Genomic DNA, 218,423 nt, shown 5'->3' on the forward strand with positions numbered 1-218,423 from the left:
ATTGGTTGCCCTATGCAGGGTGGGGAGACATGGACACATCCCCTCAGCTCCAGCCTCTTCATCCAGCCCCACCAGCAGATGGAAGTGGCACAAAGGAGGTAGTTCTTGTGACGTGTAGTTTTTGTGACATGGCTTCTGTGGTGCATTTTCAAGGCACAGTTTTTAGGAAGGCAGGAGAGGAGCAGCCTGGCACAGAGCAGCCTCCCGGCTCCTGCTGCGTGGGGAGGGATGTGGACAGGCCCGAGCAGGCAGCCCCTGCGCGTGGATTTGAGCAGAAACGCAGCCCACAGGAAACCGGATAGGGTGAAACATAAAGCCACCTTCTTGTGCTAAGAAAAGGGAACTGAGAAGTCACTGGCTGGGCCCTTTGTCTTGTTTTGCTTCTAACACAGCAAGTGAATGTTGTCTCAGTGCTTTCCAAAAGTGCTTTGAGATCCTTCCCTGAAGGTCAGCGCAGTAATAGCAATGAATCCTTCAGGCTTTAGGACTCCTTGGCCACTTCGGGGGACATTTCAGCAACAAAGCACAGGACTTTGCATCAAAACGGTGTCTGCACTACGAGAACGGCGCCAGAATGTGTCCTGCACCGTGCAGTATCAGTGTGTTTGCCACGAGTCTCGCCCTCCGTGTGGGGTGAAAGTTCAGGTGAAATGTTGAGAAGCCACTAAATGGCATGTGGTTCCTCACCCAGCATTTATCAAGAAGAGCAAAATTTAGTATCAATTTTTAAAAAGCGGAAGTAGAACATTGAGCTGCTGCTTCAGAAAGGTTTCTTGTGCTGTATTTCTGTTTCTATAAAGGTTTTATTAAACAGCTTCTCATTACAGAGCCACAAGCGACATGGCATCAGCAGAGCCCACAGGTCCATCCTGCTCCAAGATGCAGGTTTGCAAGCCTGCTGCTTTCCTTGGGCACATGTGGGTCTCTGCAAGGGCAGGGTTAGACCCACCATGTGCATCTCAAGGAAACAGACTGAGCTTTGGTGATGTTATCTTGCCTGCATATGCGACCAGGTGCATCACAAATGGGCAAACTACAGAACCTTCCAAAAAAAGAACAGTTTAATAAGATGCTTTAGGTTAAACACCAGGCTTATGGGAGGGCCTTCCCAAGCAGCTGGGGAAGTCACCAAGGAGACCGCCTCTCAGAAGAACAGCAGCACAGCTATTTGTTCAGAAATTTAGAAAATGTCCTAACTCATATCCCTGCAGTACTTGGTTTCTTTGCCATAAATGATTTTCAGATAGATTGCCTTTCAAAATCCGAGCCGGCCATTCATTTATTACACCTTTAAGAACCGAAAATCCTTAAAACTATGTTGTTAAAGAGAGAGTTATTAATCTAAGTCCTGTTTTGCAATATTTCATGGGATTAATATTTATTAACAACATTTGAGTGTTTGTAAAATTTCCCAATTTAGCATGCCAGGAGTGAGTAACCCCAAACTAGGTAGGAGTGACCAAACCCTGACCCAGAGGCCGTGCTGTTCCTGCCCCAAGAGCCCTCTCAGCACTAACTGCGCACGTGGAGCACACCCCACCTCTTCGCACACATCCAGCCCCTTTCCCCGTTTCAGACACACTTTTACACCATCTCTCGTCTCTTTTTGATGGTCATTGCTCCTGATCTGGAGATTCCAGACACTGACGAGCCGCGTGTGTCCCTACACCGCGCTCCTTGAAGAACCGCGGGTCGCCAAGTGTCCCTTGCAACCCCGCACCCCCGCCATGGCCGCCTTCCTGACGTCACCGCGCCCGCGGTGACGTCATACATCAGGACCCCGCCCCTCCTCATTGTGGGCGTGGCTCTCGCCGCTCCGGCCCCGCCTCTCGCCCTCGTGGCGCTGGGCGGGGCGGGGCGCGCCTGCGCAGTGCGGGCAGCGCCGGGCTGCAGTCGAGGCGCCGGGCGCGGAGCCGGCGGCGAGCGGCGTGGCTGCGGGAAGGCGTGGGGGCCTCGGGACGAGCCGAGCCGAGCATGGAGCGGCGATCACCGGCTGCGGCCACTGGCCTGGGCAGCGGGATGCGCTGCCCGCCGCACTAAGGCAGCGGCGAACCCCGAGAAGCCAGGCGGCGCGGCGAGCCCCGCGACCGTGTGTGAGCGCGACTGAGGCGGCAGCGGCGGCTCCTCCCGGCGGCCTCCTCGGTGTCGGCGCGGGGCTGTGCGGGGAGGGGGCCGCGGCGCCGCCCCCACCTCCTCCCCTCCGCTCGGCCGGCCCGGGCAGAGGCGGGCGGCCGGGGCTCCCCCGCGGCGGCAGCGGGCGGCAGCGGGCGGCATGAGCGCGGCGCCCTGAGGGGCCGGCGGAGTGGGGCTCGCCCCGAGCGGATTCTCCCCGGGGCCGCGGCTGGCGGATCGGACTCGGCTGGGACCTGCCATGCCTGCCCTGGCTCCTCCCATGGCATGAGCCCGTGCTCTCCTCCCCCCTCCGCCTGCTTTTGGTCTTTCTGTGCTCCCGGGCTGTCAGATGGGATAAAACACCCGCGGGCGTGCGGGGCTCGGTGCTGCAGCGAGCGAGCGTGGGGAGCAGCGGAGGAGGCGACCGGTGAGGGCCGGCGGCTGGCCCGGGGGCGAAGATGAGCTGGTGGTGGGCTGGCCGGTACCGGAACGGCGGCTCCTCCGTCCTGCTGCTGCTGCTGCTCTGGCACTGCCGGCTCCGGCCGGCCGGCGCCGACAACGCCAGCCAGGCGTACTACACCGCGCTGATCAACGTGACGGTGCTGAGCCCCGAGCGAGGCGGCCCCACGCTGCTGAGGATCGACCGCGGCCGCTACGGGCAGGATTCCCCCAAGGTGGAGGTCAAGGGCCTGCTGGTGGCTCCCGTGCCCATCAACGGAGGTAACGCGCCCTTCGCGGCCGTCGGGTGGGTTTTGGCCTTTGTCTGAGCTCTGCAGACTTTTTCCTAGAGAGTTCTGACAAAAGAAGAGGGAGGACCTGCCCAGGGGAAAATAATAGTAAGAAAAAAAAAATCCGTGATCCGAGAGTGCTGGTCTTCGTAACAGCTCTGCAAAGCATAATGTGTTTTCCAGCACGGATCCCTGTAGGTTAGTCATACTGAGGGATGAGGTTGTTATTTCTAAACTAATTACGGGGGGTCGGTAGCGATGGTTAACAGTATTTAGCTACAGTGATTCCAGGGATCTCAGAACAGCTGCACAGCTGTCTCACTGTGATAGATGCACATCTGGATGGCTTTTGCAGCTGCATGAAGTCGTGATCGTTCAGTGTGCCTTTCTTAAAGATGCTGTTTAAGCTGGCCATCAAGACTGAAAGGACTATCAAGCTGTTACACTCTTGGCCAGTCTAAAATTCGGTTGTTTGCAGTACTGAACACTGTGTAGTCCTTCCAAATAAGTTTTTATTTTTAAGTGAAGCTGCTGTCTATTGATTGTTTCCTGAGAAATGCTGAGTTTTATAGAGAACACTAATTTAAACAAGTGAGAGTATTATCTTGATTTTTGCCGGAAATGAAACCAATCACTTCAGCCATAATGAAGTGGGTTAAGTAGCATCTTATTTGGAAAACACTTCTTGACATTATATAAACTGCCGCGTTTAAGAAATGAACCACTTGATGGATCACAGTGGTCCCAACCCATCTCCTGGACAGTAAACCTGTGAATAATGCATTAAGTGAAACGATGTAGTCAGTTAAAACTAGACTCCAAGTGGTCAATATTAGGAGTTTTTAAAAATAACTGATAATGCAGACCTACTGTTATTATTAAAAGCTTTTGAGAATTTACCAAGTCTTAAGATTAAGAAAATACTTCGATGCATCTTCAGAACAAAATGAACCCTGCTAGGTAGTCTGCTGTAAGCTTCTAGGGTGTGTGAAGCCAGCTGTGCATCAGCAGATGCTTGCCAGTCTCATTGAACCTTGATTTCATTAGCTTTGCGAAGTATTAACTAGAATATATTAATATAGCATATTTTGGGTTGAAGGGTGAGGAAGCAGAAATCTTTGACCACATCTACTGTAAAATGATTTTAATTTGTACTTCAAATCCTACCTGCCCTATGCTCTCAGAGTCAGCTGTTGTCAAACATGCTCAGTTTTTCCTTCTTGTGCTTCCTGGTGTTCCTCACTTACACACACACACCCCAACCTCCGGATGAAATCAGGAGGCTGTCCTGAAACGGTGAGGCACATGAACACTGTTACTGCAAGTGGTATTTTTAAGGTTTTAAAACACACTGTCTTTTATATATATATAAGGTATCAAAATGCTGGTTTTGTTTAGTAGCTTCATTATTTGTCGAGAAAAAAAGATATTAATTACTTTTTAACCTGCCGCTGTAACATTTTCTGCTTTCTTTTGGTATGATCTTCATTGAAGTGTAATTAAAATGTTGAGGGAGTCTGACAGCATTTTCACTGGAAGCTGATAATGAGAAAAGAGCTAAATAAAATTCTGAGCAGTGCATAAACAGCATTTTTATACCTTACTGCTAAGTATTGTATCATGAATAACTTCAGTGAGAAAGCCCATCAGGAATCATGAAATTGCAGACCTTAATTTCTGCAGTTTTGACATGGTGCAGTCACTGAAACTTTGAAGAGATTGAGTTTTGTCCTTCTGTTCCTCAACAGCCTGTTAAAGCAGCAGTTGTCTTCCTTTGAAGGTCTTCTGAATTTTCTATGTAGGTTGCTATATAGTATACATTTTATTTTAATTTTGCCAGGACACACTTCATATGGCTTAAAAATATTTCATGTAGCAGGGAAGATTGGAATATTTAAGATTTTCTGGAACGCTTGTGTTCATAGTCTTTGCTATTTTATATCTAGATTTGATGAAAGATGATGCTGTTTTGCTGGAAGTAATTGCTCTAATGTCTTCTTATCCGCCTGTTAATATTGCTGTAGGACTTGTTTGCAAGATATTCTTAAACAAGTGAGAGTATTATCTTGATTTTTGCCAGAAATAAAACCAATCACTTCAGCCATAATGAAGTGGGTTAAGTAGTATCTTATTTGGAAAATAAGATGGCACTGGCCTCTGCTGTTGGAGCAGTAAATGCTCTACCCCAGTTCTCATGTATCCTGAGAAGAAAAGGACTCTACAGCTGTTAGCAACTATGTCTGAAAATACCTTGACTCCGAAACTGCTTTGATGTCAAACATTCGCCCATTCTTGGGCCACCCATTGAAATTTCCATCAACATGAGTAGGCTGGGGCATCCGTGTTTTAGAGCTGAAATGTCCTCAGTGTCACACTATGCTGCATTAAGATCCTTTATGCATTACCTGCAGGAAAATAAATGAATTCACTAATTCAAGATTTAGGACCAATGATCTGCTGCTGAACATACACAATTTGTAATAGCACAGCCTGTGATTTTCAGTGTTGTGCTCTGCAGTGTTTTTTTTTTTTTTAACTTGTGTTCTTGAATATGCCAAATATTTTATATATTTTCTGAAGCCGACAGTCCCGTGTGATTACCCATCCTTTAAATGTCAGCGAAGAATGATATATTCAATAACTTCTGTTTCTTTAGCAGAATTTCTTCAATCAAATTCAACCTTGTTATGTTAACACGTATTAAAACTCTTGCCCTGTTCTTTTTCTAGACCAATATGAAGCTAATACTGGCTTTCAAAAGCGATGTTCCCCTGGAACTGATACAGCGGTAATTGCATGACTGCTTGTGAATGTGCCTTGGGGAAGTGCAGCTCCAACAGCTGCCACTCACAGTCAGGTGCTGGGTGTAAATACAGCACCTGTGTACGGAGAACTTTCCAAGTGCATTAAATGCACAGTACCAGCGGAGTTTCTCCATTGTCTCTCTTCCATTCTTCCACTTCTAGCTCCTTTTCTTTCTTCCTTTAGCTTGTTGATCTTTTATCATGACTTAAATAATTTCTTATTAGAGGAGTGTTTCAAACAGCTTCTGGATATGAATGCTTACAGATGATCGAAAACCGCTTGTCTTGTTCTTCATGGGAGGATAATAGTGAAATGGATCTTCACAGCCTGATGCAGCTTTTCTGATAGTTCAGTTCAGGTTTGTCATCTCTTTGGTGAGGTTACTGAGGACTTCCCATTCAGTCCTTTATTCTGGTTCCACAGAGTCACAAATAACAGGCGTTTCAGCCCAAACTTCCCACAGTAGCTGCCTGGGCACCTGTGGCAGTGTCTGTATGTGCATCACATAAGTGGTCAACCCACCATCCACTCCGGTGACCTCCACTTGTAGGTGTCTCTGGTATTAGATGCCTGACACCAGCTGTGTTGCTGACCTTCAGGTGTTGGGCGTATTCCCCTTGCTGGGACAAACCAAGATAGAAGCCATCGAAAACTCACTTTAACGGTTCTTGGTACAAACTGCAGTGCTTTATGGCTTAGTTCCCGCAAAAATGTTCTCCGTGGTGAACAGGACTCTTCTGTAAGCGTTGAGCGTGGGTTACTGCTGGTGGGTCTGGACATGGAGATGGGGACTGAAGGGTGAGTGGCAAAGGGTGGAGTTTGAAGGGCTGTGGGAGGTGATGGTTGTATGAAAGCTGCATTGGAGAAAGAACTCATGGAAAGGGGAGATGTCAGCTGAAGGGGTTAGTAGGGCTGTGGCTGGGCATGAAGAATGAGAATTTGAGGAAAAGCGTGTGTTAGAAAAAGGTGGAAGTGGGGCAGACACAATATTGGCACAATGTTACGGACGGAGGTGTATCTTGTGCATGGAACTCTTAACTATAGCGTTTTGTAGCATCTGACACTTCATAAACATGCTGCGTGAACACGTTGTAGCTGCAGAAGGTTTAAAATGACGGTTTCATGGTAACTGTAGAGCTTTAGGTGATATTCAGACAGAATTTTGTGTTTCTTTCTGGCCCAGAATCCAAAACAATAAGCTTTAGGAAAGTGCAACAAGCAAATATATCAATAAATGTAAGAGTAGGGGGAGAAAAACCTTGTGCATGCATCCATCCTTTCCCATTGGTCTCAATATCCAGTTTAATTAGTAGTCATTAATTGATAACAAAAGTGGAGGTTATATATTGAAGTTTATAGTCATAATTGTAGTATACTTACTGAGCGAACAAGATTAAATCTTAACTATTAGCAGGACTCTTCTAAGCTTTGGTGATCTTCTTTGTTTGACATCTTCCCTGAACAAGATTATCTCGTATTCAAAGAGTTTCTTTTAGTGTTAAAGCCAGCTTTAGTCACAGCAGTCACCTGAAATAGTTCTTGAAAAGAAAATGTTCCTGTACATAACTCATTGACGTGACTTTTAAGAAGCGGAAGTTATAACTGGCTTGAATAAGGTCTATATTGATAATAACACAAGTAACGCATTGAAAGAAAAAAAATATATATATTATATTAATTAAACCCTAATGGTATAGCAAATAACTAGTACCCTTCCTTGAAATAAGAAGGAATCAGTGCTGCTGTATTGTTTCTGTGAACTTCCCAGCTGAATTCCTTTTCTGGAAGCTTTATCACAGGATGATGTTGCACAAGGCTGGGGCTGTTTGGGCAGCGGGGTGTGCCTGGGCAGTGCTGTCCAAGGGAGGGCAGGATTTGGGGCGCAGCTGCCCAGGACTGCCTTGTCCCTTCTGCTGGTTTGTTTCCCAGAGAGCCTCTTGATCTGCTGCCCCTCAAGATATTGATGGGGTCTCTCCACCTATTGTATTACAGTGATTGAAGGTCAGACTTTAAAATGGTTTCTGTATGTGTAACTGAGACAGACCAGCTCTGGCAACTGGTGCTTGCCTCAGGGAGTAGAGGATTAGCTGAGATGCAATCAATATCAAGATATTAGACCTTTTATTTTTTAATAAGGAAACAGATGGCTTGCTGTATGCTTATGTCTTCTGAAATTATAAAATTACTTGAGTGACTTCTGATCATATCTTTTTATGTGCAATGATTTGGTTTAGAATAGCTTTAATTTAATGTGAAGTTGCTTTTCATTCTGGCATGGACATCATCCAGGTAATACTTGCAAGCCCTAGTCTATTAGATCCTAATTGGACTTCGGACAGTGGAGCATAAATGGCATGATAATGGAGAGCTATTGATGGCGATTCTTGCTTACGCTGCTCATTTATCTATGTCCCTTACAAAGCCAAGTGATGTGCCTGGTACGTTCAGTGTATAGCAGATGTTATATTTCAGCCAGCTCTCTGTGCCAGAAGGGTGACCGTGATTGTAAGACTTTAAGTTTTTGCGTGCTTTAAGTCTGTTGAAAAGATGAGCAGAAAAACTAAGACTTTCCGCTATTGCTCCTGGATTTTATGTAGTTAAAAGTGAAAAGGTTACTTAACATTTGTGTAGTGTAAATAGGCCGCTAATGTAAAGGACAGTGGGTTGTGACTCTTTATTAAATCTCAAGTGACTTAAACTTATTCAGTTCAGGTTTATCAGATTTTCTTTCATGCTTTTGTATTACTTAAATACTGCTGAAACAATGTTGTCAGCTGTTAAATTTTCATCAGGACATACTGAATCCACCTTGTCAGGATTAACATGTTGTATGCATTTGAGCGGTGTTTGTTGGTCTATATCTGGAAAGCTTTTATCTCTTAATATCTTGTTTCCTAATCCTGTTGCTCTGTCCAGAAACGTCTCATAGCTCTGTCTGCAGCTGAGACAGACTTTGATCTCTACTGTGGTAGAAAATTTTGTACTACTTTTCCCACAGATGCCGTTTCTGTTATCTCTTACTACTTCTCTATCGGTTTTTAAGCTAAAAATTTCAAGTCCATACAAATTTAAAGGTGCCTACGTAAATTTTTATAAAACTGACTTATATAGAAGACTTTTGAGAATGCTGCCTCCCTTTTCAATGTGCCTTTTGCCTTTCATTGCTTTTGTGATTTTTTTTTTCAATTCAAATAGCCCATTACCCTGTTTTTTGTGGCCATTTTTGTTTTCACTTAGCATTTTAGTTGTGAACATGATTGTACTGAAGCAAACTGTACATAATCCATAGGATTACTGCTCTTCACCCATCCCATATATTTTAAGTACGTTTCTGTTGGCCATAGTGTCTACTTTCAGAGTTAATTTGGGCAGCTTGACGAGCTTCTGTGGAATTGTGGCCATTTATTGAATTTTATTTTCCAAATGATATGGCACACCTGAGGTTCTTGAGCCTGATTTCACTGGAGAAGGACGGCATTTTTAGCTTTCAGGGCTTGAGAATCTTCCTGCCATAGTCTGCTGCTGCTTGCACCCCTCTGTATTTTTAAGTGGAAATGCTCTGAGCAAGGGGGAAGCGTGTGTTAAACAGTAAACTGCTTTTATCTTAACGGAGGATGTAAAGCTGGTTGCTTGTGCCATGTTACAGTTCTATCACATTTTTAAAAAATGGACTGTTCTCTTGAATTTAAGGCTACAAAGACAAGCTGCAGAAGTTGATCATTGCTGCTCAGGGCGGCTGCCACCAGCGCTCCAGAACAACTTGTGTGGTCAGCAGTTTCCAAAGGAATCTGAATAATAGTGTCAGGGTGACAGAAGAAAATACTCCATAAAATTTGACTTCAGGCATCTATATTTCTGATTTTTCCCTGATCCCTCTGTAAAACAAAAACACAAAAATACAGCAAATAGGCCCGCATGTCTGAAACGTCAAATATCAGCCTTGAAAAACAATTGTGAAAAGGATGTGCTTATATCTGGCTCCCCACCCTCCTTCCAGGGGAACAGGGAGAGGCACTTCTTGTCCAAATTAAGAGATGTAATGACTTCCTGTACCATTGCCACAGTATAGACTCATCTGCAATAGTTTTCTTTAGGGGAGCAAAAGATTTCTTTTCTTTTTTTTTTTTAGATGTTAAGCTGAGAATGCTTAAAAAAGATCTTCTGTTTCCAGCAACTTTTAATAAGTTCAACTGGCTATTTTTTTGAGGTAGACCTTTTGCTGAAATCCCATAGTCTGTGCTGTAGAACTCAGTTCTTTAAAAGGAAAATTTTATGGGACACTTAATTTGAATTGCTCTTAGGATCTATAGCTTTTAGAGCTATTGTGCAAATAAATTGGTTTGTTATGCCTTGAAAAATCGCTCTTTATCCTAACAAATTTTTAGTAGCCAAACTCCTGGCATTTGAAAGGGTAAATCTATTTGCATTATAAGTTGCTATTGGCTCTAAATTTCTAAAATCCTTTGATATGACCAATGTATCAGTGTTTCCAGTTGTGTAAACAGAAATGTCTTTCAGTTTCAGCTGCTGTACGTTGAAGTTATTGTTTGCGTTGCATTTTGTGCCTTCTGTGCGTAGTTCTGTGTGGGTTTGGGTTGTTCTGGGTGCGTTACGGCCTCAGAAAGGACAAAAGAGCTCTGCGTGCTGTTGAACCCAGACATCCGGCACTTGCCATTTCTGTTACTCTTCCTTTATACCATCAATACCTGACAACCCAAGTGCATCGTGTTTGCAAAACGGTTTGTTTCTCTATGAATTTGAATGCAATTCCTTGTAGGCAAAATGTGCATGTGTAAAAAGCTGATGTTGGCTGCTGGGGTTTTACTAGAGCAGCTTTTAATACAGTTCTTTTTCTACAGTAGCCTGCACATGGCAGATAAGTCTGAAATCTTGTTTCCACAGTCTCCTTTGTTTAGTTGGACTTCCCACTGCAGTGATATTTATGACTGCGTTAGGAAAAAAAAATGACTGATGAACAGCTGGTTTGTAAATGCCTATAGCATATGAACCATATTTTAATGTTTTTCAGCCTCTAGGCAGGTATTGATTTGAATGTGAATTCGTTGTTCTAGTTGCCCTAGAGTTAAAAATAGCTTGTGTTAGTGAGCCTAATTCTTGGGCATATAGTCACAGCTTTTGGTGTGTGAGATATGTTTGGGGGGGGTTAAGACTTTTTTTTCATAAGAATGCAGTTAGCTTTAGGCTTTATTAACAAGAGGATGGTGGCTTCGTAGTGCATAACAGTTAAGCAATTCAGCAAACTTGTAATATTTTTTGCCTGTTTAAACAAATTGCCACCTGTGTAAAAGTATTTGCTGTTTCAGTTGCAGATCGCCTGGGCTGTGACCCTCGAACACGTTTCCAAGTTCCACCGAACACCAAGCAGTGGATTGCTTTACTACAGCGAGGAAACTGTACCTTCAGAGAGAAAATCCTGCGAGCAGCCTCACATAATGCCACAGCTGTGGTCATTTACAACAATATATCCAGTGAGGAACCTGTCACGATGACTCATCAAGGTAAATAAAACGTAGTCTCTTTCGCTATAATTCTTCTTCGCCCAGTACTCTTTTGCCATATGAGCTATTGCTGAAGAGCTCTTGGCAGGGCACAGGTGATGCTATTTGAAATACCCTTGTCTGTAATGACGTTTGCATATATGCAATACAGTGAAATAAGCCAGTAATTCTGAAAAGTTATTTTCCTTTCGCGTACATTTCATCCGAGGAGGAGCACTTTGTGGTGGGGATAGGGGTCTTTTGGAGTGAGGAAATGTCTGTAAGTTCTTGGGGGCAGTCTGTTTCAAGCCTTTCCAAAGAAGAAAAGTTAATACATAATGGAAAGTCTAGAATTTTAGAAAGCATTTGTACTTGAAGAATTTTTATATTAGCATGTCTTCAACTGGCTCTTACGGTAGTGACTTTCAAATGTTAACAGTTACATTGCAATCTGAGCTTGCATGCTTTTTTTAATGATGGTTTACAGGGGATTCTCTTTCTACGATGTGTCTGATTCCTGTGTGGCATTCAAAACTTAGTGATTCAGACAGTAATTACGTCTGTTAGTTGTCTAGAATTGGACTATTGCTGCTCTAGAGTAACAATGAAATTCTGGATTTCTACTTTTTCAGGGCTATGTGTGTAAAATTTAGCTGTTAAGAGTGAGTTACTTTAGCTGATGGGAAACTCATGCATTAAAATTTTCCTTGGTTAAAAATGGTTTTCACAATTCTGACAACTACTTTTTTCGTTTTGCCAGAAGATTTTCTCAATTTGGAATTATTTAGCTTAATCAGAAAAGGCATATTTCTATATTTGATGCTGTACTGCTGGCTGTTGTTTTTGTTTGTTCGGTTGTTTTTTTTTCAAGAATATTTTCAATGCTTTTTCTTTAAGCATAGGGGGTTGCTTGGAAACTAGAATTTCCTAATTGTTGCTCTGCATATTGTCACACAATTAGAATTGAATTCTTTTACTGAAGTGCTATGGTTGCTTCTTTTTCTCTTTTGTTTACAAGTCTTGTGGCTTCCTCGGGTTTAGTGGGGTTTGACCTTCCCAATTCTATATACCACAGGAATTTTCCAGGGAGATTTTGACCCCTATGTAGCAATTCAAAGCCTGTTGAGAATCCATTTTTATCTTAGGTACCTTCCTTAGACATTTTTGCAAGTAAACTGCAGGGAAAAAGTCCCTTATTCTAGTGAAATGCTTTTTACCATCTTCCTTCTGTGTTTTTTGCCACTTCTCTCTCTACCTTCTTTCTCATAATGCTGATAGATTTGGCGGGTGCTTTCATAGCAATAGGTGGTGTCTATCTTTTGTTGGGAAATCCTAGTTCATCCAGTGTTTCAGCTCTGAAGACCAGCGTTTGGTCCAGTGGTTCTCGTAGGTTGAAATAATGTCTCGAGTTATACAATCTGAGAGCTGCTGTGGGTAAAATGGTATCTTGTAAGTTAGCCAGGCAACTGTTGGAATACATGATATTTGGAAAAAAAGCTAATACTGTCTTCAGTGTGGTGACTTCCGAATATTTACTCTTACTCATGGCAAGCTTTGAAAATAAAAATGTGTTTACTGGAGATGATGAATATTTTAATTTTGAGTATTTTTGATACTGGAGTTTAGCTGCATGTACTCGGTCCCGTGTATACTGGAATCTCTGTCACCGGTTTGGGCTGTATCATAGAATCATAGAACCGTTTTGGTTGGAAGAGACCTTCAGGATTATCAAGTCCAACCATAACCTAAGCTGATTCTAGCACTAAACCATGTCCCTAAGAACCTCGTCTAAACACCTTTTAAACACCTCCAGGGATGGTGAATAGGTGCTATCTCAAAATTAATATTGCACTTGGAGTGTTCAGACTATGTGACAGACCAAAAGTAATTATCTAGAACTGAAGTGCCACCTTAGCATCACACTGTAATGAAGAGGAGTGTCGCTCCACAGCTTTCGTTTTGGTTCCATTATGGTAATGTAAGGGATCTCCTCAGCAATCTGCGCTTTGTAGAGCTTCCCACAAATAACTTCCTGTTTGCTCGAGGTAGGAGCTGCAAGTGTGTGTAACTGAGGTGTAGATTAGTCCTTTGGTGTCAGGCTTAGGATCCAGCCTTCCCCACTTGGAGTAATTCTCACTGAATTTAATGCTGGGTCCCAAACCATTGTTCAAACATTCAGGGCACTCTCTGGTCTTCTTTTTTTCTGCCTTGTCAACCATATCACTGCCCGGATGGTTTTTAGGTGGTGAATGACCACATCATCTGGTAATTAGATATTGTCTTTAGTATTTACTATTCCTAAGGATCGGGAGGAGTTGACCCTGTGTATTTGATAGCTGTTCTACTACTGTTTCACTTAAATATGCGTTAAATAATGGTGATATAGGGTAAAAATGAAGGCAAGTCACCAAACTGGTATTTCTTCCATATGATATCTAGTGTTATGCAGTATTCCTCTTTTCTTTTAAAAATGTATTCTTCACAAAACAATTTTGCAACTGTATTATAATGACCAGGTTCATGGTTCTATGTTTTCTTTCTGTAGGCAGGTGAAAATAGGCCTTGTGTCATTTTATATCACTGTAACATATATTTTGTACTGCTGCGTGCCAAGTCTTATGAGCATTCTGTCATTCTGGTGAAGCAGAGAGGAAAGTGGTAACTGGTGATTGTGCACACTCTGAACTGCATGCTTTCCTGCTTGGGTATTTGCATGAATTCCAATCACCTGCTCAGGCAACGTCTGTACTAAAAATAAGTAGAATATACAGATTTATATGTGTTGCCCACCTGCAGAGAGGTGATTCCTTAGGAAAAGAGCTCAGTAAGCAGTTCTCACCTATGGGATTAGTATTTTATCCAAGTTATTTTATGCTTGAACACACCTTTGAAAATTTTAATCTTATGGAAATTTGTTCATATTCAACATATTACTCTGCAGAACATAAATTCCTTCTGGTGGCTCGATAGCAACTGTCACTCTTGAATCAGTCCATCATCACCACAGCAAACAAACAGCTTCTGTTGCTAATATCAGAATTTGCTTTTTCTTGTGTGGTAGTTAGTCTAAGTCTCTGCTAATTCTAAGTCTCTGCCTCTTTGATTCAAGTTGAGTTTTAAAGTAGGTATTGACCTTAAGGAGTTGCTGAACTTTTAAAATATGTATATGTATTTCTGTTAATGTTATTTGCAATATTATTTAATCTGTGTATATCCTTGTATGTATTACTGTGTGTATGTAAAATAAACTGATTTTACAGAGTCTTGTAGATGTCCTCTATCGGCTGAAGTGAAGGACGTCTTTCCCAGCATAGGTTATGTTAGACTATGATATCACTGGCAGGAAGGCAGTTTTATGAGTGGTTTTGCTTGCTACTTCTGTTAAAGCAGAACAAATACTGTCTAATGTAAAAAAGAGCCTGTGTGGTAGAGAAAATATGTAGTAGCTGTCTCCTTTATAATCAATTATGGGAATAGGAAGGAAATGCATGTAAAATAGCGTTCTAATTCTTTTTTTGTTTGTGTCTGGTGGAGACAGTCCTGTCAATTACAAAATGGTTAAATGTTATATTGACCTTCTCCATTATCATCTAGACTTTATTTGGATTAATAGAAAAGAACATAGGCCAAAAATGCCTCTCAACTCAAAATTTTGTAGTCAGAATTCATGGAAAAAATATAAACAGGAGAAGATGAACAAATATAGAGAGTGTCAAAATGAAGTTGCTGGATTGCAATAACTACTATTATCAGTGCTGAAGAAATTTCCCAAAGTATCTAAACAACTTCTGGTATAATACCTTTCTCAGAGAATTTACCCGATACGGGTAAATCTTTTGAAGTCTTTAGAACAAGCTGCAGACATCTTATCAGGATCAATCTTTGCTACACCTCTGAAGCAACGATGCTTTCATTCTCTGCAAGAAGGGACGTGGGCAGGAGGTGACGTCCCTGCTGTGGGAGAGCTGCCCAGTTCTGCCTCCCAGGAGCAGAGTCCTTCCCAAGGGAGGAATTCAGATGTATTCGCTTAACAAGCCTCCAAGTCCAGGAAGCGAGGTCTGTACTTGCTTTGAACAGCGATAAAACTGAGTGTGTTCACTGTGGGTTATTTTAGGTCACTGGGTCAGAGGCAGAGGGACTGGAAGTGATTCGGGCTTGTTGCCGTCTAATGGCGATTCCGTGTTCTTGCCCCAGTTTGAGGTGGGTGCGGAGATCCGGCACTCGAAATGCCCCTTGCCCGTGTTGTGGCACTGTCACTGTGAGCGGCGGCTCTTCCTCAGCTGCCTGTTCCATACTAATGTCTCTTTATGTAACTGTGAGCTGAACTGATGCGTGAAAGCTATGGCAGGGTGCAGTGCAGATTATTTTGCACAAAATGTGTGCTGACAAATACTTCAGGTCTACACCAAATCTGCCGCAAAACTTTCTCTGGATTACAGAGACCTACTTTTAATCCACAGCTCGAAGCTAATTTTATTGTATATTACAATATTGTTGTTATAATTATTATTAATTTACCCTGCAGTATTAGTGAAAACGAAAAAGAGATGAGTCATCAAAGTTGGAGCTTAAAAAAAAAAAGCAAAACAATCAATAGTGTAACCATAGTTTGCATATCTTTGATCATTTTATATTGTTTGTTGTTGATATTTGCTAATTATAGAATCATAGAATTGTTTTGGTTAGAAAAGACCTTTAAGATGGAGTCCAGCCATTAACCTAGCAGTGTCATGTTCACCTCTAAACCATGTACCTAAGAACACTGATAATTGATGATGTGGGGAACAAGTGGCAGCAGCATTATGGTTAATCCTGTTTCCTACTGCATTTCTTGTATCCATCAGGAAAATGTGTCACAGAGTAGATGGAGATGTCAGACACCTGACAAGACGTGTAGAGGAGTGTGTTTGAAACACAGATTCTGGACCATAAGGAAGCACTTGTCTATTCAAGACGAGCCAGGGAAACCCCTTGAGAAAGCTAACGTAGCCTCAGTGCCTGCAGAACTTCTTACAGTCTTTCTGCGTGGTATGTGCCTCACCCACAACCGAAATAGCAGCAGTTAGGCTCATTTTTTCCTTAGCCAGCTGAAAGGGTAATTAGTTCTGTGACTGTGAAAAGGCCCACAGGACTGTTAGTGACTGTAAGTAATTACATTCCTTTTTTTATGCAAAGTCTGAGCTCCAGCAGCAAAGTAATTCCCCAAATCTATGGATTCGTTGGAGTCAAATTTGTGATAATAATCTCTGAACATGCTATTTATGAAGCTCTAAAAATGTTTTGTAGCGTCCTTGGGTAAGGCTCCCTTGCCGTTTCTCTTTCGTGCTTTGCTGAATATGCTTGAAATGACTGTCCAGATGGATGGATCTGTATGGAAGTTGTCTGTAGAGAGCAGAAAATACATGAATGTGACCGATTACCCATCTTAGAAATCCCTGGGTGTTTAGCTCCAAGTTCCATTAGTTGGAATATAAACTGCTCTCCAGAAATAGCAAAGTGGAAGCCACCTGTGAGCGCCTGGCCACACTACAGGGTGCAAGATGATGGAGAGTTTTAGTTGTCAAAATTTGAATGTGAATTAAATTGATGAATGGACCAGTAAGGTCTGTACTACATTAATATACTGATCGATAACATGACGCCTGTAATCAGTGATTGGGTGTTAAATCCAAATCTAAGATAACAGGTTTTGAACATTGTTCAGAAGTACAAGTGGAGAAGGGTTGCTTTCAAATAAGCAGAAGTACATTTTGGAAATACATGAAATTGTGACACAAGGAACCTGTTTTCAGTAATGTGTTGTGTTAGGATTACACCAGTTCCCTAGTCAAAACGTAATGTGACCCTTCTGATTTGTATTGATTTGCATTTGTTCAGAGCTTGGATATAAAATTTGGTCTGCTTTGTTAGCATGCTAATACCTTAACAGTAAAAGTATCCATTCAAGGACTGCAGATGCAGTTTACTCACCATAATACATAGTTAAATGCCTTGTAAAACCATGTGAAAAGAAAAAGTGAAAAGTGAAAGAAAAAGTCCGCGCACAGATTGTGGAAAGGGGATGATAAAATGATAAATTCCTTTTCCTTTGTACCAAGCTTTTTTTACTCTTCCGGCATTAACTGGAATTTCCGTTTCCTTCTCAAAAAAAATTGCAGTGCGAGCGGATGCAAAGAAGTGTTGCTGAAGAGAAAAACATGTGAAATGTCTGTAAAATTATTGCAACTTCTGTCTGCTTCTCCCTTACCTGGGCTTGTTTTTCCCTAGTGTGATGAACCCAAAAAGTCACATGCATTGATAATATATAAAAAATATATATAATTCCCAGAAGATAAACGTCCTTCTACAGAAAGGGAAAATGCAATATAAGTAGAATGGTCCAGGCAGTCAAAAGTGGACACCGCTGCAGTTGTGGTTCCAGGGATGGATAAATTCTCGGTCTGGTGCTCCCCTTTCTCAGCCCAGCGGTGACTCTGTCCTCTGGTGCCCATCAGAAGCATCGAAGTAGCATCTTATTGCTTTCAAAAATCAACATGGGGCAGAGATTCCGGAGCTTGGGGGATGCTTAGAGAAGTAGGTGCATCTCGTGGCTTAATAGGAGGATCTTAATTTTTCTAACAGACCTTAGTTGTCATCTGACTTAGGAGAGAAGATGAAAAGGAGCTCTCTGGGTGAGGTTGGTGGAGAGAAAATAATCTGTGGTGAAGCTGGAGTCCAGCGCCTCTCTCGTACATACTAATATTGTGTCTTTGAGAGACCGCGAAGTGTTGGTTTTCTTGAGGGGGGTGCACTGGGTGTAGCAGAGGGGCAGCGGGACCTTGGCAGGCGTGAGGCGATCCAGAGGCTCAGTTCCTCCATCTCAGTATCAGCAGGACTGGGGCTTGAGAGTGGAGCAGAGGATTTAGCTGGGGCTCTGATCTTGTAGAGATTTCTCCTTAAGAAACGTCTCCTTGTGTGTCGGAGCAGAGCAATGGGGTTGTGTCAGCACTTGTCATCTGAATATGGCCCAACAGTTTCCTCGACTGATTTTTGCTGCCCGTCTCTCCTTTGAGGAACTCTTGCTCGTAGCAGCTGATTGAAAATAAGGCAAGAACAATATACTGAGGCATTATTTCTTGTTCGGTGAAGGAGGGCGGGCATTGGAAAGATCATTTTTGCATCTAAGATAATTATTTATCACCTATAGACTTAATTTAATGTGCTACAGGCTAGCACAGCAATCATCTGATTAGGCTTTCATATTTATTTTGAGGTTAATTTTGTCACACCCATCTTTGGAAAGACACTCTTGCTGTTTCTGGTTTTCTAATCATATGCCTCAATCATACGCCTGTTTTTCTTAAAGGAGCAGAACGTTGTGAGCATCCATCACATGGCTGTTAGCAGTACAGCAATGCGTGCTACATTGCAAAACACTAAAGTGTATGTGATCATATTTAGAGGGCAGAGTAAAATCTGTTAAATCTCTTCTTACTGCAAAGAAGAGTTTTGAGTGGTGTTCAGCCATAAATTGACTGTATTTCTGTTATAATTCATAGAAGCCTGTTCCTCACTAAAGTGGACTATCTGCTGCTTTGTCCTCTTTGGGCTGTAGGCAAACAGAATTCAAGTTTTAACATCAAAAGCCTTTTATTTTATTTTTTTCTGGGTTGTTTTGCATAGGTTTGTGTAGCAGAAGCTTGTGATTGCTGCACACGTCTGCTCCATGTTTTGAGATAGCTGCTTGTTCCACTGGTTGTATTTAACTGATGCAACCTGTGACAGTAACTTTTAGGTAACAGGTTCATACACTGCTGTCCTCTACGATTTTCTCATCATAGTGTTGTAACATCTGTTCTAGTGTCTGACACTACAGAAAACAGGCATCCTAAAGTAAATGTTGACATACAGACAAGAATTCAACATTTTCAATATTATGAAGGCAATAGGAAAACAAATGTTTTAAAATGCTATCCGGTCTCATTTAAAAATTGATGTATATTCTTAAGCATTAATTGTTGCCTTGCTTAGAACTAAATAACTGACAAATACTACTTTTTTTTTTTCAGAAATGTTTGATTTGGGACCTCTCAAACAACATATTTTACTCTTGAGATCGCACGCATGTGTTGACAGCTTGGATGTGCTCTTGTTTACTTTCTGATTAGATCAAAATAAAAATGTGTGCGGCTAGACCTGTTTTAATCACTCTGAAAATATGCCACGGCTGCTCTTCTTGGTGTCTGCTTTTCCAAAAGCCTGGGTTAGAGTGTAAGACTTATTCTTCACCGTGAATCTATCCATTTTGTATCAGTCTGAAATTTTAAGGTATTTGTATAGTTTGTGCATTTTTCTCCAATGTTTTTAAGTACTATGGAATTCATATTTAAAAGCTGTGTTCCCTGAGCTCAGCTTTTCTAGCAGTGCAGCTCTGCATACAGCTCATGTCCCTTTTTGCTTTGCTTCACCTCACCTTGTGGGTTGCACAGTTTATATCCTCTGGAGCTCAATCCCTTTCCTTGTAGGGCTAATTCTTGCTTCTGCTCCCTTCAACTCAAACGTCTTCTGGTGTTTCTACTCATGATTGGTCTCTCAAAACTTTATATATAACTATAGCACTTCATTAGTGCTTTCCTGTTTTCTTTGTTAATGTTTTGTGAGCTCCCAAATTCTGATGGAGTGGTTTCATTATTGACTGTTATTCTAAGAAATCCATCGCTCACGTTAATAGGACTGATCCCTTTCCTGTGTACTGAATAGTGTGTGTTGCTGTATTTTTATTTTTGAAATAACGTGTTCAGAAATTCTTGGCATGCAGTTGTGGGATTTTAATAGAAGAATAGGGAAGTCTGGTTTGTCAAGACAGGCAGTTTTATTTCCAATTACATGATCATTATGATGTTCTGATTGTTGCAGTCACATAGGCAGTGGTATTTCAATGTCCGAATCATGCCCTTAATCCAGCCTACAATATCTGTCTGCACCATTCTTTATCTTTATTAGGAAGGTGGGGATTTTCTCTGCTTTTTTAAGGAAGTTCTCTGAAATTTCCCCCAGCAGAATTATTCAGATAAATGTGTGTTAAGTTTAGGTTTTTCAAAATGAAGTCATGAAAGGATTCAGTTACAATTAAATGTTGTCTGCTATGTAAAGGGAGAAGTATATATTCTTTCACAAGCATGAAATGAGTGCAGTCTATCTGCTTCGTCTGCAGCATCAGCAGAGCCTGTCAAAGACTTAAGAAATTACAAGGACTTGAGCTGAAAATATCAGCCATTAGAATAGTGCTGACCTTTTTTATGAGTCTCTGACTTAAATTCTCAGTTCTCTGCAAACCTTTTTACATCAAATCAGAACGGTTCAGTGCTTCTTGCAGGTGGTCCACGCTCGAGATGGGATCTCGAGTTGCCCTCCCCACGTGCAGGAAGGCGGTTGAAGCATTGCAGCAGGAGCCGCAGGTCAGTGCCAGGTTGCTCGGCTGCCCAAGAGGAATTGTCTCACCATCCTTCTCCTTGAATACGCATCGAACAGCTGCTCAGGCTGTTCACAAGCCCAGGGGCGAAAAGGAAATTCAGCTGTTTGGCAGCTGCATTTTGCTAGGCTGCTGTTCCCTGCATCCTCCAAGGGACGGTGGAAGAATGGAAAGTGTCTGAAGTCGGCTCTTTGAACCTTGCCTGTCCTCAGCTTGGCATCCTGGCCATAGCTGTCTGTGTTTTGAGCTTCAGACAAACATTTGGTAGTCAAGAATCAACAAAAACGCAAAATGAAACCATTATTTGCATGTAATGAGATTAGTAATTTCTCTTGAAGATGACTTTCTACTGACTTGCTAAATGTTCTTTTTTAGAATTGCTAGGAGAGATGGAGAGATTTGTGAGAGAGCAAAGCAGTTTCCTTAGGAGTTCTACAGGAAAATTCTGGATGTTGCTTGTTTTCCCATCTTTTAGTGTCTTCTCAGCTTTTAGGTCTTTCTCTCTTCTCCCCTCCCAATGTAATATCACACAGATTTTATGATTAATTGCAACTTCATCCCTTTTCATACATAGAGTTGCATAACTATCCTAATTAAACATGCACATGGTAAAATTGCAAGCTAGAAAGAGCTGTTCTCGGCTTGGATGATAGCAATTACATGATTTATATTTACAGGCGTCAATATTTATCTCATGCCTACCATCTGTCCTAGCTTGTCATCTACAGTTGAGCGTGTAGTTCATTGGCTTTAGTTGGCATTCCAGGTTCTTTTCTCTGGATGCTGTGTTCTGGGCAGAGGAAAGTGTTGCTTTACATGAGATTATGTGGTAAGACCATATCGAACTCTTACAAACAGTCTTTCTGTGTTCACCTGGGGACTTATTTTTTTCTGCTTAAGTTTCAGAAATGCAAGGTTTCAAGGTGCTTAAAATAAATGAGTCAGTGTCTCCTCCTGCCCCCAATTGTTCTCAAACATGGAGATCTTGCTAAAATTATTTCGGGTGATGCCCCTGACAAAAATACAGATGAACTAAGTCCCAGTTTCCACTGAGCTTCAGTATGTTAAGCAGGCACAATGTATTTTTCTTTTCTGCAGTTCTCCTTGGCTCTCGCAGGGTCAGAAGCAGCAATAGCAGTTTGGCTGTTCCCAGTTGAATCATTTGGAATTCAAATCACTTTGCAGCGATGCCAGAGGTTCCCTTTGTGCTGGGCTTTATATAAAGCGCATGACAGACTGTCGGCTTTGTCACGTTCCCTGGGCAGCAGGGAATAAATAGGTAGAGACTTCAGCTTTTGATTCAGACAGAAGTGGACTAGTATCAGAAGATCTGAGTCAGCTTTGCTTTGCAGATAACTGTAAATCCTGTCCGAATGCTGCACTGAGTGCTTCTGGCTGATATTTTGATACTAACATAATTCCTCGGTGCAAATAAATACCTACTGGGGATGTTACGCAGAACACGTGCCCTGGGGAATACAGTCACCCCGCACCCTTCCCTGCCTTTCTTCAGTGTCCGAACTAGACATGAAGAAGGTAAGTGAAGCCCAGGGAAAATGTCAAGCAGCATAAATTATCTGCTCCTGTTTGAGGGTTTGGGGGTTACAAGAGCCTGTGCTGCACCTGCGTGCAGGGTCTTGCAGGAAAAGTGGTTCTTGTCCTGGAATTAAGTGCTGCAAGTCTGGCCGGGGAGGCTCTTCCCAGATGGACAAATAGGAATCCAAGTGGATTTCCTCTGAAAATAAAGCAAGTGGTGGATTTTCACTCTGCTTCTGAGCTTTGCTGCCTGTTAAATACCTTGGTTAGTTTTCATGAAACCGAACTCAGTGCGTCTTGAACTGAAGTGTCTCTGGAGAGCTGGTCTAAAGCGGACCTTGGGCAAATCTGTGATACACTGGTGATTTAAAAAGTTGTATCTATAAATTGTGTTGGGTTTTGTTTGTTCTTCAAAGCTTTTGAGTTACTGTGACACTCATTTCCAAAATACTCATTTGGAAGGAAACATTGAGCATTTTTTTCCTACTTAGAACTGTTACTAGGATGAGACATGATCTTCTTTACCATTTTGATTTTAAATAATGAAAAGTTGACATTTCTTGGGGAAGACAGTTTTGAGGCTGTGCGATATTTTTTTTTAATTATTGTGCGAATCTTAATTTTTGAGATTATCAGCTTTGATTCTTCTGAGCAGTTCTGTCAGCACAATCTACACCACCAGTCTTGGGGAACTTGCTCTGAAAACTGAGGATAGTGACTGTAAAAGTTACTATTTGGCATGGCGAGTGGAAAGAGTAATGAGATAACATTTAAGACTGTTAAACAACTCTATTAAAGCCCCCATTTTAGAAAATTATGTAGCAGTCTCAGTCTATCATCCAGACTTATCGTGCCCTGGGTTTCAAATATGCTGTTCTGTTGGGTCTTCTGCATCATTTTGTGGATACAATAACTTCTTAAAAATCAGATTTTGATTAAAAGATCCTGAACAAATTCGTGTGTTAAAATGGGACCTCATTCCCCCTTCACTGTCGTGCTGGGTTCTCTGTAACTTAGATCCACTCTAAATCCAGAATCTCGGTGCTGAAGTCACTGTATTCTACGGTTCTCCTCTGAGGGAATGTGAATTGGAGCAAACAGATGGAGCAAATGGATGAGCAGACTTTGCAAGCATTTAGAAAATAGGTCTTGAAAGGGGTTTTAATATAGGAAGCAAATAGATCTGGATGAATAAGAGTGATGCTTATAAGGCTTTTTTCTTTCTGTCTTTGTTTTTCCTATAACCTTTGTTTGCTTTGAACTTGGAACAGAATTGCCTTGAGTTCAAGATCCTCTTTTTTATGGGGCCTCTGCTTTTAAAACATAGATGCTCTTCGCTCTGCAGGTGATTTTGTTCTTTTTCAGTACATCTTGTGGTTTGATTCTCTTCTTTTCCTTGTACCAGTAATTTTCCCTTTGGGACAGGAGGCAAGACATTATGAAAGCCAGATGGGCTACACATTCAGAATGGAGCTGATGAAGCTGACAGCCTCTTTGCGATCCTATCACACGTGTCTTTGTATGGGTGATAAAATTAGGGCTCAAACTTCCGCCAAGTTTGGGGTTCTTTTTCTCTTCTACTTTGCAGCCAGACTTACTCACTTCACTTTCACTTCTGACTGAAGTGATGTAGGTAGAAGTTTGGCTTTGTTGCTTCTGTGCTGGAATTGTGATTTATAGGTGCTTGACAACTTCGGTTGTGGCACGTGAAAGCCACGCAACCACATTGGGGAACTTGCATTGCTCTACAGCACCGTGAATGCTGAGGCCACTCCAGCAATGTCACTGAACTCATCTTCCAAATGTTTTTCTGTGAGTTGCCTTTTTAGGTATTCACAGCTTCAAATTTGGATCAAATGTACTTTTGAAAGCCGATTCAGACCGCACGCAATAATTAAAATGTGGGAGGTCTTGTGTAACCGCCAGCACAGATCTGTGACTGTGTGAGGAGCTGCAGACAGTTTGCATGGTAATGCCTAATTTGAAAATATGGGTTTAAAAGACAAGCCATGAGTTCAGTGCTCAGTAGCCTGTTCCATGTGTCATAGATGTCTTAGATTAAAATCTCTAAGTTGTCAAATGGCTTTGCATCTGGAAAATCTTGTGAGTGGAAGGCCATGTTAATTTAAAATGTCAATTAAATCTTTTTCTCTTTTTATAGGAACTGGAGACATCGTTGCTGTCATGATTACAGAATCAAAGGTTAAGGAAATCCTGCATTACTTGGAAAAGAATATCTCTGTCCTGATGGCAATAGCAGTGGGGTCCCGTGTTCCTCCAAAAAACTTCAGTCGAGGCTCTCTAGTCTTTGTGTCAATATCATTCATAGTATTGATGATAATTTCTTCAGCGTGGTTGATATTTTACTTCATCCAGAAGATCAGGTACACAAGTGCACGTGACAGGAATCAGGTAAGGGGACTCCTTTTTTTTCCCCTCTAAGGTCTGCAGGTGATATTTCTGTTTACAGTAGTCAATAGAGAGCAAATAATTTCTAAGGAATGTCCATCAATACCAGTGTTTAGAACCTCTTTATTCTGAGGCACAGCATGTTGCCAGGCAAAGGTTTTTATATAGCAAGATGTTTTCATCCTGAGCAGCACCAGTAGAAGATCTTATTACATGACCAGAAAAAATGGAACTGAGGCAAAATATTTGGGTTTTGAGGAGCGTAAGTCCAAGAGGCAGATTTTATGCTGGCTGAGTAATACAGACTGTATACATGTTGGGAATGGGAAGGAAAGATAAATTGTGAATGAATTTGTGTAGTGTAGGGGAACACAGAGCTAATGTTATTATTTGTTCATGTTCTTAAGGATGACTTCAGTAATAGTTGGTAATTCAGAAGCTGTACAGAGCTATTTCCAAACTACAATCTGTCATGAATGTTAGGGTAAGAAAACTAAGGTATAGAGCTGCGTAGTGATCTGGGTTAACTTATTCAAAATCACCCTTGGTACAGACTGCCTAATTCTCCTGGTCATATATTTTAAGTACAATTTTGTCTAATACACCTTTCTTACATCCTTTTCCAACTCTTAATTTGTTTAAGAACTGAATTAAGCATGGCCATACTCAGATCTTGACTAAATCAAGCCGTCAACTCAAATATGGATTAAACTTTAGAAGTAAATGTTTTACTAGTGTGGAACTTACTGACCCGCTGTCTCCCCAGTGTGCCTTGGCTTTTGCTGAGAAGGGTCAGTAAACCTCGGGAAATCCGCTGTGCTCCCTCTGCCTTTGTGTCTCGCTCAAGGCTGACTTACAAAGCCACAAACCCCTGTCGCTGTGCCCTCTTTTCCCCCGAATTACGGCTAATACACAGGAGCTCACTGAGAGGCAACACTTTGGTGTTTCGTCAAGCCTGAAACAAATGCAAACTTATAAAGCGTCCGTTGTGACAAAGGATTTCCTTTTTCGTTTCTATAAATAGCGTCTGATGCTGCAGGTCCCATGGGCATCCTGTAGATTTTCCTAAGGATGTCGTTCTGAAATGACCACACTGTAAGCAGTACTTAGTGCGGTCCCTTGGGATGGCGAAAGTTTAAATAGAACCGTTACTCAATGAATGTCTGTGGAATACTGAATTGTGCCTCCTGCATCCCCTACATGGTTCTAGGCTTCTGCCAAATGTCCGCGTTTCAAAACAGTTGCTCCGTGGGGAAAGGGCTCTTATGACCTTTTTTCTTTCTTTAGATTTTCACAAAGGTCAGGAGAAACTCGATGAAAATTTTATGTGGTTTAAAAAGCTGAGCTTATTAAACTTTAATAAGAAGGTGGCGACAGCTACAGCTTATTTTTAAAGATCTTTGAGAGCTTTCTCAGAGAGATGGCTGTACTGTTAGTGATGAAATAACTCAGTTTAGGATATGATCTTGTTTTTAAGTTATGTCAAGGCACACCTTTAAAAAAAAAAACAGAAAAAATATCGAAACCGTGCTGTAGATAGTGCAAGTAGATACTGGTATTTCACATCCATACCCCTGCGCGCTTCCGCCAGAGGTACCGAACTCTTTTGCATGTGGTGGTGGCCTTTTCCATCAAGACACGTCTGTGTTTTAAAAGCCAACATATGCTGTATGCCTGTGCTCTAACTTAGCAAAACAGCAAATCCTGAGCATTTCCAGTGTTAACATAAAAAAGTATTTCTTAAAATTAGAAAATGGAGGAGACGGATCTCTTAAATGAAAGAGAAATTATCGTTTAGCAAATTTATTTACACAAGGGGACATATACACGTTTTGGAAGAGTTTTGCTACAATATTATTCTTCCAATAGGAAAATAAACTTTAAGATTTCTTGTAGCACATATACAACCATGTGCATTACAACTAAGTATAAATACTGCCCACAATTACTTAGTCGGTAGTGTTGAGCATTTAAGTCAAATGCCTTTTAAGCCTTTTTCCTCTCTTAGGAATCACACTCCTGGTTACTCCATGATGATCTGTTCCAGCGGCGTGCTGCTGTGTTCTGTGTTGTTAAGTACTCAGGCCAATATGTTTGACCTGCAACTTAGATTTGCTTAGATTGACCAATTTCTCGCATGATTTCTGACTTCAGGAAGTATATCATTTCCCCATCCTAGTTCTGTTTCTGTTGCTGCGTTTCCTACGTGGTTATGCTTCAGTAGCTCACACCGAGTATCTGATTCTTTACAAATCCATTCTCAAAAAGTATAAAATAAGAGTTGTTCTTCCATGAAAACCATAAAAAAAGTATGTGCTAATGTACTTGTAGAATAACGGTGGTACAGCTGGTTGTGGTGGACTTCTGAGGTCTTTGTATTCCTCAAATAAAAGCAGCCGTCTTAATTTCAGTTTGTGTGCAGAGGAAGTGTATGATATGAGGGGTACACCTTAGGAAGGGTTTGGTTTTCGACTGTATAGAAAGTGGGTGCAAAAAATGCACATTTTTTTAAAGCTGTATGGAAGGTTTTGACAGGTGTAATCCACATTCTCAGAAACAGCCCATCTCTTTCAAAGGCACGGTACTTGGTACAAGGGGGAGGTGAAAGATGAAATACATGAACTTCCCTTTTTCCAGTCAATATCAACCTAATGTGATGTCTCAGGTTCCTGAAACAAGGAGACAGGATCTGTGGGATCCCGTGGCCCGGCTGGCAAACAGCCCGTGTTGGGTGTTCCAATTGCAGAAACGGCTCCTTCCATCAGCAATAGTGGTCATAAAAACAGCATCAACAAAAAAATAGCTTCGCCTCTACGTTCACACCAAGGTTCATCTTCAAACCGGTGCTGCTTTCAGCTTTATTTAAGTCTGTATTGGCTTATTTAGATTTCATGACCCATTTTTATTTATTTTTTTTTCTTTGTGAGATCCTGGTGGTTTCAGGTAATAGCGAGAGAAACGAGGTTACACTGGGAAGATCTCTTAAGTCGCAGAATAAGATCAGCCTGCCTTGGGGGAGCGTGGAATAAGTTCAAGCTTAAGGAGAGAACAAAGATTCTATTACAGCACACTGAGTAAAAGGCAATATGAACAGAATATAACAGAAACTGTTGGGAGGGCGTGTTGCTTTAGCTGGGTTTGATTAGTTTTGTCACACAAATGTTGGATCACTTCTGTGAGACTGTATACCGTCCATGAGGTTTATGCCCACGCTTTTGGGCATTTGTGGGCTCAGCTGGTTTTGCGTTGTTTGTTTTTTCTTCCTGACAAATCTCTAACTGTGGGCTTTGCTGTGTACGCTTTTTGTCTCATCTGTTGGCCTGCTGCCATAGTGTGTGTTACAATGTCAGTGTTGAGCCCAAATAAGTCACTATAAAAGACAGTAATGAAGCTTGATATCAGGGTTAATTTGTATTCTTTTCTTTGTCACTTTATTAGCGTCGTCTTGGAGATGCTGCCAAGAAAGCCATCGGTAAATTGACAACGAGGACAGTAAAGAAGGGTGATAAGGTATAGTAATAGTATTTCAATGTAGTAAACTTGAGCATCATGTATTATTTTTGCCGGGGAGTGGGGAGAGGAAACAATCTGTTTTCCTTTTCTCCTTCTGATTTATGACCTTGCCTTCCTTGTTGGAGGCTTACGTTGTCCTGCCGTGCAGTATTGTGTGTAATTTACAGTACCAATATATGCTCTATGTCTGTACATTTCAAATAAGTTTTTCTTACTTAAATACTACTTGTGTTTCATTTGACAGCTGTGTCTGAGGGTGGGTTTGTGTGTTGGCTGCCTGGGGGTTTTTGCTGGTGGGAATACATAGGGCTAGCGTTGCTCATGTGAAATTCTGTAGGCTTAGAATCGTTGCATATGTAAGTTGTATAAAGCAAAAATAAATGTCATAAACAGGTAATAAAGGACAGTTTCCTATGTAAAATATGAATATCCAGTAATCTGAGGGGGCGTATAAACAGATATTTAACTGAAGATGATAGGGAATGTTACTCCAAGAATATTTCTTGCCAGCATACAAAATAAAATACTATGATGTGTTAAGTCCTAAACATTTTTCACTTGTATGAGCAGTACTGCTTTGTCTTTGATTCTGAAAGGAAAAAATAGCCACTTAATCTTGCTTAATTTTTGCTCTTTAAATTGAGCAAGGCAAGGGAATTCTGGCTATGATCTCATTTTTAAGAGAAGATTATTTCCTTGGGCCTTTCTAGTGTGATTCCTTTTTATCTTTCTTATCAACACTATCAGCAAGGGAAGATTGAGAAGTGAGGGAAAAACTTGTTTCCAGAGAGAAGACAGAAAAGAAAATGTCTTTCTGCTCTTTCTCCCTGCTTATGTAGTTTTATTTCAAGACAGCCTACTGCACTAAATCTTTTTTGTGGGTATTAGGGTACGTATAGATAATGGGAAGTTTTCCATATTAAAAGAAAAGATGCTGTCATCTCAACAGCATAAATTCCAGACTGGTGAGTGACATGTGGGTTGCAGTGCAGACAGTGTGAGATGCACAGGCAGCTGAGCAGAGGGCTGGAGAAAACCCATCCGTCATCCCCCGGTCATGGGGATTCTCTGGGTCTGGCTGGTGAGCCGCTGGTTCTTGCTGTGGTTCCCGTCCCAGTGTCTTGCTGGAATCAAAAAGAATAATGAACTTGACCTAAGAGAAGGCACAGTCTGTTTTGTCCCACAGGCCCAAACATTTTAAATATATATATATATATATATGGCTGATGCTATAGCTACATCCAAATGAAGTCAGGCCTTTTTCATTAGAAATTTAAAATTCTCCTGGTTTTTAATAATAATAATAATAATAATAACTAAAACAAATAAACATAACATCTGGAAAACAGAGAATGAGAGGAGCCAGTCAGTGAGTGATCCTCATATTCATGTCTGCATAAGAATGATGATAATACTGCATGTAAACAGTAGACAAAAATATGGGACTACTCTGAAATAAGTAAAAATTGCTGGAATCCCGGGGTTCTTATCCTGCTAAAAAATCCTACAAACCTGAAGAAAACAGAAGTTTTAGCTCCAAGCTGAAATAAAGCTCTAGGAGAATCTCAACTATATTTTTATGGTAATTTAACTCAATATTAGAATTATATCTTCTTAATAACAGCCACTTGGCACAATGCAGTTCATGTACCAGTCACAGCTACTTTTACGTTTGTCATGACCTCAACTCTTGACTTGAATTTTCATTCTATTCATTTTAGGAAACAGACCCAGACTTTGATCATTGTGCTGTCTGCATTGAGAGTTACAAGCAGAACGATGTTGTTCGCATTTTACCCTGCAAGTAAGCTAGTAAAGTTGCTTTGTTTGGAAACTACTGTTTCTTTGTGCTCCTTTGCTTCATATCACGTAATATGTGCATTGTAATTTACAGACGCGTTTGTTAGATGTTTTCAGTCCGAATAACAGCCACTTTATTTTAGACTACGATACCAGGAGGTGTGAAGGTGGCGTCTGGTGCTGTTAGGACAGTGGAGATTAAACAAAAGATTACGATCGTGAAGATGGGCAGTTTGGGCCTATCAGCAATGGGGCTATTAAGATTGTAAGGGGTGGGGATGCAGATTTAAGGACAGAGCAGTGGGAGGACAAAAAATTAAGTACAATCTGCACAGTAGATGTGCCACATTGGCTGTCGGTTTCTGGAACGGTGTAGGAAGCAGAAAAAGGGTCTTTCCAGCCTTCACACCTCCCCTGACATGGCTCAGCCGCGGTGCTGTTGTATCATCTGGCGCTGGTCTCCCCAGTACCACGTGATGTTGGCTTGTGCCTGAAAATCCGTACTTGCTGGATATTCCGCTTTGGTGCTTAAAGTGTAACAACTTCCTCCTCCTTTTATGCCGTTCTCTTGACGTTTACAGCTTTTCAGTTTGTTTCCGTTTAATTTCCATTCTTGAGTTTTTTCTCAGGATATTTGCTCTCTTGAGAGATGCTTTTAAGTGCTTTTCCACCCGGTGGTTTGTTTTCATGAACCAGTAAATTTTGGTAGCCTTATGCATTACCAAGGACATCTTTCCCTTGTATTCTGAAATACAAAACTTTCTCCTTATCCACAGACACAAAAAATACGTGTAAGTTACATCGTATATATGCAGCCAAGATCCGGTAATTTGGCCTGTGCTTGGTATATAAATAGTGTTCTGCATGATACTCTAGAAGCAACAAGTCATGGTGTTAGAGCTGAGCTTCAGTCACACCGCAGCACATCAGAGCTCATTATCTGTCTTCTAAATCCTCCTGCAGGCTGCTCTGAATACCTGGAAAATTTTTCTTCTCATCCATAATGATTTCCTATAATCATAAAAGCCAGATGGTATTATTTTATATCTTAATGATAGAAATATGTGTGCATTCTATTTCTGAAGCCAGAAGTTTAATTCAGTTTACTTTTCTCTGTGTTCTTTACCTCTTGGACCGTGGGAAACAATGACCTGGTTTAGATTTTCAGTGTTGTTGTTTACTTGATATACTCTACAAACATTTGTTTAGAAAGTTCCATTAAAATACTTGGGAATAGAAGAGCTTAGTCTTAGATCTGTAAAGATCTGGGAACTCTTGGTCATGTGGATGTGTATGCATTTGTTTTCTACAGTTGGTAATTTCTACTCAAAGATTATGTCCCCTTACCCATTATGATATACTCCCAAATGTTAATTAAAGATTCCAGAGATTTAAGTGCTGTATTGTACTCTCAAGTAAAGCTCACATACGTGAATTAAGCCCTACTCTTTGATTTGTTATGTAGAAGATTATTTGGAAATTAGGGGACAAACTCCTGGAAACTACACAACAATTTTGAACCATTAAGCTGATTTTTTGTAAATTGTCTCCTAAGAAAGCTTCACTTGTGTAGATCAGAGTAGTGCTGTGAGGCTCAGGGATGTGGAATGGAGGTTCACAAGTCCCACTCCTTTGTGCCTTTCTCTGGTCAGAGGGAGGTCCTTGCCAACAAAGGCAGAATGAGTCTTCATCGGGTAAGAAAACGTCATCTCCCCCAAAATTGGGACTAAAAGTCGACTTCCCTGGTTAAACACCAGCCCCTGTCCAAGCAATGGGTATGTTGCTACGAGGAGCAAATGTGATCAGACCATTTAACCAAGACGGTAATTTTTTCTTTTAATTAAAATGAAAAACGTAAGTCCGTTTTCCTTCAGACACCTCTTGTGAGCCGCGGTCCTGCGGACAGGGAGCTCCCGCTCTCAGGGTGGGTGAAGCTGCGCTGGCTGCCCCCCCCATACACCTGCTGTGTGAAGGAGATAGCAAGGCTCTGGCGTAGCTCCTTCTCTGTTCTGTTTTTCACAAGAGTATAAGGTCAGTGAAGGTTCAAATTACATTCCTGCCGAAGGCTGTATGACAACTTTAATGTTCGCTTTCTACTTCTCTTTTTCAAATCTTGCTTTTCATCTGCTGCAGTTCAGCTTTGAGTTGAGTGCAAAACCACCTTGGCCAGACGGAAACACGGAGATGAATGCCTTCCACAAGCCATTTTTGTATTTGTAGATTAAGCGCCAGCCAGTAGATTTCAAATTGCATGTGAGATTTTTTTTTTTTAGTCTTTGGCATCTGAGATTCTTTTCCCCAGATCTTGTTTTGGAGGTTTAATCCCTTTTTTTTTTTCCTGATACTTCAACCTCTCCTTTTAGTGCAACATGCAAAGTTAGTTCAAAAAAAACCACAGACACACAAAACCCTACAGGAGAGTCTCTAAGCCAGATGAGAAAATAAATTGCAAGAAAACCATGGAGAAAATGGCTCGACCAAGAGGAAGCAAATGAAAGGCTAGAAGTATTATATTTCTTACAGTGCCTGTTGAGGAAGCTGTAATCATTAGACGGCAGGAATCACTGACATATGACATCCCTGCTGCTTTCATCAATTTAAAAGTAGCATTTCCCTTTGGTGCCACAGTTGTTCTCTGCAGTTAAGTGTTGTCTGTCACTCTTCGCCTCAGTAGAGAGGAGTCTGGTCTGGGCGGACACACAGCAGGCAAAACCTACCATCAACTGAGCAAGCTGCACCTACAACTCTATAGCGAAACACCGTATGTTTGATGGAAAGTTTCCTGCAAAGTGTTTCTTTTTAAAAAGAGAAAATGAAAAATATTATAATCAATGCCATTGAATTTCTGTCATTCTATCATTCATCAGAGAGAGAATTATGTCCAGTACCAGCAGCCTACGGACATATCTGTAGCCTTCAGTGCACAGAGGGACGAGGCAGCTGTCTGTCTGTCCCAGGCTCACAAGCCTGAGGAGTGTCTCGGTATTTTTTGAATTTCATTATGTAAGTTTAAAAAAAAAAGGAGCGTAAGCAAATGTCGGAAGGATTCCAGCAAAAGACAAACCTCATGGACAATTTTCTTTATTCAGATAGATTTACTCCACCATCGCACTGCTGCATCTCGGAGCCAAAGGGGCACAGGGTGAAAAGTGATCCGGGGGGTAGTGTGAAGGGCTGGTGAGAGATAAGGGAAGAGCCAAGTGGCAGGTTAGAGACAAGCACAGACTGACATTGGAAAGGGCAGGAAGATGGCCTGGGAAAGAAGGAATTTACAAGGCAGGAAGAGAATTAAAGTACTGAATATGTTGAAATATATGACTTTATAAGTCAAATTCTTAGTATTTCCTGTACTGGGCAAGAAGGGGGAAAGTGACAAAAGCAACTAAGCCAGATTTCCATCAGTTTGATTCTGTGCTGCTGCAAATAGCTGCTTTTTTTTTTTCTTAAGAGCAAATTAACACCGTATCTCAATGCCATCCTTTCTGCTTACTGCAGTACCTCTGTACCACCCCGTTTTCTCTGCTACCTGCTCGCGTCTCTCTTTTCCCCCAGCAATACTCTGTATTTGTGGAAAGCACACAGGCTGAAGATGCTACTTTGATCGGGTCCCTTTGGTGGGATGCTGCACTGAGAGCAGGGAAACGCAGTGAGCTCTTGGGGAACAGCACTTGTACTCCCCTTCAAAACCTTCTCCTTGCATGACATGCGGATTCAGAGGCGTTAACACCACAGAAAGAGCTTTTGCTGTGAAAAGCTGCGAAGAAGCTGTGTTGTACAACAGAGTTGTCGCTATGGTGGTTATTGCAAGCTGGAGGGCAACTGGTTTGGGTGTGCTGACAGAGTGGAAAAATACCTGCAGGTCACCTGCTTGGAGTTCTGCCCGCACAGAGCCTCCTACAGCACCAGCAGCCTGGCTGCGACTCCTGCGGCCCCGCGGCTGTGTCACCACTGCGGCCCTGGCGCTGGCTCCTGGGGGAACGTCGCCAGCCGCTGTGACCTGGAGCAATTCGCTAGGAGCTCTGCGGATTTATGGGCTTAGAGACCAAGTGACAGAAATATGAGGATGGGGAAGGTTTATGATAGTAGGAAATGTAAAGGCTTGCTTTGTCAGACTGAGTTTTTAGAATAATTCATGTGTTTACTATCTTCATTCCTGTATAACTCCTTTTTAAGTCTTGCAAGCAGAGAAATCCAGACAGAGCCTGAGCCACAGTGATGGTATCAGCGAGCTTTTTGAGGAGTAAATAAACTGCGTGCATAGTAGGCAGAGCCACGCTGGTCTAAGTCAATAAATAACCTTTGGGGAACTGCACTTTTTTGCAACACATTAATAAACATTCTTGAAGGTTTCGGAACTAAAAGTAAAGAATCAAGAGGCAACAGAAATGGTTGAGCTGTTTTGGTGCATTTGAACTATATCAAACTGTCCATGACTTTAAATCAGTCATATTTAGCAGATGCATGTTGGCATCCGTATCAGTTGCCTGCTTCACTTGCTCTGAGTGCTTCTACAGCACTGATTAGCCGATAACAACATATTAAAGCTGTTTTCATGCTTCTGTGGAATCTTGATGACTGCTCTTTCTCAAAATATTAGATTTTCAGGTTTGTCCTACTCTAAAAAACAGACTTCAGAATCTTAAAAGGAAACGCAAACAACAAAAAGCCATAATTTGCCTAACATGGAAAAATAGCATCTCTGTGTGTTACAGAAGATTTCAAACCAGTTCCTGTCACCCAGGATTTCTAAACATTTGATTCCTGTAGTTTTATGAGTAATGAAGGGAATGCATTAAGATTTAATAATGATAGAAATGAGTTAGTATTTTGGCAATTGTTTGAGCAGTAATGAATATATATATCCTGTTTCTCATGATTGCCATATTACTAAAAGGCTTAATCCAGCAAAGTGACTAGCTGAGATTCTGTACATTTCTGTTCCTGCAGTAGCTGGGACATAGTCAACTGCAGGCGCAAATGAACTTTGTCTATATCATACTCTGTAAGTCTACGCATCTTTAATGGAGGTAGGATACATAGTTGTAGCTGACTGGAACCTAATTATGTTGATATACGTTAGTCCTGCCAGCAGTCTTAGCAGCCTTAGGCAAAACAATTACATACTGTCTTTTTCCATGTTTTTTAACAAATTCATGAGGCCTTTTTCTCCAGTCACTTTACAGACATTTAAAAGATAATTATCTGGTAACACACCTCATTTGGTCTCTGCTTTTAAAATCCCAAGAGACAGGGAGCAAAGTCCCAAACCCTCTGGTGAGCTTATCGAGGCACAGAGCAGCGAGTACAACCTGAGAAAGGAGAGGACGGACAGTGTCGTAACTTTATTGGGACATGCGTGACCTCCTGCAGACAGTGCTGGTGCCTCAAATAGATGGCAAGAACTCCGTGTTCTCCCTCACCTGCTGGTTTCGGAGCGCGGCTCTTGGCTGGCTAAGCAGCCCTTGTAATTGCTGATCTCTGTCTGTGCAGTTCGGCTGTGCCTGCACTTACTGGCTTTTTGCTTTGCAGGCGATACCACTGGAAATGAAAGATCTGAGTTCTTATCATAGGCAGTTATTCAGACTAGGTTATTATGAGTATTTGCTAAAGCTGTATCACGTAGAAAGTTTGGGGATGCCCATTTCTGCCACGACGATGCTCTGAAAAGTTCTTTACCTTTTGAAAAGCCAAGAGGACATTTTCTTTAATTCCTTTAAGTTAGATAAGGGTTTTTTTTGCCTCTGTATAGCCCTTCCCTCCTATATTGGTTTATATCAATCCCAACACTGATACATTTAAATTCATGTATGTGACTAAGACTTGGTATGCAATGTAGGTGGCAACTCAGACTGTTCTCTATTGCAGAGTTCTCTGCTGTTCAAGTAGAAGCCCAGTTTGCCTTTTCATACAATCATCATATGATGGTGGACAGATTTTCCTTCCTGAATCAAGAAATACTGACTGTAGAAAAAACTTTAGTTTTACTTAGATGTCATAATTACAAAAGCCCTTTCAAAATCAAACAGAGCGTGTTTGATTTGGTCGTGCTGACTTGTGAATAAAATTGGCTGCTGGTGGATCTGTGCTCTTCCTACCCCATTTATGACCAGGTTCTACAAAGGAATTGAGAGAAGACTTTGCACAAGGTTGTGGTGGGGACTTTGTTAGCATAGTTTTTTTTGTCCATGTGCAAACTTACACCAGAATAAAAGCGGGGAGGGAGGGACGGCAGGGCATGAATCTTCCTTTAAGTCTTTCTTCCTAGTTGAACTGTTAGTAAAGTGTTGCAACAACAAGCAGGAGGTTTTGATTATTTTTTTTTTCTGCTGGCTTAATTAAAAAAGAAGCCATCTAGAAGTTTACTAAAGCAGTTCTCATTGTATAAAATAGAATTGTTTGCAAATTATATATGTGCCTTGTCTGTTTTTGTAGGCATGTTTTCCACAAAGCCTGTGTGGATCCATGGCTTAGTGAGCACTGTACGTGTCCAATGTGTAAACTGAACATTTTGAAGGCACTGGGAATTGTGGTAAGTTGCAGTAGTGTGAGCTCTTCCTCCCATGTCTGAGCTCAGAACATGAGGAATAATGGTAGAGGAGAAAGGAGAAGGGTGTTCCAGTGCCCGTAGTCAGAAAGGGTTTGGGTTTTTTTACCAATTTCTTTGCTGCTGATAAACCTGATTTGTTGTTGTTCTTTCCCCTAGTCGGTCATTGGGAATATATTGTTACATTTCCATTTATAACAATTTCTTATCTCCTGAAGTATACTAGGTTCTCTATCATCTACCCTTTTCTCACCTCTTTCAGCCCTCCTTTGTTATATTTACTCTGTAAATCTCTTGTTCTTGTTGTGGTCTCCCACAGACACTCTTAGATTTGTTTATGTGTTAAAAGCCAAGCAAGCTTTCCTCAAGCAGCTCACGGGATCCCTGAGCATTGCTTTTGCTGACCAGTTCACCAAGCGACAGAAATGTGGATTTTTCCATCTTCCCCATATGAAAAAAAAATTGTGAGGTGGGAACAATGCTCTTTTCAGAAGAAATAAATAAGTAGGAAAGAGAAGAGCATATAAAAATACTGTGTAAAGCAGCTTTTGAGTCAAGCCAGTGAGAGTAATCAGGCCTCCATTTTTAGCTGTGTCAGTTTCAAATTTGCACGTTTTCTAAGATATAGTGGCAGATACATTGTGGGTGACCTATTTTTGCAGTTAATTACATACCTGGAGTTTTAGAGGAGGATACAGTAGAATTCTGTCCATGTCATCCTTGCTCCTGGTAGACCATGCAGGTATAGGCTGTGATACAAGCATATTTGAGTCCATTCCTTGAATCTTAGTCCTTTTTTCTACTTCCTTCTCCACCTCTTCAAGGTGGACTGAAGGAACAACTTCAGAGAGAACTTGCTCATTTGTGTGATCTGAGGACAGCCACAGCGGCTGAATTAGCGTGTGTGTGGCTTCACTCAACTTACAGCCTTGCTACACGTAGAATATTTGCCCTTTTAAAACAGAATCACTTGTTTTTCCAGCCAAACGTGCCATGTACAGATAACGTAGCCTTTGACATGGAGAGGCTCACCAGGGGCCAGCCCGCCAGCCGGCGGTCGGCCCTGGGCGACTTTGCCAACGACAGTTCTCTGAGCCTGGAGCCCCTGCGCACCTCCGGGATGTCACAGCTGCCACAGGACGGGGAGCTGACACCGAGGTCGGGGGAGATCAACATCGCCGTGACAAGTAAGTTTTCTTTGGCTTCTAGCAGGGTTCGGTGGTTTTCCCGGAGCGTGGCGCTCACTTTGCTGCAGCTCCGTGCTGCGGGGCCGCGGTGACGGGCGTCGCTGCAGGGACAGGGTGACCCCAGTGGCTCTGTAAGAGGCACACGTTCCGTGCTGGAACCGATAACTCAGGGTATGACAGTGCCAACACTTCCATTATTAACAGTATATCCGGGTAGGTCTGCACGCAAAGAACACTGGATGAGCTAAAATAGCAACAGAATAACCCTCCTGAGTTTGGTAACCACTACGAGAAGCTGGATTGCCAGAACCCTTTCAGAATACTTCACGTGCAATAATTTATGCAAACATAAATATTTTAGTGGATTATTATTTTTGCAGACGTTTGTTCCCCTGAGAACGTTACTGCTGAAATTCTGACGTCTCTTAGCAGACGATTTTTTGTACAAAATTTGTGAATTAAAAAGAAGTATTTGATGTAACAACATTTCAGTATTGTCCAAGTGCTTTATGACATCAGGAAACTCTTCCTGCACTGCTTGCAAGCTCTTATCCATAAGAACAGCGTGAGAAATTTCTACTCGCTGGATTTTACTTGAGGTTTTTAATGTATAATAGCACTGTAATGAATACAGTATGTGTGGAATTATATCATTTTTCGATATGCTGTACGGTCTCAATTTGATGCATGAATGGTTGTTTTTCTGGCTGAATTGCAAAAATGGAACCCATGCAGTACAACACTCTAATTTTCTCCTTGTGTTTTGCTTACGTGCCTCTATGATCTGGATTTTGAACTTAGTGACACTGTTTGCCAGTCATGTATGTATTTATAGAGGCAGTATAACTGATACAGTCTGTTAGAGTGTTTCTTTAGATGCTGCAGCAAATTAAATGTCTCATTAAAAATAATCTTATGAAACTCATAGTTCACATCTGGAAATGGAAAAAGGGAAATATCCACATACAAAATCTAGGTTCTTTACAAAACCACTAAGTCACTTTGTCGCACAGTGTTTGACATCCGATTTGCCTTGTATTCGGCTCTGGCGAACAGAGAGCGAGTCTGTCGGTGCGCTGCTTTGTGTCATGGGTGGGAAAACTCTGTCGTTTAACTGGAACTTTTCAGTACTTGGTTTTGCAGAAGGTATTTTTACTGTCTGTTCCCAGCTGTCACACTGCTCGTGCACAGACGAGATGCCAGGGTAAACCAAGAAATAATCAGGAACAGTTCATTCTGACAGTGTTTATAAAATAAAGCTTTAGAAAGGGCTGTTCAAATGTTTGGATTTTATGGATGGCACATGCATTCTTTGATGCATGAGAGTTAAACCAAAAGCTATATTCAACAAAACTGTTTGTATTCCAATCTGTTACTATGTGCCAAATTGGTCTTGAGGGGGGAGAACTTTGAATAGTGAACATTCTTTAATAGCCATCCTTATTTTTATTTTTTTAATGTGTCTGTACGTATACAACAGTGTTAAAATTATTTTTCCGTGTTATATTCCCATCTATTAAATGGAAAACTCTAGTTATGTTTTACTGTTGAAAAGTGATCCTATTTTTTTGTTTGCTTGGGTTTTTTTAAAGTAACACTATAGCATTTATTCAGGAGGGAGGGGGCAAAGACACAAATTGCGACTGTATTGGGAATGTTTATGTGAAGAGCTGCATCTCAGCGAATCTAAAACTAACCCCGACAACCTTTTCTAACTTGGGGGCAGACAGAATTGTCATTACATCTCCCTTGTTCCTGCATTTCACTTGACATCGTTAAACAATCTTCCTTTACCGCTAACCCTTGGGCTCAGCCAGGAAATATTGTTGTGCCACGCTTTTCTTCCACACCTCTCTCCGCTTCTTCTTTGCTAGCCTTGTCCCGGCAGTAACTCTGGCCTAACCTTCTGCTTCACCTCCTGGTGCCACTCATGGCTTAGAAGCCTCTTGCCTCCCGCCAGTGGTGTCTGAGGGGAATATTGGCATCGCTTTGACATAAGCCTTCTCCCACGAGTGATTTCCTCCCTTTCCTTTGTCAACAGAAGAATGGTTTATTATTGCCAGTTTTGGCCTCCTCAGTGCCCTCACACTCTGCTACATGATCATCAAAGCCACAGCTAGCTTGAATGCTAACGAGTAAGTAAATGTTCTATATGTTGCTGGTGGGTGTGTGTCGTGGGCAACGTTGGGAACAAATACCAAGAGAACAGACAGGGGGAAGAATGGGTTTTTCAAAGTGTCAAATGCCTTTCATGCTTTTCTCAAATATGAGCATCTCTGCTAACAGGAGGTTCCAGGGTGATATCTTAATTTACATTTAGCTGCATTGTCTGAGGAAATCTCCTTGCCAAGTGGCAATATGGAACAAGAACAAGAGAGAATATTTATATTCAGTCCTTGATAAACGGTCTAGGGAAATACTAGATTTTTTGCCATTAAATCCCCATGTTCAAAATTTGCCTGGCAGAGCCAGAATTTACCACCATCAGTTGCTTTTGAGAGTTTTCACCTCAATTTCTTGATCAAACTTCATATTAAAAATTAAAAAAAAAAGATGAAATCTCTCTAGTTGGCACACTTTCAGCTGAGAAAAAGTGGTATTTAAATAGAAAACTAACTTTTTGCTTATAGGAAAGGGAGAGATTAAAGCAATGACTACACTAGTGTTTCCTGTCAAGTGAACAGAGCAGACTGATCTTCTAACCTCTTACTTGTGTGTGCTTAAGAATTGCAGTCAAAGCAGCGCTTAGACACACACATTTTCTTCATTTTTGTAGACACCCCAGTTCCTCTCTTCAGACAGGCTGGATGAGAAATGGCTCTAGCACATGACTTTCAATGGTTTTTTAATAGTACTGTGTGTAGGCAAATATAAATCTGTTCCATGGATACATTAAATAGGTGCATCTACCTATTTTCATTTTAGGTGTACGGAACATCTGGGCTCATGATATATATTTAATCATAATTTATTTGGGGAGGGAAAGGGTCAGCATCTTTCTTCGTCTCTAAACATCTTGACACAGCTGAGTTTCCATTAAATGTGTTGATCTCTTACCAAAAGTGGGGTGAGATTCAGTCTCAGGTGCAGCTTCAAAATGGAGCTTTATGAACTAAATAGGTGTCCTTCTCTATAAGATGGAAACATGTCTAATAGTCTCCAGTGTAAAATTCTAGACAGTCTCAAGCTAATCTTCTACAGGAGGACCTATAAGAAGTTCTTAGAGGTTTTGGCCATCAGGAACCTTTAATTACCACTAATTGGCAAATCTCCCTTTCCTCCTCTTTTCAGATACTAATTCCAAAGGGTGTGTAATGAAGAAAAGTTTTAGTACTTCAAATAGCACTATCAAATCACCTCTTTTTTTTTTTTTTTTCCCATTTGTCAAAATCTTGAAATTGCAACAATCAGTCAGCAACTTGGCACCATAGCTGTAGCTGAATGTAGTTAATCTGCACCGAAAAACAGTTTGGGAAAGATGAGTTGTGAAAGGGGAACGTCTGCATTTCTGGGCATTTCCACATCATTAGGAAGAAGACAAAGGAACCGCAGCCCGTGTGGTATCATCCAGATGTGGGCACTGATAGCAGTTGCATTTCTGCCTCGCCTTGCAACTCTTCTCCTTTGTTGTCTCTTGCTCAGTGGGATCTGAGTCTGTTTTTGCTGGAAGGACAAGCTCCTGTGCGCTGGCAGAGGGATGGGGCCTGCAGCGAGGTGTTTTCACAGTGCTGTTCCCTCAGCGCAAACACAGGGCATGCTGATGTCAGGAGAACTCCTTCCCAGCGATAGGGATGGAAATGGGAGCGTATACAAGCGTATTCTTTGAGGCAAACTTAAGAAAACTGGGAATGACAGAAACCAGAGCTGTCAAAAATCACTTATTTAGGTAACTGAGGTACCTACCTCAGCCTTTAACCTCAGCAGCTTTTTGGCTGAGTCCTTTGAGATCTAAGCAGCTTCCACAAGTGCTGCTGGGTTTAACTGCCCCATGTAGACAGTTTAAAATGTGTGTGTGTGACAGTAATGCTTAGATTTATTGTTTCGTTGACACTTTATGTTCCTCAGTGCCAGACAAAGCATTTCCTGTGCTGGGTGTCATGCCAGATATGTGGCAGCTCCCTCTCACTGCGATTTCCATTAGATGTCATAACAGCATACCTGCTTTTTATGCTGTTCTGCATATAAAAAGCAGTGCTGGCACACCCTACATTTGTTATGGTAGCGTTTCAAGAGGAAGCCGAGGGTTTTTTCTTATCAGAAAACAAAAGTAGCAAGAATGAGGCCATATAATAAGTTGATGCAAGTAAAAGGTGCCAAATATTCTGCATTAAAGCTCACCTAAAAACATGTCCTGATCCTTTTTTTTCTTTCTCTGTCATGCCTGCACCTTAAACATTTTATTTAGAGCAATAGTTCTCGAGTATGTGTGTGTGTGCACATATATCTGACTGTATACGTATGTTTGTGCATATGTATATACACACCCATATGCATTTTTAAATAGTTCCTGATAGAAGTAAACATTGTCTAAGTGATAAGAAAATAAGGAACCAGCTGCTTTTCTCTTGGTGTCATAATATTCATGCACTATTACTATTAAATGATTTAGGTAGTGACCTAAAGGAACAAAAGAAACACATTGTATTTCTTAGGGAACGGTCAAAAATTACTGTATAACTGTGTTCTAATGTCCAAAAAGCCCAGATATTGAATAGCACCACTTAGAGAAAGTTTTCAGTAGCAAATGGAATTTCCTCAGAAGTTTAAAAGTGCTCAAACCTCTGACTGTCCTGGATGTTTTACTGGTCCTGTAGGAATGATATACAGACCTCTTTTAATGCTCTGGCCCTGTATGAGCAGTCATTTCTCACTAACTTTTACAGGTTGTTTTGCTTTTGGTTTTTTTTGGTTTTTTTTGTATTGGCAATATTACCTTTAATATAAATATTTTGTTCCTTTTTGTCTGCCCCACAGAGCAGAATGGTATTGAAGAAACGCTTTCCGGCCGGTTGCCTTGGATGGAGACACCTATTTTTATGCATCATTTATTGATCATGCAGCACAAGCGATTATTTAGTACATTCTATTTTTTCATAAAACTTGCTGATGCCAAAGCTTTGTATTAAGGAAAAAGTGAAGAAATAAAAACTTTAATTATGAAATATTACTCTGTGAGAATTTTATTTTTCTTCTTCGACTTTCCGTGTCCGCACTTAAGTTTGACAGCCTTTTGTAAATTTTATAAAGTGCTTTATTTCCTTTGAATGATTTCGTCTTTGCAAATCTGTATTTTTCTCCTTTCATTTTGGGACACTGGAGCTACCAAGTGGCAATCTCATGCTGTGCCACCCTCACGATGCCACCTGGCGCTGGAATGACTAACGAGAGTATTATGATCAATCACTCCAGACCAGCTTGTTAGAGAAAAAAGCTGGGCTGAGCATTCTAGTATATAACAGGTTTACCTTGAATCCAGCTGAGAATTAATTTGAAATCAGAACATTTCCTTCGTTTCTTTTCCTATAATGCTCCTCTGTCACACTGGGAAGACTGCAGTATGGGTTTTGTCGTAGGTCAGGCATTGCTGAAGGTTTGCAATGCTGTTTTCTCAACATACGAACCATAAACCTCTTCTTACTTTTGCTTTCACCCCACCCTTCCTTCTGATAAAAGTGAAGCTGCTCTAAACCACTTCTTCCTTCCTAATACCAAGTGAAAAGGTGTTTTTTTCCCCCCCTGTGAAGCCTCCTTTCATGTTAGTGACAGGGGGTAGTTTTTGTTCAAATTCAGATCGTGAAAAATGGATAATGGTCTTTACAGTGATGTGGAAACTCTATGCAAACATGTCCCTTCTTGCTGCGGCTTTGCTGCTGCTGCGGAGGCAGAGGGAAAACATCTCAGCACCGTCCTCGCTCCGGCTGCTTCACGCAGGTTCACTTATGCAAGCGGCGTGTGAGTAATTTCACAACCGTCGGTTAAAACACGCGGATCTGATTCACAGCCAAACGCTAATGCCTGAGTTAGCGAGATGAAGGCAACAAATCGGTAAGGAAAGTATAACTGATAGAAGTTAAAACCTGTTCTGCGTTTGGTTGTTTTTGCTGTCCTCGTATGGAGATGTAGACATTTGAAACTTAATGTTTTCTAATTTAATTAAATCAACAGAGAGAAACAATTCTGCTGTAGGATTTACTTTTTTATGTACTGGGAAACAGAGGGTTTAATTTAATTTTATTTTTATGTATAGGCGCTTTTAGAACTTAGGAACACAGCCAGAGTCTACATTAAAATAGTTGCTTAATTCTTGTCCAGCAGGCTTCAGCTGAGAAGGCAGCTTTTATAATAGGAAATGAATTATGTGATAGCTTCAGTACATTTAATAGAATTATTTTTCAGCGTGTCCTTGTGAAATTTTGAAAGAAACATGAAAACAATAAAGCAGTAAGCGCATTTCGAAAGACTGGAAAACCCCATTGGATTTACACATGAAGAGAAGAAAACCTCAACCATACGTGTCTGACAATGGTCTCCGTGTAAAATACCGTGTTTGTCAACCGAGTGTTGTTGCCAGGAATGGAGGGATGTGGTCAGAGTGTGATTTAGGGTACAGGCTATGAAACAAAGGGTGACATTTTTTCACCCCTCTCTCAACAGCAATAGTGAAGTTGGTGGGTTTGTGCTTGTCTCCTGAAACAAAAATCCCCCAGTGCTGTTTAATGCTGTTGGAGGGATGTGCAGGGCCAGCCCGAGCAGCCCGGTGACCCAGATGTGAACAACAAACGGGTCAGCGCCTGTTTCTTCTACAGAGCAGCAGCAGTTGATCGATATTGGGAACAAAATGGTTGATAGAGCTTCTCGTGCATTTCCCTCTGTAGAGGATGTAAATAACACAGGGCCATCTTTTTTAATCTATCTTTTGAGCCTCTAACAATTGTGTCAACGAAGCATTAGCAAAAATACACAGTATCTGCAAGGCTAATTACAGGTCAGTCTAGCAGTGTGAGTTTGTCCTGTTAATGAAATACTCTGCACCACCCCAGAAACTCACTTTTTTGACTCTGGATAGACATAAGAAGGAAATTATCAAAGTTTTTGTTGCCCACCATGCTTTTAGATACCCGTACATAAAGGATGAGTGAAAAAGAAGGCAGGACTTGGCCAATAAAATATAATATATATATATATTTTAGAGAGAGAAAGTATAACAGGGTATAGTTGAGGAGGGAGCAGCAGTGCCTTGCTGCACAGCTGGCTTCAAGGGAAGGATGTTTTATGAGATAATCCTGCTCTGTTGTTAATAACTGAGAGGGTGCCTGGAGCAGATTGTCTGAGTTAGGAAATGCTGTGGTTGGATTTCCATGTTAAGTTGTCGTGTCGGAGGAGCTGTGGAGGGACCAACTGTGGCCTTAATCAAAGGCTGAGGGCATTAAAATACTTGCCAATGGAAAGAGCACCAGGTGATAATTAGTCCTGATGCACCTGCAATGCTACAACGTTGCTGTTGTCTCTGATTTTTGGCCTTGGTGTTGTGCCTGTGGTAGGGGTGGAGATCAGTGCCAGTGTAGTATGTTTATTTTCAGACTCAGTACAAGTTATTGGAAAAGTTCTTTGTAAGTATGTAATGAAGAACATTGGCAGAGAGCACTGAGGGATTTCTTTTCATGTATTGAGACCGAATGCAGACTTCCCATTTGTTTTCCATACCGAAGGGATAAATCTTGATCTTTCTTGGGAAGCGCAAAATAGGAAGGACAGATTCATAAGCTGAATTTGGAACTGCGGATGTTTCTAGTTGTCCTTAAAATAGCTTTATTCAGTAAAAGGGCTGGTGCCATGTTTTTAAACAAACACGAGCACTTTTCTGCATTAAGATGAGCGTAGCTGGGTCGCTGTGCCCTGCTGACTCTGTTGCTGTGAATTGTGGGCAGTGGTTCAGACCCAGTTATGGTGGCTGAGTGCTGCAAAGCCCTGAGCCCCAGCTGGGTGTTAGCGCTGGGCGGGCTGTGCCGAATGGCTGGGGAGAGAGACATTTAGAAGAAGAATGAATTATGTGTCCCAGGAGTGGAGCGAAAGCCAAGAGGTTTGGGTCTGTATGGAAACATGCAGGCTCCCTGGCGCTGGGTGGCTTGAATTTATTTTGCCAAGAAACAAGAAAACATCACAGTAAAGAGTTGTAGAGGTGTTGGATATATAGTGCCTTTTTCCAGATTCATTTTTAAAATTTCTTATCAGATGACCTGTCTGCGTGTTGATTAAATCTCTCCCTTGGATCTGCTGGAGTGGAAGTGTGGGCGCACACAGAGGAAATGACTGCCTGGGCTGTCTGCTTCCTAATCCCCTGTTTGACTTTTGTGTAATAAAAACAAGAGCAACACCGAGCTTGTAGAATCTTCTTTGTTTTGTTTCAGCATTGGCTGTTCAGTATGTGACATTTCAGTGGGTAGAAGAAAGGGAGATGAAACATTCAATATCCATGGCTTATTTCAACAGCAGACTGAGATTTGGTCATTGAAAATCAAACAATCCTGACCCATAACACATTCTTTTTTTCTTCTCTGAGTCTCTGTCTTTTGGGTGAGTGGGGAAGGAGAAAAGGTGTTTCAGACAGAAGCAGCTAAATTCTTCTTCCCTCATCTCTTTTGTAAGCTCTTTATTTCCGAAGGGCATAGGCTGGACTCAAAATCTGGCAAAGAAAGGAGGAGGATTTAAGCTCCTCCTTAAGGATCCTTAAGGATCTAAATTCTGCCAGGGCTAAAGCTGCGGTCCCCTAAGTGTCTTGCTCCACTGATGCCTGAAACTGGAGGTACCTTGGTTTGCTGGGTGCCTTCTCCATGAACTTGGAAGCTTTTCAGTTGCCTCCAATGTGGCTGCCTGGTCTATTGTGTTCTGAGCAGCCTTGCTCCCAGCTAATCCCTGCTGGGATAGAGAAACTGAGTAATGAAACGTTTTGGCTGAGGGCCTGATCTGATAGATGCGTTCAGAGAGAACTGTGCGTACACCAGCAGGGCTGGGCTCCTCGCAAAGCACATCTGTGGTTTGGAGAGCTGCGGGAACACCAGGTTGAACTGAGGAAAACTGAGGAAAAAAAACCAACTTTCATTGCTCACTCTATCAATAGCCACTTGGTGCTTTTTCGAGGCGTCACCAGTTTTGGAGAAGGTTGGATCTCCTTTGGTTCTGTGTAAGGAAATATGGAGGTGACTCCGGGGGGATGGAGGTTGCTGAGCTCTGGAGGAGTCAGACTCTGGGCAGCGGCGGTGGGACGATCCCGGGTGACATCCTGGCTCGGCCTGCTCCTTTCAGCCCTGTGCTGGAGCACTTTGTGCTGGAGCACGGCACAGGGACCTGGGCACCTACCAAAGGTTTCTGGGTGTCTTGGGGAAGCACGTGCCGGATTTGCAAGGCTGTAAATCAACAGCAAGTGCTGAGTGCGAAGCTCCGGCCTGCCCTGGCCTTGCTCAGGCTTGACCTGTTTTATCTGAAAGAGCCGTCTGAAGTGGGATTGTTGATGCATGTGGAAAGCAGGTGCTTTGAGCTGGCAGGGGAACACATGGACAGAGGTGAACTATTTAATGTGGCTGTTGCTGGTTTGAGTTAAAAGGTGGCTTTTTTTTTCTGTTTTTTGTGGTCGGCACCCGCGTACAAGGATGTTTTACTCAGTTCTTGCGTTGTTCATGTGTGTTCCTAACGAGACGTTGTTCTACCTCTTGTAGGCAGTCACTTCTTCCATCGCAACTCTCTGTCCCCTCGAAGCCTGGTCTACGAGAGCGAGTTCTCAACCATCGAGCCTGCCTTGGACATGTATGACGAGAACAAAACCTGAAAGGAATCCGTGCTCCTTCCTGGCCCTTTTTCCGTTGTTTTCATTTCTCATTCCTATTGTTGTGTACTCTTTCCATGGATCTCCTTTGTCTGAAGAAGAGCTGCTTTTTCCAGAACACGAACCCACCTTCTCGATTGCAAAGACGAAGACCAGCTGTGGTGGTTTCTGAGGGTGGCATCTTTGAGCTGACAAAGAGTTGCGCGCAAGCACGATTGTCTGATGGAAGTTGCTGAGTAACAGCATGGGGAGCCGTGTCGGTCCAGCCGCGGCGAAGCAGAAGAGGTTTTAACGGTGGTCCTAAGAGTTTGTGTTGGACTGCAAAGGCGTCTCTCACACGGGCGTCTGCTGTTTCCAGTTTTTTAATTGTCCAGATGGTTGGGCAATGTTGGAAAGGAAACTGATTGTAGAGGAGATGGCCAGTGACTGGTAAAAGCACTCGTATATCTCGGTCAATCCATAACCTTACTGTGAAATAGCCCCTTCTGAAAGGGACCTTTATAAGTGCATTGAATTTCCTACAACCCACCTAACCCCTGACAATAGCAAACCAGTCTGACGTTAAAGCTCCAGAGAGGACCTGCATATGCAGAAAGATTGCAAGGAACTTGATGCTTTTTTTTTCATCTGGTTCAACTGAAGCAGGAGAAGAATACACAGAATATACTTTTGGTCCTTCCATGTGCTCAAGTCAAGTGAGTCTCTTTCCGTAGAGAGGACATTCACAGAACCAGCACTTGATCTACCTGAAAACCGTTAAGACTTTTTGAAATATGCAGGAATCTAATTAGCTTTCTTTCTCACTTAACTTTTTTTTGGGGGGGTGGGGTTAAAAGAATCCACCGAATTTTTCACTGAGGTTTTTTAAAAGCCAGCATGTTGGCATTACACAGAGAAGCAAAGAGGTAAGCTGCTTATCCCGTTCTCCCGTCAAGATCTGCAACAGTTAAATAACAAACATGTTCTCCAAGCTATGCCCTTTCCCACTGACATCAATAATGGGAATGCAGAAAGCAGCAGCAGAAAGGAAAGCGGCAACTGCTTTGACACTCTGCAGGAAAAGTCAATTCTTACCAGTGTGTGACAAAAGCGGTGGGGAAATGAATATGATTTGGAAGCTTCTGAAAGAGCAATGCAGAAAGGGAGAGCGAGAGAGGAACTGCTGGGGTTAAGTCGTCCACAGCGTTCCTCAAATGAGCAGATGTGGAGGAGCGAGTGCTTCTGCTCCACCTTTTCCTAGCGGACAATGCATAGCTGTTTAATGAATGTTTGGATTTTTCTCCATTGCAGTCTGAGTTACTGTAGGTGTAGAAATGCATTTATGTCCTTGTAATGTGAAACAAAGCTTCACCTTCTGTATAGGCATCTTGAGAAATCAGTTAAGCCAAAAAGAAAGGTAAGACATACCCTGCCATGCTTTAATTTCATCCGCTTTTGCTACAAGCAGGGGAATTTCCCCTCCTTTATTATGTTTTTTAATTGTATAGCAGTGTGCTTGACATATATCCTTACCTGAAGTGTGGTTCAGCAGTGTCTTTAACACGGATGTTTAAGAGAAAAAGAAAAACCCAGCTCTGTAAAATGAGGAAATAACGATCCTTTTTGCCGAGCGTGCTTTGACTTTTGTTGCTGTGCATCAGCTTTATTTAATCTGATCATTCGAGAGTGGGTGATGTGAAGTAATACCCACATTTATATTTACCAAATGCACTTTCATTGCCGTTCAGCTCACTCTAGAAATATGCTTAAACCCTGAACTTTTTAAGAGCACAATTTTAACACCCACTTTCTCCTACAAAGAGAAGCGAAGGTGGCAGAAAGGGCAGCTGGTGGCGGTCAGTCCTTCCTCCCCTCGCGGGTGTGCAAAGCGAGCCAGCGAGCCCAGGCAGAGCTCCCAGACCCAGCCTGGCTGAGCTGAGCTCAAGCCTGTACAAGGCTCGGGGGCAGCAGAAGGGCTGGTTGAGCAACCCCCGTTTTGCAATTACATGTGCGAGCTCACAGCGGGCAGACAAGTGGGAGCGGGGCACTTCCGAAAACAAACGCCGGAGAGAAAAATCACCGTCTCTCCAGGATGTTATAGGGCTTGTTTTCATCTGTGGTGGGCAGTCAGTTACATCAAACCGGCAAACACCTGGGTGCTTGTGGGTAAATACAAAAACATCTGGGTGTCTCCAGCAAGCGCGCGGCAGCCAAGGGCACCGTCACAAGAGCCCGAGCTGGGTGCAGAGCCCCTGCCAGTGGGTTTTGGGTGGGGCGAGCCCCTTGCAGCACTGCCCGGGCCATGGATGTTCCCAGCAAACCCCTCTCGGAGGGGCTGCCTCGGCCTGACACGGGGATTTGCCCCAAGGCCACTGGGAACGTCACCGTTTGGGCACCAGAACAAAACTGATGGTTTCTCAGCTCCAGCTGAGACCGTTTGCACCAGCTGTGTACCAGAGTATACAGAAAAGCCAGAAAACAAATGGAAATTAAGACAAACATTACGAAGTACGAAGCCCCCAAAGACGAAATAATAAATAATGTCATTTATATTCTGTTAAAGCTCCTTATTGCTAACCTAACATCTTGGTTTTAACGGGGGAGGGAAGGGTTGGCTCTGTGGAGATCAGGGTCTGGCATAGTGATTTAAAAACGGATTCATGTTGTAGCATCTTGGATAAGGGAGCTGACGGTTATAATTGACATCCTGGATTTACAAAATCTTGCAACACTGGAGAAATTAAAAGCTCATTCAAACAATTGATCCCTACGTGCGTACTGGGACGTGCTATCGCAGACGTTCTTCTACTTAGTCATATTTAGGATGGGGAGGAATCAGCACAGCAACGTGGGTATTTTTTCTGGGCTGTGCTGGTAAGTTTGAGGTTTTCCTTTTAATATTAATCAGTATATAAAAAAAGCTTGATGAGCATCGTTGTTCTTGTTCTGCTGCAGTGGTGCTGTGGATGGTTGAGTCATTTCACAGAAGTAAAATACACTGCAATCTACCAAGAACTGCAAGTGCCAGTAACTTGGAAAATAATTTTTAAGGTTTAAAGTAAGTGCTTTTTAACAGAAAACATTAATTTTATGATTTCTACATATTTAAAAAAAAAAAAAAAGCTTTTATCTCCAAGTGTTTCCCTAAACTATTTAAACCCCAGCACTTCACCTTCTCTTTCCCAGCCTCTTGTTCTATGAAAGTTTTGCATGTTCCCGTAAGATATTTGTAAAATCAAGGTTTGCTTGTGTTCTTAGAGGATAATTGCCAGTAAAAAAAAAAAAAAGAAAAACAGACTGTAAGTGTGCTTTTTACCTATAATACTAATATTAAGTATTAAATTTGAAGCATGTTAAAATTTACTTAACGACACTCACAATTCCTCCCTCTGGTGAGCTTCTGTGTTGGTATCTGCTTGTATTGTCCCCTTGCTTCTGGGATGCTTGCCCTGGCACCTCAGGATGCTATAGGAATAGCCAGATATCCAACATAAGCCAAAGAAAGACCACAAATAGTTAAATAAATGTGTTTAGGACCATGTTATGAGACTTTTGTACATCCTGTTTTCTTTAAACACACTCATGTAAAACAGCGCAAAGGTTTGGGAGAGCCAAGAGCTTTACCAGGTACTGAAAAGCAGAGAGAGGTCTGCAGGAGCCAAGGGTCAGGCCGAGCCTCAGGCTGAGCCAGGTTTAGGTTTGAGATAAGGGCGCAGTCATAGGTGGTGAGCTGAGGGATGAAGGCACCAGGCTTGAGCTCTGCAGCCTGACTACTAGGGAGTGAGCTGACTTAGTTGTTAAAAACATGTATATTTTTTTTTGCGTAGCTGATAGTCATGCATGTGGTTCTTAGAACGAAGCAAGCAGCATGGCACCGCGCACAGCAGGGCACGCGGGGCACATAGAGGGGCTGCCAGCCCTGCGGGCGGACGGGAGGGCAGGAGGGCTCAGGGCAGAGACACCTTGAACTTCACAGTGAAGCTTTCACTCCTTTTTCACCCCGTCTTACACATCCATATGTGACCTAATTTTTCAACCTGGGCCGTGCAGAAGAGCACATGATGTGCTGTGACAGCTTGCATATGTGTCGTTATATTTAAAGATATGTTTGGTTTCTTTCCTTTCCCTGCCAGCCTTGGTGCAGCGCAGGGTGCTGCCGTCAGGGCGGCCCGTGCTCCGGCACGCTGGGTGCAGTCTGCTGAGCAGGGGACAGGGCGACAGGGGGAGAGCTGCTCCAGTTACTCAGATTGAGGGGAAATCAGGAGACATGTATACTGTACTTCCGCAGGCTGGTGCTCATTTTGACTTCGTTTCCGATGTCTTTGAAATAATCAAGAGAAAATGTTGTACCCCAAACCCTTTCCTCACAGGCTGCAGTGACAAGAGCATGGATGGGATTGTGCTCCTGGTGCAGGGCCATGGTGCTGTGTAACCCCCCATCGCTGATGTCCTGACCTGTTGGCCGAAACCCCGACCTCGCAGGGGCCCGTCAGTTTTACTTGGTGCTTGGGCCGGGGGGGCAGTGAAAGCTGCTTATATCAATCTTTCAAAGCAGCACTAATTGACAACTTTTCTATGTTAGTTGTTTGATCCTTTTGTTCATCTACTCTTTTTAAAAGCCTGTAACATTCACTCTTTATCCTCCCCAATTAATCTCTGCCCTTCATCTCATTGATTACTACTGGTTTCCTCCTCCTCTCAAGAGCCAGGCGAAGGTCCCCATTGCACAGGCACTGCCATCCACCTGCCCTCCAGCACCTTCCCCAGCGCCATGCCACCACCGTGCCAGCCAGCCCCTCCAAGGGCATTCATCGCTCCAAACCAGCATCGCGGTCCGTGGGAGTGTGGAGCAGGCTGGGTGGGACACGGGCGGTTGCTGTGCAATGCTCCTTCTGTGGATCCCTGCACGGAGCATCCTTTCGGTCCTCAGCCCACTAGCCTCATGGAGGTGCCCAGGTGAACAGAGATGGATGTGTAGGTTGTGCAATGCTGTCTAAATATTTGTTCTTTTTATGCCAATAATGTCCAGGGTCTCTGAGCATGGTAGAAGGTGTTGCTGAAAAATAGCCCCTTCCCTTACGAGTTGTAATTAAGTATTAATATTCCTGCGAAGTAAGAAGTACACAGGGTTTTGCTGAAAGTTGAGGCTCTTCAGAGTGATTTCATTGCAAGGCTGCGGTGTAACGTGAGCTAGTGTCATACGGCTGGGGTTTCACAGCCTGAAGATCTGCTGCACATGCACATGGAGGCTCCCTGTGTCCTGCCGGGCACGGGCTGTGCCCTCCTCTGCTGGCACTGCCTGCAGCCCCTGCGGCTGAGCCCGCAGGAGCAGGACGGTTTGTAATCTTTGCCCAGAGCTCTGTGTGTTTGCTGCATCATTTGCCTTTTTATCTTTTCTGCTGCTCCCCCTGCGCTCCCGGGCTCATCTTTGCTTGGCTCTGACTTGGTCTTCAGTGACCAGAACCCCTCAGGGGAACAAGAGCCGCTAATTCCCAACAGAGCAGCTCTGCTGGGTTGTGGTAATGGCATCTGATGCCTAAATTTGCTCTTGATCAACCATGGCCGTGCCTGTAACACCCTCTGGCTGTGCCAGGTAGTAAAGCCTGTGTCTACCCTCAGCCTTTGCACATGTCTGGGCTGCATTAGGGGGGATAATAAAGAAAAGAGTTCAACAACCCTCCCATGCTCCAGCATAGGAAAGTCTGGGCTTGAAAATAAAGTTGACGCTCTTCACTGCTTTCAAGCCAGGAAAGTTTAATGGGCCGTTTGGGGCCGCTAAAGCAAAGCTCCTGTTTGCAGATCCGTGTGGTTCCTGCATCGCAGCCAGCGTTGCGGCGTCCCAGCCTGTCGCCTGCCCGGGCTCCATTGTGTGTGCATGGGAAGGTGCTACAAGAGAAAAAGAAACAAAAAATCAGTTGCCAGCACCTCAGCAGGTAGACTCTTTCCACCCTATATGTGTAGGCTTTACTCACAACACTGGTAAGGTCTGTCATGCTAGTCCTATATAGCAGAATAACCTTTCTGAGCAAAATTATTAATAGCATCGCTCTTCTGCTTATCTGGTCAGCCCTGCTGCAGTTTGCAAGTGGATGTTAAATACTAAAAGCTTCCCTGTACGACCGTACCTACTTGGGATCACCTGCTCGAGGCCATGGCTACCTATGCACAGAATCCACCGAAATGGGATCGTTTTATTCCAGCAGAGAGGGGACACCCCAGCCTTCGGGTTTGGGAGACGGCAGCAAATAACAAGGAAAAAAGGAAAAAAAAAAAAAGGCGTGTGTGTAAAATGCGAAGTCTGTTTGAACTGGCTTGCTGCGAGGGGGCCCGCAGGCCACGTAACCCAAAACCGCCAGCAGCTCCCGGGGTCTGGCCGAGTGACGGGGACGCTGCGGGGACACGGGGCAGCGGGGGCTGTGGCGCCTCCCGGCAGCCAGACCTCCCCAGCCCCCGGGGAATTGTAGCTTCACAGCAGCAGAACTTCTTGACATGTTTTGATGTAAGTACAACACTGTATCGTAGTTATGTGGTATATGCCAATATGTTAATAGTGCATACCAGTTAGTTAGGGTTCGCTAATGTACTACATTTCAATAAAAAGCAATTTAAAAAGATGGAGTTTGTGAGTTTGGTGTGTCAAAATACAAGAGGACGAGAGCATCACCCAGTGACTCCAGTCCCTCCAGTATATCTTACATATATATCTTATAAGACAATGTGGAAGAACATTGTCAAAAGATCCATCTTCAGAGAGGATTTTTCTCACTCTGCATTAAATATTGTTGTGTTTTGCTGTACTAGTGCCTAGAAATATCAGGCCATTGAAGGGGCCACATGGTTCAAAGTGGCTTACGAATACATAGGAGACACTAATCCATGTTGCCACAGTGTTTGCTGCCTGATGGCACACAGCAAGCAGGAGCAGAGATAGCGGCACAGAGAATGGTCCTTCAGCACCTTCTCCCAGTGCTCGAACCCTTCCCAGAGCCAGCAGGGCCAAGGCAGAGCCTGGAAAGCTCAGCCAGCTAATAAATATTTATATTACAGTTGTATACAAAGGCTCCAACCCGGATTAGAGCTAACACTAACACCGAAGATAGATCATCCCAGGGTTAAAGGATTTACAGCCTAAAGAAAACACGGCATTCCCGCCTTCCTGGGACCTGGGCAACAAGCCCGGAGATGGCAGATGTCAACGTTTTTTGCTGTTGTAACACTTTCAGAGTTTGCAGGAAGACTCTCTAATTGTTATTAAAACAAGAATAGCAATTCAAATTACTGGGAAGCTGCTTCCTGGCCAACAGATGAGAAGGACCCACATCTCCGGCTCTCCTGTTTGCTGCAGAGATCATCTGCAGGCTTGATCGCCAGCCCTGCATGGGCTCCAGAGCCATGAAACAAGGACCGAAATGGAGCTGGATGCCAGGAGGGGGATGCCGGGGCCCCTCTCCGGGGGGTCAAGGGCTGGCTCGCCAAGGCTGAGATGCAGTGCCCAGCTGAGATGCAGGTGCCCAGCAGTGTGTGTGCTTCACAGCAAAAGGGTAAACAAATTCCTGCCTCCTCAAAGGGGAGGTGAAAGCACCACCAGGTCCGGCAGGAGATCTGGACATGTCCCCGCTGTGCCAGGGACTGCAGGCGAGGGCAGGGTTGGGGGCAGCAGTTTGCAGAGGAGGCTGTAGCCCCCTGCAATGGTGCACTGAGAGCTCCCTGCCAATAAATTAGGGCGTGTAAAATGGGAAGGAGCATTTAAGTAGTCTGACTTGTTAATGGCAGCTTCAGTAGGTCCCATGAGATTGCACAGATTGTCATCCGGTTGATTTTTTACTATATGAGCACATTGCTCTCATTGAATTAGAGTCACCATATTAAGGTCTTTTCAGTGGAAGCTGAGCACACGGTAAACGCCTTCTGCAGCACGCCAGCCACCGAGAGGGGACCGGCTCTGCAGAGCGTGGGGTGAACCACCACTGCCCCCCGCGACACGGAGCTGGCACCGGCCGCACTCCGGAGAGCGGGGCTCGAACCCACAACCTGGGCTGGAACCCGCAACCTCCGCCCTGCGGAGCCGCGGCCCCCGCTCCCGCTGCCGTGAGGGCGCCGGGCCGCCAGGGGGCGCCATGGCCACCGGCGCGGCCCCGTGACCCGCCGGCGCGGCCCGGCCGCTCCCCCGGCACCGCCTCCGCGCTCCGGCCGGGCCCGGCCCAGCCCCGCCGAGCCGCTCCGCTCCCCTCCGCTCCGCCGCGATGTGGCTGGGGCCCGAGGAGGTGCTGCTGGCCGGCGCGCTGTGGGTCACGGAGCGGGCCAACCCCTTCTTCTTGCTGCAGCGCCGGCGGGGACACGGCAAAGGGGGCGGCCTCACGGGTGAGGCGCCGCGGGGCTGGGGGGAGGCTCCGGCTCGGGGCCGCTGCCGCCTCCCCGCAGGGCCGAGCCGGGCCCAGGGGGGCTGAGGGGCCGCCCCAGGACGGCGGCGCGGGTCCTGTCAGGGCGGGGCAAGGAGCCGCTCGCCTCGGTGCGGGGCTGGAGCTGGGGGGCCCGGGGGTGCAGGCCCCGCCGGCTGGGCTGAGCCCGTTCTGCCGTTCCCGTCGCTTCCCCTCCGGGGTGTGAGCCCCGCAGAGCCCCGGCCGTTGCCGCGGCACCCGCAGAGGTGTCCGCGCCTCCCCCCGTCCGTCCGCGCTCGGGCCGGTGCCCGCGCCCCCCGCAGCTCGGGAGCCCTGGGCCGCGCCCGCTGCCGCCCGGCGGGGTCCGCGAGCAGCGGGGCGTGTGCGGGGCTCCGGCTGCCCGGCCGCGCTGCTGCGCAGGGGGGACAAAACTGCGGGGGGGGGCGGCCGGGATGGTCTTCTTCCCTTGTCAAAAATGGCTTCTTTGTCATACTCGTGTTGCTTTGAATTACTGAGGTGTTCTCTTTGTATCTTTGGTGTGCTTTTTCAGGATTTAGAGGATGAAAGTAAGGCGTAGTTTTTAATTAATGCCCGTATGAAAATTCTGCTGTGCTTGGGCTGGGGGCGAAGTTGTGTTGGTGCAGCGCAGTGAAAACTGCCCGTGTGTGCGAATGCCTGATAGCCGTGTTTGGTGATAAAACTGTTAATAACCTAACTGTTACCAAGGCACAGTGTTAGCAACAGCAGAAAATCCCCTCGCTTTTAAAATGCCCCATTTGTGTGCAAAATGCTGACACAGTTATGTGAATAATAAAAAATGTGCTTTTTACATCTGTGGTTTATGCACAACCAGTTTCATGTATTAGCCCCATTAACCAAATACACTAACTACAGAAATGACGCAGCTGATAACCATTGTTACCATGTGTCATCTCTTCACAATATTTAAAATTATTTTGGATTACCCTGTTTTATGTAACCTAACTTGTGTAATTTTGCTGTAGATATGTAATCGCATTCTGGAATTTCCCAGGTTTTTGCAAGAAGAAGCGACACATGGTGCTACTCTGGAAATATCTGATCAAGTCAATGTTTGAAACTTTGTGCCTATTTACTTCTTGAGCTAGTTTAGCTCTTTCTTCAGAGCTCCTATGTATTAAAAGCCACGTGTCATCCTTAAGGAGCTGAACAAACTGGCATTTTAGAGTTAGAGTTAGAACGCAAATATTCAGCCAAGCTGCAAAGGTGTTTAAGTTGCTGTCATACTCAGGTTCTTAACATCTCGTGTTACCAGTCCATATGTCAATATGTGACACATTCAGGATTGTTATAGGAAGTGTTCAGAATGACTTTTAAATCTGTATTCTGCCTAAAACTATACAGAAGAAATGTGGAGCCGAAACTGAGACCCGACTGTGCTGAATACATATGTATTTGTTTTAAGGATTACTAATGAGCTTGCTGTGGATGGTGCTTCCCTTGAAGCATGTTCAGTGGTGTATTCCTAATGTGTTACTTCCTTTTGGGCAGCCAAGAGAGATAAAGGGGAGGAAGTAGCATGTTTCGTGATAATGAGTGAGATATCAAGGGGTACAGTTTGCTCAGACTTGCCCAAACCACAGGGAACCCAGGGCCTCCCAAAGAGTGGTCCCGAGGAGCAGCCAGGCTCCCTCTCCGGGTTCTAATGTTAGAAAACTCTTAACCATGAGAATGCTGCAAACTTAATTTGCATTAAAGTTGCTCATAGAACATTATCTAGAATAACAGAGCAAAGTGTCATCTTAGATATTTGATTTGCATAGTAAATAGACTAATTGAGATAAGTGGGTATACTTTACAAAGTCTGGTGGCTGTCAGCATTTATTCTGGAAGTGCCTACTTTTTAATTTAATATATCAAAAATATTTTAACTTATGTATTATCAAATTTTGATTCTCTGCCTTCTTTCTTTGTTTAATTGAAGTACTTCTAGAAACATCACTGCAACCTGGGAGTACCAGTTTTTCTAGAGCCATTTGCTTCATTTTGGATGAGTTCTCTTACCTACTGTTTGCATAGGTGATGCTGAAAGACACAGTATTGAAAGCTCTTCTCTGTTTTAGTTTCGTAGGTTTAAAAATCACTATTAGCAACAGAAAGCCCACAGAGAATAATACATTTCACATTTTTTAGAAGACTCCTAGAAAGGTGATGCATTATAACGAAGTTTAGCAGACATGCAGTTGCCATCTGAACTTTATCCGTTACAAGTGGGATTGGTTGTAGTTGGTGTCTGGGGAATTTCCTTGCAGTGACAGTGTGTTCAGCTTTGATATTCTCTCAACCAAGTGCACTTGTTCATCCGTCACAGCATATATCATGCGAAATCTGTGTTTTCTTGTAGTGTTGACCCTGTATTTTTGTTTAACCCAATTCTCCATGTTGGTGTTACAGTGTTTTAATTTCTTTGCCTCCTAGGTCTTCTTGTGGGAACGTTAGACGTGGTTTTGGATTCTAGTGCCCGAGTTGCCCCATACCGTATTCTGCACCAGACTCAGGACTCTCAAGTGTATTGGGCAGTGGCGTGTGGTACGTATTGATGTGACTTGTCAGGGGCTGGATTTGTTTTACTCCATTGTCTGGTTCAGGTGATCAGTTATCCCATGTAGAAGTATCCATGACAGCTCAGGAAACTTTCTAGAGCTTCTGGTAGAATAGTGGAAGATGCCAGAAACAACAAAACTCAGTGTTGTATAAACTGTAGTTTAGAAACTGAACTGCAGTTTCTGCAGCTGTTAGAAGTTTACTTTCTTCCAAGATGTGTTGGTTTGCAAGGTCATAGTGCGATTGTTCAGAGAATAAAACTGTGATGATGGGGTTGCTGTGGGATGACGAGTGTTGTGCCAAAACCTGCTTACCAGGAGCACGGTACAAGATGGGAGCACGTAAGGTCATTCAAGGTGCCAAACACTCTTAAGGGAATCTCTTTACTATCTTGATCCAGTTTATTTTTTTCTGCTATTTTTGGCTTGTAATAGATGTATAAATACACTAGATTGTAGAATATATTACAAGAATATTTTTTTAATACATCAAGTATCCTTGGCCTCTTTTACTTGAGAAGTGTAACTGCTGTGTTAGAAAACTATGGTACAACCTTGCAGTATCTGGTGGTGAACTTTGATTAAGGCTTGAAGTCCTACTGGTTGCTGAAAAGAAAATATCTTCAGAAATATTTATAGACTGACTTTGTAATAAGAATCTTCACTTCTCACTTTGTGGTTGAGATGTAAAATCTGAGCATGAAGTAATCATTTGCTAAGCCCACAAATGTTGATGACTTGTTCTCCCTGTTCTCATCTTCTCCCCGGGCAACCGACACAATACTCCCCCTTGCAGAGCTACTTAAATTCTGTAGAAGAGAGGTTTAAAAATTGCAGCATTTCACAGAAACTCAGTTTCCCATTTGAGGAGAGAAGATGCAGAGAAGAAGGAAGAAAACAAAATGGCAGCAGAAACTGCATGGAAAAAAAGCAGAATATTTAGTGGCCTCATGTGCTGCAAATCTGAAATTTTATAGTATATTGAAACTCAGTGAATGTGTTATTTTTGTACAATTTCAGGAGTGCTGTAGTTGATATCCTCTATGCCTCAGTTACTTTTAAGAAATGCAGCATGGTCAATGGGTTGGGCTATATAACAACTAAATGGAGTTTGGTAAATTTAGAACTGCAGAGTTTTACTCCTTTGTGTGTGTCATTCTGATGTTGATCTTAGAAAGACATCAGTTGTTGAGGCCTGGCTTATTTTAGCAATATGCTCTCACTTGGTGAGAGATGCAGCTCACATAACCAAGCAGAACACAAATTTTATTCCCCTGCCATTGTTGCTGGACCTGTGGGTTTTTTGCATGACGAAAGCATCTTATGACTGATAATTGTGCCCTTAAAATAAGCCATTTAGTATTACTCAAAATCGTTTATGCTTTTAAAATGTTGCCATTTAGCTAGGATAGATGTCAAGTAAATTTATACAGAGAAGCAAAAGAAATGTCTGATCCATTGGGCTGTACACATGAACTCAGATTCATAGCCTGCAGTCCTTTGAGACAAGACAGCTTACTTGCTTCTAGTTTTTGGTTTCAGGTCCTGGAGTTATTTTTGCTTATGAAACCACAGATTAGCTGGCACTGCGTTGTATGGTTAGGTGTCCAGCTACAAATACATGAAGACTATTTCATTGCTGAAGCTGCCTCTTGAAAAAGAAAAGTCAGGTAGAGCAATAGCTTTAGGGAGCTGTTTGTGTTGTCTGCTGCTTTCTTCATTGCCATCATTAAACACACTGAGGGGTCTAATGTACTCGCAGAGAAATCGAGGAGCGGGAGGCATGCTGTTAACAGTTTAGATATCCTGCTGCTCTTGTATGAAACTTCAGGAGACATATTTACTGGAATTTGGCAAAAAGAAACTTGCAGATGTCTTTGACTTGCATTTAAACTGATTTCTTTTTGTCGGCATTTAACACTGTTTCTTATCTTGTTAGAAAAAAAATTAGTTATTTTTTAAAAACTACTTCTGCATTTGTGTTCAAGAGAATATAGCAATACCCATTGACAGAGAGAAATATTTTAGTAAACACAGATCTTTGAAATAAGTCATGGCAACTAAGTAAAGCAACGTTCTATAGAAAAGTTCTTTAAATTGGTTACACAGTGAAGCGTATCCTTTGTGAACTCTTGTGGATTTTATAGTTGAAGACAACTGACAGATAAAAGTTGTGCTGAAATATTTGTATTTAAGAAAGCAAACAACTTTCTGACATGAATATTTTGGTTGCTTTTTTTTTGCAATTGTATGCTTTCTGCTGACCATTGCTCATCAAAAGTGCAGCCTTTTTGTAAATGTAAAAACTTCAGTTGTTTTGAAATTTCAAGGTTCTTCTGAAAGTTCATTATTTTTATCCTAGTATACCACGAATTAAAAAAAGTACTTCTTGTCTGGAACATGAGAATGCTTTTTGTCTGGGAAAAAAGCTGCGTTTGGTGTGCACTAGGATGATGTATTGGCAGTGTGCTGATTATCCCTGGTGGCAGTGGAGACATTTAATGAGAAACATAATGTTGGTGTACATCAAATAACCTTGACCTGTGGACAGTTGCTGTATTTCATGTGTCCTGATCACTCTTTGGTAATTATTAGTTTCGTGCTGTTAACTTGTTCTGATGTCTTTTTACTTTGCTCTTCTCATAATCTTTGACCCCTTCAATTAGGATCATCTCGTAAAGAGATCACAAAGCATTGGGAATGGCTGGAGAATAACTTACTGCAGACTCTGTCCATCTTTGATAACGAGGAAGATATCACCACCTTTGTCAAGGGCAAAATCCATGTAAGCGACACATTTCTCTGAAGACTTGCAGATCCTGAGAAGGAATGGGGAGGTGGTTTTAGGACTTTTTTTACTTGTGGGAGGGAGGAAGCAAGAGCTCTATTGCAGGACTTCTCTCTCCTCCCTTTTCAGACACACGTACATCATGAACTGCACACAGTATTACCAGCATCACGTTAGAGTCATAACACTGGCCAAATGTATTTTGGGGGTGAAGGTTTATGAGCAGCAGATCTCAAGGAAGAGCCTGCTTAGGTGCTCCTACTAAGTAAAATACAATGCCTCTTTAAAATCCTTGCACATTACACCTCTGAGGCAGACAGAATGTTATTATAAACGAGGGTTCATCTAGCAACAAATATGGGAGAGAGAATTCTAGTTTGCGAGCAGTGTACTTGCCACGCCACGATGGTCTGGGAGCCATCTCCTCTGGCTATAAGGAACCGCACACCGGCTCCTGCTGTGCAGACGGGTGCCTCTGCTTGCTGTGCAGTTAGCACATTCAGATTCCAAGTCTACAAGTTCTCCAGGGTAGAAACTTGTAAATACAGGGTCAGATTCTCTGTATTTTCTGTGTGTGTGTCTAAGAGAGATGGTGGTCATGTGTTCTTCCTTCTGGCTAATCAAGATCTGTCAGACTGTGAAGTTCTGCCTTTCCTGGCAGATGATCTTTTTCCTGTTGAAGAAGGACATTTGCAAGTGAAAACAGACTTCAGTTTTCCTGCAGGGTGTTCAAAGTGTTCCCAGTCCCCAACCATGAGAAACTCAGTCGAACGTTAAACGCGAATGCTTGCTGCCTGTGCTCGGGAGCAGATCCCAGATCATAGACTCCCAGACTATCTGACTGCTCATTCTATGTCTTTACTATTTCTTCTAACATGACAGGGGAAATGATAACTGCTGTGTCATATTTCTTTTTTCTGTCTTCCCAGATTGCTGCTATGACCTTTTGCTGTATATTATGTTTGTCAGCAGGCATATTCCCTTCCATTTCTTCTCTCTAACCTCCCATGTCCTTTCAGGGAATTATTGCTGAAGAGAACAAGAATGAGCAGCCCCAGGGGGAAGAGGATCCAGGTAAATTCAAAGAGGCTGAACTGAAGATGCGGAAGCAGTTTGGGATGCCCGAGGTGGAGAAGTTGGTCAATTACTATTCCTGCAGCTATTGGAAGGGACGTGTGCCCAGGCAGGGTTGGCTGTACCTCACTGTCAATCACCTCTGTTTCTACTCCTTCTTGCTGGGCAAAGAGGGTGAGTTATAAGCCTGCATGTTGTTTTTCTGCCACTTCCCATGATTGTTTTGATGCAGTTGATCTTTTGTGTGACCTTTTTTTAAGCTGTCAGGTTTTCTTCCTTTTAGGAGTCCTTTGAACTGTAGCTCAGTGCATAGATCAGTCTTTGCACTCAGGCAGCTCAGTGGTGTTTAGACTGAACGGCTGAGTCATTTTTCAAAACATTTCTCAAGTTGTACAAGTACACCTTAAGTTTTACTTCAACTGAATTAGAGAACCAAAGAATATTTTGACTTTGGTGAGTTTTATTTGGAATCACCACCAGGACCCAGTATTTACAAAGCTTGAATTTGCTAGAAAGAGAGAAAGAAAGAGAGAGAAGGAAGGAAGGAAGGAAGAGAGAGAAAACTTGAGTAATCGTAGTTGAAAGCATTTACTGCCTGGGAGATGGTCCTTTTGGAACTGCATTATTTCTAGTCTAGTTAATCCCAAAGATTATTTCCAGTATTTTTAGAGAACAGTGTGAAAGTATGAAGAAAATAATTGTCCATGTGTAAGAAGGGAGAATTGCTGCTACACTGAGAGCTTACTTGCTGCTTGAGCTTCATTTATAATTGCTTGTTGTTTTGCTTCAAATTGTAATAGTATTTTTTTAACTTTTTTTTTCCCAGTTACATTGGTGATCCAGTGGGTGGATGTAACCCAGCTGGAAAAAAATGCTACACTGCTGTTCCCTGAGTGCATTAAAGTAAGCACAAGGGACAATGAACTTTATTTTTCCATGTTTCTCAACATCAACGAGACATTCAAGCTGATGGAGCAGTTGGCTAACATTGCTATGCGGCAGTTGTTGGATAATGAGAGCTTCCTACAGGACAAGTCCCTCCCAAAGCCCAGGAAGCCTCTTAAGAACATCTCTGCATTAAAAAGGTATATGTTTCCAGCAATGAGAAGACAGATAACATGGGATTGTAATAATAAACCTGTGTTACTGTGTAGCTCCCAGGTGCCACTAGGGTTTTCTCACTCCAGGAGCTGCATCACTTACTTCAGTTGTTAGCCCTCTGCCTGTTCTTTTTCCTGTCCCAAATTGGTGCTGAGTTCACACACACTCTCGTGTCTTTCTCATGCATGACTAGGTGCTGTCAGAAGGAATTTTCAACTAGAAACTGTTGAAAATCCTGTTTGAAAAAAAAAGTGAAAGAAGAAAATGACATCAGCCCCTTTGTCTGAAGTTGAAGATTTGTAAAAAGTCATATACATTTGTATTGTAATAAGTCCTCCCACTGGGGACTGTTCTCTGCAGTTTCAGAATCTGATGTAACGTTTAAGTTTTGCAGATGCATTTGCATATTTTATCTTGTATTGCAGGACATACCTTGTCAGTGAAGCATGTCTGAAGGCTGAAAAAGGAGTCAGATAAGGGGTGGCACCTCAGTTAGAGAAATGAATGCTAAGAATACACAGCACAGTCTGAAGGTTGTGATTGGAACAAACACTTAACATTAGAGTTTGAGTGGCTTTTTCAAGTGAGGAAAAACCTCTGGGAACCACTCTTTACTTTTCCTCAGAGACCTGGATGCTCGAGCCAAAAATGAGTGCTACCGTGCTACTTTCCGGTTGCCCAAGGACGAATGCCTGGATGGACACACAGACTGTACCTTGTGGACACCGTTCAACAAGATGCATATTCCTGGCCAGATGTTTGTTTCCAACAATTACATCTGTTTTGCCAGCAAGGCAGAGGAAGCGTGTCATCTCATCATTCCTCTCAGGGAGGTGGGGATTTCTTAGCTCTGTGTTAAGACTACAGACCTTTTTTGTGTACTTCTCGCTTTTGTGAGGTGCTTTATAGATAATGGAGTATCTGCTAGATCCAAATGGCCCTTGTCTTTGTCTTCTAGGTGACAATAGTTGAGAAAGCAGATAGTTCCAGTGTCTTGCCCAGCCCTCTGTCCATCAGCACTAGAAGTAAAATGACCTTCTTCTTTGCCAATCTGAAAGACCGAGATTTCTTGGTACAGAGAATCTCTGACTTCTTGCAGAGAACGCCATCCAAGAAACCGTGCGGCAGTGACAGGGAGTGGAAGTGGAATTTGGCTGATCCTGGTTGCGAGGTACTAAGGAAATAGCTGGGAGGAGCATTTGTCTGCTTTTCAGAATAATGTTCCTTGTGGTGTGGTAGCAGTGCTCGTCACCAGCAAATGATGTCTGTTTGTTAGACAATTAGCAGAGGAGGCTGCCTGAGCTGAGATGCTTCATGTTCTGTCCTCAGGAGGTTCCAGAGTTGCCCTCCAGCAGCCCGCTTGCAGTTAGTCCCACGGCTGCTCTCAGCAACCGACCTGTCAACTTCTGTGCTGGGGAAGTGCCAACAGCCTCGCAGGGACTACTCAAACTCTTCAGAAGAAATTCCGAGGAGCTCTTGGGACCCAAAGGAGTAAATAATATTCTAACTTAACTAACTATAAATAGTTTGCTGTATGTTACAGATTTCCTGTCCTGCTCTGAGACTGACAATGCATTTTATCCCTGCTCAGTCCTGCAATATCACTGCTGTGTCTCTCACAGTGACAGGGCTGCATGGATGTAACCTGACCATCAGTTTACTTTATCAGTACTGAGATACCTGAGATACTTGACTAGAGGCTGAGAAATGAGTGTTACTGTGTTTCTAGGATGTAAATTCATGCCTGTGAAGAACTGCTTTTCTTCAGATCAAGGAAGCAGAGAACTGCTATCTCTGCTTCTTAGTTAATCATCTTAGACCATGGTTCTACTTGAATTTTTGTAGAGATTTGCAAGTTGTAATGCCATTGCATAGCCCATGTTAGCATTGTAAAGACTTGAGTTTAAGCAAGGTCAGAACTGATTCGGAATGGTGTAGATTAGCATTCAGCAGGAAGAAGAAAGGCTTTAAATGTCACAATGCATTTCTCTTGTGTAGGCCTGAGTATACTCAGAAATCACCTGTCCTATAAACATAAAAATGCATTAATCTGCTAAAATGGCCATATTTGTTCCTGTGAAGGCAAAGGAGAAGATGAAAGAAGAGTCTTGGAACATTCATTTCTTTGAATACGGGCGAGGGATGTGTATGTATCGCACTGCCAAGACTAGGGAGCTGGTGCAAAAAGGAATCCCAGAGAATCTTCGTGGAGAGCTGTGGCTCCTTTTCTCAGGTAGGAGGTTGTGCAGGATACTTTAACAGCTAGCAGGAATAAGCTTTCCTTACATCTCACATGAAAAGCTCTAAATCTTAGCTTATTTCAGAAGAAATTAACCACACACTAACTCCACCTGGATGACACTTCATGGTGTTTTTGCCAAAAATGTAGTGATCACATTCCTGATACAACTTTCTTCATGAGCGTAATGGCTCTTTGGCCTCATTTGCATTTCAGTGTTGGGACCTAGGCTCTAACATGATGATTTAAGAATGAGAATGTTACTACACTTTCATAGCTATTTGTACTTGATGAGTTTATGTAGTGCTTCCTGGCTGCCTCCTCACTGAAACTGCAGGTAGAAGATCTGTACTCCAAAGCTCAAGAGGTGAAGCACTATTTGTTTGTCATTACAGGGGCTTGGAATGAGATGGTGACTCATCCTGGTTACTATGCAGATCTTGTGGAAAAGTCAATGGGAAAGTACAATCTTGCTACAGAGGAAATTGAGAGAGATCTGCACCGTTCTATGCCGGAACATCCTGCCTTCCAGAATGAGTTGGGAATTGCTGCCCTCCGGAGAGTCTTAACAGCTTATGCATTCAGAAATCCAACAATTGGGTACTGTCAGGTAAGAAAGAAGTCTTAGACTTGTTAGCCCTACACGGTGACCATGATTGACTTGGGCTTTTTCTGCAGTTTTTTGTTTAGTTTCAGACTTTTCCTCCATGCTTTCCCTGTGGTGGTGTGAGAGTAGGAAAGAAGTTGTTGTGTTGCAAGATCTCTTAAGTATCTTTTGGTAGAGCATTTAAATAGACTTTGCACATTTCTGTTAGGGTTAATGACAGGGTCTTTTACTACTTTTTCCTTGTGGAGCTTTCCCTGGTTGAGCAAAACTGTCTTCTGGTTTCGTTAAAAAGAGCAATTAAATGGAGTAGGTGATGATGCACATGGGCAGTACATTGAAAATGAAGCCAGTTGCTGGTTTGTGAAACAACTCAGTGGAAATTCAGATTCATTTTGTGTATTGCTCTGGTATAAGACGTCCTCATTATGTTCCTCTGTTATGACCAAATTGTTACAAAGCTTTTTATGAAAAGTTTGAATATTATACTTAGTCACATTGGTTAATCAGTGCTTGCAAAAAGTTGCTGTATTATTTGCTGCCTCACAGAGGAACTGAAACAGGAAGGTAAATTGGCTCAAGGTCATCTGTTGACTCAGATACCAGTAAAAGCTGGAAATAGATGTGACTCTTAGTGACAGTTTTGCTGTTATCAAGCTTTTAAAGTTTAGCTGGTCTGTAATGACAGAGTCATGAACATCTTCATGTTTCTCTCCTATGTCTGCCTATCTAACTCTGCCGGCTTGTAGGCCATGAACATTGTCACGTCAGTACTGCTGCTGTACTGCAATGAGGAGGAGGCTTTCTGGCTCCTAGTGGCTTTATGTGAGCGGATGTTACCAGATTACTACAACACCAGAGTAGTGGGTGAGTCTTTGTCAAATTCATGCTGGAGCCTGGATTTTCAGCTGCAGTTCCACCAGGATCTCTCAGGAACGTTTCATTGTTCAGAATGAATGAAATATAATGGATTTTAAAGATTATGAAGCACAACCCTGTTCCCTTTAAAGTTAGAGGTATGTGATGGAGACATAGGAAGAGACACTACAGACTGCCAAGGTAGTAGTACTACCTTGTAGTGACAAGGAAGTTGAAGTCACTAAAAATGGTATCAAGAGGGACCATTAGCAGTAAGGAAGCATACCTAGAAGAAAAGTAATTTGGTTATTTTTTACCCATCTGAATGATGTGTTAAATATTTGGACTAGACTTCCAGGAAAGGTTAGTGAAAGCACTGCTTAATGGGCTTTTAAAGTTCGTCTCTGTAACACAGTATAGTTTGATGTAAATACTTTATCAGTAATCTTCTACCCCTCATTTTAGGGAAAATGCAGAGATCAATGAGAGACTGTCTTGCTGCATGCTCTGCAGTATAGGAATAGTCTCTGTCTAGGTACATTATTTTTAATGAGAACAGGGAACCAATCTAAATAAAAGTGTTGATTTTAGTTCTGATGTTAAGAGGCTTATATGAAATTAAAGTGAACTCACGCTATTTTGTTTAATCATTTATTAGCTTGAGTATAGTACCCTGCTACCACCAATTTGAGTTCTACTGTTGGTTTTGTTTGTCTTCCCAGGTGCATTAGTGGACCAAGGCATCTTTGAAGAACTCACACGAGAATATCTTCCACAGCTGGCAGAAAAGATGCAGGACCTGGGAGTGATTTCCACCATATCCCTTTCCTGGTTTCTCACTCTCTTTCTCAGTGTCATGCCCTTTGAGAGTGCTGTGGTCATTGTCGACTGTTTTTTCTATGAGGGAATCAAGTTTATCTTGCAGGTGTCATTGGCCATACTTGATGCTAACATGGAGAAGCTGTTACAGTGCTCTGATGAAGGTGAAGCCATGACTATTCTGGGCAGGTACCATTCATTGTTCTTATTTGTAACTGAGTAGTAGCAGTACCATTTAGCCATCATCTCTTTCTACTTAATTCCATTACTGAACAGGTCACAGATAACACTCTAGGACGAAACTTGAGCTCCAGAGGGGTTTGCTGTTGCTTTCTGCAACAGCTGACATTAGTTTTTGGCTCAAGTATGGAGGAATCCCATGTTTCTGGAATTGTTTGCTTTGCAGCATCATGCATTCCTGCTTCTCAGTTTGAATTTGAACTCCAAAGGGTTGCTCCTCTGAAATTCACAGAATTCTGATCTACTGTTAAATCCTGGCAGGAATTGCCCTGTATTATAGAAACATAAAGCTTTATCAAGCAGATATCTCCCAAGTCTAGTAAATGTAAGATTTTCTTGTTTGAAATGTGAATCTCTCCTATGCATACCAAGGTCTTCAGCTTACTACTAGAAACCCACTTTAAAAAGAGTAGAGACCCCAAAACTAGGGTGAAAATCAGCTTTACTTCAGGTACATTGAGGGTAGCACTGCAGGCTAGCTGGGAAAAAATAAATTTTCCTTCCTGTTTAGATTAATGTTACAAAGAAGTTCCAAATGATGCATTTAGGTTATTACTTCTTTTCTTGGACACTAATCCTGGAGTCTTGCATCTCTTCTGTTTCTTCCCCACAGATATTTGGACAACGTAGTTAACAGACAGAGCGTCTCTCCCCCTATTCCCCACTTGCACGCCTTATTGACAAGTGGAGATGACCCGCCACTTGAAATCGACATCTTTGAGCTCATCAAAACATCCTATGAGGTAAGATTCTGGCTTAGTTTTCACCCAAGAGATTTTTCTCTACTGACATCCAGTTTTATACTTTGTGCAACCAGAATTTGAACAGTGTTCATAGCTTGAGGTGCTCATGGAGTGCAAGCCCAAGCCGTTAATCCTCCTTTTCGGTGTGAGTAGAGCATAACTCTGTTGTCTGTCGTGGATTATGAAGAGTCTCCCCAACACCAGTGGCGTCTAAAATGAGGACTACAAATTAGTAAAAATCATGGAGCAGAGATTTCTTCCTGCTTTGCCAAAAAAAGTCTCTATTGTTACTTGTATGTGAGGATTGTTACTGCTAGAGAGTTGGGGAGAGAAATTGAGGTAAAAATTGTGAGGTAAAAATTGTGCAGGAAAGTGGAAGCATCCCAGTTCCTGTGCACAGGAGCCCTGTTCTGGGTTCCACATTATATTAACAGAAAGGTGACCTGAGAATGGTGCCGGTGCTGTTGAAATACCTCTGCAGTGGTGGAGGTGTACCTCATTATTCATCATGAGAAAAAACTCATTAAAAATGTGTGTCCGAATGGTGGAAAGAACACAGGCAAGAGAACTGGTGTTTGACAGTTCTTTGCTATGCTGTGGTAACTGTGGATTCATTTCCCTTTTTATCTACCGTTCTCCATCTGGTCCCCTTCCAGCTGCTTACAGTCAGGCAGCTCTCATTTAGCTAGGTATTTTTTTTGTTTCTTCAAATCTACCATCTCTATTTGTTCCTTTTTTTTAAAAAAAAAAAAAAAAAGAATGTCACAAATTAATCTCACTTGTCTGACCAAGGCAGTAGAAAAGCCCGTTAACTTTGGTGTTTGTAGCTGAATCTCATATGGGTCCTAGAAGAAAACAGGGCTGCGGGGAATGACAACCTGTCTGTTCTCTTATCTCTGCCACAGTACGGGATCTGGATTTCTGTCAGTCCTGACAGATGCTTTTTCAGCTGTTCTTTAGAAACCTCTGATGCTGAATTTCTCATGAATTCTGAATGACTTCTCTTGCAGAACAGGGGTGAATAGGGAATAGAGCTCAAGTTTTTTCTCATCATCTTGCTGCTGGTAAAAGCCTCCTAGGGGTTTTAGATCATCTCTGAGGGGAGAGTATACTTGTTAAAGAACATGTAATTGAAACAGGGTTTGTTCGTTCTTTAGGAGGTGATGTTGACCTGGTCTGCTTCCTTTCTTGTAGAAATTCAGCAATCTGAAGGCAGATGACATTGAACAAATGCGTTTTAAACAAAGGCTGAAAGTGATCCAGTCTCTGGAGGATACAGCCAAGAAGAGTGTGGTACGTGAAGCTCAGATTGAATGAGCTACCAAATGGCATATTAATGGAATGTGTTTTGCTGTAAGCATCTAGAAAGTTTGCCCTGTAGCGGACTCAGTTTTAAGTGACCTAGATAATTGCAGTTAATGTGAAAAAAATGGTTTTACTGGCTGGAATAATGGATTTTTAGTTGCCTTCTTCCCGTGGTTCTCTTTAATAAAATGGATTGAACGGCATGATCAAATTAGTTATTTGGTATGAAGGGAGATAAAAACCACTTGTAGGTCTTGCAGCAGTCTCCACAGCTTGGCACTATCAGTTTTACTGCTTGCCTGGAATCTTTGAGAAAAGCTGGCTAGCAGGTAGTTATTTCCCTGCCATTTAGAGAGTATGCTGGCGCATTAGGGAATCTTACAGAAGGGTTCATGGCCAAAGGGGAGTATCCACATCTATTGCAGTTACCTCGTACATCCTAGGTGGAGAACCTCATCCACATGTTTCTTTCCCTGTTGCTTTTCAAGCATCTGAGTCAAACATCTGAAGATAAAAACAAGACGGGGGGGCAACACAATCTGCAGAGTCAGGTCTGAGCAAACAGGAGATAAGCTCAGTCATTTTTTCTAGCTGCTCAAAATGTCAGTGGTTTCTGCTTGACCAGAAACTGTCTTCCTGACCTGTAATCCACAGCAATGGGTGATAGTGGAATGCTTGTTTTCTCTCCCATCCTGCGTAATATCTCCTTGAACGTATTTTCTTCTCCTCTGTGCTACACAGATTGTTCAGTGAGCCATATTTAATTTTTCTAGCTTTGAAATAAATTGTTCACTCTGTCTTCTCCCTAAATTGTAGGTCCGAGCTGTGTCTAGTGACATTGGTTTCTCTATTGAAGAACTGGAAGAGCTGTATGTGGTGTTCAAGGTAAGAAGTTAGAGTGAGTTAGTGTTCCAACATGGAGAGAACAATTACTGAGATAAGTTGAAAGGGAAGCAATGACTGATTCTGAATCCAACCTGCCAGAGACAGATGTGGCATTCTGTTGTACATGGTGCCAGTGAAACTGGCGCTATTACTATCCCATTGATTTTTCTTCTTTTTTTTCCAAAGATGCCCAAAAACATTCACAGTATTTGAATGACACTCAGAAAGAGATCATGAAGTCTGTGTAAAGGAATGTCACGTAGCACTTAAAACAGAGAGCTAGGATTGACTCTACCTCAATTTTTATTCTTGTGTTTGCCATTGACTTGCTCTGTAATTGTGACAAAATTACTAAAGTGCTTTGCCTCTATTTGTCAATGTATGTATTTTTAAAAGAGTGATATTACTGAACTGCATTTACCAAAGTTACTGCAAGCTCAGTTGCCCTGTGCTGTAGACTCAGGAAGAGAGGCTTAATTCCAAAACCTGCATATTCCCTTCATAGTAAAACCCGAGTGTCGTTTTGTTCAAAGTCAAGTTCGTATTTTTTGTATTTTTTCACTTAAAATTGTTCTTTGTGCTTTTTTGTGAAATCCCTGTCTCTTCCTTCATTTCATATTATTTTGTAGTGAAGTAACGCTAGGAATAATGGGGGAGATGGACAGTGTGTTCTGAAATGTCTCTTTTCTGCTTACTCGATGCTCTTCTTGAGTTATAACAAAGTCTCCACTCCTGTGCGTTGTTGTAGTGAAGTATAATGTGACCTATTAATCCTTTCTCTCCAAAGGCAAAGTATCTGATGAGCTGTTACTGGGGAAATAACCGTGCTGCCGCTGCTCGCCGAGATCAAAGTTTACCCTACCTGGAGCAGTATCGCATAGACATGGAGCAGTTCAAAGACCTGTTCATCAGTTTGACCCCCTGGTCCTGCGGCGCACACACGCCCGTGCTAGCAGGGCGTTTGTTCCGGCTTCTGGATGAGAACAGGGATTCTCTCATTAACTTCAAGGAGTTTGTGACAGGCATGAGTAAGTGGTGCTTTGGGAGATGATGGAATATTGCAGAAAAAAGTTTCTGTCCTTTTCCAAGCAGAACTAAGAGGAGATAGTGATGTTTGCACTGTCATGAAGGGAGAATGACAGCCTTACAGGCAGCCGCAGGCAGAACAGACGGTGCCTTTTTGCTGCTGGGCAGTCTCTTGTTTTGGGAAACGATAGGTGGCAAATCAACAAGATGCAGCTCTGCTGTGGATTTCTTTACTGCATCTGCGCAGGGCTTTGTGCACTTAGTGTTTCCTCATTGCATCTGATCTCATCCTGTTTTGAGCCTGTGAGCAGAGGGTGATTCTTTATCCTAAGCACTATTTTTCTTAACTATATTTTTTGTTTTCACAGGTGGGATGTATCATGGTGATCTTACTGAAAAACTCAAAGTACTTTACAAACTGCATCTGCCTCCCGGTGAGTGATCACTGTCAGATATTGCTGCTACTGGGCATGGTCTGTTCTGACATGCAGTTGAAAACAGCAGCCTCACGAATTTTGTGATACTGCTGTTAATTATCTTAGACATCTTAACTTTTCCTTCTCTGTAAATACAGCTCTGAATCCAGAGGAGACAGAGTCTGCTTTGGAGGCCACGAGTTATTTCACAGAGGATGTTACAACAGAAGGTAATGCCACACTTGCTGCCTTTACCTCTCGTTTTAGGCAGGAGTTGCAGCATAAATCCATGTGCTACGAATGGTGATTTTTTGCAAGGCATGGTCTCATGGTGGCAGCATGTTGAGATTGCCAGTGTGTTTGAGTTCACTGTATTTGCTGCATGATGGGAAAGAAGTTTGGAACTTAAAATCCTCAGTGCCCATTCCATGCAGGACACAGCGTGCTCTGAAGCACAGTCAGACTGCTGAGGAGCCGCGTGCTTTTACCAGCCCGTCTCCCACCATGATTTAGGTCTTTCATGCAAGTCTCATTGCCTCTCTTCTTGTTTTTGTTTCCTTCTCTGTGTCTGTCTGTGTCTGGCCTCTTCTTCTGTTTTATCTGGGATATTGTCCCCTCAGCCCCTCTTTCTGCTGCTCAAGTATCTCCTTTTGTCTCAGAGCTGGATTTCTGCCTGCACTGTGAGTCTCAAGGTCAGTCCGTGGATTACGTGCATGCATTGAGCATGGCTATAACGCTGATATCATCTGCCAGCACCAATGTGTTATTTTAAATGCTCTGAAGTTGTTGCTGCTGCTCCTCTCTCGTGATGCTCTCACTGTGAATAGAGTGCTATAAGTAATCAGATATCTTTCGGTATATTCTACCTATTGAGTTTCAACCTTGGTGAAAATAGGTTTTGTTCAGCTTCTTTCAGTGGATTTTATCTCACCCTAGAAACTAGCAGGGGGAAAATATGCCCACAGCAGCTTGTGGGGAGTGCTAGGGTTGCTGGCCTGGGTGGATGCTAACCTGTCTCCTTCACAGTCCTCTAATTTAAAACAATAAGGATCCATGGCATTGAATAGTAAACTGTTAGTACACTAATTTACTGTATTTCTTAAAATACAACTTTAGGGCTTGTCATATAGGAGGTCAGATTATGTTAATTGTGCTAAATGTTTACCAAAATGTAATAATGCTCAGAAGAAATCTGAGTAAGTACAAGGGGTTGTGCTCTTTGGTGCTGGGTGGCTAACTTAATAGTCAGAGTTGAGCCAGGACTTCTACATAGTCTAGTGACAATGTAGGGAACCAGAAGCAAAGTTCATTAAGTTAGACTCTGCAAGTTACTCTCAGAGTGTCAGTTCAGCCAGTTAATAATGGTGAGTGTAGCTCTTAGTCACATTTATGCTTAGCAGTGGTTTGGGTTTTTTTCCATTCATTATCTTGTTTTGGATAACCGAATGTCTTCATCCTTAAGCCATCACGTTCCTTAAGCCATCATGTCTGTGTTTCACCCTTTCTTTTAAGAGTTCTGTCCTCTGCCTTAGCTCTTCAACCCACTTTTTCAGTGTGGCTTTTTATCCAGTTCATCTCTTCAGCTCCTTGTTTCCACCCCATTCTGTTTTCTTCTTCAAACATTATGTGGGAATGTGAGATGTAACTTCCATTAAATATATTATTTTACAATTTTAATTTGTATATGAGTTGTCTTATGTTCTTCATGTGATTATTGCTGAAAAATCAGTTATTAATCATTCTTTTATAATTCCACAATTTTTTAGAAACCCAAGAAGATAAAGGAAGGAGAAATGAGAATGGTCCAGAAAAAGGTAATTTCATCATAAATAGACCACAATCCAGTCTTGTCTCTCTCATATTATGAACTGTTTATTGTCTGTTGTTCTATCAAGGACACCTTTCAAAGTGTCCCCCATGGACAGAGGTAAAGTGGGATGTGAGCTGGGAAATAAATCTCTCTTATGCCTTACTGCTCTGACTCTTTTACGTGCCAAGATTGTAACATTTGTAAATCATATTTGGTAAGTTGTCAACTCGTAGAGTTCATTTATGAGAAGTCACGCTGATGCAGCAGTGTTAAGATTTTTGCTCTACTGAGCTGGATCAGATAAACCAGCAGAAAACAATGCTGCCTTCCTGGTAGATGCGTTCCTGAACTGTCAGTAAAACCTGCTTCCAGCATGATTTTTGCTTGCACAGTGTTGACTTTTTAAGTTTGAAACCATTAGCCACCTGACAGTAGTGGTTTGGTCTTGCCTTGCAGAGGAGAAAGGTACCAGTCCACAGGACTATAGATACTACCTAAGAATATGGGCCAAGGAAAAAGAGTCCAAGAAAGAAACCATCAAAGATCTCCCCAAAATGAGCCAGGTAAGATGTGAATGTGCAGGTTTCCAGTGAGATGACTGACAGCTTAGTGGGGAATTCAGCAGTATGTGAAGCCATTTTGCCAGCATACTCAGTCTGTGCCTGTAGTTTGCCCTGCTGGTCTGGTGTGGTGAGCTTTTGAAGCCTCTACGTCCACATGTTTGTGTTTAATTCCTCAGTGAAGGTGGACAAAGTGCTGTTTTCGCCAGTGAAATGTAATTGATTCTCTCTGCCTCCCAGACCAGTTTTTGCTATCAGAACTGCCATCTATGTTTTCACTCCAGAACAAGATGTTTCAAATATGCCATCAGTCACAGAAACTTGTTTGGCTTTTTTGATTTTGCATTGCCTCGAATTACAGCTGCTTGGCAGAGAGCAAAGAATGTGGTTACAGGAAAGAGAGTCTGGTGACCGGTGTGATCTTTTCTGTCTCTAATTTCCTTGATGGGCACTACTTAAACCAATTTGGAAATGCTTACAACCTGACCACAAAAGAGTAGCAGGACAGAAGGAAAACTTCAGATTTTCTCAGATGTGAATATGTGAGTGCTCTGTTCACCTGCCAGCAAAAAACCCACCACTATTAAATTGCTGTGTCTCGATTTGGCCACTGCAGCAGAGAAGAGTTTGTCTGTATTGGACTGTTCTGAATCACTAGTCAGTTGCCATTTGGTGGGGAGGCAAATAAACAAGAAGTCAGTCAAGATGGTGCCTGTTGCTTTATCTAGCACTGTCAACTTTTTTCAGCCTGAAATATAGTTGTTGTTGTTTTTTTCTGTCTTTTAAAGGAACAATTCATAGAGTTATGCAAGACCCTTTACAACATGTTCAGTGAGGACCCGGTGGAACAAGAGCTCTACCATGCAATTGCCACTGTAGCCAGTCTCCTTCTGCGAATCGGGGAGGTTGGAAAAAAATTTTCCAACAGGCCTACGAGGAAGTCTGAGGACTGCAAAGCAAACAACACCCAAGATCCTGTGAGTGAAGAGGAGTCACCAACGTCTGAACAGAGTCAGAATTCAGCAGTGGAGCAGCAACGCCAAACTGACTGTGAGGACAAAACCTGCGCAGACACTCAGCCTGAAAAAACACAGCAGGAGAACCAAACTCTAGGAGATGGGTCAGGGGAAGGACAAAGCTCTCCTTTACAGCTGCTATCAGATGATGAAACCAAAGATGATATGTCCATGTCGTCTTACTCCATGGTCAGCACAGGCTCTCTGCAGTGCGAAGACATCGCGGACGACACGGTCCTGGTTGGCTGTGAAGGCAGCAGTTCAGCTGCCAGGTATGGCAGCACCATCGATACTGACTGGTCGATCTCCTTTGAGCAGATCTTGGCTTCTATGCTGACAGAGACAGCCCTCGTAAACTACTTTGAGAAGAAGGTCAATATCCTGCAAAAGATCAAGGATCAGAAGAAGGTGGAGAGGCAGTTCAGTTCATCCAGTGACTATGAACTTTCCTCGGTGTCAGGGTGAACTCAAGGAAGCAGGAATTTGTCTTTGGGAGATAAAACAGGGAGTTAATGTGGCGGATAGCAGGATGGTTTGCTGTTTTGTGTTTGGGATTTTTTTGTTTAATTGGAGACCAGTAACTACACAATTACAATAGATTCCTATTGATAAGGGGCTTCTGACAGTGACTGTTTTATGTAGGTGCTTCTTTGGCTACTCTGGCTGACAGATTTACATTCTCAAGAGCCATTAGAACCCGATAGCCCCTGACATGTAGAATTACCACCATAAATTATGCATGTCTGCCTTTTGCTACCTTTTATTTTAATGACGTTTTATTTCAGACAGTAACTGCTCCTTGCCTGCCCTTGTTTGCTGTAGGTCCCTGGGTAACTCGCCCAGCAGATGCAGCCTGGCTTGAAACCGTGTTCACCTCTGGCTGCCGATCCGAGAGCTAACGCAGCGTAGTCCAGTGCTATAGGACCCTGACCTACAAATAGTCTTGTGAGTTCTTCAGTGCTGTCCTGTGACTCAGCAGCTGTCATGCAGATGTGCCCCGCTGCTCCCAGCACCCTAAGGTCTGAACAGAGTAATTTCTCAGCTCTGCAGGTCTCTTTCAGAATGTGATTTGGCATTTTCATAGTGTACGATCACGTTCTTTCTCCTTTAGCATTCAGGAGTTTTCAGACACACCTTGTTTTCTAACATTTGCTTTTCTAATTCTTTGAAAGCCATGGTTTTTAGTTTGTCTGGGAAGCCACAAGTTCCTTGACCTCGGTGCAGAAATAATATTAAGTCAATCAGTGGGCTCATGACGATTATAATGAGGGCATATCTTCCTAAATTGGAAGTTGGTGAGTCAGTCTCAGCATTACATGGCGGTGGCACGCTGGTCTGCTGGATTTTCTCTGTCCAATTTTTAGGAAGACCCCTAAGAATACTCATCAGTCAGCCCTCACAAAGGCTTGGGGCAGGAAGATGTACAGGAGGAGTGTTGTGCCACCTGCAGCTGCTCAGTATGTCCTTTCTGAGCATCTCTTGTACAAAGAGTCTAGCACTGTACGTGCTCTGAGAAACTAGTAGACGTCGAAGGGTGTTTCTACCTAAAGAGGACAAAATCAAAGCAGTGTGGCCCTCTGCCATCAGCCCATTATGGGAAACCTCAATGGAGCAGATCTCTTTCCAGTTAGAGACAAAATACTGGGAGACTGAGTGACTGCTCTTCAAAATCAATTGAGACCAGAAGAAACAACGAGTTAGCCTTCTGGTAGTAAGGCGTCTGCTCCAAGGAAGGAGAATTAATGCTGTTCCTATAGATAAATTCATCTCAGTGCACAGATGTCTGCCTGGCAGGGCTGGAGCGAGCGGCGCTGCTGCTGGGTGTGAGCAGACCCTGCGCTGGAGGGGAGGTTTGCGGCGGCTCTGGGCTGGTGTTCGGAGCAGAAAGGCCGGGAAGGACCCGTTGGGTTGGATGTTCCCATTTAACACTACTCTGTGTGCTACTCAGTGTTAATTCCTTGTGACATTCTCTCTGCGTATTCACAGCTGGTACATGTTTCTTATTCCTCTGCCTCCTCTGTCCTGTGTCACTGGAGAGCAGCCATTAGTAAAACGGCTTTTACTAATTATTCAGTAATTTATTGTAATTTTTTAAAAGTACAAATAATACATGTGATTTTACACTGTCTTGTCTGTCTTATCTGTTATGTACTCAATAAAAGAACCAGAATCTTGTAGGCAACCTTGACTGCCTTGTGTTTTCTGTGAGCTCATGGACCCTGATGTTTATCTGAAGGAGAGGACTCGGTGTGAGTGGAGTCTTTCCTCCTTTTTTCATCTTTTTTTTCTTGTTCATCTTCTTTCTTATTTTTTTTTTCTTTTTTCTTTGTCATATTTTATCTTCTTATATTTTTTCTTGTTCATTTTTTTAATATTTTTTCTTTTTTAAAAAATATCTTCTCCTCCTTTCCTCTCTCTTTCCCTTTTCCTCCCTTTTCTCTCCTCTTCTTTTTTTTAATCTTGTTTTCCTTTATTCAACTATTACTCTGTGTGTTTACTTTCCCCATAACACAGGCTGAGGCAGCTCCAGGTCGGTGCACACCTGCGATGTTTTTCCCCGTGCGAGCAGGTCACTTCTGCTAAACGCAGCTCCTGGTCCATCGGCTGCGAGGTGCCGCGTTGAGTCTTCCCGTTCCAAGACAGATCAGGCCAGTTAATTGAGTATTTTTAATAACTCAGGAGAGGCTGCAGAGCGGCCCGTCCCCGCCGTCTGTCACAGCTCGGGGGGCGGGGCGGGGAATGGCGGGGCGGTCACGTGGCCGGAAGGCGCGCGTTGCCATGGCGGCGGCGGGATGGCGCAGCGGTTCTGGGTGCTGCGCTGCTGCTCCTGCCGCCGCTTCCAGGTGCAGCAGGTGGGTGCGGGCAGGGCCGGGGGACCGGGACCGGGACCGGGACCGGGCCGAGACTCACCCCCCTGTGCTCTCCTAGGCCAAGCGGAGCGGGAAGTGGAGCTGCAGCGTGTGCGGCCAGCGGCAAGCGGTGCAGAAGGTGAGGGGCCGGGGTGGGGTGAGGCACGGGGGTTGACAGTGGGGAGCCCCGGGGGTGATACAGAGCCCTGTGGAGTGGTACAGAGCCCTGTAGGGTGGTACAGAGCCCTGTAGGGTGGTACACAGCCCTGTGGAGTGGTACAGAGCCCTGTAGGGTGGTACACAGCCCTGTGTGGAGTGGCAGTGGGGAGTCCCGGGGGGTGGCAGTGGGGAGCTCAGCGTGGCATTTAGCCCCACACAGGACATCACGCACTCAGCCCTATGTGCTCACTAAAATTCACGTGTCAGTGCTACCTGGGTGAAGCCTTGCTTTGTGCTGTTTCCTTCTGGCTGCTCCTTAAGCCTTGTTTTTATTTTAATTTTTTTTTTTTTTTTCAGATTTATGGCCAAGGGTCTGGCCTGGACTGTAGACACCATGTCCAGAAATTAAACTTGCTGCAGGGCGAGGCAGAGGAAGCGATTGGTCAGACATATCGGTAGCGTGTTTAATCTTTATTTGCGTGTCTTCACACACTGGCTGCCTGTTACATACCCTGTTGCCCTGAAAATAAGACAGAGTCTTTCATTCATTTTTGCTCCAAAAGATGCTTACTTTTTTACATGTGTAGCTGCCTGGACGCTATTTAAATTGACTTTTTTGTGAACAGTAACTAGGGCTTATTTTTGGAGTAGGGCTGGTATTTCAAGCATCCTCAAAAATCCTGAAAAGTCATGCTAGGGCTTATTTTCAGGGTAGGCTTTATTTTCAGGAAAACAGAGTAATTTGAGCTCACAGGAGGGGTTTCTGTCCTGTTGTCATCACCTCATAGGACTAAACTATTTGTTTGGTTTAGTGTCCTGGTGTGTTTCTTTTGACAATATTTTTTTTCAGACAACTTTAGCTGATTAATAATTTGTAGTGGTCAAGTTTTTACCCACTAAAATGTATGCAATAGGGTTTGGATTTGTTTTGTTTTAATTGGTCTTTGTGATTTACTGTTTGATGAGATGACTGGAGATGGTGACTCGTTTAGTTCAAGCATTTGAGTGTAATTCCTGTTGGGCTGGAAAATCTAAGTAGCACTTTCCTGTTTATTTCATCCTTAAATCTGTTTATAAATTGCCGAATCCTGAACTGGTCTTGAACTGGTCCAGCTTCCTTTTCACTCAAGGTTATTTTCAGAAATCAGTCAGAACTAGTTAGATAACTTCGTTGTTTATGTGCAGTGCTTCAGGGTTAAACTTCAGGAAGAAAACACATTGTTTGTTCACTTTATCAAAATGGGTTCCTATTTCTATTCTCAAAACATTGTGCAATTCAAAACATCGTGACATAACTTCCCTTTTTCTTTGGTTGCTTGGGATAGAATTAGTGGGTTTAAGCTCTTGTCCCAAAAGACACGCTGTTATATCCCTAGTTATGTTCAATTAGAATTTATCATTTCATGATTAGCGGCTTTGTATCAAACATGCTACTCTATTTGTATGGAGAGAATGAGGGCTACCCCCTAACTAGACATTTTCAGCTATTTGGACAATATATTTTGCAAATCCTTCATTTGACATCTGCTTTTCTCTAAATCCTTTTTTTTCTCTGACATGCCACCTATCCGGTGTTCCTGTCCACGCTTTCCACCCAATCCCCTGTGCAATGACTAGGTGTTTTGAAAATGATAAATTGACAGAAGTGTCTTCTAGCTTAAACATCTATTTTAGGTGCGTAGAAGAATCTGTAAATGCCAGAAAAAATAGAGCAGCCCAACATGAAGACAGTTTGGTCCAGCAGGTAAGATACCTATAAAGCTGATGTAAATACCAACCTATACTGGCTGAGGTGAATCAAAGTGAAATTGGTGATCGCTTTATACGGGCTCAGAGAGCTGAAATAGTGTCCGATCAGAGAGGCACCAGCAGAGAGAATGAGATGTACACAGAAACTCTGCCCCATGGGCATGCTGGGAACACAATACAGGAACATGTGCTAAACTGACTTGCGATTTGAAGCATTCAGCACATACATGACAATGCCAAAAATGAGAAGCCTGTATTTTGCTGTTTTCAGTGATTCTCTGATATTGTAGGAGGGAACGGCAGAAGTCAGTCGCTGGAATAAATACCTGGACAAGGACAGTGAAGATCAGGAAGATGGGCAGGAGGAGGCAGAAAGACAACCGGTCTGTTCCCAGAGGAACAACACTGTGGAAGACCAAAGGTACAGAACGAATATTTTTTCTTCTGTAATTCCTGCCCCTGAGTGGTGACATTTGGTTTGGAGGTGTGGGAGGTAGCTCACCTCTGATAGCTGAACAAAGTACAGGTTGCAATGTACAACCTGACCTGAGCAGGGGTTTGGTATTTGGGGGTAAAACTTCTCAAATTGCTAGAGCCATGCATTTTATAAATGTTTGTGGTGATTTGTGGAAGAAAAAAAATCACTGTGGAGCTAACCTGTCCTCTTTGTGAATGGTTTTGTTGGCTAGAAAACAGCAGAAGAGCTTCCGCTCCAGAGATGCTCAGGAGTATGCAGAGGAAAATGGAGATTTCCAGCTTGCCTACCGAGCCAAAAAGGTTAAAACCTCTGAGGTATTTTAGTTGCTGAAGATGCTTCCTACCAGTAAAACAAAACAGTCTTCTCCTGACCTCTTTCGTGTCATCATAATTTTGATGTTTTATGAGTCTTCCTCTGCTCTTCTGTTTGAATGACTGAGGAAAAGAAAAAACTGTGTCAGGAGTTTCTGTCTGAAAGGTTTGTGTCAGCTGGTGTAAGCAGAGTGGTTGAGCTGGATTCTCCACCAGCACAGGTGCAAACTACGCTGCTTTGCTTTATGGCGCAGTGGCACCTGTGTAGTATGTGGTTATTATGGGATTACCTGGGGTGCCAGTGGAGTTGGGCTGAGTCTCCACAGCCCAGAGGTTCCACCCAGTGCATCAGCCTCAGCTCTGCCTCAGGGGGCTGCTGAGAATTTGGGTGCATTTGAAGCACCTCAATGCTCCTTTTTTGCCTGCTTCTATGCAGCTTGGCTATGGGTGCTGGATTTATAACCAAGCTCTCTTTCTTCTTACAGCGCAAGAAATGTTTAGTAGCTGTGCATGCTCAAGATGATGGAGACGTTTCTGGAGTCAGTGTGGTTCCTGCTGTCAGTGAGTCTGTAGTGCCTGAGGAGAATACACAAACCCTAATTGTTTGTACCAAACCCTCCAAGTGGGAAAAATTTCTCTCATGTTCTGACAACTATAGTGAAGATGCTGCCAGGGTCACCTTGTCACCACAGGAGGGCAGTGGGAGGTTGAGGCTACACAGCACCACTGCAGCAGATGCTGGTATGACCAGCAGATGCTCAGAAAAGGTTGGAAGAACTCTACCTCAAGGTACAGGTTTTGAATTTAAAAAGTGCGTTGCTAGCACTGAGCAGCTCATCTCAGAACTGCCTGGCCCCATGGTGCCCAGCATCAGTCACTCAGTTGAGAAGAATGTGTTCAAAGAACCTCAGAGCCAACTGGTAAGGGCAGGAGCTGGTGTCTTGGAGACCACTGCAGGAAGGTGCTGCTTGGACAGCCCCAGAAGGACAAACACCCTCCGTAACCCAAAGCCCAGTAGTGTTTCCTATGAACGCCTCTTCTGCACAGGTGAGGAGTTTGATGATGATCTCTGAGAAGTTCAGGCATCTTTACTGTTACTTTCTTGTTTTTCCTCTATAGTGTATTTTTTATGTTGAATACTGACACAAGTTTGACCTGAAGATGGTTTTACTGTGAGCCTTACAGAACTGCACTATTAAATGTTTACTTGCTCTATGGCTGTGTCTGGGGAAGGGGTACAAGGGTGGAAAATATCATCGCAGTGGGCAAGTACTAGGGTTACACTGTTGTCTACCAACTTCATCAGCCAGAAGTAGGTCAGCTCAGGGGGAGAAAGCTCCAAGGATTCCTGGACAGTACAACTGAATTCTGTGATTAATTTCCCATTACAAACTACAGTTCTTTTCCACTGTGCCACCTCTTTGTTTATATCTCCTATAGCAACCCTTTCTTGCAGAGCAGGCTTCAACTGACCCAGCAAAGCATCTGATTTCTCACCAGAAGTATAGCCTTAATGGTACCCTAAGGTGTGTGCAAAAAGGCCTGTACTGCCTCTCGCAGAGGGAGCTGCTTGGTGAAACCATGTTCATAGCAAAGTTCTTTCCATCTTTTAAATAATACAGCTGTGATACTTGAACACTCAGACTCATCACAGGAAGTAGTATTTATTTGTCTTCCGTTCTACAAGCACTTTGGAACAGGAGATAAAACTCTTAGCAGGAAGAAAGATGAACTGCTGAGTAAGTTGTACTGCATTGTTTGCTTTCAGTTAGAAGGAAAGTGCTTTTTGTTACACAGACTACAAGTGAGGTGGCTGCTTGGAATACTGGATGGCATCTAGTGCTGCCCCGATGTCGCCGTTCTTTGTCTGCAGGAGTCGAGTGAGCCATCCACCCTCATCAGAGAAACCCATGGAGAGCATCTGGGACAGAGATTCAATGAGGCGAGGGTCTGCTTCTGTTGAAAGAAGAATGGTTTAAAGTTTTAAGAGGCAAACCAGCCAAGGCTTCAATACCACACAGTAGGCTGGTTGGCACTAATCCTAGTAAATCTAGCATAGCTGGTTAAATGCTAGAAGACATGATCTCCTTTTATCTCAAACATCTGCACTCCTGGGAGACCAAGATACATAACCAGTTAAGTGCTGAGCCAGACTGAGCTGGCCGTGCTGTTGCTCTCAGTTAAGTGGCCTGGTGTATGTACTGGCTCCCACCAGAAAAATGCGGTCCTAAAGTCACAGAATGTCCTAGTCTGCATCCTGCTCTCTTCAAGAATACACGGCAAGGACATGATTTAGGATACTACCTTTTTTCATGTTGCTTGAATGGCATATTAGTCTAAGGTCAGAAGTCTTGTTCAGACTTAGCTGTCCATGCTCACACCTGACTGTCTCTAACAGGGTGCAAGAGCTGCCATACCCGTTAACAAAGTTTGGACAAGTTCAGCTGTAATTTGCGTGACCTTGGTTTCCACCATCTCTAAAAGCAGGTCTGCTCGTGTTGTGCAGGTTGGTAGTTCCCAAGTGAAATCACTCTCAGTTATGAAACCTGCACACATTCTCCTACCTGGTGGGAGATGTGGGTAGAGTGCAGCTTCTCGCAGTCCTGTAGGTCCTGCTTGGGGAGGATCCTGAGAGACATCCACGGAGCTCGGACCCTCTGTCTCTGGCATTTGCAGAGACTGTAGTTCACCTGTGGAAGGATCCACTTCTTTGGAAGATAAGTGGGTCCAGTCCTCATCACCCCCTGAAGAACTGCTGGACTCACTGTGTTCCTGAAATGGAAAGAACAAGGGTCCAGGTGCTGCAGTGCTTTCCAGGTAGGATGCATGCTCCTACTATTTGACTTTCACATAAGAGTTACATCCACAAGAAGTCCCACCACCTTTGCAGCAAACCTGTGAAGCCAAGATGCTGTATATCACTTAATCCACTGACATCTTAATATTCCATCCCACAATGCATGCTAAATGATTATCTACCTTCCTAGTAAAGCCACAGCAAGCTTATTAAATTAGCATCATAGTTCCTGTACCTGGGACTGGAAGCTGCCATCTTCCATTTGTGTGGGCACAGGATCAATTACCATGTCTTGTATCTGCTCTGCAACAGTATTTACTTCTGGAGCAGAATCTGTGTTATTCCAGTCTGGTCTGGTCTGAACATTTTGGTTAAGAGTACTGCTGCTCGCCTCAGCACTGTTCTTCTCTTGATTGGGAGAAGCAGGAGTCACTTTGCTTCTCTGTCCTCCATGTTCTACATCAATATCAACTTCAATACCTAGAAATGCATTTGAGATGGAGAAAGTATTACAGATAATTTTCTAAAGCACAGTCATAAAAGAGCACAGATCAAGCCTATTCTAAATGCTGTAAGGTTTCTGTAATCCTACAGTTTGCAACATGACAAGTAGGATTTAAAACGCAAAGCATTCTTCAAACAAATAGTTAAGCACCATGTTCCTCTAGACAGACACGCCATGCATTCAGAGGGTCAGCGCACAACTGCCCACATAAGCCAGGCAAAATCTTGAGTCACCTCTGACTTCAAATTAGTATTACAGTGGTGACACGTTAAATGACATCTTCTCTCATTTCCTTCCGAAGGTGGCCTCTGAAAAGGTACCAAGTGGCTGTTCTAAGCCCAGGCATTACTAGTACCAGGAGTAAATGAAGCCTTCAGAGCTTCATAGAGTTGAGGTAGTTCTGGTATCAGTCACAACAGCTGACTGCTGCTCCTGTTAAAAGGACCTTTAAGCCAGTCTCAGAGATTAGGACAACAAACCATGAAGTCACTTACCCAGGGGGCTCAGAAAAGCTGCAACACTCTCCCCAACATTCTTTAAGAAGGTGACATTGGGGTCCTGAGGCTGGCTGTTAGTAGAAGCTTCTAGAAAAACAACTTCTGTTAGCACACATAGAAGCTCAAAGGGAAAGAGCATCTACAATGTATCCCCGAGATCTTGGTGCTTGTTCCCTGTCACTCACATACACTGCAGAACAAAGGCAGTACAGTGACAAAAACTCTGAGCTACCTCTGGAACAGAAAACCAGTGGCATTAGCAATGTTAAGGCTCATTAGTCATGCTGAAAGGCAGATCTGGAGCAGTGACATGCTTGACCCAACAGCTCAGCTCTGTTTGGTTCCAGATAGCCTCTCCGCATCCTCATCTACTGCACAGGCCCAGGCATGCCTCACAATAAGCCCTCTCTGCACTGAAAGGTGCTAATTACACTTCAAGCAAATTCATTTAGTTTCTATGTCTACTTTTCCACCCACATTCCACCCTGTGCTGCACAACCTCAGCTAATGTGACTCCACCACCCCCTTCACCAGGGCATCTCTTACCTTCCGCAGCGGGTGGACTGGATGCTGCACCACCAGCTTGGGCTTGTTCAGAGTTTGGGCATGGAGCTGCAGGGCCAGGATACCCCCAGCAGTGCATCCATGGGAAGGGTGGAACACCATGCCGCATTTTACGGAGCCAGCGTCCTCGGGGAAGCCACTGTAAAGGGTAATGTCCACGTCACTGTTCACACAGCCAGATTCTGAGTAACTGAAACTTATGACTTAAATTTGAGTAATATCCCATTCACTGGTTCCCCTCCATAGATTTTGCTCACCTCAAATGGATTTAGCAGTGGACTTTGAAACATCACCATGTTGTGCTCCTTGTGGATACCTTTACCCTCACAGGTGCTGCACAGGTCGTAGTCTGGACAGACAGTGCACTTGAACCTGGCACCCACCACCGCTCCTTCGCAGCCATCGCAGATGACATTGGGGTGCACCATGTCACGGGGAGGCTCCTGGCTGCACTGCGAACGATGTTCCCGCCTGCACTCCTTTTTCTCTATTAAGGAGAGGAAACTTTGCATCAATAATGAGGTTACTATTTAAAGGCTGGAAATCAGGCAGAGGAGAAGGAAGCACAAACAGCCCTTGTCAGAGCAGTATTGACTTACTAGGTCAGTTTATTTTTACACTGGCTGCCAAACAAGCTAGAGGCATGTAAGAGAACTTAAACCAAGTGCAAAGGGGTTTCGCAAAGATACCTGCTCCTCAAAGAGAGCATACCTTATCCTTAATAGTCTCTTGGCATGTTTATTTTAGATTAGTATTGCACTACCCCATTTGGCTTCTCGTCCCACCTTCCTAAGTGCTGCAAGAACACAATGTTTCTGGAGAGGTAGTTGGGAAGAAATGTCAGAAGGTACAACAGATGACAATGGGGTCAGCAGCACAGTCTCATTAGATGGGCTGCAGATTAAGCTTTGCAGGTGTTTCTGTGAACAGAAGGGACTAAGCAGCAACGATGCATTGAATAAGCTAGAATTAAAGCTTCCTAACACACTGTTGTGAATATTAAGATGCCGGTGTCAGGCCAGCGTTTCCAGGGAGCCAGCACAACAACAGTGGCTTGCATTGGGCCAGCTGAGATGACGGGGCAAGGAGGAAACTTGTGATCTGTTTACCCCACACCTCAGCAGGGAGGATTTATATCCTGGCAAACTACCCTGCCCTTTATTTAACCTCCCCTCTGAGGGCTGCAGGTTACACCAGGCCCTTGAGGACAAAGGGAAGGGCTGGTGCTTGTTCTGCCTGTTCCCAGAGCCCTGCCAGCCAGCACACCGTGCTCAGCCGGAGCCCCGCTGCCACCCTTCGAGCTGTGCAGGTACCTTTGATGTAAACACGAAAGATGCCGTCCTGCACGTAAGGCATCGCCATCTCCAGCTCCTCGTCGGTGGAAAAAGCAATCAGGTCCCCGTCTTCATCTGAGGAGGGTAAAGTGCAGGATTAGTGCCCGGCGAGGTGTCACAGCAGGCAGCGAACCCGGGAACGGCGGGGACAGCCCGGGGGCTGGGCAGCCCCGCGCCTTTCCCACCCCAGGGCCACCTGTCTCGGGGCCTGACCCACAGAGGAGCCCCCCGGCCCGCTCACCCTTGTAGTGCATGCGGAAGGCGGGCGGCGGCCCGGCCCGCAGCAGCCCCTGGAAGAGCTCGGCGACGCGGTCGTGGATGGCCTGGTAGCGGGCGGGCGGCGGCAGGGAGAAGCGGCGGATCTCGCGGGCCGCCTCCTCCTTGCCCAGCAGGTAGGCTTTCACCGTCAGCGCCGCCATGGCTGTGGCGCAGCAGGAATTGCGGTCGGGAGCCGAGAGGGAGGGACAGCGGGCACAGGCGGTGGCGGGGCAGGAGGCGGCCTGTGCGCCGCAGCCTTATAGCGCCGCGGGGCGGGGCCCGCTCGGCTGCGCGCTCGCCCCGCCCCCAGGGATAGGCCCCGCCCCCGGGTCCCGGGTTAAGAATGCTCCGCCCTCGGCTCCTAGGCTCCGCCTCCTGTGGACTAGGCTCCGCCTACCAGGCTGAGGGTTCGGGTCCCGTTCGCCCCCACACCGTGGGCACGACTCGCTCTTCATGTTGTCCAGCGCAATGCGGTAAATGTTCACTGGCATGTTTCGTGCCGCCAGAAAATCTGTGAATGCCTGGCAGTGGCTGCGTTTGCTATCTGCCCTGCTCACCCCCTCTGAACAGTACCTGTGCGGGGGTTTGCGCCCCTCGCTGCGGTCAGGGCAGTGACAGGGGACACAGCGGTTTGCGGTGCTGAGCACAAAAGCATCTGTGGTGCCTGAGCAGGGGGGAGCGAGTGCGGTGTCAGTGCTTTCTGGGTAGCTGCACCACCTCCAACACCCGTGGGTGGGGAGACATGACCACAGGTCTGCTGTGCGCCATGGGGCGACCCCAAACGAGTCCCCATTGCTACCTGCAGCAGCAGCCACTCTTAGCCAGGGCATGTGCTAACGCAGCTCCCAGCCATTCCTCTCCACCTTCAGCATCGGGGCAAGCAAAGCCCAGCCCAGGCAGCCCCATGGAGGTGGGGAGCCGTGTGCCTGCCCCGCTCCTGCCGCACTGGGGGGACCCGTCGGAGGGTTCGCATGCTCAGCGTGGCAGGAATAAATAACTCTTCAGCTCATGCTCTTCCCTGAACCCGGTGTTTTGGAAAGGGGTCTAAAAATAAAGATACTAGTATAAACACAACTGACATTAAAGAGGATGTTCTGGGGGCTTTCCAAGTCGGCTGGCAGCAGTATTTTCTTGCAGATCAGATAGAGTTGACAGGCCTCTTAATCTGGCCACAGGAGAGTCCAGCTGGCAGAACATACCATCTCCACCATCCAAGTGTAATTAAATAAAGATGGATCAATGATTATTAGGTTCCTTGTTGCTGTTAATTTCCTCTCACCCAAAGGCCTGACCACTCTGACTCCTAGTGACATATTTCTTGGTTTAGATTATAAAACCTAAGGAGAAACTGTGTCATGATTTATCATCTTCTGCAATCAAGAGAAAGATAAGTTTTAATTTTCATCATGGAGATTTTTTTTTTTTTTACCTAAAGTATCCATGTTAGAACACTTGACCTTCTGTATAGATAAATCTTTGGCATATGTGTGGCAATTTTAAAATCATTACACTTTTCTGGAAAGTAGTATTTACAGTGAAAAGGGTTGCCCTTTTAGCTTAAAGAGTTTTCTAGGAATTTCAATATCCAGGTATGACATGGCAAATATTCCACCATGAAGTGATGAGTTAAACTTTAAACATATGCAGAGTTGGGTTTAAGCATGAATGACGCTGTACAGGGAATGATTCACCAGGTTTTACACTATGAGATATCGAAAGGTTTGGGTGCACAGCAAAGACATATTGCGCTCACCTTCCCTTTCACCTCTTTCTTCTGTGTATCCTTATTTCTGAAAATGTCAGTGAAAGTTGCTGGCTTGACATCATTGGATTATGGTTTTTGTTCCTGAAATCAGAAGAGGAATGGCAGGGCATGCAGTATGGGACACTCTGCCATTGTCATACCTGCCTTGCCAAGCGTCACCTCCAGCACGTCCATGGCGTGTCCTATTTCTGAGGACCCCGATGGCCAGTTTTGGTCTCGTTTGTAGAGCCAGAGACTTGTCTTTTGGGACCCAGCCTCTGCGCATTCATTCCTCAGGCAGTGATCTGCTGCCAACCCAGCCAGAACCAATCCCCCATTCCCCTCTCCATCACTCTGCCTGGGTGTTGGAGGCACAGTGGGTTGTCCTCATGTTCCTGGGTCTTTTCAAGCCAGTTGTGTGTCCACATTAATTAATGCATTTATAATTATCAGGTGATTCACCCAATTAAAACTAGAAATCTAAGGCTTCCTCTGTGTGAACTTTAATCCAGTTGGCAAATATGGAAAGGGCCAAAAGCCAAAGGGAATTTCCCTTCTCCTGGTGGGGAGTGCTGAGTCACGCTCAGCTTTCTGGTCATTACATCATTCACTTTTACAAAACATAAGGAAAACAAGGCTTTCACCAGCCTGCTGTGAGCTTAGCTCACCGATCACGAGACGGGGGTGACTCAGTGAATCGTCTCCCCCTCCTCCTCCTCCTCAAGGTCAGTGATTTCCTCCCAGTGAGCCCTTCTCCAGCTCAAACCTCAGTGTTTCCTATTGCTTCCAGCCCTGGGACGTGCCTCTCAGCCCCCTGGAGAGGCCATGTGAGCAGCTGTGCTGCATTCCCACGTGTTTTGTGTGTATATATATGTAATTATGTTTTTCCTTCTGTTTGCTGGAGGATCTGGGTTTTGGCATTCCTGGTGTGAAGCCCTGGTTGTGTGGATGTTTTCTTATGGTTCTTTAGGAATCACATAGTATCACAGCAACCCTGCCCAAAAAGTGTTTTGTCAGTCTTAGCTTCTGAGCAGCCAGCTACACAGGGATATAGCAAAGGAACAGCAGAGGGGATGGGAAACAAAGCTGCTCAAGTTTAAAATTTCAGGGTTACAGAGGAAAGGCTCAAAAAGGAGCAGTTAGTATCCCTGCAGTGCTCTGCTTTCTCTCTACACCCACTTTCTGCTGGGAAGTGTTTAAAAATAGTTGGTGAGATTCTTGCTTTGAGGACACGATCACCAGAAATTCTCCTTATGTCCAAGCTTTTAATGTTTGCAGTAAAGTCCTGGTGGGATGAGGGTGGAGGTGGGGAGTGTTCCCAGTCTTTTCCTGGCTCGCAAACCACAACAGAGGCTGAGGATGATTTTCCAGAAGGAATATTTCCCAAGCCATCACTCCAGCCTGCGGCCCCATCGCTGCCCCCGCACTCCCGGTGGGCAGTGGGAGGGAGGGTTTGGGAAGCACCCCCGGCCCTGGCAGCGTGTGGTGATGTGGGGCAGCGGGCAGGTGCTCAGCGGGCTGGACCGGCTGCCACGGTGCGCACGCTGTCACGGTGCCACATGCTCCTTCCAGAGGCTTCTGGAGAGGCGCAGGATCCTCGGGACACATCAGGTCAGATGTTGGTGACTCAGCCCGGTCCCGTGATGGGCTTCCTCCTCCTCCAGCCCATCACAATCGCTGTTCACCGCCCCGGTGCACAAACCCTCCTTCCGCCACAGCGCAGGCAGAAGCGAAAGCTGCGAGTGTTTTGCTGTCTCATTTTGGAGGCTGAGTTTTCCTGAGGGTTGGCTCTGCCACGCCAGGTGTTTACACAGGCTCAGCACCATTGCTCATTGGCACGATGTGAAACTTTCAATGGCAGAAAACTCTGGGACAGTTTTTTCATTAACACAGCAGAACCAATAGAGAAAACAGGTGGAGAACAGGCAAAAAGTACAAGCACACTATGGGTACCATGCAAATATGTAAAGATTTTGTGTTCCCAAAGGTGAGAAACAACTTTTTACAACCTACACTAATTGCTTGGGGTGAGTGTTACTTTGAGGACCCGACTTGCAGCTTTTGCCCTGAATTAAAGCATCAAGGTGTCAACACATGGAAGGCAAGCGCCCTGTTGTGATATTCATTTCTCATGCTAAGGAGAATTTGGAAACATTTGTACTGCCATGAAACAAGCCCTGGTGTTGTCTGAACACATCAGCCTGTGAAACACACAGAAAATGAAGTTACTTTGGTTTATGAGAAAATAGCAAGAGCTCTTTGTTTAATGCAGCCTGGGAAGGATGGAGGCTGACCTACTCACAAATGGGCCAAACTCCAGAGCCAAGCTCCTTAGGAAGCCTGATAACATCAGCTATAAATCTGGATTACATTTTGTATCTAGACCTAATAAATGTTTTATCTTTCTAAATTTTGTAATAGCTTCAGGACCTGTGGATCACTATCAGAGTGCTTTGGGAGGAAGGTCCTAATTTCCGCAGCGTGCTCAGGCTTGCCAACATCAGCTGTTCAAAGATCATGAGATCCCCTTAGAAACCACCTTCTCTGTTTATTTGCTGCTGGTGTTTTGAGTCCCTGCAGCTCATATTTTAAACTTTGCTCTGCAAAAGGACCAAGGCTCAAAACTTGCTTCTTAAAAAAAGAATAAAATCCAAAACTGGATAAGAAGGAGGGACTTCAAGAATAAAAGGGAACTTTGCAGGTCTGATATAAAAACTGTGAATACTGGTCATTTTGCTTCATCCCTTCCTTTTTCCAAGGGAGCCCAACGTTTTTGTCATGTGGGGACAGCATAAAGCTCATTCATTTATTCAGAATTTTATTAAGACAAAGCATAACAGCAGAAATTAGATTAAGCTTTATCTTTGGGAAAGAGCCTAATTAATAGTCTTGGAGAAATTATTAATGTGATTCTGTTCTTTTCTGCTGCAGATGCACCGCATATCCCAAGCGGTAGGAGCGTTTTGCACATCCAAAAATAAACACCCAACATCTGATGCACTAAAACATGTCACGTTATTGCTGTAAACGCTTTAGTGACAGTAGGATTTCACACGCCTTTCCCACAGGCGGGTCTTACTCGGCTGCTGTCTCTGGAAGGTTTTTGCCATTAATTTCTGTGAACCATCGGCTGGCTCCTGGGTTTAACACATAGGTTTAAAGTGAGAAAGCAAGCATGCTGGGTGGGACAGAGCTTCTGGGGCTTGTTTGCTCTGCTCTAATGGTGGAAATGCTGCTGGTGGTGTGGTTGAGGCTTTCCCTGCAGCCCAGGAGCAGGTGCAGGTGGGTGTGCTGGGTGGGGGTCTGAGCCTGGGGACGTGGCTGCTCTTTGTGGAGCCAATCAAACCCCCGAGGGCTCGACTGCTCTGAGACATGGGCCGTGCTGCTGGCTCACCATCTGCAGGAGATGGTCTCTTGGGCAGTGCCTTGCAAAATCCAGGTGAGGAAGCACAGATCCAGCCTCCCTTGTTTTGTTTTCAGTATTCCCAAGAGTGATGTTCAACGCATTTACCTAGTCAGTGTGAGCAACGGTCTGTGCTAGGGCCCCACATCTCCTCACTGGCTTCACACAGGGGACGCAGAAACTTTCGGTGCCATCCTAAGGGCTCCTTCTGCTGATTTCCTTCCCAGATGTTCTCAACGCTGGGAGAGGCCTTTTCAAGATTCGAAAAATGTGGATCAATTTATTAACTAGAGAAGAGTACAGTCAAGAGCACCTCCTGCAGAAATGGGCAATCCTTGCTTTTCCATGTACATGTGTCTTTCAACAAGGCACATGTATCACCCAGAGCACCCCTTCAGCGCTCACCTCTCCAGACGGAAAAGGAGCGAAAGCCTGAGGAGCCCTTTGCTGGTTTTCCCTGTTTCAGGAGGAGTCCCATGTTTGCTGGAGCACTGCCCGGAGGAGATGTCCCCACGGAGCCCAGCGCATCCCTGCATGATGCCCGGTCCAGCTCTAAGGTTGTGCCCGAGCATCACCAAGCGCCTGCATCGCTACTCCTGCCTCTGGCACAGGCACTCTCTAATTGACCCAAACATTTCAGACAACAGACTTTGATCTCTGGAAGCCAGTGCTACAATATTTACACGTCTGAGAAATATTTACTTACTGAAAGAGGTCAGGGGAATGGATGATGATGACTAGCTGGAGAAATTATGTACCCGTGTACGGAGCACATGAGTTGCCACCTCCTGTTTGACCTCACAAACAACTGCAGAAGTAAGTTCAGGCAACAGAGGCACATAAATTCAGCCTTTCAAACCCAGCTTTGCTGTACAGCTCCTTGTGGTCTATAATGAAATAAATCTGGAGCCATTAACAGGAAAAAACACGAGCAAAATAATTTTAAAATCTGATTTCTTCTGTCCTTCATCCGGCCAAGCTGCTTGAGGCTGTAACCCCTGAATGCCAGGTCCTTTGGAGAAGTGATGATGTCCTTCCAGCTTCCATTTGCGATATTCATCCGGCATTGATTTTCTCTCAATAGACATTAAATGCTGTTTCCTTAACCATTCCCTTAACCATTTCTGCAGTAGCAGAAATGGCAGCAAATACGCACTGTGTGGTTATGGGGGCTGCTGCGCCCCAAGCTTGTGCTGCACACCCCCACCAGCTGTGCACACACCCCCACCAGCTGTGCACACCCCTGTATGCAGGGTCATGGGGTCACCCCTGTGCCTGGAGAACAGGAGTTGAGGGGAGACCTTCTCGCTCTCTACAACTGCCTGAAAGGAGGTTGTAGCAAGAGGGGAATTCAGTCTCTCCTCCTGAGTAGAAAGCGACAGGATGAGAGGAAATGGCCTCGAGTTGCACCAAGGGAGGTTTAGATTGGATAATGGGAACAACTTCTTCACAGAAAGGGTTTTCAGGCATTGGAACAGGGTGCCAAGGGAAGTGGTGGAGTCACCATCCCTGGAGGGGTTGAATGGATGTGTAGATGGGGTTCTTGTGGATATGGTTTAGTGGTGGACTTGGCAGTGTTGGGTTAATGGTTGGACTTGATGATCTTAAATGTCTTTTGCAACCTAAATGATTTTATGATTCTACAGGGGCTGAGCACACACCTCCATCCATAGGCACCCATGCACACCCCAGGTGATGGGAGTCATTTCCATACATCCCATCGCAGAGAGGTGCCAACACACAGGGCCATGCACACCCTGCGTGTGAGGGTCGACATGCACAGCCCCATGCACTTATACAGATGCATGTGCACACACCCACACGCAGATGTATGGAACAAGGCACACACATACACACTGAGACATATGGACCTAGACAGACACATGCACAGAGACATATGGACCCAGGCATGCGCACACAGGCATACACACATGCATAGACCCTGCAGGCACACATAGCTGTGTATGTATCTTTGTATGGATATATTTATGTGCACAGGTAGGTGTGTATACATATATATGGACGAACCAAGTCTATACGTATCTACGTTTATATATGTAACTCATGAATGCGCGTACACATGCGTGCACACACAGACACACAGACGCACACACAGACACACACACACAGACACACACAGACACACACAGACACACAGACACACACAGACACACACAGACACACACACACAGACACAGACACACAGACACACACAGACACACACACACAGACACACACAGACACAGACACACAGACACACACAGACACACACAGACACACACACACAGACACACACAGACACAGACACACACACAGACACACAGACACACACACACGCAGACACAGACACAGACAGACACACACACACACAGACACACACACACACAGACACACACACACACACACACACACACACTCACACTCACACTCTCTCACTCCCCCGGCCCGCCGCAGCCCCGCGGTGCCCCGCACGGGGGCGCCCTCCGCCCGCTGCCGCCCCGCCCTTGGCCCCGCCCCCTCAGCAACGCCCTTTGGCCCCGCCCCCGCGGCAACGCCCCTTTGGCCCCACCCCTTTAGCCCCGCCCGCCCGCCCGGCGCGGCCCGGCCCGGCGCGGGCGCTCTCTGCGGGCGGGGGAGCGCCCCGTTCCGCCCCGTTCCGCGCTCACCGGGGCCCCCGGGGCCGCTGAGGCCGCGCCGCGCCCGGGACATGCGGCCGCCCCCGCCGGCGAGGAGGCGATGAGGCTCCGCAGCGGCACGGCGCTCACGCTGCTGCTCGGCTGCCTGTGCGCCCTGCTCTCTCTCTCCTGGTACGGCGCCTTCGGCGGGCACAAAGGTAAGGAGGCTCGGCCGCCTCCGCCGGGGGGGCCTGGGGCACGGCCGCAGCGCTGCCGCCAGGGGTCGAGATGGGGGAGACTCCGGGAGCCGGGCCCGGCTGAACCCCGGGCGTCCGGTGCGATCCGGAGCTGGGGGAATCCTGCGAAACCCGGGGCATCCTCTACGATCGGGACCCGGCGGGATCCTGTGCGCCCCAGACCGGCCCCAGCCTCCGTGGGACCGTGACCCGTGGAACGCCCGGTGCGGCCGTGCCCGTGCCCAGCAAGGCAGGAGGGGCCGGGGGTCCCTGCGCGTCTCCGGGGCGCGCTGTGGCCTTGGGCGCCCGCGGAGGATGGGGGGGCTGTGGACTGGCGGGCGCGTTGGTGTCTTGGCCAGATTGCGTTGGGCTTCGCTTTGGGGATGCACTTCTTTGCACCCCCAAGTTTATGGCGAAAATGTTCGTGGGCGTTGGGAACCACGCAGGTTAAATCCTCGTGCGGAGGTGGTGATGCCAGCAGTCGGGGCAACCGCTGGGCTGGAGGGTCTCAGGGCAAACTAGAGGTGAGGGGAAATAGGAGCAGCCCTGCCCTCCCTGCACCATGCGCGGCTCTTGTGGCTCGATGCTGAGACCCGTAACTTAAGAGCGTGTAGGACGGGTGTGAGGGCTGCTGGCTTCAGCACTTGAATATCGGTGCTGGTTTTGTACCAAGTAGGCGGCTGCAAAGCAGGGGTGCAGGGCCCCATCCCGCCAGTGCTGCAGGGGAATCCCACAGAGATACCGCAGAGTTGCTCGCTGCTGGCTTTTCCTGACAACATAATAGTTGCTTTTCCCCATCCTGTTGTTCACTAAAGCAGTGTGTAGGATTTATTCTGGCCTGAAGGACAATTCTGCTAGTTGCTTCTGAATTGTGTATCTGTCTTATGTATGGGTGCGCTACCTCTCGCACTTGTGCTAGTCACTCAGCTCTAGTTCTTGCAATTTTATAAGTCGTTAAAGGCGGGTGGTCCAGCCGTCCAGCCTTTTCTTCCCACTTGCCATGCAAGCATCTCTCCCTGCTACAGGTGAGAAGCAGCTTTTGCTGAGTGTAAGATGTGACCTGATTGATGGTTTTGCAATCCCTCGGCACACCACGCACGGTCACAAGGTGCAACCTGTGCGTGGTGCAAGGCTGGTGTCAGGGGTGGGCCAGCACCGGAGGAAGGTTTATTGGCTCTGATGGGCAGGATGACATGAGCGCATGTAGGTGCCCGTCCAGCCCAGCCACCCCTTCCCTGGCAGCGGGGTGGGAGCACCTGGGATGTGTCATCTCCTGTCAGCTGCAGGTACCTGGAAGGCAGCTGCCTGGGCTCTTCTGCCTCATTCATCTGCTGAAGGGCTTTCCAGTCGTACCGCTCACATGGTTTAAATCTCAGCAGAGCTGCCTCCCACAGAGGTTGGGATAACAGGCGTTTGTAACACAGGGGTATCACTGGGGGGTCAGTTATCTTCTGCTCATAGGATTTTAACCGGACAAAATATTTGCACAACCAAGTGTTGCTGTGTGCACTTTCAGCCAGAAATGCCAGGCTGTGGTAAGTGGTGCGGGGGCAGAGGGGCGCTCGGGGAGCTGCTTTCTTGTGGTTACTGCTGGGTGGTTGCTTTGCTCGCAGCTCCCTCCTGTAAAGTGAAGTGAAAGCAGCACGTAGTGCTGCACGGGCTCTGAGCCGTCAGGCACTCCTGGGTGGCAAACCCCTCTAGGTAGTTTGTACCATCTGGACTGTGTTGTCCTTTGACTCATTTTTAACTAGTAGCTTTTCCACATTGCTCCTTCAAGTGCCAGAATAATAACCTTGGGTACCACTGTCCCTGTCCTTCTTGGTAGGACCGTCCCTGAGATACTTGTTTTCCTCTGGCAGCAACAGATTGTCACTTGCAAACAGCGGTCGCTACACCAGGTCACAAGTAACTCGGGCTGTGTCAGCACAGCAGGTTTCCGGCTATTATGGTCATTTACGTATCAGGCTGTTATTCAGTGCAGAGCTGGAGAAGACCTTGAGAGGTCATTCAGTCCATCTCCTGCTCCTACGCAGGATCGGTGATAACCAGCCTCTTCCTGACAGATGTTTGTTGTATTCAGTCTTAAAAACCTCCAATGACAGAGATGCCTGAGCTCCCTGGGCAATCTATTTGACATTTAACAGCCTTGCCGTTAGATTTTTCTTATGATCTGAACAAAAATGTCTTTTCCTTCTGCTTGGTTTCATGATTGCTTTTCTTTTTCCATTTATTGGGTGCAGGCAGAAAAGTTCCTTCCTTGCTTCTTTGCAGGAGCCTGTTAGATATTTGGAAGTTACTACCGTATCTCCCCTTAGTCCTTGCCAGTATAGATTGAACCATGCTGGTTCCTTTGATCATTCTTTTTAGGTCACGTATTCTTGGTCTGCAATTGTTACTCTCTTCTGGACCATCATCCTTCATGGAGTGATGCTTAACCTGTGATACAGGACTGAAGCTGCTGCCTTATTTTTGCACTGAAGAATAAGGGATTACTTCAGGTCTTTTACATATAATGATCCCATTTATACATCCCAGGGTGTTTGCTTTTTATTTTTACCACAGTTTTGTTGTTGTTGGGGTTTTTGTTTGTTTGGGGGGGGTGTGTTGTTTGTTTGGTTTGGGGTTTTTGATGTTGTTGCTTTTTCCCATTGACCCTTTAGCCACTCATCTCCAGAACTTTTCCTGCTTTCCATTCCGCATCTTGTATTTGTCTGGTTAACTATTCTTACCAAACCGCATTACCTCACGCTTGCCTTGTTGAACCGTGTCTTTTTTTTTTTTCCAGACTGCTTCATCTAAAGTGTCAGGCTTGTTTTGAATTCTGATCTTGTCCTCGCACAGGCTTGCAGTCCATCTTAGTTTGGTGTAGCCTTCAAAGGCAATCAGGGTGTTTTCTCTGCCATCATCTGAGTCGTGGATGAAAACACTGAGTGGTGTCAGATCTGGGATGGATTCTCTTGGAACCCACTTCTGTGAGGTCCCCGCAGTCTGTGCTGAAAGAGCAATGACCAGGTCGGGGTGGTCCTCCCAGCAGTGCTGTACCCACCTGAAGGTGGCTCAGTCCAGCCCCTGCATCCCTATGGGCATGTCCTGTGAGACGCTGTCAGAGATCTCTGAAATCTTTGTTTCTGCTCCCCTTCCTCCAAGCCCTGGTACCCTGTCGAAGAAAGAAATCAGATAGGTTTGATGTGATTTGTTCTTGATAAACAGAGGTTAGCTCTTGCTCTAGTCCTCTTTATCTTCTAAGTACTTCAACTGAAATTAAACTGATTATTCTGTAATTTCCTGGATCCTCTTTATCCCCATCCCCTTATTTTTCAAAGACAGGCTTTGTGTTTGCCAGTCCTCTGTAACATTAGCCATCCCCTGTTTGCACATGGAGACAATTCCCAGTGATCCTAAGCTCCTCACATCATTGCATTCTGGGGAGGGTGGCAAGGTGTCTGCATTGCATCTGATGGAGAATAAAATGATATTAAAACACCTGTAAAGCATAGCAGAGCCTGTTTGTCTTCCTGCTCTGTGTTGTGAGGACAAAACAATTAGTCGAATGAAAATAAACCAGGTCAAATCAGCTCTATAGCTGCTTTTCTGTGACCAGTGCAGTGTTTGTTTACCCACTAATGGTGTTTTGCTGTGCTGTGGTTATTAGTAAAGTTTTGACCTCGTGGTCTGCGAAACCAGATGCTGCCTCTTTCCAATTATAAATGAGGTTTGAAATAATCTGCTGGAGCAGGAGGAGAGAAGGGCAGCCTCAAATAGCACAACCCGTCACCCGGGTGGCCGATGTCCAGCATCATGGGGCGGTTTGGAGGGGGACCATGTGCTGTGCATCATGGTGGTGGGCGCCTTGGCCAACGTTCAGTATTCTCTCTTTGCTGATTTTAGGTTTAGGTATGGTGTAACTCTCAATAAACAACAGCTGCCTTGGAAGAAGCTCTTCTGTAACCTGCTGTCATAAGGTGGACCTGTAGGGTTTAACTGTGGTGGGCGACCTGCAGATCAAGCCTTTGGGAAGGCATGGGCAGGGTTGGCCAGTAGGGTGTCCAGTGTGGGGGTTATAGGGGGTGTTTTACTGAGGGCTCAGTAAAAACGAGCAGCTTTCATGACTTTAGATAAGTCACAGGTGCAGGTGGGATGAAGGCAAACAATTTAACCTACTTTCAATTGAACTGTGTTTTTTTTCCTTTCCAATGATGAAAACTGTTCAGTTCTTATCCATAATGTTTGTTCTTATCTTGACTGATTGACCAGCAATGTACTGTCTTTCCAGCCCTTCTCTTTTCCCTTTGCAGCCTACTCCAGAGCCAAAAATGCTGCAGGATATTTGGTTTTTAAGTGTTTGGGTTTTTTATTAAATAGGAAATTCTAAACCTGTGTGAACCTTGTAGGAGGCTCCCAATGTGCTACCCCTTGGAAGAGCTGAGTTTTGAGCTTGGGATTGGGTACAGCTGTGTAGCTTGGGGTGGGCTCTGTACCCACACTGCCTGTGCAGGTTTCTCCCAGCAGGTTTTTTCCCACCTCAAATTTTGATGATTTATAGTTAACCAATGCCAGACAGCTCCAGATTTCCATTGTAAACCGCAGCTATGGGCACCTCCATACCTATAGATTTGCCTGCAAAGTGTGGTTGCTCTTTGCATAGTGGCTTCACAGCCCTAACATCATTTTGACCGTGTGGTATTTTAGATGCTCATCCTGTGGGAGCTGTTTTTCCCATGGCTGCTGTGCAAGCGCTTCAGACTCAATGTGCACAGCTCCTTGAAGGACTCGCTGCCCATCCCGGGCAGGTATCTCGGTGCAGGTTTGAGCGCAGGGTCTCTCCCTGGACTTGTGAAGGTGGTGGGGAGCGCGATGCCGGGGTGTTGGTGATTGCGGGGCTCCAGCTGCAGCAGGGACGTTGCTCTGGTGCCCATTGCAGCCGGGCAACCTCAGGCAGCATCTCCATAGAGAAATATTGCTTGTTCAGTGCCGTGCACAGCAGGATGCTCCGCTCGCTTGGGGTGTCCTTTGTGGGAAGCAGACTTTGTCCCGGAGGGAAGTTCCTCTGAGCGTGTTTACAAAGTCTCCTTATGTAATGCGTAAAAGCCGTGAACGCTAATCCGCTCTAGCAGCAGCAGAGTCATAGCTTCTGATATTGCTAAATACAACCTGTGTCTTGCGGCACCTGGGGGTTCCCGCTGCTTTTTCACGTCTGTTACCTGCGCCAGCTTGACTTGAGGTTTTTGCAGTTTCTTGGAGGTCTTGGGCACAGGCTGCAGCTGGATGGGTGAGAGTGAAAGCCATGGCCTGAGCTGGGCTCATTTCACTGCAACCCCTGGAAATATTTACTAGGAGAAGAGATGCTGGTAATAGACCCAGCATGTGCTTCTGATGGCTGAGGACGTGCAGGCAGGGACCTGGCTGAGGAACCATAAAGTTTGGAAGTCTGTCATTAAAATGCATGGCAAATAAAAAGATGTGCAGGAGCATTTCTGAGAGCTTTTACTTGGCCTGTGTGACACTCAGCAGGCATTGTGTGTAATTGGTGGCTGGAATGCAGCAGCATTTGTAAAACTATCCTGCATATGATTTGACCAAATTCATCCCAAGAGCGAGGGACACTATACAATCTATTGATATGCATTTAGCAAAATACATCTTTCATTCTCTGGAGTCACCTGTACTTCTGTTTTTATTTCTTAGCTGGTTTTGTCAGGTCTTTAAGCTGGGCTCTTGCTTGTACTGCACGTGCACTTGTCCGTGTCCCCTTGCTGCGATCAGAGCTGCAGTGTGTGGTGGAGCTGAAGTTACTGCAAGTGGAAAAAGGCTTTCTCCGAACCGGGACAGTGCTCCCCCACGCAGGAGACTTGGATTTGGGTCCTTGCTATGCCGTGTCCCTCCCACTCTCGGGAAAGTCAGTCGGCTGGTTTCACGCCTCTGTTCCCATCTAGTCTCTGGGGACAGTGACGTCTCTTGTCACAGGGGTTTGGAGGACGCAGATGCGGTTCTGTGACAGCAGGGATTGAGTTAGTGTGTAGGAGAGGAGCGGGCAGAGCAGGTCAAAAAACACAAATCAAGTACTTCTCTTGGTTCACTTCTGTTACAGAACAAAACCCTGTCTAGTTTGTGATTCCCTTTGATTCATCTTAAACAAATAATTGATTTGTGCTTATATCCTGAATGTTCATTGATTATTCACTTAGTGTTTAATGTAAAACACATCTATAGCTAGCTGGTTTAAGCGAAGCTGCCAGTCATCTCCAGAAAGCTTTGAAGCTGCTAAGTGATGGAGAAGTTGCTTTGACAATAGATTGGGCAAGGCTGCTAGCAGGCTCCTGCGGGTAGGCTCAGCTTATCTGCGGTTGTCTGTTCACAAAACCCAAACCAGTTCCCAAAGTACCACTTTCTCAGTTCATAGTGTAAAGAAACATGAACAAATATCCATCCTGGGCTGTCTGGCTTGGCGCAGGGATCCCCATCCCCCAGCGCTTTGCAGGAGACCTTTGCAGGGTTGGGGCCAAGCCACCTGCCTGAAAGTGTTTGGAGATGAAGCTTTATGTTTCACATGAAGATTTTCCATATCATTATCATGCCAGTTGTAATTTTGATGTTTTATTTTCCATGAGATGAAGCTCAAGAGGCTGGTGTAGCTCCGTGGAGCTCGGTGGTTGGAGAGGGCTGCTGTGGCGGCAGAAGTCACTGGTCAAATTAAAGGATTATGGAAACTATTAAAATAAGGAAAGGGCTTTGGGGGGGCTGGCAGGTGAATGTTGATAGGAGGAAAAGCTTTTTGAGGCGTGCCAATGAAGCATCTGCCTAACGGCTTCCTGCTTCAGGGAGAGGACCGTTGTCTTTGATGGAGGGAAATGCATGTTTTTCTGCCTTTGTTATGTGACTTGAAGGGTAGCGGGCTTTTTATTCAGCGATGCCCTTCTTGGGTTTGTTTTCAAGCTCACATCAAGCTTTTCTTGCAAAGCAAGAAAATCTGGGAAGGGCAGATTTCTGTTTTAAATCATCTCTTTCTGTGTTAATTGTGGCACTGGCTGCTTCTGCTGCTTTTGTCCCAAAGTCAAGCCACATGCGAGTCTCCAGGATCCGCGCATTAGCGTGGATGCGTTTCTGAAGCACAGAGACAGCTCCATAACTCCATCTTCCCTCCTGCCTGCCCTGCCTTGGCGTGACTACCGTGATGCTTAAATATTCCTGCCCTCTTGTGCTATACACAGGAGAAATACTTACCTAAACCTTAATCTGTATTTTGAAGTGACTAGACACATTTGTGCAAGATATTTTCATTTATGCTGATATTAAAGTGGACAGCAGGAATATTAAAATGTAAATCATTAGGCTTTAAAGAAGCTTCTGTGCAAAAATTAATCTCCACCTGTCTTTTATTTTCATTATGAGTGTTGTTGTGTTGCAGTGTCCATTTACTTGTAACTGTAGTTTTTGTACTGATGGTTTAGGACTTGTTGGTAGTGGGATGGATGCTGAACTGGGGCAAGAGCATGAGTTGGCTTGTGTCAGTGCCACTGCCTGGTCCACACCTATTCCTCCATGAGTTTTAGACCATTCTGATCACATTTTCAAGACTGCCTTAGAGCGCAGAGGTTTTTCTTCGCTCCCTTTAATGGCGAAGGCTTTCTGGAAATAAGGTTTAACCTGGAGACCTATTTTTGTCACTTGCTACTTGTACATACATTGCAATAAATCCTCTATGTGTTGCCGCTGCTCAAAGGAATTTAATGGATTAGATAGGAGGCCTGTGGTACCAAAAAAAGTTGTGTAGGCTTTAAAAGCCCTTGTAAATAATCAAACAAACCCTTCCAATACTGAGATATGAGCTACTTAAGATAAGTATAATGGCACTGCATGTTTGTATAGCCTGTTTTAGTGAAAGGATAGTAGCAACACTAACCTTGCCAGTGCCAAGAGCTTCATACAGAAGAAGCTGGAGAAGTTTCTGAGTGAGGACTAAATTGCTGTATTCCGCCCCAAATACGGGTGCTCTGGGGAGCAGAGCTGCTGTGCGGTGTCCCCACAGCACGTCCTCATGCTGGATGTGAACAGTATGGGTTTCCTGATGGATGGATGGATGGACCTGGAGGATGTTGGACTTTCAGATTCAGCCATTGCCACAGACAAGTACCTGACAAATAAATTATTCAATTAAAGCTGGTGAAAACTGTGTGGTGGTCTCCCCTCCCTCCTCTCTGTGCCTAGACTGTGATATTTTGCTTTTATTTGATCTTGCCTTTTGTGTTTAAAGTATTCCGTTTCCGTGCCATCTCTCATTGTGCTCTCTCCAGAGCTGACTTTGATATCTTTTCTCTTTGTCTTCTATTTCCCTCATTTTCCTCTCTTTCTTCTTCCTTTGATGATGCAGAAAATGACCAGGATGGACATCTTCTCACATGTCTCTTGTCCAGTTCACGTTATCCGCTGTTTGAGGAACTTTACCAGATGCTCACCTAATCATGTGGCTTCAGTGACTCCAAGCAATGGTTTTGGGTAGAAGCTGGTAAAGGTTGGGCTGCCTGGGGGAGGACACAGTGCGGGTCCTTGCACTGGGTGCCAGGGGTTGCTCCGAGTCCCTTGGTGTCCCAGGAGCGATGGCAGGACAGGGCACAGCCCCCCAGGACAAACCACCCCAGTTCCAGGGTGGGGACGTGCTGTGGGGACACTCGCACAGGGCAGCTGGTGCTGCCCAGCAGCGAGAGCTCATCCTGCACCTCACGGATGGAGCTGAAACCAAACGCAAGGCAAAGCAAGAGTCACGTTTAGAGGCAGATTAATTTGCTGTCTTTGAGGAGCAAGAGGTATTTAGAAAAAAAATTGGAAATGCAAATTCTAGCTGAGCCCAAACTTCGTCATTTGATGGCTGGAATTCTCTGCTTGGTCGTGCCAGTGAAGCTCCATGAAACGCTGTTTTCCCGGAGCTAAAGAGCTGACCTGGGTGGGGGAGGTAAGGACCCAGAATGGTGGATGAACATAATCAGGACATGGATTGTGGGTTGGCTCCGTATAGATCAGTTTGTGTTTCGTTAATGTCTGGTTCCACCCTGTCTGTCTGTTTTATTAGATTAATTTATTACTTTCTGAAAGTGCCTCTCCACTGAGCTCAAATATCTATTTACTGGAAGTATTTGGTTACCATGAAAAAGTGTATTTGGCTTGTGTTTGGCAAATATTAACTACTTTCTTCTGTTTCTCTTGCAATTTAATTGTCTATTTATCTTGGGTATTGATTGCTGAAGGCCTTAGTAATTATTTGCTGATTTTGGAAATAATGATTTTAAAGGCTTAGATTACTTTTGTAATATTAATCATTACCTCGGTGCGCTTGCCTCAAAGGATGGAATCTCTCTGATGGCTCCGTTCGCAATGTGGACATTTACTGTCTGAAGCTATGCTGCTGTCTTAAAATAACAAAATCATTACCGGTGGTTTGTTCCTGAAACTAAGCAGATATTTTGCAGAGACGCAAACCTGGCTGTCGCAATTAGCTCACAAATTTGTCTGTTGGCAGGAGGAGTGGCCAGATTCTGCAGTCAAACAAAAACATAATTTTATTTACTTTCTGCTGTTTCACTCTTCCCAAATTACAATAATTTCGTGCTGTGTTGGTCTCGACTCTGGTGCAGGGTTGGTGGGGAAATGGGCTGCCCCTCTGCGGTGGTGTCAAGGCAGCAATGCAGCGTTGCTTTGTAGGAGAGAAGCAGCACTCTGAAGGGGTGTTACACTTGCAAGTGACTGTGCTGCCATACAGCGGCACATCTTGCTTTGGGGGAAGGTGAGAAATTGGAAAGTCTCTGCTGGGAGCTGAATAATTGGCACCTGCTATTATTGTGTCCCTCCTTCCCCTTTTAATAGCTTGTTTATAAAGATAACTCTCCTACGGATCTCATTACACAGCTGTAAAGTATGCTTTTTAAAAAAATACATGGATTCCTATTCCTGTTGGGTCTGAATACCTACCTCCTTATGTTTCTGTAAGGAGGAGGGATAGTTTTTCTGCTGTCCAGGCATCTTTCCTCACTGCTGGACAGACTCTCAGGTGCCCATGGGGAGATGAGCCGTGTCCTGGCCGCACCTGGAAGGAGATGTAATTCTTCCTCTAATACAAAGCCTGGCAGGCAGTTAGAGTGGCTAGGAGGGGCGTTTTGTCTTCTTGTTGTTTTAGGCCTTGAAGCAAGGGATTGTGTTGGCTGTTCAAGTGATGTTGGCTTTATCTCCATCGGAGCTTGCATAGTGACGTATATTATTGGAGAGCATGGAACACGACATTTAGCATATGCCCCTGGGATCTCTAGTGCAGCGAATCCCACTTCTTTCTCTTGCATCAAGTGATTAGTTTAATTGGTTTTAACAGTTTCATCCTTGTTGTTTTATTAGTGGATTGTGGCACAAAAGGGAGCTGGGAGCATTTTTGGGTAATTTGATGACTAAGTCCCGTTGAGCTTCATCCCCGTGCAGGTGCAGTGGTGCATCTCCCGCAGGGGATGCGGCAGGAAGAGCGTCTCCTCCTCCTCCTGAATGCACACGTGGAGAGGGAAGAGCAGGAGAAGGCAAAATTGTGTCCGTGACAATTGTTTTCTGATTCTTTTCATCACCTTGCAGAATGAAAATGATAAAAGGAGCCTCAGAAAAGAGGGCATTGCAACAAGCCCTGGCAGGGATGTAATCTCTTTTCTTCATACCAAGGTATAAAGATAATTCCAATCGGGATTGAAACAGCGGTTGGCAAGTAATTCTTGAACAATCCGCTTATGGTGTTCCAGGATGCGAATGAAAACCACTAATGGGATAAAGAAGGATCTAGATAATTATCTTGACTGCATTAAATCCTGTCCTTTCAGGAGAGTACCCTTGTGTGGACACTGGTGTATGAAATGCTAAAGCTGACTAGACATTTTCAGAAGTTTGCTGATTCCGAAATAGCCATCATCACTTGGTGATCATCTATCTTTTATCTACCTGGTTGGTCCTAAAAAATCCGATTTCTAGCCTATGCTGTCATGTTTCTTTTTTTCCCCCTCTCTACAGCTGGTTAAAGATGTGACACACATTTTCCCCAGGGTGAATTTGAAACCTCATTCATCCTTTTATTTTTTCACTTGGTCTGCTGTTTTGGGAGACTTCCTGGGCTTTTTTTCCCCTTTTACAGCTGGTAGTGCTGTTGGTTTAAGTCTGACAGAAGATCTGCTTATAGTATCTTGCATACCTTGATACTTTTTAATTGGATCCATTTTTTGCCCCAGCAAGAGCTCTGCCTTGCAGTGCGGGACGGCACTGCGCTTCAAAACAAATCCAGTGGTACAGGCAGTTAATGAGGCTCTTGTTGTAGGCTCTTTGCTGCCTTTGTGTTTGAACCTAATGGATGTCCCATGGATGAAGTGAAGGATGGCAGGAAGAGAAAGGAACAGCTTTGTATCGACAGCAACCGTGACATTTGGATGGGGTTAGATCAGTTAGCAGCATTCAAAGATCTGCCTTACGGGATCTCTATTCTCTACGGCCCCATGGTCAGAGGAAATCTGCTGTTTGGAGGTGAGGGTGACAGAAATGCACTTCTAACAAGCAGCTGGTTTTTCATTATCCTCCATCAGCTGCAGGCAGCTGCATTTGGCAGCTGTCAGAGGGTTGTTTCTATTCAGCTTTACACATGCCTGCACCGGCTGCAGCATCCTTTGGTGAGCCCGGCTGTGCATCCGCTGACAGGAGCCAGGTCTGGGGACTCGAGCTGGGACAGCTGCCCATGAGCCATCCTCCAGCTGGAAGAGGAGGACGGGCGGTGAGCACCGTCCCTTGGCACGCTGGAGGACAGAGGCTGTGCACGGCTGTCTTGTTGGGGAAAGACCCCATCATCGCCATGTGGAGAGTGCCCAAATGTGGCTTCTCAGGAACAAACCCTCTCGAATCACAAGGTTCCCATCTTTTCTTGCTGGCACAGCAGTACACTTAAGGTTCAGATGTATTTTGGAAGTTCAGAAGGGCTTGCTTCTTTTGATTGAGAAGTCAAACAAGAAATGCTGTCCTGTCCAAGTTGGACTTGGATTTCCATCCTCCTTCGTGTGGCACAGAGGGTTTACAAGGGCCAGTCTTGCACTGAGATCCAAGGAGCTGATATGTCTATTTTTGCTGTGGATGGGAAGTTGCTCTTGATACCAGATTTGCCATTCACACCACCATGAGCTGTCAGTTGCCTGTCCCACCTGGAGGATGTCCTCAGAGGTGCTTGAAGTGCAGCTCTCCCATACCAAGCTTGGATTTGGGACAGGTAGGCTGCAAGAGTGTCTGGTGTGCGATTAGGCACATCCAGATAAGGCTCTTGCCTTATCTCTATGTGGGATCCGTGCTCTCCCTGGAAGGCTCTTTAAGAAATTAGTCACCTTTAGCAGCTGTGGTCACCTTTCATCTTGGTGACATGCTTCTTGAACAGCAGCTCTTAAACTGACTTGCTCACACAGAAGGGTCAGTATCAGGGTTTCTTAATCTCCTGGTCACAGTTACCAGCCCTGTGGCTCTAGGAACAGTGCTGAACTTTAACAGTGGTGCCTCCACAGGCTTTTGCCCTAATACCACTGGTATTCTGCAAGAGAAGTCTGGTGAGATCTGGCAGTTGACCCCTAAAAATCGATCAACTGCAATGTAAGGCAAGATATCCACCATATCTCTGAGAACACCAGCTCTCCTACATGCTCTTGGCTTACAGAGATCTTAATGGGGATTTTTACCTGGTTCTTGATATCACTGCATGCCCTTTGAATGAATGGCTCACTAAGAAATCTCATTACCTGCTCCTCATTAAAGGTGTCTGGTTAGCTAGGTTGCAAGTTGAAGTATCCTATCCTCAACCCAGTGCTGTGACCAAGTGGTGGCTGGAGCTGTTATGCCAAGTGCTACTTCTATAAAGCATAATAAGCCATCTCTTGCTTGGGTGAGTTGTACCCAGAGAGAAATGGTGTGTTTTTCTGGATGCCTGCGGAGCTCTGTGTGTGTATCATGTGGGTCACTTGAGAAAGGCAGGTATTTCACATCTCTTTGGAAATCTGTCAAGACAGTGACAGATTGTTTAGCCTGCGTGTCTGGGCTTTGGTTCATAACTTCTAAAATGCAGGTCAGGAAGTATTGCTGTAATAGTTAAAGGTCAGGCAAAATGACGACCTTTAGCCCTTCAGAGCAGCTCTGATCATCAAAGGAGGTGTTTTACTGCTGGGATTGAAACTTCAAGCACTCATCTGTTGTTCCAGAGCACTGGTTAATTATTCTTAAAGTCTTCAAACCAAAGGTGGTTGTTTCTGCAGCTACCCTTGATGGTGACCCCATGGTGCTCAGAAGCCCTGGCCAAGAGCAGGATCCTCTCTGGCATGCCCTGGATGTGCTGGGAGCACAGGGAAGCCCTCCGCACAGCTTCACCGTGGAAGGCTGGGCTAGGAGAAGTGGGTCTGTGTAGGTGCGGCAGTCGTCCGTGGCAGAATTGGTCATTCACATCTATTCATCAGCATCGTTCGGTGGCCAAGATTACCGCAGTGCCAGGGATGAGCGTGGGGGTCATTTGCATCAGACTTACAGATTCATTAGAGAGGATGAAAGGGGAAGATGTTGGCAAGAGAGGACTTGTACCTGCATAAAATTTGGATTGCCAGACAGTGCAGAAAAGGTCAAAAATGTCTTTTGTCTGCTGGTGTGTGATGTAGCGCACAGGTGAGAAGGTGTGGGTTTATTTGTGTGTGCACTCTTGTTCAGTTTGGCTTCCAGGAGAAGCCCTTTTCTCTTTTCCTGCTGCCAGCTTCTTCTGAAATGCTCTTTTTCCCTCTGCTCTGCCTACATTTCTTGCTGCGGTTTCAATTATTGATAGTATTTCTTTTCCCCTTAAACTGCTCTGCTGCGTGTGCACTATTTAAGCAGCTGTCACTTCCCAAGCCCATTCTGCTGATAGCTGGAGAGATGATCTCTGTGCATACAACTTCTTGAGAGCATTTCAGGGCTCTTCACCGTGGGCAGCTATGTGAATGTAAAGTTGCAGTTGCATCTTATCTTATGGAAGGTTTTGATTGTGGCTGGGGAAATAATGATCTGCTTATTAATGTAGAGTAACAGGAGGAAGATGCTGAGGGTAACAAGGAGGGAGGAAGAAGCGTTTTGCAGAGGAGCGTGCCCCCTTTTTGGGTGGAACTTAAGCAGCCTAAAACGAGAGGCATATTCTCCTCTTGGTTACATCAGGGTACATCCAGAGGAACCTAATTAAAACAATTTAATTTCTTTTCAACACAGGCTGGTGTCATTGGTGGCAGAGGAGTGCAGGCTTGCCGGGCTGGTCTGAATTCAGAGCCAGGCCTGGGTGAGGCAGGTTTAGCTGTTCAGTTTAGTACTCCCTCATTTTTACCTCTGTAGTATCAAGCTTAGAGAGAAATCAGAAAATATTTGTTTAAATCCCTTTCTTCATTGCTGCCATGTTCAAAGTGTATTAACTCTGATCCGAAGGAAGCCTGCGCAATAGGAAACGTCTGCTGTCGTCCAAATTGTGTTTGAGGTCAGAATTAAAATGTATGTAACTGTTCAGTGGTGAGCGATGAATACACAAATCCTGCTCTTTGCCAACAGTTGTTTTGCGAGACATGATTTGTACACTTCCCTTGTACCTGTGCGGTTACACGACGGTGTTATTGGAATACGAAGCTGCACAACGTGTCTCAGGAAATAATGATTATAAGGTGAAGTGGCTTGCTAGAATGTCAAATAAGTCATTATTTCAAGCTTATGTTGGTTTGTTTATTTATTTGTTTTCCATGAATAGTGTTTCTGGAGTGTACTAGTAGTTGATGTGAGGATGTAATTGTATTCATGGTGCATCTTGTCGGGGGCAAAATTTATGTGCAGTGGCTGCTCCGTGAAATATTTGTTCTCTTGGCTCCTCCATCCAATGAGTTGCTGTAAGCTCTCAGGGAAAGTACAAACAACTTTTAGCGCTGTTCTAGATATAGTCCTTAAGGATTTTTTGATTGTGTAACTAAATAGAGCTTTTGAAAAGATATAACAAGTCTCAAGTATAGACCGACCAGAGGGAGGCTGGTGCTTTGCTGTATTTGATGAGCTTTCAGTCTGCTGAATTACGAAAAACTGAAGCTTCCATTTTATGGAGCACTGTCTGAGGACTGGGACTCTTGGGGTATATTTGAGTGCCTAGACTTCCTTCTGGCTTCTTTTGGGTAAAGACTGTTCGAGTTATTTAAATTGTGTCCCGTCTTTCAGTGGGAATTGCAGAAATAATTGCCAAATAAACTGAGGAGCAACTGACAAAGAAAGGAATAAGGCAGAAGTTTGAGCAGGACTCAGTGGTGTGTGCTAATGCTGTATTTCTGGTGTGCGGTGGAAAATGTTGGTACCACGTGTATTTCAGGGGTTAGTGACATGTCACTGCCAAATTCTGAATGGATTAATGGATGTTTTGGTTCAGACTGGCAGGTCCCGATGCTCCAGAGCAGCACGGTGAGGGTGGTGGCACTGGACTCCTAGACATGGCTTGATTAAAAGCAAAGCCTTCTACAAAGTTGGGTGGGTATCATTCAGCCCACTTCACAGGTGGGAAATCAAGGCACAGGAGGGATTCCCAACCTGCAAGGTGCATAAATCCCTTTGCAACCCCCCTCTTACCATCCCTCCTGCAGCCCTCCAGACACAGAAGCCATGTCTACAGAAGGGAGGGTGGGTTTGCATTCCTCTGCTGGCACATTTGCTGGCAGAGAAATGTCGTTTATTGGGTTGCTCCAGGTCTGTGCTTGTACTGGGATGGCAAGTCTGTGGGTTTGGGACAGGGCCCTCGAGCGCTGCGGTAGCAGCTGGGGGGACATATGGAGAAAGCATCCATGTCCCTGGGGCTGAGATGCTGCAGCATCTCGCCCCACTCAGCTGAATGTGCTTCAGCAAAACTCCTTGTGCCAGACAAAATATGCATGTGGGGAGGCGGATGGTGCCAAAGCAGCTCCAGGAAAGCAGCAGTTGGCCATTCATTTACTCTGAGGTTGGGTGGATTGGCTCTGCTGCTGTTGAAACCCAGGTGGATGAAGGGGCAGGAGGATGGGGGTGGTAGGTCACACCAGAGTCTGATGTCAGCACAGAAGAAAGAGGGAGATTTTATGTTTAGTGATCACTCTTTTCCTATTTTGGAAAAATCTTCCTTTTTATGTGCCCATGTAAATGCTTTGTAGCCTGAGTGCTGTGACTTTGTGTAGTTCCTCGGAAACTGATGATGAATTTTGACTATGTACAGCGGTGTCTTCAAGTTCCTGAGGGCTCTGCTCTCAGTTTGTGATGTGTTTTTTTCTACTGCATTTAAATGAGTGATTTTACATAACTTCTGAGTATTTGCAGGCTTACAATCAATTTCCGTCTCTCTCTCTTTGTTTTGTTTGTTTGTTTAAGCTGGGTTTTTCTAAGGGACTGGAGCTATGTCCTTCTTCCCGACAGGTTTCAAACTCTTAGTCTCGGTTTAGCCCTGTTTGGTTATGGTGATCTAAAGTCCTCTGGGTACTTTGAAGGTATCCAGGAGGGCAGAAGAGAGAAGGTCTGTTGATGGCTCTGCCAGAGGACCGGACGAACTCCTCCAGGAGTGAATCCGTACAGAAGGTGTTATCTTCATAAAGCCCCAGCCACAAGAAATGCTTTAGTCAAAGCTTTCGTGCGAGTCCGGGATGCCCAGACCTTGGGTTCCCCCTGGGGAGGGACGTGGTGGAGGCACCGTGGCCGACCCCATTCTCTGTGCCCAGTCAGCACCTCAGCCGATCCCTCATAAAGTCCTGCCAAGTGCAGAAAATAAACAAGACCAAAGCTGTTTTTTCCTTCTCACACCTCTAGCAAAGGTCAGAAGTAACTACAGAAGAAAATAATCTTTATTTTTTTTTTTTATTTTGGGTAATGGGACCATCGTTTCTTTATTCCTACCTATGGCAAGTGCCTCATTCTCTAATTTTTGTTGCTTTGACTGCTTTGTTTCTTTGTTGCAATCAAGATAATGCAGTATAATATTGCACTAAGAATTTCAGCTATTCAATTACCTTTCAGGAGCTGACTTAATTGGCTCTTTAAGTGATAGCTCTCTATTGTGTGCAATCAGCACGACTCAAGGAGGGAGCAGGAAGAAGATAAGGACTTTGTTTCTAATCAATAAATAAGGGTCTTTGAAATAATACTGCTTGCAATTTGTATCGCTGGTTAAATTACACCAAAGATGATAGCCTGCGTGTTCCTTGCGGAGCACGGCTGTAACAGAGTAATAAGGCTTTGCTGTCAGCCAGCATGTGGACTATTTTACTCTGTTTCCAGCAAATCCTATATTCTCTCCTTGGATTTCCACCCCCAAGTATTACAGAAAACCAAAGCAAAACTGCTGCAGAGCCTGGCACAGATGGTTTGGGAAAGTCTAATATGTAATGACTAATAATTTGTTTTGCACCTCATAAAGTATGCAAATGAACGTGATACCTGATGATAAATAATTCAAAATGGAGATGCAGGGTGAAGGGAGATTATAGATGGAATAAATACATGGTAAACCAACTTAAAAAAAAATAAACAATCCCAAAAGCCAAAGCTCTTCTTCCAAACTACGATCCATGGAAACAGGTGCTTTTTGGTGTGGGTTTGCCTCCAGTGTTTGAATCCAAGAGGCTGTAGGCCAGCAGGTTTCTAGAGTTTGCAGTCGGGGTTTGGCCCAAGCTACAAATCTCAGGAGCTGCCACCCTGGCACTGCCCTGCTCCTCCGGTCATCGCCGAGCTTACTCCTGCCTTGGCTGAGGCATCACGAAAGCATTGCCATGGACCATGTTTCTTTTATATATTGTCCCCCCGGTTAGTGGGGTAAAAGGGGTTGGCTACTTAATATCTTTTTTTAAGCTAAAGTTACTACTAAAAATTAATAATTTTGTCCTAAATAAAAATATTTTGAGTCCAGAAAGGTCTTCCTGAGATCGCAAGAGGCACAAGACTGGCAGCCACCCTCAGTGCCCTGGTGCTGCTGCTGCCTGGGACAATCCCCGCTCCTGTGACTATGATCCCATCCCCAAATCCATCCCCTTCCCAGCTGTAGGGGTAGGTGAGAACTGCAGGTGCAGAAGTGAATAGAGCCACAGGTTTTAGTGTTGAAGCGTGCAGCACACTCCTGGGTACAGCACATGTCTTTGCACTCCATTTTCAACACCTTCTGCACATGCAGGGAGTTTCAGTTTGTCTGGGGAAGCAACCAAGGGATGTTCTTTGCAAGGATGGGCTGGCTCAGACTAAGCTGGGATTTCATTGATTATAGATGCTGCTTCTTCCTTTGGTCCCCATCCTGGTAAGAGATGGATGATTCTCCTTCAGCGTGATGTTCTTCCTGCAGGCAGGAAGACAATGCTGATCTAGATTTATAATCCTGCACCAAAGGGCAGTGTGAAGACCATTTCACATGTCGGCTTGTGAGGCTTTTCACAAAACTCTGGAGGTAAATTGAGCCTGCCCTTTATCAGCTGGAAGTGGTGATGCTACAGCCTCCTGGTCCAGCTCAGCGTTAAGCATGTCCTTAAATTGCCAGCAATCTTCTTCTGGCAGCTGCTGGCTGGTGTCAGGCGCCTTCGTGCCCAGACACCCTGACAAGGCGACGTTTGTTAGCGGAGGGTTGGTACGGTCTTGCCTCGGTGGAGAAGTGGAACTGAATGGTCATTTTGTGATGACAGTAATTGCAGCATCCGTGTAGTTTCACCAGCCAAGTGTTTTACTGATGATCCCAAGAGCTGTGTCGGTTCCATATTGACTTTGCAGAGCACCATGGTGCAGGGAAGGTGTGTAGCATCTATTTATAAGATGCAGTAACTGCTGGTTTGCTAGTAATTTTGTCTGTTATTGAGTTAACCAATATAGGGGGAGAAGGGCAAAACAAACAACTCTTTTGTTGTTAATTTACTCTGTGGTTTCTTTTGCTTCTGGGAGGGGATATTATGATAAAGCCTGATATATTTTCACATCTGCCTATGAAGAATGTAGGATTCATCTTTCAAATGAAATTTGCTTTGCTGCGCTGCCAGCAGTTTTGTTGGGTTTTTTTGAATAGCTATTTTTGTGAAATATAACCTGAGAATTTGTATTGGCTTCACACTTAAAATGTAGACGGGGAAGATGGAATATTCATCTTTATTGTATTTGTTTCTCCCGCAATGAGACGTTAGTGTCTGCTGTGAAGGAAGCAGTCCCCACGCCCAGGGAGCATACCCAGTTATTCTCTGCTTGCTCCGTTAGCTCGTGTGCAGACCTCCTGAGTTTTTTATGTGCATGTGCTTTTCTACTTGTTTAATCCTGCCAACTGCTCTTCTGGTTGGAAATCCATTTCTATAATGCCGGGTATTACACAAATTTGTTGAAGCTCTTAATGCAGATAACGGGGTGGGGTGAGGCCGGTTTGCCCAGCCAGGCTGTGCTGACTTTCAGCTTCCCATCGGTCACACAGAGCTCGACGCTGCAGCTCGCTGAGGGCATAAAATGCACGCAGTAAAGAAAAACAAAGTTTAAGGAATAACTAGAGTGCTGTAAACGTCACTTGGATTTTGATTTACGAAGTCCAAGCACAGCACAAATTGTATGGCTCGCTGTGCCCTGTAGAAATCTTTCTTTGGATTCCTTTTTTTTGAAAAAATTCCATAACTAGTAATCACGGGATCATAGCAGAGAATCCTTCTGTAAATAGCTTTTTGGTCACCACTGCCGTTTACTATTACTCTGTACGCCACAGTAATCGAAGCTTCTCATTCATGGCAATATTCATAATGAATTGCAGCATGGATGCAGGCGGCAGAGCTTCGCAGCCCGGGATTTCGGGGGGTTGTTGTGTGGGGACCAGAGCTGGGGTGGGTGAGAGGTGTCTTCTCTCCCCGAGCGGTGCATGTGATTTGCAGTGTTTGCGTAGCCGTTTCCAGCAGAACTGAGCACATCCCTGCCTGTTGTACTGCTCCAGTTGTTTTAATCTGTGAATTTATCCATGGCACTTTGCCTGGTGGAGAGCGGTGGGAATGTTGTCAGCAGTGGCACAGAAGGATGCCAGGCAGCTTTTTTATTATTATTATTGGTAGTGAAGCCAAAGGAAGTCCATCCAGGGCCTCATGGCAAAGGTTTAAGTAGCTCTCAAGCATGCACGTACCCTTTGTTTAAGCAGCGGAGCAGGCAACCTGCTCAAAGTTTAGTGTGAGTTTATATACTTCTGTTAACTTCTGACTTAACTATCCAGTTGTATTAAAAATAAAAGGAACTAAGTCATTCTGGCACACTTTGACAGCTACAGCAATTGGAAACTTTTCAGCTTTTCTCTCTTCTCTTTCCTGGTTTCTTCCCAAGAATAGTTGCAACACTTTTCTTTTTTAGGACTTTGCCCTAATAATTACATCTGTGAAGATCTGCTGGATGGGTTATCCCACAAGCAGGATTATGCCCTTAAATGGAAAATAAGCTGCCGCAACAGCCAAAGTTTGGGAAAAAAATATTATTATGGGAAAATTAAGTTGCTGGATGTGTTATCCCATGTTGTGGAGCTGCATGGTCAGGAAATGCTTATTAACGCAGAGAGGAAATGCTCGTGTCTTCTAAATGCTTGCTGCATTCCCTTTTTATTTATTGCTAAAATAGGAAAACATACCTCTACTAAAATACCAGCTAATACGCCCTGTGCAAAATGGATGGGAGGCATAAGAAAACATTCGAGGGAGGTGGGGAGGCCAGTCTTGCTTTATGAACTCTTTATTTGCTGGCTCGTGCTCCCTCGCTTTCCCCGAAGCCGGCGGTGCGAGCCCTGCCCAGGCTGCCCGGCCAGTTCCCTGGTCCTGCTGCCTCTCGGCCAACGATTTGGGCTAAATAATCCAATTAAGCTTTGCAGCTTATGTAACTCTCTTGGCTTGAGGCAGCAGTCGGACTGACTGGGATACAGAACACATCTGGAAATGGTGTACTAAACATACTACTACGGCCAGAGCCAAAACGATTTGGACAAATTTGCTCATACACACAAGATGTCCTTTGAACAGCAAGACATGTGTGTATGGTCTCCTTGCTGAAGAAGTCAAAGTTAGAAAATGCTCTTATCCATAAATCATTTCTCTGGCTGGGAAACTTAACTGGCTTTTCTCCCTTTGCCTTTGGAAGATCATCTGGCTCTTCTTCCAGCTCTGGAGGATCAGCCAGTCCCTGTGGTACACTGATCATAAATAACACGTATGTTTATGTATTTCAAAGGTGGAAAGGATCTCCGGTATTATTTAATCTGACTTCTTATCTGATACCCATCATAGGAGTTGCTTTTTATTTAAGCTGAAATGTAACTTGGTGGATAACTGGAACATAGCTCCAAAGAAATAATCAAGGGTTTTTTTTCTGAGAATTTATTGTAACCCTGGTAATTTACAGAAACGGTTAATCACACTATTAAAACGTGGGCATTTTACATCAGCTTGAGGGTTGAGGCAATACTTGGCAATTCTGTATTTTAAGTAGTGTGCCCAGCGCAAGCTTAGAAGAAAACCAGTGCACGTTTTAGCACTCTCGGATGTCTGTTCTCCTGTTGATATCCATTACTCGCAGTAGGGATGTTACGGGCATTAGCAGCAGAATGAATTTCCCTTCATGTGCCATGATATGGTCTTATAGTTTTGTTTTATAGTCTACTGTCTGATGTTAAAGAATTTATTTGTGTGTGTGCATGGCTGGTTTAGCACTCGTGTCCTGCCCATTGCTGGGTGCTTCCATGGCTGCCTGTTCAACACTTCCAAATCTGTGCTGGGGAAGGGGTGTAGCAATGCTGCCCCCCTGAAACCTGATATGCCACACACACACAAATACAACTGCTGGGCTTGTCCTGGGGAAAACACATACAGGGAATTAGCTCCAGTCAGTGTGCACTGGCTGGGCTGAAAATGAGTGGTGCCAGAGCTGCAGGGATGCAGGAGGTGGTTTGGCAGAGAGGGCGTTTCTGTCCTGAGAGGGGACATCACTGGGGCACAGCGGTGCCAAAGCAGTGCTCTGTGGCATCCTGACCCCGCTTTGGCTTTTGAAGTGGTTTGGCAGCTCCTGGGCAGTGCCCAAGGATGGTGCACCCAGGCAAAGCCACAGTGCCGGGGAGCTGGTGCAGAGCACTGACAGCTCTGCTTGGGGCTGCCCCGTCTGTGCTGACACAGGGCTTATAAACACCCGACCCACACTGACAGCATCTAGGATTCTTACGGTATCTTTGCACTACCAGGGCTTACTCTGGTTTGCTATGGAAGACTTAATATTTATTCCAGTGTACTGATTTACAGGGCTGTCAGAATGCCCCTGCTCTCATCACACTTTGGAGGTGGCCGTGGGAGTCTTCTGCTAGTATCTTTGTAGTCATAAACATATGGAGTAATATTTTTTTTTTTCCCCATGCTCATAAAACTAAATAACAAGTTCCCCAAAAGAGGTTCCTCCCGGCCCATGGCAGAGCTGGGGCTCCCCTGTCTGCATTGATGCTGTTCAGACATGGCTTTGCTGGAGATGGTGGCACAGCTCTGCCTCCACTTCTTCCACATTGCTACTGTATTTGATAGACTGCCTGCCCTCTCTGGATACTTTATCCCTAGAGAAGAAGAAAATTGGATTAGCTTTTTCACCACAGTGCATAGCAGTGATCCTGAGTAACAAAGCTGATCTATACACAGGAGCTTTGGGGAGCTGGGTATGAGGGTAAGTTATTAACAAGGGACTCAGGGTGATTTGCTTTATGGACATCTTGTGAAGGCACCCCAAAGAATGAATCAATCACTAAGCTTTTCTTCATGTGCTCAGATGACAGCTCTTAGTCTTTGAAGAGGTGCTGAGCAGCCTGGCTGGCCGGTGAGATGATTTCTGAAGCGGTGTTTGGATGCATCAGGGTACCTAAAGGACCCAAATACAGAAATGGCCTCCCCAGGCACTGCAGTCCAACAGTGAACCTCTTTGTACGGAGCAAACAGGGGCTCAAATTGAGCTCCAAATACTCATACTGCAAGTTTTAAGGGCAGTTTCCGTCACAGTGAGTCACACTGCTTGTTTTTCCTGTGCTGTGCTGAGCCTCGCTCTCCTGCAGTGGGATTTTTCCCTGGGTTTTGACCTCCTGGCACCCCTGGGACAGTGAGTGGGGTCAGTGCCTGCACTTGGTCACTCCCACTGGTGTAGTTTGCTGTGATTTTGCAGTTTGAGTCCCTCAGTACGAGCTGTGGCTCTGCTCAGCTGTGCTTGGGGTCCTTGTGCAAAGCCCCTCTCCCCACTGTGCCTTTGCCAAGCAGCCGCGGCCCCTCCGGAGCTCTGTGCTCCCTCTTGTCCTCCCCTCACACCTCCCCAGGTTTAAAATGGCTAGTGTCTTGGTTTGAGCATCTCAGCAAATCCTCCCACCTTGGTATAAAACCAATTGATCAACTGATTTAATCCCAAGGAGCGGTTCGGGACAGGGAGGTGCTGCCGGGGAAACCGCGGCTGAATGCTGCAGCACATTGCTCTCCAGACTGCCCGATTCAACCTCATCCTGCTCGTGCTCCTGTGAGGACATACAGCTGCGCTGGTGCTTTCTGGGCCACGTAAGATGCAACTGTTTTGTCATGGAGAACTCCATGGGCTCTGACATTGGTTGCTGGGTGCAGCTCGTGGGTTCCTACAAGGAGAGCAGGGCTTTCCTCCTCGCAGCAGGCAGCCTGTCCATCTTCCATTCTCCCTGTAGCACCTAAACATGTCAGGTTGAATCTTTCTGTAATGTAGCTTCCTCTGGGTGGAAAGTCTGGAAAACTGAGCCACAGCAGCCCACATAGCAATTAGTGTTACCTGATATATACCACCAGTAAAGGTAACGGTGTGTGAAATATTGAAAACCTGAATGCATTTAAATAGACATGTTTGAAGGAAATGAGGGGCGTGAACTGCTCCTCCGCTCACAGGGAGCGTGAAATGTCCTCTGCCGGGACTAAACAGCACTTCAGGAATAGTCATGAAATTAAGAATAAATACCATGGTCTTGTGGTCCTAGGCTACAGGAAGCATACCTATTTTTGGGGGTGGTAAGCAGCATACTGTAAGGCTCAGTGCATTGTCTTAAAGACATTAGGTAAACCTGACATTGCAAGAAAGCAAAACCTCTAAGGATGTGGTTTCCCAAGCCATTTAAACTGCTCTCCATTTGGGCCATTGTCCAAAGGGCATCCTAGTTCCCATGTCCTTTGCAGCATCGGCAAAGCCAGCAGGATGGTCTGGCTGAAAATCAGGCCTGCCTGGCTTGAGATTGCCAAAAACCACTCGCGCCACCCTGCCCGGAGCTCGGCACGGCGGAGTGGGAGATGCCAGTAACATTGCAGAGCAGCAGCTTGTTGAGAAGCTTTTCAAGGCATCATTTAATAAGCAACCAAAGGTCTCAGCAGCAGGACACCCGCGTAGTCAGCATCCTCCTCCTCCCCCAGCTGTTTATTCTCTACCCTTGAAATGTCCTGCAACCCCCGCCGGCAGCAGTGCCATGGCCGGCAGCGGTGCCATGGCCGGCAGCGGTGCCATCGCCAGCAGCGGTGCCATGACCAGCGCAGCCAATCTGCCGGGATCCCGGGGCGGGCAGGCGGCTCTGCAGCTCGTCTGTGTTGGATGTGGAACCAGGGCCGCCCAGCTCTGGGTCAGTCCTTTCGTTTTCAAACGGGGAAAAGTTAAATTGCAGCAGGTTGCTGTTGCTGGCGAGTCAAGAGCTCCATCTTTTTGTACAGTGATGTGCTTTCTGCAACAGGAAGAAATAAGGGGGTTTTTTTCACTCTGAAGCAGGCTGGTGTGGTTTGGTGGGTGGGGGTGTTAGCTTTGTTTGATAACCCTTTCTCATGTTTTATTGGCTGCAGAATGAGAAAAGGGAGAAGTGGTTCTTCCTACTCTTTTAGCGGTATGTTTTTCTTCTCAGGAATTATCCTAGCATATAAAATGAAATAAGAGCCCTCAGATAGCATCAACACTTATAGTCGGTCTAAGTGTGCTGTTTAATGGCAATGTCTTGTTTTTCCTCTGGAGAGAAGAAAATGTACCCCATTAAGTGCTCATGTTACAAGCATGCACCCTGGGGGATAAATATTTCAAATATTAATGCTGAGTAATTTTTAAAAGGTTCTGTATGCATTTTATTTTAAGCATTGTGCAAATTACTTAAGACTACAAAACCAAAATGCAGTTCAGATCAGCTCATCCCATGATCAGTATGTGGTGATTTAAAAATCTGCTTCTACCCACCAGCACAGTTGTGAGTCTGGTCGGGCTTTGGTACAATAGGGAAATTGTAATCTGTTTGCAGCTGCGGGACTGTAGGTAGACAAGATGTACAATTTACGTAGACCGTGGAGTGAAGGGAAGGCTCTAAATATCCTTTCACTCTAATACAGTTGCATGCATTGCAAATGAGTTACTCTTTTGGAAAAAGAAGTCAAACCTGACTTGCATTGAAATTCTCAGCTATCAAAATCAGCAGAGCCAGGGACTCCAGCCAGAACTTCTGTGATTTCCCTGATATCCCTTTGACTTAGTCCATCGCTCTAACTTTTCCATATGCGTTCTCTGATTTATAACACAGCAGTGCTTTATTTTGCTGTTGTAAAATTCTTTCATACACTCAGCCATGCCAAAAGATTCATATGTTGTTGATTAAACAAATTCCCTCTCTTCCAGGATTTTGGCTGTTCTGAGTCTGGTGGTAACTTTAATGGAATAATGAGTGCGGTGGTCGATCGTACGAGGAGGTGGGGAAATACAACATCCCGGCACTTATTGCTCCTAATCAATAAGTTATCCTTCAATTTGCAAAGCGGAACTGCTTTTTTCTACCCACCAGTGCTGCATCTCTCTCAAGATAGGCAGAGCTCGTCCATCAGCTGCAAAGTGCTGGTGGCTCACGGTCATTTGTGGGGGGGATGATGATGATGTTGGATTTTAGTAATGTTGGGAGGAGGATTAACAAGAATTTTATTTCGACTCCTTCACAGGCAATTAGCGACAGCTGCTGCTAGAGAAGGGGTGTGATGATTAACACAGTGACCTTTGCAAAGATCAGCTTCCCATCTTGGAGGGATTCCTTTTGGATGGTCTTGCGAGCTATTAGCACTAGTGGGATGCACAAGAGCTTGGTGGAATAAGGTCCCTGTTTCACTATTAACATAATTGGGTTGTAATAAAAAGGGGTTTCCTGTTAGACGGTGAGGCATTTGCTCTGCTTCAGGACTTTCTGCTTCTTTAAAGCTCCAGAATTGGGCCTTACCAGCACCCACAGGGACATGGTCCTGCGCGCTCCAGACATCAACTGTTTCTTCAGGGCTGTTTCGGTTCATGAGATTTTACTCACTAACTTTGGTACTCATTGTGAGAACAAGGCGAAAGGGAAAGAAATCCAGTCGGGAGGTTTACAAGTAGTGAGAGCCAGGCAAATCCGATTGGGGTTTTTACTGCGTGTGGTGGTTTGCAATCCAGCGTGCCGAGTACAGCAACCCATGGCACGGCCAGCGCCGACACTCGCGTGCCTGGACCTCGACGATTCACCGACGAGGCTGTTGCAGGTTCCTGCAAGTGCATTCTCAGTGCAGGAGAGCAAAAAACACACTCTCTAGGTGCATCCGAGAGCGTTTATCCTCCCCATGCCATGGAAGGACGGTGCATTAGGCAAATGCAGCTTCTTTTAAACTATGAACAGGTTTGCTCAGTCAGGACTGACTACGTGTGCAGGCTCCCAGCTCTTCCCATTCCCCTTTCTCCCCCTTTCTCTCCACCCCTCGCCCAGGTTTGCCTGTGCGATGTCCTCCCTTAAATCCTGTAGAGCCAATGCAATTATTTCGAGGTTTAATGACCCATGATTTCCGTAATGCTTTATTTTGTTCACTTTCAGCGTATTTTTATTCCCCAATCAAATAAAGAGTATTTGAAAAAAAACACCAAGAACAAAGCCTTCGCTTTCCATTTGAGAGAAAAATGCTTTGAAAGCTGTATTTGTGCTACACAGGTAAATAATTAGATTGCTAATGAATTAGCTTTGCTTTGAAGAAGAAAGCTGCAGTGTTCCTAATCAGGTTGTGAGGAGAGACACAGAAATTTGGGGTCTTTCTTTCTCCCAAATAACAGGGGAAAAAGGGACTGCCAAGCTGGCTGAGGCCAGGGACCACCGGCGGGGTGCTGATTTATCCCATCTTGGTCTCATCCCCATCTCATGGTGCCTCTGTGCTTGTAGCATCTTCCAGCTCTTCTATATTGTTTAAATTTCTTGTTTCAGTGGTTTTGCATGCAATGAATTCAGAGGAATAATATACTTTTTCTGTGCAACACATTTCCTTTTCATCAGTTTCAAATTAATATTTGAATTGAGTGGTTACTCCTATATTTTGAGACATGCAGAATGGAAGTCTGTGATATATTTTCATTATATCACTCTATTTTTATATGCTTTTCATCACGAGCCCTGTTATTATGCCCATCCAAAAATGAATAATCTCATATTTTTTCTTGCCTCACAGAGCAGGGTTTTTTTCAGTCCTTTGATCATTTTCATCACCCTTTTCTAAAACCCCTTTTAAGTCTGTAATAATACTCTTCTTTTCAGATGAGGTGAAAACTCTTCTGGGATTAGGCAGCATCATTTTAATAATAATCTTCATGCTATTATTCCCCATCCCGTTCACTAAGCAAACTAACAGCTTGTTTGCCTCCCTTTCCTCCCTTTGTATTTTTCCCTGAATTGCTGCTGCCTGCAGAGGAGCATCAAGACACTCTTGTGCTCTGTTCTCCTTCCTAGCTAATGTTGTTAATTAAGAACCATGTGAAAAATACCTTGATTTCCCTGATTAATTTGCATCTATCAGTTTTGGAGTTAATTTGCCATTTTGTTGCCTTTTCTCCCTGTTGTTTGCTTCTTTTCTGGCTTTGACAAACTTCTCTCCATGTCAGCTCTGTATTTGGCTACTTTGCAAATTCAACTCCTTCTCCATATCCTCAGTAAATCTATTAGACAGTGGCTTAATACCCATCCATATGGCTTCCTCTTGATATTTAACATTTTGCTATGATGAAAGTTCACTGTTTAATTCCATCTTCTTTCTCTGTAGATCAATGGCAGTATTTGCCCTCTTCCCTTCTCCTCCTTAGCTTTTTTGCAGCAAAATGAATTGCCATCTGATTTCTCCATCTATTAAATCACTTGAATGGGTTGATAAACCACAGGAAAAATCAGGTCGAGTTCCTTTTGCAGAAGCTGATGGTGGTTTATACCTACCAGGGCTTTCCTTGCCTGCCAGCGCTTTTGTTTGTGGCACAGTAAAACCCAAGGGATTCGCAGCGATCTCCGAGCTCTTTGTGTCGTTCGGTGTGATTCACCCACGGAGCTGGGCTGCAGAAAGAGATCCCAAACCTGCTCTGCAGGTACCCAAGAGCCGTCTGACGGCTTCTGCTGCCTCCTCTGCCCTGATCCAAGACATTTTAGGCATTGGTGATGGGCATCACTGTTTGCTTTCCTCATTTGTGACTTTCTACATCCTTGCTTTGGGGTCTGCATCCCTCCTTGGGGAGCTTGTTGGGTCTGGGCACAGGCACCTCTGTGACTTGCTCTCCTCTTTGGAAAGGGAATTATAATGTTCACCATCCCCATAATGGGAAATCTACTCCTCCCCATCCCTGGAAACTTACTACTTAGTTGTCTGAACTGGATCTCAAATGCAAACAGTTGCTCCTACTGTGGAACAAAAAGGTGCAGGGGATATATATTTTCCTCTCTCCTTCTAAGGACATATATGCTGAGACAACATTAAAACCCAGCAAGGAGACGTACAACAGGAATATGATCAAAACCTACTGCTGCAAAAAGAAGAAATGATGACTTAAGGGTGCCCATGTTCCCTGGGTAGAGACCGTCAGTGGAGAGATGCATTGCATTTTTATCTCATTACGCTGAGCTGTTGAAGGTTCAAATGCTGTTAAATATACCACAAATTCTTATTAGATGGCTTTATTTAAAAACAAACAAACAAAAAACCCAAACAACAAGAAAAAACCACACGCATCAGATTGCGGCCGGTGGAAGCACTTTCTTTATTTGAGGATCATTTTTTCAGACAGGCTGACTTTTAATAAGCCTCTAGCACTAGCTGATGTATTGACTCAGCACAATGCTGGTGTAGGGGGATGCTCAAGCCCAGCAGCGGCTGCCGACCCGGCGAACAGCGCGAGAGCCCCCGCGGTGCCGGGTGGGTGCGCAGGGTCCCTCCTGCTGCCATCGCCCAGCTGGGCAGCCAGAGCCTTTTGCTGGTGTGGAGGTTGGGTACCAGTTTCTCCAACATGCCGTAGACCCTGACGCTGCAGCACGGTGCTGCGTCCCCTCGGGATGGTGCTTGAGCACGGACTCTAGGTTGGAGCGTAGCGATGGCACCGTGGCGTACGCCGGGGTGGTGGTGGCATCGAAATACATTATTCGGCCCTGATTCAGGATAGCACATGGTGTAGGTAGTGACTGAACTGAATGTAGATAGAAGGCAGAGGATGAACGTAGGGATCTAAACCATAGCTGCTGTTTTTGATGGCTGCTTTGGATGCCCGTGCCCATTGTATTCCTTCCCTGGGAGTGTACAAGGCTGGCTTGGACAGGGCTTTGAGCAACCTGGTCTTGTGAGAAGTGTCCCTGCCCGTGGTAGGGGTTGGAACCAGATGATCTCTAAGGCCCCTTCCAACCCAAACCAGTCTGTGATTCTATGATTATAGTGACTCTGGGACTTGCTCCGTCAGTGCCAGCAGCATCGTAATGCAGCCCCTTTGCATCGAACTGGGAAACCCACGTGCCTCCTGCTCTCTGCCCTGTCTGCCGCTCTCTGTTTTACCAATAATTATGAGTTTACTTTCCACATTACTTGCTGTCTTGGTGCGAATCACAAATTATAACACACTGGTTCTAAGTTTCTATTAAAACCTTTTTGCTTTAAAAACTTCTTTTTTTTTAAAAAAAAAAAAAAAAAAGAGACTTACAAAGAAGCCTGGGGTGTATTTTTATAAGCAGGAGCTAGAAAATGCCTGTTTTGACTCCGTATCTAGGTGGTTCAGGACACAGTGGAGCTGTAAATGTCACATAATGTTTACTGAGTAAAGCATCCATGTTTGCTGTGCGGTGATGGCACTGCTGAAAGGCTTTTTCTGTGGGCACAAATTGGCCCCCAGCAGGGTGGCTGCAACTGATGGAGTCTTTTGGGAGGTCGACCCTGCCAGATAATGTCCCCTCCTGGAAATCTGGCTTTGACTGTGTTTGATTTGTTGCTCAGTGTGTCTTTGTGCTCAGTTCCTTAATGCAAACCAAGTTCTCAGTGGCTGCATATATCCTGAGCTGCCAAAATATATAGGATTTTAAAAGATGAGTCTAAGACTGTGAACAATGGTCTGCTGGCTCATGGAAGGGGAGACGATACATCTCTCACCTTGCTCATCTTACAGGAGCACAGTTAATGTTTCTTTAGATTTGAAGGAAAAGACCTGCTCAATTTGCATTCTGTGTGGCACAGGCAGAGACTTTTGAGGGGATATTTTGGATGCTGAACTATCCTCTTTTTCTTTCTGCTACTTAAGACAGTATTTTTACTGTCACAGCTTACCTGGAGCTCCACATACCCCCGCAGAGTCACTTCCCTGTGGCTTTCTGGGGGATGCTTTGGGGTTTTGTTTGTGGTAAGTCTGTAGTGCTGGTCTCTTCCTTCTGCAGCCAAATAAGCGAAGGGCAACATTTTGCTTTTAACGGTATAAAACGTTTATTGTGGAGTGACTGTGGATCAGTCTGTACCAGTGTGCAAAGTGTCTGACACCTGTGTGCTCCACTAGCCATCAGGTTTTCATGTAAAACAGGACTATCCTTTTTCTCATCTCAGGAGCTGAATTTAACTCACCGATATGGTGTGGTAACTCCTTATATCTATGTTAATGGTCTGGTGAAATTCTGTTAGCAAAATACCTAATGAATGTTGCGCTTCAATCAGGGCAATCTAGAGTGTAATGGTGTAATGTGTGGAGCGGTGCCAGCATTCTATAAATCACTAAATATCAAAATGTAAAAAAAAGATAAAATAAATAAAATAAAAATCCCTAGTCATCTTCTAATTCCAAGAGCTCCTATAAATGGCTGGGGACGAGACCAGGCAGGGGCAGCACAGGCACCTGGCAGGGATGGGGACAGTGGGAGCTGGGGTTCAGGTTGGTTCCCTGTGCTGTTGCGTTTTTGGGTAACACAGATGCTGTAGAATGGGTTGTTTGTGTGCTCTGGGGTCCCCCAGGCTCTTGCAAGTCCTAGAGAGGGAACAGTTATTAATGAAAAGGGTGCTTTAAAAGAATAGTCCTTGCAGATGAATTTTCTGTAAGCAGTTTAGTTTTCTACTCTGACTCCATTTGCGTTGTAAACTGGGACTGACTACACTTTATTTTCATTGTTTTGGCCCTGGAAGTCTTGCAGCCAAAAAAAAGGTGCCATTGTGCTCTTGAAGCCAAGATTTTATAAAGATAAACAGTCTAGAGGTTTGCAGGTTGGTTTTAGTTTTTAAAGAGAGTTCTTCCTAATGAGAGGCAAATCCAGCTAGCAAAGACTTTGCAGTTGCTTTTGAAAAGATTGAGTCAAAGGGAAATCTCTGGCTTTGGCCGTGGGTCCAGTCTGCTGGGAGGGGTTATCTGTGGAGAACAAAACCAGAAGTAATTGGTCCTGAAATATGGACACGTTTAAAATGCACCGTGGGCTCCCTGGGAGGCTGGAGTGAAATTTGAAAGACTAGCGCAGAATACAGAATAACTACTTTCATGACTGTGTATATATGTATGTGTGTGTGTATATACATATATATATATATATATATGCATGACTGAGTGAGATTTCAAGGTGGGGGTTTTATCAGCACTGGTCTGATTTTATGCCCATCTGCTCTTTTAGAATCAGATTAGTTATTTTGCTTTCAGTCAAAACCTGAAAACGGATAAGCAGAGTGGACACAAATGTCCCAGTCCTCACCTCTGATAGCAAACATGCTTTGCATTTAATAGTCACTTAACTAAGGACAAAGCCACAGAATTCCCCATCACAGAGAAATACTTTTTATTAAACGGCTGCTGTCTTGGATGGATGAAAACCCGCGGAGAGGCGGCGGGAGATCAGCTCTGCAGAGCCCATGTCAGGCTCCTGGGGAGCAGCCCGTGAGCCGCACCAGCGTGTGCCCATCCACCGCATCCCGGCTGCTGGGAGAGGAGCCTGTTGGAGCCGTCCCTGCCCACTGCTTCTCCAGCGCTTCCCCACGTCGCTCAGCAAGCCCAGTGCAGGGCTCTCAGCTGGAGACCCCCAGCTAAAGAAAACAAAGCCTGGCAGCTGTGGCCGCGCTCAGCTGGGGCGAGAGGAGGGGGCGATGCTCAGCAGGACCCTTCCTATGGTCACTGTCCCCTGTCTGCAGGCTGCTCCCCTCCCCAGGGACGCGCAACCCCCAGATCCGTGTGGGATGAACAGATGGCGGCTGATGCTCAGCCGTGCCCAGCGCTGCCTTCTCTGCCCTGCGGAGCCGGCTGGGACGAGGCTGTTCGATGCACACACAGAGCCCTACAGCCAGCCTGTTCCTAACAACGGCGTGCAAATATTAAGCATGGCAAAGTGTGAAACCTGCTATTTGCAGCGCACTGGGCGTGCGCAATGTGTGCTGCGAGTCCCCATTCGAGAGGTTTTTTGGTCTCCCAGGTCTGTCCTGCAGATCATCACCTAACACCAACTTTCTTTCTTTATTAAACCTGTGTATTTTAAGCCCGAAGCAATGTGTTGGCACACAAGAAAAAGTAAGTTGAGTCTTATTTTAAATATAGCTAGGAGTTTTTGTCCTGCACTGCTTGAGTCTGCGGATATTTTAAGAGCTCTGCTGTCTTGTGCTGGGAGGGAACACAATAAATATGTAGATAGGGAGTGCTGCTGCTTTGAAAGTTAAGTAAAGAGTCTGTGCTGAACTGACAGTAGCTGAAAAATTTGTTCAGCCTAATTAGCAGCAAATCACTTGTGTGTCCAGCCTCGCTTGTAGAGATGTGAGCCAATTCCCCCCCTTTATCCTCTGCTGCCCTTCGTGGCTTTTCAGAGCACTGGCTGAGCAGATGAGGGTTTTTGTGAGGACGGCAGATCTGCATCAGTGTGTCATTGCAGACCAAGGAGTGCAAAAAGGCATTACTGGAAATTTATGGGAAAACATACGCCCATCTTGGGCTTTGTCTCGGATTGTTCAAACCGTCACCAGAACTGGTCACGATCGATCAGCTTTTAAATTTCATGAAATTTTAATTAAAGAATGGAAGGCCTACGAAGACATCATAGGACAAGAGCAGTGGAAACAAATACAATTTCACTTCCAACCATTAGCCAGAAAAGCAGCAAATGGTTGACTGCACATTACCATTGTGGTCTAATGAAAAGTACAGCTTTTGGCTTCGGCGAGCAGGTCATTAGTGACTGAATAATCAGTGACATTTCCCTTCTGAATCCGACACAAACGAAGTGCAGTGCTCTGGAAAAAGCCATTAAGTACAAAGCCCTGCCTTTACTCTGCTCCAGGTATTGCAGAACACAATCTAGTGGCAGCCTTTAGCTGTGATTTGGCTTTGATAGCATCTGCGGGATAGTAACCCCCCGGTATGCCAAGAGCCAAATGCTTCCAGCCTTGCACAAGGACAGTTCCTGCCGTCATGTCATGCAAAAACAGAAAGTGAGACTTGTTCCTTGCTGGTGTTCAGAGATGCAGCTGGTAAAAGGTATGAGTAGGAAAACCTATAATCTAGAGTACTGGGAAGCTGAAAGGTGTATTCTTATGTCTGAGAGGGACCAGCAGGTAAAGGTTTAGCTCATTGTGGAGTCAATTTAAAGCCTGACATCCTCCTGTGAATTCCTGTGGCAGCTCCCAAAGCTGGGTGTTAACCTGTTTTTCTGCAAATTTTTAAATGTTTTCTCGGTGGGAGTGGAAGGCAACTGGCACCCCACAGGAAAAGGGAAAGACTGGCCTTGTTTATGTCTGTCCCTCGACTTTCTCTGAATAACATGTTGTCAGATGAACGGAGTAATCAAATGGGTGTAACTTCCTCTGCTCTCTCCCAATGTGCCACTGGCTTTGAAAATAATACTGAAAGGTTAATAGGAGCCAGACTGCCTTGGGGGGGCCCTGGTGTTGAAGCAGTGAGTCTTTAAGAAGGTTTTTGTGGGGACAAGAGACCCCATGGGCAAAACTTTTCCTAGGCAAACACCTTACCAGGAGCTGGACAGGGAATCACTGTTGTCTTGGAAACTCAGTGCTTTGGAGCTGGGTATGTCTGATCTTCAAAATTCCTTTTTCTTTATGGACCCCAAAATAGAAGTTGTCGATGCAGTCAGTGTATCTTTTCTCAATGGCTCTGATTTATTTTTAGCCCCGTGTTGGGCAGCTCCGGTGCAATATTTTTGGTCATTAGCTCTCCTGGTCGTGTTTGGGCTAAGGATAAATCTGTCTTGGTTGTAGCCCTGTGAATTATAGCTTCACTGAAAACACATGGGTGACCACAGATAAAAGTGTATGTTTAATGAGTAGTTTCATTAATGATGGGGTAAAAAAGGGCCCAAGAAAGTTCATTAATGACTGAATTATTCCACTCCCAGCTATTGTATAGTTCCAGCTGAAGGCTCTCAATAGTTTTATCACTTTAAAAGAACATGCCGGTAAGATGTTCTTTCAAAATAAAAAGCTTTATTACCCTATCAAAAGTTTCTTATTTATATATGACATTTATGATGCATGCTTAACATATGTATCCAAACACTTGGATTTATATAAGTATCCAGGCAGCAGCTGCCATGTGATATTCTTTATCCTGACGTGTTTTGAAGAGGTTAGATTCCCCAAATCCCTTTTGGCTGCTAGAATTTGGGACTCTCTTCTGCAGCTGGAGGAGGTGTCGGTGCCTGCCCTCATCTCGCTGCAGGGCGCCATCCCCTTTGCCAGCATCTCACTTTCCATCACTTGGGGTGTCATCCAGGAGATGCCTGGAGAAGGCCTTCGAGATGCTGTCTGGGGGTTCTCCTGAATTACCCACTGGAACACTCTTGACATGTGCTCTGAAAACTCTTTCCTTTGTGTGCCGTAAGGAAACCAAAGCAAGAAGCAAGGTGATTAAAAATATTGACATTCCTTGGTTTTGCCGTGGCTTTAATAGACCATCACCACCAGGACTTGCAGTTCTTTTTTCTCTTGGCTCTGGTTCCCCACCACTTGCCCCAGCAGTCACCATCTCATGTGCCCAAACTTCTGGAGATGCAGAATATTGCTTGTAAAATTAATGCCAGCAGCTGACTCCCCTTTTCCAACTATATAGTGAAGAAGAATTACCATGCAGCTTCTTTTTTGCCGTGTGCTTTGGTCACAGAGAACCTGGTCGTATTTTTATATGACCCAGAAACCCAAGTAAAAGAGGAAAATGGAAGTAGCTTTTAAACTGTAGTTCTGCAGCTATAACTGCCCTCTCTCCAGCCTGCTCACCGATGGGTGCGTGCTGGACCACAGCTTCCTAAATCCATGTTAGCCATTGGAACAGGCTGCCCAGGGAAGCGATTGAAACGCCATCCCTGGAGGGGTTTAAAAGATGCGTAGATGAGGTTCTTAGGAAGATGGTTTGGTGACAGTGTTAGGTTAACAGTTGGACTCGATGATCTTAAAGGTCTTTTACAACCAAAATGATTCTGTTTTTCTGTGTTTTAAGGATTGTCTAGATAGGGGAGGTATATGAGAAGAGCAACATGACTGGTGAAGGGACTTGAACATAAGACCTATGGGGAGAGGCTGAGGGAGCTGGGGTTGTTTAGTCTAGAGAAGAGGAGGTTAGAGGTGACCTCATCACTCTCTAGAACTACCTGAAGGGAAGTTCTAGCCAGGTGGGGATTGGTCTCTTCTCCCAGGCAGTCAGCAATAGGACAAGGGGGCATGGGCTTAAACTCTGCCAGGGGAAATTTAGGCTGGATATTAGAAAGAAATTCTTTGCAGAGAGAGTGGTCAGGCATTGGAATGGCTGCCCAGGGAGGTGGTGGACTCGCCATCCCTGGAGGTTTTTAAACTGAGATTGGACATGGCACTTAGTGCCATGATCTAGTAAACGGACTAGAGTTGGACCAAGGGTTGGACTCGATGATCTCTGAGGTCTTTTCCAACCCAGTCGATTCTGTGATTCTGTGAAGTGATAGGCGTTGCTTTTGTGGCTTGAAACCCTCCAGAGCACAGAGGAGAAAGCTTCTCCCTTTTCCATCCGCAGGTGATGTTGTGGACATCTACCAGCGGGAGTTTCTTGCCCTTCGGGACCGACTTCACACAGCCGAGCAGGAGAGCTTGAAGCGCTCCAAGGAGCTCAACCTAGTCCTGGAGGAGATCAAGAGAGCCATCTCAGAGAAGCAGGCCCTGCGGGATATAAACCGGACCTGGAGCAGCTTATCTGGTGAATAAACAGAGAAGCTGAGGATCTTGGGCTGTTTTGAAGCGGTTGCTAATGAGGAGGTAGAGATGTGTGTGTGTGTGTGTGCGGGGCTGCGGACAGGACGTGCTCTTCTCTGCCCCGGCGCGAGCAAATTGTGGAGTTCACAGGGACTTGGGAACTCTTAAACTCCTGTTTAATTAGAGGTGCATATGCATCATTAAACACTGAGATTGCCTCTGCTGAGGATATTTGCAAACTTGCTTGCTTACAAGCTTCTTTTTTTTCCTTGCAAGTCATACATGCCATTTCCTATGGCCATATTGAATCCGTATGGAAAATGGGTATCTGAAGAGAGGAGGGAGGAAGGAGTTAGGCTGGCTGAGCACCCCTCGCCTATTTATTTGTTTTGTTGGTTTGGTTTTGGTTTGGTTTTTTTTAAGTCGCTCAGTTGAAGAAAATTGGATCTCTACGGAAAGATCTGATTTGACCTTCATTTGATCTTAATTCTTCCTCCTCCTTCCCAAATATTTTGGGACTTCTTTAAGGCCCTCATGGCTCCTGCTGAACTTTAATTGGGTTTGTGGTAGCATGTTAAAGGTTGGCCTCATTTTTTATAGCCCAGCAGTAGTCTCGGGTGGCCAGGCTGCTCTTAAAAAGGCTTTTTGCCTTGCAGCCTCTTCCTACCTACTGTTCTTTGCAATTGATTCCCTTTTCCTTTTTAAGACGAAACCAAGTTAAAACTGTGGAATATCACCAACAAGAATGTGCTGCACCTTCCCACCATCTTCCATCATTTGCCTCATTTGCTGTCAAAGGAGAACAGTCTGCAGCCAGCCGTGCATGTGGGACAGGGGCGCACTGGAGGTAAATGGGAATTAGTGCTGCTTCTGGTGCCCTTCCTCCCCTTAGTGCCTGTCCCTGCCCTTTCCTCCGGGCCTCGCCATGGTACAGAGATGAGCAGGACTGGAGAAATGGCTGCATGTGTCACGCAAGCTTCCTTGGGATGGTGGCATGCAGGGTGGGTAAGCCGTGTCACGTCTACAGGGCAGTGCTGTCTGTGCTCTTGACTGGCACTAAAATGTTCTCGATGCTTCTGCCAGGTGTTTTTAGCTGCTTCCCATCTCCAGAGTGCTCTAAACTTTGCCTGGAAGGTGGTCAGTTGAAAGCACAGTTTGCTGGGTGCTTCATGGAGACTCTAACCCAAGACAAATCCCATCTGCAGTAGTACCAGATGATACACTCCTACTCCCAAATCCCAACCCAAAGCCCAAGACCTGACTTATCCCTCCTCAACTGTGGTGCTTTTAGCTATGGGAAGGGTGGTCTTGAAGTTGCCATTCCTGGGCTGAAAAGTCCCCTAGGAGAGGGAGAGTTTCTGGGTGTTTCTTGAGGCATCAGTCTTCAGGGGAGAAAAGCAAGAGTCTATGTGACTGCCATGGGTGTCCTGCCAGCCCAGCACACTGGGGTGCTGCTGGTTGGTACTGGGCTGGGGGACAGGAGTATGGGAACTACATAGCCCAGGAATCCCTCAGCCTGCTGATGACTGCTGGGTTTTAATGACAGAGTGTGACACTGAGCAGGAGAACCATGAGGTGGTCATGGGAGCAGAGCGAAATGTCATGTCCCAGCACAGCCCCCTCTCTAAAAATCTCTCCTTGGCCCTGGGCAGTGTCCGTCGTGATGGGAATCCCCAGTGTGAAGCGGGAGGTGCATTCCTACCTCACCGACACCCTCAACTCCCTCATCTCAGAGCTCACGCAGCAGGAGAAGGAAGACTCCGTCATTGTCGTCCTCATCGCTGAGGTAAGACAGAGCTTTGCCTGTTTACCCCATTTCCCTGGCCCCCGTCCCATCCGCTGTCTGCCAAACTCGGTGCCAAACAGGACGGCTGCCCACCTGGAGGCCAGTTCTGCTGCTTGTTGGGGCAGATAAGCCCAGCCTTGGGCTGCTGTCTGACCAGGATCATTAGGTGCATCCTGCCCAAAATGAAACACCAGCTGGGCCAGAGCAGGTCAGAATCCAGGCAGGCAAACGTTAGCAGCTGCCAGTGCAGCATGTGCATTTCTCTTTCTGGTCTAAGTCATGCTGGCTCTTGCAGGGTGCTTGAGTGGTTGTTCCCAAAATGTGCTGGAGCCAGCTGCATGGCCACATCCGGGGGAGCACTCAGATCGGCTCCTGAAGCAGCTTAATTTCTCCATGCACCTGTAAGACAGCACTAACCCCCCTCTCCAAAGCTGATTTGGGGATGAGACTAATATGATGCCTCTTCATACTGGTCTGTGGAACCCAGAATCAGTTGCTGAATCCAGGGGCTAAAAAGTCTTGATACATTAATCCACAAGAGCTGCTTTTATCTATGGGTTTAGATGGTTATTTTTCTCCATGGCTTTCCCCTCAGGATTATTTTCTTGAGCTCGAAGTGCATTTGTCTTAATTTCCAGAAATCTGGTAAGAAAGATAAACCTCAGTGGTATGTTACTGGGAGCAGAACAAAGATAAATGTCTGGGTTTGCTGCCTGTTTACCCATCATTTGATATTTTGAGTAGCATTTGACTTTTGTGTCTCTGGCTGGTATTTTGTACAAGGAGGTGTTCACGCATGGGTACAGCCCAAAGTACCTGGGACAAGACTCAGTCCTGGCCGTCATTTCCCTTTGAGCCAGGACAGGTTTGGTGGCTGTTTCCACAGTGGATGAGTTAAAGCATGAGAGGTTTTAAGTAACTTGATGGGAAACATCTTCTGCTTGGGACTACTGTAATATATTTTTCAGTTGACTTGAAAACAGGCTGCATGCCATGAGGGCAACACCTGACTTTGTGTGTGATTGCCTGTGATAAGGAAAGTGAACAACAAAGAAATCAATTCTGATACTGGGAAGTGCAGGAGCACACCTGCCACATCCCAGTAGCAGTGATGGTAGTTGTTGCAGATCACCATCACTGTTCTTTCTTGCTGACACAACGTCCTCCATATGTGCAAGTGTCAACCACCACTGCGCCTGCTCTGCCTCTTCCCAAAGTGTTTCTCAATGTACCTGCACTCGGTGTTGCTTGTTAGGGCTCCTCAGGCATGGGATAAAGAGTAAATATCAGAGAGGATGTTATGAACCTGGAGCGGATGCTGGGTAATTTGGAGACTCAGGACAACAAGTGGAGCAACTCTATGTCCTTTTTGGGATGGGGACTTCTCATTTCTGAGTGCCACCGCCATTTCAGTGGCAGCTGGGTCCTTGGGGCAGAGCTGTGCATTTTCTCCCAAATCCACGAGCATCTTTCCTGCCTTTGTTTTTCCCATTGCTGTTTCCTTGGCAGCGCTGGTGTAAGAAATGAGTCCAGCACCACGTGCCTGGGCCCTGTTTGGGAAAGGGACCTTTTTCCTCTTGACAAAACCCTCCCTTGTCACCGTTCCAGTGTGGAAGCGCTGTCCTCAGCTCGTGGCACACATCCCCAGCATCTCGCTTCTCACCTCCGCCCAGCGCTGGTGCAGCAGCAGCCGCTCCCCGCTTCTGCGATGCTGCGTCTGCAGTTCCACCCGGGACATGCGGCCCCGTGGGCCGTGCGACCGCCCCAAACAGTGTCACCAGCAGGAAACAGGCACAGTTTTTGCTCCTGGGTCTCCTGCCCTTTGTTCTTGGATTTTGTTTTCCTGGTCACGGTGCAGATGGTTTCTGTCCGGTGCCTGTGTGTGCCTGCACTTATCTGTCCTGCAGATAGCGGCATGCGGCGCTGCTGACCTTTGCTTCCCGACTGTTACAGATTGCCAGGTTGTTTGTGAGACAAACTGTTTTTTTTAGGAAGAAAAGCGTTGAAATTAACCTGAAATGGAAAACTCATGCTTATAAATAGACCTCTCTTTTTCACAAAAGGGGTAGAGATCCTTTTCTGCCGAGTATTCACTTGGATGAAAGCTAGCGTGTATGGAGAAAAAAAAGATAGCCCAGAAGTTAACAGTGTGTGAACACAGTGCTGGCAGGGGCAGAAGAGCCAGGAGAAAGGATCTTGAGTCCTTTGGGTGGATTTTGGTGTGTGATGCCTTTGGTTAACACAAAGGAGGGCTCCTAGGAGTCTGTCGGTGTGGGGAGAGCCCTTAAACTGGATAAAAGGAGACATGAAGATGAGTGAAGATGTACAGAGGTGCTGACAGTGTCCCGGGGGTGTGTTCAAGGTGATTTCTGAGCCACAGGGGCACAGGCTGAGGCTGAAGGAACTAAAAGTGTTTATCTTTTGTTTTCAGACGGATCCGCAGTACACGGCCGGAGTGGCAGAAAATATCAGAAACTTGTAAGCACTTCCAAATGAGTACAGCGATATGGTCTGTGCCTGTAGCAAGGCCGGGGAATAGCTTCATTAACGAGAAAATACATGCTTTTCTGCTTCTCTTTTTGTTGTTGTTGTTATCTACTTTTTTCAGTTCTTAAACTCTGAGCTGTCTTTGCTGTTGCCACTTCCACTTTATGCTCGTTCTAAAATGCATCTTGTACGTAGCTTCCAGCAGGCTGCCTTGCGCTCACAGTATTTAACACACGCGGTCACGCTGTTTCATTTTGCACTTTCTGTCCTGTGGCATTGCAAGAAGATGGTTTATTTAGGTTTCCAGTGACCTTGGCAACGGTTTCTGTGTCCAGCGCAGCCCTCTACCTGCTCTGCAGAGTCAGAGCAACTGGGCAGCGTGGTAGGGACACCCAAATGTTCCTGCCTTATTTTGCTTTAAAAATCTGTGATTCATTTTTCTTCCTGCTCCAGCCTGTTTGTTTTTCCCTTGTTCTAGGCACTAGTTACATTTGTCTCTCACGCTAGCTGCTATTTATGTCCTGGAGTCAGTGGCTTTTACGGCTTCATCTGTGGCTGTTTAGGCAGAAGCCGGTGACAGATTATTAACCGTGAACCGGTCCAGGCGTTGACAGCGTCAGAGCTCGGAGGCAAAAGAAAAAAGTGGTGAAAGAAGAGGCTGTGACTCCCATCCAGCTCCTGCGATTGCGTGTTTCCAAAGGAGAGACGCAAAGGGCAGCACATCCCTCCAGTGTCCCCGTCCCTGAGCCAATGATGGGAGAGGGGCTGGAATGTGCAGCGGGGGATTGTGTTCCCGGGCACTTGTAGAAGAGCTGAAACAAAGCCCTCCATCTTGCTGTGCAGGAGCTGGCAGGGCTCCCCTCCTTCTGCCGGCACTTATCGGAGAATAATGGACCGATTGTCCAGCAGATCCTGATGAAATTACTGGGTGCTGCTGCGGAGAGTGCTTCTGCGTAGAAGGCTTGAAACTTTAATTGACTTAATGATTTGATTTCTCACTGTCCCCCCCTCTCCAGTGCCTCCTGCTCCTCCCTGATTCACTGACATTATTTTTCTTCCAAATTGAATTGAGCGGTGTGGGGCCAGGGCAGGCTGAGCTCATAGTGCAGGAGCGAGAAAGCCGCCACTGCTTTGCTACAGGTTTTGTCAGCTCAATGAGAATCTTCTGATTCTGATTTGAAAATGTTAGCTGAAAATCTTGCCAGTCCCAAGGAGGGGATAAGGAAGGGAAAAATAAGTGAGAAGTTTTTGGCAATCTCACTGCTTTGTCTCCCTCTGCCCCATCTCCCATCCTCCAGGCTCTGCACAAACAAAGGAAATCAGCCTTGCACCAAATGTTCTCAAAAAGGGCAGTAGAAAAATAACTGGTTTTCCCACTTATCTCTCACAGTTACAGTAATCTCTGGTTATTGCTTGCAGGGCTGTTGTAGGTATACATTTCTCAGAAGGGTGACATTTTCTATTCAAGTTTGACTCTTTAAAGAGTTTTTAACCACATTGTAGGGAAAATAGATGCTGATTTTATCAGCGTAAGGGAACTAGGTAGAATTCCTGCTGGCTGCCCTAACTACAGCCCAACGGTGGTTTTAAGTAACTTATCAGAAATGCATAACATAATCTCTGCAAAATGGCTTTTAATTACTGATGCATTTGGAAAATCTCTAAATACCAGTAATGCCAGCAAGTGCTTTCTTTGGTGCACCAGTCTGCAGGTCCGTTTAATCCTGTAGAGAGTACACGGTGCTCGGGGCTGGTCTTTAAAACTGACCCGTGCGTGTGTGCAGGAGGGAAGAGGGATGCTAGTAGCGAACATGTGGGGCGATTAGAGACCATGGGAGGGAGAGAACAGCTTTAAAATTCCATGGCAGTCCCTGCTGATGTCCTTTGGTGAGGCCTGCAAGTGCACTAGCTGCTGGGGAATTTGATCTTAGAGGCTGTATTTTTTGTTTGGTTCTGCAGCTCAGTGTTCACCCAGCAATTTGGTCTATGAAATGGTGCGTCAGGCATGGAGGTATTTGTTTACTGCAGCTTTTCTCCCTCAGATTCCCAAAGGAAATACACTCAGGTCTCCTGGAGGTAATTTCCCCATCTCCGCATTTCTATCCTGATTTCTCCCACCTGCGGGAATCCTTTGGGGACCCCAAGGAAAGAGTCAGGTAAGAATCAATGAGCTCCGAAACAAGGAAGCCCTGAGTTAAGTAACTGCAGCATCTCGCCCCAACTCCAGCAGGGAAAGCTCTTCTGTAGGGCCAGGCAAGACCCTTAAGCTCGATTTATCCGAGGGCTAGAAGGACGTGGTGTGGGGGAGATGAACTGGTGCCAGCCTTACAGGGCTTGTCCTGTGCTGCAGTGTTTCCAACACCAAGCAAAAGGGTCATTTTAACCCAGATAATATTTGTTTTGGACATCCCTGAGTTTCCCAGTCACTCTTAGCTGACCAGTTTGAGACCAAAAGGCAGAGGCCATATGCCGTCACCTTCCCAGCTTAAACCAGCCTCAGCTGGCTCCCCCGAGCAGCCAGACATGCCAGGACAGACTGGTGCTGCCATCGTGTTTCTCTCTTGCAGGTGGAGGACGAAGCAGAACCTCGACTACTGCTTTTTAATGATGTACGCCCAGTCCAAAGGCATCTATTACGTGCAGGTGGGTTTGGTGCTGGGGGCGGAGAGGACAGGGGTGAACCTGTGAGTTCACTGGGGCTTGTACCCGGAGGAGAGCGGGCAAAGAGCGTGGCCAGTTGTGGAATGCAGCCGAGTGGGAGCAGGTTTTAAGCAGATAGATTCAAAAGCCAGGTTTCTAAGATGTCTCAGAGACCTCCTGCGCAAGGAGGGCAGGAATCCTTATTTTGTTTACCTGTTAGATTGGGTGAGAAAAATCTGCTTGGAGCCTCTTCCAAAATAAACTAGATCTGTGCCAAAGCGTTCCTCCGGTCTATGGTGTGATTGCTCTGCACAGTGAGGCTCTTAATGGAACCTGGATGGGTCATTGGCACTGAGTGTCCTTTCCTCTTGCAGCTGGAGGATGATATTGTGGCCAAACCAAACTATCTCAGCACGATGAAGAACTTTGCCTTGCAGCAGCCCTCCGAGGAGTGGATGATCCTGGAGTTTTCTCAGCTGGGGTTTATTGGTAATGTTCCCCCCCAGCTCACCCCAGTCCCATCAGGCATGGGCATAAGTGCCTACTGGTTCTTGCAGCCACTTGGTCCAACGAGTTGTCCCGATGAGGTGGTAAAATACTTGGACTTCATCCCTCCCTATTTTTGCAATGGCCTTTGTATTGCACAGGGGAGAAAGATGCTCACAGCTAATAATCACTTTTAATAAAAATAAACCTGGTCAGCGGCCCAACAGACAGCCGAGCAACTCAGACGTGACCAGTAGCTTTTAGACTGGATGGGATCTGGAGTTGCCTAAGAGCGTGCAAAAGGAAGTTTACATCAGCACAGAACTATTTTGGGAACAGCAGTACATGGTTGCAGTAGCAGCTTGATCTGTTATTTTGGATACTGGTTTGACTGGCTTAAAATTTGTAGTTTTTGGGGCAGGAAATGGTCTGTCCTGCAGCTGGCTGAATGTTTTTCATCCTTATTTCTCCCTGCTGAATGGAAGAGTTTTAGACCTTTTGATACTTTTGTGACCTATGAGACACTAATGCTTTCTAATTCTGCGATTAATATTAAATCCAGAGCTGTATTAGCAATGCCAGCAGTACTGGTACATAAAACAGAGCTGCATGCTATTTCCTTTATGTAGAGAGATGGACACATCCAACCTCCACAAACCAGTCTCCCAAGTTTTTTCTTCCCAGCTCTGATTTTTGACCTTTTCATACCACAGCTGCTCTCTCTTCTCTCTTTCTTTGTGCCGTAGGAAAAATGTTCAAGTCTCTGGATCTGAGCTTGATTGTGGAGTTCATCCTGATGTTCTATAAGGACAAACCCATTGACTGGCTGCTGGATCACATCCTTTGGGTGAAAGTCTGCAACCCTGAGAAGGACGCGGTACGTAAACAACCTCGGTTGAAGGGAAACCTGTTGTCTGTGGGCAAATGTGCACGTGGTCTTTGTCTCCAGAGGACCTTTCCTGGGAGCTCTGGTGCAAACTGACTCTGCACTGAACCGTGTTGTCCCTGTGGAGTGTGCTGCGGGGTGTCCTTGTGAATTGTGTAAGCGAAGACCTGGGAGTTCAGGCTTTTGTAATCTGCAGCTGCTAGAAAAGGCATTATTTCTGCATCTAAGCACTGACAGGGTATTCCTCCTCCAGTCGCCAAGGAGAGGAGCCATTCCCCATTCTTCTGTGTTGTTGTTCATTCTGGTGTGCTTCTCTGCCTGAAGCCATTCCCCGCTCACTGACTATAACCCCAGAATAACCCCTTGGCTCTGGGTCTGTGTGCCGTACCCGCCTGGAGCAGAGACACGGGCTGCCCAGGGACCTCACCCCAGATGACCCGAGAGCAAGCCCGCCGTGCATAGTGTGCCAAAATAAAGCCAGAGCACGCAAAGCTCCTGTCGGGGTTTCTAGGAGGGTGCAGAGAGGTGAAGCAGGCTCCGTTTTCACGCTCCGTCCCGTTTGCTGAGCCGTGCCTGCACGAAGCCGTGCAGGCAGCAGCACAGCAGCCCCTGTGCCCTGCAGAGGTTGTGTTTGAACTCCCCTCGGCAGCAGCAGCGCGGGGCTAAAGCGAGTGGGAAGGGCAGAGGAGGAATGTGTGTGACAGCAGATGTAAGATGAGCTCACCGCCAGATCCTCTCCTGTCTCCTCTCTGAACATATTGTATTTACTCGTGTGCTCGTTCGCCCTCCTCCCCCGGCGGAGAATGAGCAGCGGAGTCCCCGTGCAGAGCTTGAAGCCAGTCGCTTAGGACAGACCTCATGGCCACAACTACTTTGTGGTGGCAAATGCCAAAGCAAGTGGTCACTCTGGGGATAAATACAGTACTTTTGTGTTGGAGGGGACAGGGCATCCTCAGGGCTCTGCAGAAGTGGGACAAAGATGTGGTTTGATTTGGCCTGATCCCTGGCAGAGGCCGTGAGGTTGGCTCCAGTGCCCCATGTGCAGCAGGACCAGTCTCAGATGATGTCAATAGTGTCCTCCTGGCAGTTCAAACTATGTGCTCAGGTGTGACAGGGTCATCACAGCCGCGGGCAAAGCCAGGTGGCAGGATGCTGGGATGGAGTTGGGAACGATGCTGCCGTCTGTGCTCCCCCATCCCGTCCCCCAAATAATCAGTTTGAGCATTGATTAACTACAGATCCTGCTGCACAGGATCGTCTTTTTCTTAGCTTCTCTTCACTCATTTTATCCTACCTGGTGGAGCCAAGGTTTTCCCAGGGGAAACTGCAAACCTCTTAAATGTGTTGGCTTTTTAAAAATTAACCTACTTTCCATGTGGATTTCTGGCTTCTTTCCCCCACCGTTTGCATGATTAACTCTGCACAGTGCCCTTTCAAACATGACTTTCCCTTGTAAATCCCACTGTGCAGAATCAAATTGGTAGCAGGGAGGATTTGTCTTTTTGATTGAAAGTTTATTTGACCTGAGCTTTTGGTAAGTGCTTTTCCTCCTCTGGATATATTCTGCTCTTTCTTTTTTAACTAATTTTAGATTTACCTGGGGTAGAGCTGTGTGAAAGGGTGACCTTCTTGCCACCAACTGAGCCATTCCCCCTCCTGGCTCGAGTGAGACAACGCTGCCCTCAGCAAATGCTTCTTTAGCAGAAGGGAAAAGAGGAGAAAGAGAAATAAGGAGATACTGTAGCTCTCTCCATTTCCCTTCCTCCTCCTCCTGCTCTTCCGCTTCCTGTCCAGAGTGAGATCAGACCTGATGGGGTTGCATCTGGGGTTGCTGGCAATGAGTAGGGTCTCTCCCATTAGTGTGGCTAGTTTTAATTTTCTAATGTAACGTGAGCTGGATTAGGGGATTATCTCCTCTGCAGCTCGCAGGGGTCATGCCTGGAATTTCCCGGCTCCTGGCAGGGTGGCAGTGGCCCGTGCGGGCAGCCCGTGGCGCGGTCGGTGTGGCTGGCTGTCCCGCTGTCCCCTGCCCTGTGTCACCTGGTGACACAGCACCCAGCAGCAGGGTCGCTGACAGGGTTGTTCTTGGGTGGGAGGCTGCAAGAGCAGACAGTGATAGGGGTGTGTGTGTGCTTCTTTTATTGGAAAAGGCAAAATTTGGAAAACAAATGCCCTCTCTCTGCAGTTCAAAGTGTGAGTTCTTGCCTCCACACTGTCAGTGTTTTTCCCCCTTTGTCCTTCATTCCTCCTCCATCATCTCTCTCCCCCCACCCCACAGAAAATCACTGGCTGGGTCGGAGTTGCATCTCCAGGTTTATTTACATGGTGGGATGAGTGTGAAACAGTCAGCTCAGACAATCGCACTTGCCATACATCTGCCTCACAACAACTGCCAACAAACTGAAAACTCTGCCCATCTGAAAAGAGCCCGCGCTTGCTACCTGTTCGCTTTGGCTCTGAATCATCCCAGGATTTACTGCACCTTCGGACACCAGTGCTCCCAAGCTCCGGGTTGCAGGAAAAAGGCTTTCCTGATAAGCCAAGGAAGAAAGAAACAAAATTCTCTGGCTGTCCCTACCTGACAGCACCCAGAGGGGATTTGCTCAACATTTGCTAAGCCGTGCTTGGCAAGGAGACATGTGGCACTTAAACCTCGGGCACATCGGCTGCCCGGCAATGCCCGGTGGGTGACCGAGAGGCACAGTCAGGTTCCTCCAGAGCACAGTTAAAAGCTCTCTTGCCAAATTAAAACCAAGATAACACAGAAAGGCAAAGAACTAGAGAGACAGGGATGTTTATCCCTTGTCGTGCCCTTGGCCGTTCCTCTCACGGGTCACAGTTGACCGCAGAGGTTTAACACGGGGCACTGCGGGATTGTCTCATTTCAGAAACACTGTGACAGGCAGAAGGCAAACCTGAGGATCCGCTTCAAGCCCTCGCTCTTCCAGCACGTGGGAACCCACTCCTCCTTGGCCGGGAAGATCCAGAAGCTGAAGGTGGGTACCAGCTGCCTGTCCAAGCCTCAGCCTGCAAGCACCCAGGAGCTGGTTGCTTTTGGGGTGGGGACATCAGTGGCAGCAAATGGTGAGATGGTGACAGCTGGGCTTCTGGGCGGTGGTTGTGTTTTATTCTGTATTAGTGAGCTCATGTAGCTCCTGGTTCTCAGAATGGCAGTGACATATACCTGCAGTCACTGCAAGCTTGTAAGCCGCAGTACTGGTCTTGGCCACCCATCCTGTGTGCCAAACCATGGTCCAGGCAAAGTGGTTTTGAAGCATCAACTGAAAAACCCTGGAGAGATGACTCCTGAGTTGGTCAGACTTCCTTCCCGTCACCTTCCTTATTCCTGGGATTTGCTGATAGGTGAACTAGAGCTTGCTGTGTAAGAGCTTAAATTGTTTGTATGTATTTAAACATCAACAAAATCAAGCTTCCCACAGCTGTATATGCAGGACCCAGAGACACACATCCCTGGGCTGTGTCAGTGCTGTGTCTGTTGGATCCCCAGGTAAATGGATGGTGTGATCCAGTTTGTATCTCAGTGCAGTGCCTGTCAGGCCATGTAATCCAGCCATTTTTTGCTATTCCTCCCAGCCACCTTCTCCTCAGGTGTAAGGGCTGTTTGCAGAGCTCCTGGGGCAGGACATGCATTTAGGAATGCTTAGACAATTAAAAGCTCTTTGGTGCTAGATCAGAGTGCAAAGCAGTGGTGCTTCTCTGTGCCACCTCTGAAGTTGTATCCTCCTGGGATCCAGCATTGCCCTGTCTGGTGCCTTCCCACATCTCTTCCATCTCTTATCCTTCTGTGCTGTGCAAATTGAGAGCTTTTAACTTGCTGTGCCTCACTGCTGGGATCTCTGTTCGTCTTGGGTGAGAGTAGCTCATGACCCTTTTCTGCCCCTTTGCTTTGTACCCAACCAAGGACAAAGACTTTGGCAAGCAGGCCCTGCGGAAAGAGCACGTCAACCCTCCTGCGGAGGTGAGCACCAGCCTGAAAACCTACCAGCACTTCACCTTGGAGAAGGCTTACCTGCGGGAGGACTTCTTCTGGGCCTTCACTCCCACCGCTGGAGACTTCATCAGATTCAGATTCTTCAAACCACTCCGCATAGAAAGGCCAGTGCCTGGGGGAGGTGGGCGAGGGAGGACTTGGGGACAGCTCGGAGCGTGTGGAGACACTTTCCTTTTGCTCTTCTGGCTCAGGTTGCATTTCTTGCCCGTATTCTGCTTGGCTGCCCAGGAGGAAGGATAATTTGGCCCTTTTTTTAGTGGGGCCATGTTTACTGGAGCTCTTTGCTTTCCTGCGCTTGTGAGCAATCCACACTTTAGCTAATGTGGCGCAGAAGGTCTCTTTCCAAACCATACGCCCATTGTCTTTCTGGGATGGTACCTGTTAGGTTGAGCTGTTTGATGGTTCAGCTGTGGTGCAAGCCATCATGTCCCCCCTCACTCAGTGTGGCTTTCCATGGCTTTGGTCTCTCTCACAGGTTCTTCTTCCGCAGCGGGAACATTGAGCACCCAGAAGACAAACTCTTCAATACCACTGTGGAAGTTTTGCCATTTGACGTAAGTGTTTTATTGAGACTTGACATGGGGGTCGAGCGGGACGCGAAAAAGGTTTGAGAGAAGGAAGCTGCTTATAGCTGCCAGGAAACATCTTTACAAGACTCAGGTGCCTTTGTGAGGTGCTGGCTGGGAGCTGGGGGGTCACAGCTGCTGTGGGAGCACCTTGGGATGGGGATGCGGTGCTGAGCAGTCGCTATAGGAGCCATCCGTGCCTGCAGAGGGGATGCTCGGATGGCTGGGAAGGCTGCGGAGGGGATGGAGCCAGGACAGTGCAGTGGAAGCAGCAGCATGGGGTCAGCAAATGTCCGTTTGTTTTGGGGCATGAGGCCTGGGGAGCCAGGTGAGGGGGATGAGATACCGAGGGCTGCTAGTGAGGGCAGCTCCAGGGTTGCTGCTGTTGTTGGGGTTTTTGGGTGGCTCTTGCCCGAGCTGCTCTCCTTCCCGCAGAGCCTGCAGTCGGATAAGGAGGCCTTGCAGGAGGGAAGAGGCACAGCCGTCAAATACCGCCGAACGCCGGATGGCTACATCCAGATAGGTACAGCAGGGTGGGGGTGGTGAACTGCCCGCTGGGTTTGGTGACACAGCCCAGAGCCTCATCTTTGAGTGAATTGAGACCCTTAGTGATTTCTGCATGGCAGGAGCCTGCTTGGAACAGGATTTAATTGTCACTGTCTCTTCTACTGCCTTCCTTCCCCTCTTCAAGTAGGTGTCCTCTTCAGGTATTTTTCAGTCCTACGCTTCTGCCCGTCTCTGCTCAGAGCTGGGACCAGATTATTCAGATTATCCACTTGCCTAACCTGGTCTTAAAAGCCTCCACAGTGGGCAATGTCAGGCTCTCCCTCCACAGCCTGTCTCGGTACTCACACCACTTGCATCTTGGACTTTGTCTCCTGCCACCGGAGCTTGTTTTAGTGCAGCCTACAGGGACCCACTGCTGTCTGTTTTCTCCCTGTTTAATTTTTCAGAAAAAACAAACAGGCACACCAAAAGTGGGACATAGCAACCCTCCCCATGTCACCCATGTGCTCTCCCCACCAGGCTCCTTCTCCAAGGGTGTCGCAGATGGTGAGGTCGACCCCTCCTTTGGGCCGCTGGAGGCCATCAGGCTGTCCATCCAGACCGATTCCCCGGTGTGGATCATCCTGAGCGAGGTAAGCGGGGCTTGGTGTGGCTCATCTCGAGTGAGGTAAGCCAGGCTTTGTCGGCAGAGAGATGGCCGTGCCCTTGGCTTCCTGCCACCTCCACCAGCTTCTCTCTGATTGCAACCCTCTCTCCTTTCAGATTTTTATCAAAAAGGCAGAGTGACACAGGCGTGAGGAAGGGCGACACCCGCGCGGGTCCCCTACCTCCCCTCCCGCTCCCTCCTCCCCGCGGTGCCGCGCACAAGGACAGCCGTGCCCAGGGCACACCCGACGGGCCTCGGCAAAGGGGCCGCGGGGCCAGGACGTCGTCTTCTCCAGCAGGAGAGCAAAAAGCATCATCCCGTGCAGAGGGCTGGATTTGCTCCCTCGTCCCCTCATGGGTGCATGGCCGCTTGGGCCGCACCGACACAGGACGGTTTGGGGTCAGGATGAGCTTTAGCAAACGTGGGGACTAAAAGCACCTTCAGCCAAGGACAGGGCAATCGCTGGCTGAATTTGGGGACAGAGCGGGGGCTTGGTCACGTTGAGTCCTGCCGGCTGGGATGGAGACGGCCAGAGACCACGGGCTGCCTTTTCTTCACCCGGGCAATGGGCCTGGCCAAAGCTGAGGATTAAGCGACAGCGAAGATTGAGCTTCCTGCAGCAGAGGAGGAACAAATCCGAAGGCGTTGGAGCCATGAGGATGGCAGGGAAAATTAAAAACAAAAAACAAAAAAACAAACGCCACACTGTGCCTGCCAGCATTGAACACAGCCCTTCAGCTCACCGTGAAGTCTCCAGTGTCTTTATGCCTTGAGATTGAGTGCAGAAACCATCTTTTTAAATAACTATTTCAGTTACTGATCGGTGTGAATTTTTGGGAAAAAAAAAAAAAGCGGAAGTAGCCCAGTTCAAAAATAGTAGGGATTAGTGTAAATCCCAATGTCTCTTCAGCTATACACTGGAATGCATTATACTACTTTAATGTGCTGTATTTTTTATTATTGGATACATTTGATTTTTCAAGTACATCTCTATATATAAATATATAAAATAATGTGCACTGTAATAAAAGCTAAATTTAAACCTGTGGTGCAGCAGTGAGAGTCACTGGCACGTGCTCTGGCTCTGCTGCCCTGTTCCCCATCACAGGACGGGGCTGTCCCTGGGGGCTGGGGACCAGCCGGAGCCCCAGCAGCCCAAATGGTGCCATTCCTCAGCACTCACCCCTACCTGCCTCTACCAAAGTGTTACTCATCTTGGGGAAAACAAGCAGAATAGCCCAGTGCGAAACTGGTATTTCTGCCCCAACATCACAGGAATCTTCACCAGTTACTTAAAAACAGACAGGTAGGTCAGCTCTTTCCTTGGTGGGGAGCAAGGGAGGTGCTTGGGTACTTGTATGCTTGAGAACGCACTTGTGAAACAGCTGTCTTACAAAATACGTTTGTTTGTTTTATTATTCCCACATGCTGCGTGGGTGCTGGCTGCTTTAGTTACGTGCAAAACCTCAGTTTGCAGCGGGGTTGACATCTAGAGAGAGGTTTGGTGAGAAGTGAAATCAGGGCAAGTCACGATCATTCAAATCAATGCCAAACCCAGACATTAGCATTTGTACTAGAGCCAGGCTTTCCCCCCAAAGTTTATATAATGGCTTAATAAATAAAATTAATTTTAATTGCAGCAGCTTTTCCCATGCAGCCCATTCCCCTGCCCTTCAGCTGTTCTCACACACGGTCCCCCAAGTGCCTCTGACAATCACAGGTGATGTCTGTGGAGGAGGAATTTATTTTTTGTGCATTCATGGTATGATCTTTCAACACCCCCATTACAGCAGTAAGGAGGAGAAACAACAGTGTGCGGGTTAACTCCGAGCCAAAGGTGTTAGAGGTTTTAGCGCAGACAGTGCTACAAAACACAGACGGGAAGCCCATCTGCAGATGCTGGGCAGCATTTGCTTGCTAGAAGGGAGGTTGTGTCTGCAGAGTGCAGCTTTGCAAGCGGCGGAGGGCCAGGACCACCTCCCTTCAAAGGTAAGCACAAAGCTGGGAAGATACTTGGTCTCCATGTCACGCAACTCCTTCCCCTCCACCCAAGCTGAACAGAGGGTTTTGGGAGAGTTGGCCCCGCTCACCAGGCTCCAAGCAGCTGGAGGGGCCGTGCCAGCACTGCCGTCCATGCCAAGGAGCTGGGCAGGAAGAAATGCGCCAGGAGCCCGGCCAGCGCCAGCCCCAGCAGCAGCCAGAGCAGCCGAGCGCTGGCGTACAGCGGCCCCAACCTGCGTGGGGAGAAAACACTGTGGGACATGGCCAGGAGAGCTGGGAAATGGAGCATCTCCATCCTCCTCCTCTGGGGAAGAGCTGGTGGGGCCACAAGCATGTGGGAGCAGGAGGGGAGGAAAAGGGATGCAAACATGCCCCAGGGGATGCATCCTGCATCCAGCCTCCATGGGTTGGTTTGGGGTGCCCGCAGCCCCAGCTGGATACTAACCGTCCCTGTGCGGCCACAGCGTATCCCTGGAAGTACCTGAAGCGGGTGTAGAGGTACAGCAGCCCACAGACCGCAGCCACACCTGAGGGAGAGAGGAGCCGAGACCCCATGGGGCTGGGGGGCCTCAGACGCTGCTGGAGCTGCAGCCCAGCTCAGCCACCCACTTGCCCGCTAACCCGGCAGATGAGGGCACAGCCACAAGAACCAATCTCGGAGGACTCGGCTTTAAAATGCTACGGGTGTTTAAATGGGTTTTCTTCCTTTTTTGCGAGGAATGAACTTCTCTCCCCCTCAAAGTTGCCCTGGGACTTGGGTTTGCAGGGCTGCCATCCTCCATGTTCCTTCCTTGTGTCTTCCCCACGGTGGCAGCTGAATCCCCTAAACCCACTTGGTACAGGATGGACAGGGGATGACTAATTGTTTGAGTTATGGTTTCTCATCCTGACACAGCGATTTGGGTATCATGTTGCAGCTCTGTTTCAGCGTGCACCTTCCCCGGGGCAGCGGGAAGCAGCAGCCCCCAAAGCACAGACCTGCCCCACCGCCCCCCTGGCACCCCGCACCAGCCCGACCTCATCTCCGAGGTGCAGGAGGGGACAGCTGGGCTCTGGGGAAGCAGCACGGGGCTGCCGATGCCACCAAACCTCTCCTCTGGGCGGGGGACAGCTCAGCCGCTGGAGCTGGGCTGCTCCTCGGTCCATCCAGCCACAGGGGAACTTTGCTTTCCCCAGGTAACAGCCTCACGGGAACAGAGAGGATGTGCCTGAGTCACAGTGGGATTTAAGTAGGGGTGTTTTTGGTTTGTGCGTGTGGTTTGGAGTTTCCCACCACCACCCCTTACCTTGATGGAAGAAGATTCCAGCAACCCAGAGGAGAGAGATGAAGATCGGGAAGTACTCCGAGCAATTCGCCCTGGTGAGAACCAGAGATGAGAGTTAAAACTGCATCCTTACACATCAGAGACCAGTTCACTGAGGCCAGAAATGCACGTTGGAGCAAACTGAAAGGGTCAACGAAAGGCATTGCTGTGCTGGGGAGAAAGGGCCTTTTCTGCAACCAAGGACACCCAATATCTGGATTTGAGAGAAGAAAAGCACCCAAACAACACATGGTGTTCAGCTCACCCACATTCACGTGGACCCTGCACTGACGAGCCATGGCTGAGATGGAGATTTGTCTTTGCTGAACCCCGGGCAGGCTCTGTCCTTGTCCCCATGCACCGTGCTGTCTGACATCGAGCACAACCACAGCTTAACCGTGCCAGGGCAGAGGTTCATTCACATTACTTAACAAAAGTGTTCCCTTCCCCTTGGGTGAGCACAGCTCAAATGTGGGTGTCACGCAAGTCCTGCTCCAAGAAGAAACCTTTCCCTAGATTTAATTCAGCAGAAAGCAATCAGACCTGCAGCCAGGCTTTCTTCCTTTTTCTTGTTGTGACAAAACCACAGATTTTCTGTAAGAGAGGATGATGGGAGCTGTGCTATTATAGACATTGATTTTGTTTCTTGATTTTTCCTGCATTCTGCCATTCCCTAAGCAATACAAAATTGCAATCTTAAATTTGGCCAAAAATTTACCAAGCCTCAGGGGATGGAGCCAGATTGGGAGCTGGAAAAAGTCTGAAGAACCTTATGCTGCAAATCCCGTTTGAGCCTCAGCGAGAGGAGACTGCCAGGTTTCCACGAGTAATAAATCAATACCTTCCTTCCCCTCTTTTTTTTTTTAATCTATCAAAACAAATTATCCTTTTGAACCCTGGGAAAAGAATAAAGAGAAGAAAAAGCCCATGATGAAGAAATACCTTCTCCAACTCAAGATCCTCGAGGTTGCCATCCTGCAGAATATAGCAGAGGGCTTCCCCAGCACGACTTCATTAATGCACAGCCTGGTATTTAACTAAAAGCCTCATCAATAGCTACCCAGCCAGCAGAGGCTGGTGCCTCCCATGCAGTCCGGCCTTTCACTGCATCGCAAAAGGACCCAAGCGGGTGTTTGTCACTCCGCAAATGTTTCCTGCGCTCTGGCAAGTAAACGCAGCTGCTTTGTTCAGGATTTAGTGCTGTCCTTCAATCCAGCGCTGGCCAATTCCTTTCAATTACTTGCAAAGCAGCACGACTGAGATGAAAGACGGAATCTGCTGCTTGTTGGAAGCCAGAGGGATCTGTGAACGTTTCCAGTTTAGCTCCAGCATTGCACTCTCCATAGGAACAGAGCAAAAAGAAACAGCCCTGGGCATGGTCCTGCAAGTGCCAAATTTCACACTACAATGGCTTAAATAAAGAAAATAAGAATGTCCTGGTAGCTGGTTGTGCCAGCAAGGTCCTTCGCTACAATCCAACCGCAAAAACTTACAGGAAAATATTAGGTTATTAATACATCTTCAGCTGCTCTCACCATTCAGAGCCAACATTCATGTTAACAATTATAATGCATTAATGCTCAGCATCTCTTCCATACAGCCACTAATTTGTAATTTGGCTGCGTCTCACAATGCCAGAAGGAGGATTATTGTGGATGGACAGAAACACTCCAGCCAGAGCAAAGTGCTCCAAATCAGAACTCAGACCTCTGCACACAGAGCATTTAAACAAAATAATCTAGTATTAGAAAAAATAAATGAAAAGGTGAGTTGAAGGTGACTTCTGTCTTTCCTTGTAGTGCCATTTGACTCAGGTCATATCTAGATGAAACCACCACAAAAAAGTCAAAGTCTTACTGAGCTCTGAAGATCCGCTCAAACTCAGGGTGACCCGTTGTCTCAGGAGGAGATATCTTGTACTTCCGCCGGGCATAGATCACCTGCAGTGCAAAATAGGCTAAAAGAGAAAAAAGAACCCAGGAATGGTAAGAACCCAGCAGTGGTTTTTTTAGCCAAGCCTTATCTGACTTGGAGTCAAGTAAGCGGTTCGAGGAAAAGAGCTGATAGTGTCTGGGTTCATAGTCCAGAGCTGTCACACACAACCCGGAATAAACGTGCCATTTATTTTAGGCTCGTACATTAAACTGGTATTTGGTTATCCCAGCAGAGCACACGTACCGCAGGGCCCACGTGCTGGCGGGTGCTTTGCATGGACTCCTGCAGCAGCAAAGCCCTCGGCGCTGCTCCCCGGCACATCGCACGTACCCAGGAAGGTCAGTAACGCCATTAAAACCATCCTCGGTCCACACCCCATCACTGAACTATGATTGTTTTTAATCTTGCGCTCTGTATTTGGAGCATTAGTACATCCTCAGCCAATCTGCTGGGAACGACGTGTAACACCTCCCGCTACACGCAGCGGGCACAACGCTTTGTGCAAGGACAGCCCCATGTCACAGAGCAGCGTGAAGCAACCTGAAGCAGTGGCACATCCTTGAGTCAATTAGAGATGCTCATAATCGTGGCAATAGAAAGAAGTGGGGAAGGGACGATTATTTTTTCCACTTCCTTCCTGCCGTGCAGCCCCAAGGTTTGAGCAGTTCAAGGAGCAGACGTGCTGCCCATGACCACTGGCATCCCATGCCAAGTTTGGGTCAAGGTACTAACCCAGCGTCTGCTACATCACTCCTTCATGTGTTTGTAAAGGACACGGAAAGTCACTTCAAAATGATGAAAACTTGTTAATACGAAGATTAGGGCTGTTTGATGAGAGTCCTTAGTCCCACAGGTGATTGATGATGTTTCAAGTGTTTTTATTTAGGTGCACTACTATATTGCTGCCTTTATTGAAAATGAGAGTTTTCATATAGAAGAAAACTAAATTATAAAAACACTGACTTTGGTGGCTGTGTTGCACGCTGCTAAGTGAGTCACTTGGATTAGCAAGGTCCTAACGTAGCAATATTTTCAGAGCACTGAACAGAGAGACAAGGAGTGAGGCTGCAAGGGCTGCCTGGCACACTGTCATTCTAACAAAGATCAAAGCAGAACGGCAGGATAGAGAAGGGAAAAGTAGGGGCAGATGTTGCAAGATTAAAGACAAGACAGATCCATGTGTGCCTGCAGAAAAGCATTAGAACATATGTAGAAGAAAAGGGAATTAGGAACGTAAATAATCTGATGCTATGTGACCTGCGTATTACACAACATATCATTCATTTAAACACACAGACTTTCATTAAGAAAACATCTGGGTGTTCTAGTGTCTTGCACGGTGTGTGCAGTGACCCAGCCCTAAATGAGAGGTGCTGAGAGAGAAGGGCAGGGAGAAACAGTGGGTTGCGGTCCCAGTTTGTGTGCAGCACGCTGATGATGTGGAGGGGGAGGATTGTGGTCCGGGATGCAGCACAGCATCCTCTGCGCAACCAGGCAGCCCGGGATGGGTAGCGCACTACGGGCCGTTCTGCAGCAGCTGGCAGAGCTCTGGGAAAGAGCTGATGAAACCTGACCCATCCTGTTACCTCTTCACATCACTTAAGCACATTGCTCCTACACATCTGTTTAATGCTCGCAAGGTCTCACCCCAGCCACCTCTCAAGGAACAGACTGAGCTGAAGCTCCTGCGTCGTGGGCAGCTTTGGCTCAGGTATAAGCTCAACTGTGCTGGGCAACACTCAATCTGCTTCATGCCATCCGCACCCTTCCTAATGGAGCATTCCTACGGCTGATGGACATGGTAAGAATAACTTCACACCCAACTTCTCCATCAAGTCTATGCTTAACATCTTGCTTGGATACAGGGGCAAGCCCTGCAAGTCCTGCAACAGATCCCTTGTGCTTGAGGATGGATAATACATCCAACAACCGTCCAAGAGGAGCCTTTGGAGGACAGCCAGCTGTCCTGCAGCCTGGTGTGTGAGTGGAGCACTGAGGATCAAGAATCATCCTCCAAAAGCAGTTCTCAGAATGAAAACACTGTATAAGCCTCCTCAGCACGGAATCTACTTTGCAGGACCTTTCGAACTAGTGTTTTGTGATTCGTGTCTTGAGGTTGAACGTGTGGATTCCACACGGCTCACAGGGGCTGAGCTCTCCCTGTGCTTTGTTCCTCAGTGGAAGTTCCAGCCAGACCTTCGCTCTCCATTTGATTATGTCCACAAACTTTTCAAACCATATCATAGCTGACATCAGTCACATTTGAGTGAACCTGGCAAACAAGCTCTGTGGTGAAATAACCACTATGGCAGCATTGTTCTGCTCTGGTACAGCACTCAACACAGGGCAGGTATCTACAGAGCACTAAGCTCAGAGCTTTGCTGAACTGAGCATAACTAAATGAAAAAGGGGAAAGTGATTTGAAAGAATGTGGGAACTCTGGGCTCCCAGAGTATTAAGAAGAAAATAAAACTCAACCAACACTGTACTAAGCTCAGACATTAAATTGTCTCCTACAGCAGGATGTGATGGAAGGGCATTGGTGCATCGCTGCACATCTGTCTGTCAGTGCTCTGCCTTCTCAGACTGAATCTCAGATCTGCGGCTCATGTACAGAATATGTCCTTTCAAAACATGCAAGTAAAGCTACTGCACAGCTCTGAATCAAGGTGACATCGGCACACACATTTCTTACTACTGGAGAGAAAGGAAACACAGGCTATTTTGCTATTGCTCCCTGGCTTCCCATGCAGAGACCATAAAATGAGGCTTTGTCCGATTGACCACAGGTAAGAGGGTGCTAATGCTTGCTATTTATCTGCTGGCTTCACACCTGCATATGGTTTCCATAGAATGATGCAACCTTTAAAAAATACTTGAAGTTCTCATAAAACCTATGTGAGACAAACCTGCTACCTAGGGATTGGTTACTGAGTTTCCCAAAGGAAAACGCTTAGCAATGCTTCCATAACTCAAATTTAAGTTTTTATGTCTTCTCTTTGCACATTAAACACTCTCTTCATCCCCACTTAGTTTAATAACAAAAAAAAATTCATAAGACTAAAGTATCTTCCATTTGTAGTTGCTATTTCTCTGTAAATGTTTTGAGGGAAATTACTGCTAAATCAGAAATCTTTATTCTTCAAGTAGAGTATTTGTTTTTTTAAATAATACTTACATTAAGAGATTTATAATCTGATGGCTAAAAATACATCGGACTGCTCAGAGATTCACATCCATTTGTGAGCAAAGAGGTGCAATAGCTCTACAGTGAAATAACATGGGGCTCTGTGCCCACCCCGGGCAGGGGAGCATCCCGACCTCCTGCGGCCCGGGGGAGAGGCCTTTGCCCAAAGGACCCACATTCAAACACAAGAAGCAGACAGAGCTTGGCAACTCTCTTGCTTCTCGCTAAATGGCTTAAACCAAACACATCTATTTAAAGGACGAGAAGTTGCTGAGTTTCTTTGAAAACATCTGCATCTATTTCTGACCAGAAGGGCTTGCATTAGTTTCCAAATTACTGTGTGCTGTCAACTCATCTTGTCACCTGCTCCCTGCAGCTCAGCTCTATGAATTGAACACTGAACAGTATTTCACAGAGAAGAAATACATGTATACGTGATGCTCTTTTCCATATACACATGATATACGCACTGACCTCTTCATCAGCACATTTATTAACCTGCTTTTATTTTGGCTACCTCCGGCCACTCTAAGTTACAAATTACCTACACAGAAAATATTTCAAAGACATTCTATTGTTGAAAGGGTTTTAAGTTTAAAAGTAAAATTTAAATTTCATTTCCCTAGGATGCTGGCTTTGACTTTTGCAAATCATTTTAGTCCCTATTAAACGACGAACATCCTCAGGCATGACATTTCCACTATGAACGGCCAAACATTTGCATCATTTTACCACGTTGGAAAACAGCGACTTTCATTCCCAAGCAACATAGAGAAATCAAGTTCCATCGAGTTCAATATAATGAGGTTAATACCACCAAACATATCAAGGCCGTTTACCTTGCTCCAGGACTCCCAGAACTGTGACCGTGGCCAGCAGGTCAATCTGACTCCTCATGGTGCCGACTGAGCCCCAGTGCGGAGCGGCTGCTCCCCAACTCTCTCCCACCCTCCTCCCCCAGAGCTGCTCCTTGCTCTGCCCCCACACGTGTTTCCTCCACCACGTTAACTCTCCCCACGCCACACGGGTTTCCAAAGCAGCCAGCCAGCCCAAAACAGCCATTCCAGACAGTGCCTTCTGCCGAACTCCCCAACAGCGACAGCTTCTGCACGAGCAAGCTGTGAAATTCTGGCAATTGTATTTACAGGTTTTGTACCAGGATTGAATTATGTATTGCTGGCAGTTGAAGGCTGATGGGAATTTTTCCAGCCCTTTTATTGCTAGTTTTAATCAGCTCTACAGCATCTAAATTATGTGCAAGGTTGTAAAAATTATTAACAAGAATTTACAAATTAATGACTTGACCTTCTGCTCTTATTCCAATTAATGGACCTGACTAGATGCAAGATTTCCTAGACTTCAGCTAGAATAACTTCATTCTGTTACTGGTTTCTGAATTTTTAAAGAGCATTTGGATATTTTACTCTTTTAACGAACACGGTTAGTTTACCAAGTACGGCCCTTTTCTAACACTGGGGCACTTTTCGTAGTTTTCTGGTGCTTTTAAAATTCCACAGTGCAAACCTTCTCCTGGCTAACATACAAAATAAAAGTTCTCAGCTGAGAACAGAGGCAGCACATGATGTACAAACACACGGACCCTCAGCGATGCTAAACGGACATCAGAATTATAAGTGTGCAATGCAAAGTCTGATAAACAGCAGTATCACACAGTATCACAGTATGTTTGGGATTGGAAGGGACCCCAAAAGATCATCTAGTCCAATCCCCCTGCTGGAGCAGGAACGCCTTTTAGCCCTGAATAACTTGCCCCCAGACCAGAAAAAAACAAAACATGCATCAGTTCAAGAAGTTACGAAGTTGCTCCAAAACACAAGATATGGATAAGATACTGACTCTAAAGATTTTAAAACCAAAGGGGGCGGGGGGAGGTATAATTATCAGCTAAGGTTTTCCCTTGGTTTTGATGCGGAGAGGGGACAGGATATGCTCGAGCGATTGCGTTTCTCTCTGTAGAGTCACACACAAAACCTCAGGACGGAATCTGCGCCCAATAACAAGTGACCAGACGTGCAGTTTCTCTGGAGTGGAATGTAGCAAATTCATTCTTCTAGTCTGGATCTTCGTCACCTCCAAACCCCATCGTGACAGCTTCTCAAACTGAGCACTTCAATTTCGGTAAACAATTGTACATTTTGTAACACACACGTGTAGCACAGCAAACCCACTCCCTTTCTCTGCAAAACACTCAATACGACCCGACTTTTGACCTCCAGGCTGCTACCAACCCAGGCTGAAATAGAAATAAAACAATTAACCTTAACAGAACCTGTTGGCAACAAAAGATTTCATCTGGGGTTTCTAATGTAAAAGTCAGAGGGGGAATGTCAGCTGGAGTCTACTTGTGCTTACACCATTTCAACAACCAATTGAGGGTTCAGAAAACTCTTCCATTAGAGTTACATTAGCCTCAGGAAAAACAGTAACATAAAACATAACAACAACAACGAGGACCAGTTTCTGAGCAGAGGTTGATCACAAGCTGCCACGGGCTCCTTAAAAATCTTTGGAAAAACATGCATGGGGACATCACTTCAACAAGGGACAGTTTGGGAAACTTCTGTTTTACTCAACATTAAACATAACACAGCACTTTTAATGGGAAAATAAAGCAGAAGTTAAAGTAATAACTTCACCGTTCCCCACAGGCTAGAAGCGGCTCGTGTTGGTATTGTGACTTATGATTACATTTGGTTCTTTATAAGGTTCTGAAGTTACAAGTCCCCTCCTCCCCCAAACGCAACACAAAACTTGCAGAGTAGGAATATACTCAAAATATACTCAGGTTAAGTCAAGATGCAATTTGTGAGGAAGTCTGAAGGCTCTGACCTGGGGCCTTACACACAACAGCTGTATAAATAACACAGTACCTGCATAAGTAAGACATCAACTCCCGATGCTTGGAGAATGACCCTTCGATGTTTGAAGCTGATTAAAATTCTTATTACATAGGGGGATGCTTGAAATCGCAGTAACACGTAAAACGAATACAGCCTTACAAGAAACGCATGTGTCACACTTTGCAAATTCCTCGTTATCGCTACTGCTACATCTGTGGTTGGAGAGATTTGAGATGTTAGTTTAGAACTTAAGACTAGATATCATCAGTTAAAGGGTGTGCTTGACTAACAGGAAATACTACATGAAAAACTGAATCCTTGGGTCTGCTGCAAATGGTATGATTCACAAAGAGAACCGCTTTGAAATGTTCACTTCAGAGTAACTCCTCAAGTAATAACTTGTTAACAAGACCATATTAATATCCAAACACACACCACTAACGCTCAGCTCCTTGGGGCACTGATGGAGCCACAGATCCTTGTTTTACTTCTCTTTAACCAAACATAATAAACGTCTCTCTCTCAAGCGGCTCAACAATCCAGAAAGCTCTGAAAGACCCATTTTGCCGCTATTTTCCACAGGCTCTTCAACCCACTACCTTTAAGCCAAAATCTTCATGCAGTTTGCTGCCAGGATTTTGTTCCTTGTTCAGAAACATTAACTCGCGCTTGCAGGACGTGTTCCTCATTTCTGTGTTTTGTTCGGGTTTTTGGGGGTGCTCTCTGCCTACATCACACACACATCGTCTTTTCACAGTGCTCAAGGAAACCAGTTCAAACATCTACGGCCTGTTATTCTGAGGGAATCTGAGCATATTTTTGGAACTCTGTGTTTTTGCACATGTGAGGTCTCTGCAGTTATTAAGATCCTTTTCACTAGTAACACCCTCTGCAGTTATACTTCCCAGCCTAAGGCCCACAACTGCATTTAAAAACCAAAAGTCCAGAAGCAGCAGGTACAGCATAAAGTGTTCAAAGGAAAGTTTTCCAAGGCCTGTTCAAAAGGACTTTCTGAAACCGTAAGAATTGGTCAGACAGAGCAGAAGCAGCTGAGCTGTAGTGCCAGGCTGAGCAGGACTGTGCGCTGGGGCGAAAGCACCATCTCCTGCCAACAACGCTCAGCTCTGCTCAGCTCACACGGATGGATAAAGCCACACCACATATGTTTCATACACTAGCAAAATATTTATTTTATAATGATAAAACAGAAGTGAAGGATTTCTTTTTGGTGTGCACCAGTAATTGTAGTAAAAGAATAAGGGGATTAATGGACTCTTTATACATTTCAATGACAAAAATTCATAAAGGTTAGCATCAAATTCAACTGTTCTCCATTTACAAGCATAAAACTTACCATAATACCCCCCAAACACATATATAAAGAATTATAGTTTTAAAATCTATAAAAAGTAAAAAATATACAGTCAGAAGATCTAACTCTTATTCAAATCTTTAATATAAAATTGTAAACATTTATTTACACAAAGGAAATGTGTATAACAAAATTTTGAGCACCCTTTTCAATTCAATCGTGGTTTTTGGAAGGCAGTGGATGTTGCACAGTGACACTCTCACCTTTCCTACCCAACCAAAACCGCAGTTTATAAATAAAGCCATGGGCGGCTGGCTGGGCACAGTTCAGGGGAGATACGTTTTATTGCTCTGAAGCTGCAGCAAATGGAAAGCCCAAGTGCATATATCGACGGCTACATGTGAAAGGGCACAAAGGCAAAGCCCAGCCCTACCCATGCACCTACGGGCATCAAAACCGTATTTTCATTTCCATTGAACTGTTTCCACTTTGTTACAGTGATACCGTATTTCCAACAGTCTGATCACATTATGTGGACAGGGACCAAAACCAGAAGCAAGGGCTGTTTTTTTCTATCAGGTTAAATGCTGTTTGGATCCTGTTCACATATGAAGACCAATGGGCATTATAATCCTTTTTGCCTAGAATCGTGCTTCATTTTACTTCAGCAGTACCATGAAAAGGCCCTATCACCAAATCTAGACACCTTCCCGAACAAACCCTCAGGTCAAGCAGAGCAATATCCACCTTCGCTTCCAGAAACAGTGGAGGAAAGAGGACATCTGCATTTTCCTGGACATTTAGCTGGATTGCCTTTTTGGTAATAATAATAATGCAAACAGCAGATGTTCTTTTTCTCCAATTAAGAAATCGCAACTGGATGGATTGTATCTTGACTTATTCCAAACAAAGTCTGTGTGCAAAATCTACTAAAAACCAGAGCAGATTTCACCACAACCTAACCAGGGAAGAAAGAAAACTGCGTCTTACTACCCTGTTACATCTCTCAAGTGTTTGTAAAGGGGAGAAAAAAACAAGTGACATTGAAGGATGCCACTGAAATTATGAGGTCCCAAGTACCCCCGACAGGAAGGGAAGGCACACTGGTGCAAAGTTAACCCTTAAAAATAAAAACACAGCCAACACTCCTTCCCCTGCCATTGCTAGTTTATCTATGCTCTTCTAATGATACTTAACCTTGGACCAGTTTTTGGTTTAAATTAATAGTAAACCAAACTCACTAGCTCTTTTCTTAGATTGGCAGTACAAGAAACGTTAGCATTAGTTATTTGCATCTCAACTACTTATTCTAGAAAATATCAGAAGTGTCAACAACCAAAGTCACTAACACCTTCGTCTTCCCATCCAAAGACTCAAAAGCTCTACGAGAGATTAAGTCTGCTTCAGTGAAGTTTTATCCACTCTTCAACGGTGGGATCCACTGATCAATGCACATCTTTCACCAACAGTCCAACATGATACAATATCAAATCTGTTCAACAGAGCGTAATTCATCCACACTAGGTAAGTGTGCTGGACAAACCATGTTCCATGCATATTTGGAAAGGGTTAAAGTATTAGTGTTAAAAAGCAGTTTTTAAAAGTGCAAATTGTCTCATAAAGGAGCTGCAGATACAGTAAAATATTTTCCTTCTTTGAAATCAATGTTATCCTTCACTTCCCTTCACCCACTCTGGGAAAAACCCTCTTCTCACGCATCTCTGCAGTACAGAAAACTCCTGAAGAAGCCAGTCTGTGTTGAAGGAGAATCGCTTTTAAATCACAACGTTGGGTTTGGTTAAAAAGTTTAAAGGAGTTTTCAAAAAAAGTGGATTTAGAAAGGGAAGAGGTATTTGTGCATTTAAAACAAAAGCTTTCAACTTTATTTTCATTTTAAAATAAAGGTTAAGGCAAGGTGGTTTGGTGGTGGATAATGGAATTTTTTTTGGTAGAAAGTAAGGACTCTGGAACACTGAGTGTTCCCACTGTGGTTTTTGTCCTTTCTGGGACTGACCCCAAGATATGGATAAGAGGTCTCCTTGGGCTGAGCCGAAGAACCAGCATCTGCTTCAAGGGATATTAAAGAAGTAAATCCTCCAGTCTATAGAAAGATTATCAATCTCGTAACCCAGTATTTAAAAAAGAGTATTTAAAGGGGGAGACTTCCATATTGGAGCAACCCTGATACAAATGTTCTCCCAGGCTGCCTGTGCCGTTATTGCTGATAACGACTTTCCACCTCTCAGCCAAATCATTTTTTCCTCATTTTTTTAATTCTGAAGTGACAAAGTCTTGTGCTCATTGCATCACTGCTAACTTTGGGGAGTGAACTCATCTCAAAAGTTAGCTTTACTTTTTACAACAAAGAAAACTAGATGAACTGTCATGAAGCAAAGTCTTCATTTAAATAAAACTACCTTTGGAAATAAGTTATGAAGAAACAGGTGCAAAGTAAATGGCTTTACAATTCACGTTAAACCTACTATAGTTTAAAAGTTCTCCCATAAGAAATTCCCCCTTTAAACACAGCAAGGTACAAGCCAAGAACTGTGCCTCTCTACAACAGAGTGCAAACTGCAGCTTAAAAGACTACAATCTATTAAGACTACTACCTAGACTAACTGGCCAGGTTTTAATACTTTCATCTATTACCAGCATCTAGAAATATTTACTGTGAAACATCACTTACTTACTGAAAGTACAGGCACATGCTTCAGCGATGGGGAAAAGAAACAATTCAAAACATTTTGCAAATGTACTTAGGTGCAATACAGCCTCTTCTCAAATAAAAAGTCAGAAGTTTGATGGACAGTACTATAACAGCATCTCAAGCTATGAACAAATAATGATTGCAAGTAATAGCTGCAGGAGACTAAGCCCTAAACACAATTTGTGCAACTATTTTCTTTCTTTCTGCACTATTTCTGTGGAATTCTGTTTTATTTTTAAATAATTAAAGAATTTCATTTTAGAACACTGCATGTGAGATTTCTGAAAGGCTGGCTAGGATGTGCACAAATCTTTTTTGACCTGTTCAAGCGTGCAACTCCTTAGAGACACCAAGACAAAGCGCACTGTTCCCGCAGACCTGCTTGGTGCGCCATCACCACCTATCAACACTCATTGAGAAGCAGCTCCAGTCCCCTTCCCAACTGTTTACCTCTAATGCCTGCAGGACTCCTCAACACCACAGGTTTTTTTGGTCCAAGTGTTGTTTAGATTTCATGAAATAATTAAAAAAAAAAAAAAAAAAATAGAACCCACACACCCGGCCCTATTTTAATGAGTTCCTAACAACTCATCCAAATCATTCATCCACTCCTCTGAAGTCCTGTTTTTCAGCAAAGAGTCTATCAGGTCTGTGTCACCAGTTAGATTCTGAAGTCCGTTATTGCCCGACTGGCCGCTGTAGGCAAAAGGCAGCTCTTGACTGGTTGTCCTCACAGGGTACCCTTGACTACAGTGCAGATTCCCTCTGTTGGGCATTTGCTGATTTGGATTCTGGTTGAAAGCATTCAGATCTGGAACAGTCTGGTTCATGCCAGGCAAGACTTGCTGGGAGGGTACCTGCTGTGGGTTTGTCCGCTGCTGCACCCCTAAAGACGATGACAACAGCTGCCCAGAGACAGCAGCGTTCATGGAGGTCATCGGCCGGCTGGTGCTGAGGCTTACCTGAGGCATTCCTTGGGCAAACTGCTGGTTGGCCATCTTTAGATGAGTTTGCTGCATGTGGAAAGAGGAGCTGGCAGTAAATGGTCCTAAGCCACTGTTCGCTTGTGTCTGGTTGTTCATATTAGGGATACCCTGGTGCTGCCAAGATGGATTTTGAGCCCCCATAGCAGCTGGTACTCTTGCCATCTGTGGCTTAGATAAGGTTGGATTCAGCGCACCTTTATTGTGCTGCTGAGAAATACTTGAGTTTGCTAAGGTGTTCTGGGCATACGCAGCGGGAACGGCAGCGCCCTGGCCCAAGCTGCCTTGTCTCTGCATGGGTGGCTGTCCATTGGCACTTGGAGCTGCGTGCTGGGGAACCATCTGTGTCATACCGGACGCCAAGTTGTATAATCCCCCTCGCTGAATGTTTTGCATATTGGTATATTGAGTCACCCCTCGGTCCTGCTGACTGGAGCCCGACTGGAGCGGAGGAACAGAACTGTGTCCAGGTCCCATCTGAATCATGTTCTGGGTCTGAGGAAACATCCGTGGACTACTGGAGCTGGACTGTCCTAAATTACTGACCCCAGGCATGGCTGAAGGTGACCCTGGAATACAAAGAAATATTTTGTACATTAAATACCTCAGTTCAAGCAGAGCCAAGTGAGGCCTGTAGACACTATAATCTAGAAAGGAGGCGCAGCTGCATTTGTATAAACCAACCTACGCAGCCAACACACAGGCAGCAGCACCTTAATTAAGGAGTGTCAATTCTTGCTCCAGTTCGCACCTCCACCTTGATCTCAAACACAGATATACCAATGGCCTAAAAAAATCTGAATACCACTTCTAAGAGTTTGCCATTGTAAATTTTTTAAAATTCTAATTTTTTAAGGCAGGACTCTGATATTTCTTTGTGAACAAAGGTATACACACATAGTTTGAAGTGCATGCACAGTTTGCTAGGCTGTTAAAAAATACCACTTACTGTACATACACACTGTCAGTTGTTCCGTGCATACACTGTGTATCTCATACTGTACAACTGTCAGGTTTCCAGTCCTGTGTTTTCACAGTTCCAGAAATTTCTTCTATTTTATATAACTTTCAGAAATCTTTGGTCAAGTATCTTTTGAATTTCCATAATGAAATATTTGCTATGTTAATATGCAACACTGATAGCCCAGCAAGATGATTTGCAGATATAAGTCTTCTCAGCAAACCAAAAAAGCTCCTTTGTTCTTATAAATCCAGACTAAAAAAGTTTCTTCCTGTAGAAGAACCAGCCCTCTACTTAAAGGAAAAAAAAAAAGCACTGCGAAGCATAATGCACAATCCACTCCCCTTCTTACAGTCAACCAAGGAACACCTGCCTACACTGGTACTTTCTCTACTTTCAAACCAAAAAGTTGCAGAATTTTTTCATATTTTAAGCCAGTTGAGGAACATTGGCTCTCCATTATTATTAATTCAATTTTTACTCAAATATAATTTTATTCAAATACAATTCAAGTTAAAATTTAATTAATTACAAACGCACACCATAAAAACACCAATGTTGCCAGAGGTGTGGGGGAGGTCTTTCTGAAACCATACAGTGAAGAGGTAGTGCACATACCAGGATTTAAGATGCAAAAAAATAGTTACAATCACCATAACAAGGAAAAAGTAGTTTTAATAATACTGATGTTCATTATAGCAAAACACATTCTATTTCTAACAGGTATACTCCTGCATTTCTATAGAAAAGTGGCAGTAGAAAAAAAAATGCTTCAGTGCAATATTTGAAGGATGCTACTGATCAGTGTGTTAACACACGATCCCTTTGTATTGGTGTCAGGACTTTTCAGTTCAGTAACAAAACCCAGTCACAGCTCTACCAGACGCTGTATAGTCACAGACACCGTCAGAACGGGGGTATCACATTTCTATTTGCATCTTTTCCCTTCCGTGTTTACTTCTGTGGGAACATAGAGAGTAAGGAAACAAAACAAAGGGATTAAGCACTATTCTGTACTTCAGGTTTATGAAAAAAAGACAAGTGGTTTCTTGATGCCCTGTTAAGTAGAGAGCTTTCAAGTAGGGGGACAAGTTTTTACCATTCTCTAGTTTTTCCACATTGATGAAGCTATTCCAGCCTAACACTAACAACATCTTTTATTTATCAGCACTAATGCACTGAAGACATAACAAGCTGCTTCTCCTACAAAAACAAACGTAGGATACTAACATGTAACAAAGAGAATCTGAAGTGCATTCCCTTCTAAACGCAGGAGGGATAAGAATATCAGAGAATTTTAAACGCATCCTAGTAGAGGAGTGAAATAACACATCGCTTATTTTCCTGTAATGAGGGCGTGTGATAGATTCAAGCAGTAGAGAAGTTAGGCTTGAGAAAAAAACCTGAATCCTAATACATGAAAATTAAGGAGAATTTACAATCTGTAAAGGGAAATGGTAGTAAAAAAAACGTCTTCCGAAAAATGAAGGTACTTAAGAATGTTACCCATTTCCAAAGCAGTATTAATAATCAGAAGTTTAAGTTGTCCCAGATATCTGGGACAAGGGAAGCTGTCAGTTTGCAACTGAATCAGGGTATAGGCCTATAAGTTTTAAGGCACAGTGATGTGGGAAGATGATGTAATAGATTAATTAAAAGCTATCCAATCCAGGAAGTTTGAAGACACCTTGTTTTTCACTCCTGGTATTTTTTCTGCCATTATTTCAATCGCCACGTTTACTTACCTGTGAACTGCCCAACCTGTTGCTGATACGGATTCTGCGGCTGATCCTGATATTGGGGAGGTGGTCGAGTCAGGTGCCGCTGCAACTGCTGCTCTTGCTGCTGCCGCTGTTTCTCCTGAAAAAGGTTCAACGCAAGACAATTAGAAAACAAGTCCCTTCCAACTGAAATAGTCTATTCTACGTCAACCTTTTTCCAAGGGTTATGATATTGGATAAAAACAAATTATCTGCATACTTTAGGGCAGAGCTGGTAATTACAGGGGCTTCTGCAGCCTTAAAGTCACTTTACACCTTTGTTCTCAAGGTTCAAACAGAGTCAGTTCAATCTGATGAGTGACAAGACCAGGAACTCAAAACAAGAGGACAACAGCATGTGCTACAGGAATTACTGCAACATGTGTCTGAAGCCTTTAAAACACTGAAAAGCTGGTATGTTAAGTCTTTTAACCAGTAACATAATCAACAGGCATTTTTGACAATACTCAAAGACACTGACAGGTACAAACCAAGCAGCAGTGAGTGTGTACAAAAAGAACTTGCCCTTCTTTTTAGTCCTGGACCAATTCATTTAAGACCTACCTTTAGAAATTGAAGTACAAGTCATAAATATCAATAAGAAATATCAAAGAGAAAAGTAAAAACTGAACACAAATATTTTCTAGCCCTTGTTTTCAATACTGAAGAAACTACACACAAACCCTTATATACCACAGGTATTCTGAGAAGATTACGGGAAGCTGCAGAACTAAGTTTATAACAGGAGCTATGCAAGTTTTGTTACCACTATTCAAAACCATTTTTAACAACACACCAATGAATTCAAATAAACCCTAGTAATGACTCAAAATAACCTTAAGAAAGCACATTCAACCTGTACCTATTTGATGATGAAAACATCTGGAAAATAAAATAAGCAAATTTTCTATTACAAAACTTTTGCAGAAAATGAAATTTAAAGCCTTGAAGGGATTGTTGAGAGTGTGTGCACATGCACTAACAGTATGCTGAGAGATCCTGACAGTTTAAACAGACAACAGGCTGCTTGTACAATACGAAAGATACCAGGCAAAGCGTTTCTGCCTCTTCTTCCACAGATTTCTTCGACTGGGCTGAAGCTCCAAGCTAACCAAGCAGTGATACAATGCACACCTACCTACTTATATAAAGTGGCACAGAGCACAGAAGAGGACTGAAATTCCCTACCAAGAGTACGGGGGTAAAGGCACAAGCAATAATCCTTTAAAGAAGAGAGAAGTGCGACGTAACCAACGAGCAGATGCACATGACTGCCATCCTTCTGAAATGTCTGCAAAGCAGCAGCTGTTGAGACACGCAGAGGAATGAGGAGGGGAAGCTGCCTGACAGAGGACCTGCTGCTTGCAGGACCAGTTAAACCTGAAAGAGACTGACCACAGAAGCCAAGGAGAGATGCCACAGTTCTGAGAGAAGCCAGGAACCGCAAAACCTGGCTCAGGGAATAAGAAAAAGGCCAAATACAAGATGCAAGGCCAGTGTTAGTGTCACAGGGAATGGCACTGAAGCTGCCTGAAACTATAATTCTCCTGCAAAATAGATATCCACTGATTCAGAAATCTTTCTGTCAAGCTATATCCGGTACCTTGTGTATCCGAAGAAATAAATACCAAATTAGAATGCTAACAGGATTTAGCTTGAGTGGGTAGGTCAAGCTCAAGAAATGTGGCAAATGCGACATCCAAGCTTGGTCAGCTCCAAAGCAAAGCTGCTCCTTATTTGGGATCAGAGTTCCAGTATCACTAAGGGGTGCAGATGTAGACGTTAGTTGTAACTACCATAAGTAGGACAGGAATAAAATATTTTCGTAATACTGATATTTACCACAGCAACATTTGCTGCCTAAGCAGCAGCAAATACGTAGAAAAAAATACAAGAACACATATATCGTAATTATCACCCTGCTAATCCACCACCCCAGTGTTCAGAGAGGTCTGATGTGTGTTAGGTCCATTATTTAGCTACAGAAACCTGAACCACAGCTCTAAGAGCTCTAATAATTGTCATTCACCAGCGATGCAAAAGTACAAGCAGGATGCTAACACCTGTTAGCAGGATGCTAACATTTCCTTTCTCCCCACCTTCTCTCAAAGAAGATCTGTTTGTTCACATTTTGGAAGAGTAACGATTAGTCATTTTTGACATTTGATAACATACAAGGCACCAAAAACTGAACAACTTACTAAAAAGTATTGGATTTATAAGTTTATAGATCACAGAAATCATACAGAAAATATTATTTTATTGAAGATATGGGCATTCTTTGTCTTCAGTCTTTGATAATATATTTATCAACATAAGCAGTATTTCCACCATTATATTCCCTTAGCCCAAATTGTAATTTTAGCCAAATATCAAATATCTTCACCAATGTTCGCACAATTTCCTTTGAAACACTGGCAAGCACATTCATATGTTTCTATCTACACTGGGTCAAGAACTGAAGGGGCTTTTCCAGCACCTCAATCTAGTCCTCAATTTTAACACAAGTCTCTAAGCGATCAAAAAAGCTATTAGGTGGGACTTGGCACAGCCACAGTTCCACAATATTGCAGATTCTACTACGCTCTTCCCTGCAAAATGTGTTCCCCAACCAAGACCTCACATATTTTCAGTTCAGAGGAGGCTGTATCATTTCTTCCTTTCTTAAAGAAAGCTTCTGATGGGCAGTTGCTGCAATAAATGTTAAGATGTCCACACACACCCACTACCTGACCTCCTCTCACCATCTCTATTTTCCAGACTATCATTATAGTGAAAATCCTGTCTACCAGGATAACAACTGCCAACTTCAAAGCTGAGAACGCTGAGATTTATCACTCTTTAACAGTGCCGAAAATTAAGGCAACAACACATTCCCAACTGTTATTAGTTGAAGGACTCCAGAGCATTTAAACTTTGTTGTTGTTAATTCTCCGGGATAAATGCATTTTTTTTTGTTCTTCTTTTCTTCATTAAACCACTGGCTTTTTCTTTTTTTCCTCCCATTATCCCCAAAGACAACACCTTCCATGGTTCTTCCCCACCCTTCCCTCCATTAGCTTCAAAGACAAAACTTTTCAGCAGTACAGCTCATTACACTTTTTCCAGAAAATGTGAATACCAGGTTGTCCCTGGGTCTCACGAATCTTTTAAAAATTCATCTTCCCCTTCCCCTCAGACCAGATACTGATAATTTCTCCGGATGCACAGTGCCAGTGCCTGGAACATGCCTGCGTGGACTTTTAAAAACGCAGAAAAGCACCAATGACGCGAAAAAGGCCCTTTGGGCTGATTCCCAGCTGAAAGACTTCCAGAAGTTTTAAAGCTCAGGAAGGTTCACACAAGGAGCCCGTTTCCCTGGGAGAGGCTAAAGCAGCTTTCTGCACTCTGATGGAGAGCAGAGTTAAATTCTTTTGGCAGCATAAGATGCAAGTTGGATGCAGATGTCTAATTATTTTCCCCAAGTAAACAAGTGAAAGATGTTTTAAAATTTGAAACATGAACTGCTGTGGATCTCACAGGGAAGAAAGGCAGTAAGCAGAATGAGCTTATGGAGTCCCCTGCTCATTGCTTCCATTTTTAAAGCTCTACAGAACAAATCAACAGTATCCTGACCTTACGTTTTATTTTTGCTTTGACTTCATTTGCCTTTCTTCTTTCACAAGGAATTACACCATCGCTGGTATGATACCTTCTCTCCATGTAGGTATTGTCTTGCATTTGCACACTATTCAGTTCTACTTGTTTTATTCTTTTTATTCACCACAGTGCCTTGTAGCAACAGAAAAAACAAACCTCGGCAATCAAGCACTGTGTGTTTGGGTTACTTTCATAGAAACATAAAACAGCAGTTACACTTATGATACCAAAGCACCTTGCAGTTTACATTCTGTATTTTGTAATGCAATAACTATTTGACAAAATCTCAAACGCTGTTTGAGTCCAAAGCAAATCAGTGCAAAGTAAAAAAGCCTGCTGGCCCCTCTCACCTGCTCGGCCAGAAGATGTTGCTGTCTCTGCTCCATCAGGAATTGCTGCTTCTGCTGCTCCATGAGCAAGTGCTTTTGTTGCTGCTCCCTCTGCTTCTGCTGGTCCATCAGCATTTGGTGCTGCTTCATCGCTGCCGCTTGCTGCTGATTGCTGATATAGGATGGGTTGCTGTGGTTACCTGCCATGGAGACATTGGGAGCCTGGGCACCCAGGCCAGGGCCCGGGACAGAAACAGGAACGCGAGGAACGTTAGCAGGAGGGGTTTGATCCTGCAAGATAAAGTAAAACAGAAAGAGGTTAGCCCTCCAGAATTCAGAAACTGCATGTTGTTACACAAATGAGGAAAGACACTTTCATAGTGATGACCACAATTCATAGTATTTTTATTGTTTTACAGGATAAAGGAGAGAGAAAATCTACACAAAGAAGGGAATCATAACACATCTCTAAAAAAAACAGAAGTTGTCAATTATTGCTTATCTGCGCATTTGTTATTTAATAAAAATCAGATCAGTTCTCTTTAATTTGTCATCTTTATGCAATAGCTTCTTCACTTGCGAAGCTTGTAACGGAAAAGGCAAAGTGTGACGCAGTTTTCAGTGAGGCTAATTAAAGACATCCAAAAACCCATCTGTAAAGTGCCAGGTGCAGAAGTGACAGTTCAGTGTTAAGGTCAGAAGCTCCACAACACTCAGGATTTAACTTCAGTCTCAAAGTACTTCCCCAAGTCCAGCTCAGACAGGGCTGTACAGCCCTGTGTGCTTCTGCTGGGCCCGAGGAATGGCACCAGTTACCAACAGCAACTCAAACACCAGCTTCAGTCAACTTCGGCAGCACCTTTACGAACACTACATTTTAAATTTTCCTTATACAAAACACTTATTTAAATCCTGCCTCTTCTGTCTACATTCAATTCAGCAAGTGATTTTCTATCCCCCCCCTAAAGTTGCTTTTTTTAGTATCAAAGTATTTACTATTTGCAGGTGAAAGGGAAGAAGGCTATTACTGATCAAAATTAGTCTTAACATACTTCCGCAGCAATTCAACCATCACCATATTCCACGGAGAAAAATACTACTACATATAAGCCTGTTATTATTAATTTTTCATAACTCTTTTTTAGGAGATTGGAACTTGGGATAAGCAAAAATAACATGAAATTATTATCATGAAGGATCTGATACTGTTCTCTTTGTACCAGCTAATCCATTTGAAATTTGACAATTTTATAATATTAAGCACAGTTCAGCCTCATCTCCAGTTATGCAAATATGCAAATACTTTCAAGTTCAGAATTCAGCTGACGGGTTCGGCTGTTGGTTCTCACTCTCTGCAGTTTATACAAAATCATGAGTGAAATATAGGTAAAGCTGTGCTAAGTTGTTCTCCACGCAAGCTTTTGAGAAATCCTCAAGAAGCATCCATCAGTATTTCTGTTCATTCAGTGCAAGCGTGGCAGTGTAGGTGCAAGGTCACCCTCATGTTTTTCAGGGAGGAGGAGATGTGACACACACAATCATCTCTTTTCCATTTTTCTTCCATCAACATGTCATTAGATTGTTACTTCTGCTACCTTTTACAGAGATTGACATTTTGTGCCTCATAAAGTACACATTGATCCCATATTTTTATTTGTATGCCAGTGTGGTCTTCATCACAGACTAATCGGATCTCTCATGGGTTTTTTGTTTTGTTGAGGGAACATATGACTAGAGTTGGATCTCCAACAGCTTTTGCTAGAGGAGCTTTAATCCTTATAACAGAGACCTTTTTTCTCAACAAGCAGGCACATTACAGAATCCCAACGAGCCTATACCCTCCATCCACTACATACACTTTCACTTGCAGAATAGCTGTAGTATCAGTTTTATGTAAGGCAAAGCAGCAGCATCTGGATTTTTCCTTTACAAGAAAACCTGAAGCATATTGCTTCTAGCAGACAAATATGCTATGTTACTCATGCTTACAGATCTATTTCTCTCCTATCCCATGCTTCCTCAATCCCCGGAGTAACCAGTAACAAAACCTTAGATTTGAAAAGTCCCAAGTAACACCAAAGAAATCAGGAATGCAGCCCCCGCTTCCATCTCTCTTCAAAAAGCAACAACCAAAGACATGCCTTTTTATATATAGTAAGCCAACTCTGACACAAGTAAGGACTAAAAAGAAGGTAAAGAAATCAAAGCTTCTTTAAGAACACTGTTTAACACTACAGTCTTGCACCAGTTATTTTAGGCAAAAGTTTACAAAGCATCTATTTACCTCTGTAAGTAGAAGCTTCTATGAAGCGTGACATAATTTGTTGCCCACAAAATACATTAAGCTGAAAATCATGCATCACCACATGACTTAGAACTGAGTATTAAAAAAACTGTCCTCAGTGGAAAACAGAGTTCTTGATTCTTGTGTCAGCTGATTGCATATTATATCTTTCTTCTTTAAAATCATGCAGCAACTGTATTGAAACAATACCAGGTAATCTGTACTCTAGTCTTATGGATCCAACACCCTCTCGCAAAACCTTAGATCTGCTACTAAACAAAAGTAATAAAAGCCAGAACATTCACCTGACTGTGCGGTAGTCGGTAGGCAATGTTTCCAGATTTGGGTTTCAACAGGATCATCCCATTTTGGTCATCGCTCACGTGAGCCAGCGGTGCCTGCTGGCGTTGTTGGATGTAGGCCAACATGGGGGGCTTGTTCTGCCCAGATACTGGAACCCCCTGTTCACATTCTGCTTTGTAATGTGAAAGGGGTTTGGTGTTCCCATAGTCCAGCATCGAGCCTTGACTATTCACAGGGTTCTGGTTCAAGCTGTTTTGCTGATGACCCAAAATGTTCACATGGTAATTGCCTCCAGCTCTCGGCGAGCTTTTGTTTCCCATATTAGGCATCATAAGTTTTTGATTGTTGAAGTCTGGCTGGTAAACTGACGGGCTGGTGGGGTTTTCCATGGTATATGGGACAGCCAGTGGACTATGAGAAGGCCCAGACTGTTGCCAAGTAGACATTTGATTTGTCTGGTGGACTTGTGAAGCTTGTTGCTGGTTCTGCAACATCTGGTCTCTCTTCTGCTTGGCAGCAATCTGCTGAAGTTGATGAGCAGAAGACATTTCTTTGGCACTTCCTGCACCCTTCCCAGGTAACAACACATTGGGGAGAGGCCTCTGGACGTTTTGAGAGTGGTTTGATGCCTGCATCATGGGCTGATTAGGATTTTCAGTCATTGATTGACTGGAAGGCTGAAATATAGCCTGAGAACTACCAACCGCTGGAGAAGCGGCACTTACAGGTACAGAAGGAGCACCAATAAACGCTGGACCTGAAGAAGTGGATCTAACCTGAGGAGATCCCATCTGTTCCTGTTCAAAGGGTGCTGGGGAAAACTCAGTCTTTATGTTAATATCTTGTGGCAACGGAGTCTGTGCAGCTGAATTTGAAGAATCTGCGTCTTTCTTCTCTTCAAAGTCTTCATTAAAGAGATCCTTCATGTCTTCATCAGGCACTGATCTATTAAGCTCCTCAATAAGTTCTTTCCATTCTTGCTCATTAAGATTAAGATCGGGCATCAAGTTATTCTGCGAGATAGAACCCCCTGCTCCAGCAATCATACACGGAAGATCATCTACAGGCTCCTGCTTCAGCTCTTTGTTCAAACTCAGAGGAAATGAGTCATCGGCATCACCACCTCCATTCATCTGCAGGTTGGTATCTGGAAGACACTTCTTGCTGATGCCATCCAGCCCCATCGGATGTTTTCCGTTAAGCTGTAAGGTATCTCCGCTGCCAGATTTCTTGTCGAGATGATGGAGTGGAGACACAGGGGGCATTCCATTGGAAGAACCACTCACTCCACCAAGACCATCATCACGACGCAGTTTCTTGGACACAGAAAAGACATCACCGTAGCCATTCTGCTGGTCTCCATTCTGCGGGGAAGCAGCACTATCGAGCTTTCTTTTCACAGTCTCATGGAGCTGCTAAAAAAAAAAACAAAACAAAACAAAAAAAAGAGAGAGTTAGTTTAATGTTTCATAGATTAGGATTTTTATTTCTTATGACAACACTGTTTAGCTCTAACTAAAGCATTTTAGGAAAAAAAAAAAGCAGTTAGATCTGTGCTTTGATAAGATTTGCTTTACAAGTCATCACCTGAGATGACTTCCCTTCTACAGTCTGTTAGGGCAGACTTTCAAAAATACGTACTGCACCAAACAGGGCCATCCTTCAACCAAAACCAAAAGCTGCCAAATACTTTGACAATAAGAAGTTGAGAAATTGCTGTGAACCAGAACATACTATGATTTTCCCTGTTCTAAATGCAAAAACATTGAAGAATGTTAAGATTCAAATTTTGGATGTGAATAAAACCGTGTATTTTATTTTGCCCATGTACACATGGTAAAATTGTTCTGTAACACTGCTTTATAAAGCAGTTTCAAATTTAAATATTTAGAGAAAAAGAACAATTCCTCTTGTGATTATAATTTTTAGAAAAGAACTACGCACATACATTTTGTACACTATCACATTTTTGGTACTAAAGCAAAGCCTGTTTGTCACTAGGCCACCACCGTTTCACGCTTATGTAAAATGCAATTCAGAGTTCAGTCAATTCTATCACGGCGAAGGAAGTTTGCTCCTTTCTCCCAGAGTATTTGCCAGCTGCTCCTCTCTGCGCTGTGACCAGCAGAGCACCAACCAGCCCCACAGTTGGCTTCTCATGGCCAGTGAACGCACATATTCTTTTTCTCACAGTGCCACCTAGAAGCAAGCGGAGGGTACAGCAATAGTAACAAGCAGAGTTTGAGAGGCTTTGTTCAGCTTCTTTCCTGCCAGCATGCTTTCAAGTATAAAGTTCTTTCCAGTGACGTCAAGAACATCTGAAAACAGAATTTACACACACATCAAAGATGACTACAAACTCTTCCTTCCCTCAGGTGCATTCTGTAAAAAAACAACAGTTGTGCTTTGCTTGTGCTGGAAGCACCACACCACAGGCAAACCTGACAGGCAGAGACGCTGCTCAAAGGGAGCAGTGTGCTCGGAGAGGGAACGCTCTGCCAGCTCCCGGCCTGTCCCACATCCCTTTGTACGTCCCAGCAGGACACACGAGGAGAAGCCCCACAAACGGCTGCCCGGCTGCAGCCTGATTCACCCCACAGCACACTCGGATGGCAGAAAAGCAGCTCGTTAAACAACCCTCAGGACAAGTATGCTTATTTTAATATTACTTGCAGTCTCCACGATGCAAGTCCACTCACCCTAGGGGAAAACTGTCTCATCCAAGAACAAACAGGGGAAACCTCAAGATCTCAGTGCTCAAGCAAGAGGTTGTGTGTAGAGCCAGCATAAATTATCAGAAGAATTTCACAGCACTTGCCTGGGCAACAGCAGTCTTTGATTTAATGATGGAAGGACTGGTTCACAGTTAATTGTTGTAATTTTTTTGAACAGTCTACAGTTAGCTGACCTTCAGAAAAAAAAAAAAAAAAACAACAAACCACTATTTGTTTAACGCTTTCATAGGTAGCAGCAAAATCATATGTATATCTGAGGGACAGACTGTAGCATCCCAGGAAACTATGATCTTCCAGATGGTTCATGGATATAGTAGCAGAGTAGTGAGAGTAGCAGAAGACCTGCTAAGATGAGATGAGGTACATCTGGAGCAGAGACTGGAACTTGAGCTCTCTTCATCTGAATATCAGGTCTACAGCAGATCTAGAGTGAAATTTTCAAATACTGACTTGAAAAAACACCTACGAAATTTTCCTTGTTATGTAAAAAGGCAAAACTAACACCAGAAAGCTTTAACTTAATCCCAACATCTGCCTTTCAGCCACGTTTCCCTTTGTTTACATAATACTCCAACTGGGAAAACTGAAGCTGAAGGTGGATGAGTAACCTGCTCAAGGTTGTATGATGAGTCAATCACTCAAAGTTTGGGAATGGATCATCCTTAATTCTAAATCATTAGGGGAAAACACACTCCCTGAAAACTGACACAAGTAGTAACTTGGTTTTGTATACTGAACATATTATTTTCAATTTCTATATTAAAAACAAATGTATGCCCATTCTGGTCACTGATATAATTATCATTCTTATAGACAACTGAAGGCAATGAGGATTTTGGTGGCTTTATAGTGATAACTGCACACAGCTCTTCACAGGCTGCAGAACCCACCTTGGTTGCTGGACATATATTGCAAAAGTTGTTACGTGCTAAGGTCTTTGCTGCTGTACTCCACATTTGCAATGTATACAACTAACCTAAAATCAAATCATCCGTGCTTATAAACTACATTTACTGTAGTCTAGAAAGAGACACAGACCTCTAATATTCATCATAGGCTCCTTCCCTCAATAAAAACATGTAGGTGCTTTCATATCTATTTGAGTTTTAACAGTCATAATGCTCAGATATCTGATTCCTGGTTATATCTTGACTCCAGTTGCTCTAGACAAAGTCCTCCTTTCACCTAAATCTACATTCCTTTGTCAGAAAATGATATTAAATAAAAAGTAACTTATATAAATTGACGAATGAAGCAAAATTTGAGGGTTACTGCTTCCAGCCTTGCTTCACCTCAGCTACATCTAAGATTATTTGAAACATATCCTACATGTACACAACAGCCAACAGACACGTAAAGGAGAAGAAAATCTGCTTGTCTTCTACCCTTACCAGAAAAGATTGAACCCAGTTTGTAACCAGGACACTTAATTTCTGAATTTTAGAAACTATTCACCAAATGCACTTGCATCCTAGTTCACTTTTCACATTAAGAAGAGTTATTGCAGTAAGTGTAACTACAGGAGTATAAATTTCAGTGTAGACTATCTACAATATAACCAGCTTAAAACTAATTTAGTAGCCATATTCTACCTTCTTTCTTCTCTCAAGAAAAGACAGTGTTAAAAAACTTGTGGGAACCAAAAGTTACTGGTTCCTTCTCCTCTGCCATTACACATACATTCTGATACCTTTTATTTATTCATATTTAATTTTGAGTAACAGAACCTGAAATTCTCACACCAAATACATTCATATAACTACTCTTCAAATAGTGCAACTTTCTCTTGTGAATTTCCTTTCTTATATGCATTTCTTACATATTATCTCAGATCTTGATTTCATAACAGAAAAAGGAAATATTCAGTTCTTGCCCTATTTGTCTGTATCTAGCCCAATAATCTGGGTTTAGGGAAAAAAAAGCAACAAGGACTATGTGAGACACAAGCCAGACTACAAGCTATCTACATATCAAGCTGCTCCAACAGAGTTCTCAAGGCAAGAAAAACCTGCTCTCTTCTGCCAAAACTCAAAAAAATAAAAGAGAATAAGTGCTGACAAAAGTAAAGCATAGCTTTCTACTCACTAGGAAAATCCCTTCAGCTTTAATTTTATTGTCCACTATCACCCTGTAAGGCACAGTGGCCCTCTGCTATGCTATCCCTGGTTTTCTTAGCAGAATCAAGCAATTTTATTTGTAACGCAGGAACGAACCATTTCCATTGTCACCAGATCAGATACAGAAATGTATTCCCAATTTTCCAGCCTACTCAACTTCTTAACAACAGATAGACCTCCAAGATCTCTTTAGCTTGGCCTAAAACTATTACCCCAAAAGCATTTATCCCAAGTACTTAAGCTCTCTGTGCAGAGAACAGTGCACAGCAGATGATGCACACGAGCCTCGGCCCCTTGGCCCATGATGGGACACGGAGTTTCTGAAAGGGCCACAGGCTGTGCCTTCTCCACATCACATCAGAGCTGCATTTTATTCACACCAGCAAAATAGTCTTCAACACGATAATAAAGACACTTGGAATGGCAGGAGTGTACATGCAAGTCAGGCCCTAACTGTGGGTTCCTCATGTGAGGAACACAAACACAAACCCCTGGTGTCACCCAGCACAAGAGACGTCCGACACCAGCAGCCTCTGACCATATAACCTCCAGGACACCCACGCTGTACCTGACTAGGACAGAGAACCACAGTGCCAGGGATGGACACATGCCCAGCCAAACAACAACACTTCCATCAGAAAACGGGCAACACACAATTTTGATAAGCTATGTTCTATCTCCATCTTAAACCCAGCAGTTTTACCACCCCGATGCTCAGCCACATTGAGTTTGTACTGCAAGGGCAGCTGGGGAGCTCCAGGAAAGCTGTCCACAAACTGCCATGAGCCTCACAAGAAATGGGAAAAGCTCTAAATCTTCATCTCCAGGTCTTCTGTTAGCACTGGCAGAGTCCAGAACTTCAGAGTCCAGTGCAGCGTTCCCTGACTGCCTTGGGAAAGGGGCATGAACCGCTGAGCAAAACAGCAGCACAAAGTTCGTTTGATTTTTTTTTTTGGTTGGTTGGTGTTGTGGGTTTTTTTGGATGGCTGGTTTGTTTTAGTTATGGGGTTTTGTTTGTTTCTTTAAAATTAAAATATATTATTTCCCCCTGGACACATTCCTGTGTGATCTGCCCTGGTGAACCTGCTTCAGCAGGTGGGTTGGACCAGATGATCTCCAGAGGTCCCTTCCAACCCCAACCACTCTGTGATTCCAGAAGTCAAAACAGTGTGAAACACTCAATACCTGAAACACTCAATACCTGAAACCAATGACATTTCAATGCATCAGAACTTAGCAAGCATGAAAGTTCAGTTCACATTGTTCGCTTGAAAGCGAGAAACCCTTCACAATGCAGAATTTTTAAATTGAGGACAGTGAACCAAACCACTTGTGTAAAAATCCAATAAGCAGTTATACTTTGAGTCCTGTAACTGAAGACAGTAAAAATATATAGATATATATATAAAAAAAATAGAAACTGTATGCAAGTTGATTTTTTTCTGAAAAATACCTAGTGAACGTGACAGAAACAAAATTAAAAAAAAAAAAACCTGGTTCTTATACTGCACCTTTTGGGGTCCATATAACATTTAGGTTTTTTAAAGCATCCATTACAGAGATTAAAATATCCTTACAGGATTCAATAGAGCTATAATTTTTTGTATTTTATTTGGAATCAGTTTACCACTTCAGTCTCAGAATTAAGTTATGTCTACAAGGATCTGTCATGAAATACCAGCAGGAGGATTATAACGCTGGTCATTTTCAAAGAATAAATACTATGTTACTCTAGAAACATCATAAAAATCTAGTTCCAATGTGCCTCCTAGCTACATACCAGCATGCTCACCTAGAAGGGGAAACCAAAATAGAATATATCCATTTTTCTGCCATGGCAGCAGTAGGATAGGAGCAGAGAGAAGATCCCATGAACCAGAGCTTACAGCAGGGCCTCTACAGACACAGACTCTCCTCTCTTGCCTGGCCAAGAACAGGAGCAACAAAGATGAAAACCTCTTAAGCTGAAACAACAATGCAAATACCAGAAACGGCAGTGCATGAATTTTGGGTAGAAAACACTACATTTTGACTATACGACATGCTAAGAACTCCCCATTTACTGTGCATCTACCCACAGCTTCCAAAGCTGCACCCCCCTGCAAGGAAAGCATTTTATTACCCAATCTATTCCTGCATTCCACCATGTTGTCAGAACCAAACTGCTGGACTAATTTTAATTTTGACTTTAATTCCAGCAGACTTTTGTATTTGGGTGACTGCCTGCTGGAGTGAAGAAGGGCTGTGGATACGCAGGTCTATAAATATCCCAAGCCTGCATTAGTCACAAGGGGCAGCTTCTGCTACAGGAATTGTTCTGCTGCATCAAAAAAACCTGCTGTGCCTTCAGCTGCAACGCCGGATCCTGCACCTCACTTGAACTTGAACAGCAGCGGATCAGTCGCTCCCAGATGCTCAGAATTTAGGAAGCATCACTGCATATCTAACTAATCTAGTATGGGAAATGTTTCAAAGATACAACAATACCTCACATCGAATTAAAAGGAGACAGAGAAAAACCTGTCTGAGTTGTTGGGCAACAAACTATCAGACTTGTCAGCAAAAACAAACAATGGTGGCAAAGACTACACTGCACTATAGTTATGTATAAATAATGTGGAAATAATTTGCTATTTCTGTGGTAAAACATAATTTCACAATTTAACACCCCTATACCACAGCCTACACAAAAATGAGGTCTTCCGAATTGTTAGTGTACCAGCCTGATCTTTGTTGGTGGAATGCTATTAATGCTTGTCAGTACAATCCAAGCGATCTATTGCCTTTAATTTATTACTCTAGGTCTTTTCAGCCAAGAAACATTGCATTGCTTTCTTAATAATTAAGCTTATTTTTAGAATTTTTACTTGGTGCCTTTGCTTAAGTTAGCACTTAGCCATTATTAATGTAAAAACTTCTATCATTCCCAAACAAACACCGGTCTGCTCTTCAGCTTTAACACAAAGCATTCCCAGGACAGGCCACCGACCAGACCTTGTCTGCCCATTCCAGAAATACCATGTTGTGGTTTTGCAGCAGCCCTAGACAAAGCAAGCCCTCTACACAACTGCTCTCAGGTGGGGAAAAAAAACAGCAAAAAACATGGAGTAGGTCTCCTTCCAAAAGACCACATCATAAAACAAGGAGTGGAGATGAAAATCCAGATCTTGCCACTCTCATTTGCATGTCAAGGAAACACTTTCTGTTCAGTGCAGCGATACACTCTGTTACAGTCTATCAGAGAAATACAAGGAAGCCAATCTTCTTTGCAGATAATTTAAACGGCATATAAGAAGGAACCTTCTCTCAAATCAGAACCTGGCAAAGATGAAAAAATGTGCTAGGGGACAAGTTCTTTTGCTTCACAACTTCCTTGTTTCTCAAAAATACGGGATTAACACAGAGGGCAACACGTTATCCAGACACTAAGCATCTTCTACTTTGAACTAAGTCTTAATAATGTAATCTTAAACAACTGAAATATGAAGTTAATGTCAATATTTGAATTTACCACTAAATAATGGTCTCGAAATTTAAAAAGATAGGAACCTAATACGTTTTCTGTCTTTTTTCTCAAATTAAGGAGAGGCCTACATGGTGCACAAATCATCCGAGGTATTTCTGTATCAATACTGCATTCTCCTGGTTTCTGTGGCTCAACTTTAGGGCTGCTCAGTAAGAAAACAAAGGATGAACTGCCCCTTACTTCTGCCTGTAAACAAGATCCATCCAGCTTCAGGATCTAAAACAAAGACTAATGGAAAATACCTGATTGTGGCCACATGAAAAATCATACAAGACGTTAAGAGGGAAGCAGTGGTGCTGTCCTGTTCCCCACAACAATTCAGAACTCGCAGACGATGCTCTGAAGCATCTGGGAGCACAAACATTTCCCATTGTCCACACTTGCGGCAGTGCAGCTTCACATCCTTGTATGACAAGCCCTCAGATGCTGGATCACAAACCCTTTACATTTACATGAGTCGCTTTTGCTTTTGAGGATTCAAATAAATGCTTCATTAACTTTCAACACAAAGTACCAGTTTTCAAGAGAAGATTCCTATGCAGCTTCATGGAAAACTCTGGATCATAACAGCAGGGATAGCTGATACAATGCATATTTCACTGATCTAGCAGCATTCTTTTGAAAGGAATGTGTCCAAGATATTTTAAAACAAGATAATTTTGGTGTTCATCCAAACTTTATTGAATATTGTAAACCAAACCCATGTCCTTCCCGTACAGAGCACATGCTTGGTCTTGATAACAGCTACATAATTGCTAGAGGTAAAATACCACCCTAGAGAAATTAGCAGCAAAGGTTTTCTGGTGGTGGTGTGGTGGGGTTTTTTTGGTTTTGTTTTTTGTTGTTCTTTAAACTTGAATTACTAAGCAAACCAACTTTATACCCTAGTAACGAGGTGATGAATCAGCAGCTGCAATTAAGCTCACAGTCATGTATCCTGGGAAGGAAACAGCAGGCCAGCACGAGGAAGACTCATTCATACACTAAAACCCTCTTCTGTTGTGTAAATTGGCCACTGGCAGCAGCTTCCTGCAGAAGGGCTTCCCCAGATGTGCAGAGTGTTTCAGAACCTCACTGCTGAGAGCCCTCATTATAATGGATGCTAATTAGATCAAATCCACATCCAAAGCAATTTAAAAGAAACAACACCAATGAATTAAAGACGTCTTTCTTTTAGAGGATCAATATGAAGACGTGTGGTGGCAGTTTAAGCAACAGGATTTCACATGCTAAAGAGCTCTGGGTGTAACAAAAATAGGCATTATTAATGGATAGAGCCCCATATGCAAAAAGTCTCAGAGCTCAGACAGGAAATAAAGAGAAAACCCACCAAATCTTTAGATAATAATATATGAGTTTGAGTTACTTTTGTTCTGACACAACTTTACACTCAAGATCAGCCCACTAAACAACGGCTACCTGGAAAGTTTTACAGAGTCACTGTCAGGAATGCACAAGGTTTCCTCGCTTCCTCAAAGACTCTTCTTTAACAACTGTCTGAAGTGCTCTAACTGTATCACAACTATCTTTGCCCTCAGAGAAATCAGTATGTCCTAGATTCTCATATGTATATTAGCAAGAGTAGAAACCATTTGGCCGAACAACATTTTCAGTTCATCTTGTAACCACTACAAACCTCACACGTGCTGTCTGGTGCCAGTTACATTAAAGCTGATATCAACATGCCCCATGTTTCACTGTTTCTCATCATGCTGGTCATACCCAAGTACACAGTAAGCTCTATGGTGATTCCATTTTAAAATGGTAACTGAGGTCCCAAACAGCAGAGGATTGCACCCTCCTTTGCTTCTAATCTAAGTGTACGTACCATTTTAAAAACATGATTGAATCTATCTGTTAACCTGGAAATGTCTCAGGTTAATCCAGTATCCACTTTTAAAGACACTTAGAACAGTACTGTACCATTTTCACGAAGGCCACCATTTACAAATAGCCAGTTTTAAGACAGACGGGTATTAAGACAGGCAACCTTCAAGAGGTTATCCTACTAACCTACATTACTGTCACATTACTACATAGCAGTATATTTAAAGGGTGCAGAATAAGTTAAGCAATAGCTATCTTGATATACAAACAGGGTTGTATGAATATATCCTGACAACCAGAAATGCTAGAGAAGCCAGAGAAACATTAAGATTTTGAGTTAAGCCAGTTTTTAATGGGTGGAGTGGGATTCCCATAGTGTTCACACCCACCAGAGTGGCAAATAAGCAGCTGCCTTTCCACAGAAATTCTTTCCAATATGCACCAGAATTAATACACATATTATTTGTCTTAAAAATTCCACTGCAGTAATACGTATATTCTTATCAAGTGACTCCACTAAAACCCAACAGCCTAAATTAAAGACATCAGCAAGCAAACAAACAAAAAAATCTAAAGCCACTGCAGCATTAATGCTCCCCTGACAGCTCCTGCAGGGACATTTTAGGTGAATTAACCAGAAATCCAACTCACAGATCATTACTCTGAGTTACCATAAGCATCCCAGGCCACCCCTACTCCCAGCTCAACAGGCATCAGTGTTTATGTCGCCTTACAGCGCGCAAAGGCGACAAGAGACACAAATAAAACAACCCTTATCAGCTGTAAAGTTGGAACAGAGCAGACACGAGCACCCTGCAAAGCACGGCCAGCCCCAGCCGTCCCACCGCAGCCCGCACACCGGCCAGGAGGGCTCGTTTCCCGTCCTCCTTTCGCTGCCAGCCGGGCACGGCCGCACCGCCCGCCGGCTCACCGCACAGCCCCAGCGCCCCGGCCCGGCCCTTACCGCGATCAGCGTGCTGCTGCGGCCGTGCTGCTCGCCGCTCGCCGCCTCGGCCTCCAGCCCGTTGGCTCCGGTCCTGTCGGCGCTTCCCGCGACGGCGGCGGCCGGCGGAGGGGGCGCGGGCGGCGGCGGCGCCGGGGGCGGCTGCCGGTGCTTGCCGGCCCGCTTGGCCTTGGTCTGCAGGCAGCGCTGGTGCAGGGCGAAGGTTTGCTGGCGCTCCAGCTCCAGGCGCTCCGGGGACACGGCCTGGTAGCGGGACTCGCAGGCGCTGTGGTGCCGCCGGCAGAGCTCGATGCGCCGGCGGAGCCGCTCCATGACCGCGCTGTGCCGCGGCACCACGAACTCCGCCATGGGGCAGGGGGGCAGCACCATGGACCGGAGAGCGAAGGGGGCGGCCGCCGCCGTTCACCGGCTCCTCACGCCGGCCCCCGCCATGGCGGGGACTCCCCACCTCGGGCCTTCCCCGGCCCCCGCCGCTCCTCCCCCTCCCGCGGGCCTCACCTGGGCTCCCCGCCGGGCTCGCCCCCGCCCCGGTTCCTCCCCCCGGCCCGGCCCGGCGCCCTCTCCGCTCCCCCCCGCCCCACTTCCTCCTTCTCCCCCGAGGCCGGTGCCGCTCCGCTCCCCCCGCTCTCCCTCAACCCTGCCCGGCGGCCGCTGCCCAACCAGCCCGGGGTCCGGCCGGAGCCCGCTCCGCTGCCCCGCGGCGCGGCCCGGCGGCCGCCGCTCTCAGGCACGGGCCGGCCCGAGCCCCCGGCTCCCCATTGTTATCCGCGCCGCCGCCATCTTGAAATTGTTTTTCCTCTCAAGAGCCGAGTTGAGAACAAATAGGCGGAGCTTCCTGGGTGGTGGGTGACGTCACGCCGCGTAGCGCGTCACGAGCCGTGAGGGACATCCGTCTGAGCCAATGGAAAGGCGCGGAAGCGGGAATTGAGCAGCGATCTGGAAGCGGCCTCCGGCGCGTTTAAAAGGCACGAGCAGGGAGGGGGCGGGGCGGCGGCGCAGCCAATCAAGCGTGCCGGAGGGCGGAGTCAGAGGTGATTGACAGGGAGGGGACTGCAGCGGCGGGAGCCCCGGCCCCGCTCAGCGGCGGCGGGAGGTTCGTCCCGCACCCGCGGGCTCCCGGCAGCACCAGCCGCTGCAAACAGGCTCTGCAGCGACCGCGAGGGAGAAAAGCCCTGGAGCAGAGAGGCACCGATCACCTCAGGGGATGGGATATCGCCACCTCTTCTGACATCCCAGCCAAGCCTGGTCCTTGGAGTCCAACGGACGTGATAAAGGCTGAGGCAGTTGTAATTAGACAAAGCAAGACAAACAGGTTTAAGTTTCTTTATTGATTAGTTTTTACATATTTTTTTTTTCCAAGTTGCATCAACAGGTACCTTTTTGAAACGGACAGGTCTTTCTGCAAGTGAAATCACAGTGCTTGTTCAGCAACAATGAAGAGAAAAAAAACAAATAAACATAAAACCCACTCCTTCTTGAAACCATGAGGCAACACCATTCCCAGGGAGCAGCGAGGGACAGAGCCCCACAGCCACCAGCACCGCGGAGCGCTGGAAGGAAGAGCAAGAGACACCACAGAGATGTGTGGCTTTCTGCAATTAGCACCTGCAATCACCTCTCCTCAAGGCCAGGAGTCAATCCTAAAGCCAGACATTGACAACACAGCGTATTATTTCTGCAATAACTCGCTCTTAGCTGGACGCAGAAGGGCTGGATCACCTCCAGTGACACAGGGTTACCTGCAGCTCCACCAGCTCTAGGAGAAAAACCACATTTTCAGCATTTCTACTGCCTCGTGTTTCAGACCCTGTCTGCACCTACTTCCATATGGTTTTGTTCTGATTTAATGTCTTGGTCTACCGACCCCCCGGTCTTCAGCCACAGCAAATGCTTTTCAGAAGCTGCCACTCTTGTGGCAAAAGCCCCTAACATACCTTCAAGTGTTTTCAACAGTGCCAAACCCAGTTCACAGGTTACAAGCAGGTAAAGCTTCAGTACTTCAAAAGCAGAGCTGCACTTTAAAAAGTACTCAGAATAACCAGATATTATTTAAAGCCTCAGAGGAAAACAAACAACTAAGAGTGATTTGAGGTTAAACTGAGCCACCCAAGTCAGAAAGCAGGATAAAGAGTAACTTTGGAGTTGTCTATCCATTTTGGAAAGTCTTCATTTATTGTTGTGATTATTTAAGCATCATACACTATAGTATCAAAAAAAGCCATAACATGCAGACAGGAGACCTTCTCAGGAAATTTAGCAGAAGCAAATGTAGATTTACAGTTAGCTTTAATATAATATAATTTTAAAAGCTGATAGCAGATCTTAAGTTCACTTTTGATGCTTTGAAAGAACATGTATGCACATGAATTGTTTGGGAATTTAAGGCAGTTTGCATATTAAGATAAAAAAACCATGACATTAATAGATTTGTGTTATGCTCAAAATGTTAGCTCAATTGAAACCATTTACATATACTTCATCTCAAAGGACTGAGAGTCATAAATAGCAGCTGCTCCTTGATAAAAATACAGTCCTGAGAACAAACTAGTAGCAATGCTTAAGCTATGACATCTTCCATGTCAGAGAATAAGCTATTTTTGCAATAAGGAGCAGTATTTACCAGGTGTTCAACAGGCAAAGGCATTCTAAACATGCAAGAGCTCCCAACAGAAGTCTGAAATTACTTCCAGTATCGTGCTTACAATAGTTTATTTGCACACTGCAGAAAGATCAAGAAATCCTGCTATGCATTTGTGATCACTAATATTTCAAACACAATAACCAAGGGATACAACATAAGGACAGGCAGTAAAAGGTGTTTTACAACCTCCCCCCCCCCAAAAATCAAGAGTATTTTAGTAATTGGTTAGATTGTTTGCAAGGTAATTGGAACACTTTCCGCTCCCCAACCCATGGGAGTTATTCCCCCACACTATACCTATGACCAAACAACACTGGAGTGTTTAAGTTCAGTGCAAGAAAAGTAATTTCAGGACATTTAATTTCACTCTAAAGAAAGGCAAAAGTTTATCTATACAGACATCCAAACGCCAACATATTTGGTACAGTGTAATGAAGTTACATAGATTTGCCCTCAGAGGTATGCTCTCATAGTGATCACCTGCATTACACAAAAAAGGTGTTTGAAACAGTATAATATGGTAGACTCAACGCTTTAAAAAAATTTATTCAGCTGGAATTGGAACTCCCTAACATTCACAATATAATTTAGGATGCATTTGTTACATGAAGAGCAGATAAAAAGACTTAAACAGTTTCACATACCAGTTACAATATTCCACATGCTCCTTCCCCACCTACAATACTGACATCTTGGTTGCGGTTTTGTGTTTTTTGTTTATTTTTTTTCCTTAACAAATACTCAGTTTAACTTGCCCACCTGCCTATCTCCCCATTTTACAGGAGTAGACATACAGTGATAAGAGTGAGCGGATATGGGACACTGTCCTATCCAGTGTTTGGACCCTGGAAAGGAGTAGGCCTAGCTACAAAAACAGAGTTTGACAATGAGCTGAACATGAAACGCTTCAGCAACTGAGGCAACACTACACTCAAGAAAAAGCTGTACAGTTACAGAGAAAGGAAAGTGTCAGTGGCTGAACAGAGGGGAAAGGGGGAAGCAGTCAAACTCCCCCAACAACCCATTAGGTTTACAAAAAGAGTTCAAAAACTAACAAAATCCATTCTCCGCAAGGTCCGCAGGATTAGATGGCACATTAAGATGACCCACTCCAAATCCTATATCATTTGTTAACACTTAACAGGGCTTTAGCCATGCAAAGTATGCATATCCTATAGACTGGCTCCTTCCTTCCATCCCTTCTTCCTCCTTCCCCTCTCTCCGAAAGAATGAAGTTGATTGATTAGAGAGTTTCACTACTGGTTTCCACATACATCCCCCCAGTTTTCTTTCAAGGGCAGAGGGGTTGTCAAATACACTGACAACTTTTCTTCAAACAATTATCAAATTTTAAGGGATACAAAGACATTGGTGCATTTAGGAATTTACATATTTGTAAAAAAAAAAACTAGTTATAAAACTGCGTTTTTATCACCTAGCACTGTCAAGATTCATTGTTATTTTTCACTAATATATTAAATTAAGCCAAGGTCTGAGACTGGAAAAGTTCTACCAATCTACTTAAAAACAGAAAAGAATATTTAAAACCAAAAATGAAAAGGTTAGTTATGTTACATTCCAAAATCCACAGCCCATTATATTAAATGCACTCTTTCTACAGGAATGATGTTCTTTAAAACAGATGATCGCAAAGATTTTACTGCTAGACACTCCATTACATTGGATAGTGTAACTGGAACCTGTGGATGGTGAAATCTTGAGGTTTGTCCAAGTTTCAGTGTAAGGTGTCCAAGGTCCTCTCCCAGAACCATGTTTGAAACAAACAAAACAAAAAAAACCCCAACAGATCAAGTTCTTATGACTTTGTTTTTTCAATCTTTCCTTGGCTTTCTGTTTCTGGGTGATCTATTCACAGTTTCCTCCTCCTGCAAGAAAGCAATGTGGATAAACATCAAGGAAACGAAATCTAAGAATATCTTTAAAAAAAACATTTTGAGCAAACTTACAATCTACTTGCAGTTCTATATTAGGATTTAATTTTGAAGAGACCTATTGCTGCTGCTACCCTTCCTTTCTACACATGGCAAACACACAAATCCTCTTCTTTCCACAGTGGACATCCACTATCTGCTGAGTACTCAACAGCTTCGGCGAGAACCCCTTTAACTTCAAGCAACATTCCACCCATTTTTAAGTCAGCATGGAGCACTTAAGAGGTCACATCCTGACTGAACACAAAGCCGAATAAGCCTTTTGCCTCAAGAAGATGCATTCCACACAACCCCGCTCCTCTCACAATGCAGGCTCAGCAGCAGAGCCTTTAGCAAGGTGCCCAGCTCTGCTGAAGTTGGACACAGCAACTTGTATTCTGCAGGGTGATTAGGTTTTCCAAAGTTCTGACACTGGGAGGGAATATCACATGAGCCGGGTTAACTTTTAACACTTTCGTAAGGCTCATTTTACACGACTTAGGGAAAAAAAGTGCATGAGACTTCCAAAGATTAAGCACTCTTACCTCTGATGCAGGTTTCCTGTCCTCATCCTCCTCCTCTTCCTCCTCCTCTTGACTAGCACTTCCTATATCAGCATCACTTTTCTGCTTCTCTTCTAAGTGAGGTAAAAAAAAATAAAAAAAGAAAAATATCATTCTCATTTCTGACTTCCCTTCAGTTCACCATTGGCTTTACTCCACATGTGCCAATCCTGCTGGTTTGTTCTATCAGAGAAAAAACTCAAACCATTTCAAGATGCAACAGATGCACTTGACCCCTTTCCTCCCTTAACCAAACTGGCAACAGTCTGGTCCAGGCTCCACAGGAGGTAAAGGCCTCAGCTGTAGCCAGGCCAAGAACTCCTTTTAGGAAACCCACGAAGGAGCACAACACCGAGAACACCAAGAAGTTGTGGGTACAAGGACACCCGTGCAGACCCTTCCCACTATGTGCAACTTGACTATGAGCTGACCAACTCATTCCACATTTCTGATAGCCTGGGCGAGCTACTGTGAGCTCTCCCTGCTAGACAAGCGTGGCTGTATCGCAATGATCTTTTATCAATTGCAGATCACTGGACGAGCCAAATTTAACTTTTACATTCATTGTTTAGCTTAAATACGTAAATTTTAGACAGAATTAATAATTTAAAACTGATTTTAAGTGTATTGTCTGTTTACCATTACTTAGTAGCTATATTTGTGCCAGTTTTAAACTGTATGTTGTAAAGTTGGTAAACTTTGTCTAATTGAGCAAAACAAAGCAGCTACAAACTATCAACAGCACCAGCAAGATAAGGCCTGTTTTGTACCTTATTAAGCAAAATACAACCCAGTGGAGCAAGAGAACAAAATAACACCTTCAAGGCCAGCACAAAGCAGCTACAAACTATCAGCATCTGCAGCTAAACAAGATAAGGGCCTGAAGACAGTGGAGGAATCCAATGAGAATCTGCACTTCTACATCTCCTGTCCCTGTACAAATCATTCTGAAATGACTGATTCTCCTTGGCATATTTCCTCCACACAGTGAAAGAGCGAACCCTGCCATCTTGCTCTGGTAAGTCGCACTTTTCAGTAATCTAAACACTGCTCTGCAGCAAGGACCCCAAATTACTCTTCAGCAACACAAGACAGTCTAGTTTACCTACCTAATTTTTCCTCATTTGCTTCCTCCTCCTCTTCCTCTTCTTCCTTGTCTCCTTTGTCTTTTTCTTCCTCTTTCTCCTCATCCATCACATCAGGCTGAGGAGCATCAGTCTTTTTGTATTCTGCAGCACTTGGCTGTTTCTAAAAGAAATTGTCAAAAACAGGCAATTCTTTATGACAATAAGGCACATTTTACTGAATCTCTTTTTAAACACTTTACTACTTATTGTTGGAGGAAATGCGTACCTTCCCAGAGCAGCAGAAAAGGACAACAAGGAACACTGGCAAAGCCACAGTGAGGATGTAGACTATCCAAAGCCAGGGACGCTCTTCAGCAGCTGCCATCATCTGGCCCACAACACCAGGCTGTAAGATAAAAAGAACCACCAAATTTCATCCCACACTGCAAAGTCGTAGCAGTGAAGCTACAGAATTTTCAAGTAGGCTTTTTACAACTTCGAACATTATATTTCATACCTCAAAAAAAATCAAAGCTTACCTTCACAAATACTTTTTTTTCCATAGGTTACAAATTAAGAATTAGACTAAAGTTAACAGTCCAGTTGTCAGAGTAAAAACTTTACAAAAGATCAGCAAGTACTCATTGCTACTTATAGTCACCACTACTCTATTATAATTAGGAACTAAGGTTCCAGTCTGGATTATCATAAACCCTAGCCTTAGTAGACATAGGTATATACTGATAAAGACTGTAGGAGAAAACATCAGCAATACTCCTATTGCTCCAGTCAGAAGCACACAATCAAACCTTTATTTCTCACCTCTGCAGCACCATCAGCTGCCTTTTTCAGCCCCCATCCATCACTCGCCCAATCATCAGCCACTGCTCTTTCAGTACAGATGATAAAGTTGTCAAAAAAGATGTCTGAGGTCATTGACCACAGCTCCAGTCCCACAGCAGTGAAGGGAGTCATCTTGAAAGGTTCCAAGTCTTCAAAGAAATCTGGGTTTGGGATCTTCCTAGGTTTCCATATACCCTAGGAAAGGCAAAAGACATTCAGCCTCACCTGCTGTAACACCATTTTTAGTTTTAAGTCCATTTTGAATGGAAAAAAAAACCACTAATCCATTGAACTTAATTACAATGTCTATGGGTGCAACTCATCAGGTTTTGGGAAACAATACTCATTTATGCTACAAATAAGTGAAATCAAGTAAGAAAACTCTTTGAATATGTCCACCTGAAACACACTACAATTGTGACAGTATTTGTATTCTTAATTACACCTGCTGAATCTAAATCACTTTGCTTTTTGTAAGAGAAATGCTGCATTGACCAGCAGTTTAAACACTGAAAACACAAACCTGATAGTTCACATTATCAATCATAGGAGGCTTCCATTTGCCCTTGTAGTTTGGATTGTCAATCATTGGTCGCTGCCAGGTACCACAGCCAGGGGCTGTCTCACATTTAGGATTTGCAATCTGAGGTGCCTCCCATTCACCATCCATATCCTCATCCCTGAAAAATGAAATTCAGTTTTGAAATCCAGCCTTTATTCTGTATAAAGACAGGACTCGGATAATGTCTGATTTCTAGGAAAATTAAAATTCCTACCATAAAACAGAAACACAGAAACAGAAATACAGGCATAGGCCTGTAGATAAAGACACTGCAGAAGGAATGAGCATTTTGAGAAGTAGCCTGGAAGCACAGAAGCTCAACACGAGCCAGTCCATGAGCACAGCCTCCCCCACCACACCTTCCACATACAGTACAACTCCAAGATGACCATCCCTGCCCTCTTCAGTTTACAATTCCAGAACTGAATAGTGCAGGCAAACACAAAAACAGATGCCTTGGACCAACTTTTGAAGCATCAGCAACTTTGTTAGCAAGCAACAGTGAACCAGCTCTTCCAATACTTGTAAAAGCCAGTACCCAAGCCATCAAATATTTGCAGTCATTTGCAACAGGCAGTAGACATACCAATCTTCAGGCTTCTCAGCATCAGGGTCTGGTACATATTCTGGCTCATCATCCAACCAGCCCTCTGGTTTCACTGCATTTTCATCTGCAATCTTTGCAGGAGCATCCTCATCCCTTGAGAGCAGAATATTTTGTATTAACACACAACACATAAAAGTTCTCAACCCAAAGGCACAATTCTACAGACTCTGAACAAGCCCACTGACCTAGCCAGCTTCGCTTCTGATGGGGTAAGCGAAACACCCTAATTTCAGAACTGAATTGCCTTGCAATCTCTTACCTACATACATGCCTCATGGAACAGTCATGGTGCCAACTGTAAATTAATGCTACTTATTTTCAAAGCCAACCTAGAAAGAGTGTATTACAGCAAATCCCATATTTGTAGTGGTCACTGCAAACATGCATTTGAGCTTTAAATTGAGTCTATGGTTCACAAAGCTTAGGTTCAAAGACAGAAATCCAGTATCAGTTTCTGATTTAGGATGTCAGATATTTCAGTCACTTGTAACTATGTATTATACAAACGACTATAATATTTTACAGTTACACCTTCTGCAGCTTATCTTTTGACCTCATCAAGGATGAAGCATCAGCTGGCACAGCTGTTTCAGTAAAACCTTTATCTGTGGCCAGCACAGTAACAGGAGCACTCAACAGTAATTCCCAGGTAACGTGGGTCCTGTCTGCCTTCGTCTACCAAACTGCTGCCCTTACACCTAAATTGATTGTCTTTTGATTACAAGGGTGAGTCTCAAAACCTTCTATAAGTCATCCAGGAAAGACTTTTTGATCAGGACAAAATAACCAGGGCAAGGCCTCAACCAGTTCCACCCCTCCAACAGCTTACCAGTCATCTGGTTTCACAGCATCTGGGTCTGGAATTTTTGGTCTCTCATCCCAGTCCTCAGGCTTCTGGTCATTCGGGTCCTCAATCTCTCGGGGTGGATTAACAGGAGGAGACATGTCATTTAGCAAGTTCCCACTGTTGACAACCGTTTGATCAACCAGTATTTCAAAACTATTGTCAGGATTCAAGACTGTAAGGAGAAAAGTTGATGTAGCCATTACACACATGATACAAAGCAGGCATCCTAAAGCATCACTCGTGCTCACTGTACAACTAAAACTTCAGCAATCCAAGCTACCACCTACCCAGCAACTGTTTTAAAGAATTGTTAAGAAACTCTCTCTTTATGCCAAAATATAACTAGCAACAGTGTACCACATCTCACCTGGTGAGAAAGAAGAATCATTGCAGGAGTCCTACTTTAAATATGCTAAAAGCACGAAGAAGTCTGTAGAGTAATTTACCAGTTACCACATCAAGCTGACATTGGCACAGTAAGTACTGCTTTAGTAGTAACAATGTACGTATTTACATTCTACTCAAGAATACGACTCCCTACTATTGACTCACAGGATTTTAGTCTCACTCCTTTATCCATTGCTGCTTCTATAGTATAAAAGTTAGAGAGATCCTCCTGAGTAGTCCCTGAAATATTTCATAGTTAATACACCAGACCAGACACTGTACTTTAGGAACCACTGAGTTTGTCCTGTACTGTGAAAGCAGCAAGAACGAACAGTAAGTCTCTAAATTTAAAGCCTAGTATACCCCAAATTACTAGCGGGGAACGTTAAAGCAGCTCATAAATGTTGATAATTGTTTTGGATATACTTAGCATACCAAGTTACTTGCAACTGCTCTGAAATTCAGTTCTCCTTTTAACTACTAAGTTCAAGGTCTTATGACCTTTCTCACATGAATCAGGACTTCCTGCAAGGAAGAAATAAGCCTTTGTATAATAAGATCAGCTATTGCATTCAGAGCTTTCAAGTGGCTTTTAGTTCTATGGTGTGAATCTGGCTTATTTTATAAGATTTTTATTTAGGAAACACAGTAATAGTTATTGACATGCACAATTAACAGTAACCATACCCAGAGTATAAAGATGTGTCTTCTTATCAGTAAAGTAAGTCTTCAGGTCTGCATCTGGACGCTTTGCATGCTTCTCCTCGTATTTGCCAGTCTTTGGGTTTTTGTGCCGGAAGATGAAGTGCAATTTATAGTCCTCTCCACATTTGTCAGGGCCAAACATGATTGTATATGGAGTTTTGTCATGGAACTGATCCTTTAAAAACAATGCAAAACTTCATTGTGTTATTTTGAAATACAATTTATGTCACTGCGTGGCATAAGAACTCCCAATTCATTAGAAATTATTTTACAACTTGGATATCAAGCCAGTGAAGTACCCACACTAAACCCTGTACAATGAATACAAGGCTCTAGAGGAAACACCAGAATTATCCCAGCTCTGATTTTGCACCTTTGGTCTCTACTTTTCAGGTGGAAAATAACAGTTATTCAAGTGATATCAAAAAGATAAGCATAAGTGACAACCACAATATTTACATGTATTCCTACATTACAATAAAGGATTCTAAGAGCTATCAATATAGAAGTATCACTTACTGGTAATAATGAATGCTAATCCAGTGAGTTTCTTTCACACAAAGTGAAAGAAGTGAGGCCAAGTTGTCTTTTATTTACACACTTATGAACTGGTGTACTGTCTCAATCTGAGAGCTAACTGGATACAATAATCTCACCACTGAACACTGCAAGTCGATTTGTTCTTGTTAATGTTACCTTAAAATTCAATGCCCATATGAAACTGGCTGGAGAGCCATGTGGTCTTTTGTGTGGCCTTTTTTTAATAATAATTTGGATTCTGTAGTAATAATAGAACTCCAATGAGACTGCAGAAGGAAAGCAGAAGACAAAAAGTACTTCCTATAAAGTGTAGGAAGATGGCTAAAGAAAACCCATAGGCTACACAAGCTTATGCAAGGTGACCCAGCAGTTAATCTTTATCTGAATAGGCTAAACCACTTTAGGTAGGTATACGATTGAGAGGAGAGAAAGCAATTCTTAACCCTTAGGCATTATGGCCTCTTCCACTGACCACACTTTAGGATGACACGTTATGAAGCAGATGGTTCTGTATAGCCAGCATGTGCAGCTGAACATGTGAGGTTGCATCCAGTCCAACCTCTCAAGACTTTTAGAAAAACTATATCAGTAAATCACAAGTGGGTTCACACATTAAAAGTAAAGCACTAAATGCAAGGTGTATTTTTAGTTATTTATATCAATCTGTTTTAGAAGATGAAACACTGAACCTCTCTTCTGTGCAACAGCTTCCTGAGGAGGTTTCTTTTCATACACTGACTACTCTCATAGCCTCCTCTCTTTGGTCCTAGAATCTTGGGAAATATGAAGCATTGCCAACTTTAGCAGAGACCTACAACTGCTACCAGGCAACTCCAGAGTTTTCACTCGAGAGGCCAGAAGATTTCAGTATTTATCCTCTCTGACTGAAAATAGTGGGAAACTGCTGAGAACCCCCAAAGTACTTTGGAGATGAGGCCCCAAATATGCCACATCACTTTACTGAAGAGGTTTCTTCAAGGAGAAGCAAAATGAAAAATCTTTCTTGCACGGCTAATACTCATAGTAATGGCATTACTCACCAGGTTCAATTCAGGGGTTTTTGAAAGCAATTTCACATATGCTCCACCACACTCTATTCCATTTTGAAAGTTTACTTCATACCTAATTTTAGTTTTGGACAGAGAAGGGAAGAACATGTTATACGTGAGGAAAAATTACTTCTGTGATACACAATTAAAATTTTCAAGTACAAATTAAGAGTAAGACTTTTTTTGTTGTTCGCTGTAAATCATGTGCCCAGTGAATATTAAAAATACACTCTGCGCTCTAAGGACTAAGTAAATATTCATAAGGGTCTGAGAAACAAGAAAAATTGAGGATTTAGGAGACTTAACCTGACAGAAAATATTAAAATAATTGAGTGCTGATCTAGAGGTAGAAAGAAGGAAGAAAAAGCTTTCCAATATGTAAGACACTGCAACAGAGACTAAGATGAGCCAATTACTTTCCCCACAATTACTAGGGCAAACAACTCAATTTGCTAGACAACCAAAGTAACAGCAACTGGATCCCAGGAGAAGCCCCTTTAGGGTTCACGAGCATACAACAGTATATTTAGGGATGCCAAAGAGCCTGAAAAAGGCAAAACATCTCTGTCAGGAATAAGCTAAGTATGCTTGATCCTTTCTTGATGCCAGCAGCTGGAGTGCATGACCACTGGGATTTATTTTTAGCCTTGTATTTTGAGCCAGAACTCAACAGTCATGGCAAAGCAAGTGACCAATTCATCACCTTGTGCAAATAGGAATTAGCTTAGTCTTTGTTTAAAACTGATGAAGTAGGTAATAATGCACAATTCAACTGTTCTCATAATGACTTTTTTCCCTCCGACTTGCTAGTCTAACACACAGACAAGATTCTTCTACATCAGTCATGGCCAAACAGAGCAAATGAAGCTGTTCATCTTCCATGACAGGCAAACTAAGATAAAGGAAGGAGGAAATGAATGCATATTTACCACTCCATCCATTCCACCTTGGAGACAGGAGGCAGTTTACTGCATAAGGAAGTGCATTGACCTACATACAGACCAGCTTTTGTTCAAAAGGACAAGGACTTTCACAATTAGCAGTAAAAAAGTCAGTTGCCTGACCTTGTTACAATTAAATTAAGTGAAATGAAGTCTTGAGACAGATTACTAAGTCTAGTTGTCATAGACTTCTTTCCTTCGCAGGTTTCAGAGGGACCCATGCTCTTCCTAACTTCCCAGTTTGGGAGCCTGGGTTGCTATTTTACTCTTAAACAACATAATAATAGGTTACAGCAACTTGCATCATCTAGACCCCCAGTCAACAAAAGCTCAGTTATGCAACTAACCTCAGCTTACTATCATGTCACCTTTGAAATAACAGAACACCAAGTTATCCTTTACTTACTGTACAATAAGAGGTTTGGTATCAAAAACAAAAGGCTTGGAAAGTTTGGATGAAATTGCATGATGCTTGGCTCGGGTTACCAATACAAGCCCTTTGTCTCCTGGAAGCTTAGTGTCCTTCATGTCTTGGACTTCCCATTTACCTGGAGAGAAATTAACCAAATGTTACCAAAACTTGTCCAAAACAGTCTTTGTTTAGCCCAATTTTACAAAATAGTCAGCATTCTGCAATAACACCCTATAGGATACCTTATCAAATTACTGGCACAACATCTTCACTAAAGCTTATTTTAAAACCTCCAAGAGGATATTTTGTCTAAATCAGAACTACACTTTATATTGCTAGCCAGGCATATAAACACCCCTCCCATTTTCTTCAGTGAATATAATTGTAACTGGGAAACAGAAAACTTGCACCTCTCCTTCAGGTATGGCAAACGACATCAGAAACATCTGTCATCCAAAACCCAGGTTGGACTCACCATCATATTTGGCAATCTCATCATCCGTATCATCTTTTTTGGCTCTGGAAAGGATCCATCTGGAAGACAGACACTCAATGGTTTGAAAAAACACACCTTGTTTTGCCCACTAAAAATCCTTCCCTTAAGATATAACCCTTGGTGTTCCTATGACTACACCCCAGTGTCTTCATCACCTGAAGAGTTCTATCCCCAAGCCTGCATTTGCCACTTCCCAGCCCACCTCGATGTAGGATCACGGCCTCAATGCCTTGCTCTTGTAAAAACAAAGTTAAAAAGAGTAGAATCTCACCATCACCACATTACCTGAAGTACAAAGTCAGGTAAGGATTAAAACATAACACATGTACCGCTCACCCCTCCTTGTTACTAGAACTTAAGGAAATACTAGTTTAGCTCAGCACTTTAACTGTCAGCCTCATAGTCATTGCTGTAATTATCCCCAACCACTGTCCTTTGATTCAATTTTGAATAACACAGGTGACTAGAGAAGGTTTAATTGCCTTTCACCAACATTTTAAATTGTTTGCTATATTGAATCATCCTTCAGATTATACTCACCCATCCAGAGTTCCTTTATCAAAGGACTCTACAAAATACACCTCGCCAGTTGGGACTGGGGCCCTGTAGGTAACCTATTGGAGAAGAGAGTCATTTATGCATCTTCAAAGGCACATTCTCTACTCTAAAAAAAAAAAATGCAGGCATATCCAGCTCACATTTCCCATCCACAGTGAAGTACAGCTTTGCTGGAACACTCTTGCAGCATAAATACAGAAGTAAAGACTGGGGCTTGTGCCAAGCCAGTATACTCATCTGCAACTAAAACTAAACTACACAGCTAGATGGAAATGTTAGCATTAACTCATATCACAGACTTCAAGGGTGGATCTAAGACTTTAGGAAGAACGTGGGGGAAATAAGAATAGGAATGAAGCAGTTAAGCTGAATTCCAAGCTGTGCTCCCATATAACATCTTGAATAACACCACAACATATTAAATGTTAGCAAAGTAAAGACAATTCTGATCAGACTCACATGAACCACAACACAAGCAGTAACTCAATTTAAAAAGAAGCTCCGTGCCAAACCTTTGGAGTTGGAGGAGGAGTGCTTGTTTCAGGTTTTGACTCTTCCACCTCCTCAATGCCATCATCCAAGTCATCCTCAATATCAACTACATCATCACCATCATTATCATCATCCAGATCATGTGCCTGGACAGCAAGGGTCCCAAGGGCGAGCAGGGTCACATACAGTAGCCATTTCAGCTCCATATTCTGAAAAAAATAAAACAAGGCAAAGAGGTCAAGTCAACGCTGCATGCAGAGCAAGGTGTTGCTTCTCAGTACAAAGCCAAGCATCCAAGACTACAGGTAAAGTGCCTAGTCATACCAAAAAAAGTGCAAACCTATCTTTTCAGCTCTTATTTACTGCATCTGGCTGGTTGAGAGAGCTCTAAAAGCTGGAGAGGAATACAACATAAAACTAAAGTATTTAAAACAGCTGAGTGGAGACCCATGTGTGGAAGTTTTACAGATCATGCTGCAGAAGTGTCAATTCTGCTCTTTCACTGCCACAGTCCATGAGCAGAACAGCAGGCACATACACAACACCACAACCTGTGCACCCACAAACACCTGAGCAGAAAACCTACTTCTTGCTTGTGAAGAACTTTAAATGCATCATGGAGAAACTTCTGTGCAGGAACTGAACAATACAATTAGCTAGCTCTTTCAAGGACAGAGTAATCAACCCTCTATCTCCTGATCAATATTTTTTGTCCTTTCAACTGTGGGACACTCATTTTCATTCACCAGTCCCCTTCTCCAGGTTTTACTCCTGAATTACTGCCAGTTGTTGATACTACTGACAGATATCTATAAGCAGCTAGACAGTGAGGCAAACTCAGCAAGGAAATTTCTTACTATTTAGTAGTTGATTTGAATCCCCCCTTCCACTCTTTAGCTTAACAGGATGACCAAAGACAAAAATCTGTAACAGAAGCTTTACAGAATTAAAGTATCACACTTCAACTAATTTATAAGGTGCTCAGTGAACTGTCACACCTAAAATATGATAGAACTCGGCAAGCTGTAGCTCAAGAGATTTTGTATGTAAAATGAGTTTCAATTTGACTTCCTTGCTAGAAAAACTGTAAGACCGTTGTAGTTTTAGGTTGATACAGAAGGCAACACTCCTAGCATGCAGCTCAGTTTTATCTGCCTCAAAAAAAAAAACACCCACGAAACCAATCTATGCCTTACTCACCTTTGCTCCCTTCAATCGTATTGCATGTTTTTTCTTCCAAAACCAGAGTTGTAACTGAGACTCATTTTTTGAAAGCAAGTACAAAACCAAACATCCCCTCCTTCCCTTACACTCCTGCCTCAGGCTGCAGCCTTGTAGACTTATAAACATAACTCAAGCAGAGTTAATAGTGCCTGTAGGGGCATAAGTTCATGCTGGAAAACAAACTTTCAACTTTCCAAAGAATGCTTAGGCAACTAAAAGAATTTACAGTCTTAAAGGCTTATCGGCACTGTCCAATACTCAAAAACTACCTTGCATGCTGGAGCTACCGTTCTTAGATTATTCTTTAACTTGCTTCTAATGACAGAGGGGATGTTTCGTAACTACGACAAAACTGTATTTTAAAGACTTGCACTGAGGTCATGTCCAGTTTGTCACTACAGCAACATGCAACTGCAGCCGGTTTTCTAACAATAGTGATGGCCCTGAGGATTATGCTCTAAAAGCACCCGCACAACCCTCCCCCAGGCCCAGGCAACCACACCGAAGCGCCTCGGAGCCAAGAGGACACCATGCCCAGCATGAACAGCTGATTCTAAGTGTTGCTCCATACCAGCAAAGCTTGTTTGCTTAACACACGGTGTGCAGCCAGAGTTGAAAACAGTTATAGACCTTGCAGCAGCTCATAGATCTTATTACTAATATGGGAACCACCATACAAACCAAGGAATGAAAACTGTCAAGCAAATATCGGTACCCTTAGAAGTTCAAGCTCCTCTTGCACAGATAGTACATTCTCCAAATGAAGTCATGCCCACCAGCATAAGCTCAGCACAGAAAACAAGAGCCTGAATTAATTTGAAAAAGTGACCTTCGGAGCTCTGGATGTGTCCTGAGTGACTGAGCAGCCACAGAGCAGGTGGCACCAGGACACCTTTCCAAGGGAAGGGTTGACTTTTGCCTTACCAACAGGGCCTCACCAAACACATTTTTAACATTCAGAAAGATTTTGCCTCAAGTTCCATAACTGCTTTCAAATTATATTATGCAGCTACAATGACCACTTTGTGGTTTGGAAAATGACCCATCCAGCAGGGGCAGAAGCCACGTCACTGCACATCTGTGCTCCTGATCCACCCTGTAGGTGTGCGCTTATCAGTCCACGTTCTGCCTGAACTTGAGGCCCCACCAAACCTCATTTCAAGGTAAAACTAAGTACTATCTGTTCAAGTTCCCAAACAAGCCTTTCTTCCTCCTCCTCAAAAAAATAAAAGCTAAAAGCATGAAAAGAAGTTAATGTGGTTTCATGTCCTTGCCTCTTTATAATCATCGGCAAGCAGCAATCACAAGTTTATATCCTTACAGAAAGCTGTTTAGGACACTTCCTACATATTAAATCAGTCCCAAATTCAGCATAAACTACCATTCATACACCTTGAGTACAAACACAGAGCATCTCGAGCATCTCCTGCAACTGCCAGTTGTCATACCAAGCTCCTTTTCTGTTAATCTGTAACGATATACAAACGAACTAGATCATAAGGAATAAAAGACACTATGTTCTCAGAAGAACAATTTAAGTGAACCACACATTCTTGGTATTTCAAAAGCTACTTCTACCCATAATGGATGTACTGCTGCGGGAGAAAATTTTAGCTTCACACAATCCTTAGGGACACAACATAAACACGATTATACCCTAGTAAATCAGGTTATTTCTAAATAGAAGATAGGGAGTGGAGAGGAAGAGAGAAGAAATTCAGGTTTTATACAAAACAGGCATAAACCAATTTTTTTAAGTGGAGCTTTAAGTTGCTGGCAATTACAGGTGTTCAATTAGTTACCTAAAATGTAGTCCAACCTTCAGCCACACAGCCACCTACTCTATTATGATAAGATTTCTCCCTTGAAGTGTCCAGTTTCCAAGCAATTATCATCACTAGCCAATTTTGACTTTGCCTGCACTTCCCTTCCTTAGCTTTAACTGTGTAATATTTCTGAAGGTTAGTGCATTTCTGATCATGCAACTGCTAAAAGCCTTTAACAAAGGAAGCCTTTCATAATAGGTAAGAGCTTCTGACGTCTCCGTTCTACTTCAGTGCCACCCTCATTTTCACCACAACGCTGCTGCAGGTCAGAGATGACTACAACTTTATCTACTTTTTTTTTTTTTAAATAAGGTCTTCAGTCACTTACAGACACTGGCACACCATTTAGATCAAAGGGGAAACTACTGCAGTATAATACCCAAGTGCTAACCAAGAAGAGATTTGAGACTGCCAGGGCTCACAAATCACTTGTTCCATGTGTCCGTCCACAGCCACTTCCACACTAGGAAATTTATAGCTGACATTTAAGCACCATTCACTTGATTGTGAAAAGACCGAAGCATTTTCCCCTAGAACTTACAGGAGCTATAGCACAGCATCGAAAACAGACGCCTGGAACAGCCGCACTACAGACTTCAGTTCTACAACATAAAAACTAAACCAAATTGGAGCGAGATCCAGAGACAAGATCAGCTTCTGAGAACACAGGGCTAAGCACTTGCTCCCTTTGGACTGCCAGTCGCTCAGCTTCAGCTATTTATTTTTATTTAGAATTCCCCTTTCAATGGACATAAAGGGGAAAGTTCTTAATTAGTGGCATGACATTGGAAACACTTGGCCCATGCAGGAGACAGTCATCACCATTCTAACATACGTGTCCCAGGGAAGGACACAGAAAGGGCCCACACAGAGGATGTGTCAGTCCTTTGCTATCACACTTCCAGAACATACTATTTAGAAAGTAACCTCCCTGTCAGATCAAACAGAGCCTGCAAAACCAGTTCAATCATCTCCTTGGTTACTAATCTATTTAAGTGGTTAATCACGCCAGTTTTTAACACTGCATATTTCAGAATGCATAACTACATTTTAATTGCCACTGGCTATCTAGTTTACTACTACTTTTTTTCAGAAGAATTACTAGTCAGATGAAACTGGTCCTATTAAAATTAAGTCACTATGAATTGCACCTCAGTAATTTAACTGAAAGAGCATCAGTAGTTTCTGTTTCAACAGCATCTGAAGTGACAGCTGAGTGACTTAAACACAGAGAGAGCAAAATCTGCTATCAAAGTCCTGTGTTCCAAATACTGGACTTCAATACAGTATTTACAGTGGATGCACACCAGTAAAAACAAGCACAATCCGTCCTCATGCAAGACAAGAATTATGGAAGAAAAATTTAAAGGCACAAAAGTTAAAGAAATCCATCACAACACACACCAAAAAAATGCAAGGAGATGAGCAGAAAGGCTGAGACACAGATACTAATCTTCCCTCTCAAATGAGATTTTTATGGTTTCTGAGCAAAGGCTTGGCCACCCAACTTGGCAGTCCACTCATTTCTTAAAGTCAGAGCTACTGAAGAGCAGAGGAAACCTTTTCTACCTCTGATAGTCCCTCCACCTTCCACATCGCAGCTCCTCTGCGGTGCCAGGGTAACTGTTTACACAGCCTCATGATGAACCAGCAGCTGGTTTAAGACGGCTCGAAGTCCTTCCACAGTGTTATTTTAACCCTGAATCAATACCCCAGTCCAATTCAGTACACAAAGGCAAAAAGAGTTGTAGCAAGACAAGTGAAAGTACTGTGAGATAAAGTGAGTAGTGAAGGATAAAGGAAATTAAGCTGCTGGCAGAAGAGTCAGCTTAATGCCACAGTTTCATGTGCAGTTCTGTCATCCACGCTTGTCTAAGACAGACTTGTCTTTAGGCACATTTGAGAGATCTACACTCTATGGCCAAACACTACAATCTCAGCAACCAGTACATTACCTCACCACCCCTCTGAGAGTGATATAATAAAAGTATAGTCATATATGCAGCAATTTCTATGATGCAGATGCTGTTTTTCCCCTTGAAGGCTTAGCAACTTCTAGCACCTTTAACATCATAACTCGAACAGCAGACAAGGCTGAACCAAACCCACCTTGCTTACACCAGGCCAGGGGCAGGAGATCTGTGTGGGGGTTGTTTCCCCCCTCCCCAGTTTTATTTTAAAGCAGGGGGTGACCAGGATACACTGCTACATAAGATTTGAGGAAAGTCTCCTGGAAAGGATTAGCCAAACCTCCCCTGGAGAGCTCGACAGCCCCACAGAAAATGCTGCCTTCTGTTTGGGTTGTAAGGAGCACAAACCAGAGAAGAGATGAAGTATGAAAGGTGACAGCAACAAATCGGGTTTTAATAAGCATTCCAAATATGCCAGTTTCTAAAAATAATGTACAACAGTACAGATACAGTACGGGAGAAAACACCATGTTCTGTTTGTCAGCAAAGAGACCATTCCTGCAGAACTGGAAGTCCTTGGAGGGCAAATACAGAACTGCAAGGCTTTTTGACCATAAAACAGATGGGCTGCTAGGGAAATTACATTAGGTGGGGGGAGATCTGGAGGCGCCCCAAGATCTTTCAGACCATCATGCCTAAAAATGAATTCAAGTTTACCATGCTACAGAACTGGTTCCAGCAAGAACAAGCTGCCACCATGATCACTATGAGAGGCAGAAAAATGAAAGGCCAGAAAGGGAAGTACAAGGCAGGGCTAAGTACAAGTCCCAGTGTATTCTCAGGAAAGGATTTATTCATTTACTCGGGGGGAAGTGCTGCAGCACATCAAATGAGAGGGTGATCCAACGGAAGCTGCAAACGTTCTTACTGCTGTGCACGAGGCTTCACTTCCTAGGAGGGCAGCTGATAACAGGAAGCAGTTTACATCTTATACACGGCTTGTGATGTTGTCTGTGAATTGTACAAGTCTTCCCTTCATAATATTGTTTTAAACTAAAAACATTGAAACTTAATATAAACAAAAAGTTTAACTCAAAGCTTTTCCTGGTTTTGTTAAGTGCCATATGACCAAATCAAAAGTAAGGAGGTTTCTGAAGCCATTTCAAGTGCATCAGAGTGCATCTTGAGTAACACATTTCAAACCAGTGTTTAATCTTTATCATGTCATACTTTATTATAGTTCTGCTATTTCCTTGCAATATTTTAACAACTAGACAAATCACAGTGGGTAATATGTGCCCTAAAAATCTGTGTGTCAGTTATACTTATTTGACAGTGTTAAGTAAACACACTCTATCTAGAAATACATTACATTGCTAGAGACCAGTTTTCAGACATCCAACATACCCTAAATAAGTTCCAGAAAGAGTCTGCCATGATGCTCTGCAGAAACATTGCAGCATTACTGATGTTAACATTAATAAAGTCTGGATTTTTACCATTACTACTACATGTCTGCTTCCCTTCACAACCAGATCACCTGCAGAATTTCTCTTTCTACAGCCTAGAAAGTTCTTAACCACAAAACTGCATGTGAAAGTTCACTCTTTAGAATCAGTACAGACAAGACAGCAATAGACTATGCATGCTTTAATTCAAACGTGTGGGGTTTTTTTAAAGCACAAAACACAATCCTCAACCAAAAATAAGAAATGAGATGTCATTTATTATTGCGAAGACACCCTACACAAATGATATTCAGGCGCTAAAAAATCAAAGCATGCGTTTTAAGTCCCCCAAAATTCTCAGACCTCTCTGCTGCAGTCCCCTCTGTACTCCATTGTTTGATTAACTGCATCTTCCCCACCTGTTGAGCCCCCAGTTCTGCACCTTACGCACCCCCTTTCCAGAGCCTTCCGCTTCCCCCGGCAGAGCCCAGGCCCGCACCCACCTCCCCCGCCAGCTCCGCGGCTCTCCCCACTCACGGTGAGGGTTTTCAGGTAGCTCGAAGCTGTTTCCACACGTTAGCGCCCGACATCAGAACGCGAAACCAGAGAAAGCCCAAACCGCACGCCAGCCCACAGCCCCCTCCGGCCCCCGCCCGCCTCCCCGTCCCACCCCGCCCGGGAAAGGGGCAACCAAGCGGCCCCCGGCCCCGCCGCAGCCGCGGCCCTACCACAAGCCGCTCCCCAGCCCAGAGGGCCCAGAACTTACCAGAAGACCCGCCGCTCCCCGCTAGGCCTCTCACAGGCCTACGGGGGCCGAGCGGGCGCCGGCAGCGCCTGCAGCCGCCCCGTGCCCGCCCCCAGCCGCCCGGCCTGGCCGCCCAGCTCACCAAGGGCCCCGTCTACGCTGCTCCCAGGGGACACGCCGCCCTCCCCGCCCCAGGCCGCACGCACAGGCCCCGCCGCTCACCGCACCCAAGGCCCGACAGTGCCTCGGCCCGCCGCCCCCGGGCTGCCCCGCCGCGTCCCCCCGCCAATACCCCGGCATGCCCCGAGGGCGGGCCCGCTCCCCCACCCCAGTGATCGCGGATCTGCCCCACTGGCGGCGTCTGGGGGCGGGTGAAGCCGCACTCACCCCGCAGCGCCGCGGCCCCCTCCTCCGCGCCCCCCGCCGCGGCCCTCACCTCCGTCACGTGTCCGCACAACCGGAGCCGCCGCCGCCGCCCGCCTATCTACCGCGCGCCAGCCCCGCCCCCGGCCCACCTCGCTCCGGCTCTCCCATTGGCGGAGAGCACGCCTGTCCGCCCTCCCCGCAGCGAGTGCTTCATCTGAATTGGCTGAAAGTGCCGCCGCTCAACGGTCCGCCCGCCTCAAAACACGCCCTTAACGGCGCTGCCCTTCGTGGAGCGCTTTTATTGGTTGGCGCGATTGCAGGAAGTGCTGGGTGATTGGCTCTTTGACGGAGGTTGCTGAAATGTGGGCGGGGACCCGGTGTCCGGGTGGGTTGGTGGCTGACAGGGCGCTGCGGGCGCCCGGCGGGAGGGGCCGGGAGACGCTCGGGGTTCGGGGGGCGCTGAGGGGAGACCCCAGCGGCAGAGCTTGGTTCACCCAGCCGGGGGGCCCCGGGTCTGCCTGTGCAGTGGGAGGTGCCCGGGGGCCCGCCCGGGACGCCCGAGCACAGTGATATTAAACAGAAAATTCACCTTTGCTTCTGTGTTCTCTGTCCTTGTATCTTTGGAAATTCAGCCTATCTAGTAATATTTTCTCTATTTTGTTCAAGAAAACGATACAGTTCGACAGATGCTCCACCGTGTTTAGAACATGGCAGTGGCTGAGGCAGCCTCTTGGTCAAGGCCCTGGCTTAATACCAGAAACATTAAGCCATGCTGTATTTCCAAAATTAACATTGTGTATTTCTGTAGAGGTGAAATACTGTGTGAGCTCTCAACATTACAACTTTACACAGCCAAGCAAGTGCAGAAGCAGAGAGAAATGCAGAAATAACTGTCCTGCTGTGCCAACCAGGCAGGAGAGGCCAGAGGAGGGAACTGGTTTACAGGGACCGCACAAGTAACCGCCAGAGAAAGATTAAACTTTGTAGAATCGCAGAACAGCCTGGTTGGACCAGACCGCCGAAGATCATCCAGTCCAACCCTCTATTTATTTTTTTTCACTTTGGAGTATTTTCACAGGAATCTCTGTCACCCTGTGTCCGTACAGCGGAGCGGGATGGCCGTGAACAAAGCAGAGTCCTGTCACCTTATCAGTAAAATCACTTTTTAGTTGTATCCAAGCTGCTCCAGCTGAGAACAGTGGAACTGAGAGCTGTGTCTGAACAGCCAGCTCCTGTGTGCTCTGTGGGAGATATTCTGTAGGAATACCAAATTCAGTATTGCTAGGATGAGTGGGAAGAAAGGAGAAATAAGAGTTGTTGTTTTTTTGTTTTGTTTTGGGGTTTTTTGTAAACATAAATCTGTTTTGAGTTGATGCAATGAGTCAGCAACATAAGTCTCCCCACAGAGAAAATTCCACTGTGTTAGGACAATGCAAGCAGGGCCCTGGTGCTCAGAAATAAGGCTTAGCCTAAATGAAATCAGCAAATCCCTGTTTACACTGAAGTCTGGAATCAAACGCTCACATTTTTCCAGAAAGCCACCAAGCTGGCTCCTAAAGCTCCCTGTTGGCTGTGCTGGACACAGGGGCTGAACACAAGATACAGACGGGCAGGGGAACAGCCATGAACAACAGGCAGCACAGGAGATACCAAGTGCTTTAAATAAGATGCTAAAAACACCACAGAGGAATACTTGAAAGGGTAACAGAGCAGTATAATTTAGCAGGCTCCCTCCCCAGTCTAAGCAAAATCCAGTTTTCCACCCAATCTCTTTCAAGCCCCTCTTTTGGAACAGATTGTTAACCCCGACATAACTCGCAGGACAGCATGCTACTGCTGCAATCACGCCAGCGCCGGGAAGTCAAATACACGCGCGCATGCCTGTCCCACATGCCTCCCTTTCTCTCCCACCCTTTCCCGAAAAAGAAGACATTCCTTCCTTTTACAACCTGCTGAATCATGGCACAGGCAGCAGCCCTGCGGCCGCTCCTGCCTGGGCTGCTTTGTCATCCACGGGAACAGAACAGCCTGAGTTTAAAAAGAAGCTGCTAAAAGCATATCCTATGCTGTAATTTTCCAGATGTTTGAGTTTACATAAAAGGAATACAAAATCAACACGAGAAAGAGAGATAGATAATCCAGAAAGCAAGGGGGAAAAAAAAAAAAAAGTGGGGGATAAAGGGAACAGAAGAAACACGTACAGAGATTTACGTGCTTTGGCAGCTGAGATGGTGATATTTTTAGACCAGACTATGGAGTGCCAGGGCACGGGAGATGAAAGAAAGAGGAATGGCAGCTACCGCATGGCAAACATGACAGTGGCAAAGAAAACCGTCTCGGTGTGTTCAGGCTTTGCTGTGGGAGATTTGCCTCGTTCTGCTGATAAACACCTGGGAACGGGTTGTTCTCTGATTTTGGCTGTGAATTTGGAAAGGCAGAAAATGGGCAGCATGGCGAGGCTGGCAGGGCCTGAACATGCAGACACAATCTGCTGTTTCTGAGTGAATGACGGCTTTGAATAATTGTATCTTTGGGAACTTTTCTTGCCCTGACTGTTACCACACAGAAACCTGCCACACTTTCAGCCAGTACTTTCCATTCTTGATTCCCTCTAGCCTCAATCTCCAAAGAATTCCTCCTTCCTTAATCCCTGCAGGGCACTGCAACATTGCTGGCGCTCTCCTTGCATTTCAAGCATTGGTAGTAGATCTTTTCAGACTCATTCTCCTCTGGAAAACTGGCAAGAAGTGAGTGGAAAATCAAGCAAGTCAGGGTTGCAGGACGTTGGTGGCACCACACTGACACATAGCAGGCAGTCGAGGCAGATGAGCAGCAAGAGAATGCTGACTTTTGCTCTTTCAAACTTTGAACTGCAGGAGGGAAGACAAGCTCGTGTATCTGTACGGGGCAATGTCCGTGCGCCCTGGTACGCTTTTCAGGGAAAACATATTTCTTTACAATGACATCTCTGGAGAGCACACCTGAGAAGAGGACAGGGAAAGATACAGGCAGGCTCAGTGTCAAAAGGAAACAATAAAGTCCTGCTGTTTTCAAGGGTAATAAACATGAATGTAAGAAGTGTTATAAACTAATTATAATAAGGGGAGGCAGGTAAGTAGAAAAAGGAAAAGGCAACAGAGAACCAGAAGCAGAGCACTAGCAGATGGGTGGGAGGAGACAGGGAGACACAGCACTGTGGTGGCAGAACATCACCCATCCACCTGATAGCATTCGCACAAGCTAGTTCTGTATGGGAACTTTACAGAAAGCTTCTGGGACCCAGAAGCTCAGAGTTACCCCAGACAAGACAATAGGTGCAAGGTTGGTCATGAGCTAGGGAAATCCTGGCAGTTTCCATGGGTTGTACATAGATTTCATGGCTCCCTTGGGCATTGCACTGGTTCACTGGACACCACTTTGTTCCCACTGTGTCCATTCCCACCAGTTCTTTCACAAACCAGATGCAGATTTGCTTGAGAGTGGCCTCTGAATGTCCCCACTGGTGTCCTCCCTGAGGGTCTCACACTTGAGGCATCTTTATGCAAGCATGGCTGCAACACATGCAACAGCACGTGGGACGTCAGATGCCTTCTGGTGCACAGAGGGTTGTGCTGTTATTCCCTCACTAGGAAAATGCAATTAACCCTTTGGATGCAAACACAGCACCCCCACCGCGACGCACTTAAGCCTGTAAGCAACAGCAACAACTTGCCACCACCTCAGTGGCCTGAGTGCACCAGCAGCGCCCAAAACTTAAAATGCTTGTTCCACACTCCTCGCTGTGAGCCAGGGCACGGAGAGGGGCCGGGAGCTTTATCAGCCACAAGGCCAAAAGAGAGAATGGTGTGCTGAAACAGAAAGTCTTTCCGCTTTAGCTCACGCATTTCAGGGCAGCCGGAACTGACAGTGACTCACAATAGCCGCTCTCCCCCAGCTGTTGGTGGCTCTGAGCTAATTCCTCTGAAACAGTGTCAATCCAGCAGCACGCAGCCCCCCCACGAGTCAGTACCACCTTGCATGTGGCCAGCAGGGGGGCTGTCTGCTTCAGCACTTGTTTGTTTGTTTGTTTGTAAGCAGCTGTTTTGCCAAAAAAAGCTTTTGTTTGTTTGTTTTGAAGAATTTAAAAAAAAAATCAAGTCTCAATTGTCAAGTTTCCAAAAGTCTTAAGTTTTGTTTGGGTGCAATTAATGGCAGCTGAAATTCCACTAAAATGTAGAATATCACAGGCAGAAAGGAAAGAGGTAAATGGGTTTATTATTTAGGAGAAGGGCAGGACAACTTCCCAGCTGGCTCTATGAAGGAAGTAAGGCAGGAAACCTCTTCTCCCGGGCACAGCAAGGCGCCGTGGCTGGGATTCCCCTGGAGCCCCCATCCACAACCCGCCCAGCCCTGGGCTTCGGGGCACACAAACGCCTCCAGCCCTGCACGAGAAGCCAAGGATCTGGGGCCAAAGGCAGCGCTGGGGGAGCCGAGCTGGCGTCAGCACTGTGCCCCCAGCAGCTGCCCGCCTTCCCCGCCGCGGCCTCTCTTAAAAAACAGGCAAAAATCGTGGTAGAGCAGGCACATTCCTGACGTGCCGTGTAAACAGCACAAGGCCACCTCGCACCCCTGGCCCATCCTAATCCTGAAATCAATAAACAGGGAATTGGCAGCACTTGGTGACCTCTACGGGCCTGCTGCTCTCCCACGCGCAACCACTGGCTCCTGCCCTGAAGAGGCTGGATCGCAGGAGACAGATATTTCAGTCATTTTGGTGGGTCTTTGTCTGTGTCTGACTGAAAAACCCTTATCACTCTCTTCTTTTAAGGAAGACAGAAACCCAGATGTGGTTGGTACTCTCCATGCTAGCTTTTGAGCCTTATTTTTTTATACTTCTGTCCTGTTTTCACTTTAATCTCACATTTGGTTCCATGCTGAGCCAGTTTCTGTTTATATTACCAATGTGCCACCCTCCGTGTGGCCTCCTCCTTCATTCTCACGTGGCTGTGCCGTGGCTGGAGTCGGGCACCCGTCCCAGCCAAAAGCAAACCAGCTAAAAGACACGTGGTTTGATCACAGCTGGATTTGGAGGACTTGCCTTTTTAGTTGCAGCACAGATGTAGGTATGCTTGAACAACTTGTGAAATTGAATCTCTAACACCCAATGTAATTGCTGACGAAGGCAGGTTTGTGCTGAAATACTCCATTATCAGTCAGAATGGCTGAGGTGGGACATACATTCTGTTCAGTTCCCCTTGCTATGGAGCATCATCTTCTGGTAGATGGCCCAGGTGGAAAACTGAGCTTGGCAGCCTCTTAAATTGTCATCAAGAGCTCTGTAAGTCAGTAATGTGCAGGAGGGACTTGCTTCTGAGATACAACCTTTCCAGGGAAAATCTCTTCCTATCAACAGCTGCTTCCCCACCATGCGCGAGATGCGTGGAAGAGCACGTGGCCACAGGAGGGTCACAGCGCAGCTGCTCTGTGGCCGTGGTGGTGCAACCGGCCAACAAGCATTTCATGTGCACTCACTATAACCATAATAACCACTCAGTCATACCTTAAAGCTGCAGGGCAGAGTGACTTTGCACATTTAGCTCCCCCTCCAAAAACAACAACAGTGCTGGAAAATCCCTGCTCAAGGGGGTGGTCCATGCTCATGCCCACCCCAGGAAGGTTTCAGCAAACAGAGCAGCAAGGTAAGTCTGTGTGTGCTGAGGATTTATGTCCGTTTCTCAGTTAGAACGTAAATTTGTCATTAATCACGTGAAAATATTTCCCTATAAATGGAAATTACTTAAGAGCCATTTGGTGACACCAGCTTCTAAGCTCACAAACACATTAGAAGCTGCAATCACCAGCAGCTCCGGTCCCTGCACCCTCCTTGGCCTGGCCAGGGCTGTTCCCTCCCACTTGCCTTGCCAGGACCGGTTTCAAATCCCTGAACCGCAGTGGTGTCTGTCTTACCTTCCACTCCTTGGGATGCTCTGTGCACCCACAGAGATGTTCTGTCCCAAGGAGTGGCTGGAAGCTCTCCAGCACGTTGGTGCCAGGCTGGATCTGTCCCTTTGCTGAGCTGGGGCATTGCGGGGGACATGGCTGCAATGCTCCCAGCTAAAGCACCACTGATGTGTTTGCTGCCCTGTGGATTCTTCTGCATCCCGGCCCCCAGAGACCATCCCCACTTTCGCATTCTGATGGTTTATTTTCCTGTCTCGTATAGCTGTTACTCAGGAAAAAAAAGGCCGATGCATGTTTATTTTCCGAAGAAAATGACAACGAGGCCCTTTTTGTAAGCTGCAGTCTCCTGTGCTCTCCTGAGGACAGCAAAGGAACCAGAGGGCTACAACCAAGCACAGACCGAGAGGTTCCTGCTGCTGTGCAGCTCCAGCTGAGCACCCACGGTTCACATGTGCAGCTCCCCACTGCCTTCTGGTGGCAAAAATGCATTAAAATCGCCCTCCCAGCCCGGGCTTCTCCCAAACTGTCGCCAGACACTTGTGCTGAGTGGCCCCGTCTCACAGCCCCCCTGGCGTTGCCTGGCACTCCCCGGCCTGTGGAGCTGCGCTGAAATTCCTCCTCTTTTCTGCAGAAAAAGGCTCCATTCTGTGCCAGAAAGGAAGGTGAGGAATAAGCAAACCCTGTGTTCTTAAGGGTCTGCCTCTGCCCCTGGGGATGAAACGTGTCTCCAACGTTTCTCTGCCTTGCTGGGGCTCTCAGCTCCTGGCAGTCTTTTGCCAACATCCCCCAAAAGTAAAGGCATCTCCAGGGCTCTGTCTTGCTCTGCCTGCCCAATGTTAGCTGGTCAGGAATGGTGAATGGATTTCCATCCCTTGTTGCCGGGAGCAAAGCAGCCAGGAGTGGAGGGTTTATAGGATTTACTGCTGCTTTTATTTGTGATGGGCATCTCCTAGGAAAGGATTAGCAGTGAGGTCCGGAGGTGGTCCCGCGCCTGCCTGGCCTCTGCAGCCCAGCAGGAGCAAAGGGTGTGCTGAGGACTTTGTCACCACCTTGCAGCCAGGGACGGCAGTGAAGCTGGCACGGAAATGACAGTGAAGTTGGCACAGATGTGGCAGTGAAGCTTGCACGGATATGGGAGAGAAGCTGGCACAGATACGACAGTGAAGCTTGCACAGATATGGCAGTGAAGCTGGCATGGATACAGCACTGAAGCTGGCACAGATGCGGCAGTGAAGCTGTCACGGATGTGGCAGTGAAGCTAGCACGGATATGGCAGTGAAGCTGGCACGGAAATGACAGTGAAGTTGGCACGGATGCGGCAGTGAAGCTGGCACGGATATGGGAGAGAAGCTGGCACAGATATGACAGCGAAGCTTGCACGGATACAGCACTGAAGCTGGCACAGATGCGGCAGTGAAGCTGGCACGGATATGGCAGTGAAGCTGGCACGGATGTGGCAGTGAAGCTGGCACGGATATGGCAGTGAAGCTGGCACGGATGTGGCAGTGAAGCTGGCACGGATGTGGCAGTGAAGCTGGCACGGATATGGCAGTGAAGCTGGCACGGATGCGGCAGTGAAGCTGGCACGGATATGGCAGTGAAGCTGGCACAGATATGGCAGTGAAGCTGGCACGGATATGGCAGTGAAGCTGGCACGGATATGGCAGTGAAGCTGGCACGGATGTGGCAGCACGATGAAGAGGAGGACCACAGGTAGCCCTGACTTCCAGCCCATCGCATGGAGTTGTGTGCAGCGAAGGCAACCTCGGCAGCTCCAACATGGTGTTCTGCCAGAGTTATCTGTGGGAATACGCTGCATTTTCTTGCATTGCTGTATGCATTCCCTCCCTCATTTGAATGGTTACAGATGAAAATTTCCTTTGGTTCACCAGTTCTTGTCAGTCCGTACTCTTGCCTGAAAGCATCTGGTAATTGCGCCCTATGGAGAGGTACTGAAGGTTTCTTTCATGAGAATATCTATGTTGATACTGTACCTGAGCCGACTACACCCTTGAGCTCCTTGAAGTGTAAGGTGAACCTGAGACACAGCCTGTGGTCTCCATATTGTCTTTGTAGACATCTGAAAACCCTTTGGATGGGAAAGCAAGGCTGTCCACATCACCAGCAAGTGCCCGTGAGAGCTCCACCACCATCCCTGGCACCAGCTCTGCTTTAGAGATGCTTGTGCATGGCCAAGTGGAGATGAGGGACCCAATGACTGTTTCTCCTTGTATTAACACCCAATGTTTCTGTGCATCCTGACTCAGACCAAGGCAATAGTATAGCCTGTCCTCTAGGCTTACCTACCGACTTTGCGTTTTACTCCTGTTTGATTAGAGGGGAATGAAAGGAAAAGATGCTTAGTGTTATTTCAGAATTCAACGAACCTTTTTTAAAGCAGATGTAGACAAGAGCATGTGAAACAAAGAAGATGTACGTGAGAATCTTGGAATCCACAGGGTGTTCTTCCCATTTGGAGCAAGCAGGGTGATTAGCGTGGCCATAAGGGTGTGATGTTCTTCCTATTCTTTGCCATCTTGAGCTTAGCTTAGCCCTTGTTTTCAGGTAAGCAGGCTGAAAAGCTGGAAATTGTTAAAAAATCCTAAATGTAACACCGCTGTTCTAATGTTTCCAGGGAAGATGGTGAGTCATGGATTGACAAGCAGCCCTGTGGCTGTGAGCACCAAGCGCTGCAGTGTTCTCCGCAGGGTTAGAAGATGCAGAAGCTGTCTAATGTAGAAACCCAAGAGACTGTGGAGGTGGCTGTTTATTTAAGAACTGGCTGGCTATTAAAAAATCAAACAGAAGTTGGGGGATGAGAGGCCTCCTTTGATATATGGGCTGATAGGAAAATGAAGGTAGAGGCAGGCACAGAAAATATCTTCTTGGCACAAGAGTGAAAGGAATGGTTAAGGTTACACAAGTGAAACATGACAAACTTTGCTCTCATTTTCAATTCAAATAGCTTAGAGTTAGATCTTATCACTCGAGTTAATAATGGAGTGAGTATTATAATGCGGCAATGAGGAACGACGCACAGCAGGACGCAGAGATGCACACAGAGACAGAGATCGTGCTTAGGAAGGAGTGCAGAGCTGGGCAAAGCAGTGAGCTGAGCCGGGCTGAGGCCGTCTTTATTAGCTATTGACAATTTATAGGTTTTACAGATATGGGCCTGGACTAAGAGGTTAGACAAGATGTTTTTTCGATAATTTTTATTGCAAACACATCACATTCGTGCCTGTTTTCCACTCATTCACAGACCAGGCTCAACAACATTCACACATCACAGGTACTTGGGGTGGTTATCCAGCCCAAGATACCATTCTCACAAGTCTGGGGTATCACTCTTTAAAATTATGAAAAACATACTTCAGCACAACAAGGCCAAGGCCCTTTATATTTTGACTAGTTGCTGTGATCTAATTATGTTAATATTATTTCTTCTTTGACCGTCCAGATGGTCATGGTAGTATTGATCATCCAGGTAGCTGGAACCACACATCTTGCTTTCCCACATTATAACTGAAAGAAATAGATCAAATTATAAAAGTAGACTGCTACCAAGCTCAATGGAGACTCAAAAGAATGAGGAGGAATGAAGAGATACATCTGATTAAGATTAATAAAAATATCAGCTGTACCTCAGGGAATGTTGCTGTTCTCAAACACAAATTCCAGAGACAAAAATATGGTGCTTTAGTTTTCCATCAAGAAGCCAGGCTAGGCAAGAGCTGGAATTCTTTAACTCTGCTGAGACAAACAGGCTTGCAGCTGAGTTGTCCCCTCATTTGCCTTCTTGGAAACTGTGGATTATAACTATCTGGTGTGTATCAGACAAGCTCACTATTTTGCTTTTACATTTCCAGTTAATTCCTTTCATTTATTCTAAATGTTTCCCCCATTAGACTCTTCTTTTTGCAAGTGCATGTACATGGAAGTGGAATCAGTCACTGACTTACTTTATAAAAGCACATAATTAGTTTCCTTCGCTATTTTAATTTAAAACTTTGTCCTGTGAACATGTACATCTTTAATCTGCCCATCAACTCGGGGACAAGGGTCCTTCCTGGTGTTCCTGCTGGCCAACCCCTACCCAAGGTAAAACTGGACCGAGCTGCGAGCTTTTCAAACCTTGGCACCTAGATAGACTGTTGTTAGTGGTTATTTTCTGATACCTTTTAACAAGGCAGCAAAAAGAATCAAAGAGATCCTCCTCTCTTTATGAAGATAACTCCCTTGTTAGAGGGCTTTGGAAGGAATTTGAACTTGTTTTCACTGGAGTAAAACAAAAAAAAAGTGTTTTGCAGATAGCAGCTGAGCATGAGCATGTTAATCTATTGTAAATATTGAACCTCTGGAAATCATGGGCATAGATTTTTCTGTTTGCTTTAGTAATAACCTAAATACTGGTCCCTGATAAGTCTTGTACCAAGAGACTGGATTGTGTATTCCTGAATAGTCACATCCCTCTTCGACAGAAGTTAAAAATTGTAGAAACTTGTGATGTCCTAATAAAACCTCCCACAAGCATCTGAATTAAGGATAACTCTGTAAGGACCTTATTGTCTGCTTGACATCCATCCTGTGATTTGTCAGACAAAATACAAGATTTTGTCCTTGCAGCATAGTCTGTTGGCATTTCTTTATAGCAAAGGTGAGACTGATCCTTAAAGCTGGCATACAATTAATGCCCTTGTAGGTGAGCATCCACCTTCTCCTCCAGACACACTCTTCCAAAAGGAGGTTCAAGCTGCAGTCCCAGTTCTCTCGCCCATCTCCACCGCAACAGGGACCCAGCTCAGAAGGGATCGTGCTTGCTCAGTTGGCTGCAGCCAGCCCCAGAAACTCCCTGCCTGTTTCACAACTAACACTTCTCGTCTTGGCTGCGCTAGAAAGTCTGGCAGATGGGCAGCTATAAACAGCAAGCAATTACTGGTTTGGTGATGTCAGTGAATTAAAATCCTATTTGTTTGCCTTGGGCCCAGGCAACATCCTTGTAGTATTGGATTATATCAGCAAATGATGAGCAATCATACAAGTTATTGCTAATTCTCTTTCTGTGGCACATGGCTTAGTGAAAGATCTGTTAAATAGATTGTGCTCCTCTTGGGCAATTGCAGGAATTTGAGATTGAGTTCCTTTAAATCCCTTTCTTGTATAATCTGCTTTTCTTTTTAATTTCTAGTGTTGTTATTCCCGCTGCCAAAAGCTTAGTTGTCACACAGATACCAGAGCTCTTTTGTCCACTGAAAGAAGAAAGCAAATTATTCTGAGGTATTTGCAGAACTATAGCAACGAACAATTTTAAGAGGGGTATTCAGGATGAGAAGATCAAGACAGTGAATAGAGTGCACAAGCTGTTACATGTAATCACTGAAACTGTCCAGGGCATAGCATCAGTTGAGAATCTCTGCAGGTGCTAAACAAAAGGCCTAAATTGCCATGTAAAACTGTGATGACCAGCACTAATATCAGGGCTTTCAAAGACCGAAGACCAAGCCCCTGTGTGCTGTGTTCAACTCCGCTTTGCCACGCCAGACCCCAGATAAAAACCTCCTGCGGTCACGCCGAGGCAGCAGCTGAACGTGTCCAGGAGGCACCGAGCACTGACTTGAGCTCTGAGAATTTGCTTATTGGAAGTGGCAGCCATCGAGACTTGCCAAGTCATTAGGCAGCATCCGAGTCCTGTGCCGTGTGGAGCTGATAGATGGATGCTGGAAAATGGGTTTCCTTAAGTGTAATGCAACAGATAGCGAGTTCCCCATCCCAGGACGGTCCTTCTTGCTTATTGCTGTCACAGGCACAGACCAAAAGAGTACATCAAGATGTTTTGCAGACAATGTATTGAAAGTGTGATGGCTTGTAAGGGATTTGTATCGCTAAGAAGGCAATTTTTCCTTAAAACAAACATTGAATGCACCTTGCTGAGAGAGGGCAGTGAAATTATGTCAGGAAACTGGAAGCAGGGAAATACTTCTTGTATAAGGACTACAAGAAATCCTGAAATTATGGCAGGTTCTTTCTGCCTTTTTCCCCAGCAGAGCTCCAGGGTACAGGTAGTGCAGCTCTAACCAGGAGCTCGATAACTGCCCAGCATCATCGGTGAATCCTCTTCTGCTCAGAGCACTTACAGACACCACCCACCCTCTCTCCAGGTTTTGGGAGGCAGACAGCCTGCAAAGAAACAGCACTTTGATTGCCATTTCACCCTCCCAGTAGTTACAAGCAAGGGTGTGTAGGCAGGTTTGGTATTTAGCGCTGTTTCTGGTTGTTCTATTGTTTTACACAATTGCATCATGCAACCACTTCGCACCATAAAAATAAGCCCAGCTGGTTTTAAAGCAATTCCTTTGTCCCAGGGCAGGATCGTTCACCACTCTGTGACTGCCGAAAAGCTCCCTGTTCTTGACAGGCTCATTGGGCTCATCGGCCACTTCTCAAAGGCCTCTGGGAAGAGCAAGATTCTCTAATTTAGAGCCTTTGTCTGTCTGTTGGTCTGTCCTGGCTCCCCATGACACAGACCCGTAGCTGGAGATGCTGAAGTTGCTCAGAAGGTGCCAGAAGAAGACGGATGCCAGGGTGGGGGCCTGGTCCCAGTCACACCTCTGGGATGGCTCTTGGCCCAGCTTTGCAAGTCAGGAGCGGGGACAGAAAGGGAAAGGCTCAGAAGGAGCTTCCAGGGCTGATGTCTTAAATGATGCCTCACAAGGAGTTACTGGAGGGAGTCCAGCAAAGGGCTCTGAAGATGATGAGGAGCCTAGAGCACCTTTCTTATGAGAGACTGAGAGAGCTGGGTCTGTTCAGCCTGGGGAAGGCTGCGAGGGGATCTCATCAATGTTTATAAGTATCTCAAGGGTGGATGTCAAGAGGATGGACCAGACTCTGTTCAGTGGTGCCCAATGATAGGATGAGGGGCAATGGGCACAGACTGAAGCACAGGAGGTCCTGTCTAAACATGAGAAGAAACTTCTTTACTCTGAGGGTGCCAGAGCCCTGGCCCAGGCTGCCCAGAGAGGTTGTGGAGTCTCCTTCTCTGGAGACATTCAAACCCACCTGGACATGATCCTGTGCGATCTGCTCTGGTGAACCTGCTTTAGCAGGTGGGTTGGACCAGATGATCTCCAGAGGTCCCTTCCAACCCCAACCACTCTTGTGATTCTGTGAATTTGAGATGCTGGGGGTGGCAGTTATCTGCCCTTGCTGGTGGAGAGCAGAGCTGGGTCAGCCTTCAGGTGGCATTTGGGCTCCACGTGAGTCAGGAGGAGCCCCGCTCCTGTGGCACCTCTCCCCAGGGACTGTCCCCAGCCCTGCTGTCCTCCGAGTTGCCACCACCATTGAGTACACCCCGCTCAGCTCTACCTCGGCCAGATACTGACACACAAAGGCTGCAACAAGTAACAGCCATTAATCAAAAACACATCTGCTCCTGGACCTCCATGCCCTGTGGCTGCTGCGGGCTCCCTGGTCCCGCGCCAGCAGGAGATGTGGTGTCCATGTTCCTCTGAGCTCAGCTCTATACATAACCGAGCATCCTCTTCACGCAGCTCACGCTGCACTTGCAGCCTCATGGCAGCAGAAGAATGGTCAGGAATGCCAACCCCTTCCCTAAAAAATGTCTCCTTAGAGTGGCCCTTGCTCAGCCCTTCTCTACTGTCCTGCCCTGCTCCATCTCATCACTGGGTAGGGCTGGCCGACACCCAGCTTTCTGGTCCAAACAAGACAGAAAAGCTAAGCGACTCTCTTCACCCCTGTAATTTAGGGAAAGGGAAGCCACACT

The 218,423-nt window shown here is 44.8% G+C and overlaps 8 protein-coding genes across 15 annotated transcripts; 4 read left to right on the plus strand and 4 right to left on the minus strand.

Annotated features, from left to right (window-relative positions):
- The first annotated feature begins 1,862 nt into the window (after positions 1-1,862).
- On the plus strand, positions 1,863-50,895 carry RNF130 (ring finger protein 130). 2 transcript variants are annotated; one of them, XM_082063487.1, is made up of 9 exons: positions 1,864-2,832; positions 10,970-11,164; positions 24,292-24,542; positions 27,978-28,049; positions 29,774-29,856; positions 36,285-36,381; positions 37,379-37,583; positions 39,625-39,718; positions 42,558-42,745. In XM_082063487.1, the coding sequence occupies exons 1-9, from the start codon at positions 2,571-2,573 to the stop codon at positions 42,571-42,573; spliced, it is 1,275 nt and encodes a 424-aa protein (XP_081919613.1). In that variant the 5' UTR covers positions 1,864-2,570; the 3' UTR covers positions 42,574-42,745. The 2 variants fall into 2 exon arrangements, with proteins under 2 accessions (XP_081919614.1, XP_081919613.1); XM_082063488.1 differs by lacking the exons at positions 39,625-39,718; positions 42,558-42,745 and adding an exon at positions 47,297-50,895 and having other exon boundaries at positions 1,863-2,832.
- A 4,663-nt stretch (positions 50,896-55,558) lies between these two features.
- Positions 55,559-78,008, plus strand: TBC1D9B (TBC1 domain family member 9B). Of its 3 annotated transcripts, XM_082063584.1 has the most exons (22): positions 55,559-55,743; positions 58,218-58,328; positions 61,009-61,127; positions 62,150-62,378; positions 63,031-63,289; positions 63,931-64,138; positions 64,264-64,476; positions 64,635-64,796; positions 65,388-65,538; positions 65,940-66,154; positions 66,898-67,015; positions 67,729-68,014; positions 68,679-68,808; positions 70,003-70,101; positions 70,930-70,998; positions 71,786-72,026; positions 72,393-72,458; positions 72,599-72,670; positions 73,061-73,132; positions 74,207-74,254; positions 74,707-74,813; positions 75,599-78,008. In XM_082063584.1, exons 1-22 carry the CDS (start codon positions 55,626-55,628, stop codon positions 76,289-76,291), a joined length of 3,786 nt encoding a protein of 1,261 aa, XP_081919710.1. In that variant the 5' UTR covers positions 55,559-55,625; the 3' UTR covers positions 76,292-78,008. The 3 variants fall into 3 exon arrangements, with proteins under 3 accessions (XP_081919710.1, XP_081919711.1, XP_081919712.1); XM_082063585.1 differs by lacking the exon at positions 73,061-73,132; XM_082063586.1 differs by lacking the exons at positions 55,559-55,743; positions 61,009-61,127.
- A 560-nt stretch (positions 78,009-78,568) lies between these two features.
- On the plus strand, positions 78,569-82,893 carry MRNIP (MRN complex interacting protein). 2 transcript variants are annotated; one of them, XM_082063590.1, is made up of 7 exons: positions 78,569-78,678; positions 78,755-78,814; positions 79,192-79,289; positions 80,509-80,578; positions 80,874-81,004; positions 81,273-81,360; positions 81,858-82,893. In XM_082063590.1, the coding sequence occupies exons 1-7, from the start codon at positions 78,619-78,621 to the stop codon at positions 82,443-82,445; spliced, it is 1,095 nt and encodes a 364-aa protein (XP_081919716.1). In that variant the 5' UTR covers positions 78,569-78,618; the 3' UTR covers positions 82,446-82,893. The 2 variants fall into 2 exon arrangements, with proteins under 2 accessions (XP_081919716.1, XP_081919715.1); XM_082063589.1 differs by having other exon boundaries at positions 78,570-78,678; positions 81,273-81,375.
- Positions 82,894-83,020: 127 nt separating this feature from the next.
- SQSTM1 (sequestosome 1) lies at positions 83,021-87,570 on the minus strand. Of its 2 annotated transcripts, XM_082063587.1 has the most exons (8): positions 87,311-87,570; positions 87,049-87,144; positions 85,993-86,222; positions 85,718-85,874; positions 85,169-85,258; positions 84,405-84,649; positions 83,937-84,144; positions 83,021-83,328 (listed from the first exon to the last, which is right to left on the minus strand). In XM_082063587.1, exons 1-8 carry the CDS (start codon positions 87,486-87,488, stop codon positions 83,171-83,173), a joined length of 1,362 nt encoding a protein of 453 aa, XP_081919713.1. In that variant the 5' UTR covers positions 87,489-87,570; the 3' UTR covers positions 83,021-83,170. The 2 variants fall into 2 exon arrangements, with proteins under 2 accessions (XP_081919713.1, XP_081919714.1); XM_082063588.1 differs by lacking the exon at positions 85,169-85,258 and having other exon boundaries at positions 87,311-87,569.
- A 7,495-nt stretch (positions 87,571-95,065) lies between these two features.
- On the plus strand, positions 95,066-146,847 carry MGAT4B (alpha-1,3-mannosyl-glycoprotein 4-beta-N-acetylglucosaminyltransferase B). The gene is made up of 15 exons (XM_082063684.1): positions 95,066-95,307; positions 131,614-131,793; positions 132,496-132,636; positions 133,442-133,575; positions 136,007-136,053; positions 138,105-138,218; positions 138,630-138,705; positions 139,077-139,191; positions 139,935-140,065; positions 142,963-143,070; positions 143,997-144,190; positions 144,562-144,640; positions 145,088-145,175; positions 145,679-145,791; positions 145,922-146,847. Exons 1-15 carry the CDS (start codon positions 95,211-95,213, stop codon positions 145,943-145,945), a joined length of 1,641 nt encoding a protein of 546 aa, XP_081919810.1. The 5' UTR covers positions 95,066-95,210; the 3' UTR covers positions 145,946-146,847.
- Positions 146,848-147,752: 905 nt separating this feature from the next.
- Positions 147,753-155,152, minus strand: LOC309445123 (leukotriene C4 synthase-like). Its single transcript, XM_082063599.1, has 5 exons — positions 155,072-155,152; positions 150,968-151,067; positions 149,093-149,163; positions 148,252-148,333; positions 147,753-148,039 (listed from the first exon to the last, which is right to left on the minus strand). Exons 1-5 carry the CDS (start codon positions 155,127-155,129, stop codon positions 147,892-147,894), a joined length of 459 nt encoding a protein of 152 aa, XP_081919725.1. The 5' UTR covers positions 155,130-155,152; the 3' UTR covers positions 147,753-147,891.
- A 3,106-nt stretch (positions 155,153-158,258) lies between these two features.
- On the minus strand, positions 158,259-183,047 carry MAML1 (mastermind like transcriptional coactivator 1). 2 transcript variants are annotated; one of them, XM_082063490.1, is made up of 5 exons: positions 182,544-183,047; positions 171,377-172,786; positions 168,809-169,078; positions 164,805-164,919; positions 158,259-162,667 (listed from the first exon to the last, which is right to left on the minus strand). In XM_082063490.1, the coding sequence occupies exons 1-5, from the start codon at positions 182,910-182,912 to the stop codon at positions 161,685-161,687; spliced, it is 3,147 nt and encodes a 1,048-aa protein (XP_081919616.1). In that variant the 5' UTR covers positions 182,913-183,047; the 3' UTR covers positions 158,259-161,684. The 2 variants fall into 2 exon arrangements, with proteins under 2 accessions (XP_081919616.1, XP_081919615.1); XM_082063489.1 differs by having other exon boundaries at positions 171,377-172,789.
- Positions 183,048-185,233: 2,186 nt separating this feature from the next.
- Positions 185,234-204,856, minus strand: CANX (calnexin). 2 transcript variants are annotated; one of them, XM_082063377.1, is made up of 15 exons: positions 204,774-204,856; positions 197,205-197,393; positions 196,675-196,748; positions 196,114-196,172; positions 195,633-195,774; positions 194,277-194,358; positions 192,679-192,871; positions 191,587-191,776; positions 190,737-190,850; positions 190,112-190,268; positions 189,568-189,783; positions 189,032-189,151; positions 188,788-188,926; positions 187,661-187,752; positions 185,234-187,070 (listed from the first exon to the last, which is right to left on the minus strand). In XM_082063377.1, exons 2-15 carry the CDS (start codon positions 197,388-197,390, stop codon positions 187,017-187,019), a joined length of 1,818 nt encoding a protein of 605 aa, XP_081919503.1. In that variant the 5' UTR covers positions 197,391-197,393; positions 204,774-204,856; the 3' UTR covers positions 185,234-187,016. The 2 variants fall into 2 exon arrangements, with proteins under 2 accessions (XP_081919503.1, XP_081919504.1); XM_082063378.1 differs by having other exon boundaries at positions 204,725-204,779.
- Positions 204,857-218,423: the final 13,567 nt, after the last annotated feature.

The sequence above is a fragment of the Streptopelia decaocto genome, assembly GCF_964273445.1.
Source record: "Streptopelia decaocto genome assembly, chromosome: 12".
Lineage (NCBI taxonomy): Eukaryota > Metazoa > Chordata > Aves > Columbiformes > Columbidae > Streptopelia > Streptopelia decaocto.

Bases quoted from the DNA above. Each gene is read 5' to 3' on its own strand.
- MAML1 (XM_082063489.1), bottom strand. From the start codon at position 182,912: ATGGTGCTGCCCCCCTGCCCCATGGCGGAGTTCGTGGTGCCGCGGCAC. The intron at 172,790-182,543 runs GTAAGGGCCGGG...TTTTTTTTTTAG, and splicing joins GCAGCAGCACGCTGATCGCG to CAGCTCCATGAGACTGTGAA. The intron at 169,079-171,376 runs GTGAATGTTCTG...TTTATCTTGCAG, and splicing joins ACCGACTACCGCACAGTCAG to GATCAAACCCCTCCTGCTAA.
- CANX (XM_082063377.1), bottom strand. From the start codon at position 197,390: ATGGAGCTGAAATGGCTACTGTATGTGACCCTGCTCGCCCTTGGGACC. The intron at 192,872-194,276 runs GTGAGTAATGCC...TTGTTTTTAAAG, and splicing joins AAACCCCTGAATTGAACCTG to GATCAGTTCCATGACAAAAC. The intron at 189,152-189,567 runs GTGAGAAATAAA...TTTATCTTACAG, and splicing joins CAGCTGATGGTGCTGCAGAG to CCTGGTGTTGTGGGCCAGAT.
- RNF130 (XM_082063488.1), top strand. From the start codon at position 2,571: ATGAGCTGGTGGTGGGCTGGCCGGTACCGGAACGGCGGCTCCTCCGTC. The intron at 29,857-36,284 runs GTAAGCTAGTAA...CTGTTTTTGTAG, and splicing joins GTTCGCATTTTACCCTGCAA to GCATGTTTTCCACAAAGCCT. The intron at 37,584-47,296 runs GTAAGTTTTCTT...TACCTCTTGTAG, and splicing joins GATCAACATCGCCGTGACAA to GCAGTCACTTCTTCCATCGC.
- LOC309445123 (XM_082063599.1), bottom strand. From the start codon at position 155,129: ATGAGGAGTCAGATTGACCTGCTGGCCACGGTCACAGTTCTGGGAGTC. The intron at 151,068-155,071 runs GTAAACGGCCTT...TTTCTCTTTTAG, and splicing joins TCTGGGAGTCCTGGAGCAAG to CCTATTTTGCACTGCAGGTG. The intron at 148,334-149,092 runs GTAAGGGGTGGT...TCTCTCCCTCAG, and splicing joins TGGAATCTTCTTCCATCAAG to GTGTGGCTGCGGTCTGTGGG.
- MRNIP (XM_082063589.1), top strand. From the start codon at position 78,619: ATGGCGCAGCGGTTCTGGGTGCTGCGCTGCTGCTCCTGCCGCCGCTTC. The intron at 78,815-79,191 runs GTGAGGGGCCGG...TTTTTTTTTCAG, and splicing joins AGCGGCAAGCGGTGCAGAAG to ATTTATGGCCAAGGGTCTGG. The intron at 80,579-80,873 runs GTAAGATACCTA...CTGATATTGTAG, and splicing joins AAGACAGTTTGGTCCAGCAG to GAGGGAACGGCAGAAGTCAG.
- SQSTM1 (XM_082063587.1), bottom strand. From the start codon at position 87,488: ATGGCGGCGCTGACGGTGAAAGCCTACCTGCTGGGCAAGGAGGAGGCG. The intron at 87,145-87,310 runs GTGAGCGGGCCG...TACCCTCCTCAG, and splicing joins CTTCCGCATGCACTACAAGG to ATGAAGACGGGGACCTGATT. The intron at 85,875-85,992 runs GTGAGCAAAATC...TACCCTTTACAG, and splicing joins CACTGCTAAATCCATTTGAG to TGGCTTCCCCGAGGACGCTG.
- MGAT4B (XM_082063684.1), top strand. From the start codon at position 95,211: ATGAGGCTCCGCAGCGGCACGGCGCTCACGCTGCTGCTCGGCTGCCTG. The intron at 132,637-133,441 runs GTAAATGGGAAT...GGCCCTGGGCAG, and splicing joins GGGACAGGGGCGCACTGGAG to TGTCCGTCGTGATGGGAATC. The intron at 144,641-145,087 runs GTAAGTGTTTTA...TCCTTCCCGCAG, and splicing joins TGGAAGTTTTGCCATTTGAC to AGCCTGCAGTCGGATAAGGA.
- TBC1D9B (XM_082063584.1), top strand. From the start codon at position 55,626: ATGTGGCTGGGGCCCGAGGAGGTGCTGCTGGCCGGCGCGCTGTGGGTC. The intron at 65,539-65,939 runs GTAGGAGGTTGT...TTGTCATTACAG, and splicing joins GCTGTGGCTCCTTTTCTCAG to GGGCTTGGAATGAGATGGTG. The intron at 68,809-70,002 runs GTAAGATTCTGG...CCTTTCTTGTAG, and splicing joins TCATCAAAACATCCTATGAG to AAATTCAGCAATCTGAAGGC.